The sequence below is a fragment of the Electrona antarctica genome (assembly GCF_951216825.1).
Source record: "Electrona antarctica genome assembly, chromosome: 10".
NCBI classification, from domain to species: Eukaryota; Metazoa; Chordata; class Actinopteri; order Myctophiformes; family Myctophidae; genus Electrona; species Electrona antarctica.
The window spans coordinates 20,748,771-21,001,992 of record NC_136791.1 but is presented as its reverse complement, the minus strand read 5'-3'; the positions used below and the strand labels follow the sequence as shown (position 1 = coordinate 21,001,992).

Genomic DNA, 253,222 nt, shown 5'->3' with positions numbered 1-253,222 from the left:
CTGGGCACAGGTCTCCACCAGGAGGATAGGAGTGTGAGTGTGATGTTTGGCAAAATGTTTAGGAGCAATATAAACGTGTGTGTGTGCGCGTGCGCGTGCTTACATGCGTGCGTGTGTGTGACGTGGCTTGGCCTGTTGTAGCGCCACCATGAGGCTGATTTGAAAACTGTCAAGTGGCATTTCTTCCAAAGCCTAGTGGGAATATGCATGCACAGTTTCACCACAATCGGACGCTGCGTTGAGTAGTTGTGGCGATTTGTACAAAACGGGTACAAAGCGGGCTACTCCTGAAAAGTTTAGAAGGCAATCGTAGCCAATGAGGGTGGATTATGAGAAATGAAACAAACCCGTCTTGATCACATGACTATGGAGAGCATGTGTACCGATTTGCGTGCAATTTGGATAAAATCTGAAGGAGTAATATTAGAAAATGCGTTTTACATAAAGAGCAGATGTGAAAAATTCCAGGCAAAGGTTTTTCCTTGGCCTCTAGGGAGTTGGCATACATGCTTGCTTTGGAAGCCAAGCTTAGCCAATCAGGATGGAGTCTGAGAAATCTGAAAGACCCGTTTCGTTGAATGGCTCTAGAGAGACTGTGTACCAATTTGCGTACCAATCTGTGTACCAAAATCTGTAGGTGTACTGTCCAAAAACTTGTTTTGCACAAAGCGGCCTCCTGGTGGCGCTATAACGTTCTGGAAATTTTGGGGGCAGAGGTTCATCGTTGGCATCCAGAGAGTGTGTGTGCAAAATTTGGCATCAACCGGGTTAACGGTGCCGGAGATTAGCTGATCACAGACGGACGGACGGACAGACAGACGGACGGACGGACGGACGGACACACGGACGGACGGACGGACGGACGGAGTGCAAAACATACTCTCTCCCCATGCCTTCGGCCTGGTGGAGACAAAAATGTGTTCGTATTATAATCGGGGGACTAGACTATTTGACATTCAATGTCTTTTTACACATTTTCACTGGACGCATTGTGACCTTGCCATTTTCAAAAGATTTTTAGACATTTGAAAAGGGACATTCTGCATAATGAGTATATTTTGACGCCAATACTTTTGTACTTTTACTCAAGTACATTTTGAATTCCAGTGTTTTACTTTACTCTATAGTGTGATCATACTTTTACTTAAGTAAAACATTTGAGTACTATTTCCACCACTGCCTGGACCCCACTTGGAGAACCACTAGTCTTGACACCGGTCATCCTGCTGATTGGGATTAGAATCATGTGTTTAGCGTAGGTATAGGAACACTTAACTTGAATACAAATCAATAATAGCACTGCAAAGGACACAAGGGCAGTTATAGTAGCAAGCATTGCAGTATGATCCGTTTGTATTTTTGTGCGTGCGTGCGTGTGTAAAAGTTGTCACTTATTTGTAGTCACTTATTTGTAGTCACTTAGTAATTGGGGTTTTCGTGTGTAATCATTATTACCTCAAACTTAAACAGTTTTTTACTGAATATACCTAATCGGTAATCTTGAGCAATCATGAATTCAGAGTCATGTTGTTTCAGAATCTCCATTAACTCTTTCAACGAGAGTTAACACGCTTGGGCGCCCGCTGGCCCAGCGGTCCAGGCGTATACCACATAGGCACATGCATGACAGCTTGTCGCGGGTTCGAGTCCTGATCCTGACGACCTTTGCTGCATGTCATTCCCAGTCTCTCACTCCCTGTTTCCTGTCTATCTCCACTATGTCCTATCAATAAAAGGCAGAAAAGTCCAATAGTGCAGGAACAAACACTCAAAAAGAGCCTTAGTTTTTGAGATAGGCCTACTATACCGTGGTAGAACAAAACAGGGCATTGTTTTTTTTCATAGGGGGTACAGTCAACTTTTGTACTTTTGGTTCCGGCACTACAAAAACAAAAATAAAAACCCTCAACCTTCTTTGATGGATATTTATCACATCATGTATAGGCCTACATTAATAATGCAGTGTGCCATACATTGCACCACCGAAAAGCCATCTTCTGAGATCGATGAGACGGTTATTTTATCATCCATAGGGGGTCATGATGCATTCCCTTTACATTACTGCACAGAAGGTCATCAGTAACGTATAGCGGTTTTATGGGGGGAGTGCCCTAATGGACTTAATTCCATTAAACACTTTTAAAAGGCTGTCAGGGGGAGGGAAAGGGCAGGCAGAACCCCACTCACACCAAGCTCTTTTAAAAGGCTGTCAGAGGGATGGAAAGGGCAGGCAGAACCCCATTCATACCAAGCGCTTTCATCAACCTGCTGTGTCCATAGCAACGTGGAGCAGCAGCGTGATTGGTGCAGATCAGGTAAGATGACGCCCTCTGGTTAAATTCCCATGTTCCATACTGTCCAGCAATGCCTCGTTAATCATTATAGGCTTCAGAGATCAAACAAGATAAAGCTCCATCTAACCTCGGACTCATTGAACGGTATACTCTACTACTGACCAAGGGAAGAGCCGAAGAGGCAAACAATGTTACACAGCTCTGCCAATAACAACAATAAGGACAGATAAATAACATTTGTAAGCTTAGTACACAGAACGCACTACCTGTGAGGCTCAAGGAGAAACAGGAAAATCTAATACAATGACTAATAAAAAAAACTAATATAAAAACTAAGCAACATATGTTTGCTACTAAACTAATATAAGGTGGTCTACCTTGCTACTGTAAAATGTTCAAATGCATACAATCCCCTCTGGTCTCTGCACAAATTACACCCTTGATGTACTATTTTCCTGTGTTCTAGAGTTGTTGGCTTAATAACAGTCCACTGCCCCAGATCTGACAGGTTCACTACAACAGTGAAACCCTGCTGACATGCATTTGCTAGCTGCCTTATATAGTCCGACAGCCGAGGTGGACGGGTGGAAAATTTGGTATATATTTGGTATTTTTTATTGGCCTATTGGCCTAAAATATTGTCTATATACATTCATGAATCCACTTGCTGACCGGCTGTCGGTATTGGGCATTTTCTTAGAGGGGTTTCACACACACATTCATACACCGATGACCGATGAAACCATGCAAGGCACCAACCTGCACATCGGGAGCAATAAGGGCCTTTCTCGGGCCCCACCCCTCTCACATTGTTTATAGACCGAGATTGTTTCAGAAACGGGTCTCATGGTCGCAGGCAACGTATTTCCTGTAGGCGGAGACGACATATCTGCGGTTTCCCCGCACCTCCTTCTACTACAGTAGTGAATGGAAAAGTGACTGATGTTAGTCTGCCTCAAACGTTACTCTTTTACCTGCTTTTTACTAACACTAACATTACAAAGATGCCCAGAACATCGGGATGAACCTGTGTAGTTTATGGCTGCTCCAACAGTAGTGGCAACATAAAACAAAAAAAACAGAATGTGAAAATATCTACCGCGGTGGCTGAGACCAGAGCCATTGAGTAATGGTTGAGACGAAGCAGTGAAAGGTCCTGAAAGATACATAACGCCAGTCTTACCCAATACCCAATCTTTCCGTTTTAGGAACACAAGGCTGCTGTACTTTATACCTCATACTTTAATGCTTAGTAGTTAGCCTACTTTTCAAATAATATGAACTGAAGACTATATTGATTTGAATAAAAATGTGTTTCCAAATGTATGAAGTGTCTTTGTCAACATATATTGTTGTTTTCTCAATAGAGGATGTATTTCACATTTAATTTACCACTTGGATGAGTTACCCATAATGTTAACAGAGCAGAGGGGAGACGGTAAACAGAGAACCTGTCGCTTTTAAGGGACGTCGACCACTGCCTTTACGAGGCTATGAGCGCCGACTTTGAAGAGTGGAATTCTCTTGAATAATACATCCCGATCCCGACTGACTTTGTTCAGTCATGTCTATATTGACATGAGCTCTGATGGTGTGTTTTACCATTGTCAACTTGTTGTATAATTAACTTGGCTGAATAGTTGCATGGGAAAATAACCCAGCTAAATGGAGGAGTGACATATCCTGACATTTTCAACTATCTAGTGAATTCTCCAGATGAGTATTCATAATTAGTCTTGCAAGATGCTGTTTAGATCATTTTCAACAAAAACAAAATACTACAAATATATCTGGGTATTGAAAACCTCAAGGGATGCAACCGTGACATATATACCGTGCGACCACTTTGACTTGAGATTTACAATGCTAGCACTTTTCACAAACTGATGGAGTATATTATAGTACATTGTGGGATGTATATTGTATCGTATGTCGTATGTGACATTGAAAAGGACAAATCAAACATCTCTGGGGGAGCCCAGGTTCGAACTGGCAACCTTGTGGCTCCCATCCGGCCACTCTACCCCTGAGCCACTGCCGCTTGTGCAGCACTATAGCATGTCTTCATTAATTCATGAATTCACTGTCTTCATTAATTCACTGTCAGTCCCTATTAAACTCCAGCCGTGTCTGTGAAATGTAGGAGCCTTAATATGTTAGCAGCATGCTGAGGTGTCCGTTAACACATTCTTAATCCCACGCTCAGCTTGGTACCGAGATACAGTAAGAATTCATTTTAAATGCAGGCTTCTTCAAATATGATTAGATGTGCACTGTTCGCTCAAGCAACCCAGATATGCATTTTCTTCACCTGCAGGGGTTGACACTAAGGTCTCAGAGGCACTTTCCCGTATGGCAAGTGCTTCGGATGTTCTACTTGCCCAAAGGTCATGCCCACTTGCCCGAAAAGTAAAACGTCCATTATAAAATGATAGGTAACATTTGAATTACTGCTCAATTTTATTTTGTTTATTTATTTTTTACTTTTGTGGGCTGTGCGATATAAAACAAATCATTAAAAAAAAGTATGACAAATACCTACATAGCTATGAATATGAAGGGTTCACACTTGTTATTTTATATTTTTAAATGTCGCAACAGTGATAACGGCACATTATAGCCAGGTAAACAGTGCTCTTATTTTACATTAGACGGAACAGAAGACTCGCTCTGGCCACGTTCAGGTGTTTAGACAGATATCTTGTGTTGTGTTTATAGACGGTTGCGTCCCCTCTCAAACAAGCACTTACCCGGTCGAGCAACCTGAAAGCAAATTTCACCTGACCGAATGTTTTATTTACCTGCCAGGGGCACCTATATCCGCATTTAGACATTGTTTAAAAAATGAATGAAAAAATGAACAGAAAATAGCAAACCCTGATCTTGTCTTCCTTCTTCAGTTCATACAAGTAATGAACTGAAAAACTGAAAAAAAAGTGAGGGGTGCTCTTATCATCTTACAACATCGAGGACAAAACAAACACAGACAAAACTAGAAAAATGCCCTTCTGGGCACAGGTCTCCACCAGGAGGATAGGAGTGTGTGTGTGTGATGTTTGGCAAAATGTTTAGCAATATAAACGTGTGTGTGTGTGTGTGTGTGTGTGTGTGTGTGTGTGTGTGTGTGTGTGTGTGTGTGACGCGGCTTGGCCTGTTGTAGCGCCACCATGAGGCTGATTTGAAAACTGTCAAGTGGCATTTCTTCCAAAGCCTATATGCATGCACAGTTTCACCACAATCGGACGCTGCGTTGAGTAGTTGTGGCGATTTGTACAAAACGGGTACAAAGAGGGCTACTCCTGAAAAGTTTAGAAGCCAATCGTAGCCAATGAGGGTGGATTATGAGAAATCAAACAAACCCGCCTTGACATGACTATGAAGAGCATGTGTACCGATTTGCGTGAAATTTGGATAAAATCTGAAGGAGTAATATTAGAAAATGTGTTTTACATATGTCGGCCTCCTGGTGGCGCTATAAAGAGCAGATGTGAAAAATTCCAGGCAAAGGTTTTACCTTGGCCTCTAGGGAGTTGGCATACAAAGTTATCCACAGATCCGTGCAGTTAGAGGTAAAAACACCTTTCGGCCAGTTATAGCGCCACCATGAGGCTGAGTTGAAAATGTTCATGTAGCATTTCTTCCTCGGCCTAGTGGGAATGTGCGTGCACAATTTCACGGAAATCACACAATGTGTTCATGATTTGCAGCATTTTGTTTGAAACTGAGCACTCCTGCAAACTTTGGAAGCCAATCTTAGCCAATCAGGATGGAGTCTGAGAAATCTGAAAGACCCGTTTCGTTGAATGGCTCTAGAGAGACTGTGTACCAATTTGCGTGACAAAATATGTAGGTGTACTGTCCAAAATCTTGTTTTGCACAAAACGGCCTCCTGGTGGTGCTATAACAGGCCGTTCTGGAAATTTTGGGCAGAGGTTCATCGTTGGCATCCAGGGAGTGTGTGTGCAAAATTTGGCATCGACCGGGTTAACGGTGCCGGAGATTAGCTGTTCACAGACGGAAGGACGGACAGACACACGGACGGACGGACGGAGTGCAAAACATACTCTCTCCCGCCTTGCCTTCTGCCTGGTGGAGACAACAAACATTAAACTCTGTTCATTGTTAATGGCATTTAATGTTTGTGTTAAAGACAAAACAAACATTAAACTCTGTCCATTGTCAATGGCATTTAATGTTTGTCTAAGGAAAAACAAACATTAAACCTGTATAGGAGGGCGCCCCTCAAAAAAAAAGAATATATTCCTCTTACCCAAACTCTATGTCAGGATGGCTCCAGGCGGCGGTCGCTGGGGTGTCGTCAGCACTGGTTTGCTGCACCTGGCCGGCAGGTTTTTTGCACATCCCTGTTGGCCGGGTGTGGCTCTCCCTCCCGGTGCTGGTCGCGCCTCGTGGTGGCTGCGGGCGGGGTGCCCCTCCGTGGACTTGTCTATAGCTGGAAGCCTGGAGGAGAGGGGCAGTGACTTGGCCAATCACTGCTGACCCGCCAACTGGAGAGTGTAGTGGTTGAAGGTTGAAACACTCTAAGAAGGTTGGAGACCACCTGATGACCTCTCCTCCAGGCCAAGGCATCCATTAGAAATGGATTATATTCGCATCTTTGATGTCTTTACAAACTGTAATTTTATAGAGGTATCTAAAGAGCAAAAAGTACGTTTCTGAACGTGCCAAGTATCCCCGGAACAGAAACGATACTGCTGTTTAAATCCTCAAATAAAATGATGTACTGTGCACTCTGTGCACATCGAAAAGCAAGTGATTAGAAAACAAACTGTGATATGTCATATATGTGATATGACACAGATCTCAATGGTTCATAAATAATGTTTGTTATGAGCTGGTCCACAGGTCCAGCTTGCTCCATTCACTGCTTTGTATATTCATGTAACTTCCGGTGCAATATTTGGTTCCCAATCCCATGAAAGTGTCATGGCGCAGCACAGTCACGTGACCATGTCCTTTCCTTCTCAAAGCTTCCTTGGAACCTTTATAGAGCGTCGCAGTCCCGCCTCCTACCCGGGACCAGGAAATGAAATCCAATGCATTATTCTCATAGACATTTCGTAAAGTATTTATTTAAAGACGGTTACGCCGCGGACAAAGCCAACTCGAGTCGTGACAACTCATGACAACACAAACAATATTTTGGACCAAACAAATAATTAGAAGGAAGAAAAACAACAAAAAAGTGTTGTAACCTGCCGTTTTTTTCTTCTTTCTAATTATTTGTTTGGTCCAAAATATTGTTTGTGTTGTCATGAGTTGTCACGACTCGAGTTGGCTTTGTCCGCGGCGTAACCGTCTTTAAATAAATACTTTACGAAATGTCTATGAGAATAATGCATTGGATTTCATTTCCTGGGCCATGGTAGGGGGCGGGACTGCGACGCTCTATAGCTGTTCCTGGTACCTCACTTCCTGGAACTTCTCTACCAGCGATTACTTCCTGGAACTTTTACTACATGTGCTGCTTTCCCCCTCCCCACAGCTCCCCAAATAAAACCTAACAACAGAGATTAAATGGATTTCTTCATCAAAACACAATTTTCCCGTACACTACATTTAAGTAGGCTGTTAATAATATTCAACCATCCTTTTAACCAATAGACGCCTTATCAGACGACGTCACACTGATAAGAAACAGCATAAAGGCAGCAGAAGAACACCACCTCAAGATGCAATGGAAAAGTTCTAACTGCACTCACGTGTAAAAAATGCCCCATCAAACTTTCAGATGCTGTTTTTCTCCCAGTGTGGAGGAAGAATGATTAGGATTTTTATTGTGTTCTCTCGCCCTTGAAATATATAGTCCTTGGTTTCTGTTGTGTTTGAACAATAATAGCAATTCAAAACAGTTGTCCTCAAAACCACACCTCCAGTCGCTGTCATAAGAACGGGAGGTGCGCTCATGAACACGGCAGCAGAGCCTGTTTGTGCACGGCTGCACGCGCACCTGCAGTCCATCAAGTATAATTTATGCTTCGTCCCGTGTTGGTGTCGCGCACGCAGACCTCTACGCTTACAACAGTCGCACCTGCGATGCGATGTGAGCTTGTATATCAGCTGTTCTCTGTGCGCAATACTGTTGGGCTTTGAAGTATAAATGTCTCCTAGGGTGCACCTCACTAGCCAACTCACAAGAGGAGGTTGAATGGACTGAAACCAGCGCTCCCCAAAACAACAGGTTTGGAGATCTGTTGGGAATTGATTACATGAAACACTCAGTCCCAATGTTTGTAAACAAATAATTGGTCTATGTATTCCCTTTGTTATGTTGTTTCTTTCGACACCCATACATGGGCAGGACATATACTGGCAGTGTCACGACTGTCCAATCAGAATCACAGATTATGCCCATACAGTCAATGCAAGTCAACCAATATTCCCATTAGGGATGAGTCAGGATAATCAATTATTTGAATAATCGATTAAGAGGATAAATTATTTTGTAAAAAAATATTTTATTTATTTTATATCAAAAATAGCATGGACATTTAGGATGATAATTTGGATGAAAATATAGCCGCTATATTGGGTACGTTGAGATATAGGCACACTGAGCGCACTACCAATACAAACTAATAGGCGATTACGCTCCCGGTGCGCATTTCCGAACGCACCCATTGTCATCCAAACCCTGCCCATAGTAACTACATTTTAGAGAGGAGGAGACTATGGGACCAAAAAAGCGCGTGCTGAAAGAATATGGTGAATTGTCTAGATAGAAATGATCGCAATTTCACAGTCCGCCTTTTCTGGCGGTTCTGGACAAGCGCCTATCCGACCGACTCAATGCTGGGCACTGCACTCCCTTTGGGTGGTGTGCAATGCGTATGCAGAATTTGAAGTCGGTGGGTCGAACGGTTCTCGCGATACGTGGATTACAGATTAGTGTGATTAGTGATTAGCGTGATCAGTGAAAGAGAAAGAGAGAGAGAGACAGAAAGAGAAGGAGAGAGGCGAGGGGGAGAGGGAGGGGACGCGGGAGAGACGCAGAGACCAAAACCTGAACACTGATCCATGTGTTATGTGTTGTCAGCAGTCAGCACGTTATCAGGGCTGACAGGATGCACTAATGACCCCCACAAGTTGGACACCATCACAACAGTCTGGTGACCTTCAAATAACACCAGAGGCATTCAGCATGTGTTTTCAGCAGCAGGTCAGCTTGGAGCCAGTAGATCAGCTTTTTATTTTGCTGTGTGCCAGTATGTAATAGTATGACATAAGTGGTTGGGCGCCTGGGTGGACCCTCGTGCCATGTTCATTCCTGGGAATGGTCAATGGTGCCTCCATCTTGGCTGGGCGGGCGCTCCAACAAACACAGCTGCCGGTGTTCACAGGGGGGAAGCCAGCCTGTGTGTTGTGTCTTCTTTGTCCATGATTAGTAACTCCTGCTGGTTCAACTGGGAGGGGAACTGTATAGGAGAAATAGCATGAACCTCACTCCATGTGAGTTACATTCTCCATTGCTGGCCGGTGTCTCCAAGTGCACATCAGGAGCAGGAATTTGGTTGTCTACTCCCTCCCCAGGCCGACTGTGGGGGTTGGCAGTGACAGGGACCAAAGACAAAAACAAAACAACAACAACAATTTAGGCATTTAGCAGAGCAACTTACAGTAAGCAAGAACAAAAAACATGGTGATACATCAAATACAAAACAGAAAAGTCTTGATGAATCATACGTAAGCTAAGAACCTAACAGTGGAATATCTATATAATGAAACTATATGTGTATACAGTACACTATAGAGTGCTATGTCTACATAAAGTGCTATTTAAGTTACGTAAATTGAGCCTATGCATACGCCTGTATGTGGTCGAGGCTAGGGCAAGTGCTACGGCAAGTGCTATGGGCTAAGATAGAGTCTGAAGAGGTGGGTTTTCAGACTATGGCGGAAGATTGGGAGTGAGTCTGCAGTTCTGATTGCTATGGGAAGTGCATTCCATATAGTTTTGGAGCAATAAGGGAGAAGAGTTTGGGACGTGTGGGGCATTGTCCCTGCATTTTTAGCGAAGGTACTTCCAGCCTCCCTGCGTTCCGCTGATCAGAGCGCACGGGACAACACCACAATTGTGTATACGAAGCTGGCGATAACACAAGATGGATGTAGGGTGACCAGATCCAAACTGTTCATTTGAAGGACAGAAGTATCGCTTGTGTGGGACAAGTGGGATGATGGGGGGACCCTGTCGGTACCGAGACGACTCGCCCCTTTTCCAACTCGCCCTCGCGAAAAGTGAAGACGGCTCGCCACAGAATTTCGAAACGTGAAGACGGCTCGCCACAGAATTTCGAAACGTGAAGACGGCTCGCCCCGAGCCGTGGAGAGCCCGCCCCCATAGTGTGGACGGCTCGCCCCACAGCGTGGATCTCTCGCCCCAACGCACGGATATCTCGCCCCGTGTTTATTTCATGTTTATTTTACCTTATTTATCATATTAGAACATTGTTTGTCAAAGGAGAACATTTAGAACCAGTTAGAACCTGTTTGTTTGTTGTTGGTCAATGCATGGATAATGCATGGCTTACTCCCCTCCATTGTTCTGGAAATTCCATTCCGAAATTATATGCACTCATGTTTACTTAAGTACAGTACTTGAAATTATGTTTACATAATGTTTACATAATGTTTACATAATGTTATCCAGTAACATTCGTTTTTGCATGTCATGGTATGGAGTTGCTTATTTCATTGTTTAGCTGGGGACCTGGAGCCTGTGAAATCTTTCACAGATTTACAGTGCCACCAACAGGTGGATTTTTGAAAATGACTCAAATCATGAAGGCAATTTACGTGGAATCTTTCACAGACTTTCATACTAGTCTACTACTACTAGCCATATGCACTCATGTTTATGTTGCATGTCATGGTAGGCCTATCTGCAATTTTGTTGTTGTACTAATATACATAATAATAATATAGGCCTACCTGCAATTTTTCTACCTGCAATTTTTCAGCAGGTGGCACTAAAGTTCTTGTTGCATAAAATTGCCTGCCTGTTATTGTATGCTGTGTGTGTCAAGTTATTGTTGCTTCCCAGTTACATAAAATTGCCTGCCAGACACCTTTGATGATGGGCCATTCTGTAGAACAGCATTCCATGAATTAAGTCAATGAATCAATGATGGTCTGGAATGTAGCCTACAGAATGCAAATGCTCCAACCTCAATACAGATCCATATAGTCCTATAGATTACAGGAAGTTAAAACCCGACTATGATGGCCTGCCAGACACCTTTGATGATGGGCCATGATGATGGGCCATTATGTAGAACAGAATCCCAGAATTCCATGCCAGACACCTTTGATGATGGGCCACTCTGTAGAACATTCCTGAACCACTGTGGAGTCTCCTTGTGGAGTGGAGGGGAAGTTGATATTTTAGTTTGTGACAACAGGAATGTAAAGCCTTAGACTACATGACTACATAGCTACATAGTTATGCTTAATGTAGTCATGTGTATGACTAATTGTAAATTAAGTAACCCAGATGTTTATTTATAAATATCAATATAAATCAATACAAATATAAATCAATGCAGCATAAATATCAGGTTATTTCAATGTATTTCAAGGATTTACTATAGCCCATGCTAGCATTTACAAACAACAAGTTATTACAAGTTCAATACAAATATAAATCAATGCAGCATAAATATCAGGTTATTTCAATGTATTTCAAGGATTTACTATAGCCCATGCTAGCATTTACAAACAACAAGTTATTACAAGTTCAATCAATTAATGTAACTATTGAGTACATGACTACATAGCTACATAGTTATGGTTAATGTAGTCATGTGTATGACTAATTGTAAATTAAGTAACCCAGATGTTTATTTATAAATATCAATATAAATCAATACAAATATAAATCAATGCAGCATAAATATCAGGTTATTTCAATGTATTTCAAGGATTTACTATAGCCCATAGCATTTACTGGAAGAATCTGGTCTCAGTCCTAAATGGGTTAAAATACTTAAGTTGACACTTTTTATTTTCTATTTCAATGTATTTTTTTGATTTACTATATCCCATAGCTGGCCCCTTTTAGACTTATAGCATAATGTACAGATAGTAGCCTACAATACATTTCAATGTATTTCAATGTATTTCAATGTATTTGTAATAGCCTACTCACAGTATTAAGGTGAAAAGTTGTTTACAAGTTGAAATGTATTTCAAAGCTTAGTGGAGGTGGAGGTGGAGGGGCTCGTTAGCTAACGAGGGGCTCGTTAGCACGCCCAACTCATATAGGCCTACTGTTATCATGTCTCACCTGCACCTGAACGACAGTCGTTGAGGTAAAAAAAGGGTGGGGCTTAGATTTTCTTTAAAAGGGAAGGTCACAGAGCACAATGATACAGTACTACTGACTGAATATGCCAAGACAAGTCAGACTTCCACAACGCTTTGCCGGAGGAGACTTCATCCTCCAAAGAGCTCCAATGAGACGAACCAGCACCGCTGAACCAGCAGTAGTTGCTCCAAAGAGACGGCGCCTGCAGCCTGCAGTTGTAGAAGCAGCTTTGATTGAAGCCATTGAACCGCTACCAGCTGACACAGCTGTGGAAGCAGCAGAACCAGCAGTAGTTGCTATATTATTATTTTATTATTGGCAACAATGTCAAGCAAGTGCCACTGGTATTCGTACTGATGACCCGGAGGGGAAAGCGTGACTACGTCAAGGTGTTCAAAGCCATAAGGAACTTGGCTCCCAACTTGTGCAACGTTGATATGGTCACTGACTTTGAGGCAGCAATTTGGAAGGCTGCAAACAAGGTGTTTCCTGCTTCTAAGATGCAAGGCTGTAGCTTCCACTGGGGCCAGGCTGTGTGGAAACACGTTCAAGACCTTGGCTTGGCAGTGGCCTATAAATCCGATCCAGTTGTCAAGAAATACATCAAGACTTTGTTTGCCCTGCAGTATCTTCCCGCCGATGAGATTGAAGGACAATTCACTCTCCACGCAGCAGGTGCCTCAGAGCAGCTGAAACCCCTTGTTGACTACATGGCTCACACCTGGATTCAAGGACTTTGGCAGACAACGGACTGGTGCATGTACAAACGTGCAGTCAGGACCAACAATGATGTGGAAGGTTGGCATAACCGCCTGAATCGCAAAGCACAGCGCGCAAACCTTCCAAGTTATACACTGATGTCTTTGCTGCACAAAGAAGCTCTCTTGATCAACTACCAACTGCATATGATCTCAGAGAACCAGTTACGCCGTTTCCAGCGAAAGAACACTAAGCAGACAGAGTCCAACCTTGCCCAGTTATGGAAGGACTTTGAAAGGGGCAACTTAACCGTTCCACAGTTGCTGAGGAGGGCAACTAAAGTGCATGTCCCAGTGCCCACTGTCACTGTCCCAGTGACCACTACGTGACACTGAAGACCATTTCCGTTACCTTTTTGCTGGACTTTGAAACTAACACTAGTTTTTGCTGCTAGTATTGAAGTAGCATTGTATATATATTTTTGTTCAACTTTTTTTGCTGCTAGTATTGAAGTAGCGTTGTGTATTTTTTTTTTTTGTTCAACTATTTTTTAAAGTGGCATCTGTATATATTATTTCTCTCAAATAAATGGTTACATTCCTACAGTTGATCTGTTGTTGTTGTTCTTGTTGTAGTAACGACCCAGCACACTCACATTCCTACAGTTGATCTGTTGTTGTTGTTCTCGTTGTAGTAACGACCCAGCACACTCACATTCCTAAAGTTGATCTGTTGTTGTTGTTCTTGTTGTAGTAACGACCCAGCACACAAGAGGCTGATGACCCCCCTTGGGCCCCCTCCACTCTCACTATAACTAGACACATACCCCCCCCCCCTCTCTCTCTGTTTAAAAGTACAGGAAAAATCTCAAAGTACATGTACAAATATAGTACAGGTAAAAATCTCTCTCTCTCTCTCTCTCTGTTTAAAAGTAGGCTACTATTGTGAATCAGTGGACCATGACAGCTTAAACACAACTCTTCTTTACTTTCAAAACTCAGAGTCAATAATAAGGCAAAGCAACATCATCACACATCATGTTGTATGTCAAGACTGAAGTAGTCGATCCCAAATAATCCCCCCAATCATCACAAACAACACAGGAATATGCAAGAGCGCAGCACAATCAAACAGCTGTCAGTGAGACATAACAGCTACATGTAAAAAATCTCTCTCTCTCTTTGTTGGGGCGACTTCTCCGGACTTTTGGGCGAATTCTCCGGACTTTCGGGGGCGAATTCTCCGCGCGTTGGGGCGACCACTCTTCCCGTTGGGGCGACCGCTCTTCCCGTTGAGGCGACCGATCTTCGCCGCTTTGGGCGAGTTGGAAAAGGGGCGAGCCGTCTCGTATTCACCCTGTCCCCCCATCATCCCACTTGTCCCACACAAGCGATACGAGTACCGGGTTAGCAACTTACTACTTTAGTTGCTATTAAATGCTTTGATGTCATATTCGACCATAGGCATATTGGCTATCATTTATAAACTCCTCTGGTGTCTCACATTTTGTTTTAAAATCATGCTTTATTTTTATTTTTATGCTATTTTAACAGGCTTAAAAACACATCTTGCAGGAAGAGACAATGAGAGAGCTTTACAACAGAAGGCCAACTATTAAGGGACTAACTATTAGGGCATTTGAACACTGATGCAATTGCCTGCCAGTCACAATGTGGGACAGGGTCTCAATTTGTGGTACGCCTGAAAATTCCTGGAAATGAGGGACTGTCCCACGCAAAGAGGGACATCTGGTCATCATGGATGGCGTCAGGGGGTCGATCCTTCGCAGGGCATGGGCAAATGGGCTTTATTAGATCCAAGGAATGTGGCCTTTTTATCATGAAATCATACCATTAAAAGAATGATTTAATTAATGGCACGAATAACAACTTCAAAGTGTGAGTGAACGAACATCCGCATCCTAGTGAGAATCACTAGTCATTGTAGTCAGAGTCATTGTATTTTAAGGTTAGTAGGCCAGAAGGCCACCCAGCAGCCTCTGGCTGTGAAGCACCCTGCAGTGATATAGTGCTCTGACCCACTTAGTGCTGTGCTCTGTGGGGACTTACAGACCTAACTGGAATTGACAGATGACTCAGTACATGAAGAGAGGTCCACGGGAGCATATTGTATTTCCTGACTCTGCAAGCTGTAACCACATGAATCCTAGCCTCCCAATCCCTATTCTGGGCATTTCAAACAGGAAAACATTCGGGAAAAGAATAGGCAATGGTGTTTACCCTATATGCATTATTGTGTGGCAGCCAAGAATAGGCCAAATAGTTTGTGTGCACGGGTCCGCATGTGCATACGTACTGTACTGTACTGTACTGTACTGTACTGTACTGTACTGTACTGTACTGTACTGTACTGTACTGTACTGTACTGTACTGTACTGGCACACCCGAAATCACCATATATACAGTTAATATGTGTGTGTGTGTGTGTTTGTGTGTGTGTTGGGTTGCGCACAGGTGGTGAAAAACAACCATGCTGTTTTCGTGCTCAGACGCAACAAGCCACCCACCCACCCACACACATAGCTCCGTAAGTGAGTGGTTGCACCACTCAAAGATAGGCAAGGAAGGTTTAATTTGCATGTGTGTGTGTGTGTGTGTGTGTGTGTGTGTGTGTGTGTGTGTGTGTGTGTGTGTGTGTGTGTGTGTGTGTGCTATATATAAATTTAGCTCTTGCTCTTATGGCACATGGGAACAAGCACCCTTGAGCACAGTAGGCTATAAGAGTACAATGACAGAGGAGGTGATTGCGTGTGTGCGACTGTGCGTACATGTGTGTGCATGGAATTCATATACTGTATGCTTAGTGAAACAATGAACAGAAGGACTTCCTCATAGACGTGGTTTAACTATATATCTAAAAAGATCACACCCGTCAGTGTGAAGTGAGGGGCGCTCTTATCATCGTACATCATCCAATAAAAAAATGAATATACTTCCTCAGTGTCAAGCAGGGAGGCATATTATTGATTGAAACCTTTATTTCAGGGGAATCCAATTGAGACCAAGGTCTCTTTTTCAATGGCGCCCTGTATACAAACAAAGAACATTTACAGCAATGATTTTACATACATGACAAACACACAAAAATATATAATACAAAAACACACATACACCAGAAAACAGAAACAGAATCTGAATCTTAAAAACACATATTACAAAAAGCAGGTGCATACGCCTTCTTCTAGTGTGAGGTCAGTTAAAAATCTTTTAAAAATAGCATATGACAACAATCCAGCTTTCAAATTGTTTTGACACGTGGAGCATGCACCCTGAAGGCAGTATCTCCCAGTTTAGAAGAGGTTTTTGGTACCTTCTACAGAAGCCTATCTTGAGATCTGGTACCATAACTTGAGGTATTGGGTTCTAGCAGCTTTGTCAAATACAGGGGTAGTTTGCCAAGTAGTGCTTAGTAAATGAACAGGGTAGCATGTTGTTTCCTTCTAAGTGCCAGTGAAGACCATTCTACTGATGTGTATAGCGTGCAGTGATGGGTTCTGTAACTTGCTCCTGTGATAAAGCGAAGTGCACTGTGATAGATTGCATCCAGGGGTTTTAAAATGCTGTAGCATGCATATACAAAATATCTCCATAATCAAATATTGGCATGATTGTTGCTTGAATTATCCCCTTTCTATTTTCTTTATAAGTTTTTTTAATAATAATATATTATTATATTATATTATTATTATAATTAATGGAAATAAAATTCCGGCGACCCCAAGGATCAATTAATGGATAAACATAAATGATATCTATTCTGTAATGCTAATTAGAAAGGACTGTAAATATATATACCTTCAATACCCCAGCAGGGGGACCAAATACCGTGCTGTATTTACCTTACAAATGAGTGAATAGCCCTTTAAATCTTGAATGACAGCCACGGTACCATAAAAAATAGAAGGATACCTTAAAAACGAATTTGGAGACAGACGAAATAAAGTTCTGAGAGGAAGTTTAAGGTTTTAACTGTAATTTTTAGTAGGTAATAAAGTCAATTTACATAGAGAATGTGCTACATGGTTCAGATAATAATAATAATAGTACAATACATCACTATAATTTAGAGTATTCAATTGTTCCAATATGGATCCGAACTGAACCTCTTCACAGTATCTTCCTGGCTTGTACTGCAGATCACATCAGTTGTTGATAAACGTTCATTGGCTGGTAAATAGTTCATATCCGTAATATCCACGGTGGTGCTGGTTGTCGAGCACTCATTGGACCAGCACATGGATGATGAGACTGGTATCATTGATGTCGCCTCAAGCCGGGAGAGCGTGGACGCTGGCGTTGCCAGGCAACCTGTTGATAACTTTCCCTGCACTGTGAACTTTCGACAGAGAGAAACACTCCCTGACTCCCACTGAGCAGCTATCTCTTTTCTCACTAGGCATCAAGGTCAAATACATGTAGTCTCGAATCAAAATAGACCTTTCATTATGGCAAGTTTACTTGACTGGGGACAGACAGTATGGAGACCGAATAAGGAGTAAACAAGATATAAGATATTAAATCTGAATGTGGCGTCAGGAAATCCATAATATAAGTATGACAAAATAATATAAAGGATAATATAGAGCTGAGATGATTAGGCACGTGGGTGGTGACATAAATAGCATAAGGAGAACAACCCGGAGTAAACAGGCAGTAGGCTAAGAGTAAAATGATGATAAAAGGGCAAGGTGACAAAATATGACCTATATGGAACACGGTCTGGGCCCAAAGTTCTATCTGTGTTGACCAACAGAATATGATGGAGTGGCCAACTTGACATGACGTGTAAACAACATGTCAGAATGTATCTAACAATAATTATAATTATATTTATATTATATTATATTACATTATATTATTATAATAATATGACGTAAATTATCCTTTCATTGTCAATGGCATTTAATGTTTGTGTTGACACAAAAAGCCGATTTGTTCAGACACATGGCAAATGTGACATGAGTTGTGACGAAAAGATGTAGGAGCTAGCGCCTCTCAAAAACACACTCGTGTGAAGCTCGTGTCATCATACACATACATACATCATCATACATTACATTTCGTGCTCAGCCAATAAAATCATCACAAATGTCATTCCGGCCAATAACTTTTGGCGTCTTCACTTTTCTGCCCTCACTTTTATACTTTATGTACTTTGCTCAGCCCATCAAATCATCGCTATGGGGTGATCGGCTAATCATCAGCCAATGTTTGTGTTCACACAAACACACAAAGCTAGGCATAGGAGGGGCTAGCGCCCCTCAAAAACAGATCAATATCCATCCTGGCTTGTTTCTTGTATGAAACCAAATTAGTTACAAGATGTATTTATATTGGCCACGTAACTTCTTAACATTGTCATTTAGTGCCATATAGGCCTATAGGAGATGATACATCTCCTACTTTGTCATTCATTTTGCTCAGTGTCTTTCTTTAATGTCTCACATAATAAGCTTAAGCGCTCTCTCCCTCCCCTCTCTCGCTCCCTCTTGACCTTGAGATGATTACATTGTACATGGTCTCCTTTCTCCCTCTAACATAGTCCATTAACTATGAGTGTTGCTGCACAGTACACACAAGACAGACAGAAGAACACACCAGTATACGGTGTATTGTTGTTAGTGTGGTTAACAGCTCTTTCGGGGGCCTCATTAACAATTGTCTTCCCAGTGGCACTTGATTTAATACTTTCCCCGCCGAAAAACGTAACCTGTGGGTACGTGTGCGTGCATGCGTATAAAGTTTATATGCATGCACGCACACGCACGCACAGGTTACGTTTTTCGGCCGTAACATGCCCTCCCTGCAGGGTGCATTGCATTCTCCCTTGTACACTCTCAGAGTTGAATTAATACGGTGCATATGTTTCAGGGGAACTAAACTTGCTCACATGGTAACGGACTCCGTACCCAATGAAGGACATTATTCCCTTACAGTGACTCCAGTGAAGCAGTAGTATTGCTTGCTCAACATCAGCTAGTGATACACACTGGCTAAAAATGGCTTTGCAGCCTTACATCAAGCTAATGGATCAGGCCAAATCAATAGCCGGTCACTAAACCCTCATGGAGGAGTAAGCAGAGTCAAACACGCAACATACTTCTATTGACTGTGCATCAAAGGGGCAAAGCTTCTAAAAGCATAATCTAAATTATAATGGAAGGAATGATTGTCAGCATAAAGTCAATAATGTCTATTCTGCAGTTCATGTCTTAGCAGTTTTAAAATGCTATTGGACTATTATGAACATTAGTTCCACGGTTCCCAAAGTGGGGTCCAACGGACCCCTGCCATGGGGGATCCGCGAAATAATTCAGATTATTATTCTTACATATTTTTTTTAAATCAAAAATGTTTTTTTTTTTTTTTTTTTGTCTGTTAATTATGGTACAGTATGGGCTTACCATAATCACAGTAATCATTCAAGGGCTTTTGGATAGAAATGAAAAAGACATGCAGTCACTTTCAGAGTACTGCAGAGGCTGATGACCAGCTGATGGTCGTTGACGCTTAATTGATGTATCAAGGAAGTAAATTATGTTTCTGCACTGTCAAATAGGTCTACTCTACATCTATTCTAAGATTTGTTATGCTTTGATGTGTTATCCTGATTCCTGAGTTTAAGTTGTATTGGGATTTTGCTCACGGTGATACTAGTGAAAATGCAATGGGATCACCAAAATCAAAAGGTTCTCTTACTCTTGGGAGCAAAGATACACTCATTTGAATGTTTAGTCTCATAAAGACACTAGAGAAATGGTCATGGGATCAACTAAATCAACAGGTTTCTTTGTCTTGGGAGCAAAGATACACTCATTTTGGTGTTTGGTCTTATGGTGGCTAGAGAAAAGGTCAAGGGATCACTAAAATCTAAAGGTTTCTTCATTCAAGCCATGACCTTCTTTAGAGATATGATGGTCACAAGCTGTCAAACAAAACAATATAATGTATATCATATATATCATATGGTCACAAGCCGTCAAACAAAACAATATATATATTGTATATCATATATATCATATTGTTTCTCGCCTGAGGGCGAGAAGCGACCGAGGTCACGTGCACTGGCCATATATGGAGCGTGTCTTGAGTGTACAGGGTATGATGAGGTCACATCAACATATGGAATGTCAGAACATGTCAGCTCCATATATGGAGATCTAAAGGTGGTAGCGGTGGCAGTGTCTTGAGTGTACAGGGTTTGATGAGGGCCCAAGTAGGGCCGGGCCTTAATTTTTGGGCCTGTTGAGAACTGTAGTTTTCGCCGGCTGCCGGGTGCATCTGCACAAATAACTTTGGGGCAGGCTCGTCTAGAGTTTAAATGGACAGGTATCAGTCAAAAGGGAGACATCGAAGAGGAAGGATGGATGGGAAAGGATCAACATATGGAATGTCAGAACAGGTTCTGACATATATCCATATAATACTAACATTGAGCAGGTCGCATTTACTATATGATCCCTGATTTACTATCATCCCTGATGATGTCATAGTGATGTCACGAGACCTGGACACAATATATGGGGGCTTTCCCCATGTATGGGGATTTTGAGTGACGAAAAACGCAAGATTCCATTGTTAACTGCGACCTTTGGTCGCAATAAACACATATATTTTGCTTTATCTCAAAATATAACATTGTCACATGCTCGATGACAGTATAGTGTCATATCAAAGGGTTGCTGCCCTCCAGTCCCTCCTAGCTGTGTAGCACGGTAGCACCAGGCCAGGGTCTGGAGCTCATTGTTGCTAGCTCCGCTGTCACTCCGCAGTGTGTCTACGTAAAGTGGTACGTGTACCTCTGTCCTCTTGTGTTAGTTTCCACATGTCAGCTTGCTCACTACCAGTTCTGTGTGTCTGAGACTTCATCATCATCATTTTTCGACCGCGGTCGAGATCATGGATTTCACAATGCCACACCAGACTGAGACTTCCCGGTCCTTCATTACCATCCCCAGTTTCTGCTTACTGATGCATGTGTCCCTTGTGATGACATCAGGGAACGACAGTTTTCTACCTCTGGTCTGCTTTGAGGCAGGACTCCAGAAGAAGGGAAGATATAACCTCATTGTCAGCTCTGTAGCAGTGGCCGGCAAACCGTGTTCTTCTGGATAGGACTAGTGAAGAAACATGGGGAAGGTTGCCGTATATCAGTCGATGGGTGGCTCTTCCAAGACAGATTTTGCGCTCTCATTAGAAGGCGGGTGTATGCGTGCCATCCAACCGTTTCTCTTGTTTCTTTGAAAGTGTCCATGTCTCGGAGCCATAGAGTAGAATCGGCTCAACGGTCGTCCTAAATATTTTTTACTTTTAACATCTTACTAAGCTGGGATGACCAGATCTTATGCATGTCATTGCAGGCTGACCAGGCCATACCCTTCCTAGTTTGAAAATTCGAGTCCGAGTCTGAGACTTAAGAATATAAAATAACAAGATATAGATATGTGGCATACAAATTGAGGTATATGACACAGGTATGACACAGCCCCAGGAAGTAAAAAAAATAAAAGCTGTTAAATTGAACGGTAATTCAAATCTTACCTATCATTTTATAATGAACAATTTACTTTTCGGGCAAGTGGGCATGACCTTTGGGCAAGTAGAACATGACCTGTACTTGCCCAACGGGCACAAGCATTGTGAGACCTTATAGTGTCTACCCCTGTTAAGGGGTAGACATACGTGGCATTCTTGTGTAAGGCCTTTCCCGGGGCCTTTTCCTGCTGTAGCCTACTTTGGGCACAAAACACACAAAACGACATGTTGTGAGCTTGGAGATCTGCCAAATGTTTGTGGTTAATCATTATGAATTTACGATTCTTGTTTTTTTCCTTTACCGATGTGCTTGACTGCGGGAGAAAAAGGTCAACAGTAATGTATGCTCTATCCTCACATTATCATTATCATTATCGTAAAGGCCAAAAATCTGTACTGATGGCTTTACTGTGTCTCTATCCATCCATCTATCTCTCAATCCATCCATATATAAATTGAAATGAATTAAAATGACTTGGGAACAGTAACTAATTGCCAATATGTTCATGATATTTATGCTGGCATTACTGTCACTGCTGTGTCAACAAGTAAGGTGTTAATTAACGTATTGTCCACTACCCGGAAAATTAAAATAGTAGGCCTACCATGTTGTGATTGCTCTTTGAATGAGGTCCAATAACTGCAATTCAATGCATAAAACATGAAGGACATTCAGTTGGACAAACCCCCATTGATATTGGATGGCCTGCCTTTGTGTGCTGCAATCACCTTGGGGAAGGTCATTGGCTGTGGGTGCATGTGAAGAAGATAATGAATCACACATAATCAGAACCACTGTGCAGAAAGTTAAATGGCTGTCTGGATTACAGGAATTAATGGGTGGATGGACTGAGCCTTCATTTCATCCAAGGCACGAGACAGAGATATATATATATATATATATATATATATTATTGAGGGCCCCTGGGCACGTGCCCAAAGTGCCCATACTGTATGGTAGATCCGGCCCTGCTCATGAAGTGAAATATCCCTTTAGCCACGTTCAACCTTCACAAAAATAAGGAAAATGGCTAACATCTACAAGGTAACAAATTATTGTCACAATGCGCACACACAATTGCTGCTTTTGCACAATAGAGGGTATGCGCGTGACATCATCATCAAACCAGGAAGTTATGCAGGAACGCCTACTGAGTGGCAAAAAACTACTTTCTGGCCTCGACAGCCCATACATCCAAACAGAAAAGTCATATCTGATTGCATTAAACAACATTAAACAATGTTAAACTCACTTTGCCTGTTGCTTTGCCACTCGATTTGCCACTCGATGTGCCATTCACTTTAAGCATGCGCATACTTTCTATAGAACGAACATTCATTCATACCTTTACAATGCAATGCGATGTACAACACATAATTCTTCCTAATGGTGCATACGTATGGTCTCCTATTCACACAGGCTGCATTCCCATGGTTACAAGCTACAGGAATGTCAATGCTGTTTGAAAAATAAAATCAATAAATACTGTATAGTTGGGAAGAAGAAAAAAGAAAAACACTCATATATGACCTATATCACCTCTCATTGTCACAGAGCACAAAAGCTTTGATCTGTAACAGAAACGCACATGAATAATAAGTACAATAAAACGGATGGAGGCTTTAAAGGACGTTAGTTTTTTTTCTTCAACCAAGGTTCATGATTTAGGGCTGTTATTAGAAAAAGCACGAACACAACTTCTCCAGTTTAACGACGATGGTTAAAGGCGTAGTGAAATTACACACACTTTTAGACCATATCCGGGGTCATCATATGGGCATACCTAACAATGGATGCCAAAAGAATGGGCAAATTCTCATTTGTGTGTTTTTTTTAAATGTTTGCCCCAGGCAGAATAGGGTCACACTGTGACTAGGGGTTCATGTGGTTGAATGAAAATCATTAATATTCCATCATTATGAATTTATGATTCTTGTTTTTTCCTTTACCGATGTGCTTGACTGCGGGAGAAAAAGGTCAACAGTAATGTATGCTCTATCCTCACATTGGCTTTACTGTGTCTCTATCCATCCATATATAAATTGAAATGAATTAAAATGACTTGGGAACAGTAACTAATTGCCAATATGTTCATGATATTTATGCTGGCATTACTGTCACTGCTGTGTCAACAAGTAAGGTGTTAATTAACGTATTGTCCACTACCCGAAACATTAAAATAGTAGATTCAAGATTCAAGAATTTATTTGCCATGTCAACAAGTTGATAGGAATTTGTCTTGGTTCATACTCAACATATACAGACAACCATAGATACAAAAACAAAAAGGACAATACAATACAAAAAACCAGCAGCATAGGGAATTGCATTCAGTTTTTAAAGTGCATATTGCTACATACATACATCTAGTTCAGATGTCTAATGGCTACGAGGTAAGTGCTATCTCTGAAGCGAGATGTTGAGCTCTTGATGCTTCTATATCTCCTGCCTGATGGGAGGAGATTGAAGAGGTAATGTGCAGGATGAGAGTTGTCTGCAATGATTTTTTTTGCCTTTTATTCTTATTCTGGTGGAATAGAGTGAGGAAAGTGTAGGGAGGCTACATCCAATGGTTTTTGATGTGCGACGTACTACTCTTTCCAGCTTCGATTTGTCTTGAGAGGTTGTGTGACCAAACCAGACAAGCATGGAGAAGGTAAGAACACTCAATAGTGGCCCTATAGAAGTGAGTCATGGCTGGTTGGCTGACTTTAAACTTTAAACCGCAGGAAATAGAGACGCTGGTGTGATTTGCTTATTATGAGACTGGTGTTGAGATCCCATGATAAGGATTCATGGCTGGTGGTCCCTAGGAACCGGAAGGAGGAATCTCTTTCTACCTCTTCCCCATTGATGAAGAGGGGGGGAGGGGACTCGAGATCTTCTTCCTAAAGTCTATGAACATCTCTTTGGTTTTAGAGATGTTTAGAATCAAGTTGTAACTCTCACACCATCTCACCAGCTCCTCTACTGCTCTGCGGTAGTCGGATTCATCCTCGTTGGTAATAAGTAGGCCTACCATGTTGTGATTGCTCTTTGAATGAGGTCCAATAACTGCAATTCAATGCATAAAACATGAAGGAAATTCAGTTGGACAAACCCCCATTGATATTGGATGGCCTGAATATATATATTTTTTTTTTCTTTCTTTCCTGTTTTTTGTTTGGTTTGTATACTTACCAGTACTATTTGCAACACGCGCCTGTGTATTTGTGTTGTCCTGTGAAAAAAAAGAGGAAAAAAATTAATTGACACTTGCTGTAGTGCTCTAACCTCTGCTGCCCCATCTGGCGGAGTCAGGTTAGTAGTGCTCACCATGTTTATGAAATCCCATTTGTCAATAAAATATAATTATACAATTTTTTATATAAAAATAACGATTTTAGCTATTTTTGACAGGTGGCGGGGCATTTGAACATGGGGTTAAATATGTTTTTTTTTTTTTTACAACATTTTATATCGATTTATAAAAAAAAGATTTTTGTCCCATGTTCTAATGCCCCCTGTCAAAAATAGCTAAAATTGCTAAAATGAAAGAAAGCAGCAAATGGAAAAAAAAAATGAACACTCATCTTTTACTTTCTCTAATAACAACCTAAAACATGAACCTTGGTTGAAAAAAGTTCATATTAGCGTATTTTTTATTTTACTTATAAGATAGTAGAAAGATTTAATTTATAAAAGAAGACATAAGTGCTGCATGGTTTTAAGTGACAGGTGCACAGTAAAATCCTCAGTGTTCATTTAACTCATGGGTGAGTGTACAAAGGTAACCGATGTGATACTATGTAATGGGGGAGTGTACAAAGGTAACCGATGTGATACTATGTAATGGGGGAGTGTACAAAGGTAACCGATGTGATACTATGTAATGGGGGAGTGTACAAAGGTAACCGATGTGATACTATGTAATGGGGGAGTGTACAAAGGTAACCGATGTGATACTATGTAATGGGGGAGTGTACAAAGGTAACCGATGTGATACTATGTAATGGGGGAGTGTACAAAGGTAACCGATGTGATACTATGTGTTGTGATATTAGCCCATGCACAGTACATCTTAGTCTATGTACTTGAACTTGAGATACAGTGTACTTGATATGTATTGTGTACTGCCGGTACTGTAGCATACTTTAGATAGGCTACGAGAGACATCTAGGCGACAGCAAGGTCAGCCTTGCTGCAGTAGGCACGTTCTTCTGTCTCATATCTTATTGTTACGTCATTATGATCCAGCACTATATATGTTTCATGTTTGTGTAATAAACTTTGTGAACCTTAGCGTGATACTGTCTCGTGTCTCGTTAATTTGTTCTCCCGGGTACCCGCCGGCCGCCGCCGCAGTCGCCGTACCAAAGTAATACTTCAACAGGATTGTCACACACCACCCAGCCTGCACACACTACCTGTCTGTCAACCCAGACGAGGGTCCCGTACTTAGATTACAACAATTGGTGCTCAGAAGTGAGATACCAGCAAGAGGTGAGTCACTTTATGTTTTATTCTTTCTAGAGAATAAGTGCCTCTCCTCTTGCCTGGTAAATCTCCATGTTAGGTTGTATGCAAGGTTTATCTTAGTTAAACCTTGTCTTTTTTGGTCCCACATCTTTTTTACGCTTCCAAATTTTACTGACATAGACCCTGTTTAGTTAGGTTGTTTCAAAAGTGACTGTTGTTTTTGTTTTAGTTGACATGACAGAGTTTAGAGATTAAGACTGCTTTGTGTTTCAAGCAGCGAATATGGTTAGAGTCCATATTTAAGCCTGACGATTGGTTCGTTAGCAGAAGACTGCTCTGTGTTTCAAGCAGCGAATATGGTGTTTAATTCCATATTTAAGCCTAACGATTGGTTCGTTAGCAGGATTTCGTACACTGTTTATTGATAGGTGTTCAGATTTATAGCTATCCACGATTTAACTTGCTAAGTTGATAGCATCATGGTCCATAGCTACGCCTACTGAAAGGCCACAACTGCACAAAAGAGTATGTCTTTACTCAAACTGTCTAAATAATATAACCCAAGTGTCTTTTATACTTTTATTGTCGTTTAACAAACATACATTTAAACACATGAACTATTTATCTAGGATTGGTTTAAGGGTTAGTTTTAACCCAGTTTAGGTTAGACGTTTAGTTAGTTTTAACTAGTTAGTTAGGTTCGTTTAGTTCCGTTTAGGTAAAAAACCTGTACAGATGAAACAGAGATATACATAGCATTCGTCAATTACAGGCAGGTTACAACACATGGATAACACATTATTCATTGATTATTAATAGTTTGCATTATGTATCAACAATTACCATTGGTCTAATGTGAGTTGTTGTTCATCATGTCCATGTGGTTACATGAGGTGTGGATTCTTCGTAGTTGGTTTGAATCTGACTGCTAGAGCCCCACGCAGGGTTTATAAAATCTCTGTTCAGTGGAGCCCGCCCTGTGGGCGGTTCCGTACCAACTTGGCATCATTGGCTGCTGGTGCTCCTTCCTGTGGTTGGTTTATAGCCAACCTTACTATTGGTTTAAAACCAGGAAGTATTACCTGCCATGTGCTAGCACATGGCCGGAGCACCCTGCTGTGAGGTTTACTGTAGCCATGGTATGGTAATTACATGGGCTGGGGGAATGGTCTATTTCCCCACTCTACTCTCAACTGGTTTATGAGAGTTTAGGGTTTAACACATTAATCATTTACATTCCTTTTAGGCACTGGACATCTCCACCTTAGATAATGCAGGCATAATGTTTTATAGTTAAACACAGTCATTGGGACATGTTGTTGCTCTTCACCGGCAGTGGGCAACATTACTACCCCCGCAGGGTGTCGGAATTCACACTCTTATCTTGTTCCTCCAGCAGCTGCCAGGGGTCTGACAGGGGTCCTAGGCAGCTTTGAGCTTAGGTGCATGTCACTGTCACTTCCACAACATATTTATTAAACATTAACACATCCCAATATCCTGGATATTTCCACACCCCCCGCAAGAACCTATTCATAAACTTATTGAAGAGGTTCTTCAAACAATCATTCCGTTTATAAAGGGTTTGGTTTTCGACACATTTTATCTGTGCCGGGAGAGGGTTTGATAAACACAAAATTATGATTAGCTTAACATGCCTTTGAACTGACTGGTTAAGGAATTATAATATTGTTCTTTGTTTTATCTTTTCAGAATCATTTACTTATTTTAAGGTTCCTGTTTGTTCCCTTACTTGTAATTCTGTTTTAATTTGATTCCACTTTGTTCGAACAAATACATTGACTTGTGATATCTTCGTGGATCACTTCTTAATTTGTTACATTTTAGAAGCAGGATGGTTCCTGCCATTTATTACCCCTCATAAACTTGCTTGGTCCTGAGCAGATTGGAGATAAGATTTCACAAGGGTTCTGGTTTACTTTACTGTCTTTTTCGTAAAAGCCCTTGGATTTTGTGTGTTTAGTAACTAATGTGTAATTTAGCATGGCACTTCACTGGCCTGCAAACTTAACAAAGTCATCACATTTCAAACATTGATACATTTGCCCCTGTCATTGACATGGGCTGTTGTTCGTGTGCGTGGCAACTAGGTTGTGTTACAATTCACACCTTCCCATCCTGGCTTTTTCCTTGCTGGAAAGGAAGCGTTAACATTATTTTATACCACACATTAATTTACTATTTTACCCTAGTTATGAGTTACTTTATACTTTCTGGTTTGTACTCGTTAACCGGGGAATGTTTATGTATTCTGTAATGTTAACTTGTAATACAATTCACAATCACACAACTGTTTAAAACACAATTTCCCATTGTCTCTTACTGACATTTTGCAATGGGTCCCACTGGAGGCCCCCCTCCCTGTGTTAGGGGGGGGGGGGATGTGTGTGTGTGGTGTGTGTGTGTGTGTGTGTGTGTGTGTGTGTGTGTGCGCGTGCTCCCCCAATTGTCAACATTCTTCCTGGCGGCCATCTTTTTTGGGCCTGCTGGTGGGGGGGGGATTGGTGCGCGTCCTGGCCCCCCTCCCTGTGTTAGGGGGGGGGGAGGCATGTGTGTGTGCGTTCGTCATTCATGACGTAATTTGCAGACATTGCACAATTTCATCTTAACTTTCCCTCTGCCATCGGTGCCATCGGCAGGTTTTATTGTGACCTTACCGATGGCTGGGCTTGGGATGGAGAGCGCCTTGTACAGCTTTCCCCAGCTTCCATGCGGTGTGGCTGTGGGTGGGGCTTGCTGTGGCGTGCACCACTGTTTCATGGCGGTCGACATCCTGTTGTCTCCCGCGACGGACGCCATCTCTGCGAGGCCTTGCGCCGTGTTTGGTCGCTGCCTGGCAGTTTCTGTAGCGTGCGCTGTGCTGGCCCCGGCAGCTCGCTGGGTGGTTTCTTCCTTTGGACTCACCCTGGCCTCCGGTGCTGGTTCTGCTGACTTGGCGTCAGGTGCCGGCTCCGCTGGGCCTCGTGGCACCGTGTTGGGACGCGCCTGGTCGATGCGCACTGTGCTGGATCTGACAGCCGCACATGGCGTTTCATCTTCTGGTAGGACACAGCAGGTTCCCTGCTGTTCTGGTGTCCTGTTGGGAGCCTGGCTGTCCTCCGCTGACGTAGTGGCGGGCCCCCCTGGGGCTCGCTGGGTGACGTCATCTGTTGGGGTGAGAGGGCGGTCAGGCGTCTGTCGCCTTCCGTCCGTTTCCTCCCCCGCTGGTCCGGAGGTGACGTCTCCGGTGTCGTCTTCCTTGACCCCGCTGACCTCCTGGATCCTTTGTGTTAGTAGGTCTACTTTTATTAGCCCTATCTGGCCTATTGCTGGTGCGGCTTGCAGGTTAAGCCTGTCTCTCGCTAGAACAAGCTTTTTATAGTCAGAGAGCATTTGAATTGACCTTTTCGGACTTATTAAGGATTTGGTGTCCTGTAATATTAAATTCAAAACGTTGAGAGCTTTCTCTAACTCTGTTGATGCCATTGGTCCGGAACAAAGCAATACATACGCTCTGTCAATTAACTGGGCCCATTCTGGCCTTAGTTTTACCCAGACGGCAGTTACCAATAACTGCCTCATGTCATGGTATTTCTTTACACAGACCTGAAGGTCATCTTCCATTTGCAAAGAATATTCTGTTAAACCAGTTTCTTTTAACATTTCGGAATAATCTGTAGAAGTGTCCACTACATTCTCGAAAGCCGTTTTACAGTATTTTTGTTTCTGTTACGGTTCTGGTCTAATGTAAGCTGGGTATTATAGTTAAAAGTGGTTTCACATTTCATTGCTAATAAAACCTGCCTCCCTTATTTACTCAATTCGTTTAGCCTGGTGGTTTGTGCTGTCCTACAGTTTACAGCCTGGCTGCATGCATGTCCTTTTGGTAGCTGCAATTAGCATTTGGGCTTGTCTTTACGACCTTCCCCCACCCCTGCTGATAACAGGAGTTGTAGTGGTGGTCACTGTTGTTTACCGAACTCTACCCTTCCCCCGCATTTATGGCTAGGATGGAGTCTTCTAGAGAGTGAGGCAACAGTTTTATTTGAGCCTTGTTGCTCTGCCTGTTTACTCTGCCCTTCCCCCGCTCATGTGGCTAGGTAGAAGTGTTTCAGGTTTCAGTAAGTTAGCTGGGCATGGTGGCCATTTTTAAGATGCCATTATGCCCTGTCTGCCTGTTTACTCTTCTCACTGCCCCTCCCCCGCCTATGGCTGGGTGGTAGTCACAGTGTGGAAGGCAAGACAAAAGGCTAATGGTTTTAGCAAATTAGCTTTACACTGGCGGCCATTTTACCCTTGGTGAAAAGCAAGGATAACATGGGACTATTTACCCGTTTTCTAGTTACAATGATCACCCCTAAATCAATGACATCGGCTTGCTTGGAATCAGAGGCCGTACGTCCTTGATTCTGGAGTAATCATTAAAACCCAGAGCTCGGATCAAATTGTCCGCCTGTAATTAGGTTAGCAACCTTTTAGCTTTACAGTAACGCTTTATATCCTAAGGTTTGCTGGCTTCTTCAGAGCTCTGTGCTAAACTGGATTTTTAGCTATGTACTGTTTTACGCTGGAGTTACTTTGATTGTACATTTTACAAGGCCTGTGGTTACATCAGGCGATTTACCATCTATGCTTGAGACTTTGCGTCTGAGCTGTGGCGTTTATTAACCGTGCTTTGAACTATTAGTTACAAGGCTATTGTAGTTACAAGGCTAGTGGTTAAAGTCGTTAGTAAAATTACCGCGATTAAGTTGATAATTGCACACTAACCTTGCTCATTTGGAGCGTTTGTTTTAGTAAAGTTACCGCAATTAAGTTGATAATTGCACACTATGGTTTTTTACTCATTTGGAGTTTTTGTTTTAGTAAAGTTTACCGCGATTACGATAGTAATCGCACGCTATGGTTTTTTACTCCGTTTGGAGTAAAAACCTTGCTCATTTGGAGCGTTTGTTTTAGTAAAGTTTACCGCGATTATGATAATAATCGCACACTATGGTTTTTTACTCATTTGGAGTTTTTGTTTTAGTAAAGTTTACCGCGATTACGATAGTAATCGCACGCTATGGTTTTTTACTCCGTTTGGAGTAAAAACCTTGCTCATTTTGAGCGTTTGTTTTAGTAAGTTAACCGCGATTATGACAATAATCGCACCGTATGGTTTTTTACTGTTCAGATTTATAGCTATCCACGATTTAACTTGCTAAGTTGATAGCATCATGGTCCATAGCTACGCCTACTGAAAGGCCACAACTGCACAAAAGAGTATGTCTTTACTCAAACTGTCTAAATAATATAACCCAAGTGTCTTTTATACTTTTATTGTCGTTTAACAAACATACATTTAAACACATGAACTATTTATCTAGGATTGGTTTAAGGGTTAGTTTTAACCCAGTTTAGGTTAGACGTTTAGTTAGTTTTAACTAGTTAGTTAGGTTCGTTTAGTTCCGTTTAGGTAAAAAACCTGTACAGATGAAACAGAGATATACATAGCATTCGTCAATTACAGGCAGGTTACAACACATGGATAACACATTATTCATTGATTATTAATAGTTTGCATTATGTATCAATAATTACCATTGGTCTAATGTGAGTTGTTGTTCATCATGTCCATGTGGTTACATGAGGTGTGGATTCTTCGTAGTTGGTTTGAATCTGACTGCTAGAGCCCCACGCAGGGTTTATAAAATCTCTGTTCAGTGGAGCCCGCCCTGTGGGCGGTTCCGTACCAACTTGGCATCATTGGCTGCTGGTGCTCCTTCCTGTGGTTGGTTTATAGCCAACCTTACTATTGGTTTAAAACCAGGAAGTATTACCTGCCATGTGCTAGCACATGGCCGGAGCACCCTGCTGTGAGGTTTACTGTAGCCATGGTATGGTAATTACATGGGCTGGGGGAATGGTCTATTTCCCCACTCTACTCTCAACTGGTTTATGAGAGTTTAGGGTTTAACACATTAATCATTTACATTCCTTTTAGGCACTGGACATCTCCACCTTAGATAATGCAGGCATAATGTTTTATAGTTAAACACAGTCATTGGGACATGTTGTTGCTCTTCACCGGCAGTGGGCAACATTACTACCCCCGCAGGGTGTCGGAATTCACACTCTTATCTTGTTCCTCCAGCAGCTGCCAGGGGTCTGACAGGGGTCCTAGGCAGCTTTGAGCTTAGGTGCATGTCACTGTCACTTCCACAACATATTTATTAAACATTAACACATCCCAATATCCTGGATATTTCCACAATAGGTGACAGTGGCCTAGTGGTGTCTCCCATGCTAGGTTAAGCCGGGCGATTGCTTTCGTACCGCACAACAGCTGTGTGTTTCCCTGTTGTTTTTGTTCTGTTGGATGTTGTCCAACAGGGTATGATTTGTGACATCACGTCATACTGAGCCTGTGGCGGTGTTTTTTTTCCCCCACAGCATACATTCATTTGTATTTTGCCTTGTTTCACTCTGGTCATTGTCCTAAAAGTCACTGCTAGATAGAACATTTCGGTACCCATTTGAGGTATCATTTTTCAAGGGCTGGTGTGTGAAGAGATACCGTTGAATATTCCTGCTGGTTGTCTGTTTTGTGTTGTGTGTCTTGAGTTGGGAATGGGCATTGGTAAGCTAACCCTAGAATCAGGGTGAAAAAAAATGTATGGTATTGTTATGTGACGGGGTGTTCTCCCAGTCGCGCGTTCCAAATGCTCAGTTTTACATTCATTCATTGTATACTAGAATGATATTGATGTGGTAATGCACGAGCCATGCAGGAGTAGAAAGAACCTTAGTTATCTATGTGTTTACATAACACTCGCGCTGCTGTGCCATAGCCTGAGATGTACAGTGATTAAAATAACTTGTGAAGAACTATGAACTATTTAAGCAGTAGCAAGCGGTTGTAAAAGTGGAGACCAGTTCAGTCAATGCAGTCATGATATGCACAGAATGTAATTCAACCTGATTTGTTTCTACAGAGTTTCTACGGGCCTATAACCAAGGGGGGGCTGATGGATCGGATAAGAGAAGTACAAATCAACTAATCATGTGTAGTTTTTGTTTCATTACTTACATTGAGTGACAAAAAATAGCCGATCTACAAGCTCTCAAAGGGCCAAAACATAGGGTTTCTAAGCTAATTTGTCCAGCCAAAGCGTTAGAAATAATAGAATTTGCTAACTATGGTGTTTACATAACACCCCAGCCCGTTAGAAATGAAGCTGGAGAAGTAAGTGGCTAGACGACCTTGGACAAGAACACTGAGTGCTTGCGCAAGCGGCAGGAATATAGTAATCTCATGTTTTACTCGAGTAAAAGTATCAAGCGCTATATAGTGTCAGTAAATCAAATGTACTTGAGTAAAAGTAGTAAGTACCCTGCCCTGGTCGATAATTCAAAATGTAGTACTCAAGTAAAGAGCACTAAATTTATTTGCAGTAATATGTACTAAAAGTACAAAAGTAGAAGGACTCCCTGTGAAAAAGTGCCTGGTTCACTGTTCAAAATGTAGGCTACCTGAGTAAAAGTAAAGAAGCGAGCCGATCTACAAGCTCTCAAATGGCCGGAATAATATAACAATAATGGAGTAGAAATATATGTACTTAAAAATCAGTGATACAGGCGAAAGTAAAAATACTTCAAACATAGGTAGTTTACCTTATGTAGGTAACAAGAGGGTTGCAGCAAAACTTCAGAGAAGACTTAAGTATGTATCAAAAGTAAATGTAAGACGTCTATACAGGAATACATTTTTTTTTTATCATTATTTCAGTGAGATATGCTGTAACTTGTGGAGTCCAGTCAATACAATAGCTCTCATAAATGCACCAACAATCTATATACCAAATTTGTGTCCACGGGCAAATTCAGGGGAGGCGTGATTGAATTGAATTCAGACAGGCCTGTTCATATAAAGTTATTTGAGGTCTGTCAGCCTGTCAGGTCAGGATTATTTCATCATACTTTACATGCTAGCTTGTTATCAGCATTTAGTTTGGGAATGTAAACAAATTGTGCAGCTATGAGCCACCCCAGTGTAGATTTCTCACACGACTACACACCCTAGCGAACATTAAGTTCAAAATAGAATATTAGTGAAACTGCCAAATTCAAAAATAAGTACCCAGTTGTATAGGAATATTTCTTCCTCACATTTTTGACATAAAAAGGCTAAATCGTCAACACTCAGCCAGTCAGCCTGGAAATTCAATTTTTCAATTTTTGTCACTGAAGGCCACGTGAAGCAGAAGGGATCTTTGGGGGACCCCTCGAGGCCAGTGAGGCCTCAAAACAAAGACTGCTGTGGAGTACACCATGTTGTGTTGGGAACTTAACACTGAACATTTTATGGAGAAATGTGTTTTTTCAAGTAACACATGAGATTTCATGAACAATGCAGTGTGTTGAGGGCACACTCAATGAATGAACATTTGTTTTTTTTGCATCCGTTTCCCAAAAGGAGTATGTTTCCATCTTCCATCACGTGACTGCAGGGATATGGGTCGTACCACCGCTCGACGGCCCAGTTACGATGTGAGAATGTGAGGGTCAAATTTTCATCTACCCGTTTTTAATGGAAGTAGAGAAAAGACACACACATTCACATGCACACAGCACACACACGTGCAGGAGAGGGACACTTGCACATGCAAGCACACAGAAAGGAAAGGACAGCAGGGAATTGTTGTGTCTAGTAAGAGTACTTATCTGTGTAGTGTCCTTTGACTTAGAAACCAACAGCTGAGTGTGTGCACGGTTCATACAGGGCGTGCATGTGTGCGATGTGCGTGTACCAGTGTAGATCAGCTGTATTTGGCCAGGGAAGTCACTATTGGCCAGGGAAGTCACTAGATTTAAGTGATTATATACTTTATTTAGGAAGTTATAGTAGAGAGTAATTCATTGTTAGCCCGGTCAGCATTGCCAATTTTTTTTTTGTAAAATATGTAGGGACAGAGAGTTTTGGTGCAATTTTATGATGATTTTCGACAATTTGGAAAACCCTGGGACACTCCAACGCAAAAAAGTACATCTATTTTTGTTAGTAAGCAACAGTAAGAAGCCTAAGGGCGAGAAGCTATTATAATGTAAATGTGTAGTGCAGCTGTGCGCGATCAAAATTCTGTAGCACTAAATATAATGCTGTTTATAATCTCTAATTATCACGAAGAGAAGTGAGAGTCAAAAGCTTTGAAGAATTAATTGTGTTCAATATTAGTCTCATAGAGTCCATCACGTTTAGAAAAATAAATAAATAAAAGTAAAGATATATTCAGGATGATGGTGAGTTAAAATAATGAGTGTTACAATTTTCTAGTACAACAGGACACCCGGTAAAGAGCATCTATGCTCACAGCGAATCAATAATCAGACAAGAGACGATTATGGTCGTGGTGTTCTAGGACAATAAGCGTTGTACAGTAAGAGAGAATATGCTTAAGCATTTTAGTAATATCAACACACACACCCATGTCTCTCCGGCAGATATGACGTTTCTTGTTCCAGTAGTACACCCGGTAAAGAGCATCTATGCTCACAAAATAATCAATTAGTCGAGATAAGATTATGTTTTGGTGTTTCTGGGACAATGGTTTTGTAAGCGACGACAGAATAGCGAATAGAACATTTTTTTGGGATAGCAACAATATCATGGTTACATGTGCGTGCACATTACGTGCAGTTTTTGTTTAGTAAGATAGTCAGTGCACTATGAGTCTGTACCTTTAGAGAGAGTAATCTACATTCAAACTTGGTTTTTTACTGTTCATGAAGACAACAGGCCTCAAATGATTATATTTCTTGTTTATTACTAGTTTTTATTAGGGAACCCCCAGTAACCAATGGAGTTGATATAAAGCATTCTCAGTTTTCAGAATTCTTTACTTTAAGGTCAGCTACAGGGGTCGGTCCTCAATTTTTTTCCTGTTATATCTGGCTGTTTTCTTCTTGTATTATGTTCATCAGCGCCAAGTGAGAGAAGTTTAATACGTGATGATTTTGACTGCATGGACATTTCTTTCATATCCCAACATGGACGCATGTTGTGGAAGGAAACAAATGCATTACAGCTCAAAAAAAAAAAAATAGCATAGTTAATGTAGTGTTATTCAGGACTGGGAAGGCCAAATTATGTATCGTAAGGTCGCGTCAAGGTATAAACACCATGTTACAGACAACATGGTCAAGAGTCTAAGGCATGGACTAAGTGTGAGTGAATCTGTCACAAGAAAAGTTAGAGGTTTTCCACCACATGTGACACGTGTCTCACAGGTTTTGTTTTTGAGTGGATGATTTAACCCTAATACATTTTTCCCCCACAGAAGTACAATCAGGGGAGAACCGAGTCTGTAATCATGATCTGCTGAATAACTATCATATGTAATTTTTTTGTTTTTCCCTCGCCCGCACAGGATAAGTTTGGTGAAATGTGCCCTTTTTTGGAGTATGGGCCTGAAATGTATTATTAATTCCATTATTTGTCCACCGGGTTGGGAGGATGTTATGAAGAGGAAAAATACTAATTGTATTTGCATGTGGAAGAGTGAAGCATGGTCTGAAAAGTACTAACACAATTAACCCAGTTTTAACCATTTGTGCCTGTGCACTGCTTGTATGAAAGAAATTACATTTTGGAAGAGGGCCACTTATCTTGTTATTAGAACAGTGTTCTTTAGAGATAACAAATCCCTACACAGTGCAACTCGCAAAGGCCACGAACAAATGGATGGGTACGTATACGACACACATGCTGAATGAATACACACACATTTTTTTATTTTATTTTAATTGTATTATTAGCATTATTATCTTTGTATGGGCAGAATGTTTAGATGTAATATTGATTAAGGTTGAAACAATATTTAATGTTACCTGTAAACGGGTGGATCAAAGACGGGACATGAGGTCCCACACACACAATATGCCAGTGTATTTTTTGGGGGGGAAACCTGCTGTTCAGTTTTGTCCCAAAAACACAGATAGCAGACAGTGCAAGGGAGTGCTATTCATCCTAAGGCCGACCTAAAGTGGAGAAGGCTCCAGGCCCTGGACTGCACCCTGCTATAGGGAAGTCCAAAGGACCTAAGCGTTCGGCCGACGACCATCACATCACCAGCAGGGAGATGCGCCTCGGGCGTCGAACAGCCACCGCCCCAAACCAGACATCAGAGGACAGGGCCAAACCAACATGCTCGGTTGCCACAAGCCCAGAGGGGCTACATCGGACGCTTGGAGATCATCACATCGCTGCCACAAGCCCAGAGGGGCTACGTCGGACGCTTGGAGACCATCACATCGCTGCCGCAGGCCCAGGGGGGCTAGGACGCCAAGAAGTGACACAGGTTTCGAGATGCAAGGACACATGGACAAATTGACTATGTACCACTTTGATCAATCCAAATGGTCAAATGTCGGTGCAGGATGTTATCCATGACCACTTGACCAAGTCCAAAGGTCAATCTTCGGTACGTTGGAGATCATTCTTTTCCTGAACTCATGATGGAGATATGCACAAAGTCACATTATGCTCGTGACGAAAAGGATATCAATTCACAGACAATATGAGTCAATGATTTGGATTACCGGTCGAGCCTTGTGGATACTATCATCAAGAATGTGCGCGAGTTTAGACACTGCCGTTTTCGATTTGGATTTGCGGTCAAGCCCTGTGGATACTACTATCATCAAGGACGCGCGCGACATTCCTACACTGCTGTTTTTTTCAGCTGCACTGGAGAAGCATGGCCAGTTCAAGGGAGGCATGCTAATCACATGTGCCTGACAATATCAGAGAAAGGCACAAGCAAGAAGGCAAAGACAATTTGTGATGGAGATTCATGCGAGGTCACCTGCGCGCTATCTGACATGGATTTCGATGCGGGTCAATTGCGCACAGTTGCTGATATGGAGATGCGAGGCACAGCCTGTTTTTGAAAACTATCATTGTGCACAGTTGCTGATATGGAGATGCGAGGCACAGCCTGTTTTGGAAAACTATCATTGCCTGGGATCTATGCCCTGGACACTGTCGGTGAAAGGGGGGGTCCAAACATGGATTATTTTATTTTTTTTGTGTTTTCAGTGAAGCAGAGTTCTTATTTGTTTTTATTTGCTGCCAAATACTGTTATTCCACACACTGTAGCATACATGATTTCACAGTCGTTCAAAGAGGGCCTTCAGATCTAAGGGAGGCAGTACAATCCCACACAGGGCAAGTTCTGGATTAGGTGAAGTATGTGAGAAAGTAGAGAGGCTAATGTAATTTATCTATGCAAGTGTCACCGAAGGAGAGAGTGTGCGCAAGGAGTTAACCGCCTTGCGTTTAATGGTTATGCAAAACAGATTGATTTTGGATCTATTGACAGGGGCATCGGGGGGTGTGTGTGTTCTCATAGGAGATCAGACATGTTGTACTTTCATCCCAGAAGATGATGCTGATGGTCAGGTCATACAACAGGCATTGAATAACATGACCCAAATCAGACAGGAGCTACAGGATAGAGAAGTGACCGATGACGGAGAATTTGGCTGGTTAGACTCATTAATGTCAGGTTGGAAGGGCCTCATACTACAGTTAGTCATTCCACTAGTGATGTGCATTTTTGTTTTCTGCGTTGGGTTGATGTGCGTTAAAGCGTGTATTAGTAAGATTGCAGGCCACACCGTAAACACAGCATTCCTGTTAGAAACCAGAAGCATCCGCTCTAACAACGCATATACTCTACAGGCCACTGATAATGATTGTGAACACTGTGCCAACCTGAATGCAACACCACTAGACAGTGAGTAAGAGGATAGATGAAAGGTGATGCTCAAAGATCACTGAGCAACAATAATCAAGAATAGAATAGTCTGATTTACTGATTTTGTGTCTTATATTTTATTCTAGGAGTGTAGAAATTAGATAGAACATTACTTGATTCAAGATTGATTATTCATTAGTTTAGAAATGAGTTAGGTTTGAAGATGATCAGTGATCTAACTTAGGTTACATATAGTCAGGATGATTTTATTGTGTTATAGTCAGGATGATTTTACTGTGTTTTTATTTTTGTATCCTTCCCTTTTCTTCTCATCCCCAATCCTTTTTCCCTACCCCTCCCCTCTTTTCCCTCTCCCTCCACTTACCTTTTATTAATGATTGATTTTTGTATATTTATGATTATGTGTTTTCTTTTAATATGTAGCGTTGGATTTTCTTGATGTCTTCCCCTCTGTTTCTTTGTTTTCTCTCTCTCTTTCTCTCTCTCTCTCTCTCTCTCTCTCTCTCTCTCTCTCTCCTCTTTCTTTCGCGTCGCAATCAAATCGCATGCGTGTGTTCGCCCAATGGATGGTTGATGAGGAGGGGGACTCGGTTACAATTTTCCTAGCAAAGATTGATATCACAGACGAAGTGATAAGGTGATATTGGCTAGTTTTTTCGGTTCCGAGATTGTGATTGCGACGTATTTCCACACCATATCAATATAGTATCAGTTGTTTCTTTCAGAATCAAAGACGGGAACTGTTGTGATATTAGCCCATGCACAGTACATCTTAGTCTATGTACTTGAACTTGAGATACAGTGTACTTGATATGTATTGTGTACTGCCGGTACTGTAGCATACTTTAGATAGGCTACGAGAGACATCTAGGCGACAGCAAGGTCAGCCTTGCTGCAGTAGGCACGTTCTTCTGTCTCATATCTTATTGTTACGTCATTATGATCCAGCACTATATATGTTTCATGTTTGTGTAATAAACTTTGTGAACCTTAGCGTGATACTGTCTCGTGTCTCGTTAATTTGTTCTCCCGGGTACCCGCCAGCCGCCGCCGCAGTCGCCGTACCAAAGTAATACTTCAACAGGATTGTCACACACCACCCAGCCTGCACACACTACCTGTCTGTCAACCCAGACGAGGGTCCCATACTAATATCACAACAGTTAATCTAAGTACGGGACCCTCGTCTGGGTTGACAGACAGGTAGTGTGTGCAGGCTGGGTGGTGTGTGACAATCCTGTTGAAGTATTACTTTGGTACGGCGACTGCGGCGGCGGCCGGCGGGTACCCGGGAGAACAAATTAACGAGACACGAGACAGTATCACGCTAAGGTTCACAAAGTTTATTACACAAACATGAAACATATATAGTGCTGGATCATAATGACGTAACAATAAGATATGAGACAGAAGAACGTGCCTACTGCAGCAAGGCTGACCTTGCTGTCGCCTAGATGTCTCTCGTAGCCTATCTAAAGTATGCTACAGTACCGGCAGTACACAATACATATCAAGTACACTGTATCTCAAGTTCAAGTACATAAACTAAGATGTACTGTGCATGGGCTAATATCACAACACTATGTAATGGGGGAGTGTACAAAGGTAACCGATGTGATACTATGTAATGGGGGAGTGTACAAAGGTAACCGATGTGATACTATGTAATGGGGGAGTGTACAAAGGTAACCGATGTGATACTATGTAATGGGGGAGTGTACAAAGGTAACCGATGTGATATAGATATACTATGTAATGGCAGAGTGCAGACAATTAAGCCAACACCAACTCCGGAAGATCGCATGCCCTCCTCCACACACTCGTCAGTTTCTCATAGCTTCACATTTGATTGGCTCAGATCGAAACCAGAAACAATTTTAATGCGTGTCAGACCCGGAACAGGAAATACTAAAAGGGAACTGCAGTGCACACAGCCAACTGTTTGCAATGACCATAGATATAGAAAGGTAGATGCCTTCTTCGGCTCTGGGGCGAGGACGCAAGATGCACGCATTAGGACAAATGTCCGCCAAATATGACGTAAATCTTGTCCCCACACGTCTCATATTTGCCATTGACAATGAAAGGAGAAATTTGGTCAAATGTCTGCCAAATATGACGTAAATTTGTGGCAACACAAGGCGCCCCTTCACTTCACATGGGTGTGATTTTTTATATCTATGGCAATGACTAAGGTTATGGACTGCATAAATTGTGCAGAGCTACAGCATGGACTCATGTTTAGTATCGAGTTGAGTCTGCATTTGCTTGAGATTTGGGCGGTTAGGTGTGTGACCCTTTTAGGAAGTGCCTGCATAAGGAAAACTCCCTGAGGTCAGGTGTGGCGTCATAGCTGACGTTTTGGCGAGGTCTCAGTTCTTGGCTGCAGTGCGGTGCGGTACAGAGTGGTGTTTGGTTTCTTTGATGGTCGGGGCGGGCATGGGAATTGGCCTGTAATCAGAGATCTGTTGGCTATGTGTGGGTGAGATGAACCTGTCATGCTTCAACAGTGGATTTGGATTGCATACTCAGAGACGATTGTATACCCCCCTAGGAAACGGTGGGAAACGGAATGACCTTTTTTAGGGTTAGGTTTAGGCATAGTTTTACAGGCTCTGCAAAAAAGGTAGTCTCGTTGGGAAACACTGGTTTAAACGTTAAACTTTAAGGAAAATAATAACAGGCTCCAACAAAGCTCCCCACATTGATAAGTTGATAACATCATTGCAGGACCATTTATTTTTCAAATGTTTCATTTGCTCAGTGGGTTATTGTGAATCTATACTCACCATAGGTTGATTATCATGTAACCCACTCACCCATCTTTGCTCCCTCGGGCAAACACGCTCAGGCATTATATGTCAAGAAAAGGTTGCAGTAAGACAAACATGACCAGCATAATCATTAGGGAGAAGGCAGACAGACGCTAAATCGATCTTGGTTACCTCTACTCTTATTTGTTGCTGCACTTTCGTGAAAGTGAGTCACTGAGTCACAGCCAGTGGTGGAATAAGAAATCTGGTTTTTGATTTACTTAAGAGTGTCAATACCACAACGTAGAAAGGCTATGTCACAAGCAAAAGGCCTGTACTCAAAATGTTACTTTATTCTAAACATTTCCAAAATAGACAATCTCCCAGAGCAACACAGAATTGATTGATTGATTGATTGATTGAAGAATGTATCAACAGATTGGAGAATTACAGTACATTTCAAGCACAACTCAATACAAAACTGTTAACTATGGACGACACCATAAAGCATTACACTTGTTTACAATAGGGTCCACCATGTTCAATTCATCATAACATTTAGAGATGTACAAATAAACACTTCTATATAGCCATAAACAGGAAATCATCATAGAGGAGGTCAAATAAAATACACAGTGAGGGTGGGTGGGGGATTCAGATTTTACGGGGGCCAGTTTAGAATTGCAGTCATACAATTTACAGCCATCTGTAGGTTCCCTTTGAAAGCGGCTTTGAAGGAGTCAAGGGATTTAATGATTGGTAGGGCGTTCCACATCTTAGTGGAATCTAGGTTGCACATGGTTGCACAAGTTGTACCGCTATTTTTAAATAGACAAAGTATACAATGTGTGTTTTGTAAACAATTATATAAATCTACAAAGTATTACACTTGTTACAAATTGTAGTGAGTAGTCCTACACTCCGCCTCTGAGATGTTGGGTAGCGCAGTGGAAGTATAAAGTATTGGGAAAAAAATTGACATACTCAACTATAGTAAAAGTACATCACAATTGTACTTACAGTAAGTACAGTACTTAATTGCTTTCCACCACTTGTCACAGCAGTTTCACTGGGGCAGTTGAAGGTCATATGGCCAAATTGAATGCAATATCAGTTTATCTTGCCGGAAGTTTCTGACTGAATCTTGAATATGGCATTTTATAGTGTCATAATCAATGTGATAATTATCTTGTTTTGTTATGTACAGTACTTATTCACACATCACATGACACCCGCTTTTCAGCATCTTTTTATAGACTAGAGCATAATGAAAGCAATACCAAGGGATGGTCACACTTGCAGGGATCAAGGACACAATTACACGTGCAAATAAATAGTCGTCACTCGCCTCCCGTTCACTTCCATTCTTTGCTAATGGCGTCATTGGCGTGGCAGTGATTCATGTGGCAAATCACATGAGCACATTCTGCTTTGCGTGGAGTAACTATGACCACACTGGGTCAGCCAGCAGCAAAGAAGTGGGGGTGGTCGATCCCACTTGGCTGTCATTGGCTGTATAGTTTTCTTAGTGAATAACACTGCCAGATAATGAAGTACAGCATGTGTGACACACGCTAACCCTGCTACTCGCTCATGTTCGGCTCTCGCTCTTGCTATCTAAAAATCAAATTACACACCACCCATAAAAGGCACTTTTTGTCCACAGTCAGTCAGGTTGCTGTTACTGAACACGTATACTGTATGAACGGTGCATGCTGTATAACATGTGATGCTATTGTGTGTACTGTATACATGCTGTAGGAGTATGTTTTTCTGTTGGTTTTAGAAGGTGCATGCACCCTTTGTGTTAAGGCAGAGTGAGCCAGAGCACACCATGTGTGTTATAGTACACATGGTGCCTGTCCATTGTCCATACCTATTGTTCCAGTGCTGCTTCAGGTTCTGCCTGGCTCCACTTTATTTATTTTTTAAAGCACATTTAACACAACAGAGTTGAAACAAAGTGCTGTACACAAAAACAAAATACTAAAATACCAAGGGCGAAAACAACAATACAAAAACAGGGCAACATAAAGACATTTAGCAGCAACTCTTGAGTACTTTATTTTATTTTATTTGACCTTTATTTAAAGTAAAAAACACATTGAGACTGCGTCTCTTTTTCAAGTGGGAACTGGCCAAGCGGCAGAATACATAATTACACTTTCAAACGCTACATTGTACAAGTTTTACAACAACCAAATAATAAATCCATGAACAATACCTCCAGAAGCCTATAGAATATATACAACAATACTCAAAAACAAAATACACTAACAAATAACCGGGTACAAGAACATTTGTACACAAATACACAAGTACATTTATGGACGGGAACCAAAGAGAAACAAATATATGGGCATATGCGAGGGCTAGTACACATCCGAACATGTGCAGGTGTTGGATTGTACAGTTAAGATGATCCTTTTGAAACTTCTCAAGGGAACTTTCGAGGCCAATTTTAATCTGGCTTGCAGGTCGTTCCACGACCAGGGGCCAAAGAAAGTAAGACACTTTTTACCCCCCTCAGATTTAAAGGCTGGTACTACACACCGTAGCCAGGCATTTGATCTGAGGTTTAGACCATTTTTACCAAATTAAAATTGGAGGAGATGTAAGGGGGCAAAACACCAAGAATGGCTTTATAATTGAGAATATACCAATGATGCAGCCTGCGCGAAGTCAGAGAGAACCAACCAACTGCAGTGTACAACGAACAATGATGTGTTCTGAAAGGTGAGTTTGTTATGAATCTCAGTGCAGCATGGTACAGGGGATCCAGTTTGGCCAAGGTGGAGGAGCAAGCAAACCTATAAATGGTATCACCATAGTCCAACTGGGACAGAAAGAGGCCAGTGACCAGTTGTTTGTGAGCTGAACAAGCAAAACAAGCCTTCAATCTGTAGAAGAAGCCTAAAGTGAATTTAAGCTTTTTGCACAAAGAATCAATATGAATTTTTAAATTATGGTGTTTATCCAACCAGAAACCACGGCATTTGTAGTGCTCCACCCACTCGATGGGAGTTCCGTCTAGGGTGATGTTCACTGGGGCTGTAATAGCACGTGGAGTGAACAACATAGCCTTGTTTAGCCGTTTAACAATAATTAGCTTTTTATGAATTCATGCTGCACCTTGCCTGTCCCTGGCCTTCTTACTTTTCTTCTGTATCTGTCACCTTGGTATAAGCCAGTGTTGTCACCTTGCTGTAAACTATGCCCCCATTTGTCACTAAATCCTTTGTATTTGAACCTGCTCTGCCTCGGTTGTCTGAGCTTGGGTCCTTTCATCTGTGAAGCTTTCACTATATTCCCTTATGCCTCCTCAGTGTGCATCAAGATTGGTTTGGCATGTTATGCTTCATTGTATTTAAAGACAGGAAACCATTGGGCAAAGAACTGAGAGACATGAGGAGTCAGTCTTATCTCATCCTTGGCTAAGGACTTCTTTAGCGTCTTTTAAATAAAATTTCGCACCGCCAACGACGCCTTTAACGTGTTAATTAGCGCTCTATTTAATGATAAAACTATAAAGTTGGCTTACCGCTAATCAAAGCTCCCCTCGAGCAGCAGCTCCATGTTCGATTGCTTCCCCTTCAGGCACAATGCATTGAAAAAAGAGCAAGGTGGTGGATGAGGCCTTTCTAAGAGTATTTCAAGTACATACAAGTACAGCCCTGGACATGACGCTAGTATATCACAGGGACTTATCCCAATCCAACCCTTGATGCTGAGTGCCAAGCAAGGATGCAATGGGTCCCATTTGTATAGTCTTTGGTATGACCCGGCCGGGGATCGAACCCGACCTCACAGTTCCACTCTAACCACAAGGCCACTGAGCTGGTAGTTAATTTATGATCCTCACCACTACAGTCAGTCTAAAACAATGATACTACCAGACCAGTAAGACATAATGTATGTCAAAACCACGGCCATTGAATGCAGGGATACGCCAAATATGTCTGGTGAAACTGAAAGGACGCATTAAAGGTAGAGTAAGTGATATTTTTTGGTTAAAACAAAAAGTGTTTGGTTTAAAAGGTTCTGATAGTAATCATTGCAGTGTTTGTTCAATATGGGGTCTCCCCTGTCTCTCCAGCTCTTTACTAAACAGAAAATACATTTTCAGGTAGGTGACAAAATTTCAACCAATCAGGAGAAAGTCATATGAGCCAGAAGTGCCAGCCCGTCCTGTCCGGGCCTGTTGTAGATAGGATCCAAAAGGAAGCACGCACATCTCAGGAAATTCTACAGGTGCTGAACAATATATATATATATATATATATATATATATATATATATATATATATATACGTAAGAAGGGTTGTCCTCACACTGTGTATCAGCTCCCAGGAAACTTTATTAAGTGACAACGTTTCGACCCTTACGGGTCTACAACAGGGCCATATTTGTCTCCACCAGGCCGAAGGCATGGGGAGAGAGTATGTTTTGCACTCCGTCCGTGTGTCCGTCCGTCCGTCCGTCCGTCCGTCCGTGTGTCCGTCCGTGTGTCCGTCCGTGTGTCCGTCCGTGTGTCCGTCTGTGAACAGCTAATCTCCGGCACTGTTAACCCGGTCGATGCCACATTTTGCACACACACTCCCTGGATGCCAACGATGAACCTCTGCCCCAAAATTTCCAGAACGGCCTGTTATAGCGCCACCAGGAGGCCGCTTTGTGCAAAACAAGTTTTTGGACAGTACACCTACAGATTTTGTCCAAACATCACGCAAATTGGTACACAGTCTCTCTAGAGCCATTCAACCAAACGGGTCTTTCAGATTTCTCAGACTCCATCCTGATTGGCTAAGATTGGCTTCCAAAGTTCGCAGGACTGTTCAGTTTCAAACAAAATGCTGCAAATCATGAACACATTGTGTGATTTCCGTGAAATTGCGCACGCACATTCCCACTAGGCCGAGGAAGAAATGCCACGTGAAAATTTTCAACTCAGCCTCATGGTGGCGCTATAACTGGCCGAAAAGTGTTTTTACCTCCAACTGCACGGATTTGTGGATAACTTTGTATGCCAACTCCCTAGAAGCCAAGGAAAAACCTTTGCCTGGAATTTTTCACATCTGCTCTTTATAGCGCCATCAGGAGGCCGACATATGTAAAACACATTTTCTAATATTACTCCTTCAGATGTTATCCAAATTTCACGCAAATCGGTACACATGCTCTCCATAGTCATGTAATCCACCTTCATTGCCTACGATTGGCTTCTAAACTTTTCAGGAGTAGCCCGCTTGGTACCCGTTTTGTACAAATCACACACACTCCTATCCTCCTGGTGGAGACCTGTGCCCAGAAGGGCACTTTTTCTAGTTCAAGACTGTGTTCCCATGTTCCTCTCATCTGTGTTATTGCTCTAGTAATTAAAGACATTTGTGTTGAATGGCAGAGAAAATATATTCTCTAAAGGGCTGGCCACATTGAGTCAAGCTGGGCTGTGTGGTTCCTGAGCACAACACCCAGAGAGGGAGACAAACAGAAGCTCAATGACACAGAAACATGTTCAGAGATTCACCCTCAATATAAATATTCATGAAGAGCAATCAGTCCAGTATGCTACTTGGGGAAAGAAAGGAGAGAGGGACAGAGGGTTAACTCTCAATTGCCAGTGCCACACATGCACAGTGCATGTGTGGCACTGGCAATTGATTGCACACACGGTGTGGGCACGTGCAACTGTGCAAGTGGATCTAGGTTACTGGAACGAGCGTGGGAGTTCATGTTTTCCAAAGAGAAATAATAAATAAGGCACGAGATTTCAATTAGCTTCGAGGCCTATACTTACCGACGTCGTCGGCAAATTATGGATGCTGCCAAGGTGCTACGGCCGGCTGACTCCTAATGAGAAGTTTTACATTATCACCGCAGTGCTGCTTCTTCATTTGAGTTTGAACTTCTGTTCAAGTGGATCCATGCAGGAAATATGCCTTTTATTTACATCTGGTGGTACTGTGGAGGTACTGTATGACTTATTGTATAAGCATTATAAGATGATACCGGGCGTATCTGTCTTGCTCTGTGATCCAGGGGTGGAAGTGATTGCAAGTTATCTATTTGACAATACAAAAATAAAGACAAATCCACATCCACAATCCACATCCACATCCAACAAATTCTGATGTTCTTGTACCATTTGATGTACCATATTTCGTTATTTTAGTTAATTATTGGAAAAATTATTCTATCCACGTTTTGCCCCGCCACTGGGGCTCCTTGTGTGTGTGCTTTGCTTCCTTCAGGCCGCGTTGCCATGTCTGCTTATTATAAGAAACCTTTGACTTGTTTTTTTCTGTAAAGTCACTTGCAAATACATTATTGGTAGTTGCTGGTTGATGGTTTTTTTGGGCTTGATTCTAAAGTGTACAGTAGTTGCTTATTTGGGCTTGCTTCCACATTTCTTCACATCAAGGAACCCCAGATTAATATGAAATTGTCCACAGACATCCATCTGAACATATGTTGTGCCTTTTTTATTAAAATGTTTAAAGAATATTCAAAATATTTCGATTTATTCTCAATGTGTTTTTAAATAACAGGTGTACAACCTCACAATGTGTCACTGTGAGCTTGTAGATCAGCTATTTTCATTTGTGGTTGTTTTCATAGACCTGGTCACTTGTTTCTCTTGCAAAACTGGCAACACAGCAAGAGAAAGAGGAACTTATGCACACACAAACGCAAAGACTTATGGGCCATATGAAAAGGGTGAATAGGCTATACTGGTAAGAAGAATAATGTGCTCTAATAATTGCAGGCAAATATGCACTACATGAATGAACTATCACACATGAACTGTCTGTGTCTGTCTGTCATACACCCACAACACCAGTCCACACCCACAACACCAGAGGGAGTTCAACAAACCATGTGCAACCCAGATTCGGCACAAACAAGGGACTAAATTAATTTTGCTCCTATGCCACCAAAATGTGGAACGCCCTACCAACAGTCATTAAGACATGCAAATCCCTTGACTTCTTCAAAACTGCTCTCAAAGGGCAGACTGGCACACCCAACTTCATAACTATCCATAACACAGCAGTGTTGTTTTTGGCAGCAAATTTTCATTTTAGTTTTAGTCGTAGTCTTTTGAATAGTTTATTTAGTTTTAGTCACATTTTAGTCACCTGCAATGTTTGTGTTAAGTCTAGTTTTAGTCGACTAAATATCACTAGATTTTAGTCGACTAAATCTACAGTTGATTTAGTCGACCAAAATGTATTTTGGCGGCCTTGATGCCGTCGTAATGGCTGAATTTACACTTAAAATAGCCGATCTACAAGCCCGATCTTGTGAGCTTGTAGATCTGCTATTTTCAGCATGCAACCAAGTGTAAAATCTCTTGTCCACTAGTCCCTTCCTAACATTTTAGTCTAGTTTTTATTTGTTGACAAAATTGTCAACATATTTAGTCTTAGTTATAGTCATCATTTTCGTCAGTGAAAAAAGGTAGTCGACGAACATTTTTCGTCTTAGTTTTAGTCGACGAAATCAACACTGCACCAACCAGCAGAGTCATGCCGAGGTAAACGGATATGACAGCATGTGGGCAGGTAGAGATACAAACCACCCTCCCCCCCAGTGAGCCCCTTTCCACCTGACACCTCCTAGCCAGACATGGCTTCTCTGACTATGGGGAGATGAGTTGGACAGAGAGGACAAACTGTACAAGGAGAGAAGAGGATTGAATAGCCGCTCCACAGCCACCATCTTCTAACAGTCTCTGGTTTCCGGCCCCCAGCTGACTACGAATCTTTGGAGGTCTGGTGAGTGAGTATAGGACTGACACCTGCGTTTTTAATCTTCTTTCATCGGCTTTCCCTTGGGAGGGCAATTCTGCCACACAGCATCACATTGCAGACAGTATGGCATTCATTCTGGATGCTAAATGCAACCATACGGTAGGCCTACAACTACAGGCTGCTTTTGATTTATTGCCAAATCAACCTAATAGCTATAGCTCTGCAATGTGCTTTTTCCAAGAAATTGTGAGCACAACATGCAATCAGGTTACTAATGTGCTCAAAACACAATTTTCCCCCAGAGTTGATCATAAATGAATGCTGGTCAGCATATCTCCCCTTTTCTCCACTGGGAGTGCCGTGTCTCGTTCAAGGACATTCTGCCTTTATAGATGTTGCAGGCACTAAAATGGTGGACTTTTCAGCAGGGTTGTTTTCGTCGACTAAATCCAAGACCAAATATACTGACAATTTAAAATGTTAGGAAGGGACTAGTGGACAAGAGATCCAGTAGAAGTCATTTTACAATTAGTTGCATGCTGAAAATAGCGGATCTACAAGCCCACAACACGTCGCCCTGCGACGCGTTGTGGGCTTGTAGATCCGCTATTTTCGGCAAGTGAAAAGAAAAAATGTCATTACGACGGCATCAAGGCCCGCCAAAATACATTTTGTTCGACTAAATCAACTAGATTTAGTTGACTAAAATCTTATATTTAGTCGACTAAAACTAGACTAACACTAAAACATTCCAGTTGACTAAAATGTGACTAAAACTAAATGAAAACTATTCAAGAGACTATGACTAAAACTAAAATCTAAATTTGCTGCCAAAAACAACACTACTTTTCAGTTTAACCTGTCCAATGCGTTATTCTGTTCTATACTCATGTTTGTCATCAATAAATACTAATAATCACAACGATACACAGATGCTTTCTATTCCTGGAAAGTTAGCATGTATATAATGGAAGCCATTGTTCTCCGTTTAATTTTTTTTTTAAAGTCACACTTGTGTGAAGTGAGGGGCACTCTTCATCATCACCATACATCACTTTTTATCCTTAATATGTGCTCAGCCAATCAAATCATCGCTATGATTCACACAAGCACAATTAAGCTGGGCATATAGGAGGGGCTAGCGCCCTTCAAAATGCCTGCCTACTGGTAGGCTTTTTTTAGGGGTGCTAGCCCTTCCTATGCCCAGCTTTGAGTGTTTGTGTAAACAAACATTTGAAGACAAAAGTGTGTAAACACAAACATTTGAAGACAAAAGTGAGGACGCAAATTGTGATTGGCCGGTGTGATTGGGTGGGAGATCATGTGCCATTGGTTGAGAATGAGATGATGATGATATGAGCGCCCCTCACTTCACTTCATGTGTGATTTTTTTTTTTTACCATATTATCATCATTCATGAACAGTAGTGAGGAACAATTATTACAAAGATGTGTGACGGCGTCCTTTAATGGAGCTCAAGTAAAGACATTAACAACATGAATGGTCCATTGCAAACACCAGCTGAAGACGTGTTCAGTTAAGCAGTCAGCTATAAATGAATAGACAAAAGAATGTTTGTACCTGAATAACTCTACTAGCCATGTGGAAGAAGTGGAGTATATAATATCGCTTATCCTTCCACCATAGGAAAGCCAGCAAAGACTGAGGAAGACAGTGGCACAAAAAAAAACCATACAAGGTTGATCAGGCCCAAATCAGCGCAGCTGTCTCCAGCCTGTTAGTTAGAACACAGGAGTTATCATATTAAGCTGATTGATAATAGAGATTGGCACCTCCCCTCTATGAGCTGGCCGAGGTGCTGAACTCTGGATTGGATTTGAATTCATCATCTTGATTTCGAACATGTAGGTACGAATCACACACGCATGTGAACTGAGCAGTGCAGGGTGCGTGTGCGTGTGTGTGTGTGTGTGTGTGTGTGTGTGTGTGTGTGTGTGTGTGTGTGTGTGTGTGTGTGTGTGTGTGTGTGTGTGTGTGTGTGTGTGTGTTCAGCTGCAGTGGTCGATGGGTCAATGGGCCAGAGTGTGTGTGTGTGTGTGTGTGTGTGTGTGTGTGTGTGTGTGTGTGTGTGTGTGTGTGTGTGTGTGTGTGTGAGTGTGTGACCAGAATGTGACCCCAATCAGCTATAGGGGTCAATGGGTCATCATACTCTAAACAGACATACAGTACATACACACGCGGCCTGCAGTCATTGGAGCGGTAGGCACCGCACAAAAATAAAATACAATTTTTAAAACAAACCATAATAAAGACAAAATAAACAACAGAAATGCGATCATTGCTTAAACATGATGGTTCAAAAAGGAGTATTAAATAATAATCTTTATTGTCCCGAAGGATATTTCTCTTCACAGTCTGTTCAAACAGCCACATCAAATAAACAGCACAGCCACATAGCACACAATACCAAGACAATACAGAAACATGACGTCCCTACTGTATACAGAACCGGCGGGGTATAATGATGCCGTGACATACGGGCTTACCTTGCCAATGGCGAGGGTAGCAGCCTTCATGAGGCGATTCCCACTAGGAGGGGGGGGGGGGGGGGGGGGGGGGGGTAGGTTAGTGTTGTGTGTGTGTGTGTGTGTGTGTGTGTGTGTGTATGGGGGACCCGTGATCCGTATCCACTTAATTTAATCAGGATCGTGCCTTTAATCGATCAGGGTTTCCTTTCCATGACAGAAAAGGACAAGAAAAGGATGTTGACGCCAATCTTGCTATAGCAGCAAGCTGATGGGACATCGTTAGAACAGATATTGTACAGGCCTAGTAGTGTAGGCTATACGGTGCTGCGTTGCTGCTTGCCTATCGGGGCCTGGCTCTTTATCCGACTGGATGTATAGGTCTCGGGTACGCCTCCCGGTCGAGGCTACATTGGTGTCAGCAGAGTGAATAGGTTCATCCGTTCGTTCCTCTATGTTACAGACCTAATTCCGGGTAGTCGACGACAGCACGTCACCTGCCTGGTTGTTGTGGAGGTCCCCCCAGTCAGTCGAGCCTATAGCTTCTGGCTGCCGCGCGTGCCGTGGACACGCTTCCAGGTAGGGTGGAAACAACTGTATAGGCTACGGTGCTGCGTTGCTGCTTGCCTATCGGGCCATGGCTCTTTAGCCGACTGGTAACGTATGCACCATATGATTTATAGGTCCTATATGGTTCGCCTCCCGGCCGAGGCTACAATAGCACAAGTGTGCTGGCATGACAAACATTCACAGCCGCAGCACTTAAATAACAGGAAGGGCACATGTTGAATGGCTTGTTGAGGAACAGAAGAATCAGTAGATATAACATTGACAGACACAGAGTCACATGAAGTGTTGTTGTTAGTAGAAATAAACACAGATGCACCCAGGAGGAAGTGGACTAATAAAGGGGAGGAGCCAAACCAAGTTCCTGTTTCTTTCCACACAAAAAATGAGGTGGTGCAAAGATATATTTTTTCTTCTTCTTCTTTTTTACCGAATGGGTTTCCAGATTGAATTCAGTCTGGTCAGAAGCAGGGCTACAAGTTACAACATGTCCCCACCAGATGTCCCCACCACATTTGATTAAAGATGGACTGTCGATATTTTTTCCAGTTTTTCATGTGTTTATGAGCTGACAGTACTTCATTAGACCCCTTGATGTGATAGTTATGTGCAATGATGTCTTCCCTAAATTTGTATTTAGGGTTTCTTCCTGGAGGCTAAAACCTTGACAGTCAAACGTGCCAATGAAAATGCAGTGATATAGTGACATCACACTATCATCCCCTCCCCTAACCCCCCTCCCCCTTTATCATACAACAACAGCTGTGGATGCAGGCTTCAGTTCATTCACCCCCCTCCCTCACCACCCACCAGGCAAACCAGGCATACTTAATGAACTGGTGGAGGTGTCCACATAAAAACGTAATTTTAACAAATACTCTAATAATGATACCATGATCATATTTTAGGGTGGAAAAAGATCATGGCACGACACATTTTAAAGGAGGAAGCAGGGATCCCCCCCCCCCCCCCCCCCCCCCCTTCCCCATCCCCAGCAATTTGACCCCTGAGTGTACCAGTATGTACCACCAGGGCCGGTCCTGAGCAATCTGGCGCCCCAAGCAGGAGTTTTTTTTTTTTTTTTACTCTGTCCCAAAAATTGAGGAGACACTGTGGAGGCACTGGGGGGACAGTGGGGACACTGTGGAGGCACTGGGGGTCCATTGGGGAGGCACTGTGGGGACACTGGGGAGGCTCTGTGGAGGCACTGGCGGGACACTGGCACTGGGGAGACACTGGGGAGGCACTGGGGAGGCACTGGGGGGGCACTGGGGAGGCACTGGGGGGGCCCTGGGGGGACACGGTGCAGACAGAGTTGGGACAGAGTAAAAAAAAAAAAGAATGTTAAAAATAAAAAAAATGTTTTTTTTTTTTTTTTTTTTTTTTTTTGGCGCCCCTCCCCCATGGCGCTCGAAGCCGTTGCTTCGTCGGCCTGTAGGAAGAACCGGGCCTGTGTACCACCTACAGCAATGCTGGCTCAATGGATTTCTGTGGCAGCTCGCAGCGCATGCATTAGAACCAGCGTAATGGTAGCCTGGTTTCCAGCCCATAGACCCCGCCCACTCGACTGAGCGCACTGGTTCTTTCAAGAGCTGGAGGCTCTCAGAGTCTGACAATCAGGCTAGCGTAATGGATGAATCAACAGGGAATGGATTCTGGTGTCTCTTAAATGTACAGGGCAACGGCGCTACACCAGTTAATTCCCAAGTGCAGGGGGATCATTTACCCGTGCAGGCAACCATTTGAGCATGAGTCGATACGCAGTAAAATCCTCATTGTTAATTTAAGTTATAACCACTTCACCGCTGAACCACGTAACCACGTTACCGCTAAATAATTATGAATCATTTCAAAACTAGGTGATCTACAAGCTCACCTACGTGTCCAAAAATGGGACGCCAGGGTTCAAGTTGAAAACCTCTTGAGAGTAACAAATGGATACATTAACAATGATGATTTCACAGTCTAGTAACAGCACTGCTGAAGAACAGATAATTATGAATCTTACATACACTGCATTGTTGATAAAACAAAACAAAAAAACACTGAAAGGGCTATATCTTGCACCACCCCTTACCCCTCATCCCTAAACTTATTTGTCATTTTCTACCATTTTGAAAAACATTTTAAAAATATTTCAAATAGCCAATCTACAAGCTCACAATGTGTCGAGATCAGCTAGTTGAACTATTTTAAAATGTTTTTCAAGATAGTAAAATGATATGGCAAATAGGTTTAGGCATAAAGGGTAATGCGCACCCAAGATATAGATAGAGCCATGAAACTATATTATGAGTTATGACTATATCGGTTCATACTGTAGGTGTAAGTCATGTAGTTTATGACTGTGACAAGCTGACTGGGGGAATCTCATTAAACAAAGTGGCCATGGTGCATGGACTGAAACATTAAGGGAAGGGAATTACATCCAAGAGTGCTGCAATGGCTACCTGTCTGTATTAACATATGGGCTAAGAATTGACAATAGCTCATTCCGATACACTTGAATTGTAAGTTTGAGAATATGAACATATAACGGCATCTGATATACAAAGGTTTTTTGGTTTTTCAAAATCAGTTATTTTCAGAAAGTAATATGAGAACGGCTGCTTTTCTCGGGTGTTAGTAATAATGATCTTTTATCTACAGCAAATCTTTACACAGAGGTTAATATTGATCGTGTCATATGGAATAGTAGTGTGTAGTCACATAGTGTGTGAGTGACAGGAAACTGAGCCTCTGACCTCAAATGCCATCAGTGTCATTCGACAGAATATTGTCTGCATATGCTTTGTGATAACATGGATAATGCATGATAATGAATAGGACATGAGCTGTAACTTTATGGGTGTATCTAATGGTTCAAAGAAGAGATTGTGTGCACATCTATCTACTGTGTGCACGCCAGGTGCTGGACATCAAAGCAACAATCCCGAGCCGTCGGGATCGGGAGTCGAGCCCGTGGCGGCACACCGTCAGGCTGGCTCAGCAGCCTAGGTGCCCAGACGGTTGAGCTAACCGTCTGGGCCAACTATAGAGGAGCTTTTACCAGAGTGCAGCAGCAGACTCTTCTTCTTCAAGATGTTATATGTTATATGATGTTATAGTCACAGCCTTGTTCATTCTAAGAGTAAGAGTCTGCACTGGTAAACATGTTCTGTGATATAATTTGTTTTGTTGTTCAAAAAGCCAGATGTTTATGATGGCTGGCTGGGCAGCCTGGGCTAATGGATGATTACATTTAGTCCGAGATCTCATCTGTTATAGAAACTATATACGGTCATAGGCGGATCTAGAAATGATGGGCCCCTGGGCCACTGTCATGCAAAAGGACCCCCACACCCCTGGAGCTTTATTTTTTCTTCTTCCCGACGTGGCGCATACTGTCTGCACACGTGTACGCATAACAATTATGATATATAGGCCTGCGATATTCAGAAGAAAAAGGGATTGCTTAAAAATAATAAACAGACAAAAACTAAGCCAAATAAATGCAAACTGAGGGTTTAAACACTTGCAGTAATGTACCGTATCATGATGGTTTAGACTTTTGGGGTTATTTTATTGACACAAATGAATAAGCCCATTGTTAACTAGAACTGCACTCTGTCGAGTGCCTACTTGCTTGTTGCACACAAGTAGGCCATAAATGGCCTACTAGTGCGCAAGCAGAGCGTGCAAGTGCTGTAGACCGCTATAAACTTTCAAATCTTAGTCTCACATATTGAATTATTAGATTTACCTATTTGCTACGTACCTTGCTTCTGAAGGAAAAAAAGTAGCATTAAGTATGGTAAAATCATCGTTACATCACCGTCAACTATACCCTGGCATTGGTACATATATTCATCACGTCATATGCTCATATGTCCATGTGTACATGTCTATATGTATGTATATATATATGTAGTTTTCTGAGTGGTTGGTGGTATAATGTGATCGGCTGGGTGGTTTGATGCGTATGTACTTGACACTGAAACGTATCATCATTACGTCACCATCGTCAACCAATTATACCCTGGCATTGGTACATAATCTTCATCACGATTCACGGAAAACATACCTGCACGGTCAGCTTCCGTATGTCCGTATGACATCATATCACGTGCATTCTAAGGGACATTGGTACATATCTTCATCACGTCATGGGACATATGCTTCGTAGCATGACAAAAACACACCGCTTGGGGCCAGCATATGACGTCATAACATGTGCTGGCCCCAAACACGCGCATCGTAGCACCTGACTGAATGTTTTCAGTCAGGTGCTACGATGCGCGTGTTTGGCTTGCACGCTCTGCTTGCGCAAGTAATAACAGTGACAAGGACCATGTGTGTCACTGTTATTCACTGTTACCCCTTTTTTGGGGGGCCCCTGAGCTTGAGCCCCTTCGCAGTCACGCGGACGCACAAGCTCTGGGCCTGGGCCCAACAGGCCCGTTGGGAAACCGTATAAGGAATGTTCAGTGGAAGTTGCTCAGTGGCGTTTTGAAGCCCTGCATAAGGAAACCGTACCTTATGCTATAGATATGATCGTTTTCCCATCTGTTTGTGTCACACAGTGTTCTCTCTGAAAAGCCACAATATATCATAGCCTGACAAGTTTGACAACTGACACTCATTGAATTTGTATTTCGAGCCAGGCTAACAATAGGAACAACTTGAAGATGAAATTCTGTAATGAAAATAAGAAATACACATTTGAATTACCAGTAAGACGCCTGGGGGCGAGAAGCGACCTCGCCCTATAAAGGGCGCATCCGCTTCGTTGACGGCAAGACTGCTGGGCGAGCGCTTTGGCATGGGGGGTCAGATCAACATGGAATGAATTCTGTACTGGCCATATAAGGAGCATGTCTTGAGTGTACAGGGTTTGATGAGGTCAGATCAACATATGGAATGTCAGAACAGGCATGTGCTCAGTTGGCTGGAACTCCCTCAAGGACAGACCCCTCCCCCTCTCTGTTTGTTTGTTTGTTTGTTTGTTTGTTTATATCTGCTTGACTGTTGACTCTGTCCATATCATCACAATTAGGGCTATGGACCAGAGCTATACCTGTATAAACAAGACAGTTGACCCAGATTCTACAAACATCATTCATTACCCTACAAGACAAGTTCATTGAGTGTACAATACATGCGTCAGGACTCAGGAGTGGATGAGGAGCTGCCTGCTGAGCAGTGCGGACACTGCTACTTAATTACATCGGCAGGAGACTTCATGGTCATTATATGGTCGTTGCGCGCACCGTGGCGCACAGGCTGGCACAGCGCAATGTTGGAAACGAAATCCACGCAATGAATCCTGCGAACAACGACACCAGAACAGAACGAAGTAGTGCAGAACAGGACATTTTTGCAGCCGGCACGTACAAACTTCTAGCTTTCACCATCGGAACCATTGGAGTATTTGGGTTTTGCAACAACGTTGTCGTGATCGTTCTTTACTACAAATTCAAGAGACTTCGGACGCCCACGAATTTGCTGTTGGTCAATATAAGTGTGAGCGATTTGCTGGTGACAGTCACCGGACTAAACTTTACTTTTGTTTCGTGCATCAAAGGCGGTTGGATTTGGAGCTCCACAACATGCGTCTGGGATGGATTCAGCAACAGTTTATTCGGTGAGGAATTAATTATTTATTCTCACTTCAGAAACTTGCACAGTTGCACACTATCCCTCCCTTATTGTTCGGTGTCTGGTCCATATAGCGTTGGGGCAAGAAAAGAAAAATTCTGGCTTTGAACTGTAATTTAGATTGATTGATTGATTGATTGATTGATTGATTGAATGAATACTTTAACAGTTTGCATGGACAAGCGCATGGAAGTAGTAGGCTACAGTACAATACAAGGTCTGCTAAAAAGATGAATCCAACTTTTTGTATTGTGGTCCAAGAAAGAGATCGAGTCAATATTGTCTTGTTTCCATTGGGGTCTACGCGACAAATTGTTTTGTAGCCTATGGCGTGCGTTAGGCGTTTGGCGACCGTTTTACGCAAGGAATTCAACCCTCTATTCGAATTATCTAACACATAATGGTAGGCTACAATTCTCACTATTGTGCATTCATAAAGTTGTCATCCTGTTATGGGTGCGACTTCTATCTAAATAATCTAAGTTAAATAAAACGATCAAGTTCAAACAGATCGAATGGCCTGGTTCGTCCGCTTGCTGGCGCCAACATGGGACATTTCATTTGACTTATTACTGGAAATGTGTGATAATGAGGTAATTAGTTCAAACTTGCAGCCTTGACAAGTCCTCTATAAATATATGCTTATAATAAATGGGTTTCTGATGATCGTCTCCACCAGGCCGAAGGCATGGGGAGAGAGTAGCTCTGGTCCATAGCTCTAATATGCAACGCATTAGAGCTATGGACCAGAGCTAGGGAGAGAGAGTATGTTTTGCACTCCGTCCCCGTGTGTGTGTGTGTGTGTGTGTGTGTGTGAGTGAGTGAGTGAGAGAGAGGGAGAGAGAGAGAGAGAGAGAGAAGAGAGTGTGTGTGTGTGTGTGTGTGTGTGTGTGGGTGAGAGAGAGAGAGAGAGAGAGAGAGAGAGAGAGAGAGAGAGAGACATACGGGCTTACCTTGCCAATGGCGAGGGTAGCAGCCTTCATGAGGCGATTCCCACTAGGAGGGGGGGGGGGAGATAGGTTAGTGTTGTGTGTGTGTGTGTGTGTGTGTGTGTGTGTGTGTGTGTGTGTGTGTGTGTGTGAGTGTGAGTCCGTGTGTCCGTCCGTCTGTGTAGGGCAGGCTACAGCTAATCTCCGGCACCATTAACCCGGTCAATGCCAAATTTTGCACACACACTCCCTTGGATGCCAAGATATACCTCTGCTCCAAATTTTCCAGAACGGCCTGTTATAGTGCCACCAGGAGGCCGACTTTTGAAAAACACATTTACTCCTCCAGATTATGTCCAAAAATCCCGCAAATCGTTACACAGTATCTCTATAGTCATGTGTTCAAGACAGATCTGTCCGATATTTCATATTCCATCCTAATTGGCTAACATTGGCTTTCAAAGTTTGCAGGATTGGCCCGTTTTGAACAAAAAGCCTCAAATCATGAACACAGCATGCAATTTACGTGAAATCTTTCACAGAGAGGACTAGGCTGAGGAATATATCCCACCCTTTTCACATTGGCCTGTTATAGCGCCCACAACAGGTGGATTTTTGCAAAACACATTTTTGTAACAAAATGCCTCAAATCATCCAATTGCCAGCCAAGGCATAAGAAGAAATGGCACACTTTTCACATTGGCCTATTATAGCGCCACCATGAGGCCACAACCTGACCTGCCCTGCATGGTGCAGGAGACCTGTGCCCCGAGGGGCACTTTATCTAGTTTCCTCTTCTCCTGTCATCTGAAAAAGTGCCGTGATTTTTCCCACCCTAAAACATGATCATCAGGTATTATATAAGGAGGACCTTTTTTTCCCCAAAAAAAAGTGTACAGTAGGCTATTTGTTAAAATGTAGTTTTTATGTGGACACGCACACCAGTTCATTAAGCATGCCTGGTTTGCCTATGGGTGGTGATGGGTGGTGATCCACCTGAACTGAAGCCGTACCCACAGCTGTTGTTGTATGATAAAGGGGGAGGTATTTAGGGTTTCTTCCTGGAGGCTGAAACCTTGACAGTCAAATGTGCCAATGAAAAAAACAGTGATATAGTGACATCACAATATCATCATCTCCACAAACCCCTCCCCCTTTATCATACAAAGGGAAGACATCATTGCACATAACAATCACACCAAGGGGTCTAATGAAGTACCTCACACACACATGTGCACGCACACACACCTCCTTTCGTCATTGACATGACATTGGGCTGAAATGACATGAGAAATGCTAGAGATGAGCACAATCTTTCAACCTGGCATCCCTATTTTGAGCATATCATTATTATACTGTACAGGTCAGTGGTTCTCAACCAGTGGTCCTTGAGGGGGTTCCAGGTGGTCTCCAGCTAAATGGACCCTCATAGATCTTTAACTCTTGAGAGTATTACATTAAACCAAATGGACTCTTACAGGTCCATTTCGTTTCATTTTAAAGTAATGCAGATGGAGAACGTAGAAGAATTGTTATTGATTGTTACGTTCACAGTGAATGAGTGGCTGCCGACCGGAAGCATTCTGGTGGCCCAAACTGAACACGGAAGTGTTGGCTGCATATAGCCCATTGTAAGTCTGAGAGAGTGAAAACAATAAAGGGAGGCTCCGCACACTCAAATCTGTGCACTATCATAGCTTGCAATAAATGATTGTGCACAGATTTGAGTGTGCGAAGCCTCCCTGTATTTTTTCATTTCTATACTTTTGTGATTCCAGTGCCTTACAGCAGATGAGCGGTGGCTTTTATTTTATTTGTTTGAGTAAAAAATTAAACCAAAAGGGGCCATAACATACTTTTACTGATTGCTAAGAAAATGATAACAGTAAATTGGAGGGAGGTAAAACCACCTACTATAACCCAATGGAAACAGAGACTGAAGCAGGTTTATATAATGGAGGAAATGACTGCAAGGTTACAATTAAAAATGGAAAGTTTCATACTTAAATGGACTTCTGTAATATTGTACTTGGGTGTTTCGGTGTATGTGTAGAGGTCTAAGAGTGCTGAGTAGGGGTTGTTGAGTCTATAAAAATGCTTTGAATGTTGGATATCTGCTGTATATTATATTATATTATATTATATTATATTATGAGTCATGTCTCCTGCTGTTCCCTGCCTTGTCCTGTACTGTCTGAAGAATGCTGTGTTTTTGAAGTTTGTCAAGCTGTTTTTCTGTTTTTCTTTGATTTCTTTTATTGTCTCTGTTTTTGTTATGTATTTTTGTTTTCTTGCATTCACATTTATGTTTGATTTCTGTTTCATTGTTCGTGTTTCATTTTTTTAAATAAAAACAAAGTAAAAAAAAAAAAAAAAAGGGGCCATAACAGTCAGGGTCCATTTGTTCACGGATTGTACTGTACACTCAACACTCGCCCACAATAGTCAGTAATTTGTGTGAGAGCACGGCTTCATCTTCACACGTGTCACCTTTGTGATACAGTACGTATACGTATATTAGACCTTAGTGAGCAATGTGATCTGTGGGAGGCACGTGTCAGGTGAGTCTGGAGCAATGTGCCTAGGGGGGGGGTGTACAGTACACCACGCCACCGAAAGAGAAGCTGTGGCTGGAGTCCAGTGGGGGGTGAAACTACATAGTAACATCCCCAGTGTTACTTTAACTCTGAGAATGTAGGATACAAATGGGGTCCATTTGGTGATATTTGTACATTCTCAGAGTTAAATTGATCTAGGCCCCCCCGCCAGCCGGGGCGACCCATTATGCAATTTCAATATAGGTTACAGGTACAAATTATGATTAAACGGTTTGTACCAATATACGAGATTGAAATCACAGCTGTTGGTCTGTCAGTGGGTATGCCACTGACAGACATCATTGCACATAATAATCACACCAAGGGGTCTAATGAAGTACTGTCACCACACATATATGTTCTGGCCCACCATCTAATGCCTTAGGAACACACACACACACACACACACACACACACACACACACACACACACACACACACACACACACACACACACACACACACACACACACACACACACACACACACACACACACACACACACACACACACACACACACACACACACACACACACACACACACACAGGAAACAGCTGTTAGGCTGGAGAAAGATACAGTGTTCCGGTGTGAGAAGGTAGAAGTGCGTACATCAGTCATCCAGTGACTGAGGGGGTCGATAAGTAATCTTGTCGGGATATCTCACTAAGTGTACTAAATGTTAGAACTTTCTTCAGACACACACACACACACACACACACACACACACACACACACACACACACACACACACACACACACACACACACACACACTCCTTTCGTCATTGAAATGACATTGAGCTGAAATGACATGAGAAATGCTAGAGATGAGCACAATCTTTCAACCTGGCATCCCTATTTTGAGCATATCATTATTATACTGTACAGGTCAGTGGTTCTCAACCAGTGGTCCTTGAGGTGGTCTCCAGCTAAATGGACCCTCATAGATCTTTAACTCTTGAGAGTATAAAATGAAACCAAATGGACTCTTACGGGTCCATTTCGTTTCATTTTAAAGTAATGCAGATGGTTGCTCATTGGTTGCTGCAGTTCGTTGGAGCGATGTGTGTTGAAGGAGGGGCGGAAGAATTTACACTGGGAGAGGAAGTAAGCCGGAAGTGTGGAAGGCAAGTGATTACTGGCCAATCACAGCGCATCTTTTCCGGGACTTATCAGACCCGAACACGAACATGCGCTCTGTGACACACGCTCATGCTTCCGCGGGGCTTTGCAAGGAATCTCGGGAATGTTTTGCCCTCCCTTGAGCACATACGCTCCAGAGCCGGAAAGGGCGTCTACGTTTATATGTCTATGGCTTTCCCCCCACAGATATCTGTATGAGCAAACAGAAAATGAATGACCAACTACAAAAAAACGAAATATATTTTTCCGTACACATTTCAGGGTTAAATATTCAACCATATTTGAACCAATATATTCCCTTGTTATCACCCAGTATGTTACGTTTCATTTTCTTTCAATGCTCATACCAGGACAGGAAATACATTTCTTCACACATTTATGTGGCAGTGTCACAGAGTCACACGAGGAACGAGTGTGGCTCCCCGTGTGAAAAGCCCTCCTTACTCAACACCACGACTGCCTCTCTCTGCCTCCCTTCCCTTCCCTTCCCCTCCCCTCAGGCATCGTGTCGATCATGACCCTGTCCACGTTGGCGTATGAGCGCTACACGCGCGTGGTCCACGCCAGGGTGGTGGACTTCCCCTGGGCCTGGAAGGCTGTCGCTCACATCTGGCTCTACTCGCTGGTCTGGACGGGCGCTCCGCTGCTGGGCTGGAACCGCTACACGCTGGAGAGGCACCGGCTGGGCTGCTCCCTGGACTGGGCCTCTAGGGACCCCAACGACGCCTCCTTCGTCCTCTTCTTCCTGCTGGCCTGCTTCGTGGTGCCCGTGGGCGTCATGGTCTACTGCTACGGGAACATACTCTACACCGTGAGGATGGTAAGCTCCTTGTCACAATTGTTATGTAGACTTAGATAGCATTTTATACAGACTTATAGCATGTTACGTTGACAGCACTAGAATTGCATTTTATGTAGTCATAGCACTTTATATGTATAGTATAGTATAGTATAGTATAGTATAGTATAGTTTCATTATATAGATATTCCACGGTTACGTTCTTAGCTTACGCATGTTCATGATAACTACTTTTATGTATGTGATGTATTGCCATGCTTTTGTTCTTGCTTAATGTAAATCGCTCTGGATTAAGAGTGTCTGCTACATGCCTAAATTGTAAATTGTTACACATAATCGGTCTAATCGCAATTATTATTTGAGAAGATCGCAATATTTGTTGAAAGATTTTCATACATAAAAGAGAAAGGAGAAATAGCAGATCTACAAGTTTGTAAGCTTGTAGATTAGCTATTTCCGCATTTCTAGTATAAAAAAGTATAAAATTCATAAAGAATTGCAGTCATTTCTTGGTATATATTTCAGCCGGTCTGCCCTGTGAACTTTTTTTTATTACGAAACCTAAACGCCAAAACAGAAATGTTTTTTCGTAATGTTCCAATTGACAATGCCAAAAACAGTTATGTGACAATTTATCATCAACTTAAATGTGTAATGGTGACAGCCCTATGCCCTGTAATGCTCTATTAGACTGCATGTAAGACAGTCTGTCCATAATTCTCTTGAGCTGGTTGAAAAAGTAAAATAAAATAAATAAGTCCATGCAAAACCCTCCAAAACCAAATACGTCCTTTGGAGTATAGGCCGATCACTTATTAATTATGAATATCCCAAGATGCTAAATTGTCTTGCTGTACAGTACGTACTGGTTATTTTCTCTAACCCTAATCAAAATGTAGTCACTCTTCCATTCACTCTCATTATCCTACTGTACCCTCTGGGCCATGTCCTGTTATTAATCATTTCTAGCCTACGCTCATTGTTCTGTTAAACCCAAGCTGTTTATAGACTGCCTCACATCCACGTGTGCTACCGATCTAATCAGTAGTACAAGTCATCTTGGTATGTAATAAGTAAGACTGTCCCCAAGGATAAACTGTTTACTATACTTCACAGCATGAAATGTGTGGGTGATAAATGGTGCATTTATATAGCGCTTTTATCCAAAGCGCTTTTCATAGATTGAGCATTACATTCACACACCGATGCCGGGGGGAACCATGCAAGGCACCAACGTGCACATTGAGAGCAATTAGGGGGTTCAGAGTCTTGCTCAAGGACACTTCGACACCAATTCTGGGGGAGCCCGGGATCAGACTCACGCTTCCCATCCGGCCACTCTACCCCTGAGCCACTGCCGCCTAGGTGTGTGTGTGTGTGTGTGTGTGTGTGTGTGTGTGTGTGTGTGTGTGCGACTGCGCGTGTGCATGTGCGTGTGCATGTGCGTGTGTGTGTGTGCGTGTGTGTGTCTGAGTGCTCACTGGGTAGCTGTAGATGACTCTCTATGTGCTTCTTCTGACAATGAGCAGACAATCACCATCCACCACCATCTTCCGCCGTAGTCTGAAGACCCACCTTTTCAGACTCCATCATGGCCCATAGCACTTATCCTACCCCCTTAGATAGCACTTTTAGACTTGGATAGCATTTGAAACAGACTTATAGCATGTCATGTAGACAGCACAATAATTGCATTGTATGTAGTCATAGCACATCATAGTACATATGTATAGCATAGTATAGTATGTATAGTATAGTGTCATTATATAGATATGTTCTAGTTACGTTCTTAGCTTACGCATGTTTCATGATAAATGCATTTTATATCTGTGATGTATTCCCATGCTTTTGTTCTTGCCTAATGTAAGTCGCTCTGGATTAAGAGCGTCTGCTAAATGCCTAAATTGTAAATTGTTATCCATTAATTAAAATAGATTAAGTTACAACCTTTGCGTAGTGTTCCACTGTGTATTGAAACCTGTCTGTTGTACAGAACATAACAAACTCACAATGACTCATCATTCACCACACAGAACAGTAGTTCCAGACATAGCTAAACGTCAGAATTCAAAGAGAACAAATACAGAAAAATAACATCAATGATAAACACACAATTTCAACATAGACAACTGAAATAGCAAAACTGTTGTTACTGTAAATGGAAGCTGTTATTGGTCCACCTGCTATTCAGCCAGCTCTTAATAGAGGACGTGAAGTGAACAATAAAGCTAATCGAGTACGTTCTACACAACTGCTGCGGAGTACTTAAAGGTGTGTACTAGTTTGTAATAGAACCACAGTATATCAGTCCATCATGACGCATTGTGAGCTTGTAGATCGTCTATTTTCAAATGGCCGAAGTGTATGTAGGGCTGAAGTGATTAGTGTATGTTTTGTAATAATAATCAAAATATACAAAGTAACTAAAGTTTTCAAATAAATGTATTGGAGTAAAAGCACAATATTTGCCTCTGAGATAGTGGAGTAGAAGTAAAAGTATTGGAAATTGGAAATACTCAAAAAACTGAAAATACCTCAAAATTGTATTTAAGCACAGTAGTTAAGCAAACGTAATTCAGTTACTTTACACCACTGATTCTTGCGGTTTCCTCTCATCCTCCGCAGCTCCGCTCCATCCAGGACCTGCAGACGGTTCAGATCGTGAAGATCCTGCGCTACGAGAAGAAGGTGGCCATGACGTTCCTGCTGATGATCTTCTGCTTCCTGGTGTGCTGGACGCCCTACGCCGTGGTGTCCATGATGGAGGCGTTCGGCAGGAGGGGCGTGGTCTCCCCCACCGTGGCCGTCGTGCCCTCCTTCTTTGCCAAGTCCAGCACGGCCTACAACCCCCTGATCTACTTGTCCATGAGTAGGAAGGTGAGAACTACAACTCCCTGATCTACTTGTTCATGAGTAGGAAGGTGAGATGCCTACAACTCCCTGATCTACTTGTTCATGAGTAGGAAGGTGAGATGCCTACAACTCCCTGGTCTACTTGTTCATGAGTAGGAAGGTGAGAACTACAACTCCCTGATCTACTTGTTCATGAGTAGGAAGGTGAGAACTACAACCCCCTGATCTACTTGTTCATGAGTAGGAAGGTGAGAACTACAACCCCCTGATCTACTTGTTCATGAGTAGGAAGGTGAGAACTACAACCCCCTGATCTACTTGTTCATGAGTAGGAAGGTGAGAACTACAACTCCCTCATATACATGTTCATGAGTAGGAAGGTGAGAACTAAAACTCCCTCATCTACATGTTCATGAGTAGGCAGGTGAGAACTACAATTCCCTGATCTACATGTTCATGATTAGGAAGGTGGGATTAACTGTTAACACAATATTTGCCAAACCCGCGATTTCTCGGGATTCGTGCTTGCAACCCTGTGTGCCAGCACGAGAAATCTCAGGTTTCTTTAATGTAATTTAGTCCAGAATTAATTTCAGAAAGTATTTCATTAAGAAAGCACAGCTGCTGTAATTATGCTCACTGTCTAAAAGGGTGTTCTTCACACAGGCATTTGATTAACACAATTAGTGCCAGGATTCTTTCAAAATAGAAGCTCAGGGTGCCAGGAAGATATGACAACGTCCTCATCAGCTGCGGCTGGTGAAGACGTTTGATGAACCGGCTGACAGCATGGCCGATGGCCCTACGGCATTTTAAGGCTTATCATCACAAGCATGGCAAAGTAGTCAGTGTAAAACAAATGTCAGTTTTCTGAAAAACCTATGTTTCTATGTCAGTGGTTCTCAAACGTGTTCATGTAAAGGAACCCCAAAAATTATATGATTTTGGCCGCCGACCCCCATCTCAAAATGTTTTGTTCCAGGGACCCCCTAGACGCAGATATTCGAGTTAAAAACGTTTGCTGTGAAAAATATGTACTCAAGCATTTGCACACATTTTCAAGATTTTTCAAAAATAGCAGCTCTACAAGCTCATAGCACGGCACTCAGTGTAGTGGTTAAACACTGAAGTGACACAGATGCGTTCCAGGTCTCAATGGGCTAAATATCAGTGTTTTCCCATTCTCCACCCCTTCTCGCTGCCTCCTCCTCCTCCTCGGACAGATACGCCGCTGTCTGCTGCAGCTGATGTGCTCGCGGTTCTCGTGGCTGCAACACCACGGCATAAAGGAGCGCCCGGTCGCCCCGGTGGAGCGGCCCATCCGTCCGATCGTCGTGTCCCACGGGTGTAGCAGGGGGACCGGCAGGGACCGGCCCAAAAAGAGGGTGACCTTCAGCTCATCCTCCATTGTCTTCATCATTGCCAGTAATGACAGTCATCACCACCAGCAGCTGGAGATGACCTCCAAGAACGGTCTCAGCGCCTCGGAGATCAACATCATCCAGGTCCGGCCGCTGAAATCTTTTTGAGGGTGATCGTGTTTAGGGTTGGAGACCCGGAGGGAACCGGTTCTTTTACAGACCCGGTTCCGTAGATTGAAGAACCTGGAATCGGTCCCATCGTATTTGGAAACGTTTCTGGAAACGTTTTTTGTCAGAGCTGGTATGTGGACTTGACGTCTGCGATACACTTGTTATAATACCAGTGATTCTCAAACGTTTTAATTTCACTCTGAGAGTGTACAATAAGGGTCCATTTGGTTCCATTTGTACACTCTCAGAGTTACAGTCCTGTAAGGGTCCATTTGGTTCCATTTGTACACTCTGAGGGTCCATTTGGAACCCCTATAGGTCTAATCGTTAAAGGGAACCGGATAAAGGACCCATCTTCATATAATTGGTCCACACTAATCTCAGGAGGGCTGAGGGAGGTTCAGAAACCATGACATCATCATCCTTAGACAGATTTTCTCTATATAAGATTTAAAAATATATATTATATATTATATTTTATTATCGTGAGAACAATGGCTTCGATTTTCGCATTGCAACTTTTTAGGAATAGAAAAGCCTGCAGTTTCTATTAGCTTGGATTTCCCATCGATGTCACTGGTGGACGGGTTTCTGAACTGCCCACAGACCTCCTATTAGACACATATTTTTTGCTATTATGCGATTATTAGTGAGGACCAATTATATGAAGATAGGTTGAAAAGTGGTGAAGTGGTCCTTTAAGAAATCAGACCGTTAAGAGGGGATCATTAAGGAACCGGATTCGTTAAAATCCTAAAGGTGCTCCAGTTCAACCCGCCTCTCTTTCCAGTATGCCTTAGGACAATTACAAGCCAAAATAACCCTCTCTGACCTCATAAGGTGGCTTTTCTGCCACTTAACCTTTTTGCAGGATCCATTGTTGCAAACAATGGAGTGCAAACATTTACAGGTAATTCTTAAAATATACCTCGGCTACTTTGGAAATTAAGGCTTGTCCTCAATTTGTACACAATTTGTACATGCCTTAGTTTCCTGTTATCGTTTAAATCTCAGCATTATAGTACAGCACTACTGAATTACAATCTGTACATACTTAGTATTATGGAGCTTTTACACTGCATGGTTCTGCGGTGTAAAAGTTCTCGTTTTTTTCGTGTTTGTTTGTTTTTCCATTGGCTAAAAGTAGTACTTTGTACCTGGTACTTCACCTCGGGTCAAGGTTCCAAGGTCAAAAGTCGGTGTGAAAAACGAACTAATGATTGTTCTGAGAGAATCTTCTTGACTAGCATCACGACAGACTAGCCATGATTAAATGTGAAATATGAAATGATGTCGAGCTGTTTATTTCTAGCTTAAAATGTAATCAGAAACGGTTTGTTGGATTGTGCAGTTAAAATTGATTGTTCCTAGACAAATCACCATTGTTCTTAATCAGTGCTCTCATATGCATAGATCAACCAGCTATTTTGAAAATGTAAGAAACAACAAAATAAAGGCACCCATGCAAAAGTGTCCTGACCCATTACACTAGTCTCAGTAATGGCATTTCCCATGTTCTAACATCAGGTGTGATCACATACTGTACGCTGTATAGTTGTACTGTAGCTAGAAAGTCTTGAGCTAATCCACCATCATTTCAGCACAATTTGTCATTAACATGTATTAGTTTAGTTTATTTCGGACCTTTCACATGTATAACAATACATAATACATTATACAGACACTTGAGTGGCCCTAAAAGGTGTAGGCTGAAGCTAAAAGCTTATAATTGCCTACCGTATTGTATGAGGCGAAGAAAGTTTGTCGACTACCTTATTTCACGGATGAACTCAATGGAAACTAAATGAAAACTAAGCTATGACGACTAAAACTAAGACTAAATATATTGACAATTTCGTCAACAAATAAAAACTAGACTAAAATGTTAGGAAGGGACTAGTGGACAAGAGATCCAGTATAAGTAAAAGACACAAGTCATTTTACACTTGGTTGCATGCTGAAAATAGCAGACACATTGTCAGCTTGTAGATCGGCAATTTTCAGCAAGTGTAAAATCAGTCATTACGACGGCATCGAGGCCCGCCAAAATAAATGTATAGTCGACTAAATCAACTGTAGATTTAGTCGCCTAAAATCTTATGACATTTATTCGACTAAAACTAGACTAACACTGGAACATTCCAGGTGACTAAAACTATTCGAGACTATGACTAAAACTAAAATCTAAATTTGATCAACACTGCTGTAAACCTGTGCTTGGCTCCGTATGTTGCTGTGTGAATGAGTCAAAGCCTTATTATAGCTCTTCTTCAGCCACAGAATGTTGCTCACAAATGCTCATTATTATTGTATTGAATAAAGAGGTCTTATTTTTACGCTAGCCATGTGTACATGTGTGCTTTTCATATCATCTTGTATCATCCAAGTGGGCAGTCTTCTACGTCAGAGTATTTGATGGAATTTACTTCATGATCATATTGTGACATTAGATGAAAGAAGGACTGGCCCATATAGGCAACTGCAGCGAGAACTCCCTTTCATAATCTCCTTGTCTATCATTTTGTGAATGGATTCATATACTGTATACTATACAAGTGATAATTACATCACTCACATGTGACAGAGTAAATGTAAGTAATTGAACTAGTGGACCTTGTGAAATTAGATGAAAGAAGGACTGGCCCATAGGCAACTGCAGCGAGAACTCCCTTTCATAATCTCCTTGTCTATCATTCTGTGAATAGATTCATAGAGATATACTGTATACTATACAAGTGATAATTACATCACTCACATGTGACAGAGTAAATGTAAGTAATTGAACTAGTGGACCTTGCGGCCATTCTAATTTGTGAAATGTGTATTTGTGATAATTATGACGTACTTTAAATCAGAATATCAGCAACGTTTCTGTTTGCTGTTGCTTTTTATCGAGGCCTTTGATTAATTACAGCTGCACTGTCTGTAACATTATTATATTAAATTGTATTTATAATATATATATATTAAAACGATATTATTTTATACCATGTTTCTGTTGCACTTTGTCTTAATACTCTTAATGGTTCGTGTTATGCACGTTCAATTGCCTTGTTAAAATATGCTAAATAAACTAGCCAGAAGTTGGTGCCGCCCGTGGAGGATCTGTGACCAAAGGGAACGGAGGAGGAGAGTAGACTAGAGTAGGAACATGATCAAAATTGATGATTGTGTAACTTTGAAGTTGCCAGAGTCCAATTTATGTAATCTCTCCAACGGCCATCTATAATAACCCTCTCTGTTCTTGACACATTAATGATTTGCATATTTTAGGGTCACAACTGCACAGAAAGATCAGAAAGCAAGGACAATCTGTATTTGTTTGATTTTTCACTTCGTCAGATGAACATTCTGAACACGATAATTGTGCTCATTTATTTGATAATGTAACATTAACATAACATTAACATAACATTTGACTTTGTATCTGTACAATGACAAGTTGTAGCCTGCGCATGAAAAATCCTGACATTGTCAAATCAACCACTACAAATACATGTTAATCCACTGTAAAAACCGACAGTTAATGGCTTGCTATAATAAAATATAGACTTTTAGAAATCATGCCTGGAATTGCCACGAGCGACTGCCAAGCAAGACTGAGGCCAATTCTAAAGAAAATGTCTTCTAAACAGTTTTCTGAAAAACCTGTTTCTAAGTCAGTGGTGCTCAACCCTTTTCATGTCAAGGACCCCCAGAATTATCTGAATTTGGCCGCAGACCCCCATCTGAAAATATTTTGTTCCAGGGACCTCCCAGAAGCAAAGATATGAGTTAAAAACGTTCACTGTGAAAGAATATACATTCAAAGATTTGCACACGTTTTCAAGATTTGTGCTGAGCTTGTAGCACGGCACTCGGTACCACGCTATGAGCTTGTATCTGAGATATAGTGGAGTAGAAGTAAAAAGTATTGGACATTGGAAATACTCAAGTACAAATACCTCAAAATTGTACTAAAGTACAGTACTTAAGTCAAATGTACTTATTGTTACTCTCCACCACTGCAACTTGCGGATGCTCAGAAGGTCTTTAGGGCTAGCACCCTGCTCCACATCTTCTCTAAGGTAACGTTGGACATATCTGGCGGATATTTAATGACCAGGTACGAGCCTCCCAGGATAGCGGCTGTAGCACAACCTAGTAGGCCTTGGTTGATCACCTGTGAAACACAAAGTCGGACAGACTGTAACGCCATGACGATCTGAGTTCACTAGTGTATTGTCGTATTCTTATGCAGGTCAAAAGTATATGGCCTTTCTTCTTCTCTCGTCACGGAGCATATGGTGGGTGGTGGCAACACTCAAGGAGGTGGTGTCGGATAATAATGTGCAATAATCAAAGCATGTATGGCATTACAAGCGTACTCCTTTGAAGCAACACGCCTGTGGTCTCCGAGGCTACAAGCATACATACATCATACTATGTAACTATGTAATTAAGACATCATTAGTCACTATGTAATTAAGACATCATGTAAAATGTCACTTAGAAAACCACTAGTTTAAAGGTATATTCAGTGATTTAACTTAATTAAAATATAACTTATTTTTTTGTTTTGTTGTGATAATCCTCGCTACTATAGAGTGTGCTGACCATAAGGAGCTCCTCCCTGTCCCCAGTTAACCCCTGGGTTAGGTTTCGTTTTTGGCCAGCCTTCATCCAATCAGGATAGAGAGGGGCCTTCCGCCAATCATGATCGAGCGGGGGCGGGCCTTGGTGTGTGTGCTGTTGGCCTGTCGTGTGTCCCCCCACTGTAGTGCGTGCATGTGCACATCTTGTTACCGGGGCGGACCGAGGGGTTTTCCAAATCACCCAAATCACTGAATGCTCCTTTAAACATCATAATCTAGGAGGCCAAAATGCTTTTTTTCTGATGACACTGCTACTTCAAAAGAGTGCACGGAGGACAATAGAAAGGCCTCCAATGGACTTAAAATTGAATTCCATAAATGTGAATGTCAATGAGCCAAGAAGAGAGCAAACATTTGTACCAGATTTACAAACACAGTCTCTTACTTTATCTTGCCAGTGCCAGCGTTTCACAGCATCATGGTACCTTGTCCTGGTGAAGGTCACCTGTATGGGACAACAAATGCCACGTCAAGAACTTTTTTCAGGTGGACCAAGCAAAATAAAACTTTGCTTTTGTTGGGCAGGGGTTTTAAACCATTTTCATATCAAGGTCCACTATTTATTTGGCATTTGATGAGATTTAGCCTCTCCATCGTTGGATAAGATTTTGCCCACAATTCCATGCTGTATTGATGTTGTATTGACTGTGGTAGTGTGGTACGAGATATAACAGGCAAACGTTGATCAAAATAACAATTATTCTACATTCTCTAATTGTGTACAGTAGACTAGGCTACTTGTAAATTAAGTAATGCAGATGTTTAACAGTAATTGAACTCTTGAGAGCGTAAAATGAAACCAAATGGACCCGTACAGGTCCATTTGGTTTCATTGTATGCTCTCAAGAGGGTCCATTGGTTACCAGCTCTTCCATCATTTATAGCTGGGGACCACCTGGAATCCCCTCAAGGACAAGGACCACTGGTTGAGAACCACTGTAATAGGGGTTAACTTGCCATTGTGTAGAGGGGAATTATTGTCTTCGGCATGAGGGTGTGGAGGATGGTATCGACCCGTTTTCTGAAAAGGAACCACTTTGAGTTGACGTGTGCTCGCATCTGTAAAAATATAAAAACACTTTGAGTTGACGTGTGCTCGCATCTGTAAAAATATAAAAACACTTTGAGTTGACGTGTGCTCGCATCTGTAAAAATATAAAAACACTTTGAGTTGACGTGTGCTCGCATCTGTAAAAATATAAAAACACTTTGAGTTGACGTGTGCTCGCATCTGTAAAAATATAAAAACACTTTGAGTTGACGTGTGCTCGCATCTGTAAAAATATAAAAACACTTTGAGTTGACGTGTGCTCGCATCTGTAAAAATATAAAAACACTTTGAGTTGACGTGTGCTTGCATCTGTAAAAATATAAAAACACTTTGAGTTGACGTGTGCTCGCATCTGTGTAAAAATATAAAAACACTTTGAGTTGACGTGTGCTCGCATCTGTAAAAATATAAAAACACTTTGAGTTAACGTGTGCTCGCATCTGTAAAAATATAAAAGGGTACATCTGTTAGGAATGTGAATCAGCTGTCTCTCAGGTGTACAGCAATTTAGTGGATTTCAGTCAGACAACTCTTCGAATGAATTTAGAATATATATTTGTTGAGCATAGATATATGAAGCATAGATTGGCGTTGGGGCTCTGTCCCTATTCATTCCCTGTAAAAAAATTTGATTGATTGATTGACATGTTTATTGACAATGTTTACATGTACAGAAAAATGCACCCTAGTTATACATACTATCAAAAGGATAAATGCAAGAAAGCCAACGGCTTATTTCCATTGCAGTCCCTTAGATACAAATGAACATTAACATTTAGTTATGTTATAAGCCAAATAGAATTACAGGGAATGCATTAAGACCCCCATGCAGAGGGATCTAGAAATAGAGCCGCTGGGGAGGCGGTGGGATTTAGGCATTTAGCAGACGCTCTTAATCCAGAGCGATTTACATTAAGCAAGAACAAAAAAGCATGGGAATACATCACATAAAAAGCATTTATCATGAAACATGATAAATGCTATATAATTAAACTATACATATAAACTATACATATATACTATACTATGCTATACATATGTACTATGATGTGCTATGACTACATACAATGCAATTATAGTGCTGTCTACATAACATGTTATAAGTCTGTATCAAATGATATCTAAGTCTACAGAAATGCTATCTAAGGGGGTAGGGTAAGTGCTATGGGCCATGATGGACTCTGATTTTAAATTCCTTAATCTGTATCTGACTGCATATACAGTGTTAATTTATCCATGTGTTAACTGAGTGTACAAATGGACACATAATAACTAGAAAAGTGTGGCGCTCTGAGCGCAGATCTCCGCCAGGCCAAGTTGCCTACCCAAGGCTGTGTCAGCCGTGTGGGTGTGCAGCTGTCAGGAGACTAGGAAGCTGCAGGGAGGATAGAGTTTGTAAGATAGACAGACGGAGCAACTTTTCATGTGTGTGGCGCCTCCTATGGGCAGAAGTGAAAGCGGGTTTGGAGAAATGTCCGGAGCCACCGGGGGTGTCCGAATTATGAGCATCACTTCCTGTTGTCAGTCAATTCATTTGAGTGAGCTGTCAGTCAACAATAATGTGGGAACAACACAATCTGACAGAAAGAAAGGTAATATTCTCTACAAGATCTCCCTGCCTCCACACAGATGATCTCCCTGCCTCCACACAGATGATCTCCCTGCCTCCACACACAGATGATCTCCCTGCCTCCACACAGATGATCTCCCTGCCTCCACACAGATGATCTCCCTGCCTCCACACAGATGATCTCCCTGCCTCCACACAGATGATCTCCCTGCCTCCACACAGATGATCTCCCTGCCTCCACACAGATGATCTCCCTGCCTCCACACAGGTGATTCAAATGAATGATTGATCAATGAATATCAAGCGCTGAAGTCTGAACTAACAACATGCACCATTTAATCTCCATGCTGAGATCCAGGTGTCACAGGGAGGCAGACGTTAGTCCCACGTACCAACAGTCCGACATATACGTGACTAAGTTCCAGGCACATCCACCCACAGTGCCTGGAAGATGGTGCAGTCTAAGCAGTAATTGAGAAATAATTAAAGCAGAACAGAGAGTAAGAGATTGGCTGAATAAAGGTGCTGTATAAAAGAAAGGATTACATGCGTGGTGTCACATCTGATTACTTTGGACAATCAATATTAGGAATGGATCAAGGTTATTGCCTTTGAAGCCCAAACCACACCAAAGGGTCGCGTTGTAAAGCACACCAATGCAACTCATTGAGTTGCAATGAGTTGCATTGGTGTGGTTTACCTTTAAAAATGTTTTGTCCCGACCCGACCCTTTGGTGTGGTTTGGGTTTAAAAGTGCAGGGGTTATGTGATATTGATCGAATTACTCAAATTCACAGGTGCAGAAGTCGTGCTTGGTGTATGTACTGTGCAAAATGTTGTGAATTTATTTAGGCATGTTTTGCAAGCTGCTAATGATCAAAAGATCTGCCTTACTTCAACGTAGTTGTACATGGCTAGGTCTGCAATCGCATGGTCATCTGGAACTCTCACTCTGGAGTACTCGGGGAGCACAGCACCTGTGAAAGGTTGTGAGAGAATCTATTTATATCATCGATTGACCGTTGAATATACTAGTGTTCATGCTTATAGTTTATTCGATCTGTGATGGTTTGTGACAATAAGTCAAATTCTCTTTTGTCCAATGCTGTTGTTTTTAAATGTTTCCTATACATAAATCTTACACGAGTTGACGTGGAAAGGTAGCATTATAAACCTTTACGGTAGCTCCGGTTTCTATGGTAACCATCCTCTCGTGCAGCAGGTGAACTGACATATGAGAGCATAGTAAACCCAGAGCCATTGAAAGGACAGTTCCGCCAATTAGGGGGCAGAAAACAGCCCGGTCACATAGTTCATGTAACTCGTTTGTCACTCTAAAGCCCATAGACTGAAATGACATCCCATACATTTCCGGTTCAGGCCTTTGTCACTCTTCGCCAATAGAAGTCTATGTAGAAGAGCCGCCATTGGACTTGCCCCATGAAGTGAACGGAGTTGTCGTAACTCTCTCATCTATACGACTCTTAAGTAAAACTATACTCTGATGCGTTGTTTCCTCAGACTTTTTCCTCAGACAAGGACCCTAACTAGAATATATACTATCCTATGCTTCCTATTGTAATGCGATGCTCCTGATCAGACATATTTCCAGTCATAGGAGATTCTTTGCCGATGAGACAAAGCCTATATATGTGACTTTATTAATCTGCACTCATATTACTCACTGAAATCCTCGTTGAACTGATCCATCACTTCATTCAAGACAAGGCAGTCCTCGAATCCCTGTAAAATAAAGGTTAAAACTGCCATGAGATCCCCAAAAGATTTTCCTTTTGTAGCTGTAAATTACTCTTCATGTGACCACCGTGCTCTGACTGTAGGTGCGCTACCCGTTCAAAACATATCAAAATAACGGTAGTGGGTCGCACACACCAAGACTTCAGTTCAAATTGTTTATTTCATATTTGAACAGGGACAAACGTTTCGGCTATCCAGCCTTCATCAGTGTCCTTTTGTAGCTGTGTCATTATGTGCAGTGGTGTAATGGTGATTTATTTTTCAATGGTACAGCATTTTAATGACATCACATTCACGCATGTGCACACACGGACACGCATACATGTGCAAGCCTACATGTGCGCACAGAAGAGAACAGCTGATAGTCTAGTAAGTAGTAGTGTTTTAGACACAAACACAAAAGTAGACTTGAAATAATCAGCTTCTTGTGGTTATTTATAGCGGCACGAAAAAGTTTGCTTTGAACGAATCTCTTCTTCGATGGAGGAGGCGGCATTCTCGTTGCATGCAAACAGAACCCCACAGAAGCAGTACTGGAGCCACACTGCTGTGTTGCTCTTTACCGCGTACGGTATGACCACATTCAGGACAGGTAAACAAAACCTGTTGTTATGCAAAGTAGCCATTTGATTTGTGTACTTGACACGTCGTGAATCTAGGTGGCTCGCTCACCGCCAGAAAACCTGTTCTGCAAGTAACCACTGGATGATTTGGGTAGACTATAGTATAGTATACGTACAGTAGGTGCATCGTGAATTTCGTGGTGTTCTACCACGTGGTGTTCTACCACTTCACACTCACGTGTGAAGTGAGGGCGCTCTTATCATCATACATCATCATACATCATCTCATTCTGGCCAATCATAATTTGCCGCCTCACTTTTGACTTCAATGGTTGTATTTACACAAACGCTCAAAGCTGGACATAGGAGGGGCTAGCGTCCCTCAAAAATGGTTGGTACCACGCCGTGGTAGCACGCCGTGCAACGAGCATGACACCACTGAGTATGTCATGTGTTTTATATTACTTACGGCATTCATCCCCTGCCCATAGAACGGCACTACAGCGTGGGCGGCGTCACCCATGAGGACACACTTGTCGTCGATGTGATACGGCGAGCATTTGACAGACACCATGGCCTGGGCTGGCAGGCGGAAGAAATCCCTCTGGAGTGCATCGCTGCAAGACAGACAAAACAAATACAATACACAGCAAAATCAACATACCGTATGAGGGTAATTTGCTTCATTTTGTACACTCTGTACAGTAAAAATACATTAAGGATTTTACTGTGGAGAACCAAAAGAATGAAGACAAAATACATCAAATTTTGGTTTCAAACTAATGTGTTGCAAAATGTCATCCAATCTCAATTCTAACAGCTGCATCTTCTAAAAATGGATAAAGGTGTTCAAACGTGCGTGTGCGTGCATGTGTGTGTGTGTGTGTGTGTGTGTGTATATACACACACAGTATATAAATACTAAACTGAATGAGCCGATCGAGGTCTCCGTGAGCTGCATGGAGTCAGTTTATGCTGAAAGGTAAACAACGCGCATGCAGCTCATTAATGCTCTTAATGCATGAGCACACCAAATGAAGTAAACCCCAGGAGGCAGAGGAAGGAAGCAAATTAATTACACACCTCGTCCGTTTTCCATGCCTCATCCCTCTATCTCCCTGACACCTGCAACATGCTGTCTGCCTCAAATTAAAACCTCATCACGCTTATCCGTGTTAACTGTACTGTAGGTCTGCAATTTCACACTCCACAGAATGTGGCCGTGGATGTGGTGGTTAGAGGCGACTGAAAGATGGAAAATGAAAGTGTTTCGAGGTTGGAGTGGCAGGGTGGTGGTAGAGATATGGGAAAGGAGAAGCTATAGTTGGTGGTGGTGGTGGGTGAAAGAGGATATTAAAGGCCGAGTTGTGATGGGGTGACCACCGCTATCACCGGAAACTACAACATGGCGTCACTGAGCTGTGGTGAAGAGCAAAGCCACTCCTATACACAGCAATGTGTGTCCCTGGCTGGCTGGGTCTGTCCCTGTGTCCGTACGCGTTTGTTGACCACCAAGTGTCACTGTTGCGCGCACACGCACGCACGCACGCACGCACGCACGCACGCACGCACGCACGCACGCACGCACGCACGCACGCACGCACGCACGCACGCACGCACGCACGCACGCACGCACGCACGCACGCACGCACGCACGCACGCACGCACGCACGCACGCACGCACGCACGCACGCACGCACGCACGCACGCACGCACGCACGCACGCACGCACGCACGCACGCACGCACGCACGCACGCACGCACGCACGCACGCACGCACGCACGCACGCACGCACACACACACACACACACACACACACACACACACACACACACACACACACACACACACACACACACACACACACACACACACACACACGCACACGCACACGCACACGCACGCGCACACACACGGCCACCGAAAAGGTGGCCACCTCTTCACCTAAAACTGGAGTATGAATAGGCCTTTAACGGTGGAGGAAGAAGGGATGAAGAGAGAGTGTGGAAATGTTACTTACACTCCTATTAGTGGTATAGCATCTGTGAAGTATTTTTGGAAAAATTCAATGACTTCATCTCCCGTGGTGATCTTCTCAAAGTCCTCAAAGGGCATGAAGAGGGTGCACGTGAAAGTCTTGTCCTGGATTAGAGACAAACGGACACAACGGTCACACATCGAGTCAGACATGTTCCGAATGTTGCCGAATAAATAATGGACCTTGATATAAAAAATCACACCCGTGTGAACTGAGTGGTGTAAGGTCTTATATAGACTGATCAGCTGTGGTCTGACGTAATGTCTGACGTAATTAAATCACACCCGTGTGAACTGGGTGACCATAGCAACCATGCTCATTTTTTGGTACGAACAGACACGTAAACTAACCATGCTCATTTTTTGGTACGAACAGACACGTAAACTAACAAAGCCAGTTGTAGGGGGTTTACACCACTCAAAAAGGTTTAAAACCCACTGCTCTGGGAAACAGGAGGTTCTGATGAGTTCAAGGGATAGTTCAGATTAAAGGTTGAAAACCCACTGCTCTGGGAAACAGGAGGTTCTGATGAGTTCAAGGGATAGTTCAGATTTTTTTAAACGTATGAAATACTACCATTAATATAGTGGTTGGTGTATTTTTGACCCCTCTATCACATGGAACTATGTTTTTTGTGTCCATATCACTACGCCCAAAAATAGTTCCATGTGATAGAGGGGTCAAAGTTGAACGAAAGTTGTGCTAATATTTTAGAAATAGGTCAACAATACAAATTATGTTTTGTGAATTCATTTACTTTTACTGCGTGGCCCCAGTGCCCCCCACAAAATGACCAGAACTACTTAATATTGACCAAAACCAGAGCAGAACTCCCACCACGAGACTCGGGCACGACGGGCAATCAATGAATACAGTTGCAACCACTATATTAATGGCAAGTATTTCATACAGCTTAAGTTAAAAATCTGAACTATCCCTTTAATGTGTGGTGGCTCGAGGGATTTCTATGAGCTGAGGTGGGCAGAACTGGGCACTATAGGTTTGAGTTCAATTAGAAGGTTCAAGGTTCAAGTTTATTTAGTGTCCCCGAAGGGCAAATTGGGTTGCAGCATAGACGTACATTAAACAATGAGACAGTACACATAAACAAACAGTTCACATAGCAGATCATACCAAAGTACAAAGGTGCACATAACCAATAAAGTGCAGGCGTTAAAGTGCTATGCGATAGTCATAAAAAAAGTGCGAGTGCATAGGCATTAGGCACGAGACAAATAAAGTAAGTAAAAAGTATGTAGGTAAGTACGTAAAAGTGCTTATCATAAGTTATCTCCTAGATCTACCCACAGCAGCATTTAGTGTGCAATGCTGATGTGGGTAGATCTAGGAGTACTAAAGATAAAAAGGATTAATGTTTAATGATGATTAATGATTAATGTTGCCGTGACCTCAACAAGGGTCAATCACTGTCATGTGTGGTTATGGTTGTCATGTTTTATCGCCTACTACAGCTCACAATTTCCCAAAATACAATACGAGAGAGAAGAAAACTCACCAAGTTGGGCAGCGCGATCATCATGAACGTGTTCCGTGGCCAGATGTGCAGATAGTTAGGTTTCATTGCAAACTGGAACACAACATAGAAAACAAGGGTGTAAACTAAATATGACCATACATAAACTCGTCTCAGATAAAATATGAAGAACATAAAGTGGGTTGCTGAGCAGCTCATCTCATCAATTACTGCTAAAATCATAATGATGTCTCTTAACCACTTCAACCCTGGCATTCCTATTTTAGGCATGTCATCAAAATGTTTTAAAATTGCAGATCTACAAGCTCACAATGACAGCTTAGATCGTCTATTTACACTATTTGTATGAAGCATAATACCGTATGGCTAAGTCAAGTGCATTAACACCATCCATTTGTATCGATTTGATATCATAGGAGTTAACATTAACACCATGCATTTGTATCGACATCAGTGATAGCATGGTGGGAACCAAACCATGAACCGTGGTACGTTGGCATCATGTTCTGCCTGCCAGACTAGCAGTGGTGGAACACAAAGTACATTTACATTAGTACTGTACTAAAGAACACTAAAAACTATTTTGAGGTGTTTGTACTTTTATTTTAGCTCACAATGCATCGCGATGTGATGCATTGTGAGCTTGTAGATCTGCTATTTTCTACATTTGGTACTTTAAGTACATTTTGATACCAATAGTTTTTTACTTTTACTCAAGTACATTTTGAATTCCGGACTGTAACTTGTAACGGAGAATTTCTACATTTGCAGTATTGATAGAAATGTGAGTATAGCCTTTCCACCACTGCATGCCAGACCGATAGCCTGGAAGGTTACAGCTTGTAGTGGACAGACCTCTCCGTTGTTGGGCGGCATGGTCAGCTCCAGGTAGCCATGGGGGATGTACGTCTGGCTGAAGTTGAAGCGGCTCCTTCGAAGGAACTGTTTGCGGATGGCAGAGAAGGCTCCGTCACAGCCTACGATGAGGTCTACGGTAATATGTTCCTTGGATCCATCGGGCCTGAAAGACAGCGATCCCTGTGTCATAGAAGGTTGATGAAATAAGGTGTAATGACATTATTTTTAACATCATTTTAACAACATTTAAAGCCTTTGTCATGGTACTTCAACAGTGTATTAAAAGGTTTTAACAGAAGAATCCACTCCAGTATGCCATGCCAGGTGTTTTCCTCTCTGTGTTCCAAAGCTTATTCAGACGCTTATTTAAAACGCCTTATTTTTAGCCAGCAGATGACACTTTGCCTGTCACAGGCGCTGAAGCATAGTGGAGGGGAGGGGAAGGGAGGAGAGCGGCAGGACTTGTGGACCATGACATCACCGTCCACAGGCAGATCAGAGCACTTGTTTGAGCCTGATTATTCAGAAAACCCCAGACCACAGAAAATCCACTGAATGTGTTTTTTTGGGTGCAAAAGAAACAATACTAAAACATTGTTTTTATGTCACCAGACCTTTAAAGAGAACCATAACATTCCAATGACACAGCTATGTCAAAATGTAGCACAAAGAACTGGTGGTGCTTAGCTTGTCTCCAATTTGGTTTCCCATGTGAGTGATGTGACAGTAAGAGCTCTTGCTGTGCTGAGCCACTCAACATTTAATTGACTATTCAGACTTTCCATTACTGTGTGGTGTTTCCCCCCCTTAGATAGCATTTCTGTAGACTTACATATCATTTGATACAGACTTATAGCATGTTATGTAGACAGCACTATAATTGCATTGTATGTAGTCATAGCACATCATAGTACATATGTATAGCATAGTATAGCATATATGTATAGTTTATATGTATAGTTTCATTATATAGATATTCCACTGTTACGTTCTTAGCTTACGGTACGCATGTTTCATGATAAATGCTTTTTTATGTGATGTATTCCCATGCTTTTTGTTCTTGCTTAATGTAAGTCGCTCTGGATTAAGAGTCTGCTAAATGCCTAAATTGTAAATTGTAAAATTGTAAATTGTTTCAAGAAATATGGCACGAAGTGATACTGTAAGCTACGCCCCTTAATGTAAGTCTGAGAGTGTTACACCTCATCTACACTGCCAACGATGCGAGCGAGCGATGAAATATAATTAGCCCTTCGCTAAGTCCCTCCCCAACCCGTCCTTGTCCAATAGGCACGTTAGCAGCGAGGAGACAGGACAAGCTGTCCTTCTCCCCATTGAGATGCATGTTTTTCCATATAAAACCCTTTTAAATAATCGATCATTTCGGTAGCAAAACCTTCAAAATGTCTTCTAAATCTAGTCAACCAGGCCTGCAGTAGGCTATGCACTGGACAAATGTGCATGACATTATTTAAATAAACTAGAAATACGAAGAAATGACAGAGGGAAATATCAACTTTTAACAACCACCCGACTGGAGTTTTCATGTTGCACGGTAAGACTACGGTCATTAGTATTATTGCCATCACCTGGGTGGGTCAGTCGTGTAACTTTCTCGACATTAAGCTGTGTACAGTACGTGTTCAACAACACAGCCATGCAAAATAACACTGACAGCTATGAGGTGGCAAAAGCTTGACCTGCATAGCAACAGTTTTTCAACTATTTGGATTGGCATTGGACAATCGCTTTTTGGGGTGGGATTTAGCGAAGGACTAATTAGAATACATGTTTTTCAATGAGACTGTCCTGACGTACCGTGCACCGTACCCCGTCCACCCCTCCTATATTCAATATTATGTGGCAAAATCAGTGAAAGAGCCTCTCTATAGACAGTCACAGTGACGAGGCATTGCGGCACATGCCGTGTTAAATATTAACCACGTGGCTTTGTTATTAAATCCCACAACAAAACCCACATGCAGGTGTTTCGGTAACCCTTCATTTTACGGTACGGTAATTATAGGTAAGTACCTGGTATTACCTGGTAACAACCAGGTAGTAGTTATAAGTATTTACCCATTAATTACCTGGTAATTACATGGTAACTTCCAGATACATTACTCAGTAATTACTCAGTAATTACCAAGTATTACCCAGTATGTATAACTATTTACTGTATAATCTCCTGGTAATTATATGGAACTTACCATGGTAAATGACACACTGGTTGCCAGGTAATTACCAAGTATGTTCCTGACAATTACCAGGTATTTATATGTTTTTAGTATGTAATTACCAGCTAACTACCCGGTATTTATAAGTATTTACTCTGCAACCAGGCACGATACCCTGGTTGCAGGTACTATAGGTATGTAGGTACTATAGGTATACCAAGTATTTTCAACAACTACCAGGTATTTACTCTGCTACCAGGCAAGTTACCCAGTAGGTACTAGGTCATTACCAAGTATTTTCCTGACAACTACCAGGTAATAACATGGTAACTGTATTCACTGTGTTTACATGGGTACTACCCATGAAACACGTGGGTAGTAGCCTACCAGGAAATTACCAGTTGTTACTAGGTAATTTCCTGACAACTACCATGTAATTACCTGATAGGTACCCAGTAAGGAAGGAGGAACTGTACTGTAAAAGGAAGCGTGCTCTATTTCCATGATATTACCATGTACCTACCTGGCAATTGTAGATTATAATCCTCCCCATTACCCATCAGGGTGTATTTTGAACTTTGAACTTTGAATTTTGAACTAGCAATAACTGTTAATTACCAGGTATTTACTGTGTAAATTAACAGGTAAAACCAAGCAAGTTACCGTGTAAGAAAGGTGGAATTGTACTGTGAAAGGAAGCGTGGTTTGTTACAGTGAAAGTACAGGGTAATATTATGGAAACAAACCACGCTTCCTTTCACAGTACAGTTCCAACTTTCTTACACGGTAACTTGCAAGGTTTTACCTGTTAATTTACACAGTAAATACCTGGTAATTAACAGTTATTGCCATGGGTAGTACCCATGTAAACGTATTCTTTGTATTTTGAACTTTGAATTTTGAACTGGCAATAACTGTTAATTACCAAGTATTTACTGTGTAAATTAACAGGTAAAACCAAGCAAGTTAACGTGTAAGAAAGGTGGAACTGTACTGTGAAAGGAAGCGTGGTTTGTTACAGTGAAAGTACAGGGTAATATTATGGAAACAAACCACGCTTCCTTTCACAGGTTTTACCTGTTAATTTACACAGTAAATACCTGGTAATTAACAGTTATTGCCAGTTCAAAATTCAAAGTTCAAAATTCAAAATACACCCTGATGGGTAATGGGGAGGATTATAATCTACAATTACCAGGTAGGTACATGGTAATATCATGGCAATAGAGCACACTTCCTTTCACAGTACAGTTCCTCCTTTCTTACTGGATACCTATCAGGTAATTACATGGTAGTTGTCAGGAAATTACCTAGTAACAACTGGTAATTTCCTGGTAGGCTACCCATGCGTTTACATGGGTAGTACCCATGTAAACACAGTGATTACAGTTACCATGTAATTACCTGGTAGTTGTCAGGAAAATTACCAGTTGTTACTAGGTAATTTCAACTACCATGTAATTACCTGATACGTATCCAGTAAGAAAGGAGGAACTGTACTGTGAAAGGAAGTGTGCTCTATTGCCATGATATTACCATGTACCTACCTGGTAATTGTAGATTATAATCCTCCCCATTACCCATGAGGGTGTATTTTGAATTTTGAACTTTGAATTTTGAACTGGCAATAACTGTTAATTACCAGGTATTTACTGTGTAAATTAACAGGTAAAACCTTGCAAGTTACCGTGTAAGAAAGGTGGAACTGTACTGTGAAAGGAAGCGTGGTTTGTTACAGTGAAAGTACAGGGTAATATTATGGAAACAAACCACGCTTCCTTTCACAGTACAGTTCCACCTTTCTTACACGTTAACTTGCTTGGTTTTACCTGTTAATTTACACAGTAAATACTTGGTAATTAACAGTTATTGCCAGTTCAAAATTCAAAGTTCAAAGTTCAAAGTTCAAAATACAAAAAATACGTTTACATGGGTACTACCCATGGCAATAACTGTTAATTACCAGGTATTTACTGTGTAAATTAACAGGTAAAACCTTGCAAGTTACCGTGTAAGAAAGGTGGAACTGTACTGTGAAAGGAAGCGTGGTTTGTTTCCATAATATTACCCTTTACTTTCACTGTAACAAACCACGCTTCCTTTCACAGTACAATTCCACCTTTCTTACACGGTAACTTGCTTGGTTTTACCTGTTAATTTACACAGTAAATACCTGGTAATTAACAGTTATTGCCAGTTCAAAATTCAAAGTTCAAAATACACCCTGATGGGTAATGGGGAGGATTATAATCTACAATTGCCAGGTAGGTACATGGTAATATCATGGAAATAGAGCATGCTTCCTTTTACAGTACAGTTCCTCCTTCCTTACTGGGTACCTATCAGGTAATTACATGGTAGTTGTCAGGAAATTACCTAGTAACAACTGGTAATTTCCTGGTAGGCTACTACCCACGTGTTTCATGGGTAGTACCCATGTAAACACAGTGAATACAGTTACCATGTTATTACCTGGTAGTTGTCAGGAAAATACGTGGTAATGACCTAGTACCTACTGGGTAACTTGCCTGGTAGCAGAGTAAATACCTGGTAATTGTTGAAAATACTTGGTATACCTATAGTACCTACATACCTATAGTACCTGCAACCAGGGTATCGTGCCTGGTTGCAGAGTAAATACTTATAAATACCGGGTAGTTAGCTGGTAATTACATACTAAAAACGTATAAATACCTGGTAATTGTCAGGAACATACTTGGTAATTACCTGGCAACCAGTGTGTCATTTACCATGGTAAGTTCCATATAATTACCAGGAGATTATACAGTAAATAGTTATACATACTGGGTAATACTTGGTAATTACATAATAATTACTGAGTAATGTATCTGGAAGTTACCATGTAATTACCAGGTAATTAATGGGCAAATACTTATAACTACTACCTGGTTGTTACCAGGTAATACCAGGTACTTACCTATTATTACCGTACCGTAAAATGAAGGGTTACCGGTGTTTCACTGCTAACCTGCTTGTAAATCATGTCACATTTACACCAAGGACAACCAATTATATCGCTAGTAAAATGTCACATGCTTAAAGGCAGACTGTTTAGCACCACCTACCTACCAACATGGCAACATGTGTTTACTCAAACATTTACCCAGTATGACCTGGAACGAACCCGGACGGCCTTTAACATGAGCTCTTCTGGTCTGGAACTGGAACTTTAAAAAAGCTCTTCTCTCTGGAACTATAACTATTTCTAACGTGAATATAGGCTGGAATTAGGAGCATGATCAATGAAGACAACATAATCAATGGTAGCAGCTAGGATTCAAAACACAGGCTCGAGGCTAAGCAAAAACATATGCATTAAAAAGATGTGTGCAGGCCTAGGCCGGCCGAGCGGTCCAGGCACCTAGGCTAGGTTCGAGTCCCAATCCCAACAACCTTTGCTGCGTGTCGTCCCCCCTTCCCCCATCTCTCTCCCCCTTTCCTGTCAAACTACTGTAATCTATCAATAAAGGCAAAAAGACCCCAAAAATATATATTTAAAAAAAAGGATGTGTGCGACTGCGTGTGTGTGCTCACATTGTTTGCTTGGGTGCACGTGTACAAAACCAGTTGTTAACCATTTACCTGGCAAAGGTCATTGCCCCTGTGTCGCCACTCCAGTCCAACAGTTTGTAGTCAAAGTTCAACTTTGTATTGGGATACTTCTCTGCCGCTGTGGTTAAAGGAGGAGAGGAGAGTGTTACAAAATATATCACAAACTAGGTATGATATAACAACAGCATTGTTATGACATGGAATACAATTGTAAAAGCAAAACAAAGGAAAACTCCTAGTGGTGGACAAATTGAAGTGATATTCAGCAACGAGCCTCAATGTTACTTCACCTAAGAAGATTAAACGCCATGTTAACCTGTTGTCCCCTGCCATATGATTTGTAAGCCCAGCTCATACTGCTGGATAATGGGGGAGATCTGGGGGTCGGAAACGCACCTCACAAACAATCAACGATTATCTGGCAAGATTATCCTCTAGTTCACTTTGGCCCCTTTTGCAACAAAAGCACTTTGGTTCTAGAACCATTCTCTAGATTCTTAATTGGAACTAAATGGCAATTGGTGGCAATTCACACCAATTTTTTGGTTCTGGTTTCAAACCAACTTTTAGGGTCCTGAACCAATTCGTCTTCAGTGGAAACGCTCTGAACTGGTTCAATATTAGGCAGGGAAAAACATTATTGAACCGGTTCAACCCCAGTGGAAAAGGGGCCTTTGAGATGTTGAAGGATCCATTCTTAAGCCTCCCCATTTGCTCACAGATGATCGAGACGTCCTCCCCGATAATTCTCATCTGGATGATTACTGTACTTTGTCATCACTACTGTCTGGGTGGCATGGTTGGAGCGGCTCGCGACAGAGAGAATCTGCTTCCGCAGAGATGCCACCGTGTGAGTTGCCGAGTCCATGGGCATGGGTTCTCGTCAGATGGAAATGAAGCTCAGCTCAATAGAGAAACGTCTAGTCTACAGAGTACAGACGTGCACATAATATTCAGCGAGGAGGAATACAGACTTCATTTATGCAATTTGTAAGGCATTCTTTACACCAGAATGAGAGTTTTTGATATAGAGTATATACAATATCTATGCGATCTTTGACAGAAAAAGACACAGTGAACGGCTGGAGTAGTAACGTAAAATCCCCTAAAGGTGAACTGCTTATATGTGGAATTAAGAGTTAAGGGCCATTCACACTGAGCACTATCATAGGCATCCGTCCGTCAGTGATGACGATGGGTTGCGCCTGAGTGGTCATGTTTTTTTGCAGCGGCGGCTGTGGCTGGACAACCCTGCTCCGGAGTGGCAGTCTTTAGCGCAGTTGGCGTAGACAAAACGAGAGGGGACTGGCACAGGAGTGGGGGCTGCTTCCTCTTCTGTCTCTTCGCCTGCAACAAGGAGATGTGTCTCTCCTCGGCACGGCACTATAACTACAACTAAATAAATATAGTTTATTATAGTTAAATAGATATAGTTTAGTTAACGTTATAGTTATAGTGCTCAATGTAAATGACCCTTAAAAGAACATTTCAGTCTTACACTGACATATATATTAATTAAGACAAACGTTAAACATCTCATTGTTATTACTAAAATGGAAAATGTTAGCTTTCAAAACCAGACAATGTTACACCAGGCAAATAACAAAAATATACTATTCTGTTCCTACCTGTTAGCAGTTCTTTGTTGAGGTTGGCTCTGTCTACAGATAGGATGTACTGTAATGAAACAAGCGGTTAGGTCTTTTTTTATTATTATTATTGTTATTATTATTATTTCATCAGTCAAACAATCTTTTCTCAAGGGTTTTTGGGCTAGAGTCTAGCCAAAAATGTCTAAGCCCTGAATTATTTAAGCCTGAATTGATTTGAATAGTCTAGCCGCTAAACTATTCGAATCAGTCCAGGCTTAAAACTCAACAATCACAGAGCTTCTTTTTTCCAACAGTGAGAGAGAGACAGAAAAGGCAGGAGTGGGACAGAACCTCGGGTTGGATTTTTGGACCCGGCTCAGCTGTGGGGAAGGGTAACGGGAACGCTCGCCCCCGAAACACTCTCGATCCCATTTTTTGAGCGGAATTCTCTCTCCCATCGGCGGAACGCTCGCCCCGTTTGGTGAGAACAGGTTGCTGTATTTCCGGGTCTGACAATTACGACTTTAACGGATTTGACAGGGGCGAGGGGATTGGTATTCATGGGAAGTTATAACATTATTCAATGTGGTGATCCACCAGGGCACCAACAATAAAATCACCAACAAAGGACTACCGTAAATTATATATTAAAAAAATATATACGCCTTAATGTCAAGTCTCTGTAAGTTGATTTGTATTCCATACTCAAATGAATGGAGTTACATTCTCCTCTTTTTCAAGATCAGTGATTTCGGTTGTAGATAGATTCATGTTTGATTGATTGAAGTATTTAACAGTTTGCAGAATTACAGTACATTTCAAGCACAACGCAATACAAAAAACTGTTAACTGTGAGTGGACGACCAATAAAGCACTAGACTTGTTTACAAGAGGGTCCACCTTGTTCAATTCATCATAGAATGTGTCATTCCCTCTTCCCATCTATGTATCATTTCATAGGTGCAGCTGCTGTCTACTAATTTAAGTGCTTTTTCATGCATTCTGCATAACATTAATAGTGAATACTGAATAGACCTTTACTGATGGCCAATCTTAGTCACAATTTCTCTGTGGAGTCACTTCCTCCATCAGGGGTTGAGTGCAATTATGCAAGTGTGTGTGGCTAATGATCTGATGCCAATGTGTCCTGCCTATGGCATGAACGTCACTGTTGCATCCATTCCGTTGCAAAGCGGTGTGCATGATTCAAAATTTGTCAGTACAGAACATATTTAATATGCTCTCGGCACACAACACATCTGTATGACGTACACATGACACATAGTGAATGAGTCATTGTGCACTTGTTCTTTTTCAAATAACTGACACTGCTGGTAAACAAATCGTAATTACCTGGCCTTTCTTGCCATAAGGGATTTCTGACCATTTCCCACTCACAGAATGGATCATTCTAGCATTCATGGGGATTCCCTTGGAGACAATCTAAGGGGGAAAACGCATTTCTTTTTTGGTTAAAATTGTAATACATATTGCAATAAATAAATACATCTATATTTCCAACCACAGATGACTGGAAAAAGTAGTAAAAGCTCTGTCCGCAAGAAGGGTCATCTTGGACATGGACAGTCTTGGACAGTCATGGACATTATTATCTCCCGTTACGGCCGCACCCTTGAAGGTATATTTGAAAAGACAACAAAACTAACCCTGTTCTGTCATGCTGAAAAGTCATGCAAGTGTAAAACAAGCATATCTGACTCAGGACTCTCCAAGCGTGCATAACACGCATTGCAGTCAGGCAGTGGTGGAAAGTAACTATGTGCATTTACTTAAGTACTGTACATAAGTACAATTTTGAGGCATTTTGTACTTTACTTGAGTATTTCCAATTTCCAATACTTTTACTTCTACTCCACTACATTTCAGAGGCAAATGTACTTTTACTCCACTACATTTATTTGAAAACCTTAGTTACTCATTACTTTATAGATTTTGATTGTCCGAGTCCCGTGGTGGGAGTTTTGCTCTGGTTTTGGTGAATATTAAGTAATTCCGGTAATTTTGTGGGGGGCACAGGGGCCACGCATTAAAAGTAAATTAATTCACAAAACTAGTGTAATTTGTATTGTTGACCTATTTCTAAAATATTAGCGCAACTTTCGTTTAACTTTGACCCCTCTACCACATGGAACTATTTTAGGGGCGTAGTGATATGGACACAAAAAAACAGTTCTGTGTGATAGAGGGGTCAAAAATGAACAAAAGTTGCTCTATATGGTAGAAATAGGTCAACAATGCAAATTATGCTAGTTTTGTGAATTAATTTACTTTTAATGCGTGGCCCCCTGTGCCCCCACAAAATAACCGGAACTACTTAATATTTCATCAAAACCAGAGCAGAACTCCCACCACGGGACTCGGGCAATCTATTAATACAGTTGCAACCACTATATTAATGGCAAGTATTTCATACAGCTTAAGTTAAAACATTGTGAACTATCCCTTTAAGTAAAACATGCGAGTAGGCCTACTTTTTCCACCAATGCATAACACGCATGCATGGTGCACCAAACGTGGCGGGAAACTAAAGCCTGTACCCGGTCAACAGACCTTTTACCACTTAATAGCATAAAGTTATAAAGATCGGAATTGCCACACTTATTTCATTATTAAGAACACAGCTAAACACAAAACAAATGCCCATCTGCTTACTTTCACTCCAGTTTCTCATTATGTTCTTTGAGACAAGGGCACACACTGTATTGCACTTGCACTACAATAGTGTGTAGGATATATGGAATATCACATCATTTTCTATTTCAAATCCCTAGTATCAATATTATATCCATATCATATTAGACTGGATATTGTCTGTGATTTTGGATATTGTAGTATTAAAATATAAATATCGGATCGGATAAATTGGTATCGGCAGATAATCAAAATCACATTATCGAAATTGGATTGGGAGCAAAAAACCCAGCGGTACTGCAGCTGTCTGTACTCAAGCAGACATACATGGATACATACACATAGTGACGTACATACATAGGGACACACATAGCTGTACATTGGAGCGGTTAGGCACCGCTGAAAAAGTCATATTTTCACTGATACAATAAAAACCACACAGATACATACCGTCTCCTCCATTCCCACATGCTTCAGAGCCTGCCGTCCCCTGTGGGACAGAGCAAGGTTGATGCTCCTTCCCTTCACAACTTTGGCATGGCGAATATCTGTCCAGAATCAGACAAAAATAAGATCTATTATAACTATCCAAGTTATCTGTACTTATTATCAATAGACGATGTACCGGTATGTCTATTATTTTCTTAATCATGAAATGCATTTAATTGTCCATGTACATCTAAGTAAGTATGTGTACTTGAACTTGAGATACAGTGTAGGGTTGTCCCGATTGGATCGGATTGCTATGATTCCATGCTTTCATAGAAAACAAAACAAAAATTCTAATAAAAGTATAGTCACATTTTGCCTTTCAATAATTGAAAGGCAACACAACAGACTACACTAGAGTGACGGATATTTGCTATTGTGACATGGCATAAGTGTTATGTAAAAATATAAAGATCGGATCGGGAAAGATTGGTATCGGTATGTCTCAAAATCAAATCATCGGAATCGGATCGGGAGCAAAAAAACGTGATCGGGACATCCCTAATAAAGTGTGTATGTGATAGTACAGCCTGCATTGTACTTTATAGATACCAGAGGCATCTGTTAGATGTCGCCAGTGAGGTCAGCCTTGTCATTATCCTATCCTGGCACGGTCTATCTTGTTGTTACGTGACGTAGTGCTGGATCATAGTGACGTAATGATCCAGCACTATATATTCCCTGTCTGTGTAATAAACTTTGTGAACCTATAGCGTGATACTGTCTGTGTCACGTTATTGTTCTCCCGGGCTTGATGTCATACCAAAGGAATACTTCAACTGGATTGTCACACACCACCCAGCCTGCACACACTACCAGCCTGTCAGAGCCAGACCGAGGGTCTTCTAGAGATCACATCACAACAGTGATACTATATTGCATAGGATATTGGTTATATTTTAAGTAGAACGTAAATATCAAATACCTTCTCGTGATTCAAAGACTTCAACCTCAAAACCTCTTTTGGCAAAGTAGCAGGCATTCAATGCACCAACCTGTGGGGGTGGATGAATGAAATATGAGAGTTATGATAAAGTTTACCACAGACTCAGAGTGCATATCATACCAGGCATCGCTGCATACAGGCAATGGTATCTATATAGTCTATCTATATAGTCTAATCTATAGTATAATATATGATATTATCAACAGTACATTATACTGACTCTGGTACAATATGCATTGCTTAAATTGCCTGTCTAGTTTGATGTATTTCCATGCGTTTTGTTAAAAAAATCGTATTGATTTAGCCAACCCTTTGAAGCAAAGAGGGTGTAGGACCAGTGGTGGAAAGTAAATAAGTACATTTACTAAAGTAGGCTACTGTACAAACAGGTTTGGTGTACTTTAACTTTACTCGAGTGTTATAATCACCTATTATATAATCATCATATAACCTAATAATCAACTCCACTACAGCCCAGTCAAATATCATACCCGTTTTTACCACACTACAATTATTTGACAGTTACTTTGCAGATTTAGATTAATACAAAAAATACATATATTATTAACTGTAAATTATGATTGTAGGTTAAGCTACCCATGCATGCAGCAGCAATTACAATAAATATGCAACACTCATTACAATCCATGATTGTGAAATGGGCCATTCTGCATACTTTGACCCAAAGCACATTTGAATACCAATACATTACATCTAGTTCAAATCTGAACTCAGGACTTTTACTTAACAGTATTTCAACATTGTGGAATAATTTTAAATCCGAGTTAGGAGATTTAGGACTATACATTTACAAATGAAAAACTAACATCACAACCCTATATCCACACATTTGACTTTAACAAAATAAATATGATTCGCTTCAATTTCTTACCAAACCACCTCCTACTACAGCCACCACTTTTTTTTTGGTAGACTTGCTGTGCTGCTCCATTGTATTCGGTATGCTCTGGAATTATTATGCAATTATCTGTTCGTGGTGAAGTGGTTCCCAAATGCCTTCGCTGGAAAGTGTGTAGGAGGAGCGAGCATATGGTGGATCTCAAAGTAGATATGGTTGTGATTGGTCATTCTCGTGTTTTTTTTAAAGGTAAACAACAGTCTGAGAGATAATCAATTGAACTGGACTGAACTGAACTGAATGACTTGTGTGTAACTTTAGGTCACATGAATTAACCCTCAGTATAAGGTTTAAGTGTCTTTCATATTAAGCCCAACACGTCTGTTAATGCAATAACTCCTCATCTTCAGTTTACTTAAATAAAATACCACATGGTACAATTTGGTGTTAAAGCTATTGGTCACATATTGCAGAAACAGAAACGCCACTGATCACTAGAAACAACCCACTATAGACTTCAGGTATACGTCTCCATCTAGTGGCCATGACAGGACAACAAGGTCCAATTAAGGACCATACGACCTACTTAATTTACTAATGTATGTCAAAGACCAGAGCTAGTCAAACACTAGCCTCGCGTAGCCAGCCTGAGGCAATTTGCATTGCAAAAAAAGGCAGATAAGGTGTCTGGCTATGGCTACGCGAGGCTAGTCAAACACCATGCAGAGAACCCAACGCAAGGACAACACAAGAGACGGTCACGGCCACACAGCCAACTCAAGGTACGGCCACGGAGCCGACTTGGGGACCCAACGCAGCTCCTCCAAGGAAAACAAACAAATTAACGGCGCTGAACGTGAATCCCCCCCACCCCTTTTTTCCCTCACTGTATATGTTTCTTTTCCCTTTTTACCTCCTTTATGATGAATTCCTGTTCTGTCTATAGAAGTGTCTATTTGTACGTCTCTAAATGTTTTGATGATTTGAACATGGTGGACCCTATTGGAAACAAGTGTATGCTTAATTGGGTCGTCCACTCACAGTTAACAGCCTTTGTATTGAGTTTGTGCTTGAAATGTACTGTAATTCTGCAAACTGTTAATAAATTCTTCAATCAATCAATTCTCTTTCCAGTTGAATATTAATGTGTAGATATCAAAAGTATATTATATTTTTTACAAATTTTTTTTATAGCATGATCTAGTAATCATTGCTAGTTTGTTCATAAACAGGAGTACGAAAAAAAAGGTTGCAAAATGTCAATGCTAAAATGCTCCAGTTCTGTCTGAGTTCTCTCTCTGGCTATACACACACGAGCTTGTTCTGTGCCTGCCTGCCTGAAATATGTTCAAGTTGTGAAAATGTATCCTACAGACATTTTCTTCCATCTTTAGTTTCAAGGCCAATTCTGTGAACCATTATTTTCCCAAAAACCTTGATCTGTAAGTTATGAGAGTTCAGTTTGGGCAGGTCTTGCATCATGCAGGCTAGTAGTTACTAGTTAGTAGCATAAGACACGGATTCCATTCAGTCTTCAATCATTTATTACTTAGAAACACTCAGAGGAGACGATAAAAAGAACAAACTCAACACATCGGCACTCTTGCATCACAGGGTTCCATGAAACAAGCCCACGTTGAGTCAACCAATCACAATCTTCTGTCATTTCCCAAAGACATTCTCTGAACCCACACAATGTTTCTGTGAATCTAGTGTCAGTGTCACTCATCTAAAAGAAACCCACATCCAGGCTTCAGTGAGTAAACCCATGCCTAATATGTAATGTATGGAGATAGTGCAGACTTAACATGAACTAGTTGGTCACCCCTACATGCTATAGTATGGCCCGTTTGAGTGGATTTCTAGGAAAAGGTCTTCGGGTTTCCACCCCCAAAAAAAAGGATAAATGCTTTTTGTTTTTAATCACAGGTTTGTGATCCGATTTGAGTTTAAACCCCATTGCTATCATTTTGCTCTGGTAATTAGGCTGTAGTAAAATGCTGGAAAGCATTGCAGCTTTATGTACTACATCAAACACATGTATAGAGTAACTTAACAAATAATCGGAGATTAAAAGATTATATTTATTTTTTATAATTGCCTCATTTCACCCATCCTTCAAAACAATGCAGCATCACAGAGATGAATGAAGCAGGCCTGAGAACAAGTATATAGGCCTATGGGGTAAATGGTGGAAAGAAAGAAAACCATAAAGCAGAATTTTGGCTATTTTAACCGAGTGGTTGGCAGATGTTGACTTGGAAAGGCTGGTAGGCACCTGAGATAGCAGGCCATGATTGTACACAGTAAACGCCTGAGTGTTTAACTTAACTCCTAGTGTAAAAATGTACCCAGAATTTGATGCATACAGTACATGATGGCACTGACATGACTAGTAGCCAAGCATTGCCAACAACTCGGAACAACTCTCCTCTCCATGGTCTAGGCTGGAGAAGGCTGAGCACATTAAATACAGCCACTGTTATAGCATGCCACTGGGCAGAGCGTACTTAGTTGTTTAACTCACGGTTCCCAGGTCAGCATCATCATTTATTGCTTAGTAGTGAAAGAAGTGCATATATTCAAAATGAACAATTTCAGCAAGTCTGGAAGAGCTTTCAAACCCAGGAAACGTTCACACTATTCTTTGAAGGAGAAGGCTAGCGGACATTTTAATGTCGGAACAACCACATACAGGCCTCTCTCCCTCTCAGGGTGCAGCATTTTTAGGAGATGAAAATTACCACCATCTTGCTCCAAGTGTGACCCAGAGCAGTGCAGTGCAAGCTGGCTCACTGGACAGACAACTTTCAGTAGCGAGGACAACACATTTTTCTGAGAGCTCATCGTTTGATATCGGCCCAACTAGTGTAGGTTACCAAATACTAAATAAAGCCCCAAAGAAAGGCACAAGCTACGTTAAGGTGTCCCAACACTGCAGCATTTTTTTAAAGATTTTTAAGCTCCGCTTTTCTGCTGTTTATTCAGAAAAACACGCCTAGTCTGCAAGGACCTCGAGTCTCAAATGCAGACGTAGTCTACTACGAATGAGAGTCTCCTTAGATCATACGACGAGAACAGCTTCGACTTCTTTCAAAGATCAGAGATACGTACGTACGGTGATGTCAGATCAACGTATCCATACAAGGTACTGGATTTACTGCTCACTCATGACCAAACTACTAGTGTAAAGGATGTAGATCATTAAAACAGTTTATTAGTTTTCAAACAATAGAAATTAAAAGCAAATAAACTTTGTGATACCCCTGAGACGATGTGTTGAATAATACGACTCAAAATTAAAGGAGAGAAGAAAGAAAAAAGTAAGAAAGTTTCAGGGCATTTTTCTTCACACAATTATCAAGTCACAATAACTCCTCAAAGGGTCCCAACGTTTGACCAGTTTTACAAGCAAAATAAAAAGGAACAAAACAACGCAAAATTATTAAAACCATATTTGTAAAAAGGAAAATATATATTTTTTCTCCAAAATACATAAATTTGAATAAAATATTCTGTTGTACAGGTGTAATCTAAAAGTGTCTGTGTGACAACATTTCGGGGGATGGGGGGGGGGGGGGGGGGGTGTGTAGCTAGCTGACCGGTCCAGCATCATGTGTCAGATCACGGTATTCAAATTCATGGAGGTACCATCATGTTTCATGTAGTCTAATAATTACCTCTACAACTTCCACTTCATTTTCTTTTAAAAAGCAGCATGTCTCTGTGTTGATATATCAATTAATAATAAAAAAAAAAAAAACACACTTCTATCATGAAGTATCTGAAGGATATCCAAACATGGCTGACTAACAGGGATCTTGGCCCTGGTCAGGTCTTTTAGAGGCAACTAGCTAGTAGTACTGACTTTAAACAGCCTAGAACGCAGTATTGTGAAAATGCGTGTTTCCTCGTCTTTGAGAGATTATACATGAGGCGAGTCCGATGTCATGATCACAGCTATGCTGACAAACTACGTTGGTGACTCACACACTCGTGGCTCCGCACCCGCCACGCACACACGCACGAGCCCACGCTTACTCAATAGGGAGCGCACACACTCACACATGCAGGCTTTTGTCAACCGAGTGTGTTTCTGACTCCAAGTGACTGGTGGAGAGGGGTAGAGGCTGAGGGGTGGTGGTTAAGGAAGCGGGGAGGGGCTGGGCCGCGTTTCCCAGGGGGCCCTCCCCCAGTACACCCATGCTGCTCTGGGCCATCAGTGGGCCAGCCGCTCCCTTTTGTTTTTTTTACAGTTTGGCAGCCATGAAGTTGATGTGTTGCTTGGCCAGGGGAAACAGAGGTAGACTCCTCTTGAACTCGGTCATGTCCTGCACTTGAGTAGGCTGTTGAGAGAGTCAGTCAGTCAATAGGTGGACATATCAAATATAAGCTGTGTTTAAATACATTAAGTCCTGGATCTGTGTTTAAACACATTAACCATTATTTTGTACTTTTTGTATTGAAAAATAGCAGATCTACAAGATCTGAAAAAGAAAAAAAAATATTTTGGGGGTCCTCGACATGAAATAGTTTGAGAACCACTGACATAGAAACATAGGTTTTTCAGAGAACGGACAGGATTTAGAAGACATTTTGTAGAATGTGGTCTCGGGTCTAAATGGGTTAAGAGACAACACAGTTAGCATGATTACCTGTGGCAGGGATGGAGCTGGAGCCAGGTTGACATCATTCTGGGCAGGGAACTCGCCCACAATGGGACCTAGAGAGGCCAATGACATGTTAGTGCTCCCTACGTCCCTCCCATTTCTATTAGCAATGTCTAGTCTACTCTACAGTATATACCATCACATACTGAAAACGCCTCCTTTCAACAAGCGAGGTGAAATTTACTTTAATATTCCTCTATTCACTCGAATATGCCCATTAATTCAGTCATACATATATAATACAACAATATATATCTTTCTACAATTTGTTTTGGTTTCTAGTCTCCTTTCGTTTTCCAGGGCTCTGTAGCATCATTGGTACATTAACATTTCCAATGGCTGCTTTTCATGTCCCTGCTGATCTATGATGTGAAGCTTATTCAACATTTGAACATTAATATAAGCCGGTCTGGATAAGTGCTTAAAATGAAAAAGCTCAATTAATTTGGATACACAAAAAAAAGAAACTTGACCAACAAGGAACCTTTCAGTCACACACAAACACAACCAGTCCTTATAGTCCAATACTCACAAGTATCCATCTCCCTAGAGAGAACATGTACAGACACTTTGTGTCTCTTGGGTGCATCTATTGCCAGCAGATCCTGCAGGGAGGGACAGCGAGAGAATGTTAGAAAACATACGTTAAGTGGCGGATTGTTGCTAATGAAAATCATGACATTTTCATGAACACCTGTGTTTAAAGGTTACATCTTGTTTCTGTTAAATGCATCACGTGAATCTTTATAGGTCTTTATATTGTGGCAGCGGTGGCCGAACGGATTGCGGAGCGGTCTTGATACCGGAAGGTCGCCAGTTCGAATCAGCGGTCCGACACGTTAAAATTACCACCGCTGAAGTGCCCTTGAACAAGGCATTGAACCACTACGACGAAATGTGTTCTATGAGCAGGGCCTGGCTGGAAACAAGTTCTTGAGCTTAGCCCAGATACCCTGGGTAAATATAGTAATAATTTCATTTCATTTAATTTCATTTGGTGCTATATCTCTTCATGGCAAAGCACAGAAGAAGGATTATAAGGACAACTCAAGAAAAAAGTCAATGTAACTTTCACAACTCTTGCTCATTTCTTCATGACTTTTCGTGTCAGCTAAGATTTTCTATAAGTGGGCTCACATTGAAGACGCTCATCTGTATTCAAAGTCAATTCTCATGCCAAAAGCAAGAAAAGTCTGCTTCTGTGATTGTCACCCTAGACTGAAACACATACAATATTAGACTTGCATTAGGCTTATTCTGCATGGGGCCTCTGAAAAGCTCTTCTGCTATGGGGAGATATGCTAATTCCTGTCACTGGTCATGTCTCCTTGGCCCTTTATCCCCTCAGAACAGGCAGGCTGTGATACAACCTGTCATTATTGCAGTTGATATTCTGCGAGCGTGCGCATGTCACTTATCACCTCCATGGCTATGAGTAGTAGATGCTGAGGAGAAGGAGACACGATTGGGTGACTGCATTTGAAAACGAGCAGCCATTGTACGCAGCCTGGGTAGAGAACCGGCTTTGACCACGCCGTTCACATGTACACACGTGTGTACGGAATGATCAATGTGACAATTTGAGTGCGGGCGTGGAGCATGTGCAGTGTTTCAAAGGAGAACAACAAGAGCCATTGTTAGAACACTGCACCATAACAGTACGTTTTAACCATTTCCGTCCATCCGACGTGTCCACACGTCATAGGGTGTCCAATCGACGCATCCATAGGACGTGTGTATTATTTTTCACTCGGACTCTCGGCCACCGTACGCTTCGCTCTTCAGTCATATTAGCTTACCGTTCACTAGCCTGTTAGCGCGGCAGAAAGAATGCCTCGTATCTGCTCATCTAGGGCGCTCTCCGTGGTTTCGATCTGATGGATATACTAGCGCTTAATTTCTGCTCCTCATCCGCCTCTCGTTCAAAATATGAACGCAGAAGTGTGTTATTTGTCCATCTATAGGACCCGGCAACTACTGACGACATCGCCCGCCGATAGCCAACCAAATTCATGTGTTGCTTTGTTTACCCTCCATACCACCAATTATGAGGACATGGCTAATGACAGTAGGAACGCCCACTAGGAGATTTGTATCGCCCAGAGTCGCCGCTGTTGGCCTGCTGTAAAACGCACTGTAACAGCAAACAAAGAAGGTTGTGCTACTCACGCTGTAGAACTGCATGACGTTTTCTTTTGTCAGAGTCTTCAGGTGGGACACTTCGAGGTTATCTGAAAAACAACCACAACGAGTTCCGAATTATTAACTTCATCACTTTTAAGTTATATCTTTGCACAAACTGAAGGGATGCATTTGAAAAGGGGTTTATTTTGTTTATAGAACTTTACAAAAACAAAATGTGCATAACTTTGTACTCGCTTATAAAAAGAAAGCCAAGACACTCTTCTGTGGAAAAAGTCTGTTTTTCCTATACATTATGTTGCCATTTTGCATTTCCTTTTGGCCACGGAAAATATAATAACCTGACTTTCTTTTCTTTACACAAAGACACCTTTTCACTTTAGAAAGACTTTAAACAGTTTCTGTAGAACAAAGCTGGAATGTACTCCATCTCAACTCACTTACAATCCATAAAATCGCGATTGCATAAGCATAGTGGCTCACCCCAGTTGCCATACACAAAGACCATGCAAGGCACCTACCTGCACATCGGGAGCAATTAGGGGTTCAGTGTCTTGCTCAAGGACATTTCGACACCAACTCTGGGGGAACCTGGGTTCGAACTGGCAACGTTGCGGTTCCCATCCAGCCGCCCCTGTACTATGTAAACTCTTAACCCATTCTGGGCGGGAACCCCTTTTGGTGTTTTTAGCATTATGTTATACTTTAGCCATTTAAAAAAATCGTGAAAATGTGTGTAGGGGACGACGACAACATATTTTCAGATGGGGGTCAGCAGCAAAATACAGATAATTCTGGGGGTCCTTGACATGAAAAAGGTTGTGCACCACTGACATACAGTAGGAACATAGGCTAGGAATTAGAAGCATTTTTTTTATCGTCCTCAGGTCTAAATGGGTTCATTTCCATTTGCTTTCCTTTTTAAATAATCTGGGGACCACTCAAATAATTTGGCAACTCCCGAGGGGTCGCGACACCCAGATTGAGAACCCCTGTGCTAGGTGATGAAGCACAATTAACGACGGTTGGGAGTGAGGGCCTCACCCCTGTCGAAATTATACTGCTGCGAGATGATCTCCCCCCAGTATTTGGCGCACTCGGCGGCCAGCTTCTTGGGCTTGTCCAGGCGGCGGATGGCCAGCGCCTGGATGTGCTTCTGGAAGGCCTCGTCGCTCATCTCCTCCACGGACTTCTCCATGGTGCGCAGGAAGGCCTCCACACGGCTCTCCAGGTAGTGGGGGGCCTTCTCCGACTGGATGATGAAGCGCAGGCCCTGGACCCCGTTGGCCCTGCGGGGCCCACTGAACACTATGTAGCCTGGTGGGAGAAACAGAGAGTGAGGAGGGGTCCACTGAACACTATGTAGCCTGGTGGGAGAAACAGAGAGTGAGGAGGGGTCTACTGAACACTATGTATCCTGGTGGGAGAAACAGAGTGAGGAGGGGTCTACTGAACACTATGTAGCCTGGTGGGAGAAACAGAGTGAGGAGGGCTCTACTGAACACTATGTAGCCTGGTGGGAGAAACAGAGAGTGAGGAGGGGTCTACTGAACACTATGTAGCCTGGTGGGATAAGCAGAGAGTGAGGAGGGGTCTACTGAACACCATGTAGCCTGGTGGGAGAAACACAGTGAGGACGGGTCTACTGAACACTATGTAGCCTGGTGGGAGAAACAGAGAGTGAGGAGGGGTCTACTGAACACTACGTAGCCTGGTGGGAGAAACAGAGTGAGGAGGGGCCTACTGAACACTATGTAGCCTGGTGGGAGAAACAGAGTGAGGAGGGGTCTACTGAACACTATGTAGCCTGGTGGGAAGAGCAGAGAGTGAGGAGGGGTCTACTGAACACTATGTAGCCTGGTGGGAGAAACAGAGTGAGGAGGGGTCTACTGAACACTATGTAGCCTGGTGGGAGAAACAGAGTGAGGAGGGGTCCACTGAACACTATGTAGCCTGGTGGGAGAAACAGAGTGAGGAGGGGTCCACTGAACACTATGTAGCCTGGTGGGAGAAACAGAGTGAGGAGGGGTCCACTGAACACTATGTAGCATGGTGGGAGAAGCAGAGAGTGAGGAGGGGTCCACTGAACACTATGTAGCCTGGTGGGAGAAACAGAGAGTGAGGAGGGGTCTACTGAACACTATGTAGCCTGGTGGGAGAAGCAGAGAGTGAGGAGGGGTCTACTGAACACTATGTAGCCTGGTGGGAGAAGCAGAGAGTGAGGAGGGGTCCACTGAACACTATGTCGCCTGGTGGGAGAAACAGAGTGAGGAGGGGTCTACTGAACACTATGTCGCCTGGTGGGAGAAACAGAGTGAGGAGGGGTCTACTGAACACTATGTAGCCTGGTGGGAGAAACAGAGTGAGGAGGGGTCTACTGAACACTATGTATCCTGGTGGGAGAAACAGAGTGAGGAGGGGTCTACTGAACACTATGTAGCCTGGTGGGAGAAACAGAGTGAGGAGGGCTCTACTGAACACTATGTAGCCTGGTGGGAGAAACAGAGAGTGAGGAGGGGTCTACTGAACACTATGTAGCCTGGTGGGATAAGCAGAGAGTGAGGAGGGGTCTACTGAACACCATGTAGCCTGGTGGGAGAAACACAGTGAGGACGGGTCTACTGAACACTATGTAGCCTGGTGGGAGAAACAGAGAGTGAGGAGGGGTCTACTGAACACTATGTAGCCTGGTGGGAGAAACAGAGTGAGGAGGGGCCTACTGAACACTATGTAGCCTGGTGGGAGAAACAGAGTGAGGAGGGGTCTACTGAACACTATGTAGCCTGGTGGGAAGAGCAGAGAGTGAGGAGGGGTCTACTGAACACTATGTAGCCTGGTGGGAGAAACAGAGTGAGGAGGGGTCTACTGAACACTATGTAGCCTGGTGGGAGAAACAGAGTGAGGAGGGGTCCACTGAACACTATGTAGCCTGGTGGGAGAAACAGAGTGAGGAGGGGTCCACTGAACACTATGTAGCCTGGTGGGAGAAACAGAGTGAGGAGGGGTCCACTGAACACTATGTAGCATGGTGGGAGAAGCAGAGAGTGAGGAGGGGTCCACTGAACACTATGTAGCCTGGTGGGAGAAACAGAGAGTGAGGAGGGGTCTACTGAACACTATGTAGCCTGGTGGGAGAAGCAGAGAGTGAGGAGGGGTCTACTGAACACTATGTAGCCTGGTGGGAGAAGCAGAGAGTGAGGAGGGGTCCACTGAACACTATGTCGCCTGGTGGGAGAAACAGAGTGAGGAGGGGTCTACTGAACACTATGTCGCCTGGTGGGAGAAACAGAGTGAGGAGGGGTCTACTGAACACTATGTAGCCTGGTGGGAGAAACAGAGTGAGGAGGGGTCTACTGAACACTATGTAGCCTGGTGGGAGAAACAGAGTGAGGAGGGGTCTACTGAACACTATGTAGCCTGGTGGGAGAAACAGAGTGAGGAGGGGTCCACTGAACACTATGTAGCCTGGTGGGAGAAACAGAGTGAGGAGGGGTCCACTGAACACTATGTAGCCTGGTGGGAGAAACAGAGTGAGGAGGGGTCCACTGAACACTATGTAGCCTGGTGGGAGAAGCAGAGAGTGAGGAGGGGTCTACTGAACACTATGTAGCCTGGTGGGAGAAACAGAGTGAGGAGGGGTCCACTGAACACTATGTAGCCTGGTGGGAGAAGCAGAGAGTGAGGAGGGGTCCACTGAACACTATGTAGCCTGGTGGGAGAAGCAGAGAGTGAGGAGGGGTCCACTGAACACTATGTAGCCTGGTGGGAGAAGCAGAGAGTGAGGAGGGGTCTACTGAACACTATGTAGCCTGGTGGGAGAAACAGAGTGAGGAGGGGTCCACTGAACACTATGTAGCCTGGTGGGAGAAACAGAGTGAGGAGGGGTCCACTGAACACTATGTAGCCTGGTGGGAGAAACAGAGTGAGGAGGGGTCCACTGAACACTATGTAGCCTGGTGGGAGAAGCAGAGAGTGAGGAGGGGTCTACTGAACACTATGTAGCCTGGTGGGAGAAACAGAGTGAGGAGGGGTCCACTGAACACTATGTAGCCTGGTGGGAGAAGCAGAGAGTGAGGAGGGGTCCACTGAACACTATGTAGCCTGGTGGGAGAAGCAGAGAGTGAGGAGGGGTCCACTGAACACTATGTAGCCTGGTGGGAGAAACAGAGTGAGGAGGGGTCTACTGAACACTATGTAGCCTAGTGGGAGAAACAGAGAGTGAGGAGGGGTCTACTGAACACTATGTAGCCTAGTGGGAGAAACAGAGAGTGAGGAGGGGTCTACTGAACACTATGTAGCCTGGTGGGAGAAGCAGAGAGTGAGGAGGGGTCTACTGAACACTATGTAGCCTGGTGGGAGAAGCAGAGAGTGAGGAGGGGTCTACTGAACACTATGTAGCCTGGTGGGAGAAACAGAGAGTGAGGAGGGGTCTACTGAACACTATGTAGCCTGGTGGGAGAAGCAGAGAGTGAGGAGGGGTCTACTGAACACTATGTAGCCTGGTGGGAGAAACAGAGTGAGGAGGAAGGATTGTGGAAGAAAAGGTAGACACCTCCTGAATGGAAATAAAAAATGAAAGATATTCACCCAGCTGTTCTTTGGTGCGCAGCGTGTTGAAGCAGGGCTCGGAGATGATCTGACAGTAGAGCTCCAGCAGCATGTTCTCATGCGTGGTCTGCATGTCTGTCTGGTAGTAGATCTCTATGCCACAGTTGTTGTGCACCTCGTTCCTCTGCTGGTACACGTACCAGCCGCCTGGTGGACGAAAGGCACAACTACAACTTTGAAAAACATTTTGACCACACATTTTAAAGTGGTGCAACCACTTCCTTAAGTGACTGTGTGTGGGTGGGTGTGTGGGTGGGTGGCTGGGTGTGTCTGAGCACCACCTGTGCGCGACCTAACACACACACACACACAAACACGCACATATTAACTGTATATATGGTGATTTTGGGTGTGCCAGTACAGTACAGTACAGTATAGTACAGGGTACAGTAGAGGGACCCCCACACGGTAACTGTCATTTCTCAACCGTTTCAAAAACATTTGATCTTATTTAAGCCTTAGTCAATTAAAAATAAACCTGCATATTTCACCACATAATCAAGTATTTTAGCATGCATAATCAAGGAATATTTTCCTAGAGGGTCTGTGAGTGAGTGTGTACAGGTGGAGAGTGAGTAAGTATGTTCAGTGAGGGCACGTGACCTACCGTCTGGAACCTGCACCTCCCTGTAGCGAATCAGCTGGCTGGGGAGGAGGGGCTTGGTGTGAGCATGCTGAATGAGAGTGTCCTCCAACATTTGCATCATGCCGAGTGCAGACTAGAGAGACGACGGAAAGAGAAGAGACCATGTTATCCATCTATATGGTGGGCATCATACCAGTGTGGTTTTCTAGACTAAGACGAAAAATGTTCGTCGACTACCTTTTTCCACTGACGAAAACTACATTAAAACTAAGCTGTGGTGACTAAAACTAAGACTAATGTATTGACAATTTCGTCAACAGCTAAAAACTAGACTAAAATGCTAGGAAGGGGACTAGTGGACAAGAGATCCAGTAGGAGTCATTTTACACTTGGTTGCATGATGAAAATAGCCGATCTACAAGCTCACAACGCAGCTGATTGTGAACGAGGGACCACCACCACCCTGACTTAGAATCAACCTGGGGACCACTGTTGTGTTGGGATATGGGCTAAGATTAGTGCTCATGTAACACTTGCTATGCATCCCATGTGTATACATCCCACCATTTCTCAACCAATGGTCCATTGACTACTAATCATTTCCTAAAAATAACGAGTCAACCAGACAATCCGGTGCACTTCCCCCTCTTGAGATTGTAACTCCCTTTTTCTGCTGAAATTCTTGACCTCCCAACTTGGTCAGTAAATGACTACATGGACGGTCATCATAGGTCACCAGGTCATTCACTAAATGCATGGTCAGGGACCACATGAAATACCGCCACGGACCACCAGTGGTCCATGGACCACCTGTTGAAAACCCCTGTTCGATAGTATTCTACGTGGCTAGCCATTATTATTCAATATTCTCTCTGCAACAGACTGTGACGGTGTCACACATACACAGGCTTCCGGGGGCCTTGTATGAAAGAGTGCGATTAGATCACAAGACCTCAAGAGATTTTCCACATAAAATTATGGCCTCTGTGACACCACTGGAATGGCAGGTAAAGTGTTTTTTTTAAAGGGAGAAGGAGGGAGCTTAGCAACACTTGACCTGATACAGGCTGATAGTAGTAACAACGAAGAGCTGAACATTCTATCACTCACTTATCCACCTGGCCCAGGTTGGGACATAAAGCCCTGGTTGCAGTGTTGTTTTTGGCAGCAAATTTAGATTTTAGTTTTAGTCATAGTGTCTTCAATAGTTTATTTAGTCTTAGTCACATTTTAGTCACCTGGAATTTTTTTTGAAAAACAGTGAAAAAAGGTCGTCGACGAACATTTTTTGTCTTAGTTTTAGTCGACGAAATCAACACTGCCTGGTTGGTACATAAGTTTGCAATCACTGTCAGTGAACCATGTTGTGTGTTTTGGCCTGTGCTTCGTCCCAGGAAAGATCCATCTCTCCCATGAACGTTCTATCAAATGACAATAGGAGTAGAGTGTGTGTGTGTGTGTGTATATATAAAATCAAACAAACCTCCTTGGTGATGTTTCCATGGAGCAGGGCTTCTATGTGTAACCGTGACAACAGCTGAGGTATGAAGGCCTTGAGACGTTGTAGGGTGACATCTGGAATACAGATCACAGACAAAGAGCAGCAAATCAATCACATTTCTTTGCATGCGTGTGTGGTGGAATGTGTGCACTGCCATTAAGGCGGTAAAAACACACAGGGATGTGTACACTTGACCATGTTGCATTTTAAAAATGTGTTGAGATCAGACGGATCCTCTTAGTGTAGTGTACACCATAGACATATAAACGTAGATGCCTCTTCCGACTCTGGGGCGCGTGTCAGAATTGAAGGCACAATTTTCCCGAGATTCCTTGCAAAGCATTGGCCTTCAATGAGTGGAAGCTTGTCAAGCTTAAGCGTGCGTAACATAACATCCGGAAAAGACGCACTGTAATTGGCCAGTAGTCACTTGAGTGACAGCGAGAGACATGGAGTCGCATGAGTGACGTCACTTGGGCAGCAACGCAGCGTGCCTTCAGCAAATGCCTTCAGCACTTCTAAATAAGAAAGCTGCGGAGAACTGTTGCTTTGTGTTGTATTGTTGCATTAATAACTTTGTTTTGTGTTTGTTTGTCTTGTTTTGTATTGTAATGTATTGTCATGACTGTTATAAAGATTTGTAAAAAAAAGAAAAGCCTTCAGGCAGCACTGCACTTCCACTTGACTTCCTGCCTTCATTGGAGACACGTCGCTCCAATGAACTGCATCGGCCAGTGAGGCATCTATATTGTTTAATATCTATATTGTACACACCCAGTTTAATGGGCAGAAGGGAAGGAAGTTTCAGAGACAGACAGGGGAAGGGGTGGAGACAGAGAGAGAGAGGTGCGTTTGTTTTGCCTCACCATCCAGAGCATCTCGGAGCTCGTCCTTGGTCCAGGCGACCTCGGTCATGAGCAGGCGGAGGTAGTACATGGCATGCTGGTGAGGCTGCTCTGCCCTGAAGTTATTCAGGGAGCGCATGTACTGGAAGGAGAGAAGTCAAAGGAGTTAAAGTCGGTTCACTGACACACAATCAGGTAATAATCACACAGGTCTCTCTGTGGGCCTGTGATGACCAGTGTTGATTTCGTCGACTAAAACTAAAATGAAAAATGCTCGTCGACTACCCGTTTTCACAGACGAAAACTACATGGAAACTAAATGAAAACTAAGCTACGATGACTAAAACTAAGACAAAATATACTGACAATTATCAACAAATAAAAACTAGACTAAAATGTTAGGACGGGACTAGTGGACAAGAGATCCAGTATAAGTCATTTTACACTTAGTTGCATGCTGAAAATAGCAGATCAACAAGCTCACGTGTCGCGCTGCTCTGGATGGTGAGGCAAAACAAACGCACCTCTCTCTCTCTCTGTGTCTCCACCCCTTCCCCTGTCTGTCTCTGAAACTTCCTTCCCTTCTGCCCATTAAACTGGCATAAAATCAGTCATTACGACGGCATCAAAGCCCACCAAAATACATTTTAGTCGACTAAATCAACTGTATATTTAGTCGACTAAAATCGTATATTTAGTCGACTAAATCTAGACTAACACTAAAGCATTCCAGGTAACTAAAATGTGACTGAAACTAAATTAAAACTATTCAAGAGATTCAAGATGACTAAAACCAAAATGTGCTGACAAAAACACTGGTGATGACCCAGTCCCTCCTGTGTTCTCCTATGCTGCCTGCCTCTTCGCTTTCAGTTTGCCACCTGATCAACATTAGCAAGAAATCCTAAGCCCTCTAAAAAGATCCCAGTATATCAGAAGAACTACAGCCTCAATGATAACAGAAAGATACACCGTTATCTTTCTGTTACCGATTAAGACTTGGAACACGATCTGTGTCACTTTAGCGTTGAACAACATTGATTATTTTATACTTTAGCTTTTGAAAAATAGCAGATCTACGAGCTTGTAGATCTGCTATTTTTTAAAAAGGTTAAAAGGTTTTTAACTCAAATCTTTGCTTCTGGGGGGTGGTCCCTGGAACAACATATTTTCAGATGGGGATCCAAATGCAGATAATTCTAGGGGTCCTTGACATGAAAACGTTTGAGCACCACTGATACGTGTTTTCAGAAAACTGTCTTTTTTTTTAACGGCCTCAGGTCTTAATGGGTTAAAGTTCTGCAATGGAAGGAAGAAACTAAAGTAAACCGTTGTAACATCCACTGTAAATGGCAGACGAGTGCCTGTCAAATCAAATGATGTCAATCGATGGACTTGTCACTGCGAGACGCCATAAACAGTGTGAGCCATCCATTACCGCTTCCTTGATGATGTCAAATCGTTTCTCGTCAATCTCAAACGTGGCCATCTTCTCAATGATCTTCTTCAGGAGGATGTCTTGCTTATCGCTGTAGCCCTTCACGGACAGCTGTGGCACACAGAAGATGATAAGTCAAGTCAGTGTCATTTACATGGAAAAACAATTCATTTGATTCCAATTCAAATGGAGGTTTTGCTGATGGTGGTTGATAAAAAAAATAATGGACGTGAATACATATTCTATAGCTCAGGATGTGCTCCTCAAAAGAACAAATTGAAATGACCACGGGTCTGCAATTACTGAAAGTACTGTCAATTAGGACTTAACCCACCCCCCTCAAAAAACTAAAGCGGATTTCATCGTTTTATTTCATACAATTTCTTTTGAATTGACAAACCTACCAAAGACAAAATATTGTTCTGACTTTCTGGAGGTCTCCTACATTATACTAGCCTGGCTCCAGTCCCTGAATCACTAGCCACGCACATTCAAATTAGCTATGAGTGAACAAGGGGAGATCATTCTAAAGCTGTGTTTGAGCCTTGGATAGTTAGAGTGGCCCAAACGGGTGACACGAACAAAGCGAACGGCCGCCTGGTATCTTCACCCTTAAATGAGCACCTGCTGCAATACAAACACATCGTACAGATCCATGCCCTGGATAGTGGATTGCACCAGGTGCTAGGGTCTATGATGTCGTGTCTGCAGTCTTTGAGGTAAACACCACAACAGTGTATTTTATGTACATCAAGTTATTTAAAAATAGAAATGCACTGTCAAGGTTATATATGACGCATCTGTGCAACGTCACCCAAATCTTATAGCCGTTCATGATTCAGCAAATCTGCGGTGGCTACGCTGTCAGTAACACTGACACAACCGCCCCACACCACCCTCCCACTTTCTCTCTGGAGGTGTCACACATTAGCTGTGATCTCTTGCCAACATCATTAACCTTGACGACGTGCTCCCACCCACCCAGCCAGCCACCACCGCTGCTGACTCAAGTCAACCCCAACCCACCAGCCCTTCAAACAAGCACATGGTTCAAGCGTGTGCAAAGTGCCAACCTGCCAACGTCTGGGAGAATAGATGGCTACAGCCATAAGATTGCCCTTAGTGTAATAGTGACACAAAGCATATACAGGGCTGCAGAGTGCAGAAATAATTTGTGTCAAGTTAGAACGCAGGTGAGAGGGAACACAGCATTACCACAGCAAAGCACAGAGAGATGTGTCGGTTAGAAGAGGCACATTGCTTTGAAAAACAGGGATGCAATTCTACTATAGAGGGTATGCACGTGAGATCATCATACCCGGATGTTATGCGGGAACGGCTACAGTATGGCAAATAAAAAAAATCTGGCCTTGACTGCCCATATACAGCCAAACGGAAAAGTCCTATCTGATTGCAATAAACGACATTAAACTCACTTTGCTCACAGGAAATGCTGTGTGAGTTTCCGCCGACAGTTACGATATACGATTAAATCAACGTGTATCGCGGTACATATCTTTATCGTGGCGTGATGTGTATCGACCGTGAGGTTGTTGGCAATACCCAGCACGACAAGCAGGCAGGGGATACAAAGACATGGGTACACCTGGGCCTACCCATTCTTCTGAGTGGGATCATCACAGCAACACACGACACACACACATCACACAAAACCCACACAGAAACATGTCAGCAAAGTAGCCCAGTGGTAGAGCGTAGCATAGCGGTAGAAAAATGACCAAGAAAAGCAAAACCCAAGCTTGTCCTCAGTGCACACTCATAACGCCTCAAAGAGGGTTGGGTTCCCCACCCTTCCTGGGGTCACCGGCAGCCTTGCACACTCATAAAGCCTCAAACAGGGTTTCCCCCTTCCAGAGTTCACCAGTAGCCTTGGAAGCAGGCCGTGGGAGGGGAGGGAGACAAGACGACGTTACTTACGACGATGGCATTCATCCCTGAGGCTACCCCATAGACCAGCCCGGCCAGGCGGGCTGCATATGTATACTCTTTTAAATCATCCTTCAACAACCTGAGCAACAGGTAGGTCATGTTGCAGTGCAGGGGGTCTGTGTATAGGTAGCGACTGATGGAGGAGGAGCAGGAGAAACACAAATATGGGGGAGAAAAAAAATATATATAAGAAGAAAGAAACGTTTGTTGGGGGAAGGAGAGATGCAAATCAAAGCAAAAATAAAAGTATATAAGACAGAGAGGCTAAGAAGAATGATTATGAGTATGTATATGCAGCCTGGGGGCCAGGCTCTCTTATCTGTCCAGGAGACATGACAGAGAAGGGGTTAAATAATTAATACTACTGCTGGTCAAAGCACTGCTGGTCCTTGGACTTGCAGTGACGTGTTCGCTTCTTTCCGCATCCACCTCCAGTTCAGAAATGCAACGGTTAGGTCTGTTTTGAAGACTATGACGTCTAAAGAACGAGGGTCCAATCATTGTCCCACCTGTCCTTTTTATTCACCATGAACAGAGTAGTGGGCTGGGGTTGCTAGGAGGCGGCCGAGGAAGGAGGGAAGATGAAGGAAAGATGAAGAAGAGGTAAAGGATACCAGACCTGGGTCCAATATTAGCACTTGCAGATTATTCTTAGTTGGTTTGTTTTCTCTGCCCAGAGTAGTTAAAGTGATACATTTGTTAAAGGTTAAATCACTATATTGTGATATAGTAATCATTGCTATAGATATGTTTCCCCATTAGCAGGAGTCTCCTTCTCTCTCCGGCTCTTTAATAAACAGAAAATACACTTTCAGGTAAGCGACAAAGTTTCAGCCAATCAGGAGAGAGTAGCCATTTATCAGCCTAAATAATCTATTAGTGTTCCAGTTCCAATTTTGTCGCCTCATTTCTTTGTGTCATCACTTAAAATTCCACTCGTCTAATCCGTATCCTGACTGCGTTCTCTATCCCGATTGGATAAAATTGGTATCCCGACCTGAAAATGCATTTTCTGACAAAGCTAAAAAGCTAAAAAGCTGGAGAGACATGGAGACCATCTCTGAACAAACTAGTCTATAGCAACGAGTCATATCACAATAGAGCTTTTTAACACTTATTTTAGCCAAAGAAAAATCACTTACCCTACCTTTAATCACTGAATAGTAAACTGACCTCTAAAATCTGTATTTGTTTTGCCCCATACTGTATAGTGTGTTGGCTTGGCAAACCTCCTCCGTTTTCTGCCACAGAAATCAGGCAAAACATTCTATTTTGTATTTTGCTAATCCTACTCAACCCAGGTGTGGCAGGGATGCTGCGTGCGGCCCACCCAAAACTGGGACGGCCGAGGGAAGGTGATGCGTTAAGGCTGAGGGCGATATTATTAGAGTAGAGAGAGGGGCGTCTGAATACTTACATACATCCCATAGATGGTATTTTGGAGGTCATAGTTCAAGCCGGCTAGCTCGGCTGCATATGCATACTCGTTGAGGGAGTCCTTGAGGAGCTCCAGGTATAAATATGCCATGTTACAGTGCAACGGGTCCACGTACGCAAACGGGCTGGAAGAGGAAAACGGCAGTGGTGAGTCACACAGAGCGAAGCCCCCCCCCAAACACACACACTAGGGCTTTAAGCAACTAGTCGACTATTCAACTAGTCACCTTGTTGGTACTAGTTGATAAGGAAAAAGAAGTATTTTCCCCCCCGTTTTTGTAGGCCTCAAGATCAGCTAGAATGCTATTATAGTCACCAATGTACACCGTTTTTAAATGTACAAATATCATTTAAAAAAATGTATATATATATATATATATATATATATATATATATATATATATATATATATATATATAGTAAGAGAAATCTATGAAAATCTGGGAACTAAATCGTTACCAAGAAATTTCTTCACCAATGTGTTTCTAAAGGTGTCTAATAACATGTACTAAAAGTTTGAAATTCAACTCCCGTGGGAAAATTTTGTTATTAGCATAATATGTGACCATACCCATAACATCCTATATAAGGCAAAAAAGTCCAAATTTCATCATTCTTTAAGTAGCATGTGACATATGAAACTAGGGTGTTTGCATGATTCTGAATCCATTCCAAGCATTAGATTTGCACAAAAAACACTCCTTGGGAGGAAAACAGCCACACCAACGTGATGAGGTCAGCACATTTGGTCAACTGGATATGGCCTAATTTAGCCCAAGGAGTGTTTTTTGTGCAAAACTAATGCTTGGAATGGATTCAGAATCATGAAATCACCCTAGTTTCATATGTCACATGCTACTTAAAGAATGATGAAATTTGGACTTTTTTGCCTTATATAGGATGTTATGGGTATGGTCACATATTATGCTAATAACTCAATTTTCCCACGGGAGTTGAATTTCAAACTTTTGGTACATGTTATTAGACACCTTTAGAAACACATTGGTGAAGAAATTTCTTGGTAACGATTTAGTTCCCAGATTGGTCAAATACCTGATAAAATGCCCTTTTTATTTTTACATAATAGGTAGTTAAACAACTAGTAGTGAAAGCCCTAACACACACAGGCATGTCACAAGCATTACAGAATTGCCTAATTGCAATTATTTGAGATAATCACAATTATTTTTGCATAATTGTTAGTGTCATACAGTCTGGAGCAACGGAAGCTCTATCATGAGTAAAATATAAAGCGGAAGTGGAGCCTCCTCCCCACTTCCGTTTCGTCTTTACAGTCACGCAAATGTATCCAATATAAATACAAATCCTCTAAGCATATATAGCTTGTTGCTTAGAAGAAAATGAAAAAAATGTAATGTAAAGATATTTTAAAATATATTTTCATTAACGGAAATGGCAGCTTCCTTACTCAGGTGTAGTTCCAGACTCTAGCATTCAGAGATTGTTAGACCACATAATCGTTTCCATGTTGAAAAATGTCTATATATTTTCAAACATTTCTCAAAAATAGCAAATTTACAAGCTTACAACACGTCACTTCACGAAGTGAGATTGTAGAAAATATGTTCAATTAAATTGTTAAAATATGTTAAATGATTTCTTTGTATATTTAAGTAATTTGTCATATCTGCCCTGTGCAATTTGAACAATGGCGTTCCAATGTTCAAAGCAAAGAACAATTACATCGTTCATCGCATTTATTTATGTCACAATTAATCGTCAACTTAAATTTGTATTGGTGACAGTCACACACACACACAAAATCATCAAAAAGGGATTAACCGCCTTTTAGCGGTCGTTTAGTGAATGCCAAATAAATCTATAGGGAAGGTTCCATTCCAAAAGTTGTACATAAAAGTTCCATTTAAAATATTCAATATTGCCCCTTAACCCTTGGGCTGCCACTCCCCCAAAAAGCCCTTTTGTGACATATATTCATATTTTTAAATCATCATTTTAATGCCTAAAGAAAAATCCGCGATTTACACACTATATCTCATTCTGACGGGGCAAGACTATAGTATTGGGACAATCAGACCTGATGGTGGCGGTAACGTCACCATTGTGCCGATTCTGACCAAAAGGAGCGAGTGAACGATGACCACATCCGGTTAGGATCAAAATATCCGGTAGTAGCTTTGCTAGTGTGCCACAATGAAAGATGTCCGGAATGCTAAGCTATCATCGTCTTTTTCATAACTAAGTCAAATTAAGCTCTAATCAAGCCCAAAACATCGCATTTTACGCAGCGATGCATGCGGAATCATGCGTGTGCGTGATCGACCATGCACGCGCGGATTTCGGACGGTTTTAGGAACATTACATCGGACGTTAGCCAAATTAGCCAAAAAATGCTAAATTTTGCTACATTAAGGTCCCGATTAGGCTCCCGATTGACAGCCCGTCAATTCCGTCAACGGTAGGTCTAGATTTATTGATTAAATCCGTCAATTCCGTCAACGGGAGTCTAAGGGGAAGCAACAGTTACCCGTTTTATAATGAGTCTGTGGTGGATATTTCCTTTTGGAATGAAACTTCACATGCAATCAATAGCCGATATATGCAACAACATAGAGCAAGCAGCAGTGGGGTTTTCATTTAGATTCCAAAAAAAAGAGAGAAGAAAGATTTGTAGGATAAAGCGGTGAGAAGAATCCAATTGAATTATTAGTGACCAGTTCATCACATCACACCTGTTGCATTAGCATAACCAGAGACGTCGTTAGTTACGCACCTGAAGAACTCAAAGTTCAAACACGCCTTGGGCAAGAAGAATTTGTCGTCCTGTTTGAACCACACCTTGCTCATAGCAGTATCCTGAGGGGGGGGGGGGGGGGGGGGGGGGGAAGAGAGATTCTCAAACACACACATACGGTACACTCACTTCTTTGCATTGAAAAGTCGCCACGTACACTTCTTATTTGCATTTAAAAGTCTATTCTGTAGATTCAGCAAAGTCGGTACATCACAACAATCTTACCGAAATGCTTGTGTGCTTGCACGTTCTAATAATTTGATTTAATGATGTTAAATATCAACATGTTACTACATTTGTACTCTGTACAAAACAAAATACATGAACCTGTGGACTGGCGCCCTCTACTGAAAGTGACGTCAGACTTCGGTGCTCTATTATCATATGAAAGAGTAAGCACAGACTCTCTGACCATAATGTGCAGACAAGCTTTCAGGACTGTCTGCAGGTGTGAAGTTAACGAGCATAAACACTTGCCTTAATTAAGGTGGGGAAGGCCGGAGCGTCTTTTTCCAGAGGGTAGATGTCAAACTTATTAGGTATGAATTCGTTCTTCATCGGCAACTTGAACTTGCTGTTCATGTCGGCATTTGCCCATTTCTGAGAAAACACACAAAAAAGGTATGGCACGCAAACGCACAAACACGAAAATCTAAACTTCTGAGAACAACAAGTACAAAGAACCGAAAGAATTGGAAAAGCTGAGAGGCTTTTGCCTATGGATAAGACCTTTGTTTGACACCGTAACCACTGAAAGCTATATTCTTTGTTGACCGCCCGGGGGTCCCAAAGGAGTCCATCCTTGGCCCGCTTTCTTTTCTTTTACCCCTCTGAACCAAATGTCTTTGCCAAAAATAGCTGAGCTTGTAGATCTGCCATTTTCGCAGAATGTTCACCTTAGGACACCAAGTTTAGCGTTTAATCATATTAGAGATTTCTTGGACACCCATGGGAGCATCTAGTAAATTACCTGAAGGACGTCGTCATCGATGGGCTCCTGTTTGTACTGCGTGCCGTACCACTCCTCTGTTCTGTCCGTCTGTCCTTCAAACGACTTGGACACCACCGCCACTCTGGAGAGGGGGGGAGAGAGGAGAGGGCAGAACGCAACCAGGTCATGAGTTACAGCATAGGTAATGTGTGCATTTCATTTATTTTAACCCATTTAGGTCTGATGTCGAAATTTAAAAAATGTCTTGTCATGACAATTTTCTGAAAAACCTCATGTTTCTATATCAGTGGTTCTCAATATTTCATGTCAAGGACCCCAAAAATGTTATGTAATCGGCCGCCGACCTCCATCTGAAAATATGTTGTTCTAGGGACCCCCCAGAAGCAAAGATTTGAGTTAAAAACGTTGGCTCTGACGTTAAACCCCTACCACTAAAAGGTAAGTTAAATGTAATCACTATATTACACTGGGCTCCAGTGTTCCCTCCCTTCCAAAACTTGACATTCGATCCAAGCACCTTTCCAATCCTTTCTCTTAGTTTTCTATTAATGTGTTTCGCCAACCTATTATTGACAATCTATGTTTAGGAGATGTGGCATTGCCGGTCCCATCTCAATTTTAAAAGCATGTTAAACTGGGAACTCTGCACTGATCAATCGCAAAGTAGTGCTGAAAATAGTGAGCCTCTCTTGCAAACATCTAGCCATCCGATCGATCAAAATGTCTGACAGTTCAGGGCTCCATAGCAAGTGATCGTTTGATGTTCGGGACAGATATACTGCATATGACTGGACCAAGTTCAATACAGCTCAGCTTTTGAGAGAGGTACTGTACCTTCCTCCTTGCTGAAATGTGGCCTTTATGATGCAAACTTGCAAAGTACTGAATGTACTAAATTTCGGCCTGAAAATCCACCTTTCAGCAGGCCCAAGGGAGAAGAAATGATACTATACTAGAACAGACCTGACAAACTCTGGTCTCAGCTTATCCAGCACCATCTGGATCAGGTCTGGTCTGAACTCCTCCAGAAGATACTCGGCTGCCAGGATCTCCTCCAGAGGGTAGTACTGAAACAGAACTCTAATTAATCACCTTCAACGTGGTTCATTGGGTTTGGGAGTACTGAGTGACAGCTTCAACTTTGGGAAAAATCTGTTCCGTTTGATCTCGCAAGTTCACAACATGCAGGGTTCAGCTGCCACTTTATGTTGAGCATCAAATGCGCCGAAAGTTGAAACTCTCTGCAATTTACAATCTAGGCATTTAGCAGGTGCTCTTTTGGTGTTAGCATTATGTTATGCTTTAGCTATTGAAAAATAGCAGATCTACAAGCTCATAGCGCGCCATCGAGTGGCGCGCTACAAGCTTGTAGGTCTGCTATTTTTGAAAAATCGAAGAACGAATGACATAGAAACATAGCTTTTTCAGAATACTGTCAGGATGTAGAAGACATTTTTAGAATCTGATCTCAGGTCAAAAAGGGTTAATCCAGAGCGACTCACAGTAAGCAACACCACCACATGGTAATACATCAAATACATAGAAATAGTCATCAAGGATCAGAAGCAAGCAACATCCATCTAACAGTAGAATATCTATATCTATCTGTAAACTATGAGTATGCACTATAGCAGGGGTGGGCAACTTTGACGATGGAGAGGGCCACTATATTTCCACACTCACTCCAGAGCGGCCAGTTTGCTGTCGTAGCAAAAAATAGCAAGAAGAAGGAAAAAAAGGAAGGTTACAACACTTTGTTTTTCTTCTTACAAATTATTTGATTTGCCCAAAACATTGTGTTTATTGTCATGATTTGTCATAACTCGAGTTGGCTTTGTCCGCAGCGTAAACGTCTTTAAATAAATACTTTTTGAAAAGTCTATGGGGAAAATGAACAGGAATTATTTTCCAGGTCTCTCGTTGTCATGAAAAGGGGCGGGACTGCGGTGCTCTATAAGTCATGGATCTAGGCAGAAGAACCATGCACTGCAGTGCGTTGCCCTGGAAACACAGACACACTCTGCCGATGAATGAAGGAGAGGACCTACGTGCGTTAGACCGGCCACTTTGGAGGTGTAGCCGCGGGGTCGTTCTTTATCCTTGAACCTGAAGGCCACGTTGTTTAAATCCTGCAGTAAGAGACAGCACACGTTGAATGTTGATCACTGGTTTATTTTTGTACCTACAACTAAACTAAAATGCCTGGTTAACATAAGGGCATTCCATTTAAGCTTCAATGTGTGCATGAATCACCTTGCACTCCTGGAAGACCCACTCCTGAGGTCCCTCGGTGCGCAGTTTCTGAATGTACTGGAACATGTGGAAGATGATGTCATCCACGTGCACTGCAAAGGACAAGCACAAACTAATGACACCCCAACACACACAATTTAACTCCAACGAGTGTAGCATTTGTTAAATTAACTGATGTTTCTACATCAGTGGCTCTCAAACTATTTCATGTCAAGGACCCCCAAACATATGTAATTGGCCGCCAACGCCCATCTGAAAATGTGTTGTTCCAGGGACCTCCAAGATGCAAACCTATGCGTTAAAATAGTTTGCTGTAAAATAAACATTTTTTACAGTTTGACCGTGTACTTACAGAGACCCTCCTCAGTCAGATCCACATTGATGATGAAGAACATGAATCCTCTGGCTCCTTCTTTCTGTCCTCCAACCAGTGTGTTCACCCAGCCTGAGTGGCATGAAAAAAAACACTATTAAGCATGAAATTAGAAGCAAATAAAAAGATGAATTTGCAATGAGCATTTACCATCATTTTGTACTTTTACACCTTTTATTATTTGACAGATTTAATGGTCCCTGATCAGATTTTATGGATTAAGTGGCAGAAATTCCATGCTCAAAATTTCCCCAAACGGCTATGGACTAGTTTATTAAACTGATCAAAGTCATTTAGCTCGTTTTTTGTAGTACTACAAGATATTAATGTTGGAAAAACAACATACATCTTCATTATTTGCCAAACAAATATTACTGCATGTCATTTGTTCGTGCATCGTGCCCAACCTTTGGATTTGAGCTCAGACAACAGACTTCCTGGGCCCTCGTGACCGATCAGATGTCCTAAATAGTGTCCCGGGTTAGATTTGTAGTACTTCTGCAGGTCTGGGATGGGGAAAGTCACATACAGGTTCCTGATGTCTTTGATAGGCACCACACTGTAGAATTGCTGTAGTGGAGGGACAAACAAAGTGAATGAAAATGAAGGAAGTTTACAGTTTACAATCAAAATGTTGAGGCTAATGCGGTAATTGGCCAATTTATTATTAGTACTGTAAATGACCATTGATTTATTGTTCACCCGGCTGGCTGTTTTATATTCAATTTACAATGTAGGCATTTAGCAGACCCTCTTAAACCAGAGCGATTTACAGTAAGCAAGAACACATGGCAATACATCAAATACATGAGATAGTCATCAAGAATCATAAGCAAGCTAATAACCTAACATCTGTCTAACAGTACAATATCTGTACAATGAAATTAAGTATACACTATAGAGTGGATCTGTCCAACAGTACAATATCTGTACAATGAAATTAAGTATACACTATAGAGTGGAATTGGCTACATAAAATGCTATCTAAATTACATACGTTTAGCCTTTGCATATGCCTGTAAGGTCGTCAAGGCTAGTGCAAGTGCTACGGCAAGTGCTGCGGGCTTTTTCAACTTAAACTAGAAGAGGATTCTGCAGCCTAGGCATTGCAGAAATAGCTCTCTCTCACAGACACACGCCCATCCACTTAAAGTATTGGCCAGAGCAGAAGAAACCATTTAAATTTCCTCCGTTTTGTGCACATCCGCAGTAAGAATGTGTGACACGTGGGGTGATGTGCATAGATATAAAAAAAAATAGATGCCTCGCTGCAGTTCATTGGAGCGACGTGTCTCCAATGAAGGCAGGAAGTCAAGCGGAAGTGCTGAAGGCACGCTGCGACGCTTGCCCAAGTGATGTCACTCATGCGACTCCTCCATGTCTCTCGCTGCTGGCCAATCACAGCGCGTCTTTTCCGGGACTTCCGTTACGCACGTGGAAGCTTGGCCCGCTTTCGCTATGCTTCCCAAGAAATCTCAGGAAAATGTTGCCTTCAACAGAGACACGCTCCCCAGAGCCGGAAGAGGTGTCTACCTTTTTATGTATGCGCCCACCCACTTTATTTAAGTAATGGCCAGAGCTGTAGAAACCATTTCCTTTTCCATGCACATCCCCAGTAAAGAATGTGAGACACGTGGGGGCGATGCGTCCGTCTGTCTGCCACTCTCACTCACCCTGAGATGTTCCTCCTGGAAGGGATGCTCGGGGAACTCTGGGACAGACACGTTCTTGTTCTTCACCTCCCCAAACAGATCGACCACCATGGCGGTGAGCTCGTCAAGAGTCTCTGGAACACCAGGGCAGATGATACAGATGAGGGCAGATAATACACATGATAAAATGTATTTTGATGGCGTCGTAATGCCTGATTTTACACGTGGTTTCATGCTGAAAATAGCCCATCTACATACAAGCTCACAGCGCAACCCGTATTTATGAGCGCAACCAAACACAAAATGATCTCTTCTCCACTAGTCCCTCCCTAACATGTTATTCTAGTTTATATTTGTTGACGAAATTGTCTATATATTTAGTCATCAACTCATCATGGCTTAGTTTTTATTTCGTTTTAGTCAGCGAAAAAAGTAGTCGAACATTTATTTTGTCATAGTTTCAGTTGACAAAATAAACACTGCATTCTTTGTTGGCCGGTGTCTCTCAGGGGTTAATGCTACAGTAGGTCCGCTCATTTTTGTTCCTCATCAAATCTCTTTGCTGCCTGGAAATAGCCAAATCTACCATATCACAGATCTACAAGCTCACACATTGTGAGCACATTGTAGCAGGGTAGTCCAAATTCTCCATTTGAGGTTTAATGGATGTTAGTAAAAATCAAGTCAAATACAGGCTTTGCAAATTTGCCACACACACACACACACACACACACACACACACACACACACAGTGTAATTTCTAATTTTTGCAAAAATAATTACGATTAGGCGATTATGTCATAATTGTGACCTGTGGCCTACATAAGGCTGGTTCTTGTTCTCGGCCTATACAGACCTACTAACTGACCCAGACAGACAACAAGCCACTCCGACCTACTAACTGACCCAGACAGACAACAAGCCACTCCGACCTACTAACTGACCCATACTGGTCTTTGGTCAATGCTCTTAAGGTGACTGCATTGATGAATGCCATCATACTGTATATGTGGTTATGTGCATGGACACTCTTTAAATAACACTCACTAATATGGAATATGTGGTTGTGATCTTACCTCTTCCTAACACACAGTCCCATTAGGTTCAGGTTGTGGTCTTACCTCTTCCTAACACACACAGTCCCATTATCTTACCTCTTCCTAACACACACATTCCCATCAGGTTGGAAGAGTAGAATGTGGAGTGGAATTTCAGGAGCTCCTGGCGGATGTCAATCCCCTCTTTACAAGGTCTTGTTTCAAGGGTCAATTTGTTACCTAAAAAAGGGAAACAAATAAAAATAAAATGATATATATCTCTCAAGACTATAGTGTGAAGTGAGGGGCGCTCGTCATCGTACAAATTTACGTCATATTTCGCGGACAGCACATTTGACCTAATTTCTCGTGTGACGTGTGGGGACAACAGCTGTATATAGAAGGGGCTAGCGCCTCTCAAAAAACATATTTCTTTCTCAGTCTCCCGACTTTACGCGGTGAAAGAAGAAGCCCTCTGCGATGAGGAGGCAGCGCCACCACGGTGGCTGAATGACGTCACGGCGAGGGACTCGGAGGACGGGAGGAGATCTGAGGCCAAGGAGGACGATGCAGAGGCTACGCCTCCGCCTTGCGCCTTACTCTTACTTACTCCACCTCCAGAAGAACAAGGCCGTCGTTTAAATCATGGGTGGTGGTGGTGATGACAGACCAGACAGCAAGTTTAACAGTGACGATGATAGCAAGCGCTAGTCAGGATTCTCGGTCGACGAATTAGCAGAAGATGAGACTCGGAAACACACATTCGGAGACGCAGCAGGCTAAAGGTGCGCTTCTCCGGAGACTTGGAGGAGTTTCTGTTGGAGGAGGAGGAGCGGCGGGGTCCCTGGGAGGAGATGGCCAGGGGCCGATGCCGCTTCCTGCGGCGCTGCCGCGAGGTGGAGCACTGGAGCGCAGCATCGCCTACTGCCTGGAGCCTCTGCATCGCAGCGCCATGTATCACAGGCTTACAATCTACCTAACCAGTGCTTCTCAAGGTGGGCTCTGGGGACCCCCCAGGGGTCCTTGAGGTGAGGGGGTTCCAGGAGGTCCCCAGATAAATTATGGATAGTTACCAAATGGACCCTTATGTGGCTGTAACTCTGAGGGTTACGGCCAGTGGTCTAATGGATGGGGTTGAGGGACGGCCCAGGCCCCTGTATACATCAGCACGTGTCTTGTTGATTCGACCAGATTATTGAACTGCCTTATTTCTTCTAAAATACATTCTTTCCAAATTGAGCTACTGATGTTAATCAAAGCACAATACAGTACATTCGTTTAGTTTACAATACTACATATGCGCCCAAAGATACATTTCTATGCCAATTATTTTGCAATATCAGACATCCCTACTGATGAGTGACTTCAGAATTGTCATGTGTGTGGGGGGGTCACCTCTCCGATCAGAGTTGATCTCCACAGTAAAGACAACTCACTAGCATGCACTTTCTGCACTTGTTCTCTTTTTACAAGCTCAACTCCACTTACACTAACAGCCTACGTTATATTTGAATTTCAATACGCACATCAATCAGGCTACCCAAGACTGCCTTTTTTCATTAGAAACATTGCCCATCTGTCGTTAAGACGATGCAAAAACGCTGACCCACGCCTTTGTTTTCCATCGACTTGACTACTGCAATGCACTTTTTGCTGGCCTCTGTGGATATCTTTAAAGCACAGCTCAAGACCCACCTCTTCACCCTTGCTTTTAGTTGAAATCTGTGTTTCTATTCACTGTTCTGCCTGATTTGCTGTCGTTTTGTTCTTTGCCATCGTTTTATCGTTTTAACTGCTTGATTGTTTTAATGTTATTTCATGTTTTTTCTGTTCTGCTCTGTAAAGCACTTTGAGCTGCATTTATGTATGAAAAGACTGTTATATAAAGTGTATTAGTGTCATCATCTAGTCCTTCCTTCATGGGAGTAAAGATAAAGCCAATAAATTGTTGATGGCACATTCAAAAGGCCACTACACATACAATCACATCTACTACAGCAACAGCTGGAGACAATTAGAAGAACAAGCATTTCTATGACAAGAGTTTTGTGTTGCATGTCCAAATCGTAACTGTATCCTGTCCCTTTGACTTAGCATGTTTCAGGCCTGATCCAGTTCTATTTTTAGATGGATTAAAGCCTGTAGAACTCAAGGCTGCCATCAGCTGGCTATTCTAGGCTTAGGGCCTTTCTAAATCCACAGCCATCATCATTCACCGTAGTAGATTGTAAGATCCATCCCTACACACACACAATGGATTGATTTCTCAACCAAATAGGGCAAATATGCCAGTCTAATTGGCAGACGTGTCATGATGCGGGAGTACATTACCCTATTGGCCTGAATATAAGACGTTTTTTTCCAATGGAAATATCCTATAAAACGTCGCATTATAACCGGGGACTAGACTATTTAACATTCAATGTTCTTTTTCCCCAAAGTCTTGACAACTGGGGTTCGTCTTATAATCAGAGTCGTCTTAGATTCAGGACAATACGGTAATTCTCTATGAGACAGATTACTAAACGAGAATAGATGTGCAGAATTTCTCCATAGCTGAAAAGAAGACTCCTCATGCATTGAAGGAAGCATGAGGTCAGTCCGTTGCTCTCCCCAGTTTGGTATTGGGAGTGTAGAGCCCTGGGTGAAAAGAAATGGGTTACAAAATCGTGGGATAGAACTTTTTTTTGTTTTTAAGGAGGAAAAATAATTTCTCCACTTATCCAATTGCACACCACACTGCACAATGTCCTAATTAATGGAAGCAGTCTGGCTTGTAATTAGCAAGACCTGTGACAGATACGTTACTGATGTTTCATTGAATGAAAAGGATATCCTTGGAATACTTCGCACTAGACTACAAGGGTCTTGGTCTAATGCCACGAATCTGTGTCGCAGTGCAATCCGTCGTTTCTCCGTTAATGTGGTGTGTCCGACTGTTGGTCGTGTTGTAATCCCTCCGTTAACCCATTTAGACCGTACGACGTGCGGGAACTTCATAACTAATCCAACCGACGGGTTGCTAGGACGCCCTAGCGCATTTTCATTGATAATACGATTTGGAGTTGGCCTCTCCTTCTGCACCATACTCCTTGATGTTGGCACATGCACGTTGCCGTTCACTTCCCCGTTTACAGCTCAGAAAGAATGCCTCGCATCTCCTAATCTAGGGAGCTCTCCGTGGTTTTGACCAGATGGATATACTAAGCTCTTCATTTCTGACTTCAACATGCCTCTCGTTCAAAATATGAACGTGAGGGATTATTCAACGACTTTATCGTAATTATAGAGCGTCGCAGTCCCGCCCCCTACCATGGCCCAGGAAATTATTCTCCGTTCATTTTCCTCAGACATTTCAGAAAGTATTTATTTAAAGACGTTTACGCCGCGGACAAAGCCAACTCGAGTCGTGACAAATCATGACAACAAACAATTTTTTGGGCCGAACAAATAATTAGAAAGAAGAAAAAAACGGCAGGTTACAACACTTTTTGTTGTTTTTCTTCTTTGTAATTATTTGTTTGGCCCAAAAAATTGTGTTTGTTGTCATGATTTGTAAAAATATTGTTTGTGTTGTCATGAGTTGTCACGACTCGAGTTGGCTTTGTCCGCGGCGTAACCGTCTTTAAATAAATACTTTTTGAAATGTCTATGGGAAAAATGCATTGGGATTCATTTCCTGGGCCATGGTAGGGGGCGGGACTGCGACGCTCTATAGCGAGGTAAGTAAGCAACATTATTCCTCCCGGTTTTTTGTACGGAACGGAAGGGGGGCTTTCAGAGTAAAAGCTGCCATATCTGCGCGGCACCCAGAGCTGCTATTTTGAAAGAAATCCCGGCGCTGATTGTGTTAACCTCCCAATGTCGTACTTTATCCCATTCTGAGCACTAAAAACCACTAATGACCGCGTGCACCAAGGATTGGTATGTAGGCTGATTCTACCATTGGAGGCCTATGGAGGCTAGCGACGGAAGCTAAAATAAAAGGTAAAATATTTTTTTTTAAAGCTGGATTAATGCTCTTTAAATCAAATCTCGTGAATGGCCAAGATGGTAATTGCAGCTTTTCTCGAGATGCAGTATCTCGAGGTTGGCATGGATTGCGTTAATAATGTGGTTAAATACCTGTTCCAAATTTACTGAAGGGGTGGTCGGGGTTGCCGGTGGCCTTCTCCAACTGGAACAGCCTCCAGGCATCGTTCATGAGGTTCTTCTCGTGCTCAGAGTCCACAGCGTTCACCTCGCGGTCCTTGCAGCTCTCGTCAAACAGCGGGCACAAGAAGAACTGGGCGAACCTTCACAGACAGGACAGAGCAGTGTTGATTTCGTCGACTAATACCATCACGAAAAATGTTCGTTGACTAAAATGTAGTGGGAGATCCAGTATAAGTAAAAGACAAGTCATTTTACACTTGGTTGCATGCTGAAAACAGCAGATCTACAAGCTCACAGCGCGTCAGCACAGGGTGCATACTTAGTTTAGACTAGTCATTGGTTAGACATGGGTTAAGGTTAGGTTTAGGTGTGCTGCCACATGGGAGGTTAGGTTTAGGGTGAGGGTTTGAGATAGGTTGTAGTTGTAGGACTAATGACTGGTCTAACCAATGACTGTCTAAACTAAGTACTGCACCCGTCAGCACATGTAAAATCAGCCATTACAACGGCATCGAGGCCCGTCAAAATACATTTTAGACGACTACAATAATAGTAAAACATTTCATGTGACTAAAATGTGACCAAAACTAAATGGAAACTATTCAAGAGACCGACTAAAACTTGCTGTCAAAATCAACACTAGAACAGAGAAACCGCTACAGACTGAATTCATTTCAGGGTTTTCCTCAACTCGAAGATATTTTCTTATATTAAGAAGTATTTGGGCCGGTTATTAGTTTGCACAAAGAGATAATAGACACACATGGCACTAAGAGATGCAAAACAATTTGCATGTTGAGTGTGATCAACTGCCAATGCAAATAAACTGGATAGACAGACAACGTTGTAGTTGCATCATCTGGTCTGACCAAAATAGCCTTCTGTCCTTTCAACTAGTCATTTACGCCAACCACATGTTCATGCTCGTCAAGAATAAATAAAGGTTTTGATAGAAAAATGCAAATGTGTAATAATAATGCAATGAAATTGCATGATTACTTAAAGGGTGCAAAATTCTGACATTGAGAGGTCCATTATTTTTGTAATCTTAGCACTCTGCCTGCCCTGAACATTCATTAAGCAAAGAGATGTCATTATTCAAATAATTATAACACGGCTATGCGTAGCAGCTTTGTAAAGAGCTAAACTAAGGGCCCTATTTTCGCCAGTGCCTTAGCCCTTATCCCTAAACTTATTTGCATTTCTGAGTGGTGCTAACCACTCCTATAGACAGCAATGCGTGTCCCCATGTCCCTATGTGCACGTGTCCAAGCACGGAAATAGCGTTTGTTGACCACCAAGTGTCACTGTTACGCAGCCAGCCAGCCAGCCACACACCAGGGAGGAGAGCTTGTACAGTACAGTACAGTACAGTACAGTACAGTACAGTACAGTACAGTACAGTACAGTACCGATTCTTTTAGCATCTTGAAAACACTATAAAATTGATCAACTAGCCGATTTACATCAAGATGTTGTGAGCTTGTAAATTGGCTATTTGAGCTATTCAAAAATATTTTTCAAAATGGTAAAAAAGGTTTAGGGATAAGACACTGGCGAAAGTCATCAATATTTTAGCATTCTTCGGCACTGTCCTTTCCTCCTGTCCAGATGGTGCTCACAATTCGATGACACAGGGGAACAATTAACCTATGACACAGAAACAGCTGCTGGCTGGACAAATCATTCATAAATAAGTAGGTAAGCCTATCCCGTCAACAGTTTAAATTCTTCCACCCAACGCCATGTTCTCTTTCAAGCAGCGGAGACACATGAGAAGAACGCCTATGACACTGTAGACTCGTCTCACCCTATGCCCATGGTTTCAGGAAATGCTGAGAATGCCAATTTAGGCCACTGCTTATTACTCTCATCTGTTACAATTGTACACTCAAGAGTTACAAATCGATTAATGAAAATTGAGGACTTTACTGTGTACTCAAGGCTAGCAGTGGTAATTGGAGACAGTTGCAGCTCTGATGGACAAACACGCATTTGCATATTGATAAGTTAACTCAGATGAACAAATTACATTGATCTTGATTCTTAAATCTTGACTCTAAAGGAAAAAGAACATCACTATAGAACCATAATGTAAAAGGAATAGCCATAACCACTTAAACTTTAGATACTTGGATGACCAGATTCATAAAGGCTCTATACCTTTGACGGACTGTGCATGCATCATGCGATGCCTATAAAGAATTTCACACAGAATAAAGAAAATAACAGGTTAGAGAAGAATGTTATTGCAATTCGGTGCCACAACCTGCTGTAGCTTAACCCTTTTTGGGCATATAATTTTATATAATGTCATTTTTGGGGTCCTTGACATGAAATATTGAGCACCACTGATACAGAAACATAAGGTTTTTCAGAAAACTGGATTTAGGATTTTGACGTCAGGCCTAAATGGGTTAAACCCTCTTCACATCTGGACCTAGTCTAACTAACTGATGATGAACTACCCTTTGACTTACGTATGTTTTGCAGATCATTCAAATGGGATTATGTCAAGTCTGAAATGTGCTTTCATTTACCAATGTCCCATTGCATGGGGGAAAAGAGACTTTTTCAACCAGATCTTATTTTAAATGATGTTTGGGATACTGGGCTCACTTACTTCCTGGACTACATCAAGGAAGCTTAGAGAAGGAAAGGACATGGTCACGTGACTGGGCTGCGCCATGACACTTTCATGGACACTTTTTAGTGTCCAAATTGAGAAAAGAAATCAGAAGTAGATCTGAGCGTTCTTCCGGGTGCTTCAATAAGCCATTGAGCAACTTCCATCAAAATTAATAGCAGGGGGCGGGGCAATCCTTTATAACTATGAGCGTGCCCCAGCAGCCATTTGTACACTCAGAAGAACCATGTAAAAGGTGTGTCACAAAGTGATGCATACTACATATAATTGATATTACACACGGTGGGCACACCCAAAATGAAAAAACAAAACCTGAACATGACCAAACCTGCTTAAAAAGGACATACTGAGAAGTCATGATACGACCTGGCTAACTCCTTTCTGTGAAAGGCAGTTATTATATTAATCAACCAACTCATTAGGACGTTACCTGTCCAGGGCTCCCTGCAGGTGCTCGTGGGACACATCAAAGTAGTAGTTGGTGTGCTCTCCGCTGGTGAAGGCGTTGGAGCTGCCTGCGTGCTCGCTGAGGAACTGGCTGTATTCGTTCTCCTTTGGGTACTTCTCGGTGCCAAGGAACAGCATGTGCTCACAGAAGTGGGCCAGGCCTGAGATGTTCCCCGGGTCTGACAATGAACCTATGAGAGAGACACGGGAATCCATCCAGTCAATCCTTTATCATATTTTATGCACCATAAGCATTTTACATTAGATGCAGTGTTATGCACTTACTAAAATAAAAATCACACCCGTGTGAAGTGAGGGGCGCGAATATATTAAAGTCTAACTCATGTTGATTAGGTGATGTAAAACAAACAGTGCAAACACAAACATTAAACGCCATTAACAATGAAGAGACAAATGTACATTTTCCCATCATTGTCAATGCATTTACAAATCAAACATTGAACTAAAGACAAACATTAAACCTGTGTATAGGATGGGCTAAAAAAGACTTTGTTAAGCCCAAGCACCTTGAAATTGTATTGTATACACCAATTATCAGTACTAGATGTACAGCTATAGGCAAAACATGCTTGATAGCTTAGTCATGCATTGTAGACCCATTCAGAGGCAAGCACTTGGCAAATCTTTTCACTTTGTCACCATTTTCTGACATGTCCAGACTGTATAATGGGAAACCTGTGTTAAGTAATTCCGCAGTGTATAGATGGAACCAAATATCTGCACACGCCGTACAGTTTATTCCATTTGTACTGTATTCATAGTTAAATTAAAACATTATCTGTTGAAACCAGGAAGGTGTCTGTCATTTTAGATTTCAGTTTCCTATTAAAAAAATCACACCCGTGTGAACTGAGTGGTGTAAGGTCTTATATAGACTGATCAGCTGTGGTCTGACGTAATGTCTGACGTAATGAAATCACACCCGTGTGAACTGGGTGACCATAGCAACCATGCTCATTTTTTGAGCAGACAGACAGACAGACAGACTAACAAAGCCAGTTGTAGGAGTGGTTTACACCACTCAAAAATAGCAGATAAACAAGCTCACAGCGTGTCACTTTGTGCTGTGAGCTTGTACATCGATTTTTGAAAAATCTTGAAAACTACTGGTTTAGAAGGCATTAGTAGAATCAGCCTCAGGTCTTTGATTGGTGGTTGATTGAATACTTTATTAGTCAGAAACGTAAACAGCATGAGGTACAGGTCAGTCAGACATTAACCCATTCTGGGCGGGAACCCCTTTTAAGCATTCCGTTATACTTTAGCTATTGAAAAATAGCAGATCTACAAGCTCATAGCACGGCACCGAGTGCCGCGCTACGAGCTTGTAGGTCTGCTATTTTTGAAAAATCGTGAAAATGTGGCGCAAATTTGGAATATATATTCGTTTTTAACTCAAATCTTTGCTTCTGGGGGGGGGTCCCTGGAACAACATATTTCCAGATGGGGTCGTTGTCCTCGACATGAAAATGTTTGGGAACAACGGACATCGAAACATGGGTTTTTAGGGATAAAAGGATAACACAAAAAAGTCCTGGCGTGGGGCCTTGTTTCATTTTCTATTGTGGTCTTAACGGGTTAAGGATTTTAATATGCTCACATCCAAATGAAAGAGGTGAGACAATGAGATGGATTACCTATCTGTACATCCAGTGCTGCTGATGATTTGTCTGTGGTCGGGTCACTGATCAGCACAGCCTTTAATCCATTGGTGAACTCCAGGCCTCTGTACACACGCTTGTCCTCAGGAGAGCGAATGATGTCACTCACCACCCTATTTACAGCCGGGTCCGTCATTCTGAGGGGCAAGGACGACAGTAGCCTGCAGAGCAAAGGCACACTAACATCAATTCAAACCCAAAGTGAGCACCTGTTGCAGTGTGCTTAGCCAAGATTGTCCATCCTTTCCTGTTCACAATATGCCTTCTCTCTGCTTGAACATTATCATTTGCACCGAGGGCAACACCTAAAAGTTACATCACTATTCAGTCGGGTGTAGCATTCGTTGAGGACAAAGGGTATAGGCGTTTTGTTTTTTCTATGAATATTAATAGACAGACTCACTGACATAAAGATACATACACCAATACCAACTTTAGGCCCCAACTCATGGCAGAGCCCTCAATGAGAGAAGGTAACAGACAAGGCAGCGTAGCTATTCTATGGTCTTAAATGTTTGCTTAGGGCAGTAAATGACGACGTAAGATGTCATCTCGCTCAGCAGTTTGTCATCCACAGCTATTACCATTACCCGTGCATGACCTGAGCAATACATAATATATAATACATAAACACATTACAATAACAATTTAAATGCATGTATTGCATATGTATGTGACATTATACACTATATACACAGTACTGTATTTTCAACATCTTTCAGTTATCAGCAGGTTTGAAACCCACAACCTAACCTTTACAAACCTTTTAAAATGGTAAAGTTTACACATCACATTTCACTGTAATAGACTTTGGGGAGTAAAAAATAAAAAAAAATAAAAAAAGCCAATAGTTATGTCATGCAACAACACAAAACACATGTGACACTCTTCTGACCTGTGCCAAAGCAATAGGGTGGGTGCCTTCCAACAACCTCTGTACCGGCGGTTAGATAATGGCATGACGAGCTAGGGTTTAAAGCCTGACACACACGTGTGTGTCAGGCTTTAAACATGGCCTTAACCCATTTAGTTTTCTAGAAAACTTCAAATATTAAAAAATTAAAAAAAATGTTATGCTGCTACATACTGTACAACATAGATATAAGAACCCCAAAAGGGGTTCCCGTCCTGAAGGGTAAAAAACCCCAAAAACACACACCAAAAGGGGTTCCCGTCCTGAAGGGTAAAAGCAACCGTTCCTGTCACGCCAGGTCCAGTGGTCTTGGGCACACACCCAGTACACAGCAAAGCTGCAAAACTATTAAAGGACCACTTCACCACTTTTCAACCTATCTTCATATAATAGGTCCTCACTAATAACCATGATAAAATGGCACAATGTTTTTCTTTTCTTTTCTGTCTGTGTCTCATAGGAGGGCTGTGGGCAGTTCAGAAACCCGTCTACCAGTGACATCATTGTTAGGCAGATTTTTTTTTAAACAATATTATTTTTTACAATTTTTTTTAGATTTTTATTATTGTGAGAACGATGGCTTCCATTTTCACATTGGAACTTTTCAGGACTAGAAAGCCTGCAGTTTCTATTAGCTTGGATTCCCCATTGATTATGTCACTGGTGGACAGGTTTATGAACTGCCCACAGCCCTCCTATGAGACACAGATCGAGTAGAAAGAAATTGTGCCATTTTATCATGATAATTAGTGAGGAACTATTATATGAAGATAGGTTGAAAAGTGGTGAAGTGGTCCTTTAAGTAGTTGGCCTTTCTTGAATAGATAGGCCTTTCTTTTCTTTTTTTTATTGAGAAATATAATACAAACAATTGACACTAGAGGGTATGCACATGACATCCCGAAAATCCCATGAGCCCAAAATTTCTGACAGACTTGAATGAGCCCTCAAGAGGGCCCGTTCATAAAAATTTGCCTCTGTATGTTTATTAGGCCTTTTTTTGGTTCAGCTTCTGCAGCTTCTTATGTTGAATTCCTGTTCTGTCTATAGAAGTGTCTATTTGTACGTCTCTAAATGTTTTGATGATTTGAACATGGTGGACCCTATTGGAAACAAGTGTAATGCTTAATTGGGTCGTCCACTCACAGTTAACAGCCTTTGTATTGAGTTTGTGCTTGAAATGTACTGTAATTCTGCAAACTGTTAATACATTCTTCAATCAATCAATCAATCAGTGAAAAGCTCGGGCTCACATCACAGCCTGCCTCACACGACTGGGTCTTATTTTGCTCAATTGTCTAGAGGGCCCACCTGACTTTTGTTTTGGGCCCCCCGCCCCCGGGGCCAAGCTCTGCTTACACACCCTTTAAATACAGTTCATTAAGCCAACCGTTGTTGCACCTTGACGTTAATACCGCTACCCTACGTATGGAAAGAAAGACAGACATAAAATAGCTAACTAGCTTGACAAATTGCGAAAGGACGCAAAACGCGGCCCGTAATAGTCCTATATGTTATTAAATCTAGTTGTTCCGTGGAGTTCGGTTCCATTCAGAATTTATAGTGTAATCACATTATAAACGGTAAATTATAATATGAGTTTGAGAGCTATAGTCACAATGAATTGAGAGCTTTTGGTTCCAGAGCTAGCCGCAGCTCTATAGCATGTCGCCCCGGCGGCTACATGAATAGCAGCAGGGCCGAGACGGGACAACAATAGCCCACACAACACAAAAAGCTTAAATGAGTAGGCCTACTGCAAAAAGTTGTGGTATTTACCTGCTCGGGACCTACCTAAATTGTTGTTTAAAGTACAAACTATTCCCTGCCGATGATGCCTTCTTCTTGAGCTGTGTGGTAATTAACCTGCTAATGCACTGCAGCATACTTTACGGAAAACACTAATCCTACTGCCTCCACTTCAGCACGACGCCATGTTTAAACAGACCACTGTAGTCGATCCCAGAAGGACTTCACCACGACGCCATCTTTAAACTGACCGCTGTAGTCGATCCCAGAACGATGGCTGATTGATTGATTGATTGAAGAATTTATTAACAGTTTGCAGAATTACAGTACATTTCAAGCACAAACTCAATACAAAGGCTGTTAACTGTGAGTGGACGACCCAATTAAGCATTACACTTGTTTCCAACAGGGTCCACCATGTTCAAATCATCAAAACATTTAGAGACGTACAAATAGACACTTCTATAGACAGAACAGGAATTCATCAAAAAAGAATTCATCAAAAAGGAGGTAAAAAGGGAAAAGAAAAATATACAGTGAGGGGAAAAAAAAGGGGGGGGCGGGGGGGGGGGATTCACGTTCAGCTCCGTTAAATTGTTTGTTTTCCTTGGAGGAGCTGCGTTGGGTCCCCAAGTCGGCTCCGTGGCCGTACCTTGAGTTGGCTGTGTGGCCGTGACCATCTCTTGTGTTGTCCTTGCGTTGGGTCCCCAAGTTGGCTCAGTGGCCATACCTTGAGTTGGCTGTGTGGCCGCGACCGTCTCTTGTGTTGTCATTGCGTTCGTGTTTGAGGGATTCCGATTTTACAGGGGCCAGTTTCGAATTGCAGCCGTCCGTAGGTGCCCTTTGAGAGCGGTTTTGAAAGAGTCAAGGGATTCGCATGTCTTAATGACAGTTGGTAGGGCGTTCCACATTTTAGTGGCATAGGAGCGAAAAGAATTTAGACCCTTGTTTGTGCCGAATCTGGGTTGTACATGGTTCGTTGCACTCCCTCTGGTGTTGTGGGTGTGGACTTCGTTAACATTAAGGAAGTATCTAGACAGGTACATGGGTATCTTGGTGGTGTATCGAATCTTGTGGACCAGACCCATTGCAAGATGCTGTACTCTGTCGTCGACCCTAAGCCATTCCAGCCTGTCGAAGTGGGCAGGGGTGAGGTGGGCTGAAGTCCGATTGATTGATTGATTGATTTTTGTTTTTATTTCACAGTATGCAATGCGACGCATTTGTGAGCTTGTATATCTGCTATTTTCAAATGATTATTATACATTTGAAAACTTGAAATGGGACATTATGCATAGTGAGTAGGCTACTTTGGTATAGGCTAAGTACATTTTGATGCCAATACTTTTGAACTTTTTTTTTACTCAAGTACATTTTGAATTCCGGATACTTGTACGGAATAGTTCTACATTGCAGTATTGACATTTTTTACATAAAGTAAAACAATTGAGTACTTTCTCCACCACTGGAAAACCTGCAAAACCTGTGAGTCTGTCAGTGACTCCGTCACGCGCCACCATATATGGTCGTCAGTTAGTCCGTCACGCCTTGTGACACGCTATATATATGGCCTTCTCCATATATGAAGATCACAACACTGACCTCATCAAACCCTGGATAGCCATATAGGCCTACATGGAGAATAAATAATAAATACCCTGATTCCATATATTGATCTCTATGGGGAAAACCACGCCCACTGCTATGCCCTATTGAGCTGGAGTTAGATTACATTAAAATGCTATATGCACATGATGTGACAGCCTGAAAGATGGAGAGGTAGCTAGCAAGCTAGGGCATGCCATCTGGTGGAGATGTGTGCAGGGTGCTCTGTCTGCAGAGTAGGCTACAACTCTAGTTTCAGATTGCGCTGCTGCCTGCCTGCAACGTTCTTGTTTCCAGAAGTGGGAACTCACACTGGCGACTGCAGCCACCGGTTTGAAAAACAAACACCCATTTTGCTGAACATTTAGGCCCCTAGGCTATAATAGCCTACCATAGCCGCCCTAGAACAACAGGCACAAATTAATGTATGAGTGTACTAAAATGTGCAACTTGAGCGCTTCATATCGAAGTGAACCAGACAAATGGTAAATGGTGCATTTATATAGCGCCTTTATCCAAGGCGCTTTACATAGATTGTGCATTACATTCACCCATTCACACACACATTCATACACCGATTGCGGCGGAAGCCATGCAAGGTACCAACCAGCACATCGGGAGCAATTTTGGGGTTCAGTGTCTTGCCCAAGGACACTTCGACATGTAGACAGGAAAAGCCGGGATTCGAACCGCCGACCCATGGATCATTGGACGACCTGCTCTACCTCTTGAGCATAGCATACAGTCAGTAACATACATGTGTTATTTTGGAGATGTCTATATGGGTGCACCTCTGTTTAAAGGATCGCCATTAAGACTAAGAGACACATGAATGGGCCTGTAGTCTTCCTTGGGTCCTGAACCTTTGCAGTGGTCCTTTTATAAAAGGACAAGTCCGGACTAAAAAAAATAACACAGCTCGACTTTTTTTCCAACTTGATCCCAAATGACGATGGGGTCTAGAATGGCCCTGTCGTCCTGCAGTTGTTTCCCCATAGCACCTTTGATCGCAACAAATGGCATATGTTTACGAGCTTCACTCTATGCTATGGGGCCTGATCATTGCTAGAGTACAGAGAGTTGGGACCCTGATGGCAGCAGCTTACACAGCCAACCTCAAGGTCACAGGGAAACCTTTATTTATTCTCGAAAAACATTGAGGTCGTCGAGATACACATAATACAATATTTTAAAGCACAGTACAAGTCATTAGTCAAGACTCAGACAGTCTGCTCTATGGGGTGTCGGTGTCTGGTGGAGAAGGTCGCTCTTAGGTAGGAGACTTTTAGTTCAGCGAATTGAGATGAAGTACATCCCTGCTTTGTTGTTCAGAAACTATTTTTAAAGTTTGGTGCAAATAAAAGGTGCTTCAAGGGTAAAGTGAATTTATTTAAAGAAAAATATATTGTTTTTTGCATGGTCAAGAGGGATGACATCTAATGAAATAGCAAACGAAATGACCAAATACATACAAAAAGGCTTTTTAACTGTTGCACAGATGAATGTCTTGGCTTTCTTTATTAGAGTAGTCTACAACGTTAGAGATGCACAAATATTTTCTATTTTCAAAATAAACCTCTTTTCAAATGCTTCTGCCTTTAGGTTTCTGTGCAAAACTAAGCGATAAAGTGACTACCAAGCTCCTTCCTTAAGGTTGTTTTTGAGGGGTGCTAGTGTGTACCACATTTGTGATGATTTGATTGGCCAGTTTTGTGTTTGTGTGTACAACATAGTGAGGATTTGATTGGCTGAGCATGTAATGTGATGTACGATGATAACACTGAGTGCGATTTTTGAGTGGTGCAACCACTCCCTTACGGAGCTGTGTGTGGCTGGCTGCCTGCCTGGGTGCCTGGGTCTGAGCACGAAAATAGCATGGTTGTTTTTCACCACCTGCGCGCAACCTAACACACACGCACATATTAACTGTATATATGATGATTTCGGTGTGCCAGTACAGTAGTGACAGTAGAGCAAAGTACAGTAGAGGGTACAGACTCAGGGACCCCCACACGGTAACTGTCATTTCTCAACCGCTTCGGACATGGGGCGGCTCGCCGGAATCGGCCCGGCCCCCTGGGCCATTCCTGGGGGTCTGGATGTTCCGGGGACTCCCCGGGGAGCCCCACATGGTAACTCTCTCATTTCTCTACCGTTTCGGACGTGGGGCGTCTCGCCGGAACGGGGCCGGCACCCTGGCCGTGGTCCTGTGGGTCTGGAGCTTTCGGGGGGACCCCAGCCCCAGGGACCCCCACACAGAGTTGCACCACTCACTTTTTTTCAAATAACATCGAAGTGTCTTATCTGAAGCACAACCTTCTTCACTGTTATGGTGCAGCTTTCTAACAAACAATTCCTCTTGTTTTAAAGGGGAAAACCACCCATTTTCAACATTTTACTATGTCATTAATATACCTTAGAGCTGTTGTGTGGAAATAATAAAAAAGTCCCCCCCATTCTGTGTTTCCTAGAACTGTAATTATGAAAAAAATCATTAACATGGTGAAACACATCTTGATGACATCATCAAGATGTGTTTCACCATGTTAATGATTTTTTTTCAGACCTCTAGTTCTAGTAAACACAGAATGGGGGGACTTTTTTATTATTTCCACAGCTCGAAGGTATATTAATGACATAGTAAAATGTTGAAAATGAGTGGAATGCCCCTTTAAGTCTCCTTTGACACTGCACACTCAAATTGACATTGATCATTCTGTACATTATGTGTACACGAGAATAACGTGGTCAAATGCGGTTCTCAGCACCCATGCATAGGCCTACATGTTGGTTCAGTCTGTCGGACCCTCTAGTGGCTGCTCATTTTCAAACGCAGTCCCCCAGGGCCCCAATCGTGTCTCCTTCTCCTCAGCATCCTACTTCTATTCATAGCCGTGGAGGTGATACTGACATGCGCACGCTCGCAGAATATCAACTGCAATAATGACAGGTTGTATCACAACCTGCCTGTTTCAAGGGGATAAAGGGCTAAGAAGACATGACCAGTGACACGAATTGGAATATTATCTCCCTGCAGCACACGGTTTTCATTGGCCCCAGGCAAAAAAAAGAAAAGCCTAATGCAAGTCTGTTACATAATATGTTGAGTCGATCACAGATGCAGACCTTTCTTGCTTTGTCGCCTGAGAATTCACTCTGAATGCAAATGAGCAACTGCAATGTGGTCCTACCGGCCTAATAACTAATATGAGCTGAGACGATGGCTCCGTCATGAGGACATTGACATTGTTCTTTATTTTAATTTTTGTACAGCCTTGATGGACGGTGTATGGAAAATAACTACCATTATGTCCTGGCTGAAGGTGTCATTATTCTTTAGGCCACCAAATAAGACCTAAACAGAATATAAAGTCTTCGTTCTATGGATGTACCAATATAATAAATTGCTGAACTTGCCGATAACCTATGTCGATATGATCTCATACTGTAAAGAATTATAATATTTTGTACATTCTGAAAAAAGGCTTATAAACACTGAATTTGAAAAAAGCAACACCACTTTAATCCAAAACTTGGGATGCACTCAGTTATTGAAATGTTGGCCCATATCCCAACAAACAGCTTGAATGTAGTATTTTTATTTAAAAATGTTCCAACTTGTTGACCCTTTTGAAAGCTTCCCCACAAAACACTTACAGCATTTGCAGCCTTCATCATAACCTTCATCATAACAAAATACTTTTTCAGGCTTTTTAAATTTTATTTTTCAAAATAATTATAAAATACTGCTAAAACAGATTTATTATTACAGATTATAACTGATTATTGACCGATTAATTGTCCATCCCTATACTTCGTTCCTACTCTCACCTATGGTGATGAAGTGTGGGTCATCATGACCGAAAGAGTAAAGTCGCAGATACAAGCGGCCAAAATTAGTTTTCTCAGACGGGTGGCCGCCCTCTCTCCCTTAGAGATGAGGGTGAGAAGTTCAGTCATACGCAAGAGACTATGCGAGAGTAGAACGCTGGAAAGGAAGGAGTCCGCTAGGTGGTTTGGGCATCTAGTACAGATGCCTCCCGAGGGACTGGGAGGTGACGTCCCACTGGCAGACCAAGGACCAGATGAGGGGATTATATCTCCACAATGGCCTTGTTGGAACAGGAGAGAGTGGCTATTTTGGCGCGGGAAAGGGGATGAAGATGAGGATGAAGATGGATGGACAAAAAGACAGCGATGGACTTCATAATTCCTACAAACTCAGAGAATATTAACATTTGTGTGCCAAGTATTTTGTTTTTTTCCCCAGGCATGTCTATTTCCTGGTTAGATAGAACAAAGAAAGAAGAATCAGAGAGACTTGCAGCATAGCTGATGAATGAACTCTTGTCTATTTACTTCATCATGCAACCCTCACCCACTCTCTCCCACATCAAGATTTTGGAAAAATACATTTATTCACAGAATTGGCCATGAAACTATAAATTCAAAAGCAAATGTCTGTACAACACATTTACACAACTTCAACATACAACTTTTGGCATACAGGAGATGGATTGTGTTTTTCTTTTTACAGTGAACACATCAGATGCGGAGTAGACATTTTCAGATCATAGGACGCCCGTCAGGCAGGCACAGTTAAGAGATGTGCTGTACACATTAATATTCAAGTGGTCCGTTTTATGGCATGCCTTTTCACAAGTCAGCATATACTGTCGTGTTGACTGGTACTAGCTTTCTTACACTGTTCTAGAGAGGAGTAACTCAAGGCTAATTATACTTTATTAATTAGTTGCAAGCTAGATGGCTATGATAGCTGACATAACCGAATGGACCGTTGGTTTTACTTCATCATACCTCCACATGGTCCCATGGCCTGAAAGTACTCAACTGGAAAGAGAGCAATGAAGTGCAACAGAAAGTGGTTTGGTTTTCCGGGTGTTTGCCACATTAGTAAATACTGGCGGTTAATGAACGTTTATTAACCATAAAAACAAAGCAGTAAATTTATATTGAATTACAAACATAAATACCACCTCTTCTATTATTATTAGTGGCTAAAATATGGTGCCGGTATTTTGCATATCAGATGAACAGTAATGCACTCCAATCTCACCTAGACCATAGAGTACTCTCCACGAAGGACTCATTTGAATAGAACATAAAAAAAGTCAACTTTTCCTCAAAAATAAATCAAAGAAAACCCCTCTCTAGGCCACTCGTCAATATCACTCCGAAGATGGCCGGCCTTCTACTTTCAACCCGTTTACAGTCCTGTTAAAGGAGTTGTTAGTTAGGCTTTAGTGAAGTGTGTGGCTCGTGTGAAAGCCCGAGAAAAACAAACAAAAAGCTCGTCATTGGAACCATCACACAGCTTATAAATAACTCAAGAATTGTGCTGCCCGCCCAACCTTTCAACCGTCAACCACCGTGATGGTGGGTGAAGATGTGGTCTGAGGCGCGTCACAAAAGAAACGGGTGTGGCCAGCGATCCATCAGCAACAAAGCTTTCAAACTAATCACAAGGGGAACATTTGGACCGAGGAAGAGATAAAGCAGACATACAGACATGACGGTGAATACTTACAAGGCAATTGTGTTAAAAAAACAAAAAAACAGACCCCTGTAACTTGAGGTCTAAAACACAGCTAATTGGCCTACTTGTAGATTCTAATCCTTATTCTGAAGTAATCTTGTTAAATAAATCATTTATGTTGTGCCATGTACGTAGGTTTTAGTGATTGGATATATACCGCAGTGCACACACAGACAAGTTGCGGGAGACGGGACGATTGGCACTTGTGCCTCATGGGAGCTAATCGGATAAATGGTAAAATGACATTTGTTGTTTGCTGAAAGCTTTGCGGTTGGTGTTGTTTACTCCACCTAATCGTCCATCCATCCATTTATTATATCAGCACGAATACATTCCACACAAAGAATGTTCCTCACACTGAATAGAAACCCCACCCGTCTCACATTGGCAAAGGGGACATTTTAAATCTGCAAAATAATAAACATAAAACAATCATTATAAAACTTTGTAATTACACTTGCCCCCATATTTATACACATATATATTTTCCTCTTTATCCTCTTAAAATACATTAAGTATACAACAAAGTACTGGTTATGTGATTGTTCAAACACATCCATCCTGGCTTACTGCAACATGTCACAAGCCTGCGGGGTGGATGGGGGGTGGGAGGGGAGGATGAAGAAACTCCTGTGTGTGTGTGTGTGTGTGTGTGTGTGTGTGTGTGTGTGTGTGTGTGTGTGTGTGTGTGTGTGTGTGTGTGTGTGTGTGTGTGTGTGTGTGTGTGTGTGTGTGTGTGTGTGTGTGTGTGTGTGTACACATTATCTAACCACGCATGCTTGTGTCATAAGTTTTAGACGTCAAAGGTCTTATCCGTCTCACCCTTACGAAAGCATTAAGAGATTAAAAAAACAATGCCTGATGGTGATAATATCCTAGTGTCAATGCCAGTGACAGTGCCAATGGCTCTGTGTGTGTGTGTGTGGGGGGGATTGGTGGTCACCATTTTCACCAGAGTTCCTGCTTGAAGTCAGTCAGTGTGTCCAATGGGGTTATCTTCTGCCCTGTCCCCCCCCCGGTCCCATTCCCGGGCCGTCTTTCATGACTCCGGCTCCGGCTCAGAGAAGTTCAGGATCCTGCGGTGGGCTTGCCTCATGTACTGCTGCTGTTTGAAATACACCTTAAATGCACCCTTTATGGCCACGAAGGCGATGCCTCCCTGTAGGTAGAACACACAAGAGGAGGAGGAGGAGGGGGGCTTTAAGGAAGAGCAAGAGACCACTGCTTGACATTTAGACCTAAGGACGATTCTGCAAATGCCTTCTAAATCCTGACGGTTTTCTGAAAAACCTGTTTCTATGTCAGTGGTTCTCAAACATTTTCATGTCAAGGACCCAAAAAACTATATGAAATTGGCCGCCGACATGTGTTGTTCCAGGGACTCCCCCTCCCCAGAAGCAAAGATTTGAGTTAAAAACGTTCGCTCTGAAAGAATATATGTTCAAAGATTTGCACCACATTTTCACGATTTTTCAAAAATTGCAGATCTACAAGCTTGTAGCGCGTACGAGCTTGTAGATCTGCAATTTTTCAATAGCTAAAGCATAACATAATGCTTTAAAACACCAACAGGGGTTCCCGTCCAGAATGGGTTAAGTAAAAGCTACAATCCGTTCGTGTTATGTCTCTCCTGACAGAGAGCGGTAATTGCAACGTCGTCCAAACTACAATAAAGATGGCGTCACATCGTTAGTGTACAATCTGCTTTATGACGTTGATTTCTGTCAAGACAGTCAAACAAAGTAACAGGAAAATGATTGGAATTGGACAGGGGTGTGTTACCTTCTAGGAACCTGGGACTAGAGTTATGCACAGAGCCAATATCGTGTTTGTTGGACATAAACATGGAAGATTTGAAGGCAAGTTTCCACAGTGGTGGGCAGGACCTCGGGCCAGCACCCTGGGCGTGTTCCTGTGGGTCTGGAACTTCCGAGGGTGCCGTGTCATTAGTCAGAAGGTTCATTGTTCCGAAATTACTATCCCTATCTCTAACCCTAACCTAAACATAACCGCAAGCACGGGAGCAGTGCATGTTTGCCAACCTTAATGCATGTTTGGACTAACGGGACTTCGGATCTATGGGCCGTTCCCCTTCCGAAGACCCCCGGGGACCCCCACACGGAGTTGCACCACTCACTTCACACGGGTGTGATTTTTCTTTCTTTTTTTGGAATTCAGAGAATCAGACAGCCAGCAATGAGTAAAATGCTCCCAATTTTTTCTCTGTGACACATCTAGGGGCGGGGCCACAATCTGCATTCAAAGCTTTTCCTAGAAGCTTTGTCATTGGTCGGAAAAAAAACCCTGCAGAAATTACCAATGCAATGGAGCATACTATAGTGGTTTGCAACACAAATGGAACCTGAATGAATGCACACGCTCTCTCCCTGCCTCCCTCTCTTTCTCTCCCTCTCTCTGAGTGGAGAAGAACATGATGTTCAGCGCAGCTCGTATGACACACAACACAACGCCTGCCACTCTGGTTACCGTGCAGTCCACATTCAGTCAGTGAAGCACTGTGTGTTTGTGTCTGGTGTGTGACTGACATACGCGGTTGCATAGCTAATACATGGCTCATACTGCCACTTATTCATTCACTAGCATGAATGCACAGCATGTGGTTGGGCCCACCAGTAGAAGTAATGTTTGTAAAGCGATATATGTATGGCATTACTGTCTATCATACTGTATACGTTACGCTTCCCCCTCCCCCCCCCCCCCCCCCCCCCCCCTTGCACCGCATGCATGATCGTGGGGTCTTGTAGTGTGCACTCCGTGCATCATCAATGTTTTACCACGCTGGGGGTGGGGTGGGTGGAGCCGCGGGATCTAGCCGGATGAGAGTCTAAACTGGAAGCACTGGAATTTGGCGGAAGTTATGTTGGGGCTTTACAGATCCGTTTACATTCCCTGCGCATGAAACCTGTGTTGTGACTGGTTGGAAAAAACACAGAAGTCCCGCCTTATTGATACTATTGTGAGCTTGTAAGTATAAAATAAAGTGGTTATTGGTTAATCAGACTAATTTAACCAAAAAAAAAAATCTATTAAAATAGTTTGTGTAGATTTTATTTTTTCTTAAAAAAAGTGCTTCTTGGTTTAGATTAATCAAAACAGTCATCGAAAGAATAATCACTAATAAGGTAATCGATAGCTGCAACCCTATACTTTACCATTTAGACCATTTAGGGGGTCCCCTGGAACAACATATTTTCAGAAGGGGGTCGGCGGCCAAATACATATAATTTGTGGGGTCCTTGACATGAAATATTTTGAGAACCACCGATATAGAAACATAGCTTTTTTTCAGAAAACTGTCATGATTTAGAAGACATTTTGTAGAATCTAGTGTCAGGTCTTAATGTGTTCAAAAAGTGCTTCTTGGTTTAGATTAATCAAAACCGTCATCGAAAGAATAATCACTAAGAAGGTAATCGATAGCTGCAACCCTACTACATTAACTAAATTAAGTGACTGACTGCAAGGTGTGTCTCTCTGTATATACGCACCAGGATGGTCCTCTGCAGGTTGGAGTTGACACTGCTGAACATGAGCTTGCCCACGATGGTGGCTATGGTGGGAAACACCAGCGCGCCGCACAGGATCCTGGTGGCCGACACGTGGTCAGCCAGAGGGCTGGCCTCCGCTGGGATGCGAGGAACGGGACAGCCCAGCCCTGCACAGCACCCAGAGGAAGTTGGCATCATAAAACCTAATTTATATTTGGTGTCATTTGACAAAAAGAAGCGATCAGTGTGTTGTTAGTTTCTTTATAGATATGTTATTTTTTAGGTAAGTGACACTGTCATGCAACGGAGTATGAATTGAGCTCAAGATATTATTAGCAACAGATTGCATTGTGTTATTACATTCCGATGACAGAATTAATGAGCCTGCCACAGGAGACCAACAGTTCCAGCAGAGCAGAGGGCCTGGCATTTGGCTCTTCGTGCAGATGTGTGTGTGTGCCAGTGTGTACAATACATGCACATGCGGTTTGTGTTCACAAACATTTTCATTTTAATTTCAGCAGGCCATGATACAAAACAAATTCACTGTCCGCAAGTTACCACCACCGTTTTCAACGTTTCTTTTAAATTTGATATTATTTCTCAGTCTAGTTTGATGTTCTATACCCATTATAAATTCAGTTTGCATTGAACTTGCTTCTGTAGGAGACGCATTCTTCAATATTTTATAAGAAAACTGTAGAAATGTGTTTATTCCTCCGAGGTATAAAGTTAAACATTCTCCCATCTTATTTCCAGCAAAACTGACAGTCTCTCGTCACTGCCGTGTAAACGCTGTGAGACTGTGGAGACCATTAAACATTTACAGCATTCAGCTGACGTGCTTACTTAATACTTAAACCAACTCTGAATCTAAAAGCGGAATAAGCTTAGATCTTTCAACTACCATGAACCATGTTTTTGATAACACGGCATAGAATGTGGTATCTCTGATGACATAGCATAGTGTGGTGAATTTGTGAAGATATAGTACATCATATAATGTAACAAAATAGCTGAAAAAGTAGCCAAATAACAAAAAATATATAATCACACCTGTGTGAACTGAGCGGTGCAACTATGCTTTTATTGTGATAGTTACGGTACTGTACACTGTACTGTACAGTTTTGTTAGTTTACTGTGCAACTATACTCTTATTGTTGTAGTTGTGGTGCCCTTTGGGGTTTGGGCTGCTCAACAGTGCCACTTTAGGTCACCCAGCGGTATTGCAGCGTTCATACCCCAAACGGACACACGCGGCCAGTCATTGGGGCAGTCTGCACCGCTCAAAAATATTCATGTGACGTGTTGTGAGCTTGTGCGTTTGCCAATGTTAGCGAGCTGCACCTTGGTATGATCTATGATGATGTATGAACTAAAGCAGTGGTTTTCAACCAGTGGTCCAGGGACCACCAGTGGTCCTTGAGGTGGTTCCAGGTGGTCCCCAGCTAAATGATGGAGAGTTGGTAACCAACTTTATGATGAATTGAACAAGGTGGACCCTCTTGTAAACAAGTGTAGCGCTTTATTGGGTCGTTTGTATTGAGTTGTGCTTGAAATGTACTGTAATTCTGCAAACTGTTAATAAATACTTCGATCAATCAATCAAACTGGGCCCTTATTAAATCTTTAACTCTTGAGAGCGTAGAATTAAACCAAATGGACCCGTAACCTCTGCATGTTTACAAGAAGTCTACACAATTAGAGAATGTAGAATCTTATCCAACAATAACAAAATATTCTTCAGTTTTGGGTCTGAGAGGCTAAATGTCATCAAATGGTGGTCCGTGGCTCAAATGCCAAATACATAATGGGCCTTGATATGAAAAAGTTTGGGAACCAGTGAACTAAAGTATTCCTGACCTGGGAAGATGCTATTGAGGATCTGCAGCTTGTTGGAGTACTTCCTCCATAGCCGAAGCACATAGTCTTCCCAGCGGATCATCTTCCCTAGAATGAGCATGACGGGGATGGTGGGCAGGCCGATGAGCAGGAACAACGGGTCTGCCCGCTCCATCACGTCCAAGCCCTCCTTGTGGCCCACCACCTAGAAAAGGTAAGGGGAAAGGGACAGTAGAATTAATGTTCATGACATTCAATTTCATTTAGTTTTCCATTTTTCTTTGAGGTTTTATGACCTCAATTACACCCACACAACCTGGACTTTGAACATTCAGTGGATTTTCTGTGGTCTGGGGTTTTCTCTGTGTTCTGAAGCCTTTTGAAAACATTTTTTTTCTTTTTGCAATGAAAACAGGCAAAATCCCTCAACAGTGACATCTGCTGGCAAATTGTTATGTCATATATGCGATTTGTGGACTGTTACATCACAGTCGGAGAGTCCACAGGCAAATCAGAACACTTGTTGGAGCCAGAAAACCCCAGACCACCGAAAATCTGCTGAATGTGCAATTGAGCTCAGAAAACAAACAAAAATAAGAAAAATTAGAAAACTTTTGTAATGGCACCAGACCTTTAAAGAAATATGACAGTGAACAGAAAGGATGAGAGGTTTTTAAAATGACCAATGTTTCATGGTCAACAAAGTATTTGCATCATGACTATGAGTTGTGCAATGTGCACCCTCTCCTCCTTTCCGTTCAGGTTCATCTCCCGTGGTCAGCACCTCCACACTATTGGTGTGCGCTAGCTCTATTGTTTGTTAAAATAAATATGACGGCACATAAATCATTACAATGGGGCAGCCGTAGCTTAGTGGATAAAAGGATAACACAAACAAAGTCAAAAAAATCAGAAGGTCACTGGTTCCCCTTCCGGTCTGCCAAGTAATACATGTCAAAGAGTCACTTTGCAAGACACTTGACCCCTAACTGCCTGCCTGCCTCCCACCAACCCCCATCATGACCATCTGAGCAGCCATCACTTGACCCCTAACTGCCTGCCTGCCTCCCACCAACCCCCATCATGACCATCTGAGCATCTGAGCATGTCCATTTCACGCATTTCAGCTTGCGTGTAATGGAATTTCTCACAGGAAAAACATTTATATATAAAAAAAATCATCATAACACATATAACTGTTTAAAAAAACAAATCCTCCAACACTGAGACGTTACCATCACCTGCATGACTGTGACGGCTCCATAAGTGACAGCAGTCCAGTAGATGGAGCCGACCATGATGCCGGCCGCAGCGAAGGGGCCCGCCTTGGACACGAGACGGTCAGCAAGGTCCAGGACATACACCACTGGACCTGAGAGAGAGAGAGAGAGAGAGAGAGAGAGAGAGAGAGAGAGAGAGAGAGAGAGAGAGAGAGAGAGACGGTCAGCCAGGTCCAGGACATACCTGCAAGGTTGGCCAGGTGCCATGGATGGAACGGCATCATGTGATCAGCAGGGGTCACTCATGAGATGGCTGCTCTGCTGCAATCAACCAGTTTTGATTTTAGTTTGTCATAGTCTCTTGAATAGTTTATTTCGTTTTAGTCACCTGGAATGTTTTACTAATGTTTTAGTGTTGAACCAACCTGACGGGTCCATTTAATTCCATTTATACGCTCTCTGAGTTACAGACCCATCTACTGTACATTTGGTTCATAATCATAACTAATTTAGCTAGGGACCCCCTGGACCCCAAGTACCCCTAGGGGTCCTCTGACCCCACTTTGGGAACTACTGGTCTAGCCCTGGTCCCGTAAGCATGATGTAAAATCAACAGCAGCAACTAGCCTACTCTACTACTGTATCAGTTGCTTTGGCAGGAAACAAGACTATTCTTTTCCCCCTCAAAATCTACAAGGCTGTTGAAACAGCGATAGTGGTTGGTCAATGTAGGGGATTATTGTGGCCGTCAGAAGGCTCGGCTTCCTTCCCTACATGCAACAGTGTACTCGCATTGAAGTCATTCTTGTCGCACACAGTGAGACAAAGGTGACTTTGGGGACAAGGAAACACACACACACACACACACACACACACAGAGCAAACAGCTTTCTCCCGGTCCCTCCCCCTCGGCTGCAATAAGGAAGGTGACCTCAACAATGCGGAAACACACGACTGCAACGTGAACTCGCTTCCTTTCCGGGCATACCACGGCACTCCGAGCACGCCAGGTATTCGGTTGTTCTGCTACCTTTTGGCTTGGAATGTGGGGGGGGGGGGGGGGGGGGGGGGGAGGTCGAGTGACAGGAGAATGAACTGTGATGCTGCCCAGTTGGCATCAAGACATCGAGATAAAAAAAATGGATGCTTCTCAAGAGAAAAGAAAACTATCCATGGCTTCATTCACATTCTAGTTTTGATGTCAGGTATCGCGAAGCATTACTGATTTATAGATCTGTTCTTTTTGGCCATCATCATCTAGCCTGGTTTCCAGCCTGATTCGCTTGCGTTCCGTGATTGGTTTTGTCACTTTGATATACTCAGTCTGGAAAGGGTCCTCCAAGGTAGGCGGGACATGTAAAAGGTAGAAATCGACCCGTGGCTTCCGATTGGTCTGTGGTGCAGATTGGGAAAGAAAAACAAAACACGTCGTATCAATGCGCACTGCGTAGCTAGTGCTGTTGCCCTGCAACGTGCGTACCATTCACTAAACCCCACACAGCCGTCAGTTTTTTTCATACTATTGAAGCTGACAGAGTGGACTACTGAATCAAATTAGTGTTTACTTTTTACCGTAGGTTAGGTTTTATTCTCGAGTCTTAAACTGTCTCATGGACAGAGTGACGCATCAGCAACAACAACGTGGCCACGTAACGGGTTACAGGACCCTTTTCTGAAGTGACCAACAAATCACGGAGCGCTGCGAATCAGGCTGGAAACCAGGCTAATCACCATCAATATCAGCTGATGTCGAGCCCTAAACTACCACTCGACTGGCAATTGAGACATAACGCTAAGCAAAATGCCAGAAGTTGGGCATTTTACACAGAGTTTGACCATGTCAAATGAAAGATTCAAGTACCACTGACATAGAAATCGGGTCCTCAGTTCTTAACTCATACATAGCTAAATGGCAGTAGCAATAGTTCAGCACAGGCTAACATAGACATAGATTTGTTCTATATTAAAAATAAAAAATAAATCCCAATGTTAAAAACGTCTTTGTTAAAAGAAGTCAAATAAGTACTTGGCCTAGGCTAGAATGAGTTAATGGGTTAACCCATTCTGAACGGGAACCCCTTTTGGTGTTTTAAGGATTATGTTATACTTTAGCTATTGAAAAATAGCAGACCTGCACCGAGTGCCGCGCTTGTAGATCTGCTATTTTTGAAAAATCCTAAAAATGTGGCGCAAATCTTTGAATATAATAATTATTCTTTCACAGTGTTTTTAACTCAAATCTTTGCTTCTGGGGGGATCCCTGGAACAACATATTTTAAGATGGGGGTCGGCGGCCAAATACATATATTTTTGGGGGTCCTTGATATGAAAATGTTTCAGAAAAATGTTAGGATTTAGAAGCCTTTTTTTATCGACCTCAGTCCCAAATGGTTTAAGCCAAGGTACAACTGGTACTCTGACGATGGGAACATCGTGTACTTCATAAGCGGAGGGGCATGATGTGTTCCCAACGGCATCGTTCCCAGCGGGCTGGTCCGACCCAAATCCCACTCGGCACAACATCACATGCTGCTAAGAACAGCCCCTCAACAAGTAAAATAGAGGGATAGTATTGTTGATGTGTACATAAACCCCTCATTACAAAGATGAATGCACATGTGAGAATCCAGTGATACAAAAAAAACAAAACAAAAAAAACAACATAGGAACAGCGATGTGGGAGGGGAAAAGAAGCTATATGGTCAGATGAGTCATCCTTCACCATTATTCTCATTTCTCAACAAGGGGCAGAGTGGATGTGTGGTGTATATACCAAGAGAACAGTGCAGGTCTGAAATAAGACATGTAGTTGCTCAATATTTCACTGCACATTTACGTTTAAAACAAAATGTATACTAATTTAAAATCTCAAATCTGTAGTGTTTTCAACTTCACCGTTTTGGTATCACAAAACCTTGACGGAGGTGTTACCAAAAAAAGAACGGAGCCGTTACCAAAAAAGAAAGAAATATCCACAACTTTTGGCAGATGGAAAACAAAAAAAAGGGCGATTACAGGTCAAGTCAAGGTCAAGTTGAGCCAGTACCATGCAGCGGAAAAGAGCCATTAGAGGGAACAGGGAAGCATCACTGCAGAAGTGCAGATCAATACAAAGTTAGGTCATTTTGAGAGATCACCTTTATCCTATGATTAATACTTTCATCCTGATGGGAGTGATCTATTCCACGTTTACAATGCACCAATCCACCGGGCATGGGGGATTAGTGTATGTTTTAATCAGGATGGAAATGATGTGACTATTGTGTTATGACCTTCAGTTACCAGATCCAGGGGCGTAACTACCGTGACGCAGACAGCGCGACTGCGTGGGGGCCCAGAGGCAAGGGGGGCACACGGCCGCCCACCCGTCTCTGTAAAATGAAATTATAATACAGAGATGCAATGACAGTTGTGTTGAACAAAGTTTGGCGGAGCCTGGTGGTGGCTGCTGCTATAGCACACACAGCCACACACCATACCATATGCATAGGCAACATGTGCCCCGCCTCCCTCCCAACAGCTCTGTTAGAGCGTAGGGCTGTAATAATGTGAAGGAAGTCAGTAGTGTCTGTGGCGCGCCACAAGTGTGCATGCAGTGGGCTTTCCCACTCCCAGTCTCATGTCCCGACAGCCAGGTACGTGCACAAATCACAACTATAATTGTACAGTGCCCCGCTGTTTATAAACCAAAACGCAGTTTGGGGCCTGTTTTTACAGCCTGCAGCTGCTTCTCTGTTCACAATTGCGACAGGTACCGTCCGTCACAACTGTTGTACAGTGCCCCGCTGCGCTGTTTATAAGCAAAAAACTGTCAGTCTGTATGGGATATTTCGATCGCGGGGGGGAGTACTTGCTGATCAGCCTGCGTCAGGGCCCAGTGACGTCTAGTTACACCACTGACCAGATCTCAAACCATTGGGCTCGATTCACACATGCCACTTTGGAAAGAACTTGGGCCCCATCCTTACTTCCTTCACAGGTGTTACCGCTGATACTGATGAAGGCTCTGTTCCATTCTGGACAAACTGAGTCAGTGGTGCTGCTATTGTGCATGTTGGCTCACTGGAAGCACTCTGCTACACAACACAAGTGGGTCTACATTAAGTGTCCTTGAGTAGGTTCCAAATGGCCCCGTACGGGTGTGGAACTCTGAGAGTGTACAAATGGACCTTTACGGGTCCATTTGTACACTCTGAGTTATGGGGATCCTTGAAAATATTCAAGGATGGAACAGAGCCTTAGGGCCGATTCATACTCCTATTTTACCGCTGTTTCGGCGCTGTAGTGCCGAAATGATTTCGGCTCGTCAGAAATTTTTAGTAGCACCGAAGAGCTGACTTTAGGACGGTACCCGCCCCCCCCGAACCTCAAATGACGTCACATTGTAGGCTCTACAGCACCGAACCGACTTTTATTCGGCTCTAAAATAGGAGTATGAATCGGCCCTTAATTGGTATCATCGGTAACACCCGTCAAGGAAGAGGGGAAACGCCCCGGAAGTAGGAAGAGTTATTCTGTGTGCATAGAGCACATTGAATGAACACCAATGGAAGTAGGTAGTGTTATTCTGTGTGCATAGAGCACATTGAATGAACACCAATGGAAGTAGGAAGAGTTATTCTGTGTGCATAGAGCACATTGAATGAACACCAATGGAAGTAGGTAGTGTTATTCTGTGTGCATACTGCATAGAGCACATTGAATGAACACCAATGGAAGTAGGTAGTGTTATTCTGTGTGCATACTGCATAGAGCACATTGAATGAACACCAATGGAAGTAGGAAGAGTTATTCTGTGTGCATACTGCATAGAGCACATTGAATGAACACCAATGGGAGATCTGGGACTGATGTGTTGCACCACCACCATCAGAACAGCCCTCAGACAGAGTTCCACACATCTCCATGCCAAGGCGCATCGAAACTGTTCTGGCGGTTTCTGGTGTATAGACTTTAATTTCCAAAGTAAGGTCAGTCATGAACATAGTGTCCCCTCCGGTGCATTGCCACTGCCAGAATTTTTGATACTTTCCAGGGCTGTACTTAAGTGCACAGGTTGTTTGCCAACCAGAATGATCTTGTGCGCTTTAGCACATTAATCTGGCATATCCTGACTAAAGTGTTGGAATTGACTGATACATATAAAACTTTAATAGATAGAAATGTAAACAGCACAGGATATGGAATCTATCATTTCCCGCCAGTGTGTGTGTTGGTTGGTCACCCCAGGCAAGCCCCCCAGGTCATCGTGACATCACGTGACATCAGCCCCCATATATGGTGTCCAGGTCATCGTGACATTCCATATGTTGATCTGACCTCATCACACCCGGTACACTCAAGACACGCTCCATATATGGCCAGTGCACGCGACCTCGCCCTTTAGGGCGAGGCTCACCCTCAGGCGCCTTACTGGTTCAAAAAGTACATGCCCCATAGACAATGTTATGCTGCAACCCAGTAAGATGGCCGCCACGTGGCGACGTCGCTCTCCATTGGCCAGCAGCACGGGTGAGCCATCAGCCTTTCTTATATATATCTATGACTGGCCCCCTTAGCCACTGGTAGGGCATAGACAGAGTGTAACAATTAATTTCAGCCACTGGCAGCAGATTCCATGATTAAGATAATTAAAAAAGGAGGGAGGGTAGGAAGGTGTGTGTGTGTGTGTGTGTGTGGCAGAGACCAGGGGGGAAAGTGCAATTGCACCTCGAATCCTCCATAGTGCGCATGCAGATTCTGTTCCAGCTGGCTTACTAACGCTTTCAAGTCAGAGCAGAGGGAAAAAGAGTAGCGTCAAGGACACACGCACCAACCTCAAATTTATACTGCTGGCCAAAATTAGTGTGCTACGCTGGCTAGTGGCTCCATAGCAGCAGCTGGCTGATGGCCAAAGAACCAACGCAGCATATAGTGTAGAACTATATGCCCACTGGTTCCCCAATACTGAATGCTCTGAATGCTGGTTCCCCAATACTGAATATACTGCCCCCTAGGCCAACATCCTGAGAGATGAATAGCACTTTATCTATATTGCACTTTGAATGCATCAGCACTTTCTCCTGCTAAATGTTGTCTACTCTCTTTACTTTTTAATGTTTTGCCTCTTTTTAATGTGTCTATTGTTTAATGTGAAGCATCATGAGTTGTGGAGAAGGGTATTTTGCTACCCTGTGTGCCCAGTGTATATTGTGGAAGTGACAATACATCTGATTGATTGACTTTTAAACCCGCGACCCAAAACGGAAATTAGACATTCCCCCGGGACCCAAAATAGTGAAAATAGCCATTTTCACCACTTCTTAAATATTGTGTTAGGCTCTAATTAATAGAATCTCTTAGATTTTTATTTTATTTCTTCATGAAGTTACTGAAACAAAATCATTGAACTTTGGTTTAATTAATGAAAAGTTTTGCTTTCTTGGGAATTTTGAAATACTAATAATTAATGCATTTTGGGCGGGAACCCCTTTTGGCAGGAAGGGCGAGATACTGTATGAGTATACACTATACTTTATATCAGTATATGTCTAGTTGTCTACATAAAATGCTATCTAAACTACATACGTTTAGCCTTTGCATATGCCTGTAAGCAGTGGCGTAACTAGACGTCACTGGGCCCTGACGCAGGCTGATCAGCGAGTGCTACTGGGTAAGACGGAGTCTGAAGAGGTGACTTTTCAGACTACGGCAGAAGACTGGGCACAGAGGACATTGGACAAGAGTACCGTGTCGGAGAGAGGCCCGTCCACGGTTTGGCCTCATCTGTATTACCCAGCTGTCGCTCTGGTGTTCCGCCAAGCAGCGGAAAAATTACATGTGTGAAGGGAGGCTAATTAAAAGTCGCACAAAACACCACACAAAGTACACTGTTGAAGTTAGCATAGACAGGAATAGACAAGTATTTTTCCAAAACCGTACATGGACAGAAGCAGTTGGCTCACTGTGTGTACTATTGTAAATCATAAACATTAGATTATACCCTCTTGCATCTGCGCGACCATAATAATACAGATTGCAACAATCACAATAAAGGCAAAAGACTGCAGCAATGATGCAGCAAAAATAGACCGTAATTCTTCTTCCTCTGTCCTCTTCAAAAGTGCACTAAAGCAGAAAGAATTCTCATGTCTGAGCCTGCATCTTCACATTGCTTTGCTGCACCTAAAAAAGGATACAAATCCCCAAAGCGATACAGTACATGATGCTGTGATATAGGGTCTTCCATCTTTATTAGTGGAACGCATCTGTGTCACCTTATAGTAGGGGAGCCTATCACTTTCCGTGATTTTGGAATGTTAATTTTTGGAGACAGGTATATCTTGATTCTTGGGGTTACCAGAATGCCAAAAAAACATGTCTCCAATTTTTTATGTCAGGTTTAGCATGTTTAATTAGCATAATTAGCTAATAAATTGTCAAAAACGGAAATGGCAATAACTTTGCTTCTAGGTAACTTATAAAGGTGATCTAAGAGTCTGAGTCCATGTTTGTGATGTCCAGAAATGCATCTGTTACCATTGTGAAGTCATACAAGCTTTCCTAATTAGCATAATTTCCATAAATTATGCAAAAACGAGGTGAACATCAGCAAATTGCTGCATGTTTTACTTTTAGTCAACTTTGAAAGCTTCTCACAGACTCCATGTGTATGTTTACAACTCCAGGAATAATTATCATCCTATGAATAAATCATGCAACCTTTTGTCTATGTAATAATTATGTAATAATCACACCAAAACCAGAAATAGCTATATTTCGTTGCTTTAAGTTAATTAATAAATGTGATCTTACAGATAGTAAGTCTGTTTGCATGTCTAGAAAATATTCTCTTTCCATAACTAGGATATGCAACCTTTCCATTATTAGCTATATATATATATATATATATATATATATATATATATATATATATATCCCTCATAAAAGAAAGAACAATATGAGAAATGGTCACAGAATTATCACATGATTTTTATTCTAATATTTACAGAAAGTTTTGAAAACACATTTAATTGAAGGGTCTTCGTCATCGTCAATCCCCAACAGATGTGCCTTGTTTACATTACCACACACCTCTAATCATCGGCCCTACACATGCACATCTCAGAGCAGTTAAAATTTTGAGATCGATAAGAACAATGTGATATGCACTGTGATTTCTTGCAGACACATTTTATCAGTTGGGTAATGGTGGCTGGGCCGTGGGTATCCCGTGTTGTGACTGGCACCAGTTGATCTCCCTCAGCCTCCCATCCATTTTTAGTTTCTGGTGGCATCTGTGGGTTAGGTACGTGGTCCTGATCCCATACCATTGCCTGATAATATGCATGGGTAATGGCTTGATTTAATGCTGCTTGTGTAGGTGGCAGCTTCTCGGCTTCTAATTGTTTCTTTGTGAATAACCTCCACCTGAGCTCATCAACATCCACAGGATTTGTACCGGGCTCGTACAGCTGGCAAACAAATGCTTCAATCTTTTTTGACAGTTGTACCCTTCCAGCTAAGAGTGTAACTGTCATAGATGGAATGGCATTGGTACAGGCAATGGGAAAGCCACCATGGATCAAGACATGTTCCCAGTAAGCTGACCACTCCATAGCCACACTGGACAGGAAGACCAAAGAACATAGTGAGATCCATGTAGTATTTGACCGACGCCAGGGTGGAAAGCCCCGGGCCCCTACCACTTATCATGTGGAAGACAACACACCGATAGGGAAGTGTCAGAAAAACAGTTCTTGTCAGGTATCAGCACCAAAGATGAGCTGACTGTCTTATCTTGCTAAGAAAGCCCTCCAACACAGGTGAAACCCAATGTTTTTATAATCACGTCAAGGCAGGCTGTCCACTCAAACATCTCCACAGCGTACAGGAAGAGGCTGACACAAGGATAATCCTGCACAGCCTGGATGCTGTCCGAAGAGGGGCAACACAGCTCTACATTGAGTCCCCTGACACTGATGTCTTTGTTCTTACAATACGACGGTACCATCAGCTGTGCAAGGACATCTATTTCATCACCGGTGTGGGGAACAAAAAACGTATCATCGCTGGAGCCAGTAGTGCAGGCACTGGGTAAAACGAGGACTTCAGCCTTACCAGGGTTCCATGCCGTCTCTGGAGCTGATCAGACAGCTCCAGGGAATTTAACCTGTTGGCCAGGTCTAAACAGGTGTCCTGTGGAGGTGGTATCTGCAGTTGCTACTGTATATACTATGAGCTACAAAAAGGCTCAGTTCTGACGCAGCACGTACCTAACCCACAGATGCCACCAGCAACTGAATATGAATGGGAGGCTGAGGGAGCTCAACTGGTGCCAGTCACAACACGGGATACCCACGGCCCAGCCACCATTACCCAACTGATCAAATGTGTCTGCAAGAAATCACAGTGCATATCACATTGTTCTTGTCGATCTAAAATTTGAACTGCTCTGAGATGTGCATGTGTGGGGCAGATGATTAGAGGTGTGTGGTAAGCAAGGCACATCTGTTGGGGATTGACGATGACGACGAAGATGGAGACCCTTCAATTTTCAAAACTTTCTGTAAATATTAGAATAAACAATCTGATAATTCTGTGACCATTTCCCATATTGTTCTTTCTTGCGACTGCAGGTCGCCTTTAGGAAATTATGGACGGGCCTGCCCAAAGTTATTAGTTCTCAACAGGCCCGAAAATTCAATTAGATCTCTATATGGAGCTGACCTGTTCTGACATTCCATATGTTGATCTGACCTCATCAAACCCTGTACACTCAAGACACGCTCCATATATGGCCAGTTCAGAATACATTCCATATGTTGATCTGACCCCCCATGCCAAAGCACCAGCACTCGCCCAGCAGTCTGTCATGACCCAGGCAGATATGTTGATCTGACCCCCCATTCCAAAGCACCAGCACTCGCCCAGCCCTTTAGTGCGAGGTCGCTTCTAATATTTTCTAGACATGCAAACAGACTTACACTGTCTGTAAGATCATGCGTATTAATTAACTTAAAGCAAAGAAATACAGCTATTTCTGGTTTTGGTGTGATTATTACATAATTATTACATAGACAAAAGGTTGCATGATTTATTCATAGGATGATAATTATTCCTGGAGTTGTAAACATACACTTGAAGTCTGTGAGAAGCTTTCAAAGTTGACTAAAAGTAAAACATGCAGCAATTTGCTGATGTTCACCTCGTTTTTGCATAATGTATGGCAATTATGCTAATTAGGAAAGGTTGTATGACTTCACAATGGTAACAGATGAATATCTGGACATCACAAACATGGACTCAGACTCTTAGATCACCTTTATAAGTTACCTAGAAGCAAAGTTATTGCCATTTCCGTTTTTGACAATTTATTAGCTAATTATGCTAATTAAACATGCTAAACCTGACATAAAAAATTGGAGACATGTTTTTTTGGCATTCTGGTAACCCCAAGAATCAAGATATACCTGTCTCCAAAAATTAACATTCCAAAATCACGGGCATCAAAATTTGATTGATAGGCTCCCCTACTATTAGCTTTTAACCACTTTAACCCATTTTGGGCGGGAACCCCTTTTGGTGTTTTAAAGCATTATGTTATACTTTAGCTATTGAAAAATAACAGATCTACAAGCTCATAGCGCGGCACAGAGTGCCACGCTACGAGCTTGTAGGTCTGCTATTTTTGAAAAATCGTGAAAATGTGGCACAAATCTTTGAATATATCATTTCTTTCAGAGCGAACGTTTTTAACTCAAATCTTTGCTTCTTGGGGGGTCCCTGGAACTACATATTTTCGGCGGCCAATTACATATATTTTTGGGGGTCCTTGACATGAAAATGTTTTGAGAACCGCTGACATAGAAACATGGGTTTTTCAGAAAACTGTCAGGATTTAGAAGGCATTTGTAGAATCGTTCCCAGGTCTATACGGGTTAACCATTATTATAAACCTTGTCTGTTGAAAAGTAGCAGACCTACAAGCTACTAGCTAGCTCATAGTGTGGCACGACGAGTGCCACGACGCTATGAGCTGAAGCCACTACATACTGTAGCAACTCTTGCATACATACTGCAACAGATGCATCATGTCAGCAGCTTACGTTTGCATAATGTTTTATGTTGTTAAGCACAATGAATGTCCTTGTTGTTGAAATGTGCTATACAAATAATCGTGCGTTGCCAATCAGACAGCTGACCAAGGTTAAACTGCATTTGCAAATACTGCTTATGTAACAAAATAGTCTGTGACGAGCCGTACAGTTGTCAAAAGAATCCACAGAGGTAATTTAAAGGTTCGATCACTAGCCAGCCAGCCAGCCAGCCAAGACAGACAGACATACATAACCCATCCAGGTGCCAGGCTGCATGCCAGCGTCACTGGTCTGGGATTGGTCTGCCGCAGTCTGAGGCGACATGACCACTCAGTGCTATTTTTAGCCAGCATCAACAGAGCACCTGCAGCAGAAACCAACGACACACACACACACTTCAGTCATCTTCTCTGCGTTGTCACTCTTTGATAAGTCGCTCCCCTCGGCTCCCCCCCACCACAGCCCTAATTTCCCCCCCCCCCCCCCCCCCCCCAACTCAACCTGTCGTTTTAAACTTTAAGTACCCTGATTTTATATCCGCCTTCTCCTCTCTTTTAACTTGTTTGAGTGCTCGGATCGCCCCTCTTTCTGGTGCCATACAGTCCCTTTGATCCTTGAAGCACCAGCCGTAACTTTTTGCACCTCCACTGAGCACCTGCTTGATTTCTATTTTCGCTCAACCTCTGACTAGTTTAAAGTCATACTTGGCTCAGCTGTGTAACTTTTTCCAATTAAATATTATATTTTGATCAAAGTTATATTTGATATAATCTTTCACTTGTATATTTTTCCACAAAAACAAATCCACGTAAATGTGAATTTGGAAACTTTTCTAAAGAGGTTCTTGTCCCGAGTGTCCGCAACAGGCCGACAGTCACGACAAAATGAACCAGGCATTGGAACCAGGTACCGGGAATGGGGCCTTGTATTGCCATGGATCTGTCGATACGATACGATACGTATCACAATACAGGGATCAGGATACAATATATTGCAAAACTATTGCGATATTGTATGCAAGGTGATATATTGCAATTTCTTGTCAGTACTGACTAGCGTCAACATTGAGGTTGGGGCTAGAGCCCTGCGCATTATTTTCAAAGCGTTACATCCGTGTTTTCGTTTCAAACTGAATCCTAGGAATAGCTGTTCTAACAGACAACAGAGCTACTGGAGTGGTTGCCAAAAAGACCACGAAAATGGATATTACACAGTGAAAACTTCGCACATGGGATTTGGGTGGAGAGTTAAGGCAGGTAAACTCAATAGGTCATACTGATTACTGAACGCTTTATTGCTCCTTGATCTCCTGTCCAGATACAGACCATGGGCATTAACTGATGTCATATCCTTTAAAAAAAAAGATGTGCCCCAGCATTCGCACAGGTGGTGTTTTGTTTGGTGATGTTGGGATTTGTTTTAATGACAATATTGGTCAAAAAGAAAGTTTTCAACGTCCTTTTCGAAGTATGAACAGCATGTGGAACAGAATATGGCACAAAGCTAGCGTCCTTCGTTGTGTAACTATCATGGGGTGGTGTATCTAACTGACAGCATCTCTACAGAGCTCAGCCCTCTTGTTCTCACTCCAGCTCATTAGTGCCCTTTGGCCCTACCTCCCTCCCTTCCCATTTCTCCTCATCTGTTGCCCAATTTCTCTTACACAGCCTGAGAAATCCCAATTTCTGCGGATGCCCATTTTCCCCAAATCTAACCCATCACCCCTCTCTCTCTAGCCCTCTGAATGATTACTAGAAGATTGTTCTGAACATTTGCCAGACCTCATATCACGGAGAAAAGCACAACTTGAAGCTTAAGCATCCTATTCCCACACAATTTTCTCAATCTTTCCGTCATATAAAAGTGAAGGGCCATACATTACGTTTCTCCGCAGCAAAAATCACAAATGTAACAGAAGCCCTTATAGAAGTGCCTCAGTAAATGATGAGTGACGCCACTTTCTGAGGATGCCATCAGTCAGCCGAGCAGCCACAGCCGAGAGGAGGTTCCCTTTCCAAACAAAACCATTGACTCGTTCATCACACAATCCTCCCTCATAGCTGTCGGCCAAACCGGCAGAGCATTAAAAGACACAAGGAACTAAGTAAGAAAAAAAAGAGTAGGCTGCACTGTGGAGGAAGAGGAGAGAGATGATGAGCTTGAAAATAAACAGTTTAACCTCCTGGGCCACAATTCTTCTGGTTCTCGTCTCGTGATGCAAAGAACGCAGCCAAGAATAGCCTCACCTCAGAAATAGGAAAAAAGTAAAAGAAAAATAAATTATGTGGCAGACGGTGGAAAAGCACTGACACATTGGGCCTCATTCACATAAAGTTGTTCCTACTATATTATAGTGTAGAAACTAGAAAGCAGATGATGAATCTTACCGACAAAAAGCTTGTTCACAACATGCCAACCCATTTGCATTGTTCCACAACACAATTAACATAATCAATTGCAACCGGAATTATCCAACGTGAAACGAACTTGCCAGCGCTGAGAACTCCATAGTACTTGTTCAACATCGTCACTTCTCAAAATAAACAGATCTGAAAGCTTTGACAACTTTGTAGCTCAGTGTATTTGGCAAGCGAGTGAGTCCCTCGTGCGATGGATCCACTGAACGTGAATTCAATATTGCTCTCATATCTACTATCTAGCTAAATACGAATACATTTCTGTATGGACCAAATAATAGGCTAATAAAACATGGGAGGATAGGATATAAGCTATCTACTAAAGAATGACTTATTTTTTGCTGATGTAAATGATGCTAGAATCTAGGGCATACTGGAACGCAATCGATTATGGATCATTATGGAGTTTAGTGCATTATATTTCCATAACTAAACATCGTTTCAAGCAATACTACTTGATTTCCATTTATTTTCCTTTAAATTTGTATTGCCTCAGGCTAAAATAATGAAACAGGAATACCTGGATAAACTTGCACAATTACTTCACATTTGGCTCTAAGTAACCAAGGACTTCACAGACAGGTCATCCTAAAAATAACCAACAACAACTCAGCCAAGAGCAAAACAAAGTCTCCAGAGGAGAGACACACACACACACATATATAGGCAGGGATATTTAGTAAGGAGCGGAGCCCCGTGCAGAAGCCATGATGCTAGCTAAGCTTACTGCACTTAAGACAAACTGCCCACCTTTTGCATAATGGGTAACAATATGACAGTCCCAAAATTAATCTTAGGAAAGTTGTAATTTAAATTCAGCAAACAAGGATTTATGCAAGTTAACCCAATTCATGGTTTCTTTTATTACTACTACTACTACTACTACTACAGACAGAAAGGCTGTTAACAACACACAAAAAAACAGTGCAAACTTAGAGGACCTTAAAGGGGAAAAAACATACAGTACACAATGCCACATAACGTACACTTTTGTCACTGTATTTATCAACTGTAAACAAAAAAAGGGTAAATATAGTCATTTTCCACTGGGAACCAAATGGATCCATTTGTACACGCGGCTCAGAGTTAAACACCAAGGATGTGCATGGCTTTGTGGAAGAAGCTCTGCTTAAGTCTCCTAGAGACCTGTACCTTCTCTCTGACAGAGAGGATATGTTGAGCTGAGTGGAGGTGGTGATCCATGATCTGGATTGCTTGTGACACCAAACCAATATATTATTATCTCCACCAGGCCGAATGCATGGGGAGAGAGTATGTTTTGCACCCTGTCCGTCCGTCCGTGTGTCCGGCCGTTCGTGTACAGCTAATCTCCGTCGCCATCAGTCGCGTCTTTACCTATAACTGTACCGATCTGCACAAAAGGTTTGTATGCACACACCCTAGAGGCCAAGGAAAAACGTCTGCATTTTTCAAATCTGCCTTTTATAGCGCCACCAGGAGGCCGATTTATGTGATTTTTTATTTTTTACATTAGTCCTTATTAGTTTATATTAGATTGTATACAAATATCACACAAATTGGTACAAATGATCTTTATAGTCATGTGATCAAGACAGATCTGTGTGATGTTTTTTACATTCTATCATGGTTGGCTAACAGGGAGAACGGCGACACTTGAATTGCATTGGATATCGGATGGGTCCGATTAATCAATAATCGGATAATATTTATTTTCTTTTTTTAAATCTGTTGGAAAGGCAATATTGTCATCCAAACAGGACTCATCCAAAAGATGGAGTTAGTAACCAAATGGACTCTTATTAACTCTCAAGAGTTAAAATTATTGTTAATCATCTACATCAGGGGTTCCCAAACCTTTTTGGCTTGGGTACCCCTTGGGGGGAAGAATTTTTTATTTGTAGGGTTCATTAAAAAAAGAAAGAAAAAAGGCCCCCCTCCCCCCAAACGATTAATCGTTAATATTGAATTATACTAATCGATTTTCATTTTGGACACATTTACACATCCCTAATAGTATCGCCCAATAGCCCACTATTGCCGGACGACGTCGCCCAAAAAATGAATTATTTTCATCTTTTCTAGTTGACATTAATTTTGTAAGGAGTAAATCACTGATGCCAGCACTCACTCACTCACTCAGTGGCACCTTCAAGGCATAACTGAACCTGCTGCTTATAGCAAGGGAGAGGTGACTGACAGCGCTGCCCGGGTCACTATAAATACACGCCAACCTGTTTACTTGCCGAGCCAGAACTCCTGCGAACCAACCCATACATTGTCAAAGAGCCAGCTCCTACTCTCAAATTGCACATTCTCCTCCTCTCTCTCTCTGATGTAATGGATTGGGAGGGAGCAGAAATTGTGTTTTTGATGTCAGAGACATTGAAAAAAATAAAATGTGCACATCTCACCAGTAGGGACAGAGCTCGTAGATTTTTATTGATAACGAGCACCTGATCGATCAGGCTTATTGAGCCAGGTTCTTATCGAGCCCACTATCGAGCATTTTCTATTATTTTGTTGAAAGACTGGAGACAATAAATTCTGAACAGAACCAGTATCTTTTACTAGGGACTTCGAATAGGCTACAGAACTTGTCTAACAGCCGGAAGGCAATTGATTGATTTAATTTAATTTACCAATAAAATAGTATTAAGAAAACTGTTAACAGGTTAATATGTGTATTGTGTACCGTCACTTTAAAGGTGTCATTTTGTTTCCCCGGACAGCGCTGGTTGGCAGGTATCAATACACTTTTAGACTGACATGTTTGTGCCAGCATGGATCATTACATTTATTTCTCGATCGCCTCTTGTCTTGATTGTTTAATGACGTCATCGGGGGCCGCGCTATGCTCAATAACGCTTGATTGATAACGGGTACTCAATAAGCTCGTAATTGGATTTCTTGGGGTATCAGTTATCGAGCTCCATACCTACTCACCAGGCACTTCCAAAGAAGTGAACCAAACTAGGGCTGCACAATTATGGCCAAATGTATAATCGTGACTACTGCTTAATCCCAGATTTAAATTATTTTTTAATTAGGGCTGCAAATATTGAGTATCTATAGATGAATCCGTGGAGCACTGCCATGTAGTTGCGGTGTCGTATTATAGCATTCTAAATAAAAACAATACAAACTAAGCTATGATGACTAAAACTAAGACGAAATATATTGACAATTTCGTCAACAAATAAAAAAACTAGACTAAAATGTTAGGGAGGGACTAGTGGAGAAGTCATTGTATGCTTTGCTGCATGCTGAAAATAGCCAATCTACAAGTTTGCGACCGCTATTCACAGGCTATTTACAGGCTATTTACAGGCTACAGCATGTAACAATGTCTAAAATCAACCATTATGATTATCCAAAAAATAAGTGATATTTGAATTAAGTGAAATCACTGAATATACCTTTAAAATACATATTATCCACCCCCACAACAAATAAGTAACAGCATCTTATCTTTAGGGAGGAGGAGGAATGTGACATGGTGTGAAACGGTGTCCTTTGCCAATACGCGTGTAACGTTGCTGCGGATGTTGTGTTTACCGGATGACTCAGCGCTGCCACTGCCTGCCTGCATGGGAACAATTGTGAGCCTCGAGTCCCAATGACGTGTCGCCAGGATAATGAGAGCAGGAACTTCTCTAAACTGCTGTTTTGTCAATCAGCCTCGAAGCTCGGCGGCGGAATAATAAGCAGGGGTGGGGGGGGCTTTTCTCTCTCTGTCAGGCTGAAAGGGAGTATTTACCAAGATCACCACAGTGCCCTATATGCCGACTGTCTGGAAATAATAAATAAACATGCACTCAAGGCAAAACAAACTGAAGGGTTCTTCTTGGAGCTTGCGGTACAGTTACAGGGAGTGCCTATTGACAGTGCCCTCGACGGACTGCCTTCGAACTCCCACTTTTGAACAGGGAAAATGGCTTCATAATGCTGCTACTGTGACAGCAACAGATGGGAGAATTGAGGGCTGTCATGACATTTTGAAAAAGGGCCGTCTTAGGCCAGCCGTCCACCATGCAGTTCCTCCGATTTCCGATACCGGTCGAGGGAAAACCAGTATAAAAGAGGAAGGAGCGCATCCGTTTGGCCAGAGTAGAAATCTCTTTTCTACAAGAGTGCCTTGCTTGGTCTCATCTTTTATTTCTGGCCTGAATAGACAGAGTTCTTGTGCTCATTTTGAAGCAAATCTGTCTTCTTTACACAATTTGACTAAGACTGGACTTTTAGGTACCAGGTTGTGAGATGTAACCCATTGCTTCTCAAAGTTGGGACCCCTAGGGGTACTTGTGGGAGTTCCAGGGGGTCCCTAGCTAAATGATAGTTAGGAACCAAATGGACCCTTATGGGTCTGTAACTCTGAGTGTACAAATGGTATTTGACAGGTCCATTTGGTTCCATTTGTACACTCAGTTAAATTAACATTGATTTTACAATATAAATTGGGTTCCCAGAGATGGAAATGCCATAAAATGGGGGTCCGTAGCCTAATGCATGCCAAACTGGAGGCCATTTTTAAATTAAAATGGTTGAGAATCACTGCTACCTAGAGCCGTAAAAAAAAAAACTTCTCTCATGGGGGTCCCTGGCATATCTTTTCACATGGGGGTCCACGGGCTCATAAATGTTGATTTGGGGGTCCTTGACATGATTTTGTTTTTTGTTTTGTTTTATCCCACGAATTTGTAACCCATTTTTTTACCCAGTGTCAATTACCTAATGTAATCTTGGGCGCTACACTTCCTCTGCCAACCTGGGGGGCAGCAGACTGACCTCATGCTTCCTTCTATGCATGAGGAGTCCAAGCTGCTTCTTATCACCTGACAGGGGAGAGTTTCCCCGGCCGGACGTAGCACGTGGGAGGAACACGTTATTCTGACCAGTGCCTTTCCCCTCCATCAGGCGTCCTAGCTGGCCAGGGAGAGGTAGTTTAGAGACCAGGATTACTGCATGTTTTTTGTAAGGGTACCTACCCTAGGGGACACGGGGAGAACATGCAAACTCCACACAGAAAGGCCCTTTCGCCAACCCCGCCTCGGGTATGGGCACTGATGACGCGGAGGGGGGAAAACGCGCCCACAGCTCCCACAGCGGGAATCGAAAAAGGTTTGAGAACCACTGACGTAAACACCTACCCAGTTTGGGGAAGACGATGAGGTACTCGGCGTTGCACTGCGGGCAGGCCACGCGCGCCGTGCTGTTGCCGCGCTGCTTCTCGTCCACCCAGCGCTGGAGACACGTCTGGTGGACCCACTTGGTGGAGCCGCGGCAGCGACACGGACGCACCCACTCCGCCGTGCGGTCGTCCTCGTCCGTGGCAAAGCACACCCAGCAGCTCCTGAACGCCACAAAACACACACGGTACACATTCTCAGTGTTAATACTTATTTTGGCACAGGAATCTTTCAGAAAAAAGGCGCTCGAGTGCCCAGCAGATGAGGCAGATTTTACTCTGAACAGCCTTCCATCCCCCCCCCCACCCACCACCGGGAGATATAATTTTCCATTACTATTTACTACTTCACGCAACCTCGTCTGATGTCTCTTCAGAAGCGTTAATATTCCAAAACGAGATGCTTGGTTAAGTCAGAAATGAGGACAGAACAACATCAGCGTTCTGATCAAAACCATGAAACCATGTCAGAGAGCGCTGCACAAGGCGTTGCCTAGCAACGGCCATGTAAAAAAAAAGATTTTAGCGATCCGGTTTTATACCATTAACTCTTTTTTCCCAAGTCCATATATATACGGACGTCAACGCTAGGTGGCGTCATATCCTAGGTCCGTACATGTGTGTATGTGTATGTGTGTGTGTGTGTGTGTCTCACACACACACACACACACACACACACACACACACACACAACCGTTTCGCATCCGAAAAAATTAGTTATCGTGCACGGGGACACATACACAGGGACACACATAGCTCCGGACTGGAACGGAGGCACCGCTCAAAAAGCCACCGCTCATCTGCTGAAAGAGTGTACAACTGTACAAGTGCATTTGTGAAGAGTTGTCTGATGGATGGATACAATAACAGTTGAGACCCGGATACCAGATTCTACAAAATGCCCTTCTAAAAATCATACAGGACAGAAAGCCTTTGACAGACAGGAGAGAAAGCCTTTCTTTGGACCAGAGATGAGGGCGACAGACAGACTAGGTAGGGGTTTTACCAAAAACACAGGCTTCCTCCACACAACATGACCATAGTTTGTTTCAAATAGGGGTTAGGAGGAAATGAAGGTTACATACTTAAATCTCCCTCAAATCTTAAAGAAGATAGAACATCTGTAACTGTATTACTATCGTCTAAAGCAATTGGGGGAGAGGAGAAGAGAAGAGACAAGACGTAATCTTACTTGTCCCCCTAGGGGTAAACAGCAGGCAGTCATCAAAACAAAGTCAGCTCTTCAAAAACACCAGTCAGAGGTCTAGGCTCAGACGTGACTTAGGTGTAGGAGAGTGCATTCTTAGAGGAAAGCATTGACAGGACAATTCGCAGTCCTTGATGGAATGAGGATGATAGCAGTGGTTATCATTATAGGTCTTTTGAATAATTGTAATCTGAATGGCCTTGGATGAAACACATGCAGCAGCAGAACTGTAGGCCAATGAGTCAGCATGAAAATAATGAAAGAAATCGCTCTAGATCAATATGACAACTTTATAGGCAAACAAGCGGCGAATGCTGAATGCTTTGTCAAGCACATCGGGGAGCGCCACAGGACTGCTGGATACAAACAGACTAGCTCAAACAAACAGGCCAGTGGCCATCTGGACAGCAAGCAAAGAATGTCTAAGAACCTTTACAGCAGGTCACATGCCCCCCTACCCACTGCCCCCCCCCCCCCCTTTAGAGTTGTCCCGATGCCATTTCTTTCAGACCGAGTACAAGTATTTAAATTTTAGTACTCGCCGATACAGAGTACCGATATGAGTATTTTTTATTTTCGTTGAGTAACCACTTATTTTACCCCCTTTTTCTCCAATTTAATTACATTGTCATGCCTACACTCAGAGTTCATTTATGCTTGTAGATCGGCTGTTTTTGGCGACTTGCTGCAGTGTTGGGGCAGAATTACTGCTGTTGCATTCGTTCAGCCTAGTGTCAATTGGATGTTTTGGTACTCGGGTCAGAGTATCGGGGCCAGTTCCGAGTACCGATTACGAGTACTTGAGGGTGGTATCGGTATCGGAACAACTCTACCCCCCTCCCTAGCTTGTAACCACTTTAACCATTGTTTTAAACTTTAGCTGTTGAAAAACAGCAGATATACAACCTCATAGCGCGGCACACAAGCTTGTAGATCTGTCGTTTTTGAAAAATGTGTGCAAATCTTTGAATAGCGATTCTTTCACAGCGAACTTTTTAAAATCAAATCTTTGCTTCTGGGGGGGGGGGGGGGGGGGTTTCCCTGGAACAACATATTTGGAGATGCGGGTCAGCGGCCAAATACATATAATTCTGGGTGTCCTTGACATGAAAAGGTTTGAGCACCACTCACTGATATAGAAACGTGGGTTTTTCAGAAAACTTAGAAGACATTTGTAGAATCCGGTCCTCAGGTCTTAATAGGTTAGAACCAATTCCTCCGTGTCCATCCTATCCCAACATCTCGGGAGGAAATTAGATATCCTTAGTACGCTGACCTATCTGCAGTATGTCTCCCACTGTGACATTATATTGCTGTTCCATAATTAATAGCCAGCGCGGGATTGGCTGGATAGTTCACCACCCATGTCTCACTGGTACGCGGCGGAGCTCAAGAATCTGGAAGCAGCAATATTTCTAATGAAAGCTGCTACGTGCCGATAACTAAAGAAATATACTCATAGGTTAAGTCCTGAATAATAGATATAAGGAAGAGGCTGAGGGGCCATAATGATGCTCTCGCTCAATGTCTTGGGACTTTCGTTGCTTAACCCATTTAGACTTGACGTCGAAATTGTAAAAAAATCTTCTAAATCCTCCAGTTTTCTGAAATAAATATTTTTCAAAAATAGTAGACCTACAAGCTCGTAGCGCCACTTGGTGGCGCGCTATGAGCTTGTAGATCTGCTATTTTTCAATAGCTAAATTACAACATAATGTTTAAAACACCAAAAGGGGTTCCCGCCCAAAATGGGTTAAAGGGGCACCTTGACATTTCAGTAGGTTATTTTCATTTTGCTTCCAAGATTGTAGCTAGCTGTTCCCTATTGGTTTAATTTAGATTCAGCACTTAATTTGTAGTGTACTACTCAGATCTACACGCGCGCAACACGTCGTGACACAACACCTTGTGAGCTTGTAGATCAGCAATGTTCGGTGAACGGCAGTCGTATGAATGTGACAATGGTCTGGTTAAGTGAAAGTCCCTGGCTAAAACCTAAAAATGTCAAGATATCCCGCTTTAAGCTCCATTCTCATTCAGAATATGCCTTATACCACTGCACTGGCCTGTTGCTAGGAGATCTGTTGGTTCAGGCACGACTGCTTTCAAAGGCACTTTGAGCATGGCTATCCACGTGTGACATTTACATTCTAATTTCCATAATTACACTGAACCTTGAACATTTGGCATTTCAACAGCTGAATGAAGCAATGATTAATCTACACACACCTCCCATAAACCCATTGGCATAAATTCAATAAAAGCCAGGCAAGATAGTGGCAGAGGATGCGGGGGGGGGGGGGGGGTTCTCCCACGCTGCAATTATGTGCGTTTTGGATATAGATTACAAATTGATGTTAATGTTAATAAATAAACCTGAAACAATTATCGTCTCAACGGCGCGTGTACTGTACACACAATCACAGACACACAGAGTGAGCTCACTTTAGTACCGGTGTGCCTCGTTAAGAAAGGTCGCTTCCGTCACAGCTTTTGTGAGGACATTAACCCACATTTAACCTTGTGTCACTGAGTCCTACAGTGGCATGCGCCCGCTGGCCTAGTGGTCCAGACTCCAGGCGCATGCCACAAGGCTCTGGCCTGACTGAGCGTCGAGTGTTCGAGGCCCCCGTTCATAACGGCCTTTGCTGCGTGTCTCTCCCCTTGTCTCTCTCCCTCTTTCCTGTCAGTCTTCACTTGAAACTATCAATAAAAAAGGCAGAAAAAGCCAAAAACTAATCTTTAAAAAAAAGATCACACCCGTGTGAACCGAGTGGTGCAACTACACATTTATTGTTATAGTTACTGTACTGTAGACTTTGTTTTTTTTAAATATCTTCCCACTGGGAATTCCACTGTTAGGCTACACTGGGAATTTCCCAGTGTAGCCTAACATTACTAAACTCCTGGTTAGAACACACTGACCCAGTCTCACGCACACACGTGCGTGCACGCACGCGCACACACACCGCGTTCATGCACACACTACATGTGCATGCACGCGCACCGCGTTCATGCACGCACACAGCATTCATGTGTGTTGCTACGTGCTAGGCTAACGTTACTTTTTTGCTACTACAGTAGGCTGCACGCACACACACGCACCGCGTTCATGCATGCACGCAGCATTCATGTGTGTTGCTACGTGCTAGGCTAACGTTACTTTTTTGCTACTACAGTAGGCTGCACGCATGCACACACGCGCCGCGTTCATGTGTGTTGCCACTCAATATATATATCGTCTCTCTCTCCCTCTCTCTCTCTCTAACAGGCAACAGTGCAATACTATCTCTCTGTCTCTGTTTCTGGCACAACAGCACCACTTTTGGTACTCATTGGTACTGGTCACACACATAGTCACACACACAGTTGAACACGGACATTGCTGTTCCTTGGAGTGGTTGTACCACTCAAAAAAAAAGTACGCTACAGGTTAGTTTTAAGACTCGGCCCACTCAAGGCTCTGGTGTATCAACAATAGAGCTGTACTCTAAGAATGAGAAATGTTTTGGAATGTTTGTACAAAAAAATAGAAGCTTATCCACAACCGACTGTTCAATTTCCTGCCTTTAAACAAACAACAATAGCTATGCTTTGAATGGAGGGACCCTGCAGGCCTTGTTTTTATTCTAGTTTACATTGGTTTATACTAAGCCACATCAACTTTCACTCATTTTCTTGATGTCCTGGTCCTACTATCGTCAACCAGAGCAGCATGTGAGCAGGATTGAGAAGAGCAAGACGAGGCTCAAGCGAGTTCCTCATAATATAACATGCATAATTCATCCTCCACGCGTCGCTTCCTCATCTTAAATAATGAATGTCAAATCTCTGGCCTTCTGTGTCAAGTTGTCCACAGCCCTAGGTGTGCTCCATCACTGGCACTACTGCGGGGGGACCGTCGACATGACAGGACCCTCCAGGAAGGGGCGCAGACATTCGGTTGGATTGTTTTGCTCAGGTTGCTGCCACTGCAGGCCTGCAGTACTGTGGCTGATTTTCCAATACTCCTCCTCTGGCACTGAATAAAACATGACGATGCAGGAGAGGAGCCTCGGGGTTGAAGTGCTCAGGTGACACACGGCCAGCGCAGGGCCTCAGGGTTAGACCTACGTGGTGAACTCGAGTCTCTAGATGGAAACTTAACCACCACCCTTTCTCCCATCTACTGCCCTTGCCTCAAACTCCCGCTACTACCCTGCGCCGTTTTTCCCTCTTCTCTCCTTATCTTATCTTTGCGAAGGTACTTCCGTTAAAAACATATTATGGTTGGGCTACATCAGGTACTATGGGGTTAGGTTGAACAACCTCTCGGTCTCAGAAACGTTCAAGCAAAATGATTGTTTGCACTTATTTTACACCCAACGAACATTTGGGGGGTGGGGGGTGGGGGGGGCATAGCTGAGTGGCTAGTGAGGCCGCCTGGGGAGCCAAAGCCCCTGGTTGTCCCAGGTACGATTCCAGGCCAGGTTGATAATTGCTTCAACCACAGTGAGTGTCTTCTGAGATAGATGCTTAGATTAACCACCTAAAACAACAGAATTACAGAACTGAAATTAAAGTGTGTAAATATTAAAGTAACATTGATTTCAGTAGCCTATATGTCTTTAGATTGCCTCTGTCAATCCCAAATGTTGGCTTACATAACATTATAATTATTATAATATGCTACTACTACATGAACTTCTTAAATGTTGACCATAGCAAAAAAGGAAAGAAAACCTATCGCTAGTTATGATTGTATTACAATAGGCTACAGTACTTCTAAAATGTTGACCATACTGTAGCAAAGAAGAAAACCCCACGTTATGATTGTATTACAATCGGCTACAGTACTACTACATGTACTTAAATGTTGACCATAGCAGAAAAGAACAACAATAGGACAAATACGATGCATGCAACATAAATAAAAATAAAAATTAAGGGACATAAGGGACTTTATTATTAGAACATATCCACGGTCCACCCAGACACAGAGTGAGGCAGTACTAAGTAGCCTTAAGATAACAGAATCTAGCGACAATTCTACAAATATATGAATTTCCACTTCCACTTACGCCGATTATTGTTGCACATGTATGTGTTATGTTCATCAAAAAATACTTTTCTATTTGGAAATCACGGAGAAGTTCAGATACGCCGTAGGGCTACATAATGTACACAATAGTAGGGGAGCCTATCACTTTCCGTGATTTTGGAATGTTAATTTTTGGAGACAGGTATATCTTGATTCTTGGGGTTACCAGAATGCCAAAAAAACATGTCTCCAATTTTTTATGTCAGGTTTAGCATGTTTAATTAGCATAATTAGCTAATAAATTGTCAAAAACGGAAATGGCAATAACTTTGCTTCTAGGTAACTTATAAAGGTGATCTAAGAGTCTGAGTCCATGTTTGTGATGTCCAGAAATGCATCTGTTACCATTGTGAAGTCATACAAGCTTTCCTAATTAGCATAATTTCCATAAATTATGCAAAAACGAGGTGAACATCAGCAAATTGCTGCATGTTTTACTTTTAGTCAACTTTGAAAGCTTCTCACAGACTCCATGTGTATGTTTACAACTCCAGGAATAATTATCATCCTATGAATAAATCATGCAACCTTTTGTCTATGTAATAATTATGTAATAATCACACCAAAACCAGAAATAGCTATATTTCGTTGCTTTAAGTTAATTAATAAATGTGATCTTACAGATAGTAAGTCTGTTTGCATGTCTAGAAAATATTCTCTTTCCATAACTAGGATATGCAACCTTTCCATTATTAGCTATATATATATATATATATATATATATATATATATATATATATATATATATATATATCCCTCATAAAAGAAAGAACAATATGAGAAATGGTCACAGAATTATCACATGATTTTTATTCTAATATTTACAGAAAGTTTTGAAAACACATTTAATTGAAGGGTCTTCGTCATCGTCAATCCCCAACAGATGTGCCTTGTTTACATTACCACACACCTCTAATCATCGGCCCTACACATGCACATCTCAGAGCAGTTAAAATTTTGAGATCGATAAGAACAATGTGATATGCACTGTGATTTCTTGCAGACACATTTTATCAGTTGGGTAATGGTGGCTGGGCCGTGGGTATCCCGTGTTGTGACTGGCACCAGTTGATCTCCCTCAGCCTCCCATCCATTTTTAGTTTCTGGTGGCATCTGTGGGTTAGGTACGTGGTCCTGATCCCATACCATTGCCTGATAATATGCATGGGTAATGGCTTGATTTAATGCTGCTTGTGTAGGTGGCAGCTTCTCGGCTTCTAATTGTTTCTTTGTGAATAACCTCCACCTGAGCTCATCAACATCCACAGGATTTGTACCGGGCTCGTACAGCTGGCAAACAAATGCTTCAATCTTTTTTGACAGTTGTACCCTTCCAGCTAAGAGTGTAACTGTCATAGATGGAATGGCATTGGTACAGGCAATGGGAAAGCCACCATGGATCAAGACATGTTCCCAGTAAGCTGACCACTCCATAGCCACACTGGACAGGAAGACCAAAGAACATAGTGAGATCCATGTAGTATTTGACCGACGCCAGGGTGGAAAGCCCCGGGCCCCTACCACTTATCATGTGGAAGACAACACACCGATAGGGAAGTGTCAGAAAAACAGTTCTTGTCAGGTATCAGCACCAAAGATGAGCTGACTGTCTTATCTTGCTAAGAAAGCCCTCCAACACAGGTGAAACCCAATGTTTTTATAATCACGTCAAGGCAGGCTGTCCACTCAAACATCTCCACAGCGTACAGGAAGAGGCTGACACAAGGATAATCCTGCACAGCCTGGATGCTGTCCGAAGAGGGGCAACACAGCTCTACATTGAGTCCCCTGACACTGATGTCTTTGTTCTTACAATACGACGGTACCATCAGCTGTGCAAGGACATCTATTTCATCACCGGTGTGGGGAACAAAAAACGTATCATCGCTGGAGCCAGTAGTGCAGGCACTGGGTAAAACGAGGACTTCAGCCTTACCAGGGTTCCATGCCGTCTCTGGAGCTGATCAGACAGCTCCAGGGAATTTAACCTGTTGGCCAGGTCTAAACAGGTGTCCTGTGGAGGTGGTATCTGCAGTTGCTACTGTATATACTATGAGCTACAAAAAGGCTCAGTTCTGACGCAGCACGTACCTAACCCACAGATGCCACCAGCAACTGAATATGAATGGGAGGCTGAGGGAGCTCAACTGGTGCCAGTCACAACACGGGATACCCACGGCCCAGCCACCATTACCCAACTGATCAAATGTGTCTGCAAGAAATCACAGTGCATATCACATTGTTCTTGTCGATCTAAAATTTGAACTGCTCTGAGATGTGCATGTGTGGGGCAGATGATTAGAGGTGTGTGGTAAGCAAGGCACATCTGTTGGGGATTGACGATGACGACGAAGATGGAGACCCTTCAATTTTCAAAACTTTCTGTAAATATTAGAATAAACAATCTGATAATTCTGTGACCATTTCCCATATTGTTCTTTCTTGCGACTGCAGGTCGCCTTTAGGAAATTATGGACGGGCCTGCCCAAAGTTATTAGTTCTCAACAGGCCCGAAAATTCAATTAGATCTCTATATGGAGCTGACCTGTTCTGACATTCCATATGTTGATCTGACCTCATCAAACCCTGTACACTCAAGACACGCTCCATATATGGCCAGTTCAGAATACATTCCATATGTTGATCTGACCCCCCATGCCAAAGCACCAGCACTCGCCCAGCAGTCTGTCATGACCCAGGCAGATATGTTGATCTGACCCCCCATTCCAAAGCACCAGCACTCGCCCAGCCCTTTAGTGCGAGGTCGCTTCTAATATTTTCTAGACATGCAAACAGACTTACACTGTCTGTAAGATCATGCGTATTAATTAACTTAAAGCAAAGAAATACAGCTATTTCTGGTTTTGGTGTGATTATTACATAATTATTACATAGACAAAAGGTTGCATGATTTATTCGTAGGATGATAATTATTCCTGGAGTTGTAAACATACACTTGAAGTCTGTGAGAAGCTTTCAAAGTTGACTAAAAGTAAAACATGCAGCAATTTGCTGATGTTCACCTCGTTTTTGCATAATGTATGGCAATTATGCTAATTAGGAAAGGTTGTATGACTTCACAATGGTAACAGATGAATATCTGGACATCACAAACATGGACTCAGACTCTTAGATCACCTTTATAAGTTACCTAGAAGCAAAGTTATTGCCATTTCCGTTTTTGACAATTTATTAGCTAATTATGCTAATTAAACATGCTAAACCTGACATAAAAAATTGGAGACATGTTTTTTTGGCATTCTGGTAACCCCAAGAATCAAGATATACCTGTCTCCAAAAATTAACATTCCAAAATCACGGGCATCAAAATTTGATTGATAGGCTCCCCTACTACAATGGGCTAGACACTTCCTGGTCCCTTTCCACCCCAGACTGCTTTGCGGCGCGCCTACCCACAATGCACTGCGCTGTATTCAAGATGGCGGTATCTGCGAAACGGCTTATGTGTCGATGTGTGTCCCTCAAGCCCCCAGTGAGGCTCTCCAATGTTGAGGCACTCCCTAGTGGTAAGAGCGGGGACTGCAGGCGGACCCGTGGAGTTATGACGAGGAAACCCCGTGCAGCTGGGGTTTAACATTGAGCGCTCGTTTGCACTTCCGTCTTCCGGGTGCTTCAAAACGCCACTGAGCAACTTCCACTGAAATGAATAGCGGGGGGGGGGGCTATCACTCAGGTTCAGTCTCTATCCTTTTAATACTCTATGGTGTCCCTGAGCAAGACTCTTCAAATTGTTCCCGAGTGTTGGAATGGCTGCTCACTGGTCCTAGTTATGATAGAATGGGTAAAAGCAGAGGATGAATTTGACCTATGTGCAATGCATATATATTATACACACATAATGTGAAAAAAAAAAAAGAGGTGGGGAGTCGGGACCATTCTATTCTATTTCTATATTATAGTTACTGTACTAGAGCAAATTGTAACATTCCAATGTTCAATGCACAAAAACACTATTAAATCGTTAATCGCAATTATTTAGTGTGACAATTAATCGTCAACAATAAATATGTAATCATGACTTGAAATAACCCATTTAGACCTGAGGACGATTCTACAAATGCCTTCTAAATCCTGACAGTTAAAAACCTATCTTTCTATGTCAGTGGTTCTCAAACTATTTCATGTCAAGGACCCCTAGAATTATATGTAATTGGCCGCCGACCCCCATCTGAAAATATGTAGTTTCAGGGACCCCCCAGAAGCAAAGATTTGAGTTAAAAACGTTCGCTCTGAAAGAATATACAATATTCAAAGATTTTCAAAAATAGCAGACCTACAAGTTCATAGCGCGGCACTCGGTGCCGCACTATGAGCTTGTAGATCTGCTATTTTTCAACAGCTAAAGCATAACAATGCTTAAAACACCAAAAGGGGTTCGTGCCCAGAATGGGATAAAGAAACCTTGAACCTTGACAGGACTAACTGTCGGAGTGGCTGATGGTACAGTATAAGACTGGTATAAGAAGGTATAACAGGGAGACAGACAGCCGAGGAGTGAAATGGAAGCACGAGGTGCTGATTGGAAGGAGTGGACAGAGTCTCAGCGGGAGCACGACAGCGGAGAGAACAAAAACAAAAGGGGTGCTCCCGGCCTCCGGTACATCCGACTGGCTCCTGTTGCAGTAACCCAGCCCTGCTGCTCGACAGGGCCCCAATACAACGACATCGAAACGATATCACTCAAACGCGAAACCGTATGCTTATCCTCCAAACTCTAACACGATGGCCGTGGCCGTGGTAAACAGAACACACTCAAACTGATAAGGCCGGAGCCGCATCATGCTACAAAAGAAACAAGTGTCGAAGATTCACAGAATCTGTGACAATGTCACCCAAAAGGTGTAAATTGGCACTGCCCTTACGATTCAATTCGATCACGATTCACCAGCTGACGATTCCATTCGACGATGCATTGCGATGCATCACTGCACTGCGATGCATCGCTGCACAACATGGCAAGTCAGATATACTGAACATATTTAATTTAGAATTATATTATATATTGTATACAGAGCAGGGTGCATCCAAATGTATTATTTATTATTATACTATACGTTTATGTATTGGTTTTTATATTATAAAAACCAATGGTATTTATTTAATTATCTTATTATAAATCTGTCTGGTGTACAACGACACACCCAGTATTTATTTATCTATCTCCTTGCTTTTCCGGGCAGAGGCTTTTGTGCTGGTTCTGGACAACCGGCTATCCGATGGACTCGACACCAGCGGGCACTGTGTGCGGTGTGTGGAACACGTGTGTCGAATTTGAAGTTGGTTGGGCGAATGGTTTTCAAGTTATGTGGATTACAGACGTACACACGTACACACCGAGACTTGGTGCAGTTATAGATAGATGTGTACAGTGTGTGGTCCGTCTTCCCGGGAAGTGGGAAGTTAACCGAACTGGAGACTCGCTTTCGTTTCCGGCATTATGTGGTATGTGCCAACCATATAGTTCTTGGGTCACCCCAAGCCGTGCACCAAAGCAGTGAGGAAACAAGAGTATCCATGCAATCAATCACAAGAGGCCCACATATATTATTTGGGGAAGCCGTAGCTTAGGGTGTAGAGAGGCCTACTGGTAATGAGAAGGTCACCGGTTCGCCTCCCAGCCTCGGCCTGTGTGTCAAAGTGTCCCTGAGCAAGACACATATCCCCCAACTCAAACAGAATGGCCAGCAACTGTGTGTGTGTGATTGACGTCTTGTATAAAAATGAGTGCGACAGCAGCATAGCTACTTTCTAATCGTCTCACAACCAGTCAGGCTCCCGTTCTGTAAGAAGGGCCTAAAGCCACTCCACAAAGGCTCCTTTCACTCAGTCAGCAGCACTCACGTGACTGTGGGAAAACTGGAGGTTCCTAGTAAGCACAAAAGCACAAGCGCCGCATCCTGGCCCCTGTCTTAAAGGAAGGATCTCCATGTCTGGCTCACGCTGCTCAACCCCAGCCTGGCCCAGCCCGACTCAGTTCACTAGTAAGAAGGAACCATGCAGACCCAGCGGTCTCCGCGCCCACTAGGGTTGGGTGACGATACAAATCTATCGTCAATCGCGAATGTACGAGACCAATAGCCGAATATTTTTATTAGGCGATTTTTCGGGGCGATTATTTTCTTTTGCAAAATATTAGCCCAATTAACCTGTAAAGTGTGAGCAACATGTGAATCAATTTGGGCCAGCAAAGTAGTAACAGCGGCCGGGTGGAAAACCCCTCCTCCCGTTATAATGCTCCCAGTCCCCGCACCGCAGCATCGGGGAACACTCTGGCAGCCAGAGTAAAGGCTGGGAGGGACCGAGCCGAGGGAGGCTACTAGCCTACATGTTGTTTATGCTCCGGAGTCCAGACCCATGCAGTTTAATAACATACAGTCACAACAGAATGCACACTGCTGTCTCGTGTCTCATCACAATCCCAATGCGCTACCCGTGAAGTCGGGGGAAAATAAAAAACAGGCTGCTAGTGTTAGTGTAGGCTCGGGGATCGTTAGCTTAGCGCTTAGCGTGTAGCTACTGATTCAACCCACTGATTGAACTTCATCTCCGCCTGTAATCTAGGTTATTTTTCGTGAACGAACCCCGACACCAGCGCTGCAAAAATAGACAGATCTACAAGCTCTCAACGCGTAGCGAACGGCGCTGCAAAAACAGGCAGGACGCGATGCCTTGAGAGCTTGCGGATCAGCAGCAGCGCTCCGAGCCTCCGACGGTGCGGGGAGGCAAGAGTTCTCCGGGGAGGAGGAGAAGTTACCAGGGCAGGCTACATGTTGATGCGGCTAACAACACTGTCACCAGCCAGTGGTTGTGATGTTAGCTTGGCTTTCAGCTGCTTGCCCGTTCCAACTTCACTTCATCTCCACCTGTAACTTATTTTTTATTTTGTTACCCTGGCTGCGCACTGCGCTGCAAAAATAGACGGATCTACAAGCTCTCAACGCATAGCGAACGGCGCTGCAAAAACAGGCAGGACGCGGCGCCTTGAGAGCTTGTAGATCTGGCTTTTTTGCGACCTGTAGTGAGCTGTTCTCACTTTACTTTTATGACACGAATATATCGTCCATCGACGATTTTTGGACAGACGATGGGCGATTGAAAAAGATTGGCATATCGCCCAACCTTAGCGCCCACTGCCGGTGGTATCATCAACCTAAACTGTGGTGGTGGCTCAGGGGTAGTGGCCAGATGGTAACCGCAAGGTAACCGTAAGGTTGCCAGTTCAAACCCGGGCTCCCCCAGATTTAGTGTCGAAGTGTCCTTGAGCAAGACACTGAACCCCTAATTGCTCCTGATGTGCTGGTTGGTGCCTTGCATGATTTCCGCCACCATCGGTGTATGAATGTGTGTGTGAATGGGTGATTGTAATGCAGAATCTATGTAAAGCGCCTTGGATAAGACACTATATAAATGCACCATTTACGATTTGAACTCCATGACAACGAAGCCAAACAAAACATTTGCAGGTAAATGGTGCATTTATATAGCGCTTTCGCTTTTTATCTTAAGCGTTTTACATAGATTGTGCATTACATTCACCCATTCATACATCGCTGTTACAGCGATGTATGAATGGGTGAATGTAATGCACAATCAGAGGAAACCATGCAAAAAGTGAAAAGCAGGCAGGGACTCTCTGATTGACCAGGCTTATAGTGGCGGCTGTCTCACAGTGTAGGCTATATTTGACTGTTTGGCAGGTGGTGGGTCAGATCCCATTCATTCAAAACACCCCTTCCATTTCCAATGTCACAAGAGTTGTCTGAAATTATTGAGGAGCGCTAGCCCCTGCTATGCCCAGCTTTCCGGGTTTGTGTGAACACAAACATTGGCTTGTGATTGACTGATCACCCCATAGCGATGATTTGATTGGCTGAGCAAAGTACATATTGAAGCTAAAAGTGAGGGCAGAAAAGTGAAGACAGAAGTGAGGACGCAAATTGTGATTGGCCAGAATGAGATGCTGTATGATGATAAGAGCGCCCCTCACTTGAACTTCACACGGGTGTGATTTTTAAATCATCACACACTAAAAAAAATGGGGACAAATTAATGCATGTACATACACCTGTCCTAGGTTATGTATGCTTTCATAATTAGAGTTCCAGCATTACATGCAAGTTTAATTACATTTCAGATTTATTTTATCCATATTGGAAAAATCCAGCTAAGAATGTACTTATGGTGGTCATATAATTATCAACAAGTCACTTTGAGACGAGCCTCGTTTTGAATTAGGCAACCAACGAACCAACGAAGCATCGGTAATATCTCCATCATGGATATATCCATCCGTGTCTATAAATATATCCTAGGTCAAAGATAATCTGGCAATCAAACACAGACGGTAGGAGAGTAAAACCAAGGAGCTGGTGCAAGAGCCAATGAAATAGTCTGTCTGGATTAAAATGTGTCTCCCTCCTCCTCCATTTCCTAAACACTGCATTGCAGGGGGGAAGATAGCTAGCTAGCTGGCTCATGGCAGGCCCAGATAAGAGAGCTTGTGTGGAGCCTTATGTTTGTCATTGATAGTCTGGTTATGCAGCCCTCTAGAACCGGGGGAACATGACACACATCTTGCTCGCTGCTATCTGCTCTTCAAACACACTGCCAGGGTTATTGCCACTGCTCTGAGACCTGCCACATGACACTGTCTGGTGCACAGCTAGAGCACGTTCCATATAAAGCATGCAGCCATGCATGCACAACCCTTCTTTCTTGGTTGGTACTCTTCCACTGTGTTGAGAAATGCACTCAAAGTCCAAAGTTCGATATTGACAGAAAGCACAGAGTCAAGTGCTAAGGGTAGGCCCTATTTCTGTTTGCTTGGCATGCATTATCAAATGCCAAAATCTATTTTTGGGGGGGAATAGCACACTTGTGTGCAGTTGCAGTAATGCAGCTATTGCATCTGTTATATATTGTCCACTGAGACATTATTGTTAATTAATGCAGGTTTTCCCTGTACATACAGTGCAGTAACACTCTTGGGCTTGTCCTTGGCAAAATAACATTATGTTCAACATACAAAAAGCTTTACAGTGTGGCTCTGTAGCTCAGGTAGGAGTGTCTGTATGTGTGTCTGTCTGTCCAGGTCAGGACTTGTTTTGCTAACAGCTAGACCACCAAAGAACATTGAATACCAGAACGCTCGCCTCAAAGCACAGTCATCCCGGGGCGCAATTTAATCGGCCAAGATGCTTATTAACACTTAGACTGGCACATACCTTACCCGAAGCTTCACCAATCTATGAAGCCGACGAGCCAGGTTAAAGTTAGCCAATCAGGGAAGGCGATGCATACACACACACACAACGCAATTCGGTGCGTCCTCCACACACACACACACGCAGATGGATATTTGTGGTTTTTCGCTTCTCTGGAAATGTTGCCACTCGGCACTGCACAGTGCACACCCCGGGTCATACCTCGTGTCTAAGCAGGGTGACATGGCCCTCTACCATATTGCTGATGTGCATTTCGTAAAAAACGACTGCACTGTTTGGCCTGGAGCACCGACAGAAGAAATTATTCATAATTCAAAATAGTGGGTGATCGAAAATGTCAGAGGTCAAAAGTCAGAATACGAAAGTTGTTCGGCATGAGAAGACGCATGTGTATGTGTGTATCGAAGTTTTATTGCCGACGGTCAAATGGTTCATGAGCTACAGTATACCTGTTCAAAGTTTGCATTTTCAATTGAGTGCTTTAGCGCCACCCTTTGGCCAATGCTTGTGGGCTTTGCGTCTTCACCGTTTGGCATAGCCCTCTACCATATTGCCAAGTTTCGCAAAAAACAACTGCACGGTTAAACCAGAACTGCAATATTTGGCGGAACAAGAGAAAAATAAACAAATGCAATGATGACCATAGGCCCTTCGGGCGTGGCCCGTCAAAAAAAGCAAACATTTGGAAGCTATCTAGACAAGGAATAGGCAACAGTTTGATTAAGTTGAGCTGTACTGTACAAAGCATTTAGATGGTGTATACATTTTGGACTGCTAATAAAAGCTTTCTCGGATCAAGTGGTTTTCAGTGTGACTGATTTACAAAAAATAGCCTACCTACAAGCTCATGTATTACAGTGTGATGTGTTGTGGAGAAGGAGCGCATGCATTGTCCGGCAGCGGCAATGAGACGTGGCACTGCCCGGGGGAGGGGCGCCAGCTGCCGGGAAGGTGGGTGGATTATGACAGCTCCGTTCCGCAGCAGTGTCGGGCCGCCGCTCCAGACGCCGCAACTGCCGGTAACAGCCGCAGCGCTGCCGGGGGGAGGGACGCCATCTGCCGGGGAAGACTGATGCTCTGTTTCGCGGCTGCCGCTCCACACGCCGCAACTGCCGGGGCATCATCTGCCAGGGAAGGTGCAGTGTGTTGGTCTGACATGTGTAGCCTCGTGCTTGCGGTTAAGGTTAGGGGTAGGGTGTCGGAATGATGGCGCCGAGAAACACAAATTGTTGCCTGCTGCGGACACTCCGCGGCTGATGCCACTGCCGGAAAATGCACTTGCTCTCCCTCGTGTTGTGACTGTGAGTGAGCTTGTAGATCAGCAACAGTATGTTCGCTGCACAACAAGGCCCAGTATAAATAAGGCATATGGATGGCATGAAAATGGAACAAATCAGGCAGAGGGAGAACACATTGTTGTTGTGGCTTGTGGCTACGAAGATTGAACCGTCTGTCATATTTATTCATTTTATGGACTTTAAAAACAAGAGGAGGGAGGACATTGTAACTCCTAATTCCTTGGGGAGGGGAGAGATAGACAAGTCCAACAACTCACTCGCTGTTGCCTTAAGGCTTGTGCCTTGTAGTTGTAGGCCATCACTGCATCAAGCATAACTCCAGACAAAATCTAAATCATCATAACAGGCAAATCACACTACATGCACTAGGTCTCGAACCTGCAATTCCACTGGGTACAGGCTTTAGTTTTAACATACTATTGGTCTGACTGGCATTAGACCGACACCCTACCCAAACCCTAACCTAACCCTAACGGCAAGCACGGCGCAACGCATGTCGGACCAACACATTGTCGGGAGCGATGTGTGATTTCCGCATGTCAGACCTTTGGTGTGTCGGATCTGCATGTGCATCCCATTCCACTAAGGCACGTGAAAATTACTTTGAGAAATTGTAATTTGTAACATTATTATTACTCAAAACGTCAACACAAACAAATGTGTTTCGGATTACTTGGCCAAGAGGTGACCAGTGTTCAAAGAAAGAAAGAAAACTAGAAAAAGTGCCCTTCTGGGCACAGGTCTCCACCAGGAGTGTGTGATGTTTGGAAAAATGTTTAGGAGTAATATAAACATGTTGTTTTGTTTGTTTGTTTGTTGCAAAAAATGTCTTCATTCTTCATTTTGTTGAGGAAATGCAGAGCCAGATCACTCATAGCATCTCTGAGGATAGAATTCTGGATGAGCAGGACATGTGCAGCATTTTGTACAAAACGGGCTACTCCTGAAAACTTTGGAAGGCAATCTTAGATAATCAGTGTAGAATCTGAGAAATCCAACAGGCTCGTCTTGATCTCATGACTACAGAGATCATGTGTACCGATTTGCGTGAGATTTGGATGAAATCTGTGCGACTAACATAAACAATGTGTTTTGCAGAAATCGGCCTCATGGTGGCGCTATAACCGGCAGATGTGGAGGGATGCAGGGAAACTGTTTTTCCATGGCCTCTAGGGAGTGCGCATACATAAGTTGTATACAGATCGATGCAGTTATAGGTAAAACAGGAATTGGCCTGTTATAGCGCCACCGTGAGGCTGATTTGGGGGAAAAAATAGTGGCATGTCATCCTCGGCCTAGTGGAAATGTGTGTATAATTTCATGGAAATTGGACACCGCGTTTGTGATTTGTGGCATTTTGTTCGAAACGGACCAATCATGTGAGCTTTGGAAGCAAATCTTAGCCAATCAGGATGGAAGATGGGAAATGGTGCAGATCCGTGTTGATCACATGACTATGGAGATAGTGTATACCGAATTGTGTGATGTATGGATAAAATGTGTACGAGTTATCTACAGAAATGTGTTTTGCCTAAATCGGCCTCATGGTGGCGCTATAACAGGCCGTTGAGGAATATGTGGGGCAGAGGTTCGTCGTTGGCATCCAGGGAGTGTGTGTGCACAGTTTGGCATAGATCGGGCCAACGGTGCCGGAGATTAGCTGATAACGGACGGACGGAAGGACGGACGGACGGAAGGAAGGACACACGGACGGACGGAGTGCAAAACATACTCTCTCCCCATGCCTTCGGCCTGGTGGAGACAAAAAGGTGGCCAGAAATATCAGGCGGCAGTGGCTCAGGGATAGTTGCCAGTTGGGAACCGGAAGGTTCCCATTTCAATCCCAGGCTCACCCCGATTTTGTGTCAAAGTGTCCTTGAGCAAGACTTTGAAACCCAAATTGCTCCCAATGAGCAGATTTGTAGCCTTGCATGGTTTCCTCCACCATTGGTGTATGAATGTGTGTGTGAATGAAATCTATGGAAAGCGCCTTGGTTAAAGGCGCTATATGAAATGCACCATTTGTCATGTGCCTATGCACTGTCCCGGTTACCGGTGAAACCATATAAACCTATCTACCTTGATACAAATCTGTAATAGAGCTCATAGACAAAACTCTTCCCACAAGGCCCGGGTCTCAGAATTATCATTTGATTGACAGGGATACTGTGGTGGGTGTTTCATTTTTAGGCGTTTATGGGTGCCTGGATGAAGTTAGTTAACTGTACAGCTGTGGAGAAAGTTAAGAATGCACCTAAATGAAACACAACCACAAACCTCAGCTGTTTGCTTACCCGTCAAAATGTAAAGGGTCTGCTCTATGATCTTATGCAAGATCTGTTTAAAGTCCACTCATACACATTGGCCCCATTTACATGCAGAAATTCATTCGGAATGAATGAATGGATTAGTTAGTTAGTTGCTGCGAGAGTGAGGTCTAGCCAACACCAACTCGGGATTCCTGGATCGCTGCCCTCCACAATTTCCTATCCAACATCAGGTTCTTGAGCTCTGCAGTGTTGTCAGCCAAGTGTTGCGCCACAGCTATATAGGCGGTGGTACACTTCTTTCCCCTCCTGGCTTTGCCCTGGGTTGGCTCCCATAGGGTCAATTTACTTGCCTCAAGTTCTGGGTGCCTGACGCAGTCACCATCGAAAGCCGTCACTCATCCATATTAATTACAACATTACGTAATTGATTGTTGTTAATTACGTAACGAAAGAATGAATTTGAAATTCTTAAATAGAATTACCTTCATGTTCTTCAACAGATCTCAAAATAGTGTCAGACAGGTAAATACTTAAGTCATAGAGCTGTATTCTAGATAGAACTGTATTTCTTTTATAGATAGAAACTTTTACCATACTTCACAATACTACTTTTTTACCTCCAAAAACTAGGTACGTAGCAAATAGCTAAACCTAATAATTCAATATTTCAAACGTTCTTTCACAGAGAAGCTGAGATTTGACAGTTTGTAGCGGTTGACAATACTTGTGCGCTCTGCTTGCGCACTAGTAGGCCATTTATGGCCTACTTGTGGCAGCGGTGGCCGAACGGATTGCGGAGCGGTCTTGATACCGGAAGGTCGCCAGTTCGAATCAGCGGTCCGACACGGTAAAATTACCACCGCTGAAGTGCCCTTGAACAAGGCATTGAACCACTACGATGAAATGTTCTATGAGCAGGGCCTGGCTGGAAACAAGTTCTTGAGCTTAGCCCAGATACCCTGGGTAAATATAGTAATATAGTATCATTTCATTTCATTTCAACAAGCAAGTATAGGCACTCGACAGAGTGCAGTTCTAGTTTAGTTCTGGGTTGTTTTGGGTGGTATCAGGGACTCTGCGCTTCAAAATATATTTTTATTTTATTTTATCAGTTAATAGCTGTTAGTGTTTGTCGTTTATTCATTTCTTAACGGATAGCGGTTATGGGTTGGCCATCTCTATAGTCCAAAGTTATATTCTGAATTAATGCTTTAGTCATGTAAACAATTGAGGAATAGGAATACTTGTATTCAGGTTCCAGTTGGGTATGAATCTCTGTTCGGAATGAATTCATTCATTCTGAATACATTCATTCTGAATACATTTTGTGCATGTAACCGAGGCCAGTGTACCCTTTCTTTAAACCAGTTATTCTAGTATAGGCAGAACAGAAGTTACATGATTATGAACATCAACAGGATGAACAGTAACGTTAGGCGATACTACTGATCTAAAATTGTGTTTTACATAAAACATTGATGTAGTATGTTTGTATATTTAAATGTCTTGATGAATTGAAAATTGAGGACCCTGATGTAAACTATTAAGTCTTAGTGCTTTTTCTGGTTTTATGCTCTACCGTTTTTGGATTGACCTTCCTTGGACTATACCCATTCTCTTCTGTAATCTGTTAATAAAATGTTCAATCAAGCCTCAAATCCCTCATGCTGACTTAAAATGAAGTTAAAAAGCACGTTGTTATTTACATTAAAATGTCGCTTGTTTTGACCACTATTGCGTTATTGTCCCCCAGGGCCACGTAGCTGTCAGTGTCAACACAGGTGTGAGTTGTCTAAATGCCAAACATCACACAGTGTACGTTAGCTTAGCAACCTCTATGTGGCTAGCTAGCTAGCTAGCGTTAGCCAGTTGGCCAGTTCATCCAAGTTACTTCAACTCACCTGTCCAAGTTCTGCTCATGGTTCTGCTGCATGGCCACTGCATCCTCTTCCGCCATCTCCGTAGAAAAAACGCAGTCACCACTTGAAAGGAGCAATTTGAATTGTGACCAGCTATAAAGGTTCGAACAAATAAAACGTGATGTTGTCACGCCCGTTAGCTGAAGGCTGAGATTGCTCTCAACTTGGCAGTTAGCAGAGGTGCTGCTAACCGAGGCCTTTGTGTTGTTGACACGGAGCGTACAGCTGCAAGCTAGCAGCCACGTAACGACATCTATAATGAATATTTCAGTCAAGATAATAATAAGGTAAAAGAGCAACTGGTGTGTATTATTTCAAGAAGAACGAGCTCGTTTACGTCCATTAGCACTGTCATGAACACATCATAGCATCGCTTTGACCGCTTCACTTGACTCCATGACGGATGACGTAACGCGCAGAGTTGAGTAGAACGTGCTGACCGTGCTGACGTGATCAAAACAGAAGGGCCACGCGGTTCGTCCCATCGCAACATGGCATGATGGGAGATGTAGTTAGTTACACTGACCGTTATGTACCTCAGAGCCATCATACCGTAATAACATGGGAAATATTGTAGTTATAGTTACACACTCAGAGCCATCTAATAGAAGAGTTACGATAGAGGGGGCAAAAACCGGATATCACCGGAAAGATTAGCCTACAGGATGGAACCTAGGTAGGTAATTTCATCTTTACGTGTGATAACATTGTCACCCACTCTAACCAAGAAGCCATTTGCTTTGCTGAGATTACTATTAGATCCGAAGAGAATGGATTGTTCATCTGCGAACAGGAACAAGTTGCAGTCACAAGCTGATGTCATGTCATTTACATATATTAGGAAGTGTAAAGGCCCTAGTATGCTTCCTTGTGGAACGCCACAGCTCACTGGGGGGGGGGGGGGGGGGGCATTCACCTCCACCATCTGTTCTCTCCCCTCCAGGTAGGATTGCATCCAGCTCACTGATGTGCTATCGAAACCAATTGCTTTTAGCTTGTTAAGATTTAGCCTAGACCCAAAACTGAATAATATTTTGTTATCGTTGGATACGATTGTGTCCACAATTCCATGCTGTATTGATGTTGGTAGTGGTACCATTAGGAGAGATATTAAACATGCAGGAAAACGTTGATCAAAATAACAATATTCTTAACCAAATGAACCCTTACGGGTCCATTTGGTTTCATGTTACGCTCTCAAGAGTTACAGATCTATAAAGGGTCTATAGATCTGGTTACCAACTTAACTTCATTTAGCTGCATGGGGACCACCTGGAACCCCCTCAAGGACCACTGGTGGTCCCCGGACCACTGGTTGAAAACCACAGTTACACTGTGTTCCCCTAGCCTAGCCTGACTCATGGTGTGGCCAAAAATATCAAATTAAAGTCCCCAAGCTCTCTGACAGCTCTGTCCAGAACTATCATTTTAAGGCTTCTGCAACCATCATGAAGATACACATATGGCTACAGAACACTTCTTATTGCGGTAAGATGGTATTATTATTATTATTATTATTATTATTACTGATTCCCAGTCCAGAGGTCATTCTGTTTCTGGTTGGATGCAAAAATGGTAAATACATGTTACATACATGTTATACATTGACAGCCAAGTGTCAAACTGTGTGTGTGTGTGTGTGTGTGTGTGTGTGTGTGTGTGTGTGTGTGTGTGTGTGTGTGTGTGTGTGTGTGTGTGTGTGTGTGTGTGTGTGTGTGTGTGTGTGTGTGTGTGTGTGTGCGCATGCGTGTGCGTGCGTGCGTGCGTGCGTGCGTGTGTGTGCGTGTGTGTGTGTGTGTGTGTGTGTGTGTGTGTGTGTGTGTGTGTGTCGTGTGGTGGAATTGAATGAGACAAAAAAAATAATGAAAATCTCACTTTTTAACATCAGGACTGGCATATATATTTGCTACCAGGCGGTATCTAGCTATTGTACGGAATAACATTCCCCAGTGATAGGCTGATATTCGTATATAGCAACCTTATCCAGTTTTCAAGAATAGCCCTGTGACGATGCGCACGGATAAACTACAACTCCCTATCGCCTCCACTGCATCATCCTGCATGCGCCGCAGTCAATCAGCTGTTGAGGCAACTGCTGACTACCTCAGTGGCACAAGGGTAGTTTGTCATATCTCAAAACCCAGACGAGGCAAACAGAAATAGCGTCCAAAAAGGTGAACGATAAAGGTAATTTCCATTGCAGAAAAGCGACACTTGAGTGTGCGTGTGTGTGTGCATGCCGTTTTCTTGTTTGTGTGGAGGACAGGACATTATATGGATTAAAGGGATTTCAAGACAAGGCAGCTTTATGTATTCTTGATCAACGCGGAGAATATGCGCTTGGATGGTGAAAATGTGGCAATATATTTGGGAAAGGGAGTAAATACCCACTGCATTGGGGGTTATTAGACTTCTTGGTGACCTTCAATGGAAAAAAGGCAGCGCTTCGAAGAGAAAACAATTGCTATCATCTTGGAAGTGCACTCGTCGTATATAAGCCTATCCGTTAGCCATTATATATACATATATCTGCCATACGAATAGGCGTTTATTAAATAGATTATTTATTAGTAAATTATATATATGCTATTGCATGTCATTGCTTGCTGGTATAAATTGTATAGATTGCATTGCATGTTAAAGATAATAAAATTGACTTGTTCAATGCGGCGGTATAGCATTGTACATTGTAATGCCATTGTTATACAATATCTATCTCTCTCTCCCCATGCATATCGTATAGCCAATAATGAGTATAGTGTAATAAGTGTATAGTTTACTACTTTCGCATGTGCTCATGATCAATTCTACCCGTGGTATAGGATATTTATTGTAGGTTAACTACTTTAAATAGGTCTATATATAGCCTGACTGCATATGGTTCAATTAAAGTGAAATAATAACAAAACAAAACGGATGCGAATTTTAAAGCGTAGGCCAATATTTGCATGATGCCACATAACAAGGCAGGCAGGCCAACATGAAATGTCTATATCATGTAAAAGTAAAATGACCACACACACACACACACACACACACATACACACACTGACACACACTACACACACACGCAGGGTGGAGCCTTCAGTTATAGCCTACTGCTGCTGGTCTTTCTTGGATATCGAATTTCTCATAAGCACCAGGCTATATAGCCTGTATTGGTACACTGCCGTTATGCAGCTTCCATTTAGATCAATACCTCTGGCAGACAGAGTGGACGGTGGAGTGGACACACATCTATATAGTTGCACGACTTGCAAATGAATGAAGAAGCCCCTATCAATTCTTTCTCGATATAATAAAGTGGCACCGGTGCGGTGTGGCGCACCGACAAGTGCGTCACTCACATAGCCTATACTATACTGCATGTCGTCGCCAAAGAGAGAAGTGAGGCGAATTACGCCGTAGTGTCACTGTTGTCAGCTGCTGTCAGTTTGTTGTTGGAAAGGATCTGACACCTTGTGTCTTCATGCGAGGCGGGTCAAGGAAGGAGGTATAGAAAGAAGAACGCATTTAACCTTGTCGAAGGACAGCTGTTGTTGTTTTTTGTGAGGGAGGAGGATCTTTCTTGGGCAAAAAAAGAATCTTTTTTTTCTTCTTTTCTTTTTTCACATTGCTGTTCGGAGAGTTCCTCTGCGTGTGTGTGCGTGTGCGTGCGTGTGCGTGTGTGCGTGTGTGTGTGTGTGTGTGTGTGTGTGTGCGTGTGTGTGTGTGAGAGGGGAAAAAACGAGACGTGGCGAATTCATGGTGAATATTATCGGTACCGTATGCTCCGCATATATATTCATCGTGTGTATAGCCTATAGCAGCCAGCATAGAGCAGAATGAGTTAAATAGAACAGCTTGTTTATGTTTATGACATTTATGAAGCACTTTAATAGGCTGATTGATCATTACACCCCCGGCTAAATGGGTTGCCTGCCTTGCAATTATACCTGCAGTCCTTATTATAATATTAAGGATCGCTATGTTCCATGAAGTTGTCTTCGTTCGTTCAACCAACCAACCCGGGCGATATATCCTCCTACACACATAACTCAACTCCTCTCTCTCCGTTTACTTTCCTCCATTTCAGCTCAACATCAAACCATGCAGGATGATTTACTGATGGACAAAAACAAAGCCCAGCCACATCATCATCATCAGCAGGATCCGACAGACGTAGTAGACCCTCCCTCCTCCTCTACCCCGACCCCCTCATCATCATCAGAAGAAGAAGCCCCTGCTTCATCGGAGGAGAGCCTGTCGACCACCGTGACCACCAACAACTACCAGGCAGCTTCATCAGCAGCAGCAGCGCCGAGCAGCAGCAGCAACAGAGAGAAAGTGCCGATGGAGTCACCGATCCTGCCGGGTTTGAGTTTTCATCAGCCGCAGCAGGAGACCGGTGGCACCCTCTCCCCGTCGTTTGGAAGCACTTGGTCCACCGGAGGAGGAGGAGGTGGAACCACCACGACAACGAACAACGCCGTGGTGGACGATAGCTTTTTCCAAGGAATACCGTCGGTGAACGGGACGATGCTTTTCCAGAACTTCCCCCACCACCACCACCACCACGTCAACGTCAACCCCGGCGGCGTGCAGTTCGGAGGTAATTTCTCGCCCCAGTCGATCGGCTTGGCTCAGTCTCAGCAGCAGCATCAACAGCAGCAGCAGCAACAAGCCGGGCAGCAGCAGCAGCAGCAGCCCCAGCAGCAGAGGAGATCCCCTGCCGTCAGCCCGGCCAACCAACAAGGCCCCTTCCCTGCTCAGAGGAACGCTTATCAGACCATCATGAACAGCAAGGGGGGGATCTCGTCTTCTTCCACCTCGTCGTCCGCTTGGAATAACCACCAGAACGCCGCGTGGAGCACGGCCGGCTCCAACCCCTGGAGCGGCCTGCAGGCAGGAAGGGACCCCCGGGGCGGGAGAGCCGTGGTGGGCGTCGGGGGGGTGCCCTCTCCGATGAACCCCATCTCCCCCATGAAAAATAAGCCCTATTCTAGCAACATTATAGCGCCCCCGAAATTCCCGAGAGCCGGTCCCCTCACCCCCAAGTCCTGGATGGAGGACAGCGGCTTTAGGACGGACAACAGCAACAATATACTGCCTTTTCAGGTAAACCTGAATGCCTCATAATCATAAATTTAACCGTTTAATACCTATAGCTATAGCCTATTATGCCGATGTATAGGCCTACAGCTGAATTGATGTGTTGATGGCAGGCTATGTATGGTAGCCTATAGGTGCTGGCTACTAGGTAGACTAATTGTTACACTACATCGAGAAAATGTTATTTTTTTATATCCACCATATGTGTTACTAAAAACCTTAATACTTGCTGTTGACGATGTTTTCAAAATCTTACAAATGAGCAGTATAGTAACTAGCAGCATAGGACATGACCTTCAGAGCCATTTTCAAATAGGTGGATGTTTCCTTCAATCATATACATTTGACATTATTATTACTACCAGAGCAAATTAATACAAATAAACATAAAGCTTCACTCGATAAGATACACACAGACTCAGTGGACTACTTGAGCGACACGACGACACACATTTCCAAACGTGATTAAAATCTACGCCAACAGCTGTCAACCAACACACTTTGATGTGCTGTCAAGTCGATTGACCAGGAAGTAATCAATAAATATGTATTATTTTATTAGTATGCACTGTATAACGAGTGGCATATTCAAAACACACAGGCCAAGTCTTATGTTCATGTACGAGCGGTTTTGCACGGTTTATTATTATTGCATTGCATGAAACGGTTAAATTTGCTTCTCTTGATGCCAGCTCACTCTCTCTCTCTCTCTCTCGCTCTCTCTCTCGGGGGGTTTAAAAGGACACGATGCTCTGCGTTGATTGGCTTGTTCTGCAAAAGTGGGCGTCTCGCTGTCATGATACCTTTAACCGATTAATAATAATGACCATTGACCAGTCGTGGAAAATGTACTCAATGTTTAAGTAAAAAAAAAGAAAACGTTTTTCTCTACAAGAAATTGTACATGTTTCTGACTCAATAAAGCAATACAAAAAAATGTTTAAAAAGTATCAATACTGCAATGTAGATGTACTCCGTTACAAATAGAAGTACAAAATGTACTCAAGTAAAGTACAAAATAAGTATCGGCATTAAAATGTACTTAAAGTACTAAAAGTAAAAGTACTACTCATATTGCAGAATGTCCCATTTCACAAGTTCAAAATGTGTACAAAATACGCACACACACACACACACACACACACACACACACACACACACACACACACACACACACACACACACACACACACACACACATTTGTAGAAGTACAAAATGTACTCAAGTAAAGCACAAAATAAGTATCGGCATCAAAATGTACTTAAAGTACTAAAAGTAAAAGTACTACTCATATTGCAGAATGTCCCATTTCACAAGTTCAAAATGTGTACAAAATACGCACACACACACACACACACACACACACACACACACACACACACACACACACACACACACACACACACACACACACACACACACACACACACACACACACACAGTCTCCATATGATTTCACATGATCAGTCATGTGTTTAGTTATATGTTTAGTCATGGACTGTATTCCTGAAAACAAACAAACTTAAAAAAAAGTAAGCTACCGTATACTAGTTTGAAAATGTACACCCTCTTAGGTCACCGGCTTAATAAAGAGCAGTATTGTTCAACCATTTAAAAGGAAGTCCTGGACTACGGCGTGTGAGCCAAAACATGAAACTTGCAGAGAGGACAGCATGTGCCAGGGAAACGCTGCCCTAGTAGCTAGTGCAGGGTGAAATTCCAGCCAGCTTGAAGCATATACCAAGCCCCCTTTTATTTTTCCTTTTTTTCCCTTTTTTTTGTGGAGATAATGATTGTGTGTGTCAGTCTGTCTCTCCCTTTACTACTCGGTTTCCTCTGGTGAGCCTCAATCTATTTTCTCTTGACTTGGCCATCGACTCACAGAGCTAGTTATTATCACCAGGACACAAGGTCAGAGGGCCACATGTCAGGCTGTATAGAGTGGCCTATTTATTTGCTGAAGTGAAACTCAGGCAAAATAGCTGAGCTGAGCAGGCCAGAGAAATGAAGTAAACCACCCTGACAACTGGTGCCAGGTGTATATCTGCTGTGGATTCTGTAGATCCCCACCCAAGATACTTTCAAAGTCGACAGATGAACACTGCATATTTTAACTGCCATGTGCTCTCGCATGTGCTTGTGCTCGCCTGTTGTTGGCTTCTGCTTAAAGTGCCAGGAATGTGCGGAATTCAACTTAGCATGTTCATGTGAGGCTTAGAAAACAAAGTCACATGAACGTCTCGGGAGACACCCTCATTTGACATGAAGGCGGAGGCGATTGTTGTGCACACTGCGGCGATCCCTATCACTTCATATCAGATGGGATGTAGGGAGTTTAGCTAGCTGAGTGACAGACAGGTTCTGCAGTCAAATGTAGTCCGATGGTTATGCAAAATGGCAGGAGCGCTGTCAAGGTTGAAGGCGTAAAAAGTATAATTTGCATTTTCAATGTGTCAGGAGTAACGTGCGTTTTTATGATTGCTTGTCTAATTTATTTTTTTAATTAACTTTTTGCATTGGATACGCTCTCTACACTAATACACACCCCTGTGAAATCTACATACATGTGACAAATTACGCTGTCGTTCTTAATTGAACAAAATATGCACTTTGCCAAGATGTTTTTTCTTTTAGCTGAGGCTGAAGCACACAAACTGATTATAGCTGTTCATAAACGAGAGCTTGTTTCTTCACTGCTGCTTACACTTTTAAACCAATGCTCAATTTTCACAGGCAATATTTAACAGATCAATCCAGGGTCGACTGCACTAACCTAAATATGACTTGCCCCTTGACTTACCCCTCTTGACTAAAAAAATTGAACAAATCAAACGCATTAAGCCTGCTCTCAATCATGTGCCTTTTCTCCTAAAATGCATTATCATTTTACGGGTCATAACGAAAGAGGAATTAAAGCACAGGCAGGCAGCCTTCAAGACGGGCTGATCTCAACCTGCAGTCCACATGCTGTGCCTCCTACATATGTGGTGTATTAACAACAGTCAAATGTGTAACAAGAAGGGGGCTGCATGGTTTATGGTGGGTACATAACGTGGTCGTCCTCAGGTGATTTCACCATGAGTGAGCCATCATCTCCCACCCTCCGACTGCGTTTATGCATGTGTGTCTGACAGGAGATGAGGGGGGGAGAATGAAAAGCTCAGCGTTTTAAGTGTTTGCCATTTGTACCAAGTGGGCAGATTTTTATCTATGCCGCACTGCCGGGTCCAGAGTGGGGGAATAACACTTTTGAATGCTCAGCCGAATGCACAACAATAGCCCTGGTGTGCAAACAATGTGGCCCCGACGAGGGCAATGGACACAGGACACAGCTGCCAAGGCTAGCACCTAGCTCTGGCTCTCATTGTCAGGCATGCCAGCTATACTTTCTCACAGTATTTACCTTTGGCCCAAATTACATTCTTTATTCATTCATTTGTCTACACTAGAGTTCCAAATATTTAATCAAAACCGTGAATATAATATAGCGGCGACATTGCATTGACTTTCTGTATCGACCCCTGGGTTCAAATGGACCTGTCTTGGCATCACAGAACCAGGAAATTGGTTGAGAGTGGTTCTGTAAATTACAGATTCAATTTCAAACGCATACCAAATGGAACTCAACCCTATAGGAACTTGTCACATTGAACCCCTTAGCACCCCTTCACAACCCAACTTAAAAAAAGAAGGGGAAAAAACAGTTGCATTGAAGAATTGGGCTCCAGGCAGCCAGCAAATGGAATACATTTAAGACTGTGTGTGTGTGTGTGTGTGTGTGTGTGTGTGTGTGTGTGTGTGTGTGTGTGTGTGTGTGTGTGTGTGTGTGTGTGTGTGTGTGTGTGTGGTTACTAGAAGTGAAGTGGTAAGGTGTTCCATATTACAATTGACAAGTTCCAAATAACGCTGACCACCACAATATTGACCGTTATCCTCCACATGCCTGATTTTGTGGTATGAATCTACAAGAAAAATAAAATCCAGTTCATTGAATGCAAGTGACATTTTGTCAAAAAAACAAGAGATGTCCCAGATGCTCACCCAATTTTTACTGAAATCATTGTCATCCCCCTGCAAGGCTGACACAGAACTAATCTAATTTAGCAAAGCTTGACTAATGTCTACTTTCAAGCTCCTAATTTGTATTGGCCTAGATTGGTTGAGGTTAGAGTGGCAGTTTGTTCCCGTCTGCTTAGCTGATGTAAGGGTGCTGTTGGTACACGCAGTGTGCTGGCTACACTGATCTGCCCTTGAGCAAGGTAACGGTAACCAACCAGAATTTCAACAACTAACGTTAAACGTACTGCATGTAATGCATATATTTTCCCATGGATGAAATTGATAAGGATCTTTTTCTTTAGGCATAATGGGGTTTGTATGAATGTCGTCTGTTGGTGATAACAAAAGTATGATTACTATATGATCTACCCAGTATGATCTACCCAGATCCCACTTTTTCCGTTATTTGCAAGCCTGTGATTTTGTTTGTAGCAAATGTTAAAAAGGGTATTGAAAAACAAAGAAAAGGTCCCGCACACTGTCCACTGTCAGACACTTGCCAAAATGTTGCTCTTTATTAGGTCGACGTTTCGGTCGATTAGACCTTCATCAGGACAGACGATTGCCCTACGCACCTGTCACTAGCCTTCTGAGGTGTGCATCGGCCTTTTGCTAAAAAAAAGTTTGTAGCAAATGTACCAGCTTCCCGACCTTTCCACTTAATTCCCCGTAGACATACTCATAGCATCAGCTCAGCTCCTGTTACACTTAAGGGAAAGATAGCTTTACTCTATACCTCACTATTTGATCTTCATTTACCCTCAACCACTGCTTATAAAACTCTTTGGGCCCAAGGCCTGGAGGAGGATAATCTCTGACGCAACCTGGGAAGCCATTATGGGTCGTGTTCATACTTCATATACTGTATGTGCGGTACATGTAAAAAGAAAACATCCACCAGGAGTGTACTGGACCACGGTCAGGTTAGCTAGGATTTATACCAACATGCGATAGATGCCACCAGGCTCCAGCTAATCCTTTTCATAATTATGTTTTTGACCTGTCCTTCCCCTACAGTCTTATTGGACTGTTTGGACATCTATATTTGACACTATTTCAGATGTGTTACGGTTGCCCATAGATCCATCCCCTATTATTTATTAATATATAATATTTAATATTTGGCATTCTTCCTGAGACCATTTCTCCGCATAAATATCAATCAGACTTTGTTGCTTTTGCGACTCTTCTGACAAGACATCTTATTCTGACGCACTGGAGGAAAAACAAAACATATCCACCCTCACATTCCCGCAGGATCTCTGAGATATGCTATATGTTTAAAAATTGGAAGAAAATAAATACACATGCGTGGTTCTATCTAAAAAAAAAAGCATGGAAGCCTTTTCTGTCACACGTTGACAATCTTGCACTTGTGCCCCCAACTGAACCCGATTGAGTCTGTAACCTACGTACAATATATGACAGTAGTCACTCTGTTGTGTAATAACCCATTGGTGCATGCCTACTTACCACCTCACTGATATGGAAGATTGCTTTCTAGAGTAGACCATGCCTATCTTAACTAAATGTGTTTAGACCGTGGACTGTTCTGTATCCTAATTTTATTGGAGTCAAGAGTTCAGTTACATTCTGTATTTATTTTCTCGTTTCATTTTCTCATTGCATTATTGTTTTGATCGAGTGTTTGATCGAGTTCAGCAGCAGGGAGCGAAAATGGGACAGTTCCTCTGACACATTTAATCCTCCCAGTGAAACCTGGATGAAAAGAAGCGGCTGGTGATGTCGCATCATGTATTGGAGGAGATACGTGGCTGTCTGCACTAGGGCTGCACGATATGGACCACATATCTGTATATCTCTGTATTTATGCCAAATATTGCAATATCGATACGATATACGATATTACCGTTAAAATGTCATATTCTATATCTTAAGTGATGCAACATTGAAAACGTATTATTAAAAAAATAACTGCAAAATAACAACAAGACAATATCACTCACGATATATCAACGATATATCGCGATACCGATGCCTTTTTGCGATACTGATATTGCGCATGTTCATACCTCGATAACGATATATTGTGCAGCCTGGGGCCTCATTCACACGTACCAAACACCAATCAAGCAAATGTTTGGTCGTTTTTTTGGGCCACCACAATGCTTTTCCAATGGGAGTCACATGGTTTGATCAAACATTTGTGTTTGATTGCTGATTGCTGGTGGTGTTCTGCCCCTCCCCCTCATCAAACAAAAATGTTTGGTCAAACCATGTGACTCCCATTGGAAAAGCATTGTGGTGGCCCAAAAAAACAACCACATTTGCTTGATTGGTGTTTGGTACGTGTGAATGAGGCCTTAGTCTACACCCTCCCCAAGTCCAACAAGTCAGGGTTGTCAATGACAGGGACTATATATAGGTCTACACATGAGGGGAATTGGCAATCACTTTAATGGGGCTCATTAAAAATCACATTCGTGTGAAGTGAGGGGCGACCACTGTGGTTGCCACATGACGTAACATGGGGTCATTAAAAGTCTATAGACTTGATTCTGTATGATTCTTGGGATAGTTTTGCCGTTTATTACAGAACATGTATTTGGTTATACTATAACTCCTGTATAAACCACAGTATACCTCAAAGGTGCCAAAGAAGTGCCAGCTGCCAACAAGGGAGCTGGCACTTCTTTGGCACCTTTGAGGTATACTGTGGTTTGTGACCATTATATAAATGCCATAATACGTGAGATGGGTGTTCTGTGCTGTGATTATGGGTGTGACAGATATTTATCTAAGCCACCCACTCACCAAAGAACCCATAATCACGGTTAAAGAACACCTTCTCAGGTATGTTTTGCGCCATCTATTCATCACCAGAATAACTCAATCCGCTTTCTGTTTCTTCTTGTTGTGTTGCAGGACCGGAATCGGCCCTTTGATGCATTTAGCTTGCACTCTTTGGAGAATTCCTTAATGGATATGATAAGGACTGACCACGACAAAGGTAAACTACACCCTGTCGGTGGCCCACCAATGACAATCGCTGATATTATATGGAGGAATCATTTTGCAGGTTAGGAATATTATTTATATGTCCACACTTATTTGGGTTGTTATGGCTTCATGGGTGCATCATCTCTTGGTACTTTTGCTCTATTTGCCCCCTCTAGCACCAATACAGTATGGATCACAATTCTATGCAACGTAAAATCAGTAATTAACCTTGGCCTTACCTGCAAAATCTTTTATAATGTTACTGGGCGTGCGTGCGTGCGTGCGTGCGTGCGTGCGTGCACTAGTCTAGTGTGATTTTAATTGTCAACTTGCATGTATTTACCTCTGTAATTTCTCTCTTGCCTTCTGCTAAATTGAAGTGAAGTGCTGTGATAATGACATGTCTTGTTGTTTATATTAACTGGACCAGTATGATGTTATGAATGCTGAGTGATTATTGTCTGCTGTATTGCATTTCAATATACTACCCATTTAGGACGGGAACCCTTTTTGGGGGTTTTACCTGTCAAGACGGGAACCCCTTTTTGGATTAGTAGCTATGTACAGTATAGCAAAATACGTTTTTCAGAAATCTTTTTAGAAGGATTTCTTTTAGAATCAGCCTCAGTCCTAAATGGGTTAAAACGAATGCAATGACAACATACTGATGTAACCCTACCCCAGTAGTGGTACAATTTATCCCTAAACTAGTCCTGGTCATCTGTGTGTGTGTGTGTGTGTGTGTGTGTGTGTGTGTGTGTGTGTGTGTGTGTGTGTGTGTGTGTGTGTGTGTGTGTGTGTGTGTGTGTGTGTGTGTGTGTGTGTGTGTGACTTATAGCATGTTACGTAGACCGCACTAGAATTGCATTGTATGTAGTCATAGCACTTTATAGTACATACTACATAATTATGTAATAGTATAGTATATATAGTTTTATTAGATACTCCACTGGTACGTTCTTAGCTTACGCATATTTCATGTATGTGATGTATGCCATGCTTTTTGTTATTGCTTAATGTAAATTGCTCTGGATTAAGAGCGTCTGCTAAATGCCTAAATTGTAGGTGTGTGTGTGTGTGTGTGTGTGTGTGTGTGTGTGTGTGTGTGTGTGTGTGTGTGTGTGTGTGTGGGGACTGGCAAGCACAGATGTAGCACCTTTTGAATCCTTATTTGTAAGCTGTACTCGAGGACAATGGAGGGTTTCAGCAATGATGAGTAATGGAAATCTTTCTTCACACCACTTTTCGAGGCCATCCAGTCAGTGTATGTCGGACCTCTTAAGCTAATATTTTGCCCATATAGGTCACGTGCCTGTTGTAAAAATGTTGGATCCAGTTGGCCAAAACGCACCCCTGTCAGGTCGGCTGTTGTTTTTACAGTCACTCAACAATGGAAAGGCTGGGTTTAGGGAGAAGCAGCCAAGGGGGGTATAGAATGAACAGAGCCCTGTTGCTTTCTCATGCGTAGGGTCTGTTTTTCCAGTCGTGTGTACAGAGGGCATTGTTTTAAACAGAAAAAAAGGTCATTCTAGTCAGGCCCAAAGAGGGGCCTGACCAGACCAGTGAAACCTTTGCCATTGGGTTGTAGAGTGGCGGATAGAGGAAGGAAAAGGTGTAGATAACAAAAGAGGGATGGTGAAAAGGTGGGAAAAGGGGCTGGCTTGGGTCTACATTCCTACCTAGCCCCTCCTCAGTGGGGCGGCAGTGGCACAGGGGTAGAGTGGCCAGTAGATCGGCTGGATGGCAACAGTCCGATCCCAGGCTCCCCCACAGTCAGTGTCAAACTGTCCTTGAGCAAGACACTGACTGAACCCCTAATTGCTCCTGATGTGCAGGTTGGTGCCTTGCATGGTTTCCTCTGCCATCGGTGTATGGATGTGTGCGTGAATATACTCATCATGTAAAGTCTTCTACTGAAATTTCCTTTCAGTATTTTTTTTCATGTATTTTTTATTGATAAAAAGACAAAGACAAAAATACAAAAACCAAAAAAACCAAAAGCAAGGGACAAAAAAAGGAAACAAAACAAAAACAAGGCTGTATTTTTCACATTACAGGATACATTCATTGAAATCCTCATACATTATCCATAGGCTGAAAGAAGAGATTCCACTTTTCCCACTTTTTATAGAACTTATCCTCTTGTAGTCTAAGTATGAATGTTAATTTTTCCATGACATACAGTTCCTCAGTAATGTCCATCCAATGTTCTTTCGTTGGTGGGTCCTGTTGGTACCAGCGTTGTGTGATCGCTTTCTTACTTGTTGCTAAGAGGATCTTAATTAAAGTATCAGTAAAGTATTTATCGATTGAGCATGCCACAGCCCAGGTTCCACTCTGCTCTCCAGTCAGTCCTAGAAGTCAATCAGCTTACCTTGGGCCTGGCCTTCATTCCAGTCCTTGGTTTTTCCTATGCCCAGCTTTTGTCTGTGTGTACCACGGAAATGATTTGATTGGCTGAGCACAGAATGTGATGTATCATGTGTGATCATGTGTGATTTTTGCCAATGACGTTTTGCCATAAGATAATTACCTCTTGTCATTTCCAGGTGGCCTCCCATAGTAACCAACTGGACTAGCAGGCAAAGCAATGCATGTTCCCCAAACAAATGAGCCCTGCCCACCAATGTTCCATCACAGACATTTCTTGCATACTTCTCATTGTGACCAGAATAGTTGTTCTTCCTCGAGTGTTTTACGAGTTCTTCCTTGTTTGTGCTTTTTTCCGCTCTCTTACTTGTTTGTATTGTTGTGTGCAGACTTGCGAATGGCTCATCCCTCAGTCTTGGTTCAGACAGGGAGATGGGCAGGGATCTTCTTTAGATTCAATTTGTTTTCCTCGGTTTGTTTAGGCTTTAAGGAGGAGTTGGTTGAAAGTGTGTTGATGGTGTGGGTATGCGTTGTGTGACCAGACTTGAGAATTGCTGGGGTCCCTCAGGCTTGGTTCAGACAAGACAGATGGGCAGGGATCTTTAAGATTCAACTTGTTTTCCTCTGTTTATTTAGGGAGTAGTTGGTTGAAACTTGAACGTGTGGGTATGTGGTGGTGGGGGGTGTGACACTTAATTTTCGCAATCCTCTCCTAAATACTCATTAATCCAGTCGGAATGGTATGCCCAGGGAACCGCTGCGTTGTTTTGCAGGGGGGCAGAGGGGGTGGAGGGGGGCTCAGTATCCTAAACAAACAGGCTCTTTCTGCTGTGCCAAACACTGGGAGTGCACGGAGTCTCTGAACTGGGTCAGCTGAGCTCACGTGTGTAGACTGACTGTTAGCACCCACCCATTCCCACCTCGTGCGCACACATGTACACACACACACACACGTGTGCATGCAGGCATGCACATGCGTAAAGGACATGCGTGTGCAATGCAATGCACACACACGCACACGCGCGCACACACACACACACACACACACACACACACACACACACACACACACACACACACACACACACACACACACACACACACACACACACACACACACACACACACACACACACACACACACACACACACACACACACACACACACACACAAACACACACACAAACACACACACGGCACATATACAAATAGTTTCTGACATGCAAATCAACTGTGACATGTCGTACAAAGAGCTTTCATCTAACACTCTTGTCAGGCTGTCACAGGTTCCTTGCCAAGTGTTTTCTCAGCTTTTATAGCAGCCAAACAGTCACTGCTCTGTTTCATCACCGCACAACCACTTCCTTACATGCGGCAGTCTCTTGACGGTGACATTAAATCACCAGGACCCTCAAAGGGTGAAGATTAGGTCCCCGCGTTAAGGACTCCATGGTTGAACTCACCCCAACCTTTCGTCCTTATAGTCTTATTTTCACAGTTCCACATGTGCACCGTCCGTCCGTCATCTGGTCTGTCACACATGATCTCCCCCAATCGTCCATTACACATTCCATTGCATTGTCTCTTTATCTGTAAAACGGGTATTTATCACGGTTGAAACTTCATTTTTAGAATTTTGGGCTTTTTTGCCTCTATTGATATACAGTAGCTTGACAGGAAACAGGGAGAGAGATGGGGGGGAAGACACACAGCAAAGATCATCGGGATCGGGACTCGAACCCGCAACACACTGTCATGCTGGGTTACCAGCCAAGGTGCCTGGACCCAGGCCAATTAACTTGATTTTTAATCACCTGAAATTGAGCAGTACAGTTTCCTGTAAGCTGCAACAACTGTTCTAAGAAAGCTAATGTCTCCTCAATTCTCATGGCAGGTTTAAGCTGTGAAGTCGGTGGTCGACGGACAGCAAGTGGTGATGGTATTTGCCTTTGGGCTTGTTGACAGGAACATCGGTCAGTGGATTAAAGTTGACGAGCACGCTTTTTTATCAGGTGGAAAACTTGAAATGCCAGCACTGCACATGTCAGAGGCAGATTAGACAAGGGTGGTTAAACCTTAGAAGTCTAGGTTGCGATCATTTCTCTAGAATCTCTCAAAAACCAAACCATTGGCTGGGTGTAAAATAAAATAAATTGTCTTTTAAAATCATAACCCCAAGTTAAGTTTGGGGATATGCATTAATTAACATCTACAGTAAGATTATGGTTGTGATGACGAGAGCACGGATTAAAGCTCTCAGTCGCCAAGGACTGATTTCAGTCATGTGGATTCCATAGAAGCCAGCCTGTCTTCTATGGAAGCATGTTGGCCAATGAAAATATCTGATTTACATGCGCGCAGCCGTTCACTTCCTTGTTTACCGCCCTGACAAAACTGTCTATTCTCTCTGAATCTATACGTCGCTCTGCATGGTTTTGATCAGAACGGTGATGTTCTGTCCACATCTCTGACTTAACCAAGCATCTCGTTTGGAATATTAACGCTTCTAAAGAGAGATCAGATGTGACGATGTAATAATGGAAAATTATGCCTCCCGGTTTGGGGGGGAAATGGAAGGCGGGTCTTTTCAGAGTAAAATCTGCCTCATCTGCTGGGCACTCTAGCGCCTTTATTTTGAAAAAATCCGGCGCAATTTAGTGTAAAGATTAGAGCATTTGAAGTGGTCAAACTCACAATATGTTCAGAAGCGTCTTCCATAAAATCTTACTAGTCTGGGATATTTCATATAAAAGCAAAGGCTAGCCTCAGTCTGTGATTTCTTCACCTGGTTGGCAGTACAGTATATGTATGTAGGCTAGTACAGCAGGAGCAATATTACTAAAACATCATAATGTTACGTCTTGTGTGTGTTAAAACACATTCCGTATAAATAACATGTCACGCAGACTGCCGGTGTTTACAGTTAACTTTGAAGTGTCAACGCGTTGTAATTCTACCTCCTTATGATGAAAATCCGCTTGAAAATAGTCCCATGATTTGCTATTGAGCCGACACATAAGCCACTTCCGCGATCCCACTCACAGACAAAGAGCAAAGCGGGCTAAGATAGTCTATACCCCTTCGTTCACTTTGAATTGGACTCAGTTTCCCAGAAGCCCTTGCAAGCAATCGAAAACACCCAACCTATTTTCTGTTGACTGATATTGTCCTTCTAATACGTGAGGGGGGCGTGGTTTTTCATTTACTGTTTTCATTTATTTAAAAAAGTTATTTTTTCATTTTCTGAGCGGCACTGGAGGAGGTTCTTTTCCAAAATAATTATTAAAAATGACTGAAAACAGTAAATGAAAAAACACGGCCCCTCACCTATTTGGATGGTACCAGTCAACAGAAAAAAGGTTGGGTGTTTTCGATGAATCTATCATGGTTAAAATTGAGTTTGAGTTTGTATAGGAAGTGGGCGGGGCAGATACAATGAATATCAAATATCTAATAACTGAATCAAGTAACTTGAAAACTGTCTGGGGTGTTCATGACATACGCCTGAGTAGACAATAAAATGACCAAAAGTTTTTTTTTAAAGTGAAATATCCCTTGAATTGGTGAGGAAACAATGCTAGTGTGTGGTTTCACAAATCGTACATTAGGACTTGGTCATACAAACATTTTCAGTCATGAGATTTGATTTTGCTTTCATCCATGTGAGAGTCATGTGAAACGTTTGTCTGACAAAGTTGAGTCTGGCCAGACAGAAACAGGAACAACACTGCATGTTTGGAGGAGGAGGAGGAGGAGGAGGAGGAGGAGAGACAAAGGTCAGTGTAGACCGTAGACTCTTTGCTTGTGCCCAGGGTCAGAAAGTGGCCAAGGTGGCTTGACTTGGAGGTGAAAGGTCAATCCCCCAAAAAAACAGCCGGTTGTGCTTGAGGGTGCCTGACTCTGAGACTCTGACCCACTGGACTTGACCTCTGTGACCTGTAGACACGTGCCTGTTGTTAACGACTCCTGAGGTGATCATCAACAGCCCAAAGATGCCCGGTCTGTACTTTAAACAGTTACTAATGACTTGGAAAAGATAAGGCTGTGTGTTTGTTGGCAGTGTGAAAGGTTAAATCACACCCTGCTAAGGTGAAGAGACTGTTTGTTATGGTGGTAAAACTAGGACTCCTGATCCATGTCCAGCTCAAAAGAACAAGTCGGGACTTGTTTTGTCACTGAAAAAAAAACACAGTTTGTCAGCCAAGATATGTTATTCATAACATAACAGCCCTGTTGGGGTTCAGGCTATATTGAAATTTGAAAATAAAAGCCTTTAAAATGTATGACGATAGCAGATTCTTTTAGCTATATTTATTATTACCAGCCCACAGTGCGTGGTCAATCCACTTTGGCCTCATTTCTCTTACAGTATAAAAATGTGTCAACCTACTAATATTTGAGTGTGTTCTGGCTCTTGACGGGTCAGCACTGGGAGTGTGTCCTGTTTATCCTAAGGTCCGGTGGCAAATACAGACACAGAGATTACCAAATACCCCAAAACTTTGCATCTATTAAATCATTCTGCAGTACAATGAAAGGCAGTATACTCAGTGATACAGATTAGCCTCAGACTGGCATAATTTTATTGACTACACGGAGGTATTCTCCTGAAATGAATAAGAACAGCAAATGAATATGAATACAAAATACCAGCCTGATATTTCACGAGTCAACTGCGTTGATTCGCTCCACAGCAGGCTGTGTGAGGGCGCCCTAGGAAGCAGTTGGTCAACTGGAGAATTCTGCCGTTCTTATCTCTTACCATTCGTTATATCAAAGCAGCGTTGGCATTTGACCTTGTGTTACAAGTCGCTGCAGTACACTTTTATAAGTAATGGTACTTACTTAAAAGGGTCTATTTTATCCCAACACTCTGCACGACCATTCAATTCTATTGAGTTTGCGTTAGTTTTTAATATAATTGTTACATGTCTGCCAGATATGAACTTTGGCTCACATACTGTCATAAATAATGTCATCCTGGGCTGGGCTCTTAGGCAGAGCTTGTGACGAATTAGAAGTAGGCCACACAGAAAGATAGGAACACAACAAGGCTATTCCCCTGACCAGGTTCTGTAATAAACTGCTCTGCCCTGCCTGTCTCACTCAGTATTAATGCACTGGGCTTGTGAAAACACACTGCTCCTCTTGTGGGTGTACGGTATCTTATTGCTACAGCAGTGTTGATAATTGAAGTTTTTTGAGCGGTGCACACTGCTCCAATGACTCGCTTCGTGTGTCCCTATGTCCGTACAGTATGTAGCGTTTGGAGTAGGAACAACTGCAGACCTGCTGTGGCACTGTTTTTAGTATTGAATTTTCTTTTTTAAATTTCTTACAAAAAAAACTATATATATAACTTTTTTTCGCCCCCCGTTACACCCAGAGGTCGTCAATTCTAGTAAGCCAATGTTAACTGTGCTCGACTCCAAAGTCACCGCTCACTTCATATTATGGTGTGATTTTTACAGTAGCAGCCAGCTAGAGTGTGACATTCTGGGGTTGGAATTGGCTTTGTCTGCAGGGATAACATTTCCAAACCTCTCCGCTGGCACGCCTGCCCTCCTCTCATAATCGAGGCTGCTTTTTTCTTCTTCCACCTCCACAGTACAGTTTTGGGGCAGCTTTAATACTGTATGTGCTGTAATGTGGAACATAGGGAGAGAAACGTGGCCTGGGCAGAGTCATGGAGAGCTCCCTCCAGGTGTGAAGCCTTCCTTCATCCATGATCGGGAGATCTAGTAAAAGTTTAACCACTTCATGCTTTAACTCTGATGAAATGTGCACTCCTCTTTCCCATCATCATGTATCTTAGAATTGCATTATGTGGTGTATTTAAGCACTAATGCATATGATAGAGGCCATGTTATATTGCCACAGGTGGTGTTGGAACAACGTGAATCGCCACAATTTATACCCACAGTATAAGTAAGGGATAATGTCTGGCTAGGTGGTCATTGTTGGGAGATAATTCACTCCGCTTCGCGTCGGTGGTTAATCACACTGAAGGTGAATTATCTTCCAACAATGACCACCTAGCCAGACATTATCCCGCTTATTACACGGCTAGTTCACAAATTAATAAACTGACACAAAAGTGACAACAAAACTAAAGTATTTCCTTGATTACGGTAATGAAAGTATTCCAAGTTGGCCCCGCAGAGGCAATTAACGAGTCGCCTCGGAAACAAGGAAGTGAGCGTTGATCAAATGGAATCACATTTCGGGTAGAGCATCGTCCATTTCTCGCTTCAAATGTTTTCAAAAACATTCTTGAAAGCATGTTGTTTAGTTAAATGACATTGTGTGTTAGTTCACATGGCTGTCATGTTGGGTACAGCATAAAGTCCAAGCAGTGCAGCAGCTGCAGCCAGGTGCTCCGAGCCTTTGATTACACAGTGGTCTGTTATAGAGCGGAGCGGTCATTATCCAGAAATAACACACCGCTGAATTTGGCGATTGACCAATCAGAATGAAGCATTCAACCAAGCTGTGTAATAATATAATATATTATATATATTATATATTATAATATATAGTCATTAGCAACAAAAGTGGGTTGTTGGTATGATGACGGAGGGGAACTTAAGTGCATTCCAGTGGATAGTCCAGTTCGACCATGCTTTAGTATTCTCTTAAACATACATTATTGCACAATGTTGGTCATCTTTTAAACTAGCCATTTGAAAAAGAAAATCATTTTGAATTATTTGAAGTGAAAACATTTGCTGGAGTAGAGCTACTCAGTGTGGCAAGAAGGTCAAGACAACATTCAGTATCATTTTGTTTAGTTACTTCCCACCCAATAAAAAAACATATAATTCTATATAATTTAATCCCTCGCCTAGACCTTTTGCAGCCTCCTAAAAGGGCATCTTGGCTCTCCAGTTTAAGCGAGCATGGCTTCAGGTTACAGTATATGTTGAGAAAAGGCAGGCCTCTCCATCCACCAGTCTCCACCACCATATAAAACCAGATTTTATTGTGCAGTGGTCACATTGAGACCATTTGCCAGTCTGCAAACGATCAGACGCGCCGTGAACGCAGACACTGAGGGAAAGTGAATGGCATGTCTTCTCTGGAGGCCAAGCCTCCACAGTGATCACAGAGAAGGTTTAGAATAGCCTCCTCGGCAGCCTCCAGTTGAGGAAATGTCACTATAGAGAAAAGCAGCAGAAGCAAAGCACGCCACCCTGCCTGGCCCCACAGGCCAGGCCACACTGCTGAACCCTGGAGGGAAGCAGATGGCACAAGCCCCACAGCTATATCTGAAGAGCTATTTTAAGGCTGCTGCTTTCGGGATGGCAACTGTCTCCCTCCGTCACTAAGGGCTGATTTAGATGCAAAGACAATCGCAGGACCACAGCTATTTACATGATAGTGGTGTGTTGCTTCCGTTAATTCCCCCCCAGCCCCCCCCTTCTTAGATCTTGAACCCTATTCATTATATGGGTAGCTTGTTTAGCCCTGCCGGAGACAGAGCTCTTAGGGATAAGTATGTCTGTATGTCCATCCAACACTTTACTCCAAAACAAGATAACTGGCCTAGCGGTCCGGGAACCTAGGCTGCAGCGTGTCACGGGTTCGACTCCCGATCCCGACGAGCTTCCCCCCCCATCTCTCTACCCCCCCCGCCCCTTGTACTGTCAGCTTACTGTAAATATCAAATAAAAAGGCAGAAAAAGCCCCAAAAATATCAAAACAAGGTAACAGTCTGGATTACCATGATATGTTCTCTTTACATTCATGAATTTGGTGAGTCCATGGCCTTTCCTAGCACCATGCTAAGGCCAAAATGTCCATACAAGCTTCAAAATATAATGGCTGCATTGCCATAAAATCAGCTGAGAGTATTCATGCCGCCGGGAAAAATAACTGTATGTTACTCCTTAAGTGAATATGCAATAAACCAGTTTGGTGCCGTTTGGAGTAAGCATTAGCATGGCCTTTATGGGTTGTTAGTGGGCTAGCCCCTAGACTCTCTTAGTCTTGTTTCTTATAAGATTATTCTAGAACACAAATCTTGTGAATAGGGTATAAGGTTTGAGCCCTGGCCTGTACCCTATGCTCATAGTTATCTGTAATGTGAGAAACAAAGCTCACATTAATATGGTTGCATTAGTTATATGGCCATCTGGATCAAGAATTCACTAAAAGACTGTACAATATTTGTTAGACACATTGTCCAATAATAAGTAATACGTTTGTGAGGATTTTCTACTGAAGTAGTTGAGTGAGTAATTCTGGTGGAGAAAAGCTGGCTTGGATGAGGATGAAAATTGGGAGGTGGGTGAGAAACAAGAACAAATGATTGGATCCAGCAATTTCCACCGCGTCAATAAATTCTCAGTTAGCACTCCTACAGGACACGGGGGAACTGGTGGTTTCTACAGAGTCAAGCTATTCTGGCCTGGCCTGGCCTGACCCAATAAAGGACTCGGTCAACTCATAACGGCCATCTGGGAACAACAGAGAGAGATACTAGGCTACAGGGTGACACTGAAACATTGTCACGTGTGTGTGTGTGTGTGTGTGTGTGTGTGTGTGTGTGTGTGTGTGTGTGTGTGTGTGTGTGTGTGTGTGTGTGTGTGTGTGTGTGTGTGTGTGTGTGTGTGTGTGTGTGTGTGTGTGTGTGTGTGTGTGTGTGTGTGTGTGTGTGTGTGTGTGTGTGTGTGTGTGTGTACGCACCTCTGTTGGCTCTGTATATTTGTGTACAGCCCTTGCTTGCGTTGCGTCTATCTCTCTACCCCTAAGCCCCACTGTTCCCTGGATTATTGCTGGCTGAGAGGAATGAGGAAATCAACATCTGTTGAGCTGTAGAGCCCCAGCCCCCCCCCCCCCCCCCCCCCCCCTCTTCTAACCGCTAGTTCCACTGTTGTTTGTATGAGAGGAGGATCGAGGCCCCCTCCCGCGTCAGCAATCTGTCTAGTTTTGAAATTTTTGTCATGTCATGTTCTTAGTTTGCAGCTTGCCACACACATGCACACACGCACGCACGCACACACACGCACACACGCACACACACCAAAAAAAAGAACAGCCTCCTTGTCTCTCCCAGTTACAGTTGATGCTATATATAGGCATACAACACAGCAGTGTGGTAACTAAGACATGGTGTCTATCCCAGACACCTGCCCCTGACTGTGGCTGTTGAGTCATTGCACTGGAGGATGAGTTAGCTGACCAAAGCTGTGTCTGGGTGAACCCAACTTTTGTTAGCTTTTGTTAAGGACTGTTGGGTAATGAATGTGAAATGTATTCCACTGATGTGTGTTAGTGGTTGGTTGCTCAAAATAATATACAGCAGTGGTTTTCAACCAGTGGTGCGGGGACCACCAGTGGTCCTTGAGGCAGTTCCGGGTGGCCAGTATACCTGACGAAGGACCACCAGTGGTCCTCGAGGCAGGTCCAGGTGGCCAGTATACCTGACGAAGGACCACCAGTGGTCCTTGAGGCAGTTCCAGGCGGCCAGTATACCTGACGAAGGACCACCAGTGGTCCTTGATGCAGTTCCAGGTGGCCAGTATACCTGACGAAGGCCACAGAGGCCCAAACGTTGTGTGGTTTTCTTCCGCTCTGGTAAATAAGGTTTTTGGGGAGCTTTTAAAACGGTGTGCAGTCTTCTTCCTTCTGTTGCAGTTCCAGGTTGTCCCCAGCTAAATGATGGAGTTGGTAACCAAATGGACCCTTATAGATCTTTAACTCTTGAGAGTGTGAAATGACACCAAATGGTTTCATTTTACACTCTCAAGAGTAAAATTATTGTTAAACATCTTTATTACTTAGTTTAGAAGTCTGCACAATTAGATAATGTAGAATAATTGTTAATTTGATCAACGTTTCCATGTTATCTCTCCTAATCAATACAGCATGGAATTGTGGACAAAATCGGCTAAAGGTTTAGGTCTGAGAGGCTAAATGTCATCAAATGGTGGTCTGTGGCTCAAATGCAGAATAAATAATGGGCCTTGATCTAAAAAGGGTTGAAAACCACTGATATTCATGACAGATGATATTGATATTATACTGATATTCATGCAGAGCTGCTTATAGTTGCCCTGTGTTTGTTTAAAAGCCACGTCAGACATATTTCTCAAAGCAGGGCCCTGTAGAATGTTTAGTTGTCAAGATTGGCAGGTTGGCACTAGTTTGTCCTCCAACTATAGGTAGGACTTTTGCATCCTGGATTCCTGGCACAAGTTAGTTCTCTGCTTATTTATTTGTATGGGTAGGATCTAGATGGCGGAGACTGGGGCACCAGGAATTACTTATTTGGTGAAGAGCATATAGGCTGGGCGGCTGTGGCTCAGGAGGTCGAGAAGGTCGTCCAATGATCAATGGGTCGGCGGTTCGAATCCCGGCTCCTCCTGTCCACATGTCGAAGTGTCCTTGGGCAAGACACTGAACCCTACATTGCCTCCAATGAGTCGGTCGGTGTGAGCTTGCCACCATTGGTGTGTGAATGTGGGAAGTGAGGACGCTGGCGTCGACTGTTCGCCGCTTCACCTCCCAATGTATGAATGAATGAACCATTGTAAAGCGCTTTGAGCACTTGGAAAAGCGCTATAAAAATGCAATTCATTATTATTATTATTATTATTCTAGGCCAGCGGGCGACAGTGACTCAGAGGTAGAGTGGCCAGTAGAGAGTGGCCGGATGGGAAAACCGTGAGGTTCCCAGTTCGATCCCAGGCTCCTCCAGTGTCCGAAGTGTGCTTGAGCAAGACGCTGAACATCTAATTGCTACCGATGTGCAGGCTGGTGCCTTGCATGGTTTCACAATCTATGTAAAGCACTTTAGATAAAAGTGCTATATAAATGCACCATTTACCATTTGCCAACACCTCTAGGATGTAAAACAACAGACATGGCTTTGTGATGTGCACACAAAATCCTCACTCGTTTATGTATGTATGTATGTATGTGTTGAGACTGAATTAATGAATGGACAGATTACAAAAAATCATTCATCTTAAACATTTCCTGTTAGCTCGCATTTTGTCTACAATGCTTCAAACGTGTTCTCTGTTCTATGTCTTCCACCCTTTGCGAATCAACGTAATGTTCTCTGTTGCAGGACGTATGGGCCTGAACTTTCACCACCCTGGAGCAGATCACATCATGCCACTGAATAGTAAGTTCAGTTTCATTGTAATAGCACAATCCTTGAGCATGTATGTTTTTGATTGCTTCAGCTTTACAGGTCAAGCCAGGTTTATAGTCTTTCTAACTTCAAAATAAAATATCCCGTGCCATGCATCCGGCTGGCAAGGAAGCGACGGCGCCGGAGTTCAATGGTGTCAGAAAATGTGTTAAAAGGCTTCCCATGCTAACGCATAGTGGGCACCGATGCCCACCCTTTGCAAAGCTTCAGATTCCCTGCCAAGTTTGGCCCCCACTGACCGACACCATAAATAACCCCCCGACGCAGACCTTAAGCAAAGGGAGAACACAGCTGACCCTTGAATGGCACTTCTAAAAATACACCCCGACCTGTAAGACAAGATTTCTCTCCGCTGTTCGTCAGGCCAGCAGATGACAAACAGCCACAGAGAGAGAGAGAGAGAGAGGGAGGCTGTGCTCACAGGGTTGAGCTTGGTAAACTCTACTGGCTTCTCACTTCTGTCTGGTGAGGCTAATTAACCACAAAGATGTGTAGACTAGAGAGTGCCGCCAATGAGGGGGCAGAAAACAGCACGGCCACGTGACCCATGCAGGGCTCGAGAGTGACAAGCTGGAGTTTTAAATACATTGTTTTCAATGAGGGCGGCGCAAATATCAGCAATGTTATGCATGTGTGCAACATGACAAATGTTTTAAAGTATTGTGCAGTGACAACTAAAGTCTCTGTAATGTAGACCAGTCATTAGTCCGACATTGACATCTCTAACCCTAACCTAAACATAACCGCAAGCATGGGAGCAGCGCAGTTCGAGCGGTATAGTCCGACCATTGTTTCCGCATGTCGGTCTGTTGGCGCCTGGCGAGTCTAGTCTTAATACGCATCCCACTAAAAAACTATCTAAAATAAAGTGATTTAAGATCATTAAAGCTGGGCTGTTGCCTTTCATTCACTGAAGTAACTGAAAGGCAGTATTCTCGCGGGCAGTACGTATTCTTATGATACTGCCCAACTCATAGACGGAGAGGCACCCAGCTGTAGCATTGCAGAAACTCTTAATGTGTGCTTTCGAGACGTCAATATAATTATATTGTTTGCAAATCAGAACACAAGGTAACCGAAAATAAGGTGTGATTTGTCTTCTTTCGCTTGTCTAAATCGATTATTTTTTACAAAGGTCACAATCATTAAAACATTAAGTTGGTTCATGCCTTGTCTACTCGACTCCCATAGAGTCCAGTGCATTCCGTGAACTTCCGGTCCAGAGCTTTGTCACTATTAAGCTCCCCATAGCCGCCCGGAGCCTCCGTTGGACTGGCCCCATGAAGTGAACGGGGTTGTCGCATCTAAATAGCTCTGGTTAACCATAATGTAGGTCTGGGAGACATTGTGTACCCACCAAGTCCACCAATGAAGTAGTATCATAAAGTACCATAAATGCATATTATAATTTTATGCTTTGGCAAAAAAAACAATTTGTGCATTTTCAACTGAAAAAAAGTGTTGACTTGAGTTGCAATAATTAGGTTTAACCATCACAGAAGCAGTGAAGCAGGCACTTGAGGCTGTATCTACGTATTTATCAGTACTAAATCTCAATGGAGGATTGCGGCTATCAGGAACAGATGCTTGATAATCATCATCACACATCTGCTATGCAGTATGCGTTCCTCTTTCAGTTATCTGAACTCGCCATGTTTGATCTTCCAATGTCGAGGAGGAGAGGGGGAATGAGGGAGAGTAGTGTGGAGGATCCCAACCCTTCCTCGTTTGTCGGTTGGCTGCTGTCACATTTTATCTCAGTTTGGTCTTTTCACCGTTTAAACCCCCTGCCCCCCCGAGTGTTCTCAGATTGACGCTAAACTATCTCGTCGTGGGATTTACGTTCAAGCAGGCACAGATCTTAGTACCTACATCTCTGAAGTCTGTCACAGTTGGCTCTCTCAGCCGTAGCTCACGGTGTGTTTGCACGTGCAGCAAAAGCTTTGATTTCATCTTTAAGGGCTTTCCTTAATATTTCACTTTCATCTCGCCCCGTTGACTTTGAAGCTCTCAAACTCTGTAGTCAGCGAGAGGTCCATCCATGTTGAGAGGTCTGTGTTCTCTGAGAGAGATGAGGGTGTAGCAGTAGCCATGTGTTTATGTGAGAGGTCTGTGTTCTCTGAGAGAGATGAGGGTGTAGCAGTAGCCATGTGTTTATGTGGGTTGAGAGGTCTGTGTTCTCTGAGAGAGATGAGGGTGTAGCAGTAGCCATGTGTTTATGTGGGTTGAGAGGTCTGTGTTCTCTGAGAGAGATGAGGGTGTAGCAGTAGCCATGTGTGTATGTGGGTGAAGGTGTCCTCTAGGTGTAGCAGTAGCCATGTGTTTATGTGGGTGAAGGTGTCCTCTAGGTGTAGCAGTAGCCATGTGTGTATGTGGGTGAAGGTGTCCTCTATAGGCCAGTGGTTCCCAAACTGTTTAGCCTGTTACCCACAAGAGAAATTAGACGTTTGGCTGGCACCCAAACTAGTGAAAATAGCAGATCTGCAAGCTCACCACGCGGTGCTTTGGAAACAAAACAAAAAAACACACCCGTCTTATCATCGTACATCATCATGACGTAAAATAGACACTATGCCTATTTGCTCAGACACTATGATGTAAAATTCTCCATTCATTGTCAATGGGAATTCAATGTTTGTGTAAGACGAAAATCTACACTAATAGCTGAATATAGGAGGGGCTAGCGCCCCTCAAAAAAGGGACCCATAAAAATGTGTCCGCGAGCCACAAATGGCCCAGTGTTTGGGAAATAGTGCTCTAGTTAAAGTTTGGATTTCTAGGGCAGTAGTGGCCTCCTCTCCTCCTCGTGGTAGTGTGACAGAGCTTTGAAACTGTGCAGAGCAATTACACAAAATGTATAATTCCCAGAGTTATCACTCTGCTTCTTTCAAAGTGTCTGTCTGGCTGTCTGTGTGTCGCTCTGTCACTCTGACACAGTAAAGTTCAAAGCCTCCCCTCCCTCCGCAGCTCTCATTCTGCAACCCCCCCCCCCCCCCCCCCCCTCTTGGCTATGTTCTCTTTTCACCAGGGTATCTTGACACTTTCCCAACACACTTTGCTTCTCTGCCGTGCCCCGGTTGCTATAGGCACCTTTGTCTCAGCCGGTGCGGCGAGACAGACGGTGAGAGGGTAAAGCTGCAAAGCATCAGACTGTCCTGGTTTGTACTGGGTTTGCCATATCGTCTTAATGAAAACCTAGTGAGAGAGAGAAAGAGACGAGAGGCTCACGGACAATGTCTCCTTCCAGAGACAGCCAGGGGGCGAGACGCACAATGGTGCTGTCACAATGGAGGGCCCATATTGGTTTTGGGAGCAGACAGTCTGTTCTGTGACTCATGACTGCGAGGAGCGAGTGGGTCCTCTTTTTGCTCTGTAACGGCATAAAGAACCCCCACAGTTTGTTGGGATTGTGGCCTGTTATGGAACACTCTGCCCCCTCTTTGGTTTGTGTTTGAGGCACAGCAAGACTCCAATTTATCCTTTTCATTTATTTGTAAACCGAGACATTAGGCAAATGTTCAATCCCTTCACAATAGGCTATACCATCTTTCATGCAAAGTGTAAAGTACTTCAACCATTTGAGAGAATTCCACTACGTGAGTAGACATGTTTCTGAACTGTCCACAGCCCACCTCGGAGACACAGAGTGAGTAGACATGTTTCTGAACTGTCCACAGCCCTCCTCTGAGACACAGAGTGAGTAGACATATTTCTGAACTGTCCACAGCCCTCCTCTGAGACACAGAGTGAGTAGACATATTTCTGAACTGTCCACAGCCCTCCTCTGAGAGTCTTATAATACGCATAAGTGAGGACAAATGAAGATAAAATTGAAGGTTATTTTGTTGTTGTTACAATATCTCTACAAACATGTTATCTTATCTGTATGATGTAATCCTATGTGTATGATGCCATAGTGTACCTTTGCCCCAGATTATGTAAATTGGTATCCACAAATCTACGATAACATGGGCTCTCTATGCGGTTTTCTTCTCCATGCTAGGCTGCCATTGCAAATGGCAAATAAATAAAGGTAAAAAGAAAAGACAAAATAATCTAGTTGTAGCCTATATGCATTATCCCCTCCACTTCCAGTTCCATCCCAGGGGCTGGAAATGAAGGGGCGAATGCACATAGAGGCTTTATTTGTCTTTTAATACAGTACTGTGCCTGACTTGACTCTCATCTTGTGGGAAGTTTCCACTTGCTCTTGGCCTGGTATGGCCTCCCTGCCGTGAGACTGGCCCTAATGTTTTACCATGTCCATGCTAATGACTAACCAGCTCTCGCTTAGTCCCCCAACTCCCAGGTCGGTGTATCTTTATCGTGCCATTCATGAATATTCACAATGAGATTAGCATGAACACAAGCCATTCTGGGTTCATTAGCTGAAGATTATGACCTCTGTTACGGGCGCAGAATCATGCTGATGAATATCTCAAGTTTGGGCCAGTCGTAAACCTCATCTCGGCCTCTTTTCCCTAACGCAGCATTGCCTGGGAGTCTGGGACAGGTGCAGCAGGTTTAGCATGGGCCGATGCCAGGCTGTAATAATCGTTCTTCTCCCTTTGCCGACGCTTAGGCGTGGCCCATCTGTGGTTTTGCTGTTGGCCTGGAGATGTTTCTGTTTTAATTTCCACACCAAAAAAAAACATGTCTCTGTATCTCTCTCCCTCTTGTGCCTTAATTATTCCCCTACCTCTCTCTTTCTCTCTCTTCCCCTTCTCTCTCTCTCTCTCTGTCTCCTTGTCTGTCTCTGTCTCTGTCCCCCTCTGCTCATCTGTCCCCCACTGTACTGACAAGCAGCCAGGAGCTATGGGCGCAGAAGAGGTAACGTGTGGCGTTTTGTCTGTGGGTTATGCTTGCCATATAAATCATGGTTGGGGCATGAGCACAATTAGCCACAGTACTAGCGCTCTCTCTCTCTCTCTATCTCTCTGCATCTCCTCAGTGCCGAGAGGAGAGGCTCTAGTTTGATGTCACTATTTGCTTTCTCATCTGTGCTGTGATCGAGTGAAAATCATATTAATTTCCGTTCTCTTATTTTCACCCCCACCCCACCTGCACTGAATAAAAAAAAAGGGGAGAGGGACAATATAATAATCTGCATAATCTGACCTTTCTTTTGCTTGATGGTGAGAGAAATACAATCTCTATTGTGAGGCATTCTGCTTCCTGCATTGTTTTTTTGTACTCTCCATCGACATTTCTGTGCTTGTTAAATCATTTGAATGGATTGGTGAGTACATTTCATGCTCACTGGCCTGCTTGTCTTCTAAATCCTATTGAAAAGGACCGGATTAGGACATAAAAACACGCAACAGTGCAACAATGCAACAATGCGCTGGCGTTGTATTTATGTGCTTTTTTTTACCATCATTACCTCCTCGATGCTGCCAAACACAAATTCCAAAACTTAATAAAAAGCTGTGTTGCCAAATAGAGCACATGGGCTTCCCAAACGATAATTTGAACATTCCATTGAGGAAGTATGGTGATTCAGAAGTGATTCATGACCTGAATGGCAAATATTGGAGCATCTTATCTTTCCTTTTTTTAAGTGTTTTAACTAATTTTGTCTTTCTTCAAGCAAGAAGGAAAGGTGTTGTGTGATTTTTTTTTTAATGATGCATTGTCGGTCTTGGGTTAATATGCGTAGTTTTAATGTGCTGTGGATTTTAACAACTAGTGGGGCTATCACTGATTGAAATAAGCTCTTAAATGTAGACCTTTTCTATTAACCCACAATATACTGTATATCAAATTTGATTCTATTTACTTGCATATTGGGGGAACCTTAGTGTTGTCACAATTATGCATTTACCTTGCAAACGTCACCTCTGTAATTTAGTTCAGGAATCCATCAGCCACTGTTATCCAACTCTTTAGAGTCTAAAGCGTTGTCTAAAGTTTAGACTACTTCAGACAGAACATCAGATACCTACAGTAGGCTACTTAGCAGGTCGACACACAATGGACTGTGTGTGTACTAAAAGAGTGACTTTGAGAGCTGTTTCAGCGTACAGTGTAAGTCAATGAGGAGCATATTTTTAATTATCAATTTCTAATCACTGGAACAATTCTTTTTGGAGTCACATCATGTAACTAGTACAAGGTAACTAGTACACAACCCAAACCTCTACCAAAGTGGTCATGCACTTTAACATATAGGCGTGCACTGCTGTGTCACTCTACAGTAGGTTGAGAACACTGTGCTGTGTCACTCTACAGTAGGTTGAGAACACTGTGCTGTGTCACTCTACAGTAGGTTGAGAACACTGTGCTGTGCCTACTGCTATTAGGCGCTCATTCTTCCTACAGGTCAGGAGGTCATCGTCATAGAGTTTAGCAGTATCTGCAATACTGCATTATCATGATGATATAAGCACTGTATGCTTGGTGCACTTCTTTATTTTTTTCGTTTGCAATTAGATATTGTGGTACTCTTGCATATAGTTTACTTACTTGATATCCCTTTTCCAAGATAAAAAACATTATGTTCCATCAGTCGATACTAGAACATTACATGAGTAAGTATGAGAGCAAAATGAGCAAAGAGCAAAATGTCCGCCGTGTGAATTATGCTCAATCCCTGACGGAGGCTTTAACACCGTTAAAGGTGCCGTATAGGATTGGACATGCTAATTTGGACATTAGGGCTGTCACCATTACACATTTAAGTTGATTACTTACAACACAGGGCAGATATGACAAATAACTTAAATATACACAGAAATCACTGGCACATTTAATCATTTTTAATCATTTATTATTTAAAAAAAAATCTAATTAGCGGAAGTAGTTCTACAAGCTTACAACATGCGTTGTAAGCTTGTAGATCTGCTATTTCTGCATTTTTGGGGATGCATTTATAATGCTATGCCCTATAATATAAATTACCTAGCTGTGACTGTGATAAAATCGGCTTCGAGTATTAACCTGTACTTTTCACACCCTCTCCCTCTTTTGCTCTTTTCCCTTTATACATTTTTCTCTCTCTCTCTCTCTCTCTCTCTCTCTCTCTCTCTCTCTCTCTCTCTCTCTCTCTCTCTCTCTCTCTCTTCCCCCCCCCCCCCCCCCCACCCCCAAAACAATCCCTCCTCCTGGTCACGGTGCTAGACGAAAAATGTTCGTCGACTACGTTTTTTCACTGACGAACACTAAATTAATTGAAAACTAAGCTATGATGACTAAAACTAAGACTAAATATATTGACAATTTCATCAACAAATAAAAACTACATTAAAATGTCAGGAATAGTGTACAAGAATCATTCTACACTTGGTTGCATGCTGAAAATAGCAGATCAACATAGCTTACGCCCGCCAAAATAAATTTTAGTCGACTAAATCAACTGTAGATTTTAGTCGACTTAATCTTATGATATTTAGCAGACTAAAACTAGACTAACACTAAGACATTCCAGGTGATTAAAATGTGACTAAAACTAAATGAAAAGTGTTTTCTCTCCTCCTCCCGCAGGCCGCTCTTCTCTGTTCCCCTTCGAGGATGCCTTCCTGGACGACGGTCACGGTGACCCTTCCCTGACCCCGGGCCTGAACTCGCCGACCCGCTGTCAGAACGGGGAGAGGATGGAGCGCTACTCCAGGAAGGTGTTTGTCGGAGGCCTGCCCCCCGACATAGACGAAGGTACCGCTGTTGTTTTTGGCAGCAAATTTTGATTTTAGTTTTAGTCATAGTCTCTTGAATAGTTTTAATTTAGTTTTAGTCACATTTTAGTCACCCGGAATGTTTTAGTGTGAGTCTAGTTTTAGTCGACTAAATATCATAAGATTTTAGTCTACTAAATCTACAGTTGATTTAGTCGAACAGAATGTATTTTGGGGGCCCTTGATGCCATCGTAATGACTGTTTTTTTCACTTGCTGAAAATAGCCGATCTACAAGCTCACATCGTCGCAGCGCGTTGTGAGCCCCCCCCCCCCCCACACACACACACACACACACACACACAGGAACAGTTTTGACGTGGGTTTTGACATAATAATTTTGGAAATATTCAAGTTTTCCCCTTACGCACAAGATCGGCATCGGATCATGAGAAAAACTATCGGTGATCGGGATCTAAATATAAACTAAATGAAAACTAAGCTATGATCTGATGACTAAAGCTAAGATTAAATATATATAATTTCGTCAACGAATTAAAACTAGACTAAGATGTTAGGGAGAGACTAGTGGAAAAGAGATCCACTAGAACTAAAAGACAAGTAATTTTACACTTGGTTGCATGCGGAAAATAGCCAATCTACAAGCTCACAGCGCATCACGCTGCGTCACAATGCACGCTGACACCAGCCTGCTTCACATTCACACATGTAGACATATGCAGCACATGCCGTGTACAGCTTCAGTCTTTTACTCAGCAGTTGCAATAACTTGCTGTTGGCTTGACAATCTGTTGTTGTTTGGCAAGAGACACATCATGTTACTGGGTATAAAATGAAGGAACAGTCCAGCCCCCAGTGTATAATAGCTGAATGTTGCTTTTAATAGACATTAAATGGAAGCAAACAGTCACTTTCTATGATTGTGTTCTCATTACATTCTTTATGTACAGTATATTATGTGTCCATATCACTCATCAGTGCTAAGGTTATTACATCCCAAATTCCCAATTAGATGCACAGATAAGAGATAATCATGAATTATTCATTCTAATTGAGTCTAATCGAGTCTAATTGAGTCTAATTGAGTCTATCTTCCGCCATAGTCTGAAAACCCACCTTTTCAGACTCCATCATGGCCCATAGCACTTACCCTACCCCCTTAGACAGCACTTTTTAGACTTAGATAGCATTTGAAACAGACTTATAGCATGTCATGTAGACAGCACAATAATTACATTGTATGTAGTCATAGCACTTCATAGTATATATGTACAGCATAGTATAGTATATATGTATAGTTTATATGTATAGTGTCATTATATAGATATGTTCTAGTTACGTTCTTAGCTTACGCATGTTTCTTGATAAATGCATTTATATGTGATGTATTCCCATGCTTTTTTGTTCTTGCTCTGGATTAAGAGCGTCTGCTAAATGCCTAAATTGTAAATTGTAAATTATCTAGTCCATTTCTGCCCATGTATACAGTATATAGTCCCTGTCACTGCCTAGTGCCTACCCATACCGTTAATCCTGGGGAGTGTGTAGGCAACCACCATCAATATGGAAGCCCTAACCCATCAGAACGAATGCACGCACGCACGCACACGCACACGCACACGCACACACACTCTGAATTGACGCGTGACACATACCCGTTGCCAACTGAAATATTCATGCGTTTCCACGGCGCACTGTGTGACCCTAGTTGAATATCAGATACGTCTGGCCACGCGCCAGCAGCTACGGACCGCTCCAATGGGAACAAACAGATCTCCCTGTCTGTCCGTCCTGGTTCTGACAGCATGCAGTTCTTTGGCTCGGACCAACTGACGGCTGTTATTACTAGATCACTTTCCTTCACACCGTGCATCTCTCAGTGCAGTGGAATCACTGCCACGATCACTGGTCACCTTCTGGTGAAACTCCTCACTAGTGGCAGGTGAAAACCAAGTGCTCAATGGTTTTACTTTAAGTAAAAGTATCAATACTGCAATATAGAAATGCTCTGTTACGATTAAAAAGTCCGGAATTCAAAATGTACTTGGGTAAAATAAGTACAAAAGTATTGGTATAAAAATGTACTTAAAGGAGTCATTATGCAGAATGTCTCATTTCAAGTTTTCAAATGTATTAAAAAAAATCGTAGGAAAATAGTAGATTGTAGATCGGCTATTTTCAAATGGCCGAAATGTATATAGGGGCTGAAGTGGTTAATGTATGTTTTGCAATAATAATCAAAATCTACAAAATAATAGTTTTCAAATAAATGTAGTGGAGTAAAAGTACCATTTGGATCCGAGATGTAGTGGAGTAGAAGTATTAACAGTATTGGAAATTGGAATTACTCAAGTAAAAGTAAAATAAATTAGTCCACTTGCCAGAATGTGAACCCGGACATGTTGAGTACACCAACGTTTTATGTTAGAAATGTTGAGTATGGGTCCCCAGCATGTAGAAACCAATTTTCATAATTGGCATAATATGTGACCATACCATTAACAACCTATAGAAGGCAAAATATTCAAAAATTCATCATGCTTGTGAAATGTCAAATTAGGGGGGTTTCAAGATGCTGAATCCATTCCAAGCATTAGTTTTGAGGGGAAAAAACACTAATTGGGCTTAAAACGGCCATGCCCAACACGTCCGGGTTCTCAATGGGGCTCTATGGGCTGGCAAGTAGACTAAATAGATGTAAATGTACTTAGTTACTTTACACCACTGATCACCGCCATGATGAATCCCTGCACGACTATGTCCCGATCATGTTGTTTTGCTTCCGATCCGATTCCAATCATTTGATTTTGAGTATCTGCCGATTTGATATTTATATTTTTATAGAACACTTATGCCATATCACAATAGTACAAAATCCAAAATCACAGACAATATCCAGTCTAATATCATGATGTGGATATAATATTGTTACTAGGGGGGCTGTCCCGATCACGTTCTTTTTGCTCCCGATCCGATTCCGATCATTTGAAAATGCTGTGATCGGCCCCAACAACCCTTACCCTATCTTTAACCACGTTTTCATGTCGTTCTTTTCTAGATGAAATCACTAACCGTTTCCATGTTTTCATTCTGTTCTTTTCTAGATGAAATCACTAACAGTTTCCGCCGCTATGGCCACCTGGTGGTGGACTGGCCACACAAGGCAGAGAGCAAGTCCTACTTCCCTCCCAAAGGTAAGGAATATACAATCTGTAAACTATAATCAAGTCCTACTTCCCTCCCAAAGGTAATGAAAGTAGATTCTATATACAATCTGTAAACTATAATCAAGTCCTACTTCCCTCCCAAAGGTAACGAAAGTAGATTCTATATACAATCTGTAAACTATAATCAAGTCCTACTTCCCTCCCAAAGGTAACGAAAGTAGAATCTATAGCAGTGGGTTTCAACCCTTTTCATATCAAGGGCCATTGTTTATTCGCCTTTTGAGCCACGGACCACCATTTGATGAGCAATCCCTTGCAGGTTGGATTGACTTGTACACATACGCGCACGCACGCACATAATATATATATACTCTTCCATAGCCCCCCAAAACCTTTTGAACTTTGACCTGTGGAGCAGTGTTTGTTTGAATGAGTGTGAAAGCAGGTTTCCAGACCTGACTCTGTCCTACTGGCCCGTGGAGCTGCAATGTGTCATATTAGGGAAGCTATTAAAGACAACGCCTGGAAATAACTGACATTCCATAAGCAGATGGTAATACACACGCACAAAAAAACTATGCCAGTTTCTCCTACTCTCATTCTATTCTATACCCCTGTTTTTTTTTCTTCTTCTTTTTTTTTGCCCAGGAGGATTATTTTGAATAGGCCTGGCTCGCTCCACTAATATCCAAAGCTGGGAGAGGAAAAAATGCAGCATCCTTTTAGGGAAATGAATGAGCATGAGGAGACCAGAGTATGGATGCCATGTAGGAAGCGACTATTAGCCAGGCTAGGAAGCGAGATCGCCTAGAAAACATTTCTAGCACTTAATGTCTCACACATGTGATTGTATTTTAAGACCATATGCTGTATGTAGGTCTTCTAAAAAAGAATTAAAACTACCTCATTTCTGTTGGAAAAAAAGGCATAGTACAGTAAGAAAACTCATCACATTAGCTATAGAGCAGAGCATGTTTGGGCCACAGACCCGTTTTATAGGTCGCAAATAAATGTGCCTTTTTCCCCTTAACAATAATAATAATACATTCATAAAAAGGTTTTAAAAACATTTCATAAATTGATAACAAAATTGACATTTGGGTCCCAGGGGGACATCAAATGTCTCTTTTGGGTCCCGGGGAGACATCAAATGTCTCCTTTGGGTCCCGGAGAGACATCAAATGTCTCCTTTGGGTCCCGGGGGGACATCAAATGTCTCCTTTGGGTCCCGGGGGACATCAAATGTCTCTTTGGGTCCCGGCGGGACATCAAATGTCTCCTTTGGGTCCCGGGGGGACATCAAATGTCTCCTTTGGGTCCCGGAGAGACATCAAATGTCTCCTTTGGGTCCCGGGGAGACATCAAATGTCTCTTTGGGTCCCGGGGGGACATCAAATGTCTCTTTGTGTCCCGGAGAGACATCAAATGTCTCCTTTGGGTCCCGGGGGACATCAAATGTCTCTTTTGGGTCCCGGGGGGACATCAAATGTCTCCTTTGGGTCCCGGGGGACATCAAATGTCTCTTTTGGGTCCCGGGGGGACATCAAATGTCTCCTTTGGGTCCCGGGGGGGACATCAAATGTCTCCTTTGGGTCCCGGGGGGACATCAAATGTCTCCTTTGGGTCCCGGGGAGACATCAAATGTCTCCTTTGTGTCCCGGGGGGACATCAAATGTTTCCTTTGTGTCCCGGGGAGACATCAAATGTCTCCTTTGTGTCCCGGGGGGACATCAAATGTTTCCTTTGTGTCCCGGGGAGACATCAAATGTCTCCTTTGTGTCCCGGGGGGACATCAAATGTTTCCTTTGTGTCCCGGAGAGACATCAAATGTCTCCTTTGGGTCCCGGGGGGGACATCAAATGTTTCCTTTGTGTCCCGGAGAGACATCAAATGTCTCCTTTGTGTCCCGGGGGGACATCAAATGTTTCCTTTGTGTCCCGGAGAGACATCAAATGTCTCCTTTGGGTCCCGGGGAGACATCAAATGTCTCCTTCGGGTCCCGGGGGGACATCAAATGTCTCTTTGGGTCCCGGGGGGACATGAAATGTCTCCTTTGGGTCGGGGAGACATCAAATGTCTCCTTTGGGTCCCGGAGAGACATCAAATGTCTCCTTTGGGTCCCGGGGAGACATCAAATGTCTCTTTTGGGTCCCGGGGGGACATCAAATGTCTCCTTTGTGTCCCGGGGGGACATCAAATGTCTCCTTTGGGTCCCCGGGGGACATCAAATGTCTCCTTTGGGTCCCGGGGAGACATCAAATGTCTCCTTTGGGTCCCGGGGGACATCAAATGTCTCCTTTGGGTCCCGGGGAGACATCAAATGTCTCTTTTGGGTCCCGGGGAGACATCAAATGTCTCTTTTGGGTCCCGGGGGGACATCAAATGTCTCCTTTGTGTCGCAGGGAGACATCAAATGTCTCCTTTGGGTCCCGGGGGGACATCAAATGTCTCCTTTGGGTCCCGGGGGGACATCAAATGTCTCCTTTGTGTCCCGGGGGGACATCAAATGTCTCCTTTGGGTCCCAGGGAGACATCAAATGTCTCCTTTGGGTCCCAGGGAGACATCAAATGTCTCTTTTGGGTCCCGGGGGGACATCAAATGTCTCTTTTGGGTCCCGGGGAGACATCAAATGTCTCATTTGGGTCCCAGGGAGACATCAAATGTCTCCTTTGGGTCCCGGGGAGACATCAAATGTCTCTTTTGGGTCCCGGGGAGACATCAAATGTCTCTTTTGGGTCCCGGGGAGACATCAAATGTCTCTTTTGGGTCCCGGGGGGACATGAAATGTCTCTTTTGGGTCCCGGGGGGACATCAAATGTCTCTTTTGGGTCCCGGGGGGACATCAAATGTCTCCTTTGGGTCCCGGGGAGACATCAAATGTCTCTTTTGGGTCCCGGGGAGACATCAAATGTCTCTTTTGGGTCCCGGGGAGACATCAAATGTCTCTTTTGGGTATCACTCAGGCTAAAACATTTAGGATCCACTGAGTGAGCGGGGGCTCCCAGTGGGCCTTCTTAGCTCCAACATGGAGAGCTCTTGGGAAAGAAAGAGAGAGAGAGAGAGAGAGAGAGAGAGAGAGAGGGCACACATCTGCAAGATCCTTTGTGTATTTTATCATCGCATAAACGTGGTCTGTTATTGGCAGTGGTGTAAAGTAACTAAGTACAATTACTTAAGTACTGTACTTAAGTACAATTTTGAGGTATTTGTACTTTACTTGAGTATTTTCAATTTCCAATACTTTTACGTCTACTCTACTTCTACTTGAGTACTTTCTTCCACCATGCACTGGCTGTTATTGGGTGATTTACAGATGTGGGAATCACATCAAGGGGTCGTCAACCTCTCCCCATAAAACACTCTTCCATGCTTGACCGAATGGAAGATGCTCGTCACTTTCCATCTCGCTCCACATTAAACTGCCTACAGTTATGTGTCTCTGTACAAGCATGAAAGTGTTTTGTTTTGGCGTTATTATTTCTTTCTCCTTCGGTTACAGCATGAGTCATGTTGTGGCTCCATCTATAGCAGGGCACTGAGGGCAGGCAAAGCCCATTCACTATTTTAGAATGCAGTATTCGCCTCACAGGATGGGATTAGAAGACAGGTAGAAAGGTGTTACACTCTTGTTTCCTAGTTTTAATCACTTTTAATGAGCCTCATTGATGTGCATTAAATCGTAATTTTCCCTTTTGCCTGCGGGTTTTACAGTTGCCTTGACAAAGGTTATTATCTGAATAAAACACAAGATGTATTATATTTGGCCAGAAGAAGAGATGCTGCTTACAAACACACAGTGATGTTTATTTTGATGTGGTAACATAAGTGCAGTTTCACTGCCTACTAGTTGCCATATCTGTTTTAGGATTTTCATCCTGGCTACCTTCTATCCACTCTCTCTGGCTCATCAGTGATGATGTCACCAGCAGATGAGATGAGTGCTGGTTGTCATGGAGCTGCCAGCCTCTCAAACACACACACACACACACACACACACACACACACACACACACACGCACACGCACAGGCACAGGCACAGGCTCCTAATATCACCCAGTCCCAGCGTCACCCCCCCTGGCGATGAGCTCAAAATGTTAGGCAGCTATTTCTGTCTGCCTGTGCGGATGTTGATGGTGGGGGGGGTGTTATTGTGTTGTGGGCACCAGAGGGATTCAAGCAGGCTGCAGGCTGTTCTAGGCTAATGGGTCAGTATGTGCTCTCGCCTCAATTACCGTGGAAGGAAAAGACCAGTGTTGATTTTGACAGCAAATTTTGATTTTAGCTTTATAGTCATAGTCTTTTGAATAGTTTTCATTTAGTTTCAGTGTAAAATTACTTGTGTCTTTTACTTATACTGGATCTCTTGTCCACTAGTATAGTCCCTTCCTAACATTTTAGTCTAGTTTTTATTTGGTGACGAAATTGTCGTCAATATATTTACTCTATAATATAATAAATATATATAATATATTTACTCATCGTAGCTTAGTTTTCATTTAGTTTCCATTTAGTTTTCGTCAGTGAAAAAAGGTAGTCGATGAAGATTTTTCATCATAGTATTAGTCGACGAAATCAACACTGGACGTGACATTCGTTTATACGTCGTGGTACAGCCATGTTGCACAACAATCTATACTGTAAATCAGGCTTAAGCTGTGGTCGAGGGGAGGTGAGGCAGTCTAAACTGTCTGGTTTACGAGGACCCAGACAAGCCCCCGTAGCGATGATTAGTGAAGCTTCACGCTGGGCAAGACCTACGCTGTAGAGTGTAATTGTTTGGTGGCGGAAGTACCGCTCAAGGAAATGACATTGACGCTTTACAAATCAGTTATCCGTGAATGAAACAAGTGTGGTCGAAAAAAATATCGTATCCGGGGGACATACATCTGACGAATGTTCCGGTCCGACACTTCCGGCTATGCACTCACAGTCTCTGCCTTAGGTTGTGACCAGGCTTTTCTCTTCGCAGATGAGTAAGGCTGGGACCGAGGCTAGTGAAGCTTAATTTGACCCTCCTCATTCTAGCTCCGGATTTGCTGCGGAAATACTCAATGCTCCATATTTGTTTTTAGGTGTCTGTGACTCCCTGAATTCGGACCTCAAGCCCACTCCCCTTACACTTCTTCGTGTAAGCCGCTGTCAGCGCAGCTATGCTTTTATTTACATTTAATGGCAGAGTTACAACAACCCACTGCAAGCAAGCTTTCCTTTCCTTTCTCTCTGCTCTCTCCTCTTTCACTTTCTCCCAAATCTTCTGCTCTGTAACTATATCCAGGCTTCTTCTTTTTTTACAAGGCTTGCGCGTGTGTGCGTGCGTGCGTGCGCGCAGTATTTAAGGTCTCTTCACGCCACATTTTACTGATAGGGAGTGGGCTGATTTATTTCTTAGAAGTCGGAGCCACTAGGCTGCTGTGTTCAAGGGTCTGTCTGTGCCCTCACCTTTGGCTATGAATCTGTAGACACGTTAGTCCGTAAGTTTCAGCCGATTAGCCTGGATTTAGTTGTCACTATTAAAACCCAGAGAAAGGTATGCCCTGCAACTGTGCACTGACACAGTTTATGGTGTCATCAAGGACTGGCTTTCATCTCACATTTCTTGTTTTTGATGAGGTTGTTACTATATAATAAGGCACAGGGGAGACATTTTTTGAGTATAACAATAAATAATACATTGCATTGGGCTTTTCACATGTTAGCGAGGTGTGCCCGACTGCCTGGGCCCATATCACAGCACGATTTATGCAACCAATTAGCAGGCAATAATATCTTTTCCTGAACAATGTGGATATTTAATTCATTATGAAATCAGTTGCTCTGCTTTAGCCTTTTGTCATCTTATCTTACGTTATGTTGTTGTTGTTATAAGGAAAGCTTCTTACACAGATAACTTGGTTATTCTACTCTGATGTAGGTCATGCAGTAGATCACCGTCTTCTCAGCCATCCCAAATGGAACTTTTTCATGTTTCTGATCACATTTTGTTCGTTAGTAATTGGATAAATGAAGCCATTACATTTTTTTGTAATGGCTTCGTTTTGGATGAGATTGCCTGCATGTGGCTCTTGAGTGAACCTGTCGTTTCCTTATAATGAGCGAAGCCACCGGCCGGCAAGTAATGTGTTGAGCTGCGACGACGACCCCTGTAAGTCGTGTCCTGTATTGTTGTTACTGGCAGAGCTGTGTAACATTTATTTGCCTCTTCTCTTGGCCAGTGCGCACTCGTAAAATAGACTATGGTCTCAATGTGATTTTACTGGTTAAATAAAGGTTAAATAAAAAAATAAGCAAGTGAGGACAGCAGTCTGCCTATCATTTCTCTAACAAGATTCCTTTATCATTGGGGCGCCCGCTGGCCTAGTGGTCCAGGCACATGCCACATATAGGCTCTGGCCTGACAGCGCGTTGCGTGTTCGAGTCCCGTTCATGACGACCTTTGCTGCATGTCCCTTCTCTCTCTCTCCCTCTTTCCTGTCCGTCTTCACTGTAACTATCAATAATGCCACAAAAGCCAAAAACAAAATCTTAAAAAATAATAATAATTCCTTTATTATTGTGGGTAAAACGTTGCCAGTTTATGTATTCCTTCTTCTCTGGACGGTGCTGGGAGCGAGCGAGCAGCAAAGCCTCCTATAAATCTCAGGCACGAGCCACTGCAGATCCGTGCTCTCCTCCCGTGGCGTAAAGCCTCTTTCTGACTGCACTGCGCAAGGTTGGCGGAAGAAGAGGGAGAGAGGCTCAGAGAGACAGAAGAAACAATAGAGCTGTGGTTTTCAACCAGTTGTCCTTGAGGGGGTTCCAGGTGGTCCCCAGCTAAATGATGGAGAGTTGGTAACCAAATGGACCCTAATAGATATAACTATATATCTTAGTTAAATTATTGTTAAATACCTGCATTAGGCTACTTGATTTACACGAAGTCTACACAATTAGAGCATGTGGGCAAAATCTTATCCAATGACAACAACATAGTCTTTAGTTTTAGGCAAAATCTCATCAAATGGTGGACCGTGGCTTAAATGCTGAATAAATAATGGTCCTTGATATGATGAAGGGTTGAAAACCAGTGCACTAGAGAATATCAGCATCCCAGAGTCTGTCTTATACATTCAGATTTAATGGACAGATGACCGTACAAACCGTAGGAACTAAACTGCATACACAGTAACATCGCCAGTGTTCATTTCACTGTGAAAGTGTACACATATAGCCAATGTAAGGGTCCGTGGATCTATAGTCATGTAAATGTTTGATGCATTTTACTGATACGAGCTTGCCACACGACATTAGCCATTCAAGGATTGGCCGACTTTGGTACGTGGATAAATGTTTTTCAGGTCGTGCAGCATAAAAGCAAATGGACACTTAATGGAATAACTTTATTATTATTATCTTTTGCGAGGGGGATTATACACAGCTTATATTATTGATATAATATTTTTATTTTAGACTTGATGGGATTCAATATTTAGATATTTGATATTCATGGGATTTTGGCTTGTGATATCTTTTCCTGCATGGTTTTAAATTCTGCATATCGTGCACGCTTCATTTCAGATAGATCAGTGTAGAGAGGCAGGAAACCAAGCAAGACCAGCTGGTCTTGATTAACCCATTAGCCACTGTCAAATGTGTGTTGTGTTCTGCGTACATGGCTAGTTGGCTACTGGGTCGCAAGACAGATGAACTATAAAGTACTGTATCATAATCGTTATCTATAGTGTGGCATGCATGGGCAACTGGCGGCACGGGGGACACATGCGAAACGTCACCTTCAAAACGTGTCGCAGTGCAACGCGTTTTGAGCTTGTCAATCTGTTCTTTTTGCTACGGCGGTATATGCAATGTGGCCGCCTGGAGTGAGAGTGGAACTACAGTGGCCCTCTCCAGCTTCAAAGTTGCCCACCCCTGGTGTGTGGCACAGAAATGGTGATTCAGCGCTCTAAGATTGATTCACTTTTTCCAATTCCCCAGACTTGGAATAAAGAACAAAAAGAAAAAAAGAAAACATCCCCAATTCTGTGGTGATGTGTCATCATGTGTGGAAGTTGTCCTACTTTCTATTTTAATGGTTCAGAACCAGATTTTCCAGCCAGCATAATCCATGTAGCCTATAGAATGGGGCAGGATAATGCACACTAAAGGGGTCCCACCACGCCTCAAGCCAAATACAGGCTGGTCCGGTGCATCTCAGGAGCAGGACTGGTATTCGTATAGAAGAAGGAAAGCCCTGGAGAAAACTCAGACAATAAAGCCATTTTTTTATTGTACAGGGTTCAGGCAAATAACGTGACAACGTTTTGATGTCAATATGTCGTCATCAGGTCATACCATGATGAAGAGGCTACAAATGGCTTATATACAATTATACAACAGGTCGTTTCGAGGAAGCAATCTGATTGGTTGAAACGGCTTCTAGCCGTGGATCAAACCAGCACCATTCACCACCTAATCAAAACAAAGAATTCAGCTGCTCTGTTTTCCCAGAGCGCTAGCAAACTCGGTGGCTAGGCTAGATAGTTTCTTGGGACATTTGTGGTCGTAGTGACTACATCTGTCATAAAAAAATATATATTTGTATAACTGTTGTATAATTGCAATATTACACTTGAGGGTGTGGTTTAACGTGATTATTGCCACTTCAGTGATGCTTGCGGAACTCGACTTCGTCTCGTTCCTTACCGCATCACTGTCGTGGCAATAATCACGTTAAACCACACCCTCTCGTGTAATATTGCTTAAGTGAGGAACAGGGGAAGGCCCTTCAATTAGCCAATGTCCAAAGCCCAGCAATAATTCATTATTGCTGGTCTTTGGACATATCTTGTGCCATATATGTTGGACATTACTTGTAATTGTAACACAGTCTGATGGTGTCATGGGACAAGCAGACGTCCCCCGTTTAATAGTATGTGGGACAAGCAGTGTTGTTTTTGGCAGCACATTTTGAATAGTTTTCATTTCGTTTTAGTCACATTTTAGTCACCTGGAATGTCTTAGTGTTAGTCTAGTTTTAGTGGACTAAATATCATAAGATTTTAGTCGACTAAATATACAGTTGATTTAGTCGAACAAAATGTATTTTGGTGGCCTTGATGCCGTCATAATGTTTTTACATTTGCTGAAAATAGACGATCTACAAGCCCACAGCGCAACGCGCTGTGGGCTTGTAGATCGTCTATTTTCAGCATGCAATAATTGTAAAATGACTTATACTGGATCTCTTGTCCACCAGTCCCTTCATAACATTTTAGTTTTTAGTTTTTATTTGTTGACGAAATTGTCAGTATACTTAGTCTTAGTTTTAGTCAGCATAGCTTCGTTTATTTAGTTTCCATTTAGTTTTCGTCAGTAGTAGTTTGTCGGTAGTCGATAAACATTTTTCGAGTCGATGAAATCAACACTGGGGACAAGCAGATCTGATCTTCATGGTATGTGGGAAGGTGCGCAGGGCTGGTATGGATCATATCCTGCAGGTAGGACATTAATCGTTATGGCCGTGACATGACCTCCTTGTAGGACTATACGGTCAATCGGTCAACACCAGTGTTGGGAGCGCAGAAGTGGAGAGAGACGTGGGAGTTTGAAAAAGTGGCGTGCTGCAGCATTCTGGATTGGTTGTAGTATTGGTTTGAGAGAGTATGCAGGCAGAACAGAAATAGATAGTTGCAGCAGTTGAGCCAGGACATAACTGATGCCTGCCTTAGATAAGGAGCTGTTGGTGAGGAAGGCTCTGATCCGCCAAACCTTTTAAAAACTTGGCGAGACAGATGTGAGTGGCGTATTGATATGTATGAACAGTGCCATCATCATTTCAAGTTGATTTATGTCAATTTAACAATTTAATACTCAGGATTCTGCTGTTAGTAGCGGACTAACTATAGTAACTATACATACACTTGGTAGCATTTTGAAAGTGGTCACGGTCACAAAACCTATCTTCCTGTTTTCATTCCCTTTCTATTGCTATAATCTCTTGCCTGCCGCTCCCATTCCCTCTGATGCATTGTGGGACTCATTCTGTACCTTTCTAACTTCTTAACGTTCCTCTCTCCTCCTCTGTCTCTCCCTCCCTCTCCCTTGGCTGCCCTGCCTGGGTCATAGAACCCCTTTATTGTGATTTTTACAGACGTAGGGGGACTACGTTAACTTTCCCCCAATGACAAACTGTCTTTTATGCAATCTAGTGACCAGAGGGAGACAGATGGGTGGGTGGGGGGGGATACAATGGGTGGGGGGATCTATAACGTAAGATAGTGAGGGATATCTATCAGTATAATGAGGGTGTACAGTACACCAGCCTCATTTCCTGAGGCAGGTTTGTGAAAGAGTCGGATTCTGTGTTAGCCAATAAAGCATAAGGGCAGAAATTATTTAAAGTGGTTCTTTGAAATTAGTTCTGCCTTCTGGCGAGAAATTATGTCGTATTATTCTGTGAAGTAATTCCATATTACAGTATTCAGAAACTATTTTTGCCATCTTATGTTCCAAGCCAACCGTTGAACTTGAGAGGTTTCATAAGGCAGCTGGGTGGTTGGGCCTGTAATCTTTAAAGTGTGGGAATGTGGTCTACTTGGTCAGTGTTTCATTAACACTCACTGTGTCTGCTGTGAGTTTGTTGTTTTGTATGGTGGTGGTGGTCATGGTGGTGAAGATATGTTGAATTCTAAACCTGTCTCTCTTATTATATATTTTAGCATTATGTCCTCATGTTATATTAAAGTTTCCTGTCAGGGCCTCATTTTATAATGTCTTCATGTGCTACCTCCTTGTATTGTGTGGTGAAATGCTTATAAAAAAGTACTATAAATACTATATAAAGTATACACATTTCTGGGCAAGTGGAACAACATTATATAGGTCTGTTCACACCAAGCACTATCATTATAACTAAGTTAACAAAAAAAGGTTCTAACTCCAGTGTATGGCAGGGTTAACACCATAACTATAACAAAAATGATGGTGAACAATATAATAACTGTATAGTTGTTATCATTGGTGTGTACAGCCTTTAATAGTCAAGAACCAAAACAAAAAAAGTAAAATAAAATAAAAATATTGGAAGCGGTTGAACTTGTAGAAACTACATTATTTGTTTTTAAGAGAGAGAGAGAGAGAGAGAGAGAGAGAGAGAGAGAAAAAATACTTTTTAATCATACCTTTTTGTAAGCCGCTCCGCTCCAAAGTCTTATGTAATATAACAGGTGCACACTCCAAAACATGCAGATAAAAACACTAGTTGGCACGCACAGCCCTACTACGCTTTCTGATAATTTGTTAAAGTGCACGGCCGTAGTCCGGGATGAGCACATTTACACACAATGACGAAGGCTTTATAGGCTGCAACATGTCTCGGACTACTGCACTTTAATAAATCATCAAAATGGCTTATAGCTCGTGGGTGCAGAATTTTGTTTGCATCAGTCTTATTGCTCCTGAACAAACTTCCACCAAACCCTGAGTGTTAATTTAAGTCAAACAGGCTTACGTACGTAAAATAAACTCTCTGGTGTTATTAGAAAGAAGAAAAAGGGCAGGGTACAACTTTTGTTTTTTCTTCTAATTATTTGTTAGGCCCCAAAAAAAATGTGTTTATTGTCATGATTTGTCAGGAGCCGAGTTGGCTTTGTCCAAGGCTTAAAGGTCTTTAAATAAATACGTTCTGAGACGTCTATGGGGAAAAAATTAATGGGAAATTCTCTTCCGACCCACTCGCCATTCTGACTACGAACGCTCTATTCTGTATTTAAGTCCGACGTCATTTTGTAGTGCTACGTTACGTCCGGGTCCAAGTGGCACCAGCTCCCGTCCGCATCTCATTGTAAATAGAATATCTAAACGCGGGAATATTTTTACAATGACGTTATTTTTCAGAAAGGAAGCCATTGAGGGTTAAAATGGGTCTTAATGCTTCCAACTCAAGTAGAATTATTAATGTTTTGTACAAGTGTCCATGACAAAGAAAATATATGATGTTGACACAATAAAGACTATTATTATCATTATTATTGAAGGTGGTAACAGTCCATTTGCTCAGTACAATATTTCGGGGGCATATTTCGAATGTGTGCAGGCTTGAGTATGTTGAATCTAGTTTGCAATTAATGAGGCTTTTAATAGTTGACACAATGAAATAAAATGGCGATAGTATTCAGTTTGGGGCAGACGGCCTGTCACAGCTAGATTTGGGAGAGCAGCAGCTTTGTTGTTGCAAGGAAAGCGGTAAAATTAGACTTTCGTGGTTGTTTTTGTCTCAGATTTAGTCAGACGGAGTGTCACAGTATAACTCTATGGGGACACAAAAGTAGGACCCGGAAGTATCTCTGGAGGGGCGCTCACGTCACGGCTAAAATACTGAATTAGTGTGGAAGCATTCTGAGGGGCCTCTCTCTCACATCACTGTAACGTGTGACCAGTGGTGGAAAGTAACTAAGTACATTTACTTAAGTACTGTATACTTAAGTAAATTTTTGAGGTATTTGTACTATACTCTAGTTAGTATATCCAATCTCCAATAGTTGTACTTCTACTCCACTACATCTCAGATCCAAATATATTGTACTTTTACTCCACTACATTTATTTTAAAACCTTACGTTACTAGTTACAGATTTGGATAATTATTACAGAACATACATTACCCGCTTAAGCCCTGTGTACATGTTGGCCACTACTCAAGTGCATGTTGAATTCCGGACTTTAACTTGTAACACATAACACATAGCACGCAGAGAGGCACACTCACACAAGTTGCATTACTATACTTGTGACATTTTAGGGTGGCAATTTCATAAATGCCATGTTTAACCCTAAACCTAAGGACCCCAGGAAGACTAGAGGCTCAGTCATGTGTCTCTAATGGGGATCCTTCAATAAACATAAACATAAACCTAAGGTGAAGGAAGCGCACCACAAATAGTAACCAGGTTTGACTGAGGGGCTGCCATCGTGCAGCCTCCAGCTTTTCACCAGAGAAGAAAAACTGAATTTATTTATTTTTTTAATCCAAAATGGGTTAATAGCACAGGCACATTCTTCACATACGAGAGCATGTCTGAAATAAATGTCAGAGCTGAAATCAACATGTAAATATGAAATAAATGCCTAAACATGTAGCTAGGTGTAATGTTAGAGACCACATAAAGTGAACCTTTCAAGCCTGATTTCTCAACTCGTTTTATGCAAGACATTACTCTATAAGCCATATCTCTAAAGCTGGTGGGTCAAACTAAACAACCAATATGTCAATTTGAAGCTTTGATTCCCTGCTATCGTATTATTACATGGAAAAATAAAACAAAATCCAATGACTTTAGCACCGGTCACAATTAGCTATTATAGAAGCTCACACACAACACGTCGACAACACCAGCACACAACTACGTACATATACAGTACATCAAGCATACAGTATCTCCAACCTAACCTCTGAATGCCGAATCCTTTAGGGAGTTTCCCTAAATCCAACCTGAATTTTCTCCTAATTCTAAGCTCTAAAACTCTTAACTCCAACAACCTTTTAAACCATAAAAGAACCATCTCTCTTATGAGGAGTCTGAGGAGGACCAGGAACCTCACAATGTCCATTTCTCAAATTCTACTACTTAGTAGACGTACGGTGTATGTTGACTACTAGACGTATAGTTTCCACAAATGCTAGATATGATGCTGTTAGATACAGTATATCAAGGTTCATAGTGTATCATACTGCAGGTTTGATGACCTCTGACCTATAGTATCCTAGTTACTGTGTAGCTTAGTTTATTTATTGGCATTCTGACCATTTATCCAATCATTTACTCTGATCTTGAACTTTGTAAGTGACTCTGGATAAATGCTTCAATTGTAATTGGTCTGGACACATTCATAGACATAGTTCATACTCTTTTTCATAGGCTTTTCTCCTCGTCTGTAGTAGTTCTACTCCTGGGAGATCAACAACACAGTTGCAAATTCCTCTTTGCCATTTTCACTTTGTTGCATATGTGTATAGCCTATAAGTACGCAGGTGACCGAGAGTAGAGGTCTTAAAATCTCGCGGGAAGCTTTGAACAAAGTGAGCATAAGCTGGAGGAGAGAGAGAGAGACACCGACCTCTTCTTTTCCCAAGTGGGCAAATTGTGCGGCGCACATGTGCACACACGTATGCATTCCACAGCTCATATTCCTTTAGCACTCGTGAGCCCACGAGTTGTTGCCAGAGTTCTGCTAGCCTCATCAGTCAGCACAGCTGTGTGTGTGCGTGTGTGTGTGTGTGTGTGTGTGTGTGTGCTGTGATATAGGCCTATAGCATTTTTGCTATGGGTCATGGGCCTGTTCCCCTGACCTTATTTTCATTCTCTCTGGTCTTGTTTCATGCATCCAAGTAAGTTTTGAAGTTTGGTTATAGCTCATTTGGGCTAGCCAAAATGTATCACTATCACTTCCTTATTGTCATTCAAAACCCACCTGTGGAGAAATGTGACGAATGCAGTCTTTCAAGTTAGTTTTTCATTTTACAAAATCTTTTTTTATGGGATCCCCACTGGGAACAGGTCTCTCTCTTTTTTTAATGATACATATTTTAATGGTGCTCAGAGACTCTCCTATAATTCCCTCCCCCCCTTCCGTGCCAGAGACATTACTTACATTAATATCCAAGATATGGCGGTGGGGGTGTTATGCTTCAATTTGGCATGGTTCTCTTTTTGATGTTAGTCGGTATGCTGTGTGAGCACAGGCTGCAAGGTACTCGCTGTACCGTCCGTGAGGATGATGTGTCACATGGAAGCTTGCGGGGCAAGTCAAGCAAGAAAAGAAAAAAAGAAAAAGCAGGACTCTGAAGACTTGTTCCCATGAGAAGAAGACACGCACATGCGTGTGCATTCTTTTTTAATCTATGAATAATTCCCAGAAGGAAAGAAATGCCAAGCGTGGTGTGGGTCATAAGATTATGACTTCCATAATGTAGACTGTTTATTTCTGACTTCTTGTCTGGAGGACAGAAATAAAAAACATCATCACGGTCACAAGCTTGTGTGACTCTTACAGTCGTTACTGTGAATTAAATAAAGTGGTTGTTTTTTTCTCCACTAAATGCTTTGTTTGCTCTCCGTCTGTCAGGCTATGCCTTCCTGCTGTTTCAAGAGGAGAGCTCAGTCCAGGCTCTGATCGACGCCTGCATCGAGGAGGACGGAAAACTCTACCTGTGTGTTTCCAGCCCCACCATCAAGGACAAACCTGTGAGTCACACCACCATACTATAGGGCTGGGTCACACCACCATACTATAGGGCTGGGTCACACCACCATACCGCAGGACAAACCTGTGAGTATAGGGCTGGGTCACACCACCATACCGCCCTGTGAGTATAGGGCTGGGTCACACCACCATACCGCCCTGTGAGTATAGGGCTGGGTCACACCACCATACCGCAATACTGTGAGTATAGGGCTGGGTCACACCACCATACCGCAATACTGTGAGTATAGGGCTGGGTCACACCACCATACCGCAACACTGTGTGAGGCATACCACGCTATCAAGTTCATAACCGCAATTATTATTATTTTTATTACATTTTTTATCTCACGATTTTCTAACCCATCTTTCACCCGGTGCCAATTCACCCTTTGTCAGCCTTCCGATTGGTCCCTGACTGACTAACCAGGAGGCTCTTCTGCCTTGTTCCGCCCTGGTTCCACCTTGTTTATGTTGAATTTGCTAAAACATCATTTTTGGAAAAAAACTAAAAACAAACATGATATGCCCAGTCACCATGCTGTGTTGTTCCTTTTTACTGACACCAAGTTTAAAATAAGAATTGAATGCACAGATTATCAATACGAAGCAACTGAAAAACCTGTTATTTCAATGGTAGTGGATGGAGAAAGAGCATTTTTGTCCAACCATGAAACGGCAACCAATGGGTGCGAAGAGGGGCAGAACCACGGGCGGGACTTGACAAAGGGTGAATTGTAAAAACTGTAATCCTGGGTGCTACAGTATACTCTCCCTCTGCCAACCATAGGATAGCCTCAAGCTGAACTCATGCTTCCTTCAATGCATGAGGAGTGAGCATGCCGCTAACTGTGCCACTGCACTGTGCCCCCTTATATTATTGTCATTATAACAATGATTATTATTATGTATTTATTTTTAAATTTAATTCAAAGCATACTGCATACCGTCGGTAAACAGTGATTTATTACCGAGAGGAATCCATAACACCCCGGCCCTGCCTGTGATGAGTGGCCGACTTTTTGGTCGACTGAAGTGAGGATTATCATGCTTTTTATGCGCTTGTTGCACGCAACTCGGTCCACATAAACTGACTGCTTTTCTTAGATAGGCCTACTACTGAGGATCGATGCAAATTGGGAATCATGGTTATCAAATACCCATTGTACCCGTTGTCAGAGTACTCGTCTCTCTCTGTCCCTTTTGTGCCCATATATGGAGATCTCTGCATCTTGTTCCTTTTATAAGTTCTATGCCATATATGATGTGTACACGTGCAATTTTTAATCAAGTGTTTTTGGCCACTTTTCCTGTTCAGGTCCAGATTCGTCCCTGGAACCTCAGTGACAGTGACTTTGTGATGGATGGATCACAACCTCTGGACCCCCGCAAGACCATCTTCGTGGGAGGGGTGCCACGGCCTCTGCGTGCAGGTAAGAGGATTTGTCTGGTACCAGGCAGCACATCTTTTTTCATAAAAAGCACTTAGGTTGCACTGGACGTGCATTCTTTTTTCCGATCTACATAAAATCTCTTCGCCGAAAATAGAAAATCCAACATTGTAGATTTGCTATACTTTTAGTGAATGTTCCTCCCCAAGAAAAGGGATGCTGGGGTTCTCAAGTGATTAACTCAAACCTTCCAACATGGCTTCATGAGGTTGGCTGGCCCAGTGTGTTGGAAGGCCCAGAGGCTGTAATCAGGGAGCTGCACAGATGGACACTAAGGTGGTCCCTCTGGACAGCAACATGCCCTTTTGAAAGTTCAGTTTGTTAATTGTATTTTTGTTTTGTACAGTATGTGGCCCATCGTGACATCGATCAATTCCGGATTAAAAGCTTCTAATATATTAGTTATGCACCAAAATCTATAAATCTCAACACACTTATTAACATTATTTCTTTCAAAATAGAAGCTCGGGGTGCCAGAATGTCAATGAAAATGCGCTAGGACATGTGTACACACACAAACCCGTCGGTTGGATTAGTTATGACGTTCCCACACGTTGTACGGTCTAAATGGGTTAAGGCATCCGGTGGTTCCACGCGCCGCACAAGGTGCCCTCTTTTTCACTTGAGCACCAGCTGCCCCTCAAGATGTCTGTGCACGCTACTGACTGTAATGAATGTTCTTCCCCATGAGAATGTAATCCTCCAAACCTCCTAGGGTTTCCAGGAAGTGGGCCAAAACCCGGTAGTCACGTTAAAGTATTCATGGTATATGGTTGGTAGATGGCTCAATCTTTCTGTTCTAAGAGATAAACATCGCTCGCTTGTTGTCTGCAATGTGACTCCTGCTAATTATATCAGCATTTGGAGACGGCTGTTTTTCTAATGAATAGTGCATAGTGCAGCTAGTACTGCAGACTGATGGAGTCATGTGATGCATAGATAGTGCCATGCTGCAGTCAGACACCCCCCCCCCCCCCCCCACCTCTTAGTTCAAAACAAGAACAGGAGGTAGTGTGAGAGTTACTTTCCACAACTGATTAAAAAAAAAACAGTCAACACTGAGATTTGTGATCCTAAGTACATTTACTTAAGTACTGTACATGGGTACAATTGAGGAATTTGTACTTTACTTGAGTATTTCCAATTTCCAATACTTCTTACTTCTGCTCCACTACATCTCATATCCAAATATTGTACTTTAAACTCCACTACTATCTATTTGAAAACTTTAGTTAATAGTTACTTTGTAGATTTTTGATTATTATTACAAAACATACATTAATTAACCACTTCATCCCTACATACATTTTGTCCATTTGAAAATAGAAGATGTACAAGCTCACAATGCGTTGCGATGCGACGCATTGTGAGCTATAGTAGACTAGATCTGCTATTTGAAAAATATTTGTATACATTTGAAGACTTGAAATGGGACATTCTTCATAGTAGTGAGTACTTTCTACTTTGGTACATTTTGATGACAAGTCAAAGTCGGCGACACAAGTGTGTCCCTACTCACATACTCACATACTCACAATGTGACTCGTGAGTATACTTTTTCCCCACCACAGAATGTGTCACTAACGTCGCTCTACTTACTTTCCGTCTCGTCGCCCCCCTCTAGTGGAGCTGGCGATGATAATGGACCGTCTGTACGGAGGCGTGTGCTACGCCGGCATCGACACCGACCCGGAGCTCAAGTACCCGAAGGGGGCGGGACGCGTGGCTTTCTCCAATCAGCAGAGCTACATCGCCGCCATCAGCGCCCGCTTCGTTCAGCTGCAGCACAATGACATCGACAAGAGGGTGAGCAAAGTTCATGTGCGTTTGTTTCTCTTATGACGCTGATGACGTAACTAAGGTACGTGTGGTGATCGTACCTTAGTAGGCCACGTATGGCCTACTAAGGTACGTGTGGTGATCGTACCTTAGTAGGCCACGTATGGCCTACTTGTGTGCAAGGTGCAAGTTGGCACCTCGACAGAGTGCATTTCTAGTTTATTATAATGCATCCAGCATCACTAGTATTATTTTTTACCCGTTCTTGGCGTCTCCGTCGCCTGGTAATGCTTTGCTTCCGTGTTGTGTACGTCATTGAATATTTTCCCTCCGTCCAGACCAGTGGCGTATCCAGGAATTTTGGGCAGGCAAGATCATGTGTTAATTGTCGTCTCCCCGCACACAATCGTAGCACTAAATGTTTTCAAAGATATATACCTGCCAGACGAGTAGTATACAAAGGCTGAAAGGCATGCATTTACATTCCAATGGGTGAGTGAGGGTCGCGCTCTACCGCAACGGCCAATCAGCTGTCCATTAATAGTTCTCAGGTCTTGTTTTTGTCTTCTTTTTTTCTCATTGTATGGATTTTGGCCAGGCCATAAATGGATTTGGACAGGCGGACGCCTGCCCTCGCCTTATTGTAGATACGCTTCTGGTCCAGACTATCTCAACTCTTGAGAGCATAACATGAAATCTTTACACTTACCTATCTATTTGGTTTCATTCTACGCTCTCAAGAGTTAAATTACTAAACATCCGTATTACTTCATTTACAAGAAGTCTAGACAATTAAAGAATGTAGAAGAATTGTTATTTTGATCAATGTTTGCCAAAAGCATGGAATTGTAGACTAAATCTTTTCCAATTAAAACAAATATTCTTTAGTTTTGGGTCCGAGAGGCTAAATCTCATCAGATGGTGGTCCGTGGCTCAAATGCCGAAGGGTTGAAAACCACTGTTGTAGAGCGACCTCTCCTCCCATGTGTATCAGAGCTTTCATTACAGCACAGTTTCCAGCCTCCTTACTGGACTCAGCCCACAGTAGCGCCAGGCCCAGGGAGGCCCTGGCTGTGTGTAATAATGACCATGGGCTTTCGGGCTGCTGGAGTCCCGACAGATGTTTTCAAGTCGCAGACGCACAGGGCCGGCTTAATTATAGTACTTCCCTATAGACATACACTATATTCACTTGGGTTGTGCTGGCTTGGCTTGCCTGGGCCTGACGGCCAGTAGTAGTGTGCCGAGTTGTGACCAAGCAAGACTGGTTGTCAGCCAGCAGGCCGATAGTGTCTGCAGAGGAGGGCTGCCTGCCTCCCCCATACCTCCATATACCTCCATCACCAACCTCCACTAGGCTGTCACCATCTACAGTATCCTCGGGGGCTGGTTATGGTGTCTTTAGTTTGACTGGACTGACATTTGAATGCATCAACTAAACTATTTAATATAAGTATTTTTCCCTGGACCAAACGGGACACAGAAAGAAAGAAGTAGTAGTATACACACAGCATACTGTACAACACAAGCAGCAGCAGCAAAGAAGCAAAAAACAAAGTTCCTACCATGAGCCATCTTTTACTTGATGTCATCAGTTGTGTAAGTGATGCCAGGGTCAAACTTTGGAACCCATGGATAGAGAGAGAGAGTTCATTCTCCTGGCTGCCATCTTCTCACTCAGTCTTAGCATTATATAGCAAATAGCATTCTGGTGTAGTGCAGTGGCCAGGGATTTAGGGCAGGCTCTAGGGTCCAGCATTCACAGCATATGCATGTCACAGGAGAATGGACTCAGGGCTGAGAAGCTGAGCTTCGTGTACCTGTGGAGCAGGTTGAGAGACGCCATAAGCTTTGAGTATACAGTAAATAAGTAAGGTAGAAAGAAAGAAAGCTGACCAATAGCCACATACTGTAGTGTACACTATACCCTGTCACAACTCACTAGCAATAGCATAAATAATACATTTTAGGAAGGAAGCTGCCTTGAAATAAATTGAGAGATAGAAATCTAGTTGTTGCAATTCAGGTTGTAACACTTGGTTCAATATCACTTTCAATGAAACCATCATTGGTAAACAGTTAAGAATGATGTTTCATACACGGATTTGGTGCTGTGACACCCCAAACAAAACATTGTGTCAAACATGTATTCTATAAATGTATATAGGACCCATGCACACAGCGCTTCAAGCACCTTTATTTATTAATTTCACCCTCACTCTCAAACGCACGCACACACGCGTTAATGCTTAGCATAGGTAGCTAACTCACCTGCAGAATAAAAACAAATGGACCAAGCAGTTTGTTATGAAGATGAATTAACTTCTCATTCAAACTGTCCCACACTTGTGACTGAGCGGTTTTCACTTCCTAACAACCCAGACTACTCCACTCAACTTCCATGAGGTGTACATTATAAGTTGTTTATTTCACTATTTTGTACTACCAAACATAAGGAGTCTTGTGTCTGTTTGCAGGTGTGTGTGGAGGGGGATGGGGCGTGGCTACCATAGGGTTTTAAAGAGCACACTTGAAGCCTGCAGCTCAGTGCTCAGGGAGTGTCTACCATACTTTGTTCAACCCTTTTCATGTCAAGGACAAGGTCCATTTATTATTCTGCATTTAAGCCACGTACGGACCACCATTTGATAACATTTAGCGTCTCAGACCCCAAACTTGTCTTAGAATCTTTTGTTGTCGTTGAATAAGACAATTACATGCTGTATTGATGTGTGGATTGATTATCTTATCTCTCCTATGGTAATAGGCAAACGTTGATCAAAATAACAATTCTTCTACATTCTCTTAATTGTGTAGACATCTTATAAATTAAGTAATGCAGATGTTTAACAATAATTTAACTCTTGAGAGCGTAAAATGAAACCAAATGGTTTCATGGTTGCGCTCTCAAGAGTTAAAGATCTATAAGAGTCCATTTGGTTACCAACTCTCCATCATTTAATTTTAACTGGGGACCACCTGGAACCCCCTCAATGACCACTGGTGGTCCCCAGACCACTGGTTGAGGTCAGCATGAATCACACCTATACCAAGGCTTCTCCAGTCTCCATGCCAACGCCACTCTTGTTTCTTGTCTCCTATAGCCTCATTGAGACTGAGACCAGTTTCTACAAATGTCTTCTAAATCCTGACAGTTTTCTGAAAAACCTATGTTTCTATATCTCAAACTATTTCATGTCAAGGACCCCCAAAATGATATGTAATTGGTCGCCGACCCCCATCTGAAAATATTATTGTTATTCCAGGGACCTCCAGAAACAAAAGATATGAGTTAAAAACGTTTGCTGTGAAAGAATATATATTCAAACATTTGCACGTTTTCATGATTTTTCTAAAATCGCACATCTACAAGCTTGTAGCGTGGCACTCGCGTACGCCCCGTGATTTGGGTCAAATTGGAGCGACTCAAATGTCTTCTGTTCTTTTCGTCCTCAGGTGGAGGTGAAACCGTACGTCCTGGACGACCAGATGTGCGACGAATGCCAGGGCGCCCGCTGCGGGGGCAAGTTCGCCCCCTTCTTCTGTGCCAACGTCACCTGCCTGCAGTACTACTGCGAGTACTGCTGGGCCAGCATCCACTCCCGGGCCGGCCGCGAGTTCCACAAGCCACTGGTGAAGGAGGGGGGCGACCGTCCTCGACACGTGTCCTTCCGTTGGAGCTGAGAGGGGTGTCCGGGCGTCGCGTCAGCCCCTGTTCCTGGTGGACCCCCCCCCCCCCCCCCATCCATCCATCCATCCATCCGGTCCCACAGTCCCAACCAACACCACCCGAGGACAGTGCTGCACCCCCAACCCCACCCCACCCCACTCCACTCCACTCCACCCCCGCTCCACCCCATTACCACCTTGCGAAAAAAAAAAGCAAAAAGGATGACATCGAATAATACATGGGACTTTTACTCGAGTGACACCACACTGAACTCATTGTACAGTGTTTTTCCCCTCTCTGAAAATAGACAAGGGGAAATTTAAGTGAAATTTGCGAAAGTCTATCAGCTTAGAATTTGCACTTTGGCACAAAATCTCACTAAACGCACACAGGATGGTCTGTATATGTTTAACACCTGGTTATGTTCTGTTGCCTGGGTGGCTCGCTGTGTCCTGCTGGAACCCACCTTGATGAGACAGAGGTGGGACCGTACCCATATTTAAAAAAATATATATAGAGAGATTTTTGTTATTTATCTATGTCTATAAATAGATAATTTAAAATTTGTGTAAAAGGAGCATGCACTTATCTTCAAAAAAAAGAAAAGAAAAACTATTGTAGGTCTATTACCCCTAGAAAAATAATTACCAAAGGCAAATGAAAATTAATGCATACAGAAAAGTAAAATAGATGGCATAGGATGTAGCAAGATCTAACAACTATCCAGTAGTGTGGGCCAGTAACGCCCAGAGTAAAAATAACACGGCTATACTCACTCTCAATTTTGACTCTGAAGATATTAATACCTCATAAGCGCAATCGGATTATTTTGCTTTTGATTTCTAGGACTGTTTTATAATAACATTATGTTTTAGTGTTATGTCAATGTAATGCTGCAATAGCTTTGCTGCTAAATTCATGGTATGAACAGATACCACAAGTACTTTATTCAGGCTATAGGGTGTAAAAAACAAAACAAACACTCACACAAAAAACAAGGAAACTAGAGAAGCGCCCAGTGTTCAGGATGACGAGCTATCATAGGGGGGGAGGGGGCACCCCTAAGATAATGATGGCTATCAGGGTGGAGGGGTGGGAGGAGGGGAGTGGGCTGGGTCGCCCCGTAACTGCATGTTTATTTCAATCGGGTTGCTGCATGCAATAGAATTATTTCAGTATCATGTCTACTATTCAACTCTGCCCATGTTTGCACAACACTCTATAGGTGTACATACAAACTAGCACGGAAACCGGACAGGAATAGGAAAAAAGACTGGGTCAGATGCTGGACCCACTGGTACCACTGGGCTGGGTGCCAGAGCATAAGGAAGGAAAACAATATATATATATATATTTAAAAAGATGGTCAACACATCCTAAAGATTGGGGACGCGTGGCGTGGGGGAAAAAACGTAATCTTAAATCCAATTAAATGTAGGATTTACCATTTAAAACTGTCTATGATAGGTGAAGTACGTTTTTTTTTGCAGTGATTGTTGATATAATTGTGCAATTTTTTTATACCGTATGTAGTTAGGTCTTGAGTATGCCTATAGAACTGTGATTCGCTTTAACTGTCGTTGATGTCCGACATAGAAGTCCTGTGAAACTTCATAACTAGTGTATGCACATCGTATATGTGTTCTCTTGTACACACACACTTGCACCAGTACAAACAGCCTCTTACACACATATAGACACGCGTAACGTTATACAGATGTTAGTGTTATGTTTTTATCTCTCTCACTCTCTCTCACACACACACACACACACACACACACACACACACACACACACACACACACACACACACACACACACACACACACACACACACACACACACACACACACACACACACACACACACACACACACACACGCACACACAAGCAGGCAAACAGTCTGATCCAACACATACATAAGACAGAATAATGTGAGCTTAACTAAGAAACAACCACAGTTCACAAAACGCAAGTTCATGTGCCCCAAAATAACCAAAGAGCTCACGTTCAACTTCAGCAAACCACCCACACACACACACACACACACACACACACACACACACACACACACACACACACACACACACACACACACACACACACACACACACACACACACACACACACACACACACACACACACACACACAGTCACACACACACACACACACACACACACACACACACACACACACACACACACAGTCACACAGTCACACAGTCACACACACACAAACACACACACACACACACACCGACACACACACACACACACACACACACACACACACACACTCTCTTACCCACAAAAGAGACTGCGCTAATAATTAAGCCTCACCTGAGGGGGCTAAAGGTGCAAGGTAGATGCATTTTGTGGAATAATTTTGATAAAGAACGAAGGCAGTGACTAGATTAAAAAGCAGAACATTATATGAAGCTACTGGAGACTTTTAGGTTGACAAACTGAGCTCCTCCTTAGCCTGCACACGTTGTCACTACACGGCTATAGGAGGTTGGAATAACATTGCCAGAACATGACGTGCTAGCTGGGTTACCATATTTATCCAGATTATTATTATTTTTTTCCTGCAAAGCTTGAAGTAGATTATTGACCTGCTAAAATGGTGGACATATTTTTTTATCAAAAGGCTATGGTATAGGGTGCAGTTCAATGGACTGGGGGAGGGTCGGGCTATGCGGGTGGGATGGGGGAGGCATTTGGTAGTTATGAATGCAATACCTAGAATCTTAAGTATTGGCTGCTGAAGTTGGGGTGGCTTGGGTTTGATCGGTGGAACTGGGGTGGGGGGGGGGGGGGGGGTGGGGGTTGGGTTGGGGGCTAAGTTACACTGGTTTTAACAGTTTTATGGACAATCCGACTGGATCTCAATTACATCGTTGCAAGTTTGTGTGTCGTTTTCCCCCCTCGTCTGTGAGCTGTGATTGTCCCGTGATGAGACCCCGCAGTCCCTCTCTCGTTTTAGTCGCAAACTGTTTGCTTTAGATAGACGTTTTGTTTGTTTATTGTAAAAGATAACTAATTGAAACTAAGCAGAAGATACTTTTTTACTAAGACGATAAAAAAAAGAGGCTAACCAAACCATGAGTAATAATGTATAACCCTATGAAAGTGAATTCTGGGTGTTTTTGTGATGTTTCTTTCCCCACCCAGATGGGTTTTCTATGTTTGTTTCTTCTCTATGATAGACATTTGTTATGCACTACTCTTTGTATCTGAACAGTTTGACAGTCAGCAATTCTTTTTGTTATTAAGAAAAGAAAAACGAAAAAGCGTGCTTTCTGACTGATATGATCTTTTGCAATACCTCAATTTTGAAATATATTAGGAGAGAAATTGATATTTTCTAAGTTTATTCAGATGAAAACAAATATATATTAATTTAATTATTCGAGAGAAATGATTTAACAGATGGTTGATTTTATTTTTTATCATGCTTATTTTGCTTTTATTTTAAAAATTTATTTTTGGAAAAAAGAACAACTGAAGGAGCTAGAGCTTTATAACTTTAATATAATGATGTAGTTAGCGAAAGTACAGTCTACTTTATTACAGAGAAGGTTAGAGTGATCGTCCAACCAGTCGAAATGCCGTGAAGGCACGGTGTCACCAAAACCAACAAATAAAGCCTGATTCCTACTTGATCACACAACTGTGTCACGCATTGAAAATAGCTGACCTATACAGTACAAGGCGACGTGGATGCGACTCGTCGTGAGCTTGTAGATCTGCTATTTTAGGTGAGCGACACCGTGGTTCGAAGCATAAATTGGCATAAGCGGTAGTGATCTGAAAAAACAATATCATCCGTGTTCTCCAAAAGAGATCTTTAGAAATATCAGGTGCTTAACAAGAAAACTGAAGATACTTCCCTCGTTTTTTGTATATTTATAATCAATCATTTACTATGCTGACCAGAATTGTGAAAGAGATCTTCTGTTCATTATTTTTTTAAGAAAACTTTTTTATGTTTCCTAAAAGTATGTGTGCTCCTTTTTTGTTTTGTAAAAGCAACATACCCTGATTTGTTAGCCTGACATCGTTGGAGGAGGAAAAGAAAAGAAAGACTTATGAGAGTCAGTGAACTGTTGGAGGTAGAGGGATAAGAATGTTATTTTTAAACACAAAAATACACAAGTGTTTCACCTGTAACTTGATCAAAAGCCCCCAAGGTGCATCAATTAAATGGTGGCCTTCTCTTCACGCAAGACTTGAATTAGTCCCATTTTTTAAGGCTAAGAACCTTGATTCTTTGTTGTAATGTGCAATACTGTTTGTACTGTTTGTAAAAAAGAAGAAAACAAGAAAAAAGAGGCATAAATCTTTATTGCAGAATTATTTTCATTGCAAGCATTGTGATTCACTAAAATCATTTTCTACTGTGTATTTACCTACTCTACCTGCTAGTACCTTCCAGTAGTAATGTAGCCTTTGTACTGAGAAATTTTCATTATTTTTAGAAGGTTTTGCTAAAAAAAAAGAATAATTTAAACATATTTACATATTTTCATTTTTATTTCGTATTTTCTTTACAGACTTATTTCTCAACCATTAATAGTTATTTCTGGGGGAGACTTTCATATCTGGTCAATGTCATTAATATTATTTTGTATTTTTACTTGGAATAAATTAATTTTATGATGCTAATTCTTTAAAAAGTTTATTTTTTCGTTTGTTCACTTTGTTTCATTTTTTGAAGCTGAAAAAAAAAAAAACCTTTGTAATGTTGTTACTAAAGTGTCTAGATTCTTGAAACGCTAAGCTTTATGTGTTAACTCGCTGATGTTGCTGACATTAGTGTGAAAATGATCTACAGACAAAAAAAATCGACACAACACAATGGCGGTTCGTAATGTTGAGTGATTGGCAATGTAAACAAATGAATGGGCAATACAATAAAATGGCAGAATGGAGCATTATATGCAGTATGTTGTGATATAATTGTGGAAGCTGAACATTACATTTTACATTGCTTCTGCTACTACAAATGCTATGTCTTCTATTGCCACAAATACCACAACACTTCATCCCCATTTTGTGCAGTATAGTCTAAATAACAATGATGAACCTTCAAATGTGGCCAAGAGAAATGTTGCAACTTCCTTAGATGTGAAATATTAAACAGCAACTTCTGAATAAGTCCTCAACCATTAACATGTCCCCAAATCAAGTGTGTTTGGTTCCTGGGTTATGACATAGCTAGGGGATGTGCACCGGTGTGATTGTATCTTAGTATGAATGTAAGTGTTACAATGCACTGTATAGCTGAATCTAGAAGGGGGGTTACATGGGTCTTGATTACCCAGGGGAAGTAGTACTGGTCTAAAGGTTTTCACATTTCTCAGCATTTCTCATTTCCCGAATGTCTAATTTGCGTAATTTGTTTTCGGTATTTTTTTTTTTTTTTGCCATTATGGTTTCTAGCCCTCACTCAAACTCAAAGCTCCATAGTGAAAAGTGAACATCACTGCCTTTTTTAAATAAAATCACGTTATACAGGTGATGCTAATATCAAACCTGATTTAAACTATAGCCCAAGACTTTTCTCTTTCATGTGTCAGTATTATACTGTACAGTACACTACACAAAGTATTTATTTGCTACATTTATTTTTATTTGTTTTAAATTCACTTACAATAACCGTATAAATAAAACTATATGTGTGCAAATGAAAGGGACAATATTGGGCTGGTTGTAGAAAAATAGATTTGGGTGATGACGGACGGCCATCTTATTTATTTCCACTCTTATATACTGTACATATACATGTAATTTCATGTAACTCTAGAATTGGATTATATACTACATTCAATACTGCTTCATGGAAGTTCTTTGGGTAGGTAAACACTGTAGGTCTTGTCATCTCGTTGTGATCTCAAAATACATGAGAAGGGGGAAAAAAAAAAGATTGACAATGTGCTTGATATTTAGTTTTTTCCACAGACAACGCACTACTTTTGAAATGTACTTTTTTAATAAGGCATCTGTGCTTTTTTTTGGGTTTTTTTAGGTTTTTATTCCTGACTTGAATAATGGTTCTATATCTTGATGAGGCGTATTGAGATTGTTGACTTGGACCTATCCTATATGCTTGTCTGAACCTTTGCAGTAGAACTGTGATTTGAAAACATGATGGAGCTCAAACGCTGCTAATGCTTACTACTGCTTCGAAGTTTGTAGATCCCACCTTACTTTTTCCCCCTCCCTCTTTTTCTGTACTACTAATAAGCTAAATCGTATTAAACGTAGTTGTACGACGCTGTGAAACCTTGTGGTGTTTTGCATGCATGGCCTCTTCCATCTTTCTACCACCCCTCTGTCTGTCTGTCTGTCTGTCTGTGCTCTCTTGACTGCTGCCTACAGTGAGGTGCTTATAGCAGATGCATACGGGGAAATAAACCTGTCACAATAATGCCACAGACGAATAACAGTCTAAGTCCACACTATTGATCCATAATGTATAAATGATAGATAAGGGTTCAGGACAACGAGGCCTTTTCGTGGAGGGGTCAGAATGAAATTTTGACTTTTCGTCTGTGGTACTCGTCCTGGCTTTCTACTTCGTCATACTGTGCGTCGTTGCACACAAACATAGCATACTACTGACCATGATGATACTGACATGTTACTGATCATGATACTGGCATGTTACTGATCATGATACTGACCATGATACCGACATGATACTGACCATGATACTGACATGATACTGACCATGATACTGACATGATACTGACCATGATACTGACATGATACTGACCATGATACTGACATGATACTGATCATGATACTAACATGATACTGATCATGATACTGACCATGATACCGACATGATACTGACCCTGATACTAGTGAACATGATACTGGTCATGAAACTGATACTGACATGTTACTGATCATGATACTGACATGATACTGATCATGATACTGACCATGATACTGACCATGATACTAACATGATACTGATCATGATACTGACCATGATACCGACATGATACTGACCATGAG

General features: G+C 42.6%; 5 protein-coding genes across 13 annotated transcripts; 2 read left to right on the top strand and 3 right to left on the bottom strand.

Annotated features, from left to right (window-relative positions):
- Window positions 1-57,954: 57,954 nt before the first annotated feature.
- On the top strand, window positions 57,955-68,293 carry opn3 (opsin 3; the record flags this gene model as incomplete). Its single annotated transcript, XM_079511754.1, has 4 exons — window positions 57,955-58,279; window positions 63,464-63,783; window positions 66,388-66,639; window positions 67,839-68,293. 4 exons carry the CDS (start codon window positions 57,955-57,957, stop codon window positions 68,142-68,144), a joined length of 1,203 nt encoding a protein of 400 aa, XP_079367880.1. The 3' UTR covers window positions 68,145-68,293.
- A 3,057-nt stretch (window positions 68,294-71,350) lies between these two features.
- On the bottom strand, window positions 71,351-94,536 carry kmo (kynurenine 3-monooxygenase). Its single transcript, XM_079513260.1, has 15 exons — window positions 94,437-94,536; window positions 93,524-93,593; window positions 92,560-92,657; window positions 90,811-90,900; window positions 89,494-89,542; window positions 87,896-87,983; window positions 82,113-82,278; window positions 81,279-81,350; window positions 79,745-79,866; window positions 78,193-78,340; window positions 77,088-77,145; window positions 76,297-76,379; window positions 73,739-73,840; window positions 73,167-73,226; window positions 71,351-72,309 (listed from the first exon to the last, which is right to left on the bottom strand). The coding sequence occupies exons 1-15, from the start codon at window positions 94,494-94,496 to the stop codon at window positions 72,169-72,171; spliced, it is 1,407 nt and encodes a 468-aa protein (XP_079369386.1). The 5' UTR covers window positions 94,497-94,536; the 3' UTR covers window positions 71,351-72,168.
- A 1,393-nt stretch (window positions 94,537-95,929) lies between these two features.
- ide (insulin-degrading enzyme) lies at window positions 95,930-134,439 on the bottom strand. Of its 3 annotated transcripts, none has more exons than XM_079512803.1 (25): window positions 134,262-134,439; window positions 131,531-131,715; window positions 129,856-130,063; window positions 126,749-126,918; window positions 122,741-122,863; window positions 121,608-121,720; window positions 120,342-120,504; window positions 119,914-120,006; window positions 119,562-119,653; window positions 119,357-119,437; window positions 118,272-118,375; window positions 117,327-117,429; window positions 116,834-116,956; window positions 116,336-116,418; window positions 113,561-113,705; window positions 110,194-110,304; window positions 108,777-108,897; window positions 107,893-107,984; window positions 106,431-106,542; window positions 105,803-105,970; window positions 102,260-102,532; window positions 101,243-101,304; window positions 99,606-99,678; window positions 99,059-99,126; window positions 95,930-98,749 (listed from the first exon to the last, which is right to left on the bottom strand). In XM_079512803.1, the coding sequence occupies exons 1-25, from the start codon at window positions 134,351-134,353 to the stop codon at window positions 98,654-98,656; spliced, it is 3,054 nt and encodes a 1,017-aa protein (XP_079368929.1). In that variant the 5' UTR covers window positions 134,354-134,439; the 3' UTR covers window positions 95,930-98,653. The 3 variants fall into 3 exon arrangements, with proteins under 3 accessions (XP_079368929.1, XP_079368930.1, XP_079368931.1); XM_079512804.1 differs by lacking the exon at window positions 113,561-113,705 and adding an exon at window positions 112,132-112,276; XM_079512805.1 differs by having other exon boundaries at window positions 134,247-134,405.
- Window positions 134,440-139,321: 4,882 nt separating this feature from the next.
- Window positions 139,322-188,076, bottom strand: marchf5 (membrane-associated ring finger (C3HC4) 5). 2 transcript variants are annotated; one of them, XM_079511758.1, is made up of 6 exons: window positions 187,614-188,076; window positions 166,575-166,777; window positions 147,972-148,102; window positions 146,752-146,935; window positions 144,888-145,054; window positions 139,322-142,537 (listed from the first exon to the last, which is right to left on the bottom strand). In XM_079511758.1, the coding sequence occupies exons 1-6, from the start codon at window positions 187,667-187,669 to the stop codon at window positions 142,418-142,420; spliced, it is 861 nt and encodes a 286-aa protein (XP_079367884.1). In that variant the 5' UTR covers window positions 187,670-188,076; the 3' UTR covers window positions 139,322-142,417. The 2 variants fall into 2 exon arrangements, with proteins under 2 accessions (XP_079367884.1, XP_079367883.1); XM_079511757.1 differs by having other exon boundaries at window positions 144,888-145,090; window positions 187,614-188,075.
- A 1,670-nt stretch (window positions 188,077-189,746) lies between these two features.
- On the top strand, window positions 189,747-248,333 carry cpeb3 (cytoplasmic polyadenylation element binding protein 3). 6 transcript variants are annotated; one of them, XM_079513183.1, is made up of 11 exons: window positions 189,747-189,818; window positions 191,707-192,728; window positions 199,669-199,753; window positions 213,192-213,248; window positions 218,085-218,108; window positions 220,761-220,928; window positions 224,013-224,102; window positions 239,175-239,293; window positions 240,610-240,724; window positions 242,367-242,548; window positions 245,978-248,333. In XM_079513183.1, exons 2-11 carry the CDS (start codon window positions 191,721-191,723, stop codon window positions 246,203-246,205), a joined length of 2,076 nt encoding a protein of 691 aa, XP_079369309.1. In that variant the 5' UTR covers window positions 189,747-189,818; window positions 191,707-191,720; the 3' UTR covers window positions 246,206-248,333. The 6 variants fall into 6 exon arrangements, with proteins under 6 accessions (XP_079369309.1, XP_079369308.1, XP_079369306.1 ...); XM_079513182.1 differs by having other exon boundaries at window positions 218,082-218,108; XM_079513180.1 differs by having other exon boundaries at window positions 199,669-199,822.
- Window positions 248,334-253,222: the final 4,889 nt, after the last annotated feature.

Excerpts from the sequence above, each read along its gene's own strand:
- kmo (XM_079513260.1), bottom strand. The coding sequence starts at position 94,496 with ATGGAGCAGCACAGCAAGTCTACCAAAAAAAAAGTGGTGGCTGTAGTA. Across the intron at positions 73,841-76,296 it reads CCATGTACAACTACGTTGAA|ATGCGAGCACACGTCAACTC; the intron begins GTAAGGCAGATC and ends ATATTTTTACAG. Across the intron at positions 72,310-73,166 it reads GCTGGCACTGGCAAGATAAA|GTGATCAACCAAGGCCTACT; the intron begins GTAAGAGACTGT and ends TGTGTTTCACAG.
- ide (XM_079512803.1), bottom strand. The coding sequence starts at position 134,353 with ATGCTGCAGTGCATTAGCAGGTTAATTACCACACAGCTCAAGAAGAAG. Across the intron at positions 119,654-119,913 it reads TCTGACTGAGGAGGGTCTCT|TGCACGTGGATGACATCATC; the intron begins GTAAGTACACGG and ends TGTCCTTTGCAG. Across the intron at positions 108,898-110,193 it reads TTGACATCATCAAGGAAGCG|TACATGCGCTCCCTGAATAA; the intron begins GTAATGGATGGC and ends CTCTCCTTCCAG.
- marchf5 (XM_079511757.1), bottom strand. The coding sequence starts at position 187,669 with ATGGCGGAAGAGGATGCAGTGGCCATGCAGCAGAACCATGAGCAGAAC. Across the intron at positions 148,103-166,574 it reads CATCGTCTTCCCCAAACTGG|GTCCAGTGGTGTATGTCCTG; the intron begins GTAGGTGTTTAC and ends TCTCTCTCTCAG. Across the intron at positions 146,936-147,971 it reads GAGCCGTCACAGTCATGCAG|GTGGTGGGCCACAAGGAGGG; the intron begins GTGATGGTAACG and ends TACCTTTTCTAG.
- cpeb3 (XM_079513179.1), top strand. The coding sequence starts at position 191,721 with ATGCAGGATGATTTACTGATGGACAAAAACAAAGCCCAGCCACATCAT. Across the intron at positions 240,725-242,366 it reads GCCACGGCCTCTGCGTGCAG|TGGAGCTGGCGATGATAATG; the intron begins GTAAGAGGATTT and ends GCCCCCCTCTAG. Across the intron at positions 242,549-245,977 it reads ACAATGACATCGACAAGAGG|GTGGAGGTGAAACCGTACGT; the intron begins GTGAGCAAAGTT and ends TTTCGTCCTCAG.